The following is a 269,677-nucleotide window of genomic DNA, read 5'->3' as shown; positions in this document are numbered from 1 at the left end:
TACAAACAACAGTAAACTAAACTATAGGCTAGTGCTACAAAATTTCAGAACTGTATTGTTTTTTTGAAAATACAATTTAGTTGTTCAACTCCCTATCAATTTGTTGAAGTAACTTCGTAAGTGAAAATACAGCAATTATATATATATATGCTTAATGACAAATATTTACTGGTGAATGGACAAGTCTTACCACTTGCATTTTTTTTAATCTTTTCTGTTAAATGGAAAAGGTGCTCAGCTCAACTAAAAATAGATTGATATGCATGATGCAATACTGAAATGCGTGGCAAAAAATGGCAAGACTAACAATAAATGATCCTAAGTCATTGATGCTTAGATTTTGTACATGACTAGATTGTTAATTATTTGGACTTTTGACATGACTTCATAACTGAGTGATTACATTGCATTAAGTTGCTATTTAGCCACTGGTGTACTTTTCCCGGGTAGAAAGCATTAGAGGTTCTTTTAGTCTTGCTCAAATTGATAAATCCAACAAGTTAAGCATGCTGTCAGTGTTTATATCATATATAAGTTAAGACTTTTGCAAACAAATTAGCCATTTTTTAAAAGAAATGTCCTTTCTTTTTTACGTTATTGATACCTGTTCTTCCTCACTCACTGAGCACTGAGCAGATATAATAAATTTTGTTAAAAAAACTTGCTCTCATCTACGTAGAATCGTAGATCCTTTAACTTTTCAATAAATGATGTCCACATAATATAAATCAAGAATTTGGACCACACAACTTGATAAAATGCAATCCATGTTCTAAAAATTGCTACAATGCTTGGATCAGTTTACCATAGCATTAAAATTTTATTAAACCTAGCCAGAATTTCTTAGCATTGTTGGCTTCCAAGTTCGAATTGGGATTTTCAATTTTATCCATGTTTCTTTAGATCAGTACCGTAGTTCTTAAAACCCCTTTTGATAAACTTTCAAGCCTGCGGATCCTTACTAACATTTTCCAGGAATTTAATCAGAAAATGTTTAATGCATGATCTATTACTGAGGGATATTTATTGTAATATCAGATATACACAATAGCGATTCTAGAAAAAAATTATGGGGGCTGATTTTCAACAACTTAAAAATTCCTAAATATTTATAGCCTATTGCTAAAAACAAGTGAATCTTGTGCCGCTGGTGATATGTCAATGAAATATATATAATCAAGCAAGCAAAACTTTTTTTGCCAACAAGGAGAAAAATTACATGTTTACGGTATACTCTATTTTTCGGGAGGTACATGACCAAGTGCCTCCCAGTCTTTGTACCCATGACTGGATAGACATGACAGCTGCTGGACATTTTAATGAAATAAAGTGTCTTAAATGAAAGATGCGAGACTTGAATATGCAAGAAAAAAGACTTTAGCTTGTAAAAACAAACAAAATATGAAAAAATACAACACAACAAAAACAATGATAGGCTACAGTAGCTAGTTTGTCTATTATGATGTTGTCTGTTGTAATTAATTTTTGTCTGTTGTAGTCTGTTGTAAGTCTGGTGTACTAGTCTGTTGTAATTAATTTTTGATTTTTTTATAATTCCCTTTTTTTGTTGCACAAACAATCGAGATTTAAAGCAGCCTAAATGCAGACAACACCAAGACACCCACAGGGCCACAGACCCCTTTGCACTATCTCAAAGATCCTAAAGGGGTCCGTGAACCCCAGGTTTGGAACCTGTGCCTTAGATTGAGAGGAAAATTTATAATGTGATTTTCTGAAAACTAGATAACACTGCAACACTACACAGTACACAACATAGCATTTTTATACTTTTCAGTATTTTTTTAAGCATTGTATTGCACAAAAGGTGTATGCAAGTTCAACAATTAAGACAGAGAAGGAGATACTGTGCTGCAGAAAACCTTGAAACAATGAAGTGAAAGAAGACGCTCTTGATAAAGACATAAAGTCATATATTCTACAAGCTTTATGTATCTTTAACATTTTCTGTGATGGCTCACATCAATCTGCACTGCTTAAATTCTGACTGGAAAAGTCAAGGCAATACTTTACTTAACATAACACTTCCTAGGCATACATTTAAAATAGAAATACAATGAACTACAGCATAAAGAACTGCAGAAGTAGTGCTGTTAATAAATCGGAAACTTCACTCCATCAAACTTGGTAACCGGCCCTACATCAACAGATCAAGCCTGTACAGTGTACATGTATGCAAAACTGCCAGGAATAACCTACCAAAGGCTTTGTCAGTCCTAGAATGAAGATTCAAAATAACAACCAATTGTATCAAAGCAGTTAGGCTATAATACAAATTATTTTTTCCAGTAATAAATCTGGTTTGGTTTTTGAATCTTTATCATCGGACTGACAAAGCCTTGATAGGTTATTCCTGGTAGTTCCACATGCTTGTAGACTGTAGTGTAGAGGCTTTTGCTGCAGGGCTGTTACCGAGATTGACAGGGGTAAGTTTTCCGATTGTTGAAGTGTTGTTTCCGGATGCAACCTAGTTCGTACCCTGAACAGTTCGGACCCTCAGTTCGTACCCTGAAAAGATAGAGAGAAAAAATTAAAAAAAGCGGAAGTCGCTGATTGCAGTTTCCGCTAACCCTAACTCTAACCATAGACTAATCTATGCTCTAACCCTAACCCACGCTGATCGCAGTTTCCGCAAACATTTATCCGTAGTTTCCGCTAACCGCAGTTTGCGCTAACCTTTACCCTAACTCTAACCATAAAGTAATCTATGCTCTAACTGTAACCCTCGCTGATCGAAGTTTCCGCCAAACATTTTTCCGCAGTTTCCGCTAACCTTTACCCTAACTATAGAGCAATCTATGCTCTAACCCTAACCCTCGCTGATCGCAGTTTCCGCAAACATTTTTTCGCAGTTTTTGCTAACTGCAGTTTCGGTTTACCCTAACCCTAATTCTAACCATCGAGTAATCTATGCTCTCTAACTCTCGCTGATCGCAGTTTCTGCAAATATTTTTTCCGCAGTTTCCGCTAACCGCATTTTCCGTTAACCCTAACCCTCGAGTGTGTTTGTGGAATCTCCGATCAGCGACTTCGGCTTTTTTTAATTTTTTCTGTCGATCTTTTCAGGGTACGAACTGAGGGTCCGAAGTGTTCAGGGTACGAACTAGGTTGCACCCGTTGTTTCCAGGAAATTATTCCATAAATTAGATGCCGCTGAATGAAGAGTAGTCTTTAAAATGCGTTGCTCAAGCGCTCACCCTGGGTGTCGAATCAGTGCTACTTGATCTTGAAGCTTTTTCGCTCACCTGTCTTGGCCCATCAAGTCCATGGAATATGAACAAGAGTATATCAGTGTAAACACTTTGACTCACTGCCATGCAAACTGCAAGCATAGAGCAAAAGAACAAACTAGGCTGTTGACATGTCATACCTGCGTGCTTCTCAAATGAGATTGCAAAATGTAGCAACACTGTACTAAACTATAACTCTGACTTGGTTTTTCCTGTCTTGTCCTGAAGTTTTCTAATTTCTACCTTATGGTACCGCTCCAAACTTTAAAAATTATGGCACATATCAAAAAAGAATGAAAATTCTGGTAGTATACAAAAAAATTGCGATACTGAGATTTTTTGTGATAAACCGTAACCAAGCTTAGAGTGAGCGAAAATCTTTTTTATCTTTACATCTCGATCTCGATTCCAGGGCTCTCACAAATGAAAACCAGAAAATCCCTAGAGCTATGTCAAAAAATCCCTAGATGGCATGAAAAATCCCTAAAAATAATTAGCGTGTTACATTGGATTTCGAATGAAATGTAGCCCACCGCATTTCCTTTCATTCAATCATTTCAACACTATTTTCAATTCAGCGTGCTAGATAATTCATTAAAATTTTTTTGCACAGTTCCGTATCATCTTTCAAATATCAATTGAATACTAAGATCTAAGATAAAAAAGTGAACCACGGCTAGTTTGTATGACAGGCTGACAAAGTTATTGCAAGTCTAAACAAATGACAGTTTTTACTCAGATATTGTGTAATTAGAATAATACAAAATAAAAGTTGCAAAATGATATCCATGTGACAGGTACACTTCACTGTCACAAGTCACAACATCAGGATAGCCTTACATAGGCAACTACACTGTTGTTGCTACCAAACATTACATAGGTAGTGTCAGATGAATATCCGACAATGTTGCACATTGGCAGTGGCATAGCCAGAAAAAAATTGGGGGGGAGGCAAATATGTGATGAATTCAAGAGAACAACACAGTGTTTGATTTGAGACATCGCCACCTGATGTGCGGTGGCGTCAGTGGCGTAGCCAGAAAGTTTTTTTGGGGGGGGGCCAAATATTTGATGGATCGAAAAGAACGACAAAGTATTTGGTTAATGGCGCGGCAGTGGCGTATCCTGGGGGTTGTGCAAAGGGAAGCAATAAAACTCGTGGGGAGGGTTAGAGCGTGCCGAAGGCACGCGTATTCTAGGGGAGTCCAGGGGCATGCTCCCCAGGATTTTTTTTGCAAAATTACACTAAAATAATGGATTATAACGCTTTCTGGAAACAATTTTAGGGTAATATTTGTATGCAATTTATTAGCAGATAAACAGCTATTAACTTATCAAAGGTAGCTCTTGCACACGAATGGGAAAGAACTGTGGCTAAAATTAAAGAACACCAAAAACTCGGCTAGGCTACACAAAAACTACACAAAAATCCAACAGAGTAAGCGATTCTGAAATTGCTTCCACAGATTAGTTAAAAGAAGCGCAAATCGTGTAAACTTTGGGCGATTTACGATTTGCAAAATTTATTGGTGTCTTTCTGTGTGTCTAAAACAAGTCAAGGGGGGCGTTAATAGCCAGATGTCTTGGAAAACGATATAAATTTCTACAAATTTTGTTATATTTTCAACAAAGGGCTCAACTTCGGAATCAAAACTTTGAAATTTGGGGGGGGGGCATGGCCCCTTTTGCCCCCCTGGCTACGCCTATGGGTGGCGTATCCTGATGGATTTAGCAAGGGAAACAATAATACTTTAGGGGGTTAGAGCGTGCCGAAGGCACTCATATTGTAGGGGGTCCGGGACATGCTCCCCCAGAAATTTTTTTGCAAAATTGCACTCAAATAATGGATTATAGAGCTTTCTGGAAACACTGTTAGGGTAATATTTGTATGAAATTTATTAGCAGATCAACAGCTATTCACTTATTAAAGGAGGCTCTTACACACCAACGAGCAAAAACTGCGGCTGAAATGAGAGAACACCAAAAACTCAGCTATACAAAAACCCAAAAACTAAACAAAAACCCAACAGAGTAAGCGATTCTGAAATATTATCACATGACTCTAAAAGAGCGTAGAAACTCGTCGAAACGTGTCGAAGGCCCAAACGTAAAGTCACGTACGCCAAAGCAGCGAAGAAAACGTTTAAGATATGACCTTGAATTAATTGAAAAAACATAAACCAGCAATCTCACCCTGGGCCTAAATATAATTATTTCTCGTGACATACAATTACAATCGGCAATAAGTCTGAATTTAAAAATAGTTTGTTCATTTGTTTAAAAATAGTTCGTTTATTTGTTTTTACAAAATTTATTGATGTCTTTCTGTGTGTCTAATACAAGTTCTGGAGGTGTTAATTGCCAGATGCCTTGGAAAACGATATAAATTTATACAAACTTTATTATATTTTCAATAAAGGGCTCAACTTCGCAATCCAAACTTTGAAAATTTGGGGGGAATGGGCCCTTTTCGCCCCCCCTGGCTACGCCAATGCACATTGGTATGCCTTTGCATTCAGTGACTGCTTGATTGCACTATATAATATGCCTTCTGCTGTGTCATCATTAACTTCTAAAAGGTCAAGGAACTGGGTTTTAACACACACACCTTCTACATCGCTGTAGACTAGGCCTACAACAATGCCCAGTTGTTTTGCGGTTGAAACATCCCTAGCTTCATCCGGCCAGTTTCATCCATTCCTCAGAAAAGGAAACAAAACAAAATTTACTAGTTAGCAAACTATACAATACGATTTGCAAGAAATTGTAAAAAATCCCCAAAAAATCCCTAGATCATCAAAATCCCTAGAGTTGTCCCTAAAAGTGGCTAAAAGTTCCAATTTGGAACTAAATCCCTAAAAGTGAGAGCACTGCTCGATTCTCAATTTTCAACAACCACACAAACAAATAATACAAATGACTAACGCGATAACCAGTGTTGCCATTTTATAATGAAGTGCATTGTTGGTTGGTTTTGAATCTTAATAATAGGACTGACAAAGCCTTGATAGATTATTCCTGAAAGTTTTTGCATACTTCATACTTGTTGAGGCTTTTGACGCAGGATCGGTTAGTAAGATTGGCAGAGTGAAGCTTCCGATTGTTTAAATGTTATTGTCGAGAAATTATTCCATAACATAACAGTCGTTATCCTGGGCTTTTCCTCAAATTGCAACTAGCAATGTGGCAGACTGGCAGTGCACACATGCAGTCTGCAGTCGTTTTTAGACTGCAAAATGTAGATTATTTAGTAAGGTAAGTTATTCAAAGGTTTTAATATCATAGTGCTTTGCCATTAAATAGGTTTCGTTTTCCTTTTCTGCAGTGATGGCGATAGAGAGCACTAGTGCATGGAGTGCTTGCGAGCTATCAGAAATGCGCTGCGCATTTTAGGGACAGATTTTACATTCAGAAATAGATCGGTACCGTACACAATTCAGTTTCAATTCAATTTATTTTTCTTTGGCTAGGCAGAATACAGAAGAAATGATATTGTGAAAAAGAAATACAGTAACAAAACCAACAAAAGGAAAAGGTGGCAAACCCATAATGGTTTAAGACGTGCATAAAAGGATCTAATATTGCGGTATATGCATCGATAAATATAGTTAAGCACGGCCACCAAACCTGATACATTAAAATAAGTAGATGAATAAGTTAAGAATCAGTCGCCTCCTCGTTCCTAAAGCAACTGGAGCGTCAATTCTTAAAGCAACGAGAACACGACTGAACCCAACAACATCACAAAAACAAACTAATACACACACACATATTATAATTACATAAGGGACTATCAAAACAAGGACTATTTACAGGTTTTATACAGAAATAAAGTGTTCGCAGCAACGAAATTAAGTAGCTTATAGAATGCAGAACAAATACACAATATGGCAGCTCATTATTAAGGTAAAATAGTTAAAAAAGCTTTGTTTTTTAAATTAATTTCCAGCACATGTAAGAGCATAAGAAGTATGATGATATAGCAGCGTGTTTTTCGTATTGCCAATAAGAGTTGAATCATCTTTTATAGCGTCAGTGAAGGATGGAGTGTTTTGGTATCGCTAATGAGAGGTGGAGATTCTTTGGTAGTGCCGATGAAGGATGTAGTGTCTGAGTTGTTTCAAGCATCTTTTCCAAACCAATCTAAACAATAATCTTACGAAAAGTTAAGCGATCCTCTGAACAAACATAATAGCTTATAATAATCAGGGGGTAGCCTAGTTAGATGCAAGCTTGTAGTAACTTAGTGATATATTCTTGTCTGGCAATATAAAATTATGCAATACAGTATAGTAGCTTATTCATGGAAGAGTAAAGATAGTAATCATCATCCTTAACTATTCGGGTGTAATATATGATAAGATATAGCCTACGTGCCTACGTATAGTAAGATATGTTAATGTATAATATAGTAATATATGTAGGATAAATTTACAAAAGTGGCATTTGGAAAGGCATGCTATGCCAGGATTTGGTGTAACAATCAATAATACAGTCAGAAAATTAAAGAGTTACAGCATAGGTTGTTAGAGGTTGATTTTCAGAACGCAAGTGCTTTTTCAGGTTACTGCAAAATATTGAAAAGGTTTCAATTTCAGTGACGGTTTTCGGGAGATTGTTCTACACTTTAACTCCACTAAACTGGATGGAATGTTGAGTCAGTCTTTTGGAGAAGTAGGGGAGGAAAAAGTTATTGTTGCTTCTGGTTGATAGGCCTATTGAGTGCAAATTGTTATTAAGTTGAAATATAGAATTAATGCATTGGGGTAAGTGATTGTGTTTGAGTTTGAACATAAATTTGCAGTTTCTATTGTGTGTAGTTTGTCAATTGTGAAAAAATTATGGGATTGAGAGTGATTTGATTCATGTTTTGCAATCATTTTTATAAATTTGTTGCAAATTTTTTGCAGTTTATTTAAAACAGTTACATGACCATGCTTCCATACACTTATGCAATACCGGAGATTGCTTTCGATTAAGGAATGGTAAAGGCAAATCAGATTTTTGGTGTTTAAGTAGGACTTAACCTTGCAGATCACTCCAAAGTTTTTGCGAAGTTTTTGCAGTAAGGATAGCATATGGGGTTTCCATGACAAGTCTTCACTCAGCAGAATGCCCAGAAAACTGATAGTGTTGACACGTTCAATGGGTTGATTGCATATAGACAGTGTGTAAGAGAGGTTTGAAAGTTTATTGGTATTATTGAATAACATATATTTTGTTTTTTTACATTTAGTGATTGGTCACAGCGGTAAACCATAATCTCTTCGTGGGAAAATTGTAACGTAAGATTCCCAAATCCGTTCGTCTGCATGCAATGACCCAAAAATAAACACACTTTCGAAACGTCTATTCAAACAGTGTATTCCAGTAAAATTAGCCCGAGGCTATCGAAAATAGGTGTAACGCCTACACCTCTAAAAAAACTGTCACTACAATACAGATTAATTGGATAAAAGACGGAACCTTTGTCCAGCTAGCAAGCACTAAGCCAACAGTTAAATGTGCGGCCAACTTTCAAACAATCATTTTACGAATGACCAGAATAGATATCAATATCTCAAATTCACGTAGAAAGTAACTGTGACGCAATAGTGAAATCAATTGTCACGCAATTCAAAACAGGTGTCCAAAGCTAGTGAACCAATGCATTCATGTTTAAACAGGCCCAAACAAGTCCTAACAAGTTTGACACAAGTCTATGAACGATGGTGCAATTTTGGCACATTTTCTAGCAACTTCCATGACGTAATATTCAGTAGACTTGAACGGTTTTATATGACGTTTGATTTGTACAGAGATTGGCCGTAACATAGCGGCCCCTAGTTATGACAGTCTAACATGGCATAACTAAAAAAGAATTGAAGGACAATCGTGAGCCAATGAATAAAACACACGATACACAAATTGTTTGAATCACTCACGTTTAAGTTAATACGCAAATACAAAGGGCATGCAAAGAATGAACAGCAATAAGAATAAACACGACGATACATGAAATTGGTACCATAGGTACACGCTAAATGACGCTATATACAATAGTTGCGATAATAACCGACTGTTCCGGGCTCAGACAAGGGTCGGCCACCGCAGACAAAACCAGGCTCAAACCCTAACACTTAGGTGTTCTTTACGGGGGCGAGGCACGAAATATCCCTCAACACGTAGTCTACTTTCACTTTCCCCGTACTCTCATCATAGTTGCAGACGGCAACTTTGGCTCTACGAACCACAGGCTTCCCTTTCCTAATTTGTGGAACTACCTCATGCACCCTCCCAAGTTGATACTTCCCACGTTTACCAATGTCTTGGAGAGAACCTACCACTACAAGTTGACCAGGCTCCAAATTCTCGGCCATTTTTAGCCATTTTTTCCGGCCCTGAAGACCTGGCAAGTAAAAATCAATCCATTTATTCCAAAACTGCTGAGAAAGTGACAAATTGAACCGATAATCCCTTCTTAATTGGTCACGATCATGTGGTTGCCCAACAGCACAGTATGGGTCTAAGTATGGGGTCAAAAGTGAGGCAGGGGTGATGACAGTAAAATCCCTAGGGTCGTCACTCAAGGGAACCAAAGGGCGTTCGTTCACGATCCGAACGGCACTACCTGTGTACGTAAGCAGTTCAATAAAACTGGGCTTACGTATTGAAGAGTCCAAAATGTGAAAAAATGCAATTTTAAATTGTTTAACCATTGCCTCCCAGGCGCCACCTTGCGCCGGAGCATGCGGAGGTATAAATTCCCAGTTTATCTCTCTCTGTCTCAGGGCGTTGTGAAATTCAGCTGATTCTATCAACTCGGGTAACTTCTTAGATGCTGCCTGAAAGGTACTTCCATTATCGGAATAGATAGCATTAACCTGCCCACGTAAATCTGTAAACCTTGTAAAGGCAAGTAAAAAATCACTCAGCGACAATGACGTAACCAGCTCAACATGAATAGCGCGAGATGCCATACATGTGAATAAGAGTCCCCAAGCTTTTTTGTGACTCCTACCTTCAACAAAGGTCAATGGTCCAAGATAGTCCAAGCCGCAATCAAAAAAGGGTTTCCTATGGGCAGTTGTGCGAGACAAAGGTAAATCAGACATGAGCTGCCTTATAGGCCGAGCTTTCTCAATCGCACATACACCACAATCATTAAGATACCTCTTCACGGAAGCATTACCATTAGCGATCCAAAACTTCTGTCGCGTAGACAACAAAGTGTGCTGTACTCCACAGTGCGCATTTCGATTATGATGCGACAGTACAACAAGCCTAGTGAAGGGGTGTTTCGAAGGCAAAACAATCGGATGCTTTGCTTCTAGAGAAATCTCGGGAGAATTACTTAAGCGCCCTTCAATGCGGATTACACCAGCATCATCTACACAAGGTCTGTACTTTTTAAGTGAACGCAATCCTTTCAAGCGTTCCTTCTCACGTTGCGAAGCGCCAACACTACCCCGCTTTATCACTTCCTCAAGTGCATCCGGCGATCGTTTGGTCATTAAATGTAACACATCGCCATACACGCTTTTCTGAACAAACTTCACAGTTAAGTCTAAGGCTCTATCAAGATAAGAGGCGTCCAGTTTTGGCTTCATAAAGCTACGCTTTTTCGTTTTACAGCACAAAAATTCAACAAAAGCAACCAAATAAGCAATTCTCTTTTTCATAACATACAAAGAAGGTGCGGCCTCGATCAATCTGTGAAGGCCACCCTGTCCAACGTCAAGCGACCCCTCTTCGTCACGAAGATATAGGCTATGAACAGGTACTGGAGTGGGGTTTTCTACAGATGGAATTTCTTCACACTGATAGAGAAGACTAGAACCATTTAACCACAACTCTCGAGACTCTTTCTTTGTAATAAGATTTGGCCTTGTGCCAACATCAGCTGGGTTCATATCGGTAGGGCAAAAACGCCAATCCTGGGCTCCAGACAACAATAAAATATGCTCAACTCGACGCGTAATAAACTTATTCAAACGTAAATCAGGGTTCTTAACCCACTGCAACACAGTCCGAGAATCACACCAAAAATACTTACTGCAGTCGGGCATCTTCAATGCCTCGTAGGCCTGCTTCACGAGTCTTGCTGTATTTAAAGCGGCAACAAGCTCTTTCCTAGCTATCGGCCAAGAAAACTGATTTTTTACAACAATGGTAGATTTACCCAGAACGAAAGACACACTCGGAACTCTGTTAACCAGTCTACGTAAGTAAACAACAGAAGAGAAAGCTTGATTCGAAGCATCACTAAACCCATGCAATTGATATGAAACAATATCATCAGGAATGCACACACCAGAGTTTGCAAAATACCATCTCGGTAACGAAAAATCCTTAAGCAGGTCCAAAGAGCGAAGCCACGACTCCCACTCTTTAACAAAGCTATCAGGGACCTCGGTGTCCCAATCAAACTTGTCTATCGCCAATTGCTGAAGTATAAGGCGTGCTTTTAGAAAAAATGGCGCTCCAAAGCCTAGCGGATCAAAATTTTGTCCAAGCTGACTGAGCATACTTCGGCGCGTGTGTTTAGCTAAGGGCTTTAAGGAACATGCGATACGCATCTCGTCAGACTCGGTTTGCCACACACAACCCAATGTCTTCGCTGATGGCAAAGTCATATTTTCAGTCTGAAAGTCAATGTCACGAATCAAAGGTGAAAGCATCTCATTATCCAAATTTGACAAGACAATCATAGCCTCCTTGCTAGCACTCCACTTAACAAGTTTAAACCCACGGCTATCAAACAAAGCAATTGATTCATGAGTGATTTGCTGAGCTTCCTCTAAGCTATCAGCCGAAAATATAAAATCATCCATGTACATATTATTTGCAATATTGCAGAGAGTCAATTCACCAGCACTGCTGGGATTCTGCTCGATCATTTTCTTTATAGCCAAGCAAGCGATATACGGGCTACTCTTTATTCCCCAAGGGTGTACACAAAAACGAAATGGTACCATCCTACCATTTTCAAGGTCATCATCTTCAAACCACAATATACGAAACAAATCCCTTTGCGACTCAGGTAACATTATTTGAAAGAAGCATTTAGTCACATCAGCCATGAGACCAAATCTACCAAGCCGAAATCTAGCCAAGACATCTACCAGAGGGTTTAACAAGTCAGGCAATTCAGGACAAGAAGACATTACATCATTTACACAAGTTCCTCGGAATTCAGATTGTTTTAAAGCCTTCTTCTTTAAATCAGCAGCTCTATCTGACGCCAACACAAAATTGTTAGGTAAATCAATAACTTCCTTCAACGGAACAGGTATCTCAAATCGACCATCTTTCAACTCAATATTCGGTTCGACAAGTTCTCTAGCCAAAATATCATTGCGAGACAATTCACAGGTTTCATTTTGCAAAGTCAAATCCTGAATGACTTTATTCAGGTCTGCTATTTCCATATCACGAGACTCAATTTTACGCTGAAAGCCAGAGATGACATCCGACTCTGAAGACGTCTGCACTCTGCACACTTTAGCAACGCTTTCAACTAAGGGTGACTTACCACCACAAGCCAACCAACCGAGAGGAGTGAGTAAAGCATGCGGTTCACTGCGATTTTCACCAACACGTTCTTCTTTTGCCCACATCAAATAAGCGTTGTCATTGCCAATCAGTACATCTACAGTACTACAATCATTCAAATGAAACATATTCACGTCATGAAAATGACGGAAACCACTTAAATCTTGTTTATGAGGTAAAGTTTTAACATCGTCAGCCCAAGCTGGGTTAACCACCGAGGTTATATCACAAAACAGTTCATCAATCTCTAACGACTGGATGTTGAGTTTAACAAGGTCAGCACAAGTAGGTTTCTGACCAGCCAGAGTATCTATTTTAAACGACGCTTTATCATACGGTTTAAGACCAAGTTCGCACACCAAGTCACTCGAAACAAAGGTCAACTGCGAACCAGGATCATGCTGACAATACACCAACTTCGATTTGCCAGTCATTGGATTCAAAACACGAGCAGCAGTAACGCGGTTAAAGGCTGCTTTAACATTTCCAATCTTAACATTACGCACAGGAACTCTGGCACCAGCATCATCTTTACCGACCGAATCCAGAGAATCACGTGACGTCACATAAAAATCATGCAGAAGAAAATAGTGTTTCCTATCGTTGTTAGGCCCACACTTACGACAGTTGTTTGCATGATTACAGTCTCTAACCATATGCTGGCGCAAACAATTCAAGCATTTGCCAGCTTTCACAATGACATCTCTCCGATCTTTAGGTGTCAAGCGCAAAAATTCTTTACAATTAGACAAAAAATGATATTCAACTTGACCACGTGACGAACAACAAAAACACGCCGGTATGTCACTACGTCTGGCCACACCGCCGCGCGGTGCGCCAACAGCAGTCGAGTACTGCGAACTCCCTGAAATCACATTATCATGGGGTTTTACCGACGTCTGCCTAACCGGACATGAAGGCAATTTTCCTTTGCCAAACTTTTTAAAATGCTGCGACTCACCAGAATCGCCCATTAGCATAATGCTAAAATCAGTCGACTTGCGCGTTTCCTCCCGTACTACAAAATCAAACAAACTCTGAAAGGTAGGTTCCTCAGTGCTACCATACTGATCACCTAAAAAGTCAAGATAACGCTGCTTAGCGTCAAACGGGAGTCGCTTAGCCAAATCCAAAACAAAACGTCCTTCTAATTTATCACGCTGACCATAAGCTTGCGCGTAAAGCAAACACTGCGACAATTCATCTTTAAACTCTTTCAAATCACTGGAAGAGATAGAAGTCAATTTGCTACCATAGCGATACTTTCTAATTTCTGGTTCTGCGAAAAGACCTCCACGAACCCCAAAACGCTGGGACAAGCGAGCTAACGACATTTCTATCCTGTCTTCCTCTGACAAGCCAGGAGTGTCGGAAACCAAATTAGCAATCGTTTGTGCAGCTGTTCTAACACAAGCTGCTTGCAACAAAGTCAAACGAGTTCCCTTAAAGGGCGAAGCTGCCATCAAGGCCATAACACGATTTTTAAAGAAGACAAATGGCATATTATTACCATCGTAACCAATCAAGGCCGCCTTATCGACGAACGTCCTACTATTTTGGTATTCAAAAAAGCAATCCTGCTGTTGAGAACTCGATTTAGCGGGAGAAGACAAGCTATATCCCTTAAGGGGCTGAGTGGGCTCAGTCACATGCACAGCCCGATCACGATCCTCAAACACGTTAAAATCAGGAGACACGATACGCCTCTCACAACCACCCAAATTACGTGTAGCTGGGCGATCAGCAACTAGCGGCGCAGAAAACTTTGAAGGGGGCAAAGCATTACTGCTAATGGCGGCCCCGTGACCTGTACGCTCTGGGGGAGGAGTTCGGTTGTAGTTTGCAGACCTTGGCTCTACAGACTTCGGAAGACCCTTAGCCGCGGCCCTGAGACCTCCTGAAACAGCTGGAAAACATGTGGATTGTACAGGTCCACTTACAGATTGAACAGGCGTGTGGAAAAGGTTAGGTAAATTAAACTGCGATTGATGTTCACTTCTGGAATGCCTAGAAGAGCCCTTCCTAGAGCTACGCCGGGAGCCCAACTCAGAACGATATTCAGCTAAAACTACCTCTTTACGTTGTTCGGCCCTCAACTGAGCGTCTTTGAGTGCGAACTCAGCAGCTCTAGCTTCGGCTCTCGCGGCGGCCTCAGCAGCTCTCGCTTCGGCCTCAGCAGCTCTCGCGGCAGCCTCAGCTCGTATGGCCTCAGCTCTTGCGGCAGCCTCTGCTCGTGCGGCAGCCTCAGCTCGTATGGCTTCAACTCTTGCGATGGCCTCAGCAGCTCTTGCTTCGGCCTCAGCTTGGATCTGGAGCTCCTCTCGTCTTAACTGTAGGTTAATTTGTGCAACTATCCGTGACGAGCTCTCAGACATTCTAGTGCTTACATTTGAGGCGCTCTCCTCAGGATGTATGTCAGCATCCAACCTATCTGACAACTCACTTTCTTTTTGTTCGAAGTTATTTTTTAACGAGTTAAATTCGGGATCTACCCTATCACGAAGTTCTGCCAAGATTGCAGAGTTAAAAATTTTACTCAAGAGAGCATGGAAATGCCGTAATTCCTCTTCTAAAGTAGATAACTTAGATCTAAAAATTAACAGTTCCTGCTTATCACTCAAAGAACCTAGGGCTACAGAAAGTTTCCCAATTTGAGTCAAAATATCCCGTCTAAGATGCCGGGCCTCTCGAACTGACTTAGCCTCATTGTTAATGGGTCCCTCCCCAGAATGGCCTGCCCGACCGCAAAGAACATCATCAGGCTTAAACTCAGTCGAGTCGACGGCGGTCGAGTCCCTGTCACCACCGAGTGTAGACATATTAAATGTTAGGGCTAAATTTAACAATTAAAAAATTAAGTTACACAAACACACAAAATTACAGTAGTTATAAAAAACTTAACTGCAAAGACCGTAAAAATACAAAAAAGAATTTAAATGCACGATACCGTAGCTGTACGAGTATGTGAAGTCCAAACGTCCACAAAACTTGCTTGGATTCTTCCACTTGAATCTTCAAGCACAGATGGATTGCCTTTAATCTTCTTTCTTGCCAATAAATGTCAAAGTTATTTTTCTTCTGTACCAAACTGAGAAGAAATGTCTTTACTTTTTAGCTTAAAGTTCTTCAGTTGCCTACCGAGAAGAAATGTCTTTAATTTTCTTTGCTTCTTTAGACTACCCACCAACAAGATCTTCTTTTATTATTTCTTTGCTTCTAAGTGCTTCTTAGCCTACCAACTACAAACTTCGTCTTTTATTTTTTGCTTCTAAGTGCTTCTGTGCCAAACACTAGACAGAGAATTGTCTTTTATTTTTTATGGTCACAGCGGTAAACCATAATCTCTTCGTGGGAAAATTGTAACGTAAGATTCCCAAATCCGTTCGTCTGCATGCAATGACCCAAAAATAAACACACTTTCGAAACGTCTATTCAAACAGTGTATTCCAGTAAAATTAGCCCGAGGCTATCGAAAATAGGTGTAACGCCTACACCTCTAAAAAAACTGTCACTACAATACAGATTAATTGGATAAAAGACGGAACCTTTGTCCAGCTAGCAAGCACTAAGCCAACAGTTAAATGTGCGGCCAACTTTCAAACAATCATTTTACGAATGACCAGAGTAGATATCAATATCTCAAATTCACGTAGAAAGTAACTGTGACGCAATAGTGAAATCAATTGTCACGCAATTCAAAACAGGTGTCCAAAGCTAGTGAACCAATGCATTCATGTTTAAACAGGCCCAAACAAGTCCTAACAAGTTTGACACAAGTCTATGAACGATGGTGCAATTTTGGCACATTTTCTAGCAACTTCCATGACGTAATATTCAGTAGACTTGAACGGTTTTATATGACGTTTGATTTGTACAGAGATTGGCCGTAACAGTGATAGCTTATTTGCTGCTAACCAGTTTGTTACTCCTGTCATTTCCTCATTCGCCATTTCGAAAAGTTTGTCATAATTTTTACTGCAAAAGAATAAATTGGTATCGTCAGCAAACATTATAGATTCAGAGTGTACTAAACATCTCGAAAAATCATTAACATAGATTGAAAATAATAGTGGTCCAAGGATCGATCCTTGTGGTACTCCATAACATATTTCTCGTTTAGCAGACATTGAGTGAGATACTTCTACAACTTGAAATTTGTTTTGTAAGTAACTTCTAAACCAGTCATGGGCTATACCCCTAATACCAAAATAGTAAAGTTTGTTTAGCAGAAGGTGGTGATCAATAGTATCAAATGCTTTGGACAGGTCCAAAAATATACCTAGTGTTGTTTCTTTTCTTTTAATTGCATTTGAAATTTTATCAACGAGATGTAATGCTGCATGACTTGTTGAGTGATTTTGTCTGAAACCAAACTGCTGACCATAGAAGAAGTCATTGCCTTCTAGAAAATTGTATATTCTATTGTACATTATTTTCTCAAGTACTTTTGAAATTGATGGTAATAAACTGATAGGTCGATAATTACTGCAGTCTTCTGGTTTTCCTTTTTTAAATACAGGTAGCCTATTGCTTTAGATGTTTTGAATGATGATATGAAGTTGCCATTGGTTAAGGATAGGTTAAATATATGTGCAAGTGCAGTAAATATATTGTCTGGGGAAGCTTGTATAATTTTTGTTGGTATTTCATCAATGCCACAACTTAGTTTGGATTGAAAGGAAGAGAGAATTTGCTTAATTTCAAGAGTGGTAGTGGGCTGTAAAAAAATTGATTTACTAATAGGATTGGAAAGGTATTCTGAAAATTGTGAAGTTTTGTTTGGGATTTTATCAACTAGCTTTGAGGCAATTGAAGAAAAATATTCATTAAAGTAGTCAGCTTTATCTTTGTTGTGAGTTAAGATTTTATCTCCACCAGCCAGACGGGACCAGGAGGTATTGAGTTGTAGGGTTAAAAACATGGTACATGTTACAGAGTCACGCCCATTCCATCCTCCATTTTTTAATTATTATTTTAGTAACAAAAGATATTAAAGCGCAAGTCTTTGTCACAAATGGTGAAATTAAATGAATGACCTCCTCACGTTACCAAATCTTTCGTAAGCCACTAGATGAGTATATATATGCTTCTAAAGTACCTCTTTGTTCAAATTGTAGCTTACCGCTTCTGATAATTACAATAAACGCAATTTACAACTTTCTAAGAAAAAAAGAAACATTTGTAATCTTTCTGTTCTCATCAAAAATGATTTTAAATTTCATTTCAACGTAGAAACAAAACTTTTGATTCCGGCTACTACAGAAATCTAGCTTTGATAATAAGGCTATGGTCAAATGGACCGTAGGCTAAGTGTGCGTCGTTAAAGTTATTGAATCACAAAATACCCCAAACAAACAACAGACATGAAAACGTTTTCTCCAGAAAAGCCTCTCTCAGCCACTAACTGCCATTTTTGATTTTTTGCACAAAATTTTGCAGTGTCTTTTTTATTGATATTTTTGATTGGTCGGAATTTCGAAGCTCTGTTTTTTTTTTTGTAGATTACTGGCTGCTAGCTTACTCAGACTCGAAAAACCCTTGATAGCTCAGAAAGGCAAATTTTTCAAATGAGATATATTAACAAAGAAAAACTGGCTCATGTGAAGATTTAGGAAATCTAGCCTGCTGAGCTAAGTGAAGCTCAAACCCACCTCGAAGCATTGACCCCAGATTGACCCATCTAAAGCTGACTTCAACGTTTACAGATTATTAAAGTCTTTTATTGATGAACGCGAGAAAAATGAAGAAAGTGCATATGGAAAGAAACATAAAATACACGACTATTGATATAACATTAAGCAATAAGGCAAACGCATGACCAAAACATAAATAAACCTGACAAAAAAACAAACATCACAAAAAAATTTAAATAAATTTTTTATGCTATAAATATATTGGGTTAACGTAGGCCCACTTGTAAAACCATTGACCAAATTCATAAATTACTGCAATAAGGCTATTGGTCTGAAACCATTGCAGGCTAAGCCTCCATGCTTAATACAGTAGTCTATGATTAATAAGTCCACGGTTAATAGGCCCACCTGCTTAAACCCAAAATCGTCCGGCACCGAGATTGACTCAATAAGTGAAGAGTAGGCTACTGTAGTGCTTTTCCCAGTCAGATAAAACACAATGTGATCTGTTACTGAATTGTCATTTTAGTATTCAGATTTACAGGTGGTCGTTGAAAACTTAAATTAAGGTAACTGAAAGCAAAAAAAAAGCTTGTCAACGGCAACATTAAGCATGTCAGTAAGCTTCGATACGGAAGACACAGGAACACATGGCAAACGTGGCATACATGTGAAGCACATCACGTTTGAAAAGCGGCAATTCGACACTTATAGTGAGCGCTTATTTATATCTTGGAAGTTGAAAGTTCGACCGTGAAAAAAATTTTCCACTCCACAAAAATACAATAAAGCTTCGATCACTGGAACATAAAATAATTCGTAGATGTTGATGCTCTTTTTGTTGGAAAATGTCACACAAATGCAAACAAACGTCTATTCTTCCAGTCAAAACGGTCTAACTTTTGTGAAAACTGTGCGTCATTTCAGTATGCAATACATTACATTTCGATTACAAACGAACAAGGAAAGCATCGATGGAATGGTGAAAGAAAACTTTCTTTAAACCCCCGATGCATATTTTTTGTAAATGCGTTGAATACGAAGCAAGGTAGCAGAAACATGGCAGCTTATGTGCAAATTTGTGAAAGTTTTATGCCTCATTTCATCATGGCATTATACAACATACAGTAGCTATTGGAAAGCAAAATAAATATCTGCCTTAGTCAAACAGTTTCAACTGCAATTATGTTTGGCATCGAACGAGAATGCTTTAGAGTTTGAGAAAAATTTAGAGATGCAGAAAGACGGTTGTTACCCACCATAGGCACGTCATCGCCTATGCCGCTGTCTGCAATCGTTGTGTTATGACAAGGAGGCTTAGTCAAAGAGTGCAATGAAGTACTCGATGACTTCGATTTGCTTTCCCCAAAGTCGCACCTTGATTCTACAAAGCGGTGTTGATCACGAAATTCATTCTTGCAATAACACGTTAAGGGTGCGCTTGAGACTTTGCCTTGTGAAAGTGAAGATGCAGGTACATAAGTGCTATAGCTTGAACTGTTGGTCATTTTACCGTTGTGATGTCGAGCACAAAGTGGACCATTGTGTTGCTGCAACACAACTTTCACGCTTCGAAACATCTGCAATAAACAAAATAGGTTAGTTTTAACAGCAGATATCTTTGAATTTTATTTTAAAAACATGACCGAGCAATGTTTCATGACTGGTGGTTGAAAGACAAACATCCTTGAATCCACTCGCTTTCATATCAAATTATTATTAACTCATTTGTATTTTGTTCCATTTTCCTCTGATCTAAGCAGTAAATAAACTAGTTAAACTAAACCAGAGGTGACGAACCTGCGGCCCGCAAAACAATTTGACATTCGCTCATGCATTAAAGACAAAAGACATCTCAAAGCTTTTTATGCCTTCACTGGTACACCTTTCCTTTGCTGTTTTCTTGCCCTAAACACTAACTTTCAGGGTTTAAAGTTAGAAAATAGGAAAGCTATAAGGTAATGTTGTGAAACACTATTCACCAACTTCACCTTGTAAAAAACTTTCCCAAAATCCCACAAAACAAAAAAAATCAATGCTTCAATGTTATTTTTTAATATTTTATGCTTCAATACTGCATTAGATAGCTTCAGCTGTATGGTTCGCATATGGGCTTTTGTTTGTTGTTTGAAAAAGAAATTTCATTAACTGATTTGTTGTTTCGAAGCATAATGGTGGAAACATTTAGTTAACTTGAGCAAAAAGGATAAAGCTAAAAAGAAGAAATCGTACTCATATGAAAGCAAACGCTTCGAAAATTAATACTGTTTTCATTATCAGTGCAAGTAGGCTACTGTTGTTGCATTATCCTTTTTGCTCAAGTTGATTTGTTTTTAATTTTTACTATTGTATTTTTCGATTCTACGTAAGATAATTTCAACTGTGTGGGTTTTATTACTTTCATCTGCCGTTTGTTACTTTTCATGAATAATATCTTGAGTCGCTTCTAAAAGATTTCATAGTAGGTTACGATTAAAAAGTTGTGTGGCCCGTTAACTCATGTGTAATTGACAAAGTGGCCCGCGACCGCAAAAAGGTTCGTCACCCCTGAACTAAACAAATGTCTCACTTCAAAAGAGCAACGCAGTATCATTTTCGTTTAATTTTTTTCATTCCACATCCCGAAAGGCCTAGTCTACGATAGGCGTGATGAGATGATGTAATGATGATGCAATGCATTTAATATAAAAGCAAGAGTTTACCCGAAATTCGTATGCGTACAAACTGAGGCATATCAGAAGGCAAGCCGTCAGCAACCACTCGATGATGGCGCCCAGCAGGTCAACGCTACGAGCATTGGCAGATACGTTGTTGAGACCCCCCTGGCACGAAGTATTCGACAACTCAAGCGTTGCATTTGGGACAGTTTCCTGCGCAACAAATATTTTCAGATTAGTTTTTTATAGATTTTTTTTTTTTTAAATAACGAGGGAGTGTGTTTTGTTTCATGTAGAAAGGCGGTGATGTTGCTCATGTCTGTAACAAATACAACGCATTCTTTGTAGTCTATACACGCTAGACGGAAAGTCGGTTGATATTGTTGTAGTTTGCTAGTTTGAGCCACTTGCCGGTTGTAGCAAAGAAGTTTAAGACAAGATACTAAAAAGCGCTCAAGGCAATCCTACGATCAAGTAAGCGTGGGAGGCTAACTGATTTTGGCAGCCTACGCAAATAATATCCAGGTGCAAGGTCATTCTATTTTATTCAAATTTATAAATTAAGCCTATTTGCCAGTCTCAAATTCAAGGTCGAGTTTTTCATTTCTACTTTTTCTAATTCTTTGTTCTTTTTTCGCAAGTTTTTTATCTTTGGTTTTCCGTGGGTTGCAAGATAAAAATGAAACATGAAATAAAAAAGCATTTTTCTCCGGAAATTTTTCTCCACGATTTTCATTCTTGTTATTATTGGTAATAGACTTCATCATACTTTTTACCTTCTTATCCAAACTATTTCTACTTTTTTTTCTAAATTACTGAACTGGAAAACCGATCGATTTGTTTAAATTCAATGATTTTTTTTGCCAAGTTCATAAATAAGCCATTATTTAGTTTGCACCCTAATGGACGTACATGAAACCAATTGCCCTTTAAAAATGTTAAATTAAATAAAATCAGAAAGTTTGAGAGACAAAAGGGAATTAGAAAAACCCACTTTAAGGGGACAATCCTAGTGGAAATAATTTTTTTATCAAAACTTTTTTGTATTTAAAAAGCAGTCAGTTTCATCAGGATTCTGAATATGGTAAAATGTTGACTCTATTCAATGTTTTTTGTGTGTCAAAGCTTACAGTGATCAATGAGAATAATGCAGTTTGTGTTTTAATTGGTGTTTTTCAAATGCTGTTTTCTTCGAAAGCAGGGCTTGCTATATTGCATAATATAGTAAGTGTATATTATATAATACAGTAAGCCTTGTTCGCAAGACATTTTTTGATATTTTCAACTACTCAATTTACAACTACTCATTTATTTCTTGTCAGAATGGCATGAAATTTTGCAGGCATAATGAATATATATCAATATTGGAGAAATGATCTGAGAGGATTTTAGCTCTTTCTGTGTAGTTTCAATTAAAATTAAAAAAAAAAAACAACAACATTGCAAATATGTCAAGTTTTTCTAATACATAAATTGAAAATTCATCTATTTGTTAAATATAGCTTACACCTGTGGAAGAAAATCTCTCATCGTTATATGGGTAAGGAATGGCGACAATGCCAGCAAAAGTTAGGAATGATATAAGTTCTCCCTTGAGACTTATTAAATTTTCTACCGGTTCCAAAAGTTACAAACAAAAAGGAAAAACGTTTGCATTTCTTTAACATTTTTTTTTACAGAAACATTTTTCCTCTATTTAAGTGCCATATTTTGATTGCAAGTTTTATACTCTTTCCAAAGATATATAATATGTAGGGTTTTCTATAAGTTAAGCACATTTTTCGACCAATTTATTAAGGGCGGTGCTGAAATTGATATTCCACCAGGAGTGCCCCATCAGCAGTAGAGCACCCTTTCAAATCTTTGAAAATCCTGTTAAACGATAAACATACACGCACTTAAGAACCAGCAGCATCCGAATCTACTTCCTGTTTCCAATTCTCACGGCTTTCATACACGTGCGTTTCCCTTTTTGTTTAGCTTTTGCTAAAACAAGTTGTTGCAACCATTTTGTACTGCTGCATTCATTTTAAAATGTGTAGTGGTAGTAATAGACGACTGTTTGAAATTTTTAAATAATTTAATCACAAAGTAGGCAAGTTGTTGCGATCAATTGCAATCATCTCAACCCTGATCGAGAGATGCCTCCCTCTAAATCCCTGGACTGAAACACCTACGAAAAACTACAACTTCAAAATCAAAAAATTGCTTGAAGTAATATGTAAAGTAAATCACACCACACAGTTAATGCTTTTTTTTCATCGTCCTATTGCTGTGGTCTATGGCTGAGATTCCTAAATTGCAAGCCATGGCACACTAGTGTGCCGCAAGAGCGTCGCATATGTGCCGCGAAAGTCTGGTGATTTGAATGATGCAGCCGTAGCGCAAAACTGCAAAGTGATTTATTCAGTAAGTTACTATAAATTGCCAATATAATTAACTGCGTAAATCGTTTAATCTTGAGATGTTTGCAAAAAGGATGTGTCTCTAAAATAGTCTAAACCAGTTAGTCGACGCTATAGCGGCAAACATTTGCACTGCAAATTCACGTGGACAGAAGCTTCCACTCTGCCATCACTGCTCCAATTGCAGTAAAAGTAAATGTTACTGGTATGCATTGTTCAAAATATAGCTAAGTAACTTCTGTCATGTGCAATATAGTTTGTTCAACGTAGCTGGTTCGATGAAAAGGTTGATGAAAGGTAATGTTTCAACACAACAAAATGATGTAGGAAGGTAACGTGCCGCGGGAGATTTCGAAATTCTTTGGTGTGACGTAGATTTAAAAAGTTTGAAAACCGCTGGTCTATTGACCTGACCCTCACCTGTGATTTGTTGCGATGGGTTAGATTTTTCGACATTCCAACTCCAGTCACTGCAAAAACAAATAAAAAAATACATTAATGAGTTTGAACTTTGAACGTATTGTTCAATCTGAATGTGTTTGTAATTGTACGGCGCTCTACACTTAATTGGTGACGGCTCACTTGATCCTCAGTAAAGCGACAAGTACTTTACAGGTGCACAGACGACTTCGGACAAAGCTGCAGAAGATGTTTTTTCTCACATCTGTTCAAAAATGTGACCACAAAAATGCTTGGAGATGCATAGGTATTGGGTAGCCCATGATGTCCACAAACTATTCCGATTTAAAACGTTGCGCTTAATAACCACGGCCCTATTATTTAAACCAGATTACGAGTAGTAACCCAACCAGAGATTTGGACTAAAGGGAAAGCGTTGCTAATAATAATCCCTGGCCATGTCTTTTGATGTAAAAATACAAGCGATTAAGAAGTCTGGTAAGCAACGTTTACTTGCCAGGATAAGTTTGCTCATTCATGCATCTTGTCATCTGCGCCCCTGGTAACAAGTGACATAAGTGCGTCTTTTGTTTTCAAACACTCATGTTTGACCACATGGCCATGGAGGCTGAAGTGCACATAAAACTGGTGCACTGGTGCGTTAACGTGCTATGTTTCTTTAAAAATAAACACGATCAAACAAAGGATAACGTTAGAGATAACGTCAGAGGGACGTTAGTCTACATTTTACATTGTGCACGCAAAAGGAACATCATTACTGCATAACCAAGTCACAAAGATACCTTCTGGAAGATGTTCTCTGTCACGTCAAGTTATTCAACCATTACAAACTATTTCAAAACATTACCGCCAGTAGCATACGCAACAAAATGTTCAGGGAGTAATTTTAATACCGTTGTAGTTGTAATTGTAGCGGCGGCTTTTACTACACGACAATTAAAGTAAAGCAGCTACAACTTCGGTTGAATACAATATTAACTCGTATCATTGTTAATAAAGTGTTTATATCGTGACGTCACACGTTTTATACCACTTCAGAGACAAACATGATATTTTTACATATTTGGAAAATATGGAAAGTAGCCTGCAACAGTGGACACGATGCAAATCACACCACAGTAAAAACTTACAAGAGCGTGGAGAGATAGAACGGGGATCAAAATACCAATAAAAAATTTTGCGAGCAAGAGGTTAAAAATACCGAAAAAAATTGTGAGAAAGAGATTAAAAATACTCAAAAAATTGTGAGAAAGAGATTAAAAATACCCATAAAATTGTGAGAAAGAGATTAAAAATACTCAAAAAATTGTGAGAAAGAGATTAAAAATACCCATAAAATTGTAAGAATGAGGTTAAAAATACCCAAAAAAACTTTTTCGAAAAACCAAATGTGTTTATGAACCAACCTTATTTTAGTTGATTAAACTAAAAATCGCAAATTTGGGGACGAGTCTCAAAAGCTGGGGAGTACCAGAGTACCTATTTATCATCATTGACGACTAATGCGATAATGCATGATTGTGGTGACGATGAGACCCATTAAATATTAGAATATTGAATTAACGGAACTTTTTTTATTTTCGGGTCAAAATTTTTGTAAATTACGAAGAAAATCCTCACTGATTAACCGTAAAATAAACAATAAAAAATAAAAAGCAAGAAATCGGTGTAAAGAAGCAGCTTTTTTGTCGGGGCGTAAGAAAAAAATTCTTCAAAAAATTCTATCGAATGGAATATTTTTGTTTCAAACAGTCCTAACGTAAAGCAGTTAATAAAAATGTAAAAGCAACGAACTCAATGGAAAATGAACCTCCGACTTAACTTTTCTGTTAGCATACGTCACTAATCTTCAACTTACGGCAAATCAAGGAAATGACCATGACAGTGGCTATGCCGATTCTAATGCCAGTCACACAAGTTGCAAATTTTGGCAAAACTTTGGCGACTTTGGTCGTTCGTCTGCTGATGACACTTGAAAGTATCCCGTACCCTGTACCAACGATAAAAGCCAATCCGGCACCAATGTAGTGTGGAACCTGTGCCTTTGTTACCTGCGTACATATATGCTTTAAAAATCTATGGGTTTGTTGACATTTTTGGGAAACGTAGGCATACGCTTATGGCTTGTCTCTGACTAAAATTCATCTTAAATTTGTTGGGTATTCACTACGTAGGCTACTGTTTGGCCGATGAGAATATTTGATCCAAACATCTTTAAAGCCACCAAACGAGAAACATGCAAACACGTTGGTCTGACGAAAATGAACGTTATTTTAACAAAAGTTTAAGGTCACCAAAATCTGGTTGCAAGTTCAACATATTAGTATGCTATAAAATAAGAAAACGGTCATTTTTGTCACAAAGTTACACTATAGTAACCAACAGACTAGGCAGAACAATTACCTGGAAATTGCCCACCATTATCACCCCGAAGCAACTTAAGCCTCCAAACAATAACGTGATGTGATTGAAGCAACCACTTTGTCCCATATGCTGGTAATAGCGCCAGGCTAAGAACGCAACAATCAAACCTGAAAAATGGATAGAAAAATAACTATAAAAAAAAAGAAATAACAAAGGACCGGTGAAAAATTATCACAAAGTCTTCGTATCGTCAATGAGCTAGAATTGTGCTGACGCAAATGCGCTTCCAATAAAGAACAGTGGCACTAAATCTTTTTAATAAACAAGTGCATTCACCAAACCCAGTATTTTTTCAGCTGATTGAAAATAAGTTTTTTAGACAAACGGAAACTCTTGACCTTGCCTATCGATGTTTACAAACTTTTGCGTGGGGGAAAATAACACGGTAATTTAGCAACACTCAGCAGGAGATTATAGTTTCGTGGTATGAACAGATGGAAAAGTTTTGATCATTTGAGTGAACGTCATAAAAGCAGTGGAGCGTCAAAATAGGAGCAAGTCATACCTAAAAATCCCTCCGTATTCAAAATCAAGCCGAAGATCATTGATTCTGGATATTCGGTACCTGTATAACTGTAGAAAATAATTGTATATTGTATTTTCAGGAAACCTTAAACTAAGGCACAACATGAGCCACAAGGCGTTAGTTTGCAGTAATTGAAGTAATAATTCAAGTATACAATCTACGGGGTTTTATTATCGACTTACCTGAGATATGGCAAAATCCATTTCTGAAGATGGCAGTTGCTTTTGGCAAAAAAATATCTGCAAATTCAGTCAAAGGGGTAAAAAGGGTAAAAATGCTTGTTTTAAACACTCTCCAAACGTAATCAATTGTATTCATACCGCACAACACAAAAGATATAAATATATGCTGGAAATTTTGTGGAAACCACATCCCAGGGTCATACCCGTCAATAGGTCATTTAACTTGAAGCTGGCAACATCATCTAGCAAATCAGCCTTTTTTACGTTGATTTAATGTGTGAAAACGTTAAATCAACTCGTGAAACGGATTAGCTTCTTGGTAATTTATTTTGAGAAAAACTCACTCATCAAAAACACTAAAATTTATACAAGAACAAACAATGAGAAATTTATGCTTACGTTATCACAAATCCAGCAGCTGAAGTGAGGCCGAGGAACAATGGAAGGATTGACCAGGACAAAGTATAAGACGTGCATCGGTAGACTTCATTTTTGCAAGTTTCGTTTGAGCAACTTCGCACTACCACGTCACCATTTCTGAACAACAATAACGTTCATAAAACAATAGATTACCTCTGGACTTTAATTCTAGGCTGTTGAATGACTATGAAAAAAACAAAGTACGGTATTGCAGATGAAGTATAGGGCGATCAATGTAGACCACGTAAAGTTTAAAGATAGCTCCAACTGATGATTATTTGAAGGTGGTACTTTTACCATTTTTTTTAAAAACTATTATTGGCACTTGTTTTGTTTTAAATCGATGTTTAATATTATTTCCCAAAGCTGTATCCACGCAGACGAAAAATGGAAAAGATTGTGAGGTAAGCAACGATCATGCTGCTATAAAAGCGAAACTCAATCTATAGCAGTGGTTCCCAACCTGGGGTCCGCGGACCCCATCGTGGTCCGTGAGAAAGCATTTGGGGGTCCGTGATTACCTTGATGAATTTTGGAAAAAGGCGATCTTTTTACTTTCATTTCTCTCATTAAATTTGCTTACGTTGAAAAAGTTTTGGCATGGCACTTTGGGTCACCTTAAAATTCAAATACTGCTGACATTTCTTGAACAATTCATTTATTTTCTTATCTGAGCAAATATTTAACCTGATATTTTCCGCAGGAGTCATAGCGGCATTGCAATGTGACACAGTACAGAAGTTGAGTAGCATAATTATTACAATAGTCAATAGTATGTTAATTGAGTTTCAGACAAAATTTAGATAGGGGTCCGCAGAATTAATAATTTGTCTAAAGGGGTCCGTGACAACAAAAAGGTTGGGAACCACTGATCTATAGCAATGGAAAAGATGTTCGTTGTTTTCCTCTTGAAGTGTATCGTTTAGCTTTTTCAGAGAATTGGTTATAGAAAAAAATCCAGAAATATAAAACTGGCCCTCTTTACATTTCTTGTCGTATTTGTTTGCAGACTTTGAAGCAATTTAAAAGCAACCAACTTTGTAGTTAGGTGGTGCAAAATACTCGGCCAGCACTGTACAAAACAGCATTTACACGATAATGAATTATAATACATGCAATTTTATGAGAAATGTATACTTAAAGCACTTTAAATTAAACTGTAGAGCTAGCTTATTTGTAAACTTAAGTGAGCAGTTCCAAAAAAATCCTAGCTTACCATTAGACTGACATGTATTGTACATATCGTAAAGACTTTCGATTATCACTAATATGGCACCTTTAATATATCAATTTACATTCAGTCTCTTAAACTTGCAATAATTCCTGCTCTCTGCTTTCTAATGTGAATTCCCAAAACTTCCAAAAATATCCGACTTAGAAACATTAAAAAAGGCAGAAAATATGACACTAAATTGATGAAATCAATGAATATAAGTTCGCCTCGATAGCTCAATCGATTAGCTCGTGACTTCGTGAACGAAGAAGCTTCAAGATCAAGCGGCGCTGGTGCGACTTTCGGCGTGTGCGCTTGAGCAACGCATTCTGAGGACTGCTCTCCATTCAGCGGCACCCAATGGAGGGAATAAATTCCCGCCAACAACACTTCATCAATCGGAAACTTCAATCTGTCAATCTCGGTAACCGGCCCTGCGTCAAAAGTCTCTACAAGTAAGCGAAACTAGCAGAAATAATCTATCAAAACTTTGTCAGTCCGAGGATAAAACTTCAAAACCAAAAACCAACTAAGTTTATTATAGAGCTTTCACCATACACAATATGGCTTCGTCAGTACATATCTGAGACTATCTGATATGCACGGTGCCAGTACTTATTTCTCTTTTTGTTGTTTAATTGACTGATGAGTACAATATGAAAGCATGACCATGATTTTTCGTTCTGAGTTGAAAAAATACCTGGACTTTTCACCATCATCTTCTGTCGAAGACATGTTCGGATGATCAAATTTTTCAGAAGACATTGAAACCGAAGATCGTAGTGGTTGTAAACTTGTGTCTTCAAATCTTTGGTTGAAAAAGAAACGTTACAATTTAGACGTTAAAACTGCACATAGCAAGAAGTTGAAGCGATTTTGGATGACTGAAGCTTTCTGATATTAATAAAAAAAATTAAATTTTTAGTGCACACTTGCGAAGAAAAGCTGTAGGTTTGTATACCGGTACTTTATCAAGTTATCGCACCTCAGCGGCTTTGATAATTCAATGATGCTTTTAAATCTAGCAATAATTTTGAATAGACGACAACGTCCAATGTTCTTGGACGTGTGAAAAGTAAAATCAATAAGCGTTGTTTTGTCTTATTATGTGCAACATCAGTTCAGTTCAGTTTGTTTTTATTTCTGACCATCACAACGAAAAACAATATATGACAAACATAGCAGAGGTCTAGAAAAAGGTAGAAGCGACAAAACGCGGACGTTATAACGTGCATGATACCAAAGCAGGACAATCAGTTTAAAATATGGCACGGTCGCAACACCTCAATATGGCACGGTCGCAACATACCATTACGCGTAGCCTACTTGCACAAATAATACCAGAAATGTTTTACCATTTTAAGTACAGTATCAATAACGTGTAGCAATCACCTTAACAAAGTGCCAGTAACATGATAATGTTGAAAAACTTTAAAACAAATTGGTATAGGTATAATTCTGCTGTGCAAATACTTAGATTGATAGTGTTATGTGTTTTTATAAAGTGCTGCATCTATATATAGCTGATACATACATGTTATGCACAGAGCGTTAAAAGGATGTTTTAGGACTGTAGTATGAAGACTTCCTTGATGTTTCATGCTTGACAGAAAAGAGATTTGGTTTTACCATTTTAAGGGCTTTGGGATGACCCGAAGCTGGACAGGGTACCGAACCTACATCTATCGGCTCAGACATGACACTCCATTAGCAAGCGTCCGAGCGAGTAGACCAGCTCAAAAGCTTATGTTAACCTAGAAAAAATCTTACTTACCGTGTCATTTTATTAAAGATCTTCTGTGTTGAGCTGAATATTTTCTTTGCAGTTAAAAGTGCTAATTTTTTTTTAAATAATACATAAATCCAATACTCTATAATTCTGTTTGTTAAAAAAATATTACTATGCTTATAGCCTCAAGTTTGTAGACGAAGTTATTATTAGGCGTGCCATGTTGTATAAATCAAACTAAAAGCATCAATGAGGACATGCTCGCATAGCTTCCAATAAATATTTGAAGCACATTCTCACACACAGACTCGCACGACCTTACTCAAAAACTGCATGTTTACAAACCTAGCATGGGGTTAAAGGACATGTCGTGAAAACGACAGGTGGAATCGAGGGTTTAGGAGTTAGATGAAACGAAATTAGGGAGATTATTTTAACAAATACCAGGTCTTTTAACTTCCAAAAAATCATAACCCCAACATTCACTGCCCCCGAATCCTGCAACGATTAAAATACTATCGTTTACATAATCGTCGTTCAACTGTCATTTGACCTACTATCGCGCCGTTTGTTTTGAAACTCAAACACGATTCCTTGTGTTCCATTACATCAAAACTGTACAAAATCATGCGACCCGACGTCCAGATAGCAAAACCCGTTATTTTTACATTGATTCAACGTCTGCAGACTTTAAATCACTGCAAAAGTGACCAATTTTACTAGCTAAATCTCAAGTCAAGCCACTCAGGCATTGAAAAAGGCGTTGCTGTATACTTCCCCCGCCCCATCAAAATACCGGTTCAAATCCAAGAAAAGTTCTCATTATTACATCATTTTAATGTCTTGCTGGCTAAGCTGCGTTTACACAAACACATGGCATCAAAAATCAGTTACACGACGACGACTTCCACATGCCAATCAAAGTTGAATTTAACGAGAACTTCTTGTTCAATCGAAGTAAACTCATATTACAATAAAGGGTAAGCAACCGCCAACCGGTACATGACAGTAGCATTTAATTTCCAGGCAACAAAATCTATCATTTTTACATTGATTCAACGTCTGCAGACGTTGAATCAATGTAAAAATGATGGATTTTGCTGTTTGGAAAACTACTGCCTTCAAAAACGTCTAAACTACTGCAAAATTGCATGGACAAAATATGGTCGTCTTTTTACTGGTTCACACCGCAAGCGCAAACTTCATAGCCTTGATAATTGTTTTTTGTTAATTCACAAATGCTAAGAGATTTAAACAATCCCACATTTTTTCAATTCGTGTCTTATTTATGATGCACATATGGCTCGGCTTGTCCTTACCGTTTTGCACAAGAAAGGACACAATCGGTAGCAATTTTTGAAGTATTTAACATGACTTGACTTGAAAATGATCATGGTTGCACAACCTGAAGCGATAGACCACAAACTTATAAACCAACAAGTGCTGTACTAGGCTCCTGCAGTCCTGCCACAGTATATTGTAAAAGCTGGCTTAAATCGTAGCATTCGTAGTTTCATTGCTGCTGAGATTGCATTCATCGAATGGTGGCATTTGCACAACAATCTAATCTCAGCATAATTTAATAAAAATCGATTTCGTTATAATAATTCCTCTGATGAAAACATGCGAACTCAGCTAACTTTACTGTGACCACATAAGTCAGCTAACTTCACTGTGACCACGCGAACACTGCTTATCACGAAAGCTTCAAAGCTATCACGAGCTCTTTGAACAAAATGCAGCAGGCCGCTGATCACAAACTAGCTTGCCGGTTGGCTTACAGCAGTTCCCTGCATCTGGCTTCAGTAATGTGCAATGCATGGAGCTTAAGAAAAAGTTCTGAGGCAAACAAAAAAGGCAAGAATTGTATCACAGGAGAAATACCAATGTTTTACAAGATTAACTCACTCAGTGACGTTCATTTCTTGGGTAAAAAAGCGACGCACAGTGATCGCATCAGTGAATTTCGATAATAGCAAAATTACTTTCAACGTATCTATTTATCGTCCATCAGACTGACAGACCGTACTACTACAGTACAGCCAACGAGCAAATTAAAGTATTATTTGTTTGTTTAAGACTTTTTATATGTTTGCAACATTGACATGATTTTCATCAATTCAATAAAAACATGCGTTGAACAAATGTAAAGTTAAGATTACCAAAAAAATGTTCGATCACTTCCAAGCGTGACCAGAGTTCAAAAATCCCCACTCAAATTAAAATACTGAAAACAACGCAGATAATAATCTGACACCCTCGAAACATATACGACTGCACGCACTGAGAAAGTACTATGAACATGAAACTATTTTCATCAAGTTTCAACAGGTAAGGAAATAACTTAGAGGAAGTTTAGCATGCAAAGCACCAAAAATCCTCATAAAAACAAACGATTGACAAAGCCAAAGCGGCCTGTCAACAATACTTTGAGCGTACATCTTCGTTAGACCATCAGGATAATAGAATTTTTGAAGGGAAACTTTGGGCTTCAAAAGGTCACCATTGTAATGACCCAGACAGCAAAATCAGTCATTTTTACATAGGTAGGTTCTTACTTTTACATTAAACCAATGTAGAAATGACGGATTTTGCTAATGACGGATTTTGCCTTTGTTAAAGTTCACCATTGTTTTAAAATTTTGAAGTGCTTCTGTGCTGAACATTGGTAAGCCAAAATAATTGGCAAATTGTTCTACTTCGTATGCACAACAAAACGATATTAGGCTTACTTATGTTTCAATATGAAAAGACACCAATTAAAAAAAAATTCGCTTCAAAACGAAAGAAAAGATTTCCAAACATGTCTGTGATGAACACCTTTAACAGGGCCCATGCAAAACCAGAAATATGATATCATGCAAATGCATGAATTGTATTTGATTAACCATGACCAGGGCCGTTGAGAGAATAATTTGGGCCTGGTACCGATGACATCCGCGGGCCCCAAATCAAGATACTTCTAAGAAACATGCACTAGGCCTACATCCAAAGACTAAGTGGTAGTTTCTTCAAGTTTTCGGGCCCTCTGGAAAGATTACGGCCCCTAAAATCCAGAAGTACCCCTTGGACGCCCCTGTCAACGCTACTGACCATGACTGAAATGCGCTATGATCAAAGTCGATATTTAGCTAAATAAGCGTAATAGAGTTGATACATTGTGTCAGTACGCCAATACGAGCAGGCTATCTTTTATTTCGTATAAGAGTGGTCGCGTTTTCATTATCAAGCAGTGTTTTACGCTTTGACCGGCTTTGACACGTGTCAGAGAAGACATACTTTTTCTTGGGAATTGGATAGTTGTCGATACGATTATTATCTGCCTTGCATATCTGCCTGCCAGACGATTTCTTTGCTTTTGATTTCAGGAAGCTTTTCCACTCTTGGAACTGAAAAGCAACCATACTAAATTCACCTCCGTTTCTTCAAACCTCCAGATTATCTTGATTCAAAGTCAATTTTATAAGTAAAACAGCAGACAACAATTCCAACCATATTTTGTCGTATGTGTATTAGACAATTTTTCAAACATTTGCACCGATCAAACCACTTATTGAGACTACAAAAACATTGGTGGATGAATTCAAAAACCAACATCTTACAAAAAACGGTTGTTTTCTTAATCCGAAATGACCGATAAATAATAATAATAAAATATTGACCGAAGTAGCTGTAAGCTTACCATTTTTGCATGACTTCCTTTTTAGACTCACAATGGTATATTAAAATAAGTGCAAGAATTTGTTAAATTTATAAACTTTCACACTTTGTCAAAGTCAAACAAATGATTTATGAACTTGCTAAAACATCGTTTTAGAAGGGCGTTTCTAATAGCGGTGTAGGCAAAACCCGATTTGACGCAAGTGTTTTCATCGTTGGCGGGTAAGTAGCCTACGACATCCTTCTCCGCACAAGCCTTCATGAGGTAGGCATTATTTCACCACCTTAAAAAGTGACAGCAAAAACAGTTAAAAGTAGTCTAACATCACAAATTATCGAATGAGATTCGTACACTGCGCAGTTTTCGTATTTTGAGCGCCAAGTCGGTCTATTCTAGAAAGCCACATTGCCGAGCTATTAATCTTCGTTGCATATCATCATGGTTGGAGAAATTTGCAAAGCGGCTTTCATGAACTGACCTTATTTTTTCCACTTGAACAACAGAACTTCGCAGACAAAGTTAAACAAGCTCTTGAAATTACTTTCTAAATTGTCTTTTTAGATAACAGCAGATCCGTTTCCTTGACCAAGACTCAAACAATTAGAAAAACATGCAAATATTTAGCTTCTTTATCACAGTAAAATACACCATTCCACCAATTATAAACATTGAAGTAAAGTAAACTTACTGCACTTTGACAATCACCCAATGAGTAATTTGTTTTACATTGATTCAATATTTGGAGTCGTTGAATCAATGTAAAAAGTAACGATGTGCTTGGTGGGAATAGACATACACCTGCCAGACCTCAATATGGTGTTGTCTTAGCTTGGATAACTTAGCAAACTTCAAATGAGAAAATGGCGCATTTCCTTTAGCAAAGCAAGCATGAGGCAATATCAACTAAGTATAAGACAGTGTAGCAAACATCGTATTTCGTATATTAGATGCGGCATTACCAGAAGTTACTAGTTATAAATAAAAATTAGATGAAAGAAAATGCGCTGTTAAATCTTTCATAGTTTATGCATGATTGAGACTGTACATTGTGCACTTCTAGAAGTTTTTGTTCTAATAAAGGCTTGTGCAGCAAGCCTATTCAGCAGCCATTCTTAGGTTCAAAAATGACTTCCTTACGTCGTCATGGTGTTATTTATAAAATCGAAAAACTTGTTTTTTGCTGAAGCTAGAACACGCCTACATGTCAACGAAAAAGCAACTTGAGGATACAAATACATTCATCCCTCGTACGGCTTAACAGTTTGAGTCTGTAAAAGGTTGCACCAAGGTAGTTGTCAAAAAACAATACAAAAATTGGTAATTTTTCAGCATACTTCAAAAATTGCTTAATCTTGTTCTCATTTCACCAGATATTTTTCTTTGGAAAGCCTTTCTATAAAAAAGGTCTTCGCCCTCTCAAAGGTATGTGTTTCCAAGTTTTCCATTGGTTTCCATACCAAACTTTTACACCCATTATTTGTCCAGAACTTCAAATTTTCACAATTTTTTCTCTTTTACGACCTTAAAATGTCTCCAAATTGGAAACAAAACTTTCCATCTCAAAACATGTTAGCCTACTACGGTAACCTCATGTCATGAGCAGCGCATCATCAAAATTATAATCTTTAAATTCTGCTTAAACAAGTAGCATAATAAGAAGCTTATATTATCACAGGCAGACCTGACTACAGGCTTAAAGGCTTGTTGAATGCTTTCAGGCGTTATCTGAAGTATTCTAAACGATTAGATAAATACACCCGCACACGACAAAGCAGCGTATCAGTAAGCTTGAGATATTTCCGTTTTGTGCCATGGCTTGCATGTCGGTGAAACACATTGCATCAGTGGGAAACGCACCAAACTCTTTTGGATATACACCTACAGCATGAGACGAGGCACCACATGGCCATGTGATAAACTGGTCCGTTTAACATTACTAAGCTAAGCTAAACTTAACTAACTGATTGTAGAAATATATCTAATCTATTTACTGTTATCAGAAATTCACATTTTAAAAGCCCCCAGGAGTGCGTGTACTTTCACCTTACTGTTATTGCCAGAATCTTGAAGCATTGAAGTACGGTACGCTGGATATAAGAAGATACTTGCAGAATGCTGTTGATGGTATCAGAAAGCTGGCTTACAACATACGTTGGTTCATCACAGCCATGCATACTATGCATAGGGCAGTTATGTTGACAATGACATGTTTGTCTTACCTGATTTTTTTTTTAAGCGGTAGCTCTAGTTGTATATTGGCAGAGGTGGGCAGTAACTAGTTACAAAAGTAACTAGTTACTGTAACTAGTTACTTTTTGAGTAACTGTAACGGTAACTTCGTTACTATTTTCCAAAAGTAACGAAACGCGGTAACTAGTTCCTATTTTAACACTTTTTCAACAGTTACAGTTACAAGTTACTTTTGTATTGAAATTTTAGTTTTTAATTGCCGTTTATTTCTCTGCACGTGTTTGTGTCTTGCTTAGTGCGTGTTTGCCGCGTTTTGCGCAATAATGCATTTTTTTCGCAGATGTATCGGCGCAGCACTGCGCATGCGCGGTTCTACTTTTGTTTTGTTGTCTGGTGGAGAAGGGTTGCCATATTGGCGAATTGATCGCCAAAGTCCAGAAATCTGGCGATTTTTTAAGACGTTTAGCTTCATATTTATGATTTAGCTCTTTTTTGGCGATTTTTTTATAACTGATTTGGCTAAATTAGTTGTTTTTGGCGATTAATCAATATGTACCAAAGACAGGCAAGACACAGCAATGCAACAGGGTTGAGCATTATAATAATAAATTTTACATATTTACAAATGAATTTAACAGTCAAACGTTTTCGGTTTAACTTAAGCCCTCATCAGGAACCTGAAAATATTTATAAAAATGCAGTAAATTTCAACTTCTTGAAGGTAACTAACTAACTGACTTTAAGCATCAAGAAACACGCAGCGATTAAAAGAAATTTGTTGATGCTTATAGTCAGTTAGTTATAGTTACCTTCAAGAAGTTGAAACTTATTGCATTTAGTGTAACGCTTGCAATGCCTCTAAAAAGATTGTCTGACATTAAAACCAGCAACAGCATTGCTGTTTGCTTGCCGTTGGTGGACGTTCTTGTGGAAGCAATACAAACCAGATTTGGTCATTGGTTCGAGGACAGCGACTGCATTCCACCTACAATTTAGACTTATCTGTGTTTAATGCCTGATCATTAAGCGACACTGCTGAATTGAAGACAAAAATAAAACAGAACATGCTTCAAGCAATTGAAGAAGCAAACTGGTCTGCTGAAGAGGGGAGCAGCAGCGACGCTGAAGTGGATGGTGGTAGGTAGAGCCACGGAGGACTTTTGCACCACTTTACGCAAATACCTAGAAAAGAAAGCAATGCGCGTTGAATCTGTTACAGGAGTATTTGGAAGCGGACCCTGAGGACAAGTTAAGCGGATCCAGATTCACAATTGGACCGATGAAAAAACTGTTTTAAAAACATAACACTCCCATTCCGTCAAGTGCTGCAGTAGAAATATTGTTTTCATTGCAGCACTTGTTCATCACCAGACTATTCGTTCATCCCCGACGCCGACACACGCTCCATCGACCTGACACTACCAAGACAGGCATGGGTGCGCCTCAACCGTCTCCGTACGGGCGTCGGGCTTTTCCGCTCAACCATGCACCAATGGGAAATGGCCTCTTCCTCCTGTGAATGTGGTGCCGAGGAACAGACCGCAGACCACATCATTGATTGATTGATTAAATCTTTATCCTCGGACTGGGAAAGCTTCTTGCAGAACTCCTGGCAGTTTCGCATACTTGTAGAGGCTTTAAATCACTGACGCAGGCCCGGTCACCGAGATTGACAGAGTGAAGTTTCCGATTGTTGAAGTCTTGTTGCCGGGAAATTATTCCATCTATTAGATGCCGCTAAATAGAGAGGAGTCCTTAACGTGTGTTGCTCAAGCGCATGCCCTGAGAGTCGAACCAGTGCCGCTTGATCTTGAAGCTTTTTCGTTCCAGAAGTGACGCGCTAACCAATTGAACTATCGGGGCGGACATCATCGATGACTGTAACATCTTCAAGCCACCTAACGGAGTGGAAGGTCTGCGTCATGGATGATGAAACCAAAGACTGGCTGCTCTCTAGTAGCCTTCCAGTGTAGTCCGGGAACATCGTGAATCTGGGGCGGTAAAAGGATAGACTTTCGGCCCCAGGGGCTCACACAACGACGACGATTGGGCAAGGATGGACATTTTAAAGCCCAAAAGGGCAGGCCTGAGTGACGAGCACTTTGAAATGCTCGTATTTCTCAAAGGAAATAAACATATAAGCCACTGAGTATTTTTTTTAAATAAAACCTTGTTGGTTTTGTACTTGTGCTGTTATGTTAGCATGGATGGCTCTAACACTATATATCAAACATTGCGGTTAAACTGGGCTTGCATGCAGAGCTGGCCAGGTGCAGAATTTTATGTTCAGATTTGTGAGTAACTGAAAGTAACTAGTAACTGTAACTAGTAACGGTAACTAGTTACTTTTTAAAATTGGTAACTGTAACGGTAACTCAGTTACTATTTTGGCCAAGTAACTGTAACTGTAACTCAGTTACTTTTGAAAGTAACTTTGCCCACCTCTGTATATTGGTAATAGGCTACGTTTTTTCTGTTGGATGATTACCGACTTTAGCTACACTTACAAACTCCTCACGCCCATCCTGGCGTTGCACTCAAACTTATTTGCTCGCAATGTCGCCTTTGCAACGCCTACTTCCTGATATCATTTTGTTACCAACCATGGTATTATTACATTGACGTAATCCATTGTGCAACTTTATAAAAGTGTCGCTTGGCAGGCAACACTCTGCGCAAACAAGGACTGAGGAAAATTAAACTGCGGATAGGTTGAGACACACATAGGCTAATATTGTTTCGGGAGAGAGTTCGCTTTTTGTACCACAGACAGGCAAGGCACAACTACACAACAGGGTTGAGCATTCTAAGACTATAATTTGCATAAGTTAATTACAAATAAGTCACTCGAAGGTTTTCGCCTTAACTTAAGCCATCGTCAGGAATCTGTTAAAACTATACGCAAATATGTAAAATGTAATCTTATAATGCCTAACCCTGTTGTGTTGTTGTGCCTTGCCTGTTTATGGCACACACATAATAGTAACGTTTTGTGTATTGAAATTTCAAATACAAAGGCACACCAGCCCACATTAGGCTAAACATAAACACCCAGTGACACAACTTTTTTCCAAATTAACAACTCGAATTAACTTCTGCCAGGCTCACATGCCCATCTACTTACAGTAAATCAAACAAAAGTTTTTGAAGTTTTTTTTGCTTTTTTTAAACATTTGTGGTCTACCTGAAATGTTCAATACAAATTATACAATACTTTGGACTTTGGTTAGTCTTGTTGTGAAATAGTTCATCTTGAGTTCGGTTGGAAAGAAAATTGGTTTTGTTTTTATACAAACTCGACGCAAAACGATGTAAGGCTAACGAAAGCTTAACGCAATAATAATTCGTTTCCAAGCGACGTCATATCTGTTACTTTGATTGCATTCCACTTTTGAAAATTTCTCTTGAAGAATTTTGTTTCAAAAAACAGAAAAATCATTTTGAGTCACTTTAATATTGATATTGTACTGGTTTACCTACTGTATAGTCAAGGATAACTACCGTGAAACGGTTAAATTTTAGTGGTAGCTTGTTTGCCCGACACATGATAGGTGCATACTACTAGTGCATCCAGGTTATATAGCCTACCAAGCAAAACGTTTCAGCAGACTAAGTTAAGTTAGCAAATAGCAATCAAGGTTGTATATTTTGTGAACATTGATGCTTTCATAATACAACTTTGAAAAAACAAAATTGTCTGCTCATGCAGGTCTTGGTGTTAATCAAAATTTTCACTTTCAACTTGGAAAACGAAAATCGCAATAGAAAAATCGTGTGATTTCGTGTTGAGTCACTCAAAACCTTAATTGGGGGAAACTATAAGGAAACGTTCTACTGGTGCAAATTAAGCCAAACTATCACAAGATGTATACAGTGACAATCTGCTTTTATTCCGACGTTTCGTCAATCAGACACGACTGACTTTTTCAGGGGGCTAGACCAGGTAGTGACTACCTGTCTAGCATGGCAAAACACAGGACATATTGCTGAAAACAACTAAACATGCAAAATGAAAATTCAACTTCTGGACAAAAACTTATCGCGCGCAAAGTTTGAAATAAGTTAGAAAAAAGGGGGACTTAATTGCGATCAACAACTCATATCATTTAATTTAATGCCTGGTGAACAGCCTCATTCAATTTTCAGTATAAAGAAACGTGTTATCCATTATTTGTATTTCAATTTTAAAGAAATTAGATGAACCAATTTATAACTTTGATTACAGCAGATTAGTTTTACGTACAAAATAAAATGAAATAAAGTTAATGGCCTCAGTAATGCCTTTATTTTCATAGCTGTAAGAAATTGCTTATGAAACTTATTATGTGACACAGTCGCTTTTATAAAAAACGTTTCTCAACAGAAAACTAAGCGTGTTCAACTGCAGAACGTTGACTGCGATTATGATGTAAGCAGAGTGGGAGAATTGTTCGGTTTTGTCGCTTCTTTGTTTATACAAACTGTCTCAAAACGACGAAAGCATTCGCCAGAAGCCCAGAAACGTGTCGTGTAGAGTTTTTCCTAAAGCCAAATCAATGCAATGTATAAATGACAGTTTCTCTTATTAGGTCAATGCAATGTTAATTCACCGTTAAGCAATAAGAACCAGTCATTCTTTCCAATAAAAAGTTATCAAGTCAACTTAAAACACGTGACATGATGATGTTAACATTAACGAAGTTTCTCAATAGAAACAAAGTTTTTCGACGTTATTTGATCAGAAAATATGATAAAGTATTTTAACTTTTGTTTACCTGCGGGGTGTATGCATATGCAAGTGAGTACAACTACTGCCATTATGATTCAGATAGACTTTGTTTTAGTGCGAATAGAAGTAACGTATTCCACAGCTACTCAGTTAACCTCCTGCATGCGGCGATATCATTTGGGAATTGTTTCGATAACGACCACTTTATTACCAATTACCACGACCACTTATTTGTTGCGTCCAAGCCTACGCCGGTGTTTAACGATTTAGATTAAATAGTGTAGAACGAAAAAGTAAAGGAAGCCAATTTTTGTGTCCTCTTTCAGGCATACCTTTAAATTCCATACCAAAGACACAATCGTATGCTTTTGGGTGGTGTCTAACTGATAAACTATCAAGAGTTGTCCTAGGCTTTCACCACTCGGCTAATCGACCGATGCCTCGACCAACTACGTAGGCCACGGCGCTAACGCCATCTGTTCTGAGCAGTTTCCATCGCGAGAGCTGGTACCTAGAGCTGCGCAGTGGCGTAGCCAAAAAATTTTTTTTGGGGGGGCCAAATATTTGATGAATTGAAGAGGGCGACAAGGTGTTTGATTTAAGCCATCGTCACCTGATGTGTAGTGACGTATCCTGGTGGGTTGAGCAAGGGAAGCAATGAAAGTGGTGGGGGTTAGAGCGTGCCGAAGGGACGCGTATTCTAGGGGGGTCCGGGGGCATGTTCCCCCAGAACAATTTTTGAAAAATTACACTCAAATCATCGATTATAGCGCTTTCTGGAAACACTTTTAGGGTAACATTTGTATGAAATTTATTAGCAGATAAACAGTTATTAACTTATTAAAGGTAGCTCTTACACACGAACGGCCAAAAACTGCGGCTAAAATTAAAGAACACCAAGAACTCAGCTACATAAAAACTCAATAACTATACAAAAACCCAACAGAGTAAGCCATTCTGAAATTGCTTCCACAAATTTATTAAAAGAAACGTAAATCGCGTCAATTTTGAGCGATTTACGTTTTGCAAAATTTATTGGTGTCTTTTTGTGTGTCTAAAACAAGTCCTTGGGGGTGTTAATAGCCAGATGTCTTGGAAAACGTTATAAATTTCTACAAATTTTATTATATTTTCAACAAAGGGCTCAACTTCGGAATCCAAAGTTTGAAAGTTTGGGGGGGGCATGGCCCCTTTCGCCTCCCCCTGGCTACGCCTATGAGAGCTGGTACCAAATACAGCGCATGACTGCGATATAATAGGACCACGTTCATGATTTGGCTTTTTTATAACTGGGATTCTCGTCTATCTGGAGCAAATCCGCTAAAAGGAGTGTTACAATACACTTGCTTGCTTTTCTTTTCATTCTGATCACAGAACCTCACTAAACTGCGTAATTAGCCTAGCTGGGGAGACAAAAAGCAGGTCGGATTATCTAGGTTTGGCTGAACACAAACAACGAAGTTACTGACCAATCTTAGTTGTGATAACAGCTGAATACTTTTTGGAGATAACTGTACTGCACACTTGAATGTTGATTTTTATGACATTTTCACTTTCCAAACGTTACACATTCTTTGAAACAATCTCTTTCCGCTACCAATAGCTGGACAAAAAGTCTATCTAATGTTGAAATGGTATCTATCGGGCAGATACCTGCCAACAGGTAAACGAGACGGAAGTAGCTTGTGCTGAACAAATATTTGTTGTTAATCTACAAGCATTGTATCAACTTCTACTGATATTGAATCAATGAAAATGTTTAACTATGAAAAGCCATTGCATTAAACTGAAATCCATAAATTTGTTCTATTTACTTTCTCAGCGTTTTGCCGCAAAAGATTGCTTTGGGGTTGACTATCCAATAATTTTCACTCATTCATACTCAGAAAGAAGAAACAAATCCACTAACAGAAAATCGTAAGTTGAAACCACTTTGCGGCTTTGAACAAGGCTGCTGAAAAGCCATTCATGCGTTGAGTAAATAACTGTAAACTTCTTTTACCTATTTGTAGCAATCATTTCGTAAAAAGCACATCACAAAGTATTGAAAAGTTGTTAGTTATTTACTTTAAACCTGAAAAAAAAACAATAATAAACTGCTACTGGAGATATTGAAAATTGTTTGAAATGTTTAATTTAGTGCTGTATTTAAGCCATGTGTTACAAACTATCCAATACAACTGCATAACTTTAAAGCACTATCGTCGATGACAAGTGATTTGTTAAAACACTTGATTTGCGGAACAATATGATTTTGTGTAGTATTTTTATGACGTATGCAAAATCAAACTTCTCTTTTTAGCCTTTCTTTTCATGAACCTTTTTCTTTCGTATGAGACAGACTTTTTATACTTCAGTTCATGTTGGTGCGGAGTGCCATAACTTGAGTTGCCCTTTGCTTGATAAAAGTGAGGTTTTGTGATATTTCCGTAAGCCTTTGTGCTTAAAAAACAATCAGAAACTACTGAGTCACGGAAAGTTGTGAAAATTTAAGCAGTTTGACGTGCAACCTGATGGTAGGTTATCAAGGAAGACTTTGAACAAAAAAAAAGTCGATACTGCAGCTTAACAACCGTTTTACAAAAATCTTCACTCGACATTTGTGGACGTTGCATCGATGCAAACGTTACCTTAACAATTCATTTCACCTAAAAATAACTGATCACTTTAAAGTTTAAACCACTTGATGCGGCTGATTAAGCAATATTTTGCAACACGCTACTCTACGCTCGTAAAACGTTAGTTATCGAAAGTGCATAGAATACTAAGTGCTTTGATGTAGCTTGTTTAGGACATATTGCAGTAAGCCTACAATGCCAGGGCTAAAGTACGAATAGACAAGAGGTTATGTTGAACCAAGTAGCCTACATTTTTAGGTTTTTATAACTGCCTGCTTTTTGTCTAGACTGAAAAGAAAACGCTTTTCATTCAATTGAGTTCTTTTTGCAATCAAAATGCTTTGCAGCTCGAGCGTCGCAAAGACCTTATGGCCCAGACAGGCCATCAGGGAATTAGCTCCGACCCTGTCGAAAATAGACACCCACACAAACTGTGAGAGAAGTGACAGTGAAAGTCTAATTATAAACTGTCACCCGAAGTTATTTACTCAAACTATAAATACATTGAAAATGTACACTCTGCCTACACTATGTGCTTTAAAAGTTACAGAGTCTCATTACACCCCACTAAATTTCTTGGTGATATCTTTTCCGATACTGTTAACACCCAGGCTGCACATTTCTACACAAACTTTTTTTCAATATTATCCAAGCCAATAAAAGTTGTTGCAGGCATCAGACACATATTACGCTCTTTGAACACTGACAGCAAAATATTTATCATTTAAAAAAATGAAATTTGCTTGATAATTGTAAGTCAGTTACTATCTTTGCTAACAACAGTAAATGCTGGCAATTGTTTGATCAAATCAAATGTCTCCAATTTGTCTTTGGGGACTTTAATGAAGGGTCAGTTGCATAATTACAACGTTGCAGATGACTTCTGCAGCTCTGCAATGACATGCAGTGATTGTTATCACTATGCACCACACCAATAAGCAAATAAGATATCGCATGACACGTTGTCAGTGGTTTCGAGGCAACTACAAGTCAAGTACTGTCCCAAAATACCTTACTTGCACCACAATTAGTCCCCTTTTTCTGTCACTATTTTCTCTTTTACAGCACGACACCTCTTGGCATTGCTTAATAGTCGTTGCTATGCCATATTGAGCTTAGTAGCCCGAGCTATAAGTATACCGTTGTTATCAGTGCAATAAATAACAACATACGCTTGCATACGAAATTCCGCGTTCCTTTCCGGTCCTCGTTTGCGCTAGCTGCAGCTTTTAGCCTATCTCTGGTGTTGTATTGCAGATGTGAAGAGAAATTGCCTCTATTTTGGTTGGTGACGTACCCATTTGCTGGGCCGTTCGCTTTTGGTTTAGGTTGTGAAAGTTTTCTTATCAATTGTATCTTCAAACCAATCAAACTTCTATCACTATTATGCCACTGGGAGTATATTGTGTCACTCATCAAAACGAAACTTTTTGTTTTGTAAGAAGATAATGTTTGCGGTTGTACTAAACTTTCTCACTGATACAAACATACCAACTGACAGCGAACATGCTTGTATCAATAAACTTGCTACTGTTTCTTATGTTGGTGATATGTTAGAAATATTCTGAACGTCACATTCAATGGATTCGTGAGTGAAACAATATTCCTTTCAATAGAAACCCATTTTTCTTTTTTCGGAACGAGTTGTGCCATGACCATACTAGTAGAGATGACCGGCTATGTCACATTTTGAAGCCTTAAAATACCGGGCCGACTATTTCGTAGCAGTTCGGCAGACAAAACACATTACTTTTGCCTTATGAGTATGTAGACATGAACCGCAGGTTTGTGGACGTTGACTCAATGTAAGGAAAGTTTGTAAATTGAGAGCTGAAATATTGCGCAGCTGGACATTTTGCTTGATGGGAGTGGTCACAGCGGTAAACCATAATTCTTCGTGGGAAAATTGTAACATAAAATTCCCGGATCCGTTCGTCTGCATGTAATGACCGAAAAAGAAACACTCTTTCGAAACGTCTATTCAAAAAGTGTATTCCTGTAAAATTAGCCCGCGGCTATCGAAATCGAGATGCAACACCGTACACCACTAAAAATTGTCACTACAGAACAGATTACTTGGATAAAGACGGAATTTTTGTCCAGCTAGCAAGCACTAAGCAAACAGTTAAATGTGCGACTAACTCTCAAGCAACCATTTCACGAATGACCAGAATAGATATCAATATCTCAAACTCACGTTCGCAGTACTGTGACGCTCGCAGTACTGACGTCAAAACAGGTGTTCAAGCTGGTGATCCAATGTTTCCTGTTTAAACAGGTTTCAAACTGAAACAGGTTTAAACAGGTTTGACACAAGTCTTATAAACGATGGTGCAATTTTGGCACATTTTCTAGCAACTTCCATGACGTAATATTCAGTAGACTTGAACGGTTTTTATATGACGTTTGATTAGGTGAACAATTGTCTGGAACAGGGAGTGAACCATGAAGTAAACTCATACGCAGTTAGTCACATCATAGGCAAGTCTAGCAACTAGAGTGAAAAGGAAAACAATATAGTCGCACAATATGTGCACTTGTGCAGTTAGTTTTCATGTGATATTCTCAAGCAACATAGCACAGAAAAGTAATGCACGGTACCGAAATTATGCAGCTGATTACTGAGCAAATCAAGCTTCTGATATGCAATGGCTACAGGCGAAGTTGTATCTTCACTTCAGCATACTTTTTAATTGCTACTGTAGCCTACTTTAACTTTGTAGTCAGTTGACGAAAGGAAAGCAGGTTAACTTCATGTTTGCAAAACTAAACCAGATGAACCAATCGTTTTCTGTCAGCAAAATATTGTATCTCTTTGACCATTGTGTATGAATCGTAATGCATGTCTTGGCACGTAAGATAGCCTATACAATTATACATGACCACGAATCGGTCATGATCTGAAGTTCACATGTTCAAGTAGATGATGGACTTGTTGTTTCATTGCATTTTATAGGAATTAAGTGACAAAATGCCTAACAAATGCGTTGCATTTGGTTGCAAATCAGGCTACTTTACTTATGTTACCAATATTTACCAAACACTTAAAGTTAAATTTGAATCCAATTGTACGGCTCAATGGAAGTGAGATCAAATTCGTAGACAGTGTCAAATATTTGGGTGTTTTTCTTGACACGGCAATGTGTGACGACAAGGATATAAATCGACAAGTGCGATCAATCTACTGTTCTGCCAACAAATTAAAATCAAAATTTTACAAGTGCTCCAGTGAGATTAAAAATGTTCTATTCCGTTCTTATTGTACTCCAATGTATGCATGTCATCTGTGGGAAAATTATCATCAACGTGACATTAATCGTCTACGTGTTGCCTTCAATAATGCGTTTAGAATTATACACAATTTGCCTAAACACTATAGCGTACGTGAACATCAAGTCTTGTGTAACATCATAACATTTGATGCATTACTTCGTAAATATGTTTTTTCTTTTGTTGGAAGATGCGAAGTATCGTCTAACTCTATTGTTGCCTCCCTGATGAGGTCTGATTGCCATCGTATATCAAATTACCGTCTTCATTATAATAATTCTATGTATGCTATTATCTAGTTTTGATGGCTGCCATGTCATCTGATTGTTTTTATCGTTCTCAATACTTTCAGTTCTTCTAACTTGTAACGCTACCGCACCATTGTCTGTAAACTTGTAACAGTAGATAGGCCTAGCCTATTTATTGAGATTTTGTGCATTTGCAGTTTGTGTATTATTTAGTTATTTTTTTATGTTATTTCGTTGTTGTTGTTCGTTATTTGTGCATTTGCAGTTTGTGTATCATTTTGTTGTTTTGTTTTGGATATGGACACTTTGGACAGCTTTGTCTGATGCAAATAAATTATTATTTCTAAGTTTGCTTTTCCTCTGGATATAGTGTAGTGTTGCTGCCGCAATGGATAAAATTTGTTAACCGATGTAACTGGGAGCCTACAAAAAGTCTGTTTTGTGTATGAGACATTTTAAAGAGAGAATTATAAGTTATCGTAAAAGAAATAACCTCAGGTGGCATCTAAATCCAGTTCCTACAGTTCACTCAATTCAAGCATTAAAACGCCATCACTCCATCAGCTTTACCAACTCCAGCACCAGCAGCACCTCCACGAAAAGCACTAAAATTCATATAAAACAACTTGATAAACTGGTAGACTTTTCGCAGAAAAACAGAATATCTTATTTTCAGTGACACAACTGAGGCACACTGCCCAGATGGTTTCCAGTAGGCTATACTGTCGGGAATAAAACTTTTTGATTTTTTACAACAATATTTCTGACAAGTTGTCTGGCTTTCCCAAGCTTGCTGAAGCTGTTAGTAGATCGAAATTTGCATGTGCAAAAAGATTTGTTGAAAAGGGATATTCAGTTTTGGAAAGAGGATCTAGCTGCAAATGATCCATGCATTTCAAGCTTTGAAAAGTTTCAGGAAGATGTGGATGAGGTTGCCAATGAAATGTTTAACGCAACATTATATTCTAATAGTGCAGAAGTTAGCTTTACAATAGCCGGTTATCAGCGCCGGATTAACTATAGTAGCAGATGTAGCAGCTGCTACGGGCCCCGCGCTTCTCAAGGCCCCGCGCTTGGCTAGCAAAACATTTTTTTTTGCAAAAAAATGTCGAACATGGCAAGTAATTTTTGGCTTGCAAACTGGAATGGCATAGGAGAACATTATAATTGTAGAAATAAATTACTAGTCTCAACGGTTTTTTGGAATAGCTTCCTCGATTGCTTCCAGGCAACTCAAGCCTCTTTTCAAGCAAAGCCGCAAAATCTCAACATTGCTTCAGCGTTGTGTGCCAATGCCTCTTTGGCAGGATCTCTACAGACTTTCAGAGAACAATTCGCTAAGTTTGAGTGAGAGGCGCAGAAGCTGACTAAAGTGCCGAATTACCGACCAACAAGCACAAGAAGAATTGACCGAAATCGAAGGCGCGATGAGGATGTAGGCAGTGGCCGTTCAGTTCCAGAATCAATCACCTAAAGACAGATTCCGGGTGGAAGTTTTCCTTGCAGTAGGCTATTGGACAGCATACAACCTGCCTGGATCAACGTCGCAAGGCATACACCCAATTGAACACACGGTTTAGTTTTTTTGCGAAATCTGCATGACCTAACACCTGCGCAGATCCAAGAAAGTGCTGACAGACTTTTAGAAGCACATTCCAGGATTTGGAAGACGGATTGAAAGATGAACTACCTCAGTTTTCCGAATTCGTAAATCACATTGCTATTGATTGCTCCTCTCCAGAACTCAACTATTTCACTTTGATTAAAGAAAAAAATATTGACACCACGTTTCCTACCATTGACAATTTGTTGCGCATTTATCTATGTATGATGGTAACTAATTGTACTGGAGAGAAATCATTTTCAATGTTTTAGTCCGCCCCGACAGCTCAGTTGGTTAGCGCGTCACTTCTTGAACGAAGAAGCTTCAAGATCAAGCGGCGCTGATTCGACTCTCGGGGTGTGCGCTTGAACAACGCATGTTAAGGACTGCTCTCCATTCAGCGGCATCTAATGAATGGAATAATTCCCTGGCAATAAGACTTCAACAATTGGAAACTTCACTCTGTCAATCTCGGTGACCGGGCCTGCGTCAGTGATTCAAAGCCTCTACAAGTATGCGAAACTGCCAGGATTAAGCTCTCCAAGAAGCTTTCCCAGTCCGAGGATAAAGATTCAATCAAAATTGAAGTTGATTAAAAACTATTTGCGAAACACGATGGGGCAAGAGCGGCTATACACTATGTAACTTATTTGAATATTGAAAATGACATTCTGAAGTCACTGAACTCATCTGAAATAATTGCCAAATTTGCAGAGATCAAAGTGCGTCGAAAAGACCTTTGAATGATATTGTTGAAGCTGTATATTTCTCCTTGCAAATAAAACATTTATACATTAGACTTTTGTTATTTTTGTTGTTGTAGAATATAGATCAAATTTATAAAATATTTAATTGCTCGCCGGGTATTATCTGTACATCAAATCAATCTGCTACAGGCCCCGCACTTGGTTAATCCGGCACTGCCGGTTATATTGCAAAAAACTTGTTAAACGCTCCAAATGTGCAATGTGCAAAAGTTTACTTCAGCTGATTCTGCAGCTAAAGCTCCTTTGTACTTTCAGGTTTTGTCAAGGGGGGGCTTCAATGTGTCTTCTCAGCCACTTTCTGATTTTGTTTATAGTGCTTTTGCTGCTTTAGATGTTGTTGAAGAAAAGGTACGCAAATGTGGATTGCCTTGTCGAAAAGCTATGCAGTAGCCTATGTTTTCAAAAAATATCTTTTCTCCGGTGTAAAGTTTGCATGTGACACACAGGTGGTCTGGGGCAACCACTTTGCATCGAAAAGTATTGTTAATATTTATTATAATAATTATCAAAAGATTATAAATGAGTCAAAAAGAAAGAATAACATTGTAGCATTTAAGCAAAGGCAAAAGTAGTTTAAGATTCTATTGTAGTTATGGTATGTCTTTTTTCCGTCACCATGATCACTATCGTCTTTGTAGTTCCCCCCACTTCATTAAATAAAACATATATCATTATTTTCGCATGTCCTTACACTATTTCTGTTGTACAAAAATAGTCTGTGCTGTTTGTTATTGCTTATTTTGAGATGTTTGTTCTCTTACAAATTATTAATTTGCACCATTCATTATGTAGTTTGGTAATGCAATATGTCTAAATGTAAGGTCAGGCACCTGTTAAATGCATTAAAAACGCCTAACAAGTCTGAAAAATATCTGCTTTGTTGTACCACATGCCAGTAAGAGCAGTTTCTTTGTTCGTCAAAATTTCAAGTATTTTTCTATCGGCCCGTTGTAAAAAGGCCTTTATATGTGACATAGCCGGCCATATCTACTAGGTGGCCATGGTTGTGCTGTTCTTTTTGCTACTAGAGCTGGAAAAAATACCACTTTCTAAGAAACTAAACGTAAAGATTTTGTTATTTTGTGCTTAGCCCTACAGCTTGTCGCAGAAACAAGGCAAAGGCTTGAGACAAAATAATGTTGGCAAGGAACGTTTTAGCTGTGGTTGCCTAACTTGCCTTTCGGAACAAACGTCTGGCTACTCCACTGCCTACCCTCTCACAAATGATATGGCATAGCCTACGTTGTTATATTTATAGATTGAAATTAATTGAAGCAGGTGAATAAAAAATACTTATATTAATTGCTTTTCAAAGAGCCAATAGTCCATTGGAAATTTCTATCGGCTTTTTTGGCAATCAAATATCCTTTTAATTTCTTGCAAAGGACGCATTTGAAATAGACAATTGAAATGCATAGGTAGATTTCATTCAATTGTCATTCGGGAAATAACCAATGAAAACAAAATCAATTTGAAAGAGTATTCCTATCAAATTTTAATTAATCATTTTAATTTTTAGTCTGCCGGAAAGAATCACGCTAAATGAACATATTGCCCTTTGCAATCAGTATCACAAAATAGCAATTCCCAAACCTTTATTTTCATATTTTCTAACATGTGATTAAAAATCAAAGAAGCAAGTCGGTGCAAAACTGCACAATAATAGTAACAAACTCTCATAATGATAAGTTGCTTGAGTATTTGGCACTGTAGGTTACACCATAGAATACACACTGTAAAACTGTGATAGAGAAATACCCTACATGGCCTACAATGTTGGATCAAAAACACAGGCTATGCAATGCATTAAGCTGCAATTGGCCATAGGCTAGCTGGGAAAGACTGCGTAGCCTACATCGTGGCTGTTGCGTTGGGATCCTTTAATATAAGGCAATTCTTCTACTTCCTGATTTAAATTTGTCATCGATGCAGTAAGGAGGCTCGTGCACCTGGTGGATGCGTCTGGTAATTTTCCTTCAACGATTGCTCTGGTGCTCCATTGCTTTCTAACAACACCTGAATCCCCTATTTGATAAAAAATTCCAATCTTTAAAAATTTTGATCAGGTGGCCCACCAGTACACATAAATAAATTGAACTAAATGAAGAATGAGGCTTCAAAAAACAAAGAATCGCGAAAGCAAGTTGCTATGTCACAGTCTGACCACACAATCACATCAAGATGATCGTCAATCTTTTATGTCCTGTTTTCCTTCTGAACACTTTGCATTCTTGATTTTTTTCAGACATGACCCAACATACTTTTTCTTGGAATTTTTCGTTAGGTATTTGGTTTGGTTGGTTTTTGTTTTGAATCTTTATCCCCGGACTGACAAAACCTTGATACGTTATTCGTGGTAGTTTTACATACTTGTAGAGGCAAGTAGAGACCAACTTGTTCTCTCAGCAGTCCTGTTTACACTGGCTTGCGTCACACAAAGTTTGTTGGTTGTTGGGCTCACTGACATATGCAATGATTCTCATTTGCTTTTCTCACCGAAAATTTTCTGCTGGTTATGCCCTTGGATATGGTTGAAAGCGGTTATCCGTTCACACAAAGCTATTTCACTTGTTTGTAATATTGACAACACCTTGAGCTTTACTTTGCGTTACGTCATTCCCAACCAAGCTTGTCATAAGTTTCCATTGTATAACTTTTGTATGAGTTCGACGTTGTTTTGAAATAGTAGACAAACAAAGCAAACCGCAAGACAAATAAAAAACCTGGGTTCCCTTTTGTTTGCACGTCACACCAATCTGTATTGCACCAAGCCTTGAAACCGAGGCTAATAGGGCCCCTTAAGCTCAGTTCACGATTGTAATTTTAGTTTTATTTGTTTGGTTTTCCAGTCAAATGCAAACAGCATATACACTAATGACAGAAAATCTTCTTTGCGTAGCAAGGATGGCAACGAAAGACCAAAAGGTCACTTTAGTTAAATGAGCTTGCACTTCGCCCAGCATTCTGTTTGAACTTTCCTTCTCTGACAGTGACATAGCCCACATTCCTTGTAACGCCACCAGTTGACCCTTTGAGTTCTTTCCAGGCAGCAAATCAGTGATTTTTTGCATTGATTTAACGTCTAAAAACATTGAATCATTGTTAGAAAATACCTGTTCACAGCAGACAAGTCATAGGCTATGTATGAGGGATATTGACAACTGGCTATTTTTCTTCTGTTATGTAGAATTTGCTGCTTTTTCAAAAAATTTTAACCATGTATGGATTGTAGGCTACCCATTCCAACAAGCACAAATTACTATTTACACGTAGTTTGACAACATTTGCACGATTTTGCAATAGCAACGTTGCTGATTAGGTAGCTTCGTTTACGTAGAAATATACAAAACTAGACGTTGCCCAATTTTAGTCAATGAATGACAAACTGACAAAAGCAGCGGTTGAAAACTATGAGGCATGAATTAGTGGTGCGATACTGATGAGCCCAGTCTCATAAAGCAAAAAATAGAAAAAAAAAGGGGGGGGGGGCGAAACGTGTGTCTATTGCTGTCAATTTTTGCTACACTGGACTGCCGAGCAACGAATGCCTCTTTGCTACTGTTGTGCGGTTACAGTGGAACTTTTAAGCCCACTAGGATTCAAAGAGTTCAAACGCATATTTCGATATTGGTCGCCTATGGTATGTGTGGCTTCAATTGAGGTTTTTTTCATGGAGATAAACGTACCCCAATGGAACCACTAGTAGTATTTTACAAATGCTTGAATTTTTGAGTGCCTAAAATTTTGTTACAGCCCATCTACGTTATATTTAAAATTATGCTAATTTCTTTGGATATGTAGCCTAATGATATGGACCGCCGTCTGCCGATGTGCCTTTCGCTTCAGGTGACCACAAATCACAAAAGCAATTTGTGAGGTTATAGCTCTACCTACCGGCAGTTAAATTTTTGACTTCATTAATACATACCAACGTAACAAATAGCAAACTTAACTTGCTGTGTATTGTGATGTAGCCTTTGCAATACCCCACGCGTGATTTACGCAATCGAGACGTTATGGTGCAAAAATTAGGACCACTACTTTGTGGATAGAACAAGGGACAGTACAGTATAACATCTTGCGAGTACAGCAAATGATGTGACAAGAAAAAACAATAAAATAACATGCAGCTTTAGGAGACGGCGATGAACATTCCAGCCATTTTTTTAAGATCCCACCATGTTAGGCAGGAATCTTCCTCACCCACAATAGATGTTGGCATTCCACAAACCATATGTTTTGTTTAAACGCCAGTTTCATTTTTATGCAGAAATAGTAGTATTTAATGGATTATTAATAATTCCCATAGCTCAGTTGGTTTGTGCATGACTTTGTAAACGAAGAAGCTTCAAGATCAAGCGTCGCCGGTTCGACTCTCGGTGTGTTTGCTTGAACAACGCTTTTTAAGGACTGCTCTCCATTCAGAGGCACCTTATAGATGGAATAATTTCCTGGCAGCAACACTTCAACAATTGGAAACTTCACTGTGCCAAAAGCATCTACAAGTATGCGAAACTTCCAGAAATAACCTATCAAGGCTTTGTCAGTCCTAATGTAAAGATTCAAAACCAACCAATAACAATTAAAAGAGTCGTTCTCAAAGTTCAAACCTAACCAAGGGCGGTTTCCAAACATGTTGCTGCAAGACTGGAAAAACAAAAACTACCTGGTTCAGTGGTTCTCACCAAAATCAAAACACAAAAACATTGCGAGCTATCTCTTTATTATTACCTAATAATACATTCGAAAAACTAAGAAGAAAAGAAAGCACAGCGCTGTCTGCAGCAGGAGAATTAAGATAGCAGACGGCAAAATTTGTCATTTTTACATTGTTTCAACGTCACCAAACGATGAATCAATGCAAAAATGAAGAATTTTGTTGTCTGGGACAATCGCTAAGAAAATAATCGATCTTTGTCAAATGGGAATATTAAATTACTTTGAAAACCAACATTCTAGGATTTCTAGCATTGCAACAAAGATGCGTTAGCAAGAAATACCTCAACGGTATTTTATTTTTTATCAAAATTGGAATCACGTTCAACAGAAATCAATTGAATGATGATTCAACACTTTATAGCGTTGTTTTGGCATAAAAATAGTCAATTTCAAAATTACATTGTAACAATGTCAATTTCTAATTTTATGTAAGCTAGCCCACCATATAAGCAGAGCATTCGAAATATTGTGTCGTATCAAGTACAATCTTTACATAAACCAGGCATTACTAAACAAGCCACCACAGCGACAAATTCTTGCGTCCGCCGGTAATGTGCAATGCATAAAATAAGATACACACAGACTACCACTATTGAATTGAAAGCACATATCAAACTGTAACAAGTTGTAAGGTCTTCCAGAAACAAAAGTTACTTCGTTTCGATTTTATTTTCGTCAGCTTCGATCACTATGAATTTTTTAATGAAGTGCGTTTCAAGCCTTTTCATAAAATAAACATCGACTAAAGTCTGTGCTTCAGAGAAAACTTTTCGGTTGGTATTTTATTTTGTTTTCTCAAACGCAGGAACCGAAATGTAGCCTGCTGCATGTTTTTGTAGTAATTGACTGGGATAGCAACTTGGTGCACAGCTGAGATTGAATCATTGATACATATTTATCATTTACTTCAGGACTCGAAATAGGTGATTAAACTGCAACATATTGAATGAACAATTATAATTTGGTCAATTAAACTGACATACGATCGTCCGTTGCTATAGCTATCACGTCTTTTGTTTAAAAAACTTTGGCAAACACTTAAGAAAATGATCCCAATTCGAAATACTTTGCTTCTTCGCAGGTAAATTTCTACTTCGAGTTTCATTTCCAACTAGATTTCTTTTTCAAGAATTGCATTTCGTTTGAAAATAAACTAAATTTAGTCACTTTAAAATGAAACACTTAAGAATCTTCGAACACAGAGAGAAGTTTAAAACTCAAGGTGGGTGGCTGTGAGTTAAAAAACTATTGAAAAATGCATCGCTTGAATGTCGTTAGAAGCTGAAGCAACGTTTCAAAACAGTAACTTTCATGAGCTGGGTATGTCATTGATACATTTTAGTTATTAATTGATAAACACAATCTCACAACGTTTTCCATTAACAGGCTTTACACATGTGGTAGCTTTAAACATGTATGTACAACAGGATGTGCTATAAATGTAACTAAATTCTAACGTCTTAACACGTTATGACTAAAAAAACTTGTCTCTAACGAATACACCGAATATGAACATGGAAGAAAAAACACGTAGAAACACTTTCTAAATGAACTTTTGCTAATTTGGACAGAAGCACGTAGAAAAGACAAAAAATTAATACAGTTACAAAGCGAATTGTGTTTAGCATGAAACTGCACTTTCAGACGAGAAGCGATCGCTTTTGCAAGTAAACAAGACATTTAAGAACTTTCACCACTCCAGAGCATAATGATTGGAACGTCTGGTTAATCTGATCAAAAATAAAGCGCCCAAAATGTAGAGACATTTATAGCACTGAAGACGGTATAGTTTTCGAAGCGTTTACAAAACGTGAGTTTAGTGTCTGAGCTCTTTATGTTTAACAACTCCTTCGCCTAATTTTGATGCTGAGAAAAAACAGTTACGCTGAACCTTGACGTCACAAAGGCAAGCTTACACAAACCACTCGATTTATGGTGCAACAAAGTAAAGGGCTAATTCGAAAAAAGCGACATTATTTCAAACACTATTCGGCTCATCGTTTAGCAGTCACAAATTTTCATGGTTGAGAAAGTTTTAAAACAACATTTTCTTACGTTATTTAAACTTCTTGAAAGAGGACTCGATGATTTACTTAATTCTCCTGAGCTTGCAAATTGTTCTACAAAGTAGTGAAATCACAGATTAAACAACATACCTTTGAAAATCACCTCATCAAAATACAATGTAAAAACACCTTACAAAGAAAATTTTATTTTACTGTACAGTCTAAGAAACGTCCATCTCTCAGTTCTTGTGTGCGAAATGAGCCTGCAGCGCTATTATAAACGAACAGAACAATTAACATTAAAACCAAACATCAGCCCATTTTACATTGACGCAACATCTGCAGTCGCTGAATCAATGTAAATAGAAGGGGTTTTGCTGGGTGGAAAGCGAACGTAGAAAATAAAAAAGTATTCAACTAAAATTGACACAGGAGTTTTGCGTGTGTTGACCTTGAAGAAACGTCTAACTTATCAAACCAGCCTCTTTTTACATTGCTTCAACGTCTGCAAAAGCTCTTTGCCACACGTTATTAGAGTTTAAAGGAAAGTATGCAAAACTCATGAGCATTGCCAAAAAGAGGCAACTTTGAACATAGAGGCAAATATACACACGGGCCTAAAGTGCAAACTTATAATAATGACTGGAAGCTGGCCGAATTTTAGTTTCGAACTGCAGGTAAATGGACTTTAATTCTCTTTGAAATGATGGCTAGAAAACCAAACTGTTGAAATGTGATCATGGAATTTTAAATCACCACAATACAAGTAATTTCACTTTTTAAAAAGTGACAAGACGTTTCACAATTAAGCTCACAGTGTTGCCAAATTCCCATCAGATTTCCAGCACAAGTGCCGCGGTCAAGTTTAATATTTGCGTGATGACAGTAGCTCAAATCTACACAAAGACTATGGTCATCAACTAATACTCAGACCAGCAACTTATACCTACTCGTGACTATGACTCCTATCAAACGTACCAGGTCAGCTTCCAGTCAAATTTGAAAGTTTACGCGTTGGCAAGACGTGTGTATAAAATTCGTCACGATTTCGAACGCAAAGTCGTTTTAAAAAAAGACGGGATTTACAAACATAGCAGCTTTGAGCTGATAGTGGTTACAATGAACAAAACCTGACAATTGAATCTAGCACCGAATAAATGAAAAAAAAACTTCTGTAGCTTGAACAAGTTCTACAAAGGCACAAGATCATCACAATCACAAATACACCTCAGCTAATCAGACTCTATAACGTCGTCCATGTACATACAAGCGAAATAATACCAACCCAACTAGAAAACTTGGTCCTTTTTACATCCTTTTATAACAGAAGTTAAATCATTGTAAAAAGGAGAAATCTTTCTAGCTGTCAACTGCACTAGAGACGTGTATAAATAAGACAATGGAACACGCACAGCCGAAATAACTGTTGAAAACAAAAGAACTTTAAAATTGATGCGAAAGAAGTTGAAAAAGTAAAGTCTGCCTCCGTAACAACGGTTTACTCAACGAGTTCGAGCGAGCAAAGCTTTCCTTTTTACGGTTGGCTGTAGCTTCCGTTCTGGTTTCACGACTATCACAACAGAGTGGTGTGAGGAAGCATAATAGAAAAACGATACATCTTGTAACCTGGGAACTGATTTGATACAAGTCTAGAACTGAAAATTAGTCTTAACAAAAAGTAACACATGATTGCGATGTACGAATATACACAGCCAGTTGCAAATGAATCCGTTTTTAGCATCGATCCAATGTCTACAGACGCTGACTTGATGTAAAACAGACTATTACCGGGGCATATACGCTTGCGTGCTGACAACGATATGTGGGAAAAGCTAATATGTCACGTTTGTAAATGTTTTTGAAAGGTGAAGGGAAAAACGAAAGCAAGATATATTGAGCAGGCCAATTTCACACACGGCAAGCAGAAATGAAGATTGCAGAGATCTTCTAGATTAGGACTTGCAAGACATCAAAGAAACATTGGTTTAAACTCAGCAATTATTATAGTCAGGAGAAGACAAGGCCAATCAGCTGGTACGTTGTGATTGGCCGGACAAAGTGATGGTCTTGAGTGTGACAGTGAGGGCAGGCCCTTTCCAAACTATAATCACTGAAGTAAGTCAAGCCTTGATTGATGTCAACCACCGCGCCACCTGGAAAAAAAGCACATTATGTTTATTTTATGTCTGTTTAACATGTAAGTGATTTGCACATTACAGTATAAGTAAACGAGTACAGTGTTGATATATTTTCACACGGGTAATTGCAATTTGCTAAGTTTCGAATGACAGAAAATAATCCGGCAGGAATTATGATTGGTTGTCGACTGGGCTTTCGAATGTCATATAAGCAAAAGCTATCAATCGCAATTAAATGCGGTTAAAACAAATAATTAAAAGCTATTCGCGTTTGACGAAACCGGCCAATAATAATTTTCGTTTGGCTGCGAGCCAGGCAATAAAACCAGTGCAATTAATGAGGGACAATCACGGTTCCAGGCATCATCGCTAATCCAGCAAACCAGACCTTTTTTACATCGATTCAACGTCTACAGACGATGTAAAAAAAGGCCTGATTTGCTGGCGGCATAAATCGTATCAATGTAACTCACCACACTTCTTGCAGGACAACCGCTGCTGGCAACATGGAAGAGCAGCAAATATATCATACATGTAAAGCGTCCCTGAAAATAAAGATACATTTTAGAAATTTTGGGTTTTGATGATTTTTTACCGTGAGACTTAGATTTTAACAGCGTTGGATTTCAATCTTTCAATAGCATGAAATATGTAAGTTGCTGGGTGGGAGGTGAAATATGGGATTGTGGGATTGCTGACCAAAAACTTCATAGATTTATGTCACCCAAACATGACGTTATCGTCGATATGGTATGGCCAATAAAGTACTGAAAGTTACTCGGAATCGAACGAGAAAAATAAGAGGAGCTAAATCAAAGGCTGCCGGAGTTGTAGCTAATTGCTTGGATTCACAATTTCAATTTTCTTTTTAGGTTTAAAAAAATGTAAAAAAAACTGTCTGTTGCTGCGAAAAATCTCAGTGCAATAATTCCCATTCACCCAGCTGATAATGTCCGCCTTCCCATCTTGTGTTGCACAACCTGCAGACGATATTGTGCAATCCTTCCAAGCAGCGCATACATGCGGCGTGCACGTACTCGCACTTCCCCTCGACTTTAATCTGCAGAATAAAAACAAAAATGAAGTCACGAGCATGATGAAGTTAGGGACAACAACTCGTGTAGAAACCAACATAACTTCAGCGTTCTGACATTAATTGTCCTTGCAAACGTGCGAAGCAGCACGAAATAAAACGTGTGATCACACGAGATGATAATAAAATGTCATCGCACTAAATGCTGAAAAGTTGCAAAATTCTTGCTTTATATTCTCTTAAAAACGAATAAAGCGGCTGCAATTTAACAGAGAACATTTTTTTGCCTATTTTTCCTCCATCTTTTTGTTATCTGCTATTTTTATACACTCATGCAGTGGCACCCAATCTAGGAAAACAGACCTACAAGAGGCACGTCTTCTTCTTGCGTTTGAGGCCGCCACAGATCACGTTGTTACATCCAGGCGCAGCAGCCAAGGCACGTGAAACGCTTTAAAGAGGTTTCTGAATGCATTGATTGCTTCAGTTGGTCAAATACGAGCAATCAAGGCAAATTTTATTAAGAAAACGCTGGTGGAAAGTATAAACAAAATCTAAGATACAAAATGCAAAGCGTCCACTAACAAAATAAATGCGGGCTCCAATTCATGTGACGTTTGCCTAAAATATAAACGGACAAAGCCTTTGCCTGTGAAGAAAGCTTTTCCACAAAGATAAGAGTTAACCTGACTGGTAAAGCGGCGGTCGAACACCCCTGTGGCAAGAATGCGGTGCGATACGGACGAGCCCAGTCTCATGACCGAAACAAGGAATTTATCGCTGTTAATTCTTGCTACAAATCGGCTGCGGAGAAACATAAAGCTATTGCTTAGTAAAAAACTGACTTCCTCTCAGCGAGCGGACTGTTAGTTGCAGCACTGTTTTGTTTTTGTTTTGAACAAAATGATTCACAAAATCACTAGCAAATCACTAACACAATAAACGACAATCAGATTTTTAAACACGCCGAAGAAGAAAAATATACAGAACAACTTAAAAACTGACTAATGTGGGCATACCACATCTTGACGTCTTCCATTAAACAAGAATGAATGGAAAAACCAGCTGTACGCGTTCATCAAGCATTAAAAACTTTGCTCAAAAAAAAGTGAAACCATCGCATTGTGCGTGGCTTCGTGATGGAAACCGATTGCCAACTGCCGAATGTACAGTGCAGATTTTTGTGGAAGCGGAACTACGATTTCGACTCGGAAATCTACGAGTAATATAATAAGTTGCAGCCTCATACCGAACTGAGTGTTTTGTAAGTTCCATTACTGGTTGCTAAGCAACAGCACATGTTCGAATTAATGTTTTTTAGGTGCACATTGACTGCCCTTCAAATGACGTACATTTACGAAGTTTTTAAGCCAAAATCGGTACATCAAACATGTAAATCGAGTTCAATTAAATCCAGTTGATACCGGTATGAACACGAATATGTTTCATACATTTGGCCAGCGACAAAGTTAATGAACTTGAAAAGCGATATTGTGGCATGGTTGACTCAATCCTGGCTTGCAAAGTCCAACTTTTACATGCTTTCACGTCTCTGGACGTTAAAGCAATGCAAAAAGGACAAAACATTCTAGCTAGGATAGCTTGTTTGCAAGAGACAATCACAATGCAACATTGCAGCTCAGAGATAATTGTTTCAGCTTGTTTCTTTAGCAAATGAAGTGCTTGTACAATGGTTTGTTTTGGTCATATCTTTCGTTTACAATACCAGTTGCGCATAGAGTACAGGAAGAACTCTAGCCAAACACGGAAATCTTTTTGTTTCAAACAGCCCTATTACTTGACTTATTTAACACACATCTAGTAATGACTTAATTTACAAAAAATACTTTTGTACATTTTTGAACAATCTTTAGATTGACGACAACGTATAAAAATAATTTTGGCTAAAATTTCACAAAAAATAATCTTGACCCAGGAAGCATGTCTTATGTACATTTGTATCGGGTCGGTACACGACTTAATGCCGCAAGACACGAATGACGCGAGACTTGGTTATTTCTTGTGTCTGTTGTTGAGGCTGCTCTGGTCAGAAGTATTGCTTGAAGTGCTAGTGTGCAAGCGACACAAACGAAACTAACAACAACCCGTTAGCGAAATCATTTCTTACATGGATTCAAAGTCTACCGACGTAGAATCAATGTAACAGAGATGGATTTCGCTGGTTATAAAAGGACAACTGAAACAAACCTTGAAGCAATTCTTTGTGCTGCGCTCGTTCCTCTCAGGACTCAAGAACATGGTTCCATCGACCAATGGAAAGTGATCGTAGACTGGAAGGTCCACGCCGCAAGCAACGCAGTTCATCTGAGAATAAAGTCATTTTCTTCTTGGATGACTAAGCTATTGAGCGGAATGGTGTGAGAAAATCGCCACAAATAAAACCGGTTACACCTTAACATTTGCTCCGTCGTTCCACCGGCGAGAAACGTTATAATAACGTATTTTAACCACTTTTTGCAGAGAAGACTAAAATGTGAGGACTTGTTTAGGGCAACAATCAGTGAATGAAACTCAGCCAGCAGTATCAGTTTTGTTTACACTTGTTCAACGTCTGTAGCCATGAAATAAACATAAAAAGAAGTGTTTTTTGCGAGCTGAGATTAGAACTCTGCGTACGTGATCAAGGGCCGTTAGCACGGGTAGCAAGTCATGTGGGTTGGCTAACAGTGATTGACAGTCGATCCCAAAGTAAGAATTCCATTATTGAAACGTCATTTTATGTCTGATTTTGATGCGAAACGTCACAAACAAGATATTTTGACTTTTGCGGACTTGATTTTTGAAAAGTTGTGACGTGTCATCAGCAATCGGCCCATCCAATGAGGCACAAAATTGCGCAAAAAGATCAAGGTAAGAGAAAAAACAATAAGCTCACTAACATTGAACAAAGGCCAGGAAGATTTTAAATGCTAAAACTATTGCTTAACAGTGGTTCTTGTTTTCCCTTGACACTTCTAATCGCCAACCCATTCTCGCACCATTTTCTAGCTTGCGGATTTTGTACGTGAAGTGGGTTAGAACTCCATTAAAAAAGTTATCCCAAGCGTCACAGCTTGTGAAGCGGTTTTTGAACTTGCCCTAATAGTTTAGAATACAAAGTCACATGAAACTCCCTGGGAATAAGTTTCGCACTTCTTGGTGGTGGTTAAGACCTCGTGGTTATAGCCTTCTCACGTGCAATGAAAATGCAATACTCCAAGGTTGCTCTAGGCTAGCGACCAAGATACGGCAAATAATCGTCTAATTTTTTTTTCATCTAACACTGCTTTGAACTCACTTGGGCACATTTAGCCTTGCTCAGACTGGCTAGGATGAAATTGCGAAGATCGTCGCTCCCGTAGCCTTCTCCTTCCATTTTGATGTGATAAGGGTTGATGTGCTTTGACGGCAGGACGCTCTGAAGAAAAACAGACAGAATAACCATCGAACATGGTAAACTTGACAAATTAGACAAGAAATTTGTTCGGTCCGCAAAAAGTTTATTTCCAAGAGTAAAAAACACAATAAAAACACCAAAACACACATTATCTAACTGCTAACCTGAAACGCAGAAAAGTCGTAGCGTTTGGAAAAGGCCGTTGACTTCATCGGCACCAAACGAACCTCAGTGCGACTGTTGAGTCTTGACCTGTTTCCAGGAAAAGAGAACGTCTGAAAAACATGACAAGCGTTCGCAAACCTTGATAACAGTAATATACGCTGCAAACGTTTAAGTTATTTTGGCAGCCGATTGTAGCATCGAATAGACAGCGATAGACACGTGTTTCGCCCATGAGGCTGGGCTCATCAGTATCGCACCGTATTCTTGCCACTTGAGTAATCGACCGCCGCTTTACCAGTCAGTTTAACTCTTATCTTTGTGGAAAGAAAGATAAGAGTTAAACTGACTGGTAAGTTTAACTCTTATCTTTCTTGTGAAGAACGCCTTTCTTCACATACGCTGCAAATATATTTTGTCTCCAATAAAAAAATTTGATCAAAACAGAGCAATACCTGCGCTTCATTCTCAACCTTCGACATCATGCTTAGAAAGACTTGCTTCATTTCACCGTTCTCTAGCTCTTTCTGTCGTTGAGCCAAAGCATTAGCCGATCTGAAGTTCTCCTGTTCGCGAGAGACGGGCATGCCATTCAATTGCTGTTGTACCGTGTTAGCCCAACTGTTTTTCAACTCATTTTGATGTTGCTCTGAGTGCTGTGTCGCCAAAGACGGGCTGTTGAGAGACATTGTTGGCAAAACAGTTGCGTTCGACAAGGAATTTTGACTTGCACGGGTTTGCTGAAGGCGGAGTTTTGCGAGAGCTTGTTCTAACCGAAGCTGCTCCAGTTGCTGGTCATTAGAACCGTGATTTTGATTGTCAGTATATGCTTTGAGCGCATGTTGCCTGGATAGGTGAACCATCGTGGAATTGTCTTGTCTCCACAAGTTGTCGATCAATGCATTCATAGCTTGTGCTTGGTTTTGATGGTCTTTTTCTCCTTCGGCAGTCTTCGGAAACAATCGCTGAATTTCGTTCGGGTGATTTCCCTGCGCTTCATTTTCAAGACTTTGTTGCGGAGATAGTTGGGGAACAAAAGCTGCTGAAGAAAAAGTGGGTGAAGTCTCAGTGAAAACCGGTGGAGATATAAAGGGAGGACTGAGAGAGCTCGAGTCATCAGGTATTTCGGGTAAAGGAGAAGTCGAAGGGATACGAAAGACGTTGGGGCCACGAAGGGATTGGATGTGAGAGCTATGAAAGGAAAAAGTGGGTTTGTGATGATGCTGCTGCAACGGAGGGGAAAACAGCAATGGTCCCATCTCGCACGTAGCAGGAGATGCGCTCAAGTATCCTTGGTCGACTGACACTATTGAGCTGGTTGAGCTGTGACGATTGCGATGGTCTTTGCTGCAGAGACAAAAACAAGCCATGAAAGTTGATGATAGATTAGTTCAGCGTGAAAACCTATATGTTATAGATCACAGGTTTTCAAACTTTCTGCTCTCGTTTACCCCTTGCAGATTGACTGAAGGTAAGGTAAATCTACCCCAAATAGCATTTTTAGATCAGATTTTCGCTATTATGTATACTATCTTCTTTTGTAAAATCCTCTTCAAAACCCATTGTTATATCTTATGAGAGGTAAAAATTCCTATTTCAATCTCATGGCATGCTATCGTAACAAAGTAAATGCACAATAATTTTCTGGTCTTGAATACGTTCGCTAGTGAGACAAGTCCACTATTATAGCATTAATATGCCTAGACTAGTACTACTATGGCTTCAGACTGGTCGTTTAATCACGTACATATAGTGTTTCGAGGGATAAAAGTATCTCTACATAGCACTGATACGTGGTGGGGGGAGATGATACGCTACATTAAGTTTAAATCTAGTACAAAGTAGAAAGTACCACACCAAATCAGAAAAAGCACTTTTATTAACTGGGCTTTCGCCACAAAAGTTTGGCTTAGCAAAGTCATCAGTTGAGTCATAGAAAGATTTGATGAAAAGTTTAGCAACGACGTTTTGTTTTGAAATTCTAAATCTAAACTTTTCTATTCCGTGAGCTCTAATGATAAAAGCATTTATCACCAACCTGTTGGGAATGGGCCTCGACTTTGTACGCACAAAACCACTGAAGCCACCCAGAGTTGGTAAATCTTTGTGTTTTTTTCGATTCTTCTTCTTCCCAGCAGAAGATTCGTGTTCAGCTGTCAAAAGTAATACAGTACCGTACATCAATGTGATGTGGTTGTTTGGAACTTTTAGACCATAAAGACCACAAGATATCCCGCTTCAGTTTCTTTTACAAAATCCAATATTTCGTACAAAGAAAAATGTCTTGGATAAACAATTAAACATAACATGAAGAATCAACAATACGGGTACCAGTACAGTAATCACAGTAAAATGAGCAGTGATTCCTCGTTGGCACATTTATGGCTACAACACAAGGTTTCGGTTACATTGAGACATCCCAATGCCGAATATCAAAAAGATAATTTTAGGTGGAATACCTAAGAAACACGTTGAAGCATAAGACATCAGCTTTAACAATCTTACAGCTACACTAAGCATTAGTAATGCCCTGTCTAAGCAAAACACACAATCATGTGGCCTACACTGCGGAAGTTATCTTCATATTTTTGCAGCACTTTGCCAAATTAATATAACGATTTTCAATAACCAAAACAACAATAAAAATATCTTGATTCATTTCACTGATTCTACTTTCACGTACAAGTCAAAGAACCCTCCGGCATCCAGTTGAAATCTTTACGCAAGTGGCCGTGTTTGCATTTACACACACAGACTCTATAGACCAGGTCGTAACCCTTCTTGGTCCACAAGTTTTGGCGCCGTTGCTTTTCTGACCAATTTCTAGCCCGACCTGTGGTGGTGAATAACAAAGAAATTCTTGTGTAATTTTGTTGAATGAAAAGCAAAGTTTATATATAAATCTGCACTCTATTTTAACATTTTTGTTGTAATTATTAAAAATAAAAATAGTAGCCTACAGCAGTAAAGGGTTTTTATTAAAAAGAAGGCAATTTATTAGTGTAACTAACGCCAAAAAAATGCAATTACAAAAATATTTAATTTGTATTTACTTATTTTAAGAAACAAACATCGACTGGTTTGCCAGTTGAAATCGAAGTAAAGTACAACACAGTGAATACGGTCCCGAGTTGTATAAATACACTAAAGATGTAATGAGCGGAGTCAATCTTAAAGAATCATTAAGCGCAATATAGTTGACTTGTTGTCCGCCTATAGCAAACAGCGACACAACTAACAGATAGAACTTGATCTTTGCTGAGTTAAGTAGACTTCTCTTTGAAGAAAAATGTGTTGCGTTTTATGGCTTCAATATTGCATTTGCTTACTAACTACTTCATTCACAAACTTACGGAGCACAGCACAAATTACAATTTTGGTAAAGAGGTCACTTTCTTCAACCACAGACATATACAACCAAGCAACCACACGGCATTTAACATAATCGATTAAAATTGAACAAAACTATAAGCCACAAACGTTTTCGGCCATACACAAATTAAAAACAGCACAAATTAAAAACAAAATTGACAAGGACGACAAATAGCACAACAACGCGTAAAATTTGCTCTGGAAAAACGCCGCACTGTTTGTATGTTGATATTAAGAATCAATTGCAAAAATTAGCTATTGTGTAAAAAGCATATAAGTACCGTACACGTTTTATGATTCTGTACACTAAACTACACTAGTGCCGAAGGTCTAGTCTGACCTTATCTTTTCATTCTCCTAAGCTCAGTAACCAAGTATGGGACCATCTTTACACTACAGTAAACTAACTCTAAGTGGGTTACTACAGGCTAAAAATGATGATGATAGAATTTAGTTCAATGGGTGGAGCTACTAAACCAAAGCATGTAGACCCAAACACACGCGTAATGTCCTCGACATAAGCACTAGCTCATGGTTGCGGTCTCAAGCTACACACGATCACTGATCAAGCTTCCGCAATATTCTTTTAATAAACAACCCTTCACAATGTTGCGCAAATTCTCCAGCAAGTTGAGTAATAAATGTACGTGCTTTTTTGTATACATCAACGGAAAGCAGAAATCGTTCTTGAATCGTTCGCTATGTTAGTGCTCAGCTTAGTAAACAAAAACTTACATTGTTCCTCTTTAGAATAAAACTAAATGTAAGTGAGTTATAACTTTAAACAAAGGTTCGAAAAATTTGCATGTTTAACATTATACACTACGATACAGTTCAAGTCATGCGTTTGTTTGTATTCAGCGTCAAGTTCAAAAGTACTTTCTTTCAAGTTTTAAACCAAAGATTACAGTATCAATTTTTACCGTGTGTATGGCAGTACCGGTCGTTAGAACCACTATGCTTATTGCTACCAGATAAATGCTGCTTGAAAGCAAAAACATTGACGCTCACACAACCGATGAACACTTCTCACAACCTCACACTGATGCAATATCCATTTTTGGTGCTACTTTGGCCGTTGGTGAGACTAACGTTTAGGTAATCAGACCAATTTGTTCTGGGTTCATGAGGTTTCGATAAGAACTGACTGTATTTACCGCTTTTAAAAACGGCGCATCAGCTTTGTATTTATATTGCTTAAGACTGCAAAGCACAGTGATGGGATAAAAATAGCATCTTACTTTTACTTGAAAAGAAAATAGTTTTAACGGCTCTTTGACAGAACTGCCAATCACGAAGCAAAGAGTGAACGTAGCATGATACCCTTATAAGGTTAATAGATGAGAAAGCACCATGCAAACCATCATGTAACCACTAACCATTGCAATGTGATATTACAGGCACTGCGCAAAGTAAAGTGCAAAAATGGGAGCATAAATAAAATGAATGATGTTTAGTATGTATGCAATATGCATGCATAGCTGGCAGATGCATGATGTCATTTGTACAGACTACAGACACAGTTGCTAAGCACAAAGTTATCATAGCGACATGTTTGTTGGTGATTTATAACCGTGTGAGCAACTGAGCATACTCACCGAAAGATCGAAGACAGTTGAGCATTCCCTCTTCCCAGTGATTAAAGCATTCCTTGTGCATGAACTGGCTCATTTTGCAAGCATCGTAATTGCAAATTACTTTTACCATCTGCAAGCACAAGACAACAAAAGCCAGTAATAAAATTGTAAAACTTTCGCATCAGGTTAGCAAATCGCATGCAGTACAAAGCAATAAAAAAAAAAGAAAATGCATTTGCTGATGAAAAGTCAGTTCAATTCTCATGGGTCATACCGTAGTACGTCACAAGATGCACTACATAAATTCTGCACCACACTCGCATCAATTGGTTAGTGATAGAAAAAAAGGTTTTGATTATAATAACAATATCATTTGTGGAGCGTTTGATTTTTAATGCTAATTTATTGTTATACAGTACGGTATATACTGCAGCATAAGGTTGGCAGCAGTACCATTTTTGGAACTTAGGTACCGCAAATGGGAAAATTCCACATGGAGGTATATATCTCCATGGCCATACCAGAGTACCTACTGCACTGAGAAGGCCGAAACGGTGTGCACTGTCTGCAGTTAATCTCAAAAGATATGCAATTCGCTCTATTTTAAAGTAATGGTGGCTTAACTCAAAGCGTTCCCTTAAACCTCAGTGATTTTTACTCTGCAGCATTTAAATAACAACAACACTAAAACATACTGTGTTTTCTTCAGACATAACATCTTCACCAAATAAACAGCCAGGTGGGAAACAGCACGATTTCATTAATCCACTTTCACTCTCAATGAATCCAGAACTGTTTGATTCGGCTCCTGCAATATGAATAATTGAAACAGTTAACTGCTTGCATGCTAATGTTATAAGAGTAACTGAAAACAATATGTGAAAAAAACTAAGATAAAATGTTCAAACACAACAATTATCTTTGTTACTGAAAAATCATTGCCTAAGTATAAACCTAATGCATCAAAAGTAAAGCCAAGAAAAATCAATTTTCAATGTTAGACATGTGTAACCAAAAGTAAAATGGAATAATTTTCACATCTCCAACCTCTAGATCTTGCAATGGAAGAACAATTTGAACTTGTCACTTCGGCACCCTCAACAGAACATTCACTATCTTTCCTAATTCGTTTTCCAGCCATGACTTGTGCATAAGGATATAGAATAGACCTAATAAACTTAATTTAAAAAAAATTGAACTAGCTAAATGGTATCTTAAACTTAATTTCTAGGCATTTAATCTGAAAATGTAAAACCAATGTTCTCGTTCAATTACAAAAATGCAAACTTCAAAAAGTGAAATCATGGGCACTGAAGCTTAAAACCTACTACCTACAAAGAACTTTGGATAACCAATTTGTTCTGGACGCTTCACCTTATGTAGGATTACTTTGCATGCAACAGTTTTATGTTCAGATTATAAGCTTAAAACTTCTATGACCCAAAATATATACCACTGTAGGCCTACGGTACTTAACATTGTTAAGATGCTTTTGTATGAGACAGATTGATCAAATTTTAGAACAGATAGTGGCAGATAGGTCAGAGTAGCTTTGTTCAGTGTGCTGCTACACCATGCATCTCATCATCGTCATATAGATTTGGCACTTAAGGATGACATCATGAAATATCACATGAATCTTAAGTTATAACATTTGATTTACATGCATGGTGTTTCTGTAATTTTATTAATTGTGCTGTAGTTTTAGCAGTGGGATGGTGCAGCATAGCCTATAGGCCTATAAGGTGTTGGCCTTCCAGTAATGCAAACCTGATTTGAACTTGTTGTTGACAACCACTGCTCAGGGTGCAATAAATTTGGTGGACATAATTGCTGAAAGCGGCTAAGAGAATGGAACTTTCCATCCCACTCTCATTAGTGCTGAAAGCCTAGTGTAATGAGAACCTATCTCTTCATCCCCAAAGCTCAGTAACTGCGTACGGGACTATCTGCTGTAGTTGCGAACTGCAGCTCATTCTAAAATAGAAAGAAATTTGGCTTCACAATGCATTTGGGTTAAAAAAATCTGGACAAAGCAATTCTAGTACAGAAGGCTTGATAGGGTGTGTGTGGTTTCAGAATGTCTGATTTCATACAGAATCACTACTCACTAGAGTCACTAGTACGCCTATCTGCAGTATTGTGAAAGTTTACGTAATGCCAACACTCTACCAAGTAACCTGACCAATTGTGGTATTCGTAGATTAGCTTTAGCCTGCAATTATCGCTTGCTGTTGGGAAATCTAGCATACAAATGAAGCTTTATGCCACCAATTGCCAGAGTTATTGCAGAATGTCGTTTGTTGCATTTAAACATAGCATTGTATTTACAAACAACCAAAGTTAAGCTACGGTACAGTCGGCTGAAACAGGTTAATTTGCTTAGCTGCGATTAGAGATACTAATAAATAAACTAGCTATGCTACCTGTATCTGTAAAACCATAAACCAGTAGCAAGTCGGTACGGTACCACCACACAGAGACCATGCCGCACAGCAATTTAGCAAGTTATTTACGCCATTTTTTTTACACACCACCTTCACCAACAGGGGAAGCACCATTTTCTTCTTTTATTCTCTTTATCTTAACAAGTAAACTTTGAAAAAATTATCTCTTCATTTCTTTCTGCAAGTCAAATATTTCAACTCCAAAAGAGCCTTGAAAAAAAGAGTAAGTTTATGTTTCTTTATTTATCTTTAGTGTAAGCAATGATGTCAGTTTGTGAAGTGCGGTTTTGACAAGAGAGCGCTGTGGCAGGGTGACCAATTTGGCTTTTTTGAAGCCAGATTTTGAGAATCTGGCTGTTTTTCAACTCCCTTGGCTTATTTTTTTTAAATAAAAAAAGCCAGAAAAATTAGGCTTTTTCTGGCTTTTTTTCATGTTTCATCGATTTTTTGTCAACTTAATAAAAAGCCAACATAATTTTGGCTTTTTTTGGCTTAATTTTATCTTTCCCGTTTTTTTTAGAAAAAAATTCAGTCAGCGTCAGTCGGAGCAGTAATTTCTAACTTATATTTAGTTATAGTGTCCGACCGAATGTCGTTTTGAAGCCGAAACGAGAAAATTTTCTAGTTGCTTGTCTTTTCATTAACTATGTTTCTGCGTTGTCGCTGAAGTCAAAGTTCGGTGGGACACTATTTGGTTGTGCAATTTTTATATATGTATGTTTAATGAATACTAATTGGCCTTTTCTTGGCTGTTTCAGCTCTTTTATACTGGCTTTTCCAGCTATTTTTTTCTGGCTTTTTTTAGGCTTTTTTTGTGACTAGGTCTGGCTTTTTTTGGTGAAGACAGGTTGGCAACCCTGCGCTGTGGAGAAAATATTTGCTCATTCAATAAAGGGGTGTGTCAAACAACCACTGAAATATGTTACAGAGAGAGAGAGAGAGAGAGAGAAACCTTTTATACTTTTATTACAGAAAAAAAACGTGGTTGTGGAGTCAGGCTGTTTCCTCAATATGGAAAATCAAACTCAAATTTAGAATTTGACATAATTTCCGTCATTCTGGCTTTTAAATTTTCGAAAAAAATTATGCTGCATTTAAAATAGGCCCATGCCAAACACAGCTGTTTGCTGCGTTTTAGCGGTTTTAGCCTTTTTAGTATCTCAGTAAGCAATAGCCCACAATCAAGCTTTGTTGCTTCTACCTTTTTTCTAGACCTTTTGCTATGTTGACGTGTATTGTTTCTCTGTGATGGTCAGAAATAAAAACAAAGGAAGCTTTCTGTCACAATTTTTTCCAGAAGAAGGGGTAGGCTACCGTAGAAAATTACCAAGCGCTCTCTTTGAATATGCTTGGAGTCGATGAGATCCTCTAAAACTTGATGTTGCTTTTTTTGATTTGTCACATTACCACAAAATGTCCACAATTAATTGATATCCCTATGTCAATGGGTTGTTTGTCAGAGCTGCTTAGTTCAGTTCAGATCAGTTGTTTTTATTTCTGACCATCATATCAAAACAATACACGTCAACATAGCAAAGGTCGAGAAAAAGGTAGAAGCGACAAAACGCGAACGTTAAAACGTGCTTGTGATCGAAGTAAGTTATTGAGTTGAAAAAAAAATTGGCACGGTCGCAACACCTTCAGAAAAATTTAAGATATAAAGGAAAAATAAAAAAAAAATGTTACAAAACAAATAAACATATTATAACTTTATTAGCCTACATAACTTTGTCTTTAGCTGATATATTTAAGATTTGTATGGACAGTTGCTATGAAGATCGGCCATGGTGCGTTATCAAGAGTGCTGATGGTCGTAAGGGGAACACGTCTTGATGCGTTTAGCTCATAACAAAGAGCAAGGCAGGCAAAGAAAACCCCACAAAGAAATCCTACCACGTGCAAAGCCATTTCAAGCGCAACGCACCAGGCCTTGCACGATTTACAAAATAGATAGGCTATAACTTGACGACATGAAACAATGACAAAAAACGAATAAATCAAACTAGCAAAAAACAACATCATCATCTTGCGGAAATTCAATTATACCCAGGGAAGTTATGTCTTGCTTAATGCTTATAGCCTACCCTTGAAGTATAAGCTGCGCTACAACCAGTGGCGGAAAACACAGAAAAGTAACTTTACAGTAATCACGACGTAATATTTTCATTGATAGAAAAAATACTGCAAAAACGAAAAAAAAGAAGGCAAACTTAACGGTAGGCACTTTTACGTATTGCACTGCCCGAAAAGGAAACCGCAACCATGCGTGACATACGACATCGCTGACGTTGGTAGCGCTATCATGCGTGACATGACTCAACACGTGCTTAACTGGTCGTCTTTATCGAAAGATTTTGATACAAAGAAATTTAACTGCATGCATCGCCACAACCAACGTTGCCTAATGGTTAGGGCAGAGGAGTAATAATTTCGATTGCATGGGTTCGATTCCCACCCTCTGCTAATACTATTTTGTCTTCTTCAACTGAACTGAGTGCAAGAAGAATCGTAGTGACTGCAAACAATGGAGTTTATGAGAAAAGTTGTGACTAAAACACCAGTAATGTCATAGACATATACGATACGCATGGTTGCGGTTCCTCTTCGGGCAGTGCAATACGTAAAAGTGCCTACCAAACTTAACGACCAGTAGGCCTGCCTGGAGAGCAAATATCTTGCAATTGAATGTGATTTAGAATTTAGGTTCAATTTTAGTCATCAATCATTAAAAAAATAATTAAATCATAAAACAATGATTAAACAATCATTAAATATAAAAAAAGTGTGCATTTTATTGATGTTTTCATGGGTGGCCATTTTTTTGGGTCACCCTATAATTAAGTTAATTTGTCGCCGACATTTGTTGGCATGTTGGCGCGTTTTGTGACCGTTGGGTTGTATGCTAACTAAGTTAGAGATTGAAGAAACTGATACCGTAGCGAATCATTTTCAATCCTAACACTGGTGTGTTCTACTACGAATTGTGTTCATTTTATCTGTTTGATAACTTGAAGAAGTCAGGTAAAAGTACGGTACCGTATATTCATACTGTAAACCACAGTTTGTGAAGTTGTGAATCAACGTCAAAACGTCAGACTGCTAAGTGCTAGGCAGCGCCAGCACAGCACGTAAAATTAAATCCTACCTAGCCTAATTCTTGGTCTCAAAAATTCATATAATCATGCTTATGGGCTCAATAATACTTTAATGCTAATTTCTTACTAGAACAGAATGAGTGCTATGGCCAAATTGAAGTCATAGGTCTACAACAGATTAGATTTATTAATTCTTATAAAAATGAATACGGTAAGTAGCCTAAGTTCTGGTGCTACTTCTAAGCTTCAATTAACCGATGCTTAGTGACTTTACTAAACTTCCAATTCATAGGCGTAGCCAGGGGGGGCGAAAGGGGCCATGGCCCCCCCCCAAAATTTTCAAAGCTTGGATTCCGAAGTTAAACCCTTTGTTGAAAATATATTATAATTTGTATAAATTTATATCGTTTTTCAAGACATCTGGCTATTGACACCCCCCAGGACTTGTTTTAGACACACAGAAAGACACCAATGAATTTTGCAAATTGTAAATCGCGCAAAGTTTACGCGATTTACGCTTCTTTTAACTAATCTGTGGAAGCAATTTCAGAATCGCTTACTCTGTTGGGTTTTTGTGTAGCTGAGTTTTTTGTGTTCTCTAATTTTATTGCAGTTTTTGCACGTTCGTGTGTAACAGCTACCTTTAATAAGTTAATAGCTGTTTATCTGCCTATAAATTTCATACAAATATTACCCTGAAAGTGTTTCCAGAAAGCGCTATAATCCATTATTTGAGTGTAATTTTGCAAAAAATTTTCGGATGAGCATGCCCCCCGGACCCCCCTAGAATACGCGTGCCTTCGCACGCTCTAACCCCCCGCCAGCTTTATTTCTTCTCTTGCTTAACCCACCAGGATACGCCACTGCACATCAGGTGGCGATGTCTTAAATCAAACACTTTGTCGTTCTCTTCATTCATCAAATATTTGGCCCCCCCAAATTTTTTTTCTGGCTACGCCACTGTGCCAATTGTTGCTGACTGAACGCAAAATGAGCCAGGAGAGGCACAATGTTGCTTTTGCAACGTCACAATTCCATTGCTTAACAATTACTACGGTAAAAGAAAGACTCCTTTTTGACGTTTGTATTGTATTGGGCGCAAATTAGATTTTGAAGACAGTGTAAGTCACAAATTTTAATTTTTACCAACCGATTTTTGCGCCCCTATCAATGTGGCGCCCATGGCTCGAGCCATGCCTGCCATACCCTAGGTACGGTACTGCACAAGACATATCAATTTTGGAGTAATTGATCGAATGTAAGCTTGTGTCATTTTCAAATGCAATCTGCCAGATAGGAAATTCTGAAAAGCTGTCCCATTATTTAAACAGCCTACTTACAGTCTAGCCATTAGGCTATGTAGATTACAGTCCTAAACGAGATTCACGCTACCAACTTAGCCTATTCATACAGCGAAAGGACTGTTCATTTGTCAATCAGCTGACGAATTTCATGAAATTACAGGAAGATCTTCACAAAATTAGAGAAAGCTGGAAAGAGTAGGCAACTCGCAAGCTAAATTTGTTGTAGGAAGTATAAATTAAAAAGAAAAAAATTTTCTGAGAACGAAACGATCCTACAAAACCGCTTCACCGGCTCAATCATACAAACGAAGCTTATTGCAGGCTATGTTGGAAAAGATTCGCTAGCTGTTAATAGTCTAATTATAGCCTACTACATAATCTACTATTCAGGCACGTTTTAAACATTTCAAAGTTTTTCCACCTTTTCCCGTTCATTGACGAGCTGGTAGGCCTATTGGCCTATCGACCATTATAGTTCGTAACCTAGTATCTTTTTCGTTCAGGCCGCGTTAATGACGTAAAATAAAAAGAATAAATCCATCGCGGGCCGTGTGTTTGAGACCCTTGGTTTGGTTGTTGCTGTGTTATATTTTAATTTGAGTAGGCTATCGTTTCTTTTGCCTTCCAACAAAGAAAAATAAATTGAATGGAAATAGATCTTCCCTTGTCTACAACAGCATCGCTTCTTCTACTTTCGTATGAGACAAGATTGTTCAAATTTCAGGACAGGTGATGGAAAACCAGGTGAGTGTAGCTTTGTCTAGTGCTGCTATTAGGCCTATCATGTATTCCATTTGGTGCCTTGTAAATGGGACATTCAAGAATGACATAGTCAGCAGTTTGTTCCTCCGCACTGCATTCGCAGGCCGATGAGGGAGCCAAACCTCACTTTTATATGTTGGAATGGAAGCGACCGACTCATGTTCGGATTCTGTTGAGCTCAACCCAATTCGGCTGGGGCAGGTTCATATACGAAGAGGGCATGCCACCTGGTGAGGTATAAAACCATAGAGTTTTGTGTCTTCATGGGCTGGAAATAAAAAGAATAAACAGCATCGCTGTTGCAAAATAAATTACTTTAGTTACGTCACAGTGGTGTTTGCATTTTAATGAAAATGTGAAGTTTATTTTAATTTACCTAATATGCGAGAGAGGGAGTTAGAATATTTTCTGCAATAACAGATTTGGAAACAAAATGTTGCTTTTCTTATGTCTTTGGCAGCAAAATCTTTTGCAGTCTATTCTTGCATTTTTGTCGTGGTCAATTCTGCATGTATTTTTTACTGTCAGTTTGGGTCACATTACTTTAACTGGACATGCCGGGCATTGCTGCCAAAGCAAAGGAGCTAGAATTGTGGGACCTTGTAAACAAAGAATGATCGATTCGGTTCGTGCCTTGTTAGATTTAACCCATTCTTTGATTATTCCTTGCTGGGCCGCTTTTTTACTGGCTGCAGGTCAACACGATGTGGAATCTCATGCATTTCTATATCTCGCTTGCTTGGGTTACAACGTTTACGCGCTTTATTGGGCTTTAAAGGAATTTGCCGGCACTCGGCATAGAAGTTTTCCCTATTTTCTTCAACACGACAATCCTAACCCAACTGGAAAAAACAGGTTATTGCATCTTACCCAATGCTTTCTGACAGCAGCTGTAGTAGCAACGAGCATCAGAGCATTATCTACAGAAATGACTCACTGGCGTAACTCTGTTGTTCCTCTGATGATGGACATGCACCCCTCTTCTAGTTGGAATCACCCTACCAATGTGCAGCGCAAGGCTCTTTCGCACCATCTTTTGGGCAAACCGTCCGACATAGCTTGGATTTTAACGCTCAACTTGTTTGTGCATGAGTTTCCAAACATTTTTTTCAACTTTATTAAGTTATTAAAGCTTTCTAATTATACAAGTAACCAAATTCAGCAATCTGCCTGGACGACTAATGACTATCCAACTGATGTTGAACAAGCCGGTGCGTTAGGAATTTCTGCTTGGAGACGAGAACGTGGTGGTATAGCAACTGAACGTGAACCCATCATACAAAAAACTATGGTGGAAGGTTTCTTGTCTAAGTTACATAGATTTACGTTTGTTCTTGTTCGAATAATTGGTGGATTTATTGCCCTAAATAGAATTTTAATGACAGAAGCACTTGTTCGTGACACCGGCTACGTAGCGTCAGCACTTTTGCTTCATGGGCTGGCAATATATTTCTTTGGAGGAATAGTTTCTTACACAGCGAAGATGGGTGGGAAGAGGGCTCCAACAAAAGGCATATCTTGGCAACTGGCAACCGCTGTAAACGATGATTGGCTTCGCTAAATACATAATGTTTCTAATCGTGTGAAACAAAAGTAGAAACTGTTTTCATGAAGTCTTTACAGCTTCAAAATAGAATAGCCTGCAGAATACAGTTGAGTTGAATAATGATAACCTAATTTACAAAAAGAGAAAATATTTTTGCTAAAAGAGATCTCATCAGAGAAAACAAACAAATCTCTCAATACATCGTGTTTTGTCGCTTCTACCTTTTCCAGACCCCTGTTATGTTATAACAAGTGATAGTTTTTGCTTTGATGGCCGGAAATAAAACATGAAACTAAACCAAATAAAGCTACATCATATCTTGTGTTCAAACAACGACTAGCAGAGTAGGCTACATTGCAAAGCAGCGTAAAGAGAGATGGATATTTTGGTTAATAGCAATTAGGTATCGGCGTATCGCCACTTTATTCACGGACGACGGATTTGTGACAGCCTACTTTGTTTAAAACGTTTGAATATTGAAACCAATTTACTATGAAAAGTAGTAGGCTACGTCGTAAGCCATATTATATTCCAATGGAATTCACGGAAGACGGATTTGTAATAGCCTACCTTATTTAAAACTTTTTGATGAAACGTTTTGCTTTGGAAAGTAGTCCATCGTAACGACGTAGGCAGTAGGCTACTATTGATCGGGGAGTTCAGAGGGTAAGCTTACTTTTGAACCCGAGATCATTTTAGAGGCTCGTAGCTTTCCGAAGGGGCCCGGGAACTATCGTAGTGTGTTTTTCTTAAAATTGTCTTCGTGTGGGGTCCGAGAAATGCAAGGATCATATTGGTACCGGGCCCAAATTATCCTTTCAACGGCCCTGGTCGTAGGCTATATATTATATTTCAAAGAAACACAGCGCGATAACATAATATTTTCGTCGTAAAAGCAAAGCTGTAAATGCTTAAAAGATGCTTTTACACCAGCTTAGTGAGTTAATCTTTAATAAAAAGTCACCATGTGACTTCTAACTTATTAAATAAATCGCATTTGTGTAACTGCGTTTGACTTTTGCATTGTTGACAAAGTCTGTTGTTTGGCATGGTTCCTGTTGCAGCAACCTTTCTTTGTCAAGTGCATGTAGTTTTGAATTGTCAGTATTTGCAGCTTTCATTAGGCAAGCCACAGCAAAGTAGACTATGTTGGTCATGGCGAAAGAGATAGCTTTACCAGGAGATGTATAAGTTCAGAAACTTGTCAGAACTAACAAACATTAAAAAAAATCAGCATAGACCACCACAGCTTATTTATTGTCACCAAGCCTTTTTCCACCGATGTATGGTTATAGATCAGTTCAGTTGTTTTTATGTCTGACCATCACAGCAAAACCAATAGGCCTACACATCAACATAACAAATATCGAGAAAAAGGTAGATGCAACTAAACGCGAACATTAAAACGTGCTCGTGGCTGAAATAAGTTATTTAAGTTGAAAGAAAATTGGCACGGTTGCAACACATTCAGAAAACTTTACAATCTAGATATTAACGACCTAAAACAGGTCGTTAATATCTAGGGAAATTAAAAATGGGGAATAAAAAAGGAAGTAGAAGAGAAAATAGAAGGAAATAAAAGGAGAAGTAGGGAAATAAAAAAGGGAAATGTGGAAATATAAAAAAAGAAAAAGTTACAAACAAAAATAAAAACAATACCAACATATATTCAGGCAAACACATCTTGATGCGTTTAGCTCATAGCAAAGAAGGACAAGGCAGGTAAAGAAAACCCCACAAAGAAATCATTCCACGGGCAAAGTCATTTCAAGCGCAAGGCATCTGGCTTTACATGACTCACAAAATAGTTATAACTTGACGATACGAAACAATTAATTGGTTAATTAAATCCTTATCCTCAGATTGGAAAAGCTTCTTGCAGAGCTTAGTCCTGGCAGTTTTGCACACTTGGAGAGGTTTTGAAGCACTGACGCAGGCCCAGTCACACTGAGATTGACAGAGTGAAGTTTCCGGTTGCTGAAGTGTTGTTGCCGGGAATTTGTTCCATCCATTAGACGCCGCTGATGGGAGGCGCAACCAAGTGAGCCGAGATGGAGTGATTATCACGTTCAACTTTTATTCTTCGCATCTATTGTAGCTTTCCTCAAAAAAGAAACGGGTTAAGGTAAAGGTGAACAGTGAACACTTGAACACCAATACCATTATTGTTTGCCTACTAATCTAAAAGTTATCTACCAACTTTAAGTTCACCTCCTGGAATTCAATTTGATCTATACCAAGAGAGCAAATTTAGCAAAGATAGGCTGTATGAAAGTTTCAAAATCATGGTGGTAAATGAATACGTGACCTAGCCTATACAGTTTTTTCGCCAAGAGAAGAGTTTCAAGTGGAAGGCTTCGGCTATTGGTTGTTTTGTTTGTGCTTAAATCTGACACCAGGCTATAAGCTACAACTAAAAAAAAGTAGGCTATAATGCAGTGGTTTTCAACCTTTTTGTCTTGGTGGACCCCTTTTGGTGTCTTCGAAGCGGTCGCGGACCCCTCAAAATTTCAATTTGAAATTTTGGTATATCGCGTTTCTTTATGGAATCATAATTATGTTACATAAGTTTCAAAGCAACACACAAAAGAATTTGTTGAATTCGCAACGCACTTGACGATTGATGAGATTGACGAAATTATGTTATGACTTATGAGCTATATGTTGGCACACAGGATCAAACATCGGTAACGGTAAGCTATATGCTCATTTGATGTTTTTCTATAACTTTTATCAAAAGTTAATAGAATACTTGCGACTGTTACAAAGAATTTCTCCCTTTTTTCATTTGAAATCAATATTAATTCGTTATAATCACAGTCATTGCAAAACTGTGAGTGGTGATAGACTGCTGACTAACGTTTGTATTTCTAAATTAATCATTGATCATCACTCTGTTGTCTTAAAAGAATTTAGTTGAACATAGCCAACATAGCCTTATTAAAAGGTTTAAGTAATTTATATGATATTTTAGTTAAGAAACCAAACCTTTGTGCAATGTCCTTTGCAATTTCAAACGACGCACCAGTGCGTTGCGACTTACAGTTTAAGAATCACTGTAGGCTAATACATAAACAAAGCTTAACATCTTCAAGTTTATTACATTTACATAAACATAAAACTACGCAACAAATTAAGTATCGAACGTTTTCGACATCACAAGATGTCCTCTTCAGGAATAATATACATACAAATTAACTACATCTGAAAAAAATACAATGGTTAACTAAATCTATAAACAGAAAAAGACATAGTACTTCTGACTAGCTCAAACTCAACGATATAGGCTCCACGAGAATCAAAGGTAACTGCATCAAAAGGTGTTAAACAGATCACATGATATGGTAGAAAGACAAGGTGCGAAAAACTAATTTTAAAATACAGAGAGCAAGAAAGACGAGCCGCAAGCGTGCAATTGTCTGTTCAAAAGTGGATTGTGACGTTTTATGTACAAGTATTCCAAGATCTTCGTTTGATACTCAGACCTGCCTCTAGACATGATCTCAAACTGCTTGATAGAAACGTTATTTTGGCATTCTGTACATGGAATAATGTGATCTTTAATTGCGCTTTTCTGTATACAATTCAAATTCAGGTGTTCCCCAGCTCTAGTCGATAAATGTCTTGTTGACATACCGATGTATGTCAGGCTTGCATCACGCAAACAACTGAATTTATAAACGGCATTAGAACATAGAGCAAAGGGCGTAGGCGACTTCAGCTGAAAATATTTGCCTACTTTGAACGTTCTATATACAGGGTAGGCCTAAATGTCACAATCAAATTTCTTTTTGACAATTTTAGCTAGATTTTTTTGAAAATCTTAATGAATCTTTTCCCAAGAATGGTAGCCTATATCAAAAAAGTTGCTAAAATCGTCTTCTTTTTTCTTCTTTTTCTGTATTTTTTTTCAGATGTAGTTAATTTGTATGTATATTATTCCTGAAGAGGACATCTTGTGATGTCGAAAACGTTCGATACTTAATTTGTTGCGTAGTTTTATGTTTATGTAAATGTAATAAACTTGAAGATGTTAAGCTGGATCACGTTGCTCGGCTTCGTATGCCTATGGTTCAACAAGACAAACTCTCTACTGAAGCTCTAACATCAACAAAGCACAAACAATTTTTAAATTTCTTAATTTATCCGTCATGTTGAAAACTCGAAAACTTTCGCGGACCCCCGGAAATCGCTTCACGGACCCCTTGGGGTCCGCGGACCCCCGGTTGAGAACCACTGCTATAATGCAATGATAGCTCTAGCCTACTACCTATATAGTAGGCCTAAAAGAACTGCTGTATAGTAGCTATATAGGCCTACATTTTTTTCACTGCTTCATGTTGGTTTGAAAGTTTTTGTCAATAATTTGGATCTTCTGCAGCTACCAATTTAAGTTTAAATTGTACGCTACAACTGTACATTGCTACGGATTGGCTGGTAAAATATTTACACACCACTGCGGCCATCCCGGTCTCATCAACAGAGCGTTGAATTTCAGGAATTCTAGTTGTTCGACAATGGAAGAAAAAAAGGAATATCTATTTAAAGTGAGAATTCTCATAAAACTAAACTTAATAAGCTTAAATTTTTTTTTTTTGTAATTTTCTCAACAACAAAAACGTGACAATTTTTATGTAGCCTAAAAGCTAAAAGATTAACGCATGTGTGACTTATTGATTAATAATAATAATTAATGATTGAAAGTTTGTAACATACTTTTTTACTTGGTTTAACTAGGCTGCATTAACCCCTACTACCAGGGCCATTGAGAGAATTTTATTATCCGGATACCAATGACATCTTCTGGCCCAAAATCAAGACCTTTTTAAGAAAAACGCACCACATTCAAAGAATACGTGATGGTTTCTTTAATTTTCCGCGGGCCCCTTAGAAAGGATACGGCTCCTAACACCTACCCGACCCAAGACCAACGCTACTGATGCTTGCAACCACTAGTTTAAAACCCATATGCTAACAATAATATTGTACGGATGAAGATTTAAATTTATAATCATACTGCTAAAAATGTCGCTACACAGGTTCTTGTCATTGGAGATATCGGAGTTGGCAAAACGAGTATAATAAAGCGATATGTGCATCAAGTATTTTCCCAGCACTACAGAGCTACCATTGGAGTAGATTTTGCTCTAAAAGTCATTCAATGGAATAACGATGCTTTGATAAGGTTACAACTGTGGGATATAGCTGGTAATAATAGCAAAGTAGGCTATCAAATGAAACAATAGCCTACTCCATTGAAGTGTTGATAATGTATGCATAATCTTATTTTTAATCGTGCATGATTGAATAAGAAATTATTAAATAATATTGAGATTTAACGGTTTTATTTCTGCTTCGAAAATTTATTTTGCAAGTTTGTTGGAAGCTGCCAATGGTTGTGCAACCAGAAGCTAGCAATTCTTTATATCTTCAACTTTTCTTCCAACTTCCATTACTTCTGCCCTGATTCGTTTATTAAGTCGGTTGTGGTTGCAATAATAATAATTAATGCTTGATTTTATACGCTGTATTCATCGCAGAATGCGTTGCTCCTCAGCGCTTTACAAACCAGACATTGTCAATACAGCCGTATAAAGGCGCAACTGAGTACATTATTACCCGAATCCATCCCATCGCTGAGTGCTAAGCGGAAATAAAATGCATTAAGTAGGAGATTAATTTTTAAACACAATATAGAAGTTTTATCTCATGTTGATCAAGATATTTACTTCAGGTCAAGAAAGATTCGGTAATATGACCAGAGTTTATTATCGAGAAGCAGTTGGAGCATTTGTTGTATTCGATGTCACGCGAGCTTCAACATTTGAAGCGGTTAACAAATGGAAAAATGATTTGGATCTCAAGGTAACTTTAACGAATGTTTAGTTTTTAGTGAACACAATCACTACAATACTGTCACTACTGAATCTCTCAGAATGGCCGCATTGGCTTTGTGCTACTCCACAGCAGAATATGCATGCCCTGTTTGGAACAGGTCCTGTCACTCATCGAAGCTTAACTCGGTACTCAACCATTCTTGTCGTCTTATTGCTGGGTGTCTGAAGCCCACAAATACCAACAAACTTTATCTGCTTCCTGGTATTGCATCACCACACATAAGAAGAGACGTTAACAGTCAAGCTGAAAGGCTAAAACAAACATGTTATGAAAAACATCCTCTATATGGAAAAACTGCTGCACAAACCCGGTTGAAATCAAAAAAAAGCTTCCTAACACACGTTCAGCCACTAACCTCAACAAAAGAAGAAACGAGACTTAAGCAATGGAAACAGCAATTCGAAAATGACCCATCATGCACTGAAATGAAGGTCCCACCATCAGAGTCCCTCCCCCCAGGAGCAAACGCTCCTTGGGCAAAGTGGAAAACATTAAATCGACTCCGAACTGGTGTTGGACGCATTAAGTTTGCAATGGTGGAGTGGGGCTACGACACCGGCCCAATTGCATGTATCTGTGGCACCGAGCCCCAAACAGCGGACCACCTTCTTGTTTGCCCTCGGCTTACCACCTGGTGCAGTAGGTGGGACCTGTCGGTGTGTAACTCCGTTGCGGAGGAATGCGTCAATCTGTGGTGTGTCAACGAACTTTAGAAGATTCGATGGAAGAAGAAGACTACTGAATGAACACAAGATATTCAAGACACATTGAAAATAGAAATTAATGTAAATGCAGATGATCATTCGTTTTATAGACTGCACTAGGCCTACTACAGCATCGTTTGATTGCTGAGTTTTAGCTTATAACCTGCACACCAGAAGAACGCAAGTCATATTGAAAGTTGAAAGGATTGCCGAATACAATTACCCTACAGTGCCAACCATACAAAAACTTTACATGAAAAATATCGCGTGTTAGATTAATTTTATCATTGACACCATTTTATCACAATTCTGTTTTTTCATAGGTGAAATGGAACAAACATGTAGCCTATTATTTTTTATGCGACGTTTTGTATGCTGCATATAATTTTTATGACTGGTTGAACCCTACTTTAAAGTTTAGACATAAAAGGCTAAGTAAATAAAATTAGTCGAGTTGAGAAACCTTTACAATTTATTGATAAAGCTTTCGCCACTGTAAAGGCGGCTTCTTCAGTGTCTCATTCAAATAGATTCATTCTAATTGTTTCTGCAACTTTTTATCCTCAATAACATTGAGGAACCAGAACAGAGGTTGAGTGACATCAGCTCTTGTTTCTTTGATTTAAAGTTTAAACTCAATTAAATGGTGTATTAGGTCACCTTGCCAGATGGAGGGCGCATACCTGCGGTGCTTCTTGGTAACAAGTGCGACCAAACGAAAGAAGGGCTCGCCAGTAATAAAGATACAATGGATAAATACTGCAGGGATAAAGGGTTTGTGGCGTGGTACGAGACATCCGCTAAGGTAGGCTACTAGTGTAAAAGCAGTCACCTCTGATAGAAATGCAAAATCAACAAGTAGTCTAGTCTACTGTAGAATAAGATACAGCATACAGTAAAAATTGCCAAAAATAAAATAAGCTTAATAGATAAACATTCTGCTTTGAAAACAAGATCGGCTACACTGACTATAAATCGTTTGCCATCTGTAGTCAAATAGCGATATGGACGTTCTCAGCACGAGGATGTGCAATTTGTAATTTAAATCAAATAGCCTACGGATTGGTGTTAATTCAATGCTTGGTGAATGTTATAATATCAGCTAGCCAACGTTGTTCAAATAACGATCCAATGTGTTCTACACAGTAGCGTTGACAAGGGGGTCCAAGGGTTACTTTTAGACCCAAACCCAGGATGATTTTAGGGGCTTGTAACCTCTCCTGGGGGCCGGGGCACTTGAAAAAACACCTTACATCGTTTAGATATAAGTTAGTGCGTTTTTCTTATAATTTGGGTTCCGAAAATTTTATTGGTACCGGGCCCAAATTATCCTCTCAACGGCCCTGGTTCTACTTTCACTCTTTAAATCATGGCATTTCTGGTACGGTTGTTCATAAAAATAAAAGGGGTCCATCAAGTCGAAAACGTCTATTCACAGCCTGTAACATGTGTGTCTAAATTTAAATGGCTTCTATAAGTTTGTCGTACGTAAGAAAATGTAAGGTACTGTAGGCTAATTTGAGCAGGCTATGGACATCGCAGCATAAGTTTAACTTTGCCTTGATTTTCAGACCAACACAAACATTGACGAAGCAGCTAGATTTTTGGTAAGCAAAATGTTGGCAAATGACGATTCTCTCCCTTCAAGAGAAGAAGATGCCAATGTCATGAACTTAGAAACTTCTTCGCCAAAAACTCAATCCGAATGCTGTTCTTAAACTATGAAAACTCTACCACTGGATTTAACGATTGAACTGACAGATTGTGCTTATGCAATAGGCCTACTATATTTTCAGCGTTTGAAGCAAAGGGGCATAGGTTACTGTAGGGATGATGGGTTACTGAAAAAAATTGCGTAGCGTAAGTCTGCAACCAAAGTTACATTCAGAGATGGGTATCGCGAGCTATTTAAAAAAAATGTAAAACAGGCAAAATTAACTTATGCTTTAGTCTATCATATTTAATCATAAACTTATCCACTTATACCGCATGCAAAGTGGAACTTTAACTTAAAGTTTATCATCGTTTCTAGCACCAGTTGCAATTGTGTCATCGTCGAATTTGTTGTAACTTTCTCAAAGCACATTGCAGAAAATTTTATATAGCTTGAAGCAATAACGTAGCTAGGATGGATACGCTACCTATTCACCAAAATGTTGAGCAAGTTGCAGTGGTTTGTGGCAGGGATTCATAGAAGTAGGGGTTCGCCAACTCGGCTGTGATATCTCACAAGTGGAGGAAAAAGTGGTGCTAGATTTTTTAAATTTTTTAAAAAACATTATTTTGGCATTTTTATAGTAGTAGCCTAGTCGTCCAAAACTTGCCTGTAAGCAACCATTCTAAAGATAACCTAAAGCAATTTTATTATTTATTTAACAAACTATCAGATTTTTTGCAAATTTAAATTTCTTAAATTTAAATTTCTTGTAGCCTACCGCATACTATTTTTCGCTGCAGACAAACTAAAAGGTTTCTCTCTCTCTCCTGCGCATAAAACATAATACCTAAAAAATAATGATTATAAGCTTCAACAGACAATTGTATGCTTGCGGCTCGTCTTTCTTGCTCTCTGTATTTTAAAATTATTTTTTTCGCACCTTGCCTTTCTACCATATCATGTGATCTGTTTAACACCTTTTGATGCAGTTACCTTTGATTCTCGTGGAGCCTATGTCGTTGAGTTTGAGTTAGTCAGAAGTACTGTGCAGTTTTTGCCTTTTTCTGTTTATAAAATTTAGTTAACCATTGTATTTTTTTCAGATGTAGTTAATTTGTATGTATATTATTCCTGAAGAGGACATCTTGTGATGTCGAAAACGTTCGATACTTAATTTGTTGCGTAGTTTTATGTTTATGTAAATGTAATAAACTTGAATATGTTAAATTTGATCACGTTGCTCGGCTTCGTATGCCTATGGTTCAGCATTTTAAGTTTTTCAAGCTTTTTTTTGTTCTTAAATACTTAGTAATATATTTTTTAAACCTGTAAATTTTATTCAATTTAAGTTTTGTACATAAATTTACATTTTTATTGCAAAGTGACACTACAAATTGCTTTAACTCAATCTTTGGAAACTTTAAACTTTAGGTTAGTTTTCAGCGGACAAGCATTGGGCGACCACTACTTTGAAAATGCTAAAAAAATATTTCGTCTGATAATTAAAAAAATATTTGGCAGCACTTTTTCCTCCACTTGTCAGATACCGCAGCCGAGTTGGTCATCTCGTTATTCTATGAATCCCTGGTTTGTGGTAACAAGCAAAATTATGAAACGTTTTTGGGATATTGTGGTTCACTCACCTACTGTGCGATAAAGCTTAACGTTTTCGCATAAACTTTGCGTTTTGTCGCTTCTATGTTTTTCTAGACCTCTGCTGTGTTATGGCATAGGTAGGGAGACTGGGGTAAAGTGTGCAATGGGGTAAGATGAGCAACACCTGTTTTTGGAAAAACGAGTCGGCGGAATTTTTTTTTTTTTATTCTGGATGTATCACTCATAATGCCACTTCATTCAATGTATTTGTTATGTCCACTGAGAATTGCATTTTACAATGGCACACAATTATATCAGATTATATTGCTTATGTCGAAAATTCGAAATTTTAATTTTTTTGCCAAAAACTGAATAACTTTATTGTTACACTATGTAAATCAAATCTGTTTTTTTGTATTGATAAGCATAAAGTGTGAGGATATTCAATAAAACGTTCAGGTTGGTTGGTCTTGTAGTTTTTTAAATATTTGTAATTTTGTCACAAAAATCAGGATGGGGTAAAGTGTGCAATGCTAGTTGAAGTACTGTATGTTGGAGCAGTTGCTCAACTTACCCCAAAAGAAATAGCCTTAGCTTATTTAATGTTTGAACTGTTGAATTTGTGTCTTTTTAGGTTCGTATTGGATAAAAAAACAGTGTTGTGTTGTGAAGCATAATGCCTCGCAATTATACAAACAAACTGACAGGGGAATGCTTCAACTTAATCGAATTGCTCAACTTACCCCAAGTCATTGCTCAATTTACCCCATACAATTTATGCCGGGGTAAGTTGAGCAACACGCGAATAAGTATCAATATAAAAAAATATAAAAATCGCAAGGTGATAAAACTCAATCTAAAATGTAGCTGATTCACTAGTGCTTTAAGTTCACCCTATTAAAATTTTCCAAAACAAACCGTTCTTTTGTAAAAGCGACTTAAGCAAAAAGGTGCTCATCTTACCCCACCCTCCCTACAACAGGGGTGGCCAGCTTCTCATTGATTGCGATCAACTAGAATTTTTTTAATCACTAGCGATCGACAGGTCGATGATGAAGTCACTAAGCAACTTTTTTTCCTGTGACAACTTTATTGCACATGGATTTACATTTATCACACATTTACAATCGTCAGCCTTGCGTCATTTATATTGATCTGTCACTGGCAAGTTTTTTCCAGGATTTCAGATCAATGTTAGCTTGGTTCAAGGATACTTTTATTTGATCTTAATATTGACTTTTTGGTCTCCCAATGGGTCTTTTCCTTGTCCCAGTTCCCCACAGAGCTTATTCGAGGAAGCCTCGTTGGTCCATCCGCACGACGTGTTCTATCCAGCTGAACGGTGTTGCAATAGGATAGCTTCTGGACCGGGCAACCTAGCACGATCGAGGATCGCATCGTTGGTGAGACGATTCTCCAGCGAGTGCCTATAGTAGCTTACTTGCCTCAGACCATTATCAGCAACGAGCAGAAGCAGTGGCGTAGCCAGGAAAAAAATTTGGGGGGGGCCAAATATTTGATGATCTGAAGAGAACAACAAAGTGTTTGATTTAAGCCATCGCCACTTGATGTGCAGTGGCGTATCCTGGTGGGTTGAGCAAGGGAAGCAATGAAAGTGGTGGGGGGTTAGAGCGTGCCGAAGGCACGCGTAATCTAGGGGGGTCCGGGGGCATGCTCCCCCGGAAAATTTTTGAAAAATTACACTCAAATAATGGATTATAGCGCTTTCTAGAAACACTTTCAGGGTAATATTTGTATGAAATTTATTAGCAGATAAACAGCTATTAACTTATTAAAGGTAGCTCTTACACACCAACGGGCAAACACTGCGGCTAAAATTAGAGAACACCAAAAACCCAGCTACACAAAAACTCAATAACTACACAAAAACCCAACAGAGTAAGCCTTTCTGAAATTGCTTTCACAAATTAGTACAAAGAAACGTAAATCGCGTCAATTTTGCGCGATTTACGATTTGCAAAATTTATTGGTGTCTTTCTGTGTGTCTAAAACAAGTCCTTGGAGGTGTTAATAGCCAGATGTCTTGGAAAACGTTACAAATTTCTACAAATTTTATTACATTTTCAACAAAGGGCTCAACTTCAGAATCCAAACTTGGAAAATTTGGGGGGGGGGCCATGGCCCCTTTCGCCCCCTCCTGGCTACGCCTATGAGCAGAAGGCTATAACTTATTCATGTTTCAGTTAATTTAGTAACAATTTTTGTAAAAAACAACTATTCTCTTTTCTTCTTTCAACTCAAGCATCAATCAAACTGGAAACTTACTGCTACTTCTTGGCCAAGGCACCTGTTTTTTAGTCTTGTTAGTTGTTACATAATAATATTATGCTTCTATAGGCGTGTATGACAGGGATTTTCTTTTTATACCTACTGAAACCGTGATTAAATTTGTCCAACCAAGTAAATTATCTGAGTTGATCGACAATTTTTCTCTTAGGACTACTGGCATTGATTGAAACACGCTCTTTTTAAGAATCTTGTCAACTCAAGATCCTATACGCGATCGACCAGTTGAGACTAATAGCGATTGACATGTTGGCCACCCCTGGCATACAGTAAGCTATTTCGTTGTGATGGTCAGAAACAAAAACAAATCAAACTTAAAGCTTAGTTTTTTCAGGCCAGCTCTGCCGATAGATTTTTTTATTCTTTCTTGCCATGCTAATTTGGAATAGGCCTATATATTTTTTTACTTAGGCCAATAGGCTATGTGAAAGGGCATAATCAAGCTATTCACAGTTTAATCCAACTATATTTTTTTCGAAAACGTGTCAGGCTATTTGATAGCCTACATGAGATTTCGCAGCTTTGTTTATAGCCATATGAGCAGAGATGTACGTATAGGCCGCAAATTCTACGCCGCGTACTTGCGGCGTAGACTTTTTGTTTACGCTAACGCTTACGGCCACATTTTTTTGGATAGTTTACGCTTGAGGCGTAAAGTTTTCGCGTTTTTTTAGTGCTTAGCGTCAACGCATACTTTTTAATGTATTCTTTTCGCTACAACACGCCAATACCTTCCAGCGCTGCAGTTGAAAGAATGTTTTCAATGGGCAGTCAGATGAACACTTTCAGATGCTTGTGTTTCTTCGTGGAAATTCAAAATAAAACTTGTTTGTTTCGAGTGGTTTGTACCGTGTGAATATTTGGCACCTAGCAAACAAAATTAGTTTACGCTAGTGTATGCGCTGACGTTGACGCCACCAACTTTTTTTCAAGTTGCGTTGACGCATACGGGCTACAGCGTATGGTTTTTCGAACGTTTGCGTTTACGCTAACGGCGTCAATATTTTTTGTATGCGCGTACATCACTGCATATGAGTTTTAAATGGGCTTGTGGCTCCGAGTAGCCTAGAACTTGTTTTTGTGCAATCAGGTTCAAGTGACAGATTTCTGGCGTATGGGCTAGTCAGTAATCTGTTTTTTGGCAGACACTATGATTTTGGCGTTGTGTGAATAGCCCTCTGTTATAAGCTTAATTATTGTTTTTTATAGCCAAACCAAACTTGTTGCTTGAAACTTTTTCCGCAGGGGTGCAACACAGCTAAAATAACCTTAGCCTACTATCCACATGTTTGATAAAAAAGTTGTATGTTACATACAACTTTTTATGTTTGAGCTTTGACGTAGGCCTACCGTACCTGTACCGTGGAATGAAAAGGGGTGGCTCAGGTAGGCTATTGTGTTGTGTTTTATTTTTTGCCCGAAGATCACCTGTATTGAGTATGCAAGGTAGCCTGCAATTACGTGGACTGTGTAATTAAGGTTTAAAGTGTTGTCAAAACATATCTTGTCTAAATAAAGGTAGACCTACTAGCAGTACTGCTGCGTTAAGCCCTTTATGGGTCCCGGAGCCAACATAATTTTGGGCCCCCTACTGGCAAGAAAATCTATGATAAAGAGTGTATACATTGTACCGAACCACAAACATTAAATGGAAAGCCGAAATTGACTAACAATCGCAACCACACCCCTAACACCACTGATTGAAAAGAATACCGAGAGCAAAAAAATGCATGCTAAAACCATTAACTAACACTGTACCATGTGTCTTGCTAGGCTAATATGTCCGCCCCATAGCTCAGTTGGTTAGCGCGTGACTTCTGGAACGAAGAAGCTTCAAGAACAAACGGCGCTGGTTCGACTGTCGGGGTGTGCGCTTGAGCAACGCCCGTTAAGGACTGTTCTCCATTCAGCGTCATCTAATAAATGGAATAATTCCCCGGCAACAAGACTTCAACAATCGGAAACTTCACTCTGTCTCGGCGAACGGGCCGCGAAATTTTTTTTCCCACGAACTTTTTGTTACTTCGCATAGAGTTATTTGTACCGTGTGAATGCAAGCATCTTTCGTTGGCGTGTTTGGTTCAGTGGTTTCGTCTTTTGTCTTACATTCGTGAGGACTTCGGTTCAACGCCCATCGAAGTCAATTTTTTTTCTTTACATTAATTTTTGCGATGCACAAAAGCTTTTCATAAAAAGTAAGGTTAGGGTTAATGGGTTAGGGTTAATTTTTAGGCTTAGGGTTAATTCTTAATCAATTCGGAAAATCTTACATTTAGACTAATGACCAGAATCAATTTTTTTTCTCAACCGTTTTAAATTTGACTAGACTAATAGGTGTGTCTCCAGGCTACGTTTTTTTTTCAAGTTCAATGTTTAGATTTGGACCTGGAGCGTGAGTGCAGGCTGAAAATCGGCTGTTGTAAGGGCGAAAATTGGTAAAAACAGTTACGCGCGCCGCGCGGTAACCAGTAATGGCTGCACTTAGGCTACAGAAATATGCAGATGAGACAGAAAGTTCGTGGGAAAAAAATTGCGACTGGGCCTGCGTCAGTGATTCAAAGTCTACAAGTAGCCTATGCGAGACTGCCAAGATTAAGCTCTTCAAGAAGCTTTCCCAGTCCGAGGATAAAGATTCCATCAATCAATACTAACACATAACCGCTCTATTTAAACCAGTAGTTTACTGCAAGTGACTACACCAAACACCTTACAAAAAAAAATTAACCAAACCACACTCCTATCAGAATGAAAGTTTAAAACGGTAGGCCACAGTAAACATGTTGTTACCGAAAAATATAAGTCTGTTATGTGTTGGCTCCTTGAGATAGTGGGCCAACCCCCCTCCCTTGATACAGCACTGGGTAGGCTACCAGCCAGGCCCGCAACCAGGGGGGGCATTTGCCCCCCCCGAAATTTTTTTTAAAAAATTTTAAGCGTTCTATGCAGTATGAATTGCACTATACGTCGTACACGTACAGCCATACTGTAGAGTGTAGACTATCGAAACCGAAAGTAGGCTACGCTGGTTGGAAGCTATGCTAACGATTTTGTTCGATAAATTAGGCTGGCATCCTGACATCCTCATTATCTGTTTCGTTAGCGTGTACATAATGTCAGCATCCATCATCACCATAAAAAGCGTTTAAAAACAACTAAACAATTCGAGATCAAAAGCAGCTGCGATAGCGTGGTGAATAAGCTACTCAGTTGGGCTTCGGCATTTGTAAATCTGATTTTAAATGAATTCTTGAAAGTGAAAGGCCAGCAAGTGCGATTGATGCGGTGTCAGCAATAGAATCCCAAAAAGAGTTTTATCCAAACGTTTACAAACTCTTGATAATTTTGGCTACACTTCCAGTCACAATTGCTTGTGAAGAAAGAACATTTAGCTGTCTACGACGCTTGAAAAGTTACCTTAGAAGCACTATGGGGCAGGACAGGCTTTCTGGACTAGCTCTCATGCAAATCCATCGTACTCAAATTCCAAGCGCGGAATTGGTGTTAAACGAACTTGCCAAATCAAATAGAAAGTTAGACATTATGCTCTAAATTAAAATGTCATTTTGCATTTGCAAAGTCAATTTCTTTGGGCCTACAAACATAAAAACTTGTTGAGCCAACAAAATGTTTCAGGATTGTAATTTGTAATTACCGTGTTGAGTTTATTGATATGTATCTGTTTGTTTAAAACAACGAAAACTATTAATACTACAAAAAGTGCTCAATGCCAAGCAAAAAGGCAAAGCAGAGCAAATTAAATCAAATATAGTTATTACTATCTGAAGCCTTTACAAATTGTTTCACCTAACACATGAAGTTCCGTTAGGTGAAACAATTTGTAAAGGCTTCAGATAGTAATAACTATATTTGATTTATCTGTTTGTTTATGTTGATGTAAATAGCCTATATGTTATTGATTAATTTATGACTCCAGTCGTGCCAATGCAGTTCGTAGCCTACAGATGTTGTATTTTATTTGTAATCGACTGAACACATTACTGTAATATCGTAATTTCCTTCTTTGGTTAGTCATAGCTAAATGAGAAAAGGTTACAAAGGCTAGTTTTCTTTAATGCTGTACTAAACAAAAACGTGATTGACATAAGTTATGACCACTGAACTGAACCGTAACATGGTAGTGCCACACACTCTATCAATGGGCGTGGACATTAACATAAAAATGTCACAATGCATCATTTTAATATTTGTTCTTTGATAAAAATTAAATGCCCCCCCCGAAATTATTTGCTGGTTGCGGGCCTGCTACCAGCCTACCATTTTAACCTTCTTTGGGAGAATTTCGGTTGGATAGCATCCAGGTGGTGGTCCCTGCTTAAGACATAGCGTCTCTTTCAATGAAAGCATAGACTTTGCACACATTAAGCTTGCGTGGGCTACTCCGAAAAAAGACTTGCGATTTTAAAAAAAATTCTTCATCTTCATATACAGAAACAATCAATAAACTACTACCATAGGCTACAATGTCACTCCACGACGGCTCAGTGAGATAAGCTGCAATATTCTGGAAAAAATTGTGGAGCGCCACCTTAATGTTTTGAAGACGCAAAATGTTGAGATGAAATGACAATAAACAATAGCCTAACAGTTTAGTTCTAAACAAGGGCTCTTGGAGACTTTCCTCCTAAAGATTGAGAAATTCTTCTAAGTTTTGGTCACTTTTCACATAATAGTCCCCCAATGGGCCAATGCCTTAGCCCAGTAGCGTAGCCAGGAATTTTGAAGGGGGGGTTTTGACCACCCAGCGGCGGGGGGTCTGGGGGACCTCCCCCAGAAAATTTTGAAAAATTACTTTGAATTTGGTGCATTCTGAGAGCATTTTCAACAAAAATGTGGGTACGAATTTTCCTGTAAAATGGTGCTGTCTGGTAGCATAGCAAAAGGATAAGATCATGTTTTCTTCGGTATTTTTCGAAAATAAAGCTAAGTCTCTGTGTTTTCTTGTTGCTAATTCCTGGCTGAGATGGTTGAATGTTTGGTATTGGCAAAACCCGCTCTTTTAATGCAATTTTGTTTAAAATTAGGCAATTTTTTTTTAGACTGAAAGCATCATTCTCAATATTGTGACGTCACACGCGTGCCAAAGGGGGGGGGGTTGTGACCCCCAAAACCCCCCCTTGGCTACGCCACTGCCTTAGCCTATGTTTAAGACGCAAACTTTGGATTGGAACCAGTGGCGTAGCCAAGGGGGGGGTTTTAGGGGTTACAACCCCCCCTTTGGCACGCGTGTGACGTCACGATATTGAGAATGATGCTTTCAGTCTAAAAAAATTGCCTAATTTTAAACAAAATTGCATTAAAAGAGCAAGTTTTGCCAATACCAAACATTTTAACCAGGAATTAGCAACAAGAAAACATAGAGACTTAGCTTTATTTCTGAAAAAATGTTGAAGAAAACATGATCTTATCCTTTTGCAATGCCACCAGACACCACCATTTTACAGGAATATTTGTAACCACATTTTTGTTGAAAATGCTCTCAGAATGCACCAAATTCAAAGTAATTTTTCAAAATTTTCTGGGGGAGCCCCTCCCAGACCCCCCGCCGCTGGGTTTTCAAAACCCCCCCTTTCAAAATTCCTGGCTACGCTACTGATTGGAACAATAGCCAATTTCATCGCATTGAAAACAAATTTTTGTACACGAGAGAAATAATATATGTTCAATGATAACTGCAGACAGTGCACACCATTTTGACCTTCAGGTCTCCTCAGTGCAGTGTTTACACTTATGTTCAACAAAATTTTGAGTAGGCCCAAGCCTAGCATTTGTGAGACATTTTAGGGAGAGTGCGCACAGCCTAGAGTTCGTAAGAATCGAACAAACGCCGCTTGATCTTGCGTACATGTATAGCCCTCAATAGCGCTCGACTTTGCACACAATCTCAAGATTAAGGCGCTGGTTCGGCTCTGGGGGTGTGCGCTTGTGCAACGCTTTTTCATGATAGCTTTCCATTCAGCGGCACCAGTTCAGTTCAGTTGTTTTTATTTCTGACCATCATATCAAAACAATACACGTCAGCATAGCAAAGATCGAGAAAGGGGTAGAAGCGACAAAACGCGAACGTTAAAACGTGCTTGAGACCGAAGTAAGTTATTGAGTTGAAAGAAATTTGGCACGGTCGCAACACCTTCAGAAAAATTTAACATATAGGCCTAAAGGGAAAAAAAAAATGTTACAAAACAAAAACAAATAAACAACATAGCCTATATTTAGGCTAGCCTATTGCTTTATTAGCCCACATAGCTTTAGCTGATATATTTAAGATTTGTATGGACAGTTGCTATGAAGATCGGCCATGGTGCGTTATCAAGAGTGCTGATGGTCGTAAGGGGAACACATCTTGATGCGTTTAGCTCATAGCAAAGAAGATGTTGGAGTTTTCGGCTGAAATCAATTCTGTTCTTTCTGTTTCTTTCAATATATTTGTTTCAATAACGCCACATGGGCCTATGAACAAACAAGCAAAGAAAATGAAAATTAAAAAGTGATTGTAAGTTACAGCAGTTGGTTAGAGTTGTTCCAGACGGTTGTTCGCCTGGTCAAACGTCATGTAGAAACCGTTCGGGTCTACTGAATATCACGTCATGGAAATTCCTAAAACATGAGCCAAAATTGCACCATCGTCCGTAAGACTCGTGTCAATCCTGTTGAATCCGGTTTAAACATGAAATGTTGCGTCGCCTTTGAGTTATCACAAATTTTTCTGATTCATTCTCGAAGTTGTTTGTTGGAAGTCGGTCGCACATTTAACTGGTTTATTTGGTGCTTGCTAGCTGGACAAATTCTCCGTCTTTTATCCAAGTAATCTGTAGGCCTATCGTAGTGACAGTTTTGAGGTGTAAGGCGTTGCACCAGTCATTTCGATAGCCGCGGGCTAATTTTACAGAAATACACTGTTTGAAAAGAAGTTCAAGTGTGTGTTTCTTCGGTCATTATATACAGACGAACGGATTTGGGAATCTTATGTTACAATTTTCCCACGAAGAGATTATGGTTTACCGCTGTGACCATAAAAAATAAAAGACGAGTTCTTGTCAGTTGGTAGGTCAAGAAGAAATTAAAACAAAAAAAATAAAAGACGAGTTCTTGTTAGCTGGTAGGCCAAGAAGAAATTAAAGCAAGAAAAACAAACGACGAATTTGTTAGCTGGTAGGCCAAGAAGCACTTGAAGGCATAAAATTAAACGACGTGTTTGTTGTCAGCTAGTGCAGAAGAACTAATTAGAAGTACAAGAAATAATAAAAGAAGATTTGTTGGTTGGTAGTCTACACTCTTACAGAAGCAAAGAAAAGTGAAGACATTTCTTCTCAGTTTGGTACAGAAGAAAAATAACTTTGACAATCATTGGCAAGAAAGAAGATTAAAAGACAATCCATCTGTGCTTGTAGATTCAAGTGGAAGAATCCAAGCAAGTTTGTGGACTTTAGGACTTCATACCCGTACAGCTACGGTATCGTGCATTTAAATTCTTTTTTGTATTTTTACGGTCTTTGCAGTTAAGTTTTTTATAACTACTGTAGCCTAATAATTTTGTGTGTTTGTGTAACTTAATTTTTTTAATTGTTAATTTAGCCTTAACATTTAATATGTCTACACTCGGTGGCGACAAGGACTCGACCGCCGTAGACTCGACTGAGTTTAAGCCTGATGATGTTTTTTGCGGTCGGGCAGGCCATTCTGGGGAGGGACCCATTAACGATGAGGCTAAGTCAGTTCGAGAGGCCCGGCATCTTAGACGGGATATTTTGACTCAAATTGGGAAACTTTCTGTAGCCCTAGGTTCTTTGAGTGATAAGCAGGAACTGTTAATTTTTCGATCTAAGTTATCTACTTTAGAAGAGGAATTACGGCATTTCCATGCTCTTTTGACTAAAATCTTTAACTCTGCAATCTTGGCAGAACTTCGTGATAGGGTAGATCCCGAATTTAACTCGTTAAAAAATAACTTTGAACAAAAAGAAAGTGAGTTCTCAGATAGGTTGGATGCTGACATACATCCTGAGGATAGCGCCTCAAATGTAAGCACTAGGATGTCTAGGACTTCGTCTCGGATAGTGGCACAAATTAACCTGCAGCTAAGACGAGAGGAGCTCCAGATACAAGCTGAGGCCGAAGCGAGAGCTGCTGAGGCTGCCGCGAGAGCTGAGGCCGAAGCGAGAGCTGCTGAGGCTGCCGCGCGAGCTGAGGCCATACGAACTGAGGCTGCCGCGAGAGCTGAGGCCATTCGAGCTGAGGCTGCCGCGAGAGCTGAGGCCGAAGCGAGAGCAGCTGAGGCCGCCGCGAGAGCTGCTGAGTTTGCACTCAAAGACGCTCAGTTGAGGGCTGAACAACGTAAAGAGGTAGTTTTAGCTGAATATCGATCAGAGGTGGGCTCTCGGCGTAGCTCTAAGAAGGGCTCTTCCAGGCATTCCAGAAATGAACATCAATCGCAGTTTAATTTACATAACCTTTTCCAAACACCCGTTCAACCTGTGAGTGGACCAGGGCAATCCACACGTTTTCCAGCTGTTTCAGGAGGTCTCGGGGCCGCGGCTAAGGGTCTTCCGAATGCTGTAGAGCCAAGGTCTGCGAATTACAACCGAACTTCTCCCCCAGAGCGTACAGGTCACGGGGCCGCCATTAGTAGTAATGCTTTGCCCCCTTCACAGTTCTCTGCGCCGCTAGGTTTTGATCGCCCAGCTACACGTAATTTGGGTGGTTGTGAGAGGCGTATCGCGTCTGATCGGGCTGTGCATGTGACTGAGCCCACTCAGCCTCTTAAGGGATATAGCTTGTCTTCTCCCGCTAAATCGAGTTCTCAACAGCAGGATTGCTTTTTTGAATACCAAAATAGTAGGACGTTTTTCGATAAGGCGGCCTTGATTGGTTACGATGGTAATAATATGCCATTTATCTTCTTTAAAAATCGTGTTACGGCCTTAATGGCAGCTTCGCCCTTTAAGGGGACTCGTTTGACTTTGTTACAAGCAGCTTGTGTTAGGACAGCTGCGCAAACGATTGCTAATTTGGTTTCTGACACCCCTGGCTTGTCAGAGGAAGACAGGATAGAAATGTCGTTAGCTCGCTTGTCCCAGCGTTTTGGGGTTCGTGGAGGTCTTTTTGCAGAACCAGAAATTAGAAAGTATCGCTATGGTAGCAAATTGACTTCGACCTCTTCCAGTGATCTGAAAGAGTTTAAAGATGAATTATCGCAGTGTTTGCTTTACGCGCAAGCTTATGGTCAGCGTGATAAATTGGAAGGACGTTTTGTTTTGGATTTGGCTAAGCGACTCCCGTTTGACGCTAAGCAGCGTTATCTTGACTTTTTAGGTGATCAGTATGGTGGCACTGATGAGCCTACTTTTCAGAGTTTGTTTGAATTTGTAGTACGGGAGGAAACGCGTAAGTCGACTGATTTTAGCATTGTGCTAATGGGCGATTCTGGTGAGTCGCAGCATTTAAAAAGTTTAGCAAAGGAAAATTGCCTTCATGTCCGGTTAGGCAGACGTCCGTAAAACCCCACGATGATGTGATGTCAGGGAGTTCGCAGTACTCGACTGTTGTTGGCGCACCGCGCGGTGGTGAAGCCAGACGTAAAAACCTACCGGCATGCATTTGTTGTTCGTCACGTGGTCAAGTTGAATATCATTTTTTGTCTAATTGTAAAGAATTTTTGCGCTTGACACCTAAAGATCGGAGAGATGTCATTGTGAAAGCTGGCAAATGCTTGAATTGTTTGCGCCAGCATATGGTTAGGGATTGCGTTCATGCAAATAACTGTCGTAAGTGTGGGCCTAACAACGATAGGAAACACTATTTTCTTCTGCATGATTTTTATGTGACGTCACGTGATTCTCTGGATTCGGTGGGGAAAGATGATGCTCGTGCCAGAGTTCCTGTGCGTAATGTTAAGATTGGAAATGTTAAAGCAGCCTTTAACCGCGTTACTGCTGCTCGTGTTTTGAATCCAATGACTGGCAAATCGAAGTTGGTGTATTGTCAGCATGATCCTGGTTCGCAGTTGACGTTTGTTTCGAGTGACTTGGTGTGTGAACTTGATCTTAAACCGTACGATAAAGCGTCGTTTAAAATGGATACCCTGGCTGGTCAGAAAGCTACTTGTGCTGACCTTGTCAAACTCAACATCCAGTCGTTAGAGACAGATGAACTGTTTTGTGATATAACTTCGGTGGTTAACCCAGCTTGGGCTGATGATGTTAAAACTTTACCGCATAAACAAGATTTAAATGGTTTCCGTCATTTTCATGACGTGAATATGTTTCATTTGAATGATTGTAGTACTGTAGATGTACTGATTGGCAACGACAACGCTTATTTGATGTGTGCAAAAGAAGAGCGTGTTGGTGAAAATCGTAGTGAACCACATGCTTTGCTCACTCCTCTCGGTTGGTTGGCTTGTGGTGGTAAGTCACCCTTAGATGAAAGCGTTGCTAAAGTGTGCAGAGTGCAGACGTCTTCAGAGTCGGATGTCATCTCTGGCTTTCAGCGTAAAATTGAGTCTCGTGATATGGAAATAGCAGACCTGAATAAAGTCATTCAGGATTTGACTTTGCAAAATGAAACCTGTGAATTGTCTCGCAATGATAAGTTGGCTAGAGAACTTGTTGAACCGAATATTGAGTTGAAAGATGGTCGATTTGAGATACCTGTTCCGTTGAAGGAAGATATTGATCTACCTAACAATTTTGTGTTCGCCGTGGTTGGCGTCAGATAGAGTTGCTGCTTTAAGGAAGAAAGCTTTAAAACAACCTGAACTTCGTGATTTCCTTACCGACACCATGAAAGATCTTAAATCAAATGGCTATATTGAGCGTACTGGTGAAGCAGGAAATGTCAAGGGATTTGAATGGTATTTACCGTACTTTGTTACGTCACAATTAAAAAAGCGCATTGTTTACGATGGCAAGTCTGAATTCCGAGGAACTTGTGTTAATGATGTAATGTTTTCGGGTCCTGACTTGTTAAACCCTCTGGTAGATGTCTTGGCTAGATTTCGGCTTGGTAGATTTGGTCTCATGGCTGATGTGACTAAATGCTTCTTTCAAATAAAGTTACCTGAGTCGCAAAGGGATTTGTTTCGTATATTGTGGTTTGAAGATGATGACCTTGAAAATGGTAGGATGGTACCATTTCGTTTTTGTGTACACCCTTGGGGAATAAAGAGTAGCCCGTATATCGCTTGCTTGGCTATAAAGAAAATGATCGAGCAGAATCCCAGCAGTGCTGGTGAATTGACTCTCTGCAATATTGCAAATAATATGTACATGGATGATTTTATATTTTCGGCTGATAGCTTAGAGGAAGCTCAGCAAATCACTCATGAATCAATTGCTTTGTTTGATAGCCGTGGGTTTAAACTTGGTAAGTGGAGTGCTAACAAGGAGGCTATGATTGTCTTGTCAAATTTGGATAATGAGATGCTTTCACCTTTGATTCGTGACATTGACTTTCAGACTGAAAATATGACTTTGCCATCAGCGAAGACATTGGGTTGTGTGTGGCAAACCGAGTCTGACGAGATGCGTATCGCATGTTCCTTAAAGCCCTTAGCTAAACACACGCGCCGAAGTATGCTCAGTCAGCTTGGACAAAATTTTGATCCGCTAGGCTTTGGAGCGCCATTTTTTCTAAAAGCACGCCTTATACTTCAGCAATTGGCGATAGACAAGTTTGATTGGGACACCGAGGTCCCTGATAGCTTTGTTAAAGAGTGGGAGTCGTGGCTTCGCTCTTTGGACCTGCTTAAGGATTTTTCGTTACCGAGATGGTATTTTGCAAACTCTGGTGTGTGCAGTCCGGATGATATTGTTTCATATCAATTGCATGGGTTTAGTGATGCTTCGGCGCAAGGTGGCGCCTGGGAGGCAATGGTTAAACAATTTAAAATCGCATTTTTTCACATTTTGGACTCTTCAAGTCGTAAGCCCAATTTTATTGAACTGCTTACGTACACCAGTAGTGCCGTTCGGATCGTGAACGAACGCCCTTTGGTACCTTTGAGTGACGACCCTAGGGATTTTACTGTCATCACCCCTGCCTCACTTTTGACCCCATACTTAGACCCATACTGTGCTGTTGGGCAACCACATGATCGTGACCAATTAAGAAGGGATTATCGGTTCAATTTGTCACTTTCTCATCAGTTTTGGAGTAAATGGATCGATTTTTACTTGCCAGGTCTTCAGGGCCGGAAAAAATGGCTAAAAATGGCCGAGAATTTGGAGCCTGGTCAACTTGTAGTGGTAGGTTCTCTCCAGGACATTGGTAAACGTGGGAAGTATCAACTTGGGAGGGTGCATGAGGTAGTTCCACAAATTAGGAAAGGGAAGCCTGTGGTTCGTAGAGCTAAAGTTGCCGTCTGCAACTATGATGAGAGTACGGGGAAAGTGAAAGTAGACTATGTGTTGAGGGATATTTCGTGCCTCGCCCCCGTAAAGAACACCTAAGTGTTAGGGTTTGAGCCTGGTTTTGTCTGCGGTGGCCGACACATGTCTGAGCCCAGAACAGTCGGTTATTATCGCAACCATTGTATATAGCATCATTTTTGCGTGTACCTAATACCTATGGTACCAATTTCATGTATCGTCGTGTTTATTCTTATTGCTGTTCATTCTTTGCATGCCCTTTGTATTTGCGTATTAACTTAAACGTGAGTGATTCAAACAATTTGTGTATCATGTGTTTTTATTCATTGGCTCACAATTGTCGTCAATTCTTTTTTAGTTATGCCATGTCAGACTGTCATAACTAGGGGCCGCTATGTTCCAGACGGTTGTTCGCCTGGTCAAACGTCATGTAGAAACCGTTCGGGTCTACTGAATATCACGTCATGGAAATTCCTAAAACATGAGCCAAAATTGCACCATCGTCCGTAAGACTCGTGTCAATCCTGTTGAAACCGGTTTAAACATGAAATGTTGCGTCGCCTTTGAGTTATCACAAATTTTTCTGATTCATTCTCGAAGTTGTTTGTTGGAAGTCGGTCGCACATTTAACTGGTTTATTTGGTGCTTGCTAGCTGGACAAATTCTCCGTCTTTTATCCAAGTAATCTGTAGGCCTATCGTAGTGACAGTTTTGAGGTGTAAGGCGTTGCACCAGTCATTTCGATAGCCGCGGGCTAATTTTACAGAAATACACTGTTTGAAAAGAAGTTCAAGTGTGTGTTTCTTCGGTCATTATATACAGACGAACGGATTTGGGAATCTTATGTTACAATTTTCCCACGAAGAGATTATGGTTTACCGCTGTGACCAAGAGTATGACGCAATCAGGATGGTAGAGAAAGACCATAAGCGGTCATCTAGTCACCTGCCATCCCATAGCAATAAATTTAACTAGGCCTACACATGTGTGTAGAGGCAGGCGCACTACTTCAGTAAATAAACCACTGCTTCTGTCAATCTCGGTATCCGAACCACGACAGCCTTGCGTCATCAGTGGTTTAAAGCCTCTACCAGTAGGCTACCTACCGGTAGCCTATGCGAAAGTTCCAAGAATAATTAACCTATCAGAGGCTTTGCCAGTTTGAGGATAAACATTCAAACCAACCAATGTCTGGCACTAAACCACCTGAAATATTGAAGCAGATTATAGCCCTGCATTTAAGTTACATAAGAACTATCAATAGCCTATAAGACAAAATCAATTTCTCTGCCAAATGACAAGAAAACAAAAACTGAAACACCTCGAACTGAAAAAATTGTAGGAAAGCGAGCACCTGGTAAACAAAAACAAACTCATGAGAAACAACTTGATGAAGGCAGAAACTATTTTGTATTATCCATACATCATACAAAAGGGGAAGGCCACAGGCTGAAAATGATGATGATACAAAAGGAATAGAGGCCACTTGGACTAAATATTCGTCTAAGGCCGTCGATGTCAGCTTCAGGCAAGGCAATGAAGTAGAAGAACGACGAATCAAAATTAATTTGACGAGTATTGTTTTTATTCAAAAGCACAGAATTGTTTCTTGTTAGTTTGCGGTGGTTGTCGGCAGTGCGAAAATTCTGCATTGACAACAATAAAATTAATTGATGACGTAATTTCATCCGGGATCTTTAAGAATGAGCATGCGCAAAACTGCTTTAATTATTAAAGTGTGACGTCATTCCAGAATATTGTTTTGAATTTGTATTTCAGGCTTTGAGTGGGTTTGTGTTGTTGTAGTGGATACGTTTCAATGATGTTTGTGATATTAGTATTTCAATAATCTTAGTTTTAGAAAGTTTTTTTAAAATGAACAAATTTGATGATATCTGAACCTGAAGATTTGGGCTATGGTATGTGTTGGCCTCGTAGTCTACTTTGTTATGACTTTTGGCAGTAAACATGCTACTGTAACCTAAGTCTATAAATGTTTCTGAAATCAATCATCACCGAATTATGTAAAACATGTAGTTTTTGTGTTAACTCACTTAATGACTTAACAAGAAAATGGATTTGAGTCCTACCATTCTGTTGATCTCAAACTTTCAGAGAAGCTGCCTGGATGACCAAATGGTCTTTTGTTGCTCCTAGCTAATCAGATTGAATTGTTCAACATTAAGTGTACTTGAGCTTTTTCGTATATTTGTGAATTGTATGTTATTGTGGCGTAATCTTATTGTGCAACATTATGGAATATTTTGGGTTAATCTATATATTTGTGACCATCGGTGTGGAGGGGAAGACTTCGTTCTCGACAGACAGACAGGCCACACCCTCGACATGAGGATTAATTCATGGCCTGTATAATCTAAATTGGTTGATGATGAAATTACCGTATTTTACGGACCATAAGGCGCACTTTAAATTCTTTTTTTTCCTCATAAATTGATCGTGCGCCTTATGGTCCGATGCGCCTTATGTATGGATCAAGTGCGGTAGTGCTTTATTGCCTACACTCAAAACCAGTACCGATATACTATTATATATGGTCCTGTGCGCCTTATGGTCCGGTGCGCCTTATGGTCCGGTGCGCCTTATAGTCCGGTGCGCCTTATGTATGAACAAAAAACTAATCAAAGGAATTTATTGACAGTGCGCCTTATAGTCCGGTGCGCCTTATAGTCCGGTGCGCCTTATGGTCCGTAAAATACGGTAATTTGACAGGAAAAAATTGTTACGAACAAATTTTAAATCAAACGTCACATAAAACTGTTGTCTACTGAACCTGACGTCTTACGTCATGGACTATTGTTGAAGAAATAAGCAAAGATTGCATCACCTTTGTAACACCTGTTGAAACATTACATCATCGTTAAATCTTGAATTACGAGATATGGTGTAAGCCAAAGCCAACAGGTGCTGGAATAGGCTAGCTTCATAATGCTTATCATTATTACGTCACAGTCGTCACACAAGATGTTTACGTGCGTTTGAAATATTGCAATCTATTCTCGTCATTTTAAAATTGTTGCTTGAAAAGTTGGTCGCATATTTAAGTGTTTTGCTTCGTGCTTGCCAGCTGGACGAAATTTCCGTCTTTGTCTCAGTAATTTGTATTGTAGTGACAAGTTTTAGTGACGTACGGTGTTGCGTCGCAATTTCGACAGCCTTGAGGCTAATTTTGCAGAAGTATTATACAATTTTTGAATAGATGTTTTCAGAAGAGTGTTTCTTTTCGGTCATTGCATACAGACGAACGGATCCGGGAATCTTATGTTACAATTTTCCCATGAAGAGATTATGATTTACCGTTGTGGGATGCAACCTAGTTCGTACCATGAACAGTTCGGACCGTCAGTTCGTACCTTAAAAAGATTGAGAAAAAAAATTAAAAAAAGCCGAAGTCGCTGATTGCAGTTTCCGCAATCATTTAAAAATTTTCCCCCTGAACAGATCGAGAGAAAAAATAGCTCGAAACCGAACATTTTTCCGCAGTTTCCGCTAACTCTAACCATAGAGTAATCTATGCTCTAATCCTAACCCTCGCTGATCACAGTTTTCGCAAAATTTTTTCCACAGTTTCCGTTAACCCTTATCCTAATTATAACCATAGAGTAATCTTTGCTCTAACCCTCGCTGATCGCAGTTTCCGCAAACATTTTTCCGCAGTTTTGCAGTTTCCGCTAACCTTAACCCTCGAGTTTGTTTCAAATTGTTTGGGGAAACTCCGATCAACGACTTCGGCTTTGTGCTATTAAACTACGATCAGCGACTTCGGCTTTTTTTAATTTTTTTTCTCAATCTTTTCAGGGTACAAACTGACTGTACGAATGGTTCAAGGTGCGAACTAGGTTGCACCTACCGTTGTGACCATAAATAAACAGTTTAAAAAAGGCAGTGGCTATTTGACCGGCGCCGGTCTTTGAATCTGAAACACTATTTGACCGGTCATGACATCACTCTATAGGCACTTCTTTCTTTTTCTCTTTCAAAGCAAAAGACGAGAAGAGTGCGTATATAACTTGTAAATTCGACGATTGTCTTCAACTGATTGGATGGCGCGTGGGTTACGTCTCTGGTTGATGATCCAGAGGGAATGAGTTCGATACTTCGCGGAAGCGTTTTTTTTTTAATTTTTAATTAAATTTTGACCCGAAGTGACTCAATCGTTAGGCTGCTGCATTTTGTAGTCAATTTTTATTTTCGGAAGCAAACAGCCCAATTTTTTATGTCTTTTCAACTATGAGTAATAAAGTCAGAGTTTTTTAATTTTCTTGAATTTGAGAATTTCTCTGGATAATTTTCCGTTCGTCATAAGAGGATGTGACCGTGTATGCCGAACGACGCAAAAATGTAATGCGTCGTTCGGCAAACACGGTCACATCGCAAAAATGTAATGCGTTGTTCGGAAAATACGGTCACATCCTCTTATGACGAACGGAAAATTATCCAGAGAAATTCTCAAATTCAAAAAAATTAAAAAACTCTGATTTTATTACTCATAGTTGAAAAGACATAAAAAATTGGGCTGTAGGCTTCTGAAAAAAAAAATTGACTACAAAAATGCAGCAGCCTAACGATTGAGTCACTTCGGGTCAAAATTTAGTTAAAAATAAAAAAAAAACGCTTCCACGTAGTATCGAACTCATTCCCTCTGGAACATCAACCAGAGACGTAACCCACGCGCCATCCAATCAGTTGAAGACAATCGTCGAATTTACAAGTTATATACGCACTCTTCTCATCTTTTGCTTTGAAAGAGAAAAAAAAAGAAGTGCCTATAGAGTGACGTCATGACCGGTCAAATAGTGTTTCAGATTCAAAGACCGGCGCCGGTCAAATAGCCACTGCCTTTAAAAAACAGTTTATTTATCAATAACGTTATCACAATTTGTGTAAGCTTTATGATATCTTTTTGCACTGACTATGTGACTTGTTTTTTGGTTTTCAAATTGGCAGTGGCTATCTGACCGGCTCTGGTCTTTGAATTTGAAACACTATTTAACCGGTCATGACATATTCTTTTTTCTCATTCTATTTCAAGGCGAAAAACGAGAGAGGAAAAAAGTGCCTAATATAAGTTCTAAATTCGACAATTTCATTCAACTGAGTCCGTGGCTTGTGCGATCTTTCTCCGGTCTGTGTTCCCGAGGGAACGAGTTCGATATTGCCCACAAGCAATTTTTTTTTAAACTAAATTTTCTCCCAAAGTGATTCAATCGTTATTTTTGTGATCAATTTTTAATTCGAGTAGCTTTTTTATGTCTTTTCAAATATAAGTACGGTAATAAAGTTAGAGTATTTTTAATTTGCTGGAATTTGAGAATTTCTCTGGGTAATTTTCAGTTCGTCATAAGAGGATGTGACCGTGTTTGCCGAACGACGCATTACATTTTTGCTCTCAACAAGTTAGTTTGGTGGCTGTAAAAAGTTACAATACTTCTTTAAAAAAAATAGTTTCATCAACGTCCAGTTAACTTTTAGGCAGTTGTTTTTTTAGCAGGCAATTTTAGTTTAAAATGAAACACTCCTGGGTAGTATCGAACTCCCGAATGGCCCGTTTCGGTGAGTGCGATTCGGTGAGTCCGATTTCTATTCGGTGATGTTTTCAATTTTTTTTTTTTAATTATTGGGTACCGTAGCCTAATTATCATTGCCGTTTTAGGGTTAGGGGTTTGGATTAGAGGTTAGGAACTCACCGAATCGGACTCACCGAATCGTAGCAGACCCATCGAACTCATACCCTTGGGGATACCAGCCCAAGAAACAACGCACGCGCCACTGACTCAGTTGAATAAAACAATTGAATTTAGAAGTTATATAGGCACTTTATTCTTCTCCTCTAGTCTTTGCTTTGAAAAAGAAACTGTCATGACCGGTCAAATAGTGTTTCAGATTAAAAGACCGGAGCCGGTCAAATGGCCACTGCCAAAAATTAAATATGTCAATGAGAAGTGCTTTCATCATCTAATACGAAAAAGAGAAACTGTTTTAAGTTACAAAGACAATTTCCAGAGATCCTTGAAAAAAATGGTTGCAAATACGCACATGGACTATAATTTCGGAAGAGAGTTTGCTTATTTTTATCACAGGCAAGGCACAATAACACAACAGTATTGAGCATTATAAGAATATATATATTTCACAACAAATTATTTTAACAATTAAACGTTTTCAAGCCAACTTTAGCCCTCATCAAGAATTCTCATCAATTGAGGTCAAATGTCATGCTTGTGTGAACGTGTGAATATAGCCTCTGAGGTTATATTCATAATATATGGTAAATATAGCCTTTGCTTATTTAATATGGTACTGTATTGATGCGGAATGGCCCGATTCGGTGAGTCCGATCCCTTAACGGGGGATTTTTTCAATTTTTTTTTTTAATTATCGGGTACCGTGGCCTAATTATCATTGCCGTTTTAGGGTTAGGAGTTAGGGTTAGGGGTTAGAGGTTAGGAACTCACCGAATCAGACTCACCGAATCGGACTCACCGAATCGGACTCACCGAATAGTAGCAGACCCGTATTGATGGTGGGATGGCGCAACGGATAAGGCGTTGGCTTTCCAATTATGCAAACCTGGTTCGACTCCCGGCTTCAGCTGGTTGTTGAAAACACCGCTCACCTCTACCCAGGGTGTAATAAATTGGGTGGGCATAGTTGCTGAAGTAAAGGCGGCCGAGAGAAAGGAACTGGCCACCCTACTCTCCTTAGTGCCGAAGGCTTAGTACAATGAGAACCTTATCTTCTCATACCCGACACTTGAATCAAGTATGGGACCCCCCTTTACCTTTACCTACTGTATTGATAAACCAGATTCTTAACCAGCCAAACAAAATGATTCATGCTTGTCAGATGCAGTACGTACAGCAATTATTGACGGAAACCTTAGCTGAATTATGAAATATGAATGAGATGAAAATGACCTCATGCACTGACAAGAAACAACGTTATATTGGCAATTTCTACTTTAGTCAGTTGCTTTTAGCAACATTTTTGTTACCGGTATCGTACCTAAAGTGATGAGAAATATTGCTGATAAAGGTTTTGATAAAAGTCCGAGCATTGACCTATAAAAACTCAGACTAGCTCTGCACCTGCTTGGGAAGCAGTGCGTTTAAATACAACTGTTTCAGGACCTTGTTTGTGCTGTTCTTACCTGAATGAAAGCAAAAACACAAAATTAATTAACAGGTTCTTGAAAATACAATTTTTTATTTTGGCTGCCGGGGCTCAAAAATTTGGTCGTTGCAAAAAAGCCCTGGTCGGCCTTGCTTGATCGCCGGAGCTTTGAAAAACAAAGGAGCTTTGAGGCTTGTTGTATTATACAAAATTTTTTTAGACCTTGTTATGAAGCAATACGTAACTAACATCCAACATACTTAACCCTTTGAAGGTTGGGGGCTGTCAATTCAACTTTTTTGTATCAACAGTTGTATCTCTCCACTGAGGCTGCGACTACGAGATTTCTCGACTTTTCCTAACTTTTATTCACCTCTATTGAGCTGAAATTTTGAGCGAATAAAGGTTATAAATTGAGAGATATAAGGCATTTCTCAGCACATCCTCTGAAATATTTCATATTCTATTGTTCAAAATTTTCCCACCAGCTGGATGAAAGTAATTAATTTGGCCCTCCTAACTGTTTCACAGCGTGAAGGGAATTGGCTGTATGTAAAAAAAAATTAATCACGACATTGCAATGCATGTTCTTCATTACTCTACCAAAAAATAATATGTAAACTCACGCTACAATTACAGTCACAAGTCACCTCAACATTTCAACGTATATGAGCAGTTCTAAAATTCACATAGTTTTAATTTTCGGATATGCTCAGCGTGAATAATTTTACAAAGTGAATCCCAAATTTTGAAACCGTGCCTTAAAAAATAACAGAGATATCACTCCTAAAGCATAAGAAGAATCGACAGCCTCCCCCCCCCAAACTGAACAAGACTCCAGGAGCCCAACCATCTAAGGGTTAAACTTGCATCACACAATTTGTAATGCAAGTTAACATTTGTTTTTTAGATTTTATATCAGTCTGTTTTAAAACACGTCAATGGGGGCATTTTTAGATAAGCCGAAAGTAGAAAAGCAGAATGAAGATGGAAAGAATACTGAACTTGAATATGCTGTTAGTAGCATGCAAGGCTGGAGAGTTGATATGGAAGACAGTCATACTGCAAAACTGAGTCTGGAAGGTTTGCCAAATTGGTCGTTTTTTGCAGTTTTTGATGGCCATGCTGGTTCAAAAGTTGCTGAGTATTCTTCAGAGCACCTTATAAATGTCATACTTCAGCATGATAATATTAAACAGTTAATTGCTGGAAAGGAAGAAGAAAGTATTGAACATATTGAACCAGCAATTAAAGATTCTTTTTTTAAGCTTGATGAACGCATGCGTCAAAATTCAGATTCAAAAAGCGGTTTTGATCGAAGTGGTTCTACATCAGTTTGTGTTTTAATTTCACCAAAGCGGTACTACTTCATCAACTGTGGTGATTCAAGAGCCTTAATGTGTCGAAAAAGCAAAGTTTATTTTGCCACTGCTGATCACAAGCCTAACAATCCCCAAGAAAGAGATCGCATCCAAAAAGCTGGAGGAAGTGTCATGCTCCAGAGAGTTAATGGTTCTCTTGCAGTTTCAAGAGCATTAGGAGATTACGAATATAAAAATTTAAAAGACAAGGGTCCAACTGAACAGTTAGTATCTCCTGAACCTGACATTACGTCGATCGATCGTAACCATGAAGAAGATGAATTTCTTGTTCTTGCCTGTGATGGCATCTTTGATGTATCAAGTGATGATGAGCTCTGTAACTACATTTCATCCAGATTAGAATTGACTGAAAACCTCACCACTATATGCAATGACGTTGTTGACATGAGCTTAAATAAGGTTAGTATTGATGTGCTGTAGTTTTTAATGTATTTTGCATGATTTTGTTTTCGCAGCAAATCAGATTTAAAATGTGAAGGAGATGTCATGCTGATAGTGATGTTTTTGTATCACTATACTGTATCTACTTTATTTTTTTATTGTGTTTGGCAAAGCTTAAACATTGTTTCACTTACAGCATGTAAATACATTTAATATATTATATACGTCTTCATGTGTTTTCTTTTACCCTGGTTGTTGTTTTGTAGCAATAAGCTACGTTTCTGTGATTTGGTTTATTGTTAGCGTTTTTCACTGTGTTTTTTTTTGGGAAAAAAGTTTGACTTGCCCATTTATTTCATCAATTTGAAGTTGTGTAAATTTTTTTTTGTATTGTAAAACTTTGAATTACGCTGTAAGATTGAGTGGGTCTGCTACTATTCGGTGAGTCCGATTCGGTGAGTTCCTAACCCCTAACCCCAAACCCCGAACCCTAAAATGGCAATGATAATTAGGCTACGGTACCTGATAATTTAAAAAAAAAATTGAAAAAATCCCCCGTTAAGGGATCGGACTCACCGAATCGGACTCACCGAAACGGGCCATTCCGAGATTGGGTAGTAGGCAACCCTGTAATTCCAGAACATTAATGCTTTTTTTACTTAGACAAATATGCGTAAAAATGTACGTATTGTTCTTATTTTGTTGGAAATAGATAAGCCCTTAACCAGACTGCTGTATTCATCATAACGCGAAAGATAGAAACTTCAAACTTTTGAACCATTATGAGTATGACCTAGATACACAGGTCCTGCCAATGTGAAAGCTTCTAATTTGACTAGAAGCTGATCTGCTATGTTTGATAGCAGTCAGAATCACTTGTATAGGTGTAAGTTGATGGTCTGAGTGTGAGTGTAGTACATGATAGATTAGATATATATACTGTATATATTTTTGTGATTTTGTTGTCATGCGAGTATTGACCTAGATTTCAGCACTTGTGTAAATACGAAAAGCTTATGGTAACAGGACAAGATTTGACTTTTTTTAATAGTTCTGCAGTGATTTCACATTCAGTCATCACACTAATAATTTGGTTTCTCATAAATATCATTTCAAAGAGTTGTAAAGTTCATTTCGCCCAAAGTTTAACATCAAAATTACAACACTTTCCAGTCATTATTATAGTTTCACATGTTGGCAAGGTCTGTGTAGGTAGGTTTTCTGTTTTGAACCAATGAAGTTTGTTTAAGTTTTGACTTGTTTCTTGTGTGTTCAATGAGATAACTTTGGTGTTCCAACTTCCAATAATGTATGGATGAGTTCCTGATTTCGGTTTTGCTTATTTCTGTGCACTTAGTTAAGTCTTTTCGTAATAGTTAATGAATCTTACCAAGTTGGCATTACAGCTATGAAATGAAACTAGGAACCTTGTCTGCTGAATGATCATAGTTTTGCAGATTCGGTTTTGATGTTTTCAGATATGTTGTCTATATTACAGTCTTCGAAATTAGCATATTTTTACTTCGGCAAAAACGTTGCCGAGGCCAAATGGCAAAAGTTGAAATTGCCTCGGCAATTGCTGTGAACCTTTATTACGAAAAAATTGTAGGCTACCACAACATGTAAAACGAGAAGCGAAAAATATACTAAAGTAGTCTATCATGACCGCATTGTTTGATTTGTTGTGATGTAATAATACCAAAAGTAGCGATAAAGCGAGCAACGCGATACGCACGCTGTTACGATAATTCATGTTTATACAAATGTATGTATCATTGCAGGGAAGTCGAGACAACATGACATTGGTGCTCTTGGGTCTTCCTGCAATACCTAAGCCAACAGAAACTGCAAAAGAAAAAGAGGCTAAATTGGAAGATCAGTTAAAAGCTATGATTAAAGGTATTAATATCATTTGATATAATACTTAAAAGTTGTTAGTAACTTATTTTACAGTGACAAAATTTTGTGCACAATCCGTTTTATTCTTTTTCAGAAATTTGCGCTAAAGAAAAGGCTGATTCAAAAAAAGTAGCAATTGACTTTTCTTTTATGTTTGAAACGTTGATGAACAAGAGTGATAAAATCACAGGACTGCCCCCTGGTGGAGGAATATATGCCAAGTGAGTTCAAAGATTTGTTTACTGAGATAATTTTTTTTGTATTGTAAAAAAGATTAAAATTTTTTTGTTTTTTTACTGTAAGTTATAACTTCTTGCTGAATTAATAGTCTATAAGAGAACATGAAGATAATAATTGGAGCTGATATGTCAATGCTGAGCATTCTATTTTTTACGTTGTTCCATCTTTAAACTACGAACGAGTAATTCATTTTATGATAATAATCTGGGACAGTTGATTCTAAAGTGGCCCAAGTTAAAAACAGTAATTTTGAGATCATTGAGTTTGAAGAGACTCATGCTGTGATGGACATTGTCGCTGAAGGTTTGCAATCTTTATTTATCTTCATTAAAGTATGCAATCTTTATTTAAATTAAGATTGCATACGTTCGGTGGCAATGTTTGTCGTGGCATGGGTCTTTGAACTCGATGATCTCAAAATCACTTTTTTGACTTGGACCACTTTAGAATCAGCTGTCCCATACTATTGTTATCATTGTTTAAATGCAATAAAAACCTTTGGCAGAAAAGTTGTAATGTTTCTGTTAATCACAGACGATTGTTCATTGAATCAGTATTTAAAGAAGTTTGCCCGGAAGGGAGTACTGTGAACGGGAAATCGAATGACATTGATTTAAATGCTATTCCTGAGCAAGCAAGCAATGTGCCAATGGAGGTAGTTTTAATTCAAAATTAAGTCAATGTCCAGCATAATAAAGTTTCTGCATTGATCAGATGGTAGTTTTTTACGTGTTTGTAACAATTTTATATTCTCGATGCTTTCAAACAGTTGGAAAATATTTTACCATTCTCGTTTATGACGGGTTGCAGCGGAATATGTTTCATGTTTGGATGCCAACTGGTTAATGTTGTTTTGATGGGGTACCGGGCTTCTTAAACTATATTGGTCGTGGATTGTAAGGTCGTGACGCAATTAAAAGTGGTTCAACAGTGACAGTGCAATAATCCTGAATCACTACTGTGCGTTTGAGCTGTTGGCCTGTCAATCATGTTGTAGTCACTGAAAAATTAAAATGCTAACATCCTTTATTGCACATTGCGCAACAACAATTTCCTTTCAATTTGACAAAAAAAGGTATGACCAATTTTAATTTTCATCATTGATGTAAGAAGCACCGAATTGGAGGTGGCATGTGCATTAGGGTGGAGTGAAAAAAGAAAATTTTGATTTTTACTCTGTAATAGCGATTAAAAGTTGTAGTGTGGCTTGACTATTAAGCTTTGAAAATTTCAGCGTTTTAAAATAAAGTTTTCGTCTGCCGCAAGCAAGTTCAAGATTACAAGGGATGTGCTGATTAAATATCACAATTTGCTTCAGAATTTTTTCCGCAACAAAACCATCGCATGTGACGTCATAGAGGATATTTCTTACGATTTAATTAGTCCATTTAAGCAACATAATCGGAAATATGCAATTCTTAAAAAGGGCCTGAAAAAGCCATTGCAGCGGTTTGTATGTCTGTTGCATTTTAATGAATTACCACTGAGACACTTGATGCATTATCTTGATGGAGTTACATCTGGTCCACTAAGTTTTTCTGGCTCCATTGGTAAAAAACTTGAAGACTGTGACAGTTTACCAGTCACAGAGTTTGAGGCTGTTGATATTCAACTGCCTTCAATTGACGTGAGCTTAAGCACAGACCAGCAGTAGCCTACTGTACTTGTATGGCAACTGTAAAGCAATTAGCTCAGGGCGTTGTGATGCCAAGCTTGCCTATTGTAATCCAAGAAAGATGAATCACTCCAGATGGCTGACAACAACCAATCGCATTTTGAAGCTTTATGTTTCACGAAACAATCCCTGTGAAAATCTGAGCGCGTTGGTGGAGTAGCCTACATTGCCAAGTTATACGCTCCAACGTGGTTTGCAGTGAAAACGCAACCTTCCTGTACTACTGTAAAAGGAGCTAAACACTTTGTTTCACGTAGTTAAAAAGTCGCGCTGTCTTAGCGCTGAACTAAAAGCAATAGTTGTCCCTTGTATCAACCGAAATGCCTTTTTTGCTCACCAAGAGAACCTATTGCTGTGGATGTTGGTAGATGAACGTCTGTACAACAGAAAATTAGCACTGAGAAGGATACTTTCCAGAAAACATGGTCATGGAGATTCCATTCGTCTCTTTAAAGTTCCACTCTTGAACTTTGAAGCAAACGAATACTTTGAACTGATTGATTGGCAGCATACAGAGAGGTATGAACTACCGCTAACTCTAGACATACCGGACAGTCAGTTAATGTCGTTCATTGACGATGCTGCAGCTCCAGAGCTTGAATTTCCTAGCTATCCGTGTCACACGCAAGCCATGGAAAGGGTCGTGCGCCTCGTTACTGAAGCAGCATCTGCGGTGTGTGGGCAGAAACAACGGGAAGGATTCATTCGAAGTAGACTGCAGTCAAAATTCGAAATGCCTGTATTCAATACAAAACGAGAATTTTTGGCAAATGGAGTGCTTAGTGAGATTTAAACTCATGGGAGTCGGCAGAGAGGGCACTTGTCCCCCTGGATTTGGGTCTTATAAACGTTTCTTTCCTTATGAAAACGATATTTCAAAAATGTTCCTTACCTTCGGGCGATAAGATCTTTTTCATCCAATTTTCTTCGAAGTAAACTAATATTTTTCCAGGACTATTTTTTCGCGCTTTCGGAAATTATCGCTAAGTAAGCCCTGGAAATATCTTTATCTGTAACGTTTTCGCTCGTGCCGTCCAAATTTACGTTACATTTCATCAATACACTTAGCCACGTTGCACTCGTTGTAGCTCACAAGATGAAATTTGGCTTAAAAGATGTTTGCCCCCCCCTGCAATATTTCTGCCAACGCCCATGTATTGTATAAGCTGATGATTTAAAAAGCGTTTACAATATTTATATGGGATCAAAAGTAAACAGGCAACCGAAATCTCACTATTGTCATATTAAGAAAAACACTTTTCTACTGTAGTTTGCTTTACCTTCATTGCACATACTTGCTTAAACTGTGCTGATGAACTTGTGAAAGGAACAGAAATTTGAAGAAAATAGCTTAAAATCCGTGTTTTTTCTTATCAGTTGATCATATACATGCAACAAGCGTTCTAAAAGACGTATTTTCTACTGCATTGCAACGATTTATGTGTAATTTACAACTCTGATATTGTTAGATAGAAGTACCGAAGGTAGAAGTTAGATAAAAGTGACGATCTGCTAATTGTGGTGACGTCATAGCTCCAAAATACCAGTGAAAACTTCAATGGACTTGCGGCAGACGTAAACGTTGATCAAAATCGAAAATATTTCAGCATGTGAATACATTTACCACATCACAAGTTTTAGTAACTATTACAGATTGATTTTATCAACTTTCATTTTTAACCTATGTTTCACTCCACCCTAATGTGCATAGTGCAATTGTGCATCAACACAGTTCCCTACTTTACGACGACTCATGAGTCATGAATCATGATACAGCTGCCCGAGGAATGGCCGGACATCTGACTACGATGAAACGTAGTCTGAAAACAACTTCTCATAAGAAAGATCACAAACTGATAAATAATCAGTAAAATTTATATCTATGTCTTTTTCCATAAGTATGTTGAGAGTAGAAACTGCAATCACACGAGTTTAGTGAGTGGTCTAAAGTGACACCTTGCGCCTAGTGGAATGTACTGTATATGAATTGGTCCGGCGAAACAGCACAAATAGGTTATTGCTCTGAAATCTAGCCCGTTATTTCCGCTACCCCAAAGGCGGTGAAGGGAAGGGCTTATTTAGTTACTCAGTACTCACCCCTGCACTGGCAAAGGTATGGGTTCAAAACTGTCTTTACATGTGAAATGAGAGAAAGGTTATTCAATGAAAAGAATATGGCAAATGTGGATAAACCTGCTTATAGTTAGAGAAAAAGAAAAACGTGTGTTGTTTGTTGCTTAAAACATATAGGGTGGTTTCTTCTAAGCTTGGCCATTGTAGAATGCACGCCACCCAGAAGAGTAATAACTCGAGTTGCTCTTCTATGACCTGTTCTATGATCACCGATGAGATTCATCAAGAATAGCCCGAGTTGACGGGAGAGAATCCATTTTTCGTTGCTGTTGTATTTTACACAACAGCTCCTTTGCACATAAACTGTCCATAGATTTTAAGTTCACATTCTTTTCTGAATGCAAATTCATTGCTTCATACACTATTGAATTTTATTTGAGTTTCCAGAGCGAGCATACTTCCCGCTGTAGCCTACTACTCACGCTTAACGCGTTTGCGACCCACCACCGGAATTCTCAAACACCATATTAGGCCACCGTCATACGTATTTGGCAACATTTCATTGTTGCAGTTTTTTATTATGAGTTATTGTAATAGGCTTGCGGCACTGGTTGAATGAAGTCGTGTGTATTGTTGCCCGCATTGAAAAAGCAGGTGGCCGAAAACTTCTTATTGAAGAGTACTGGGCGTATTAGCACTGTTGTCAATTGCTTGCTAACAATTCCCTGTAAGGGAAGAATAATGTTAAGAATGATTAAATAACTCATTCTGTAGAAAGCTTCCAAATGTCAGCGGTTTCTGTGCAACCTTTTAGCTCGTGACCACTACTGAAACTTGTTCCAATTTGGAATGGGGAACTTGTTATATATACAGTATATACTAGTTAACTTTTTCACCTTAACTTGTTTGCCTTTCTGCTTACGTTGAATGAAAAGTTCAATGTTGAGTTACGTTTTGTTGCCAAAAGGTTGAAACGTTGCTGTGGCAGGAAAACGGTCCAACCTGATATATATGTATATAGTTTATTAGTCTCTCCTGCTAGAGAGTAGTTATACGCCTTAAACTTTAGCTAGACTTCCTTTCTACGTTAATGTGGAATGTGATAGACCACCTGCGTACTTTTCTTCTGTCCGAATACTCACAACGCTAAATCAAACTGTTATTGCAAAATTAACAGTCTGACTAAAATCTTCGAAATCAATTTGTCTTTGTTTTTAAACATCTGAGTGATAATGTTAAAACCTATTGTGTCATCTGGGGAAAACAGTAAAGAAGGCGAAAAAATATAATTTTTAGAAAAATTCATATAGTCGCCCAAAGTTGGCAAAATCTAGCAGTTTTTGCAAAATTTGACAAATCAGGCCGTATCTTTAGGTAGCCATGTGCTCACCAAGAAGCCTTTCAGCACAATAGATTTTATGTTTTAGATTTTGTACTGTTAATTGCTTCATCTTTTATTAACAAGTTGTAATGTTTTGTTTTTCAGTCGGGCTCTGGAGTTTAGAATAAGCGGAGCTTCACTGGTCTATGACGTCATTAATTGGTCATACGCGTCATCCCGTTGATCGTCGTCGTCGTCTTCACTAAAGCGCTGGCTTGTTGTTTTTGTAGCTGTGATTCACTTTTTCTCGTACGAATGACGGGAAAGTCGCTCGATTTTTGTTGTGGCCCTTTGATGCTCTTGTATTGCCGTCAATGCGAATTCTTTGACAAATGTTTAGTTTTTCTTATATAAGATTTGTACCACAACGCGTTTGGACATTCGCTTTGGCATTGTTTCGTCATAAGGTTTATTTCTCTAACGCTTAGCAAGAGGACATGGAAGACCCGTTTTACATCGATAGTGCTCCTCTGCCAACAAATACATTGGCACATCGTGTCGTTTCGTGGAATCATCGATGCACTGGGGTTGTCTATGTCCTAGTCAAAAAATCAGACTTTTTCTGCATGGATTCAACGTCCACTGACGTTGAATCTATGCAAAAAAAGACTGATTTGCTGGCTGAAATGTCCAATTGCTCGATCGATGTCCCTTTAGAAAGAGATTTTAATTTTTTTTTGTGAATTTTATGATCATTTCTCGTATATCATCTCATTGACGAGCTATTGCTGAATCCAATCCGGTCAGTTCATTGGCTTCGTGTGGTAATATAATTTTATTTATGATGGTGTATCTCATTATTTGCAAAGCGTTCACGCTCTCCTGCAATATACATATCCAAATGAGTTCATAGTCAAATATTTTTCATTTACAACTTGAATCTATCCTACCCTGATACTTTTACTTCAACCACTTCAGTTCCGACTTTGCACCATGACCATCATTACAGACTTCTGCAGACATTCTTTTAAAAAATACTTAATTTTTTGCTACTAATTCGTCTGTGTATGGTGTGATATCGTTTGACTTTGTAGCTTTGCAAAGGATCAGTGTATCAACGGATCATTCGACGAGGTATCTGTTCAAACAACGCCACATGAGCAACAGGAACCATTGTGGCAATCGAAATTGATTTGACACGTTGCCTTTTTGTTAAAATTGCAAGGCAAATTTCTCTCCAATGTTTTGACATTCTGAAAGGATGTGCATTTTCGTGCTTGCTGCAAAAGAATGTAAAGCATGGAGATTTTCATCAATGAACATTCGTATGATGAAAGTAACTCATTTTAATCAGTTTCCCTGCAATGCAAACACAATGCTATTTTTCTCGAGAAACTTTCGCTAACAGCAATCATTTTGTAACTTTTTGTGGAAAAACTCCACAATTCAATCAGTTTTGTTAAGAAGTTCGATGAACGCGCAAAAAAATGAATTATGAAAGATGTTTTGCCGAACTTTATGACCATGGCGCAGCAACGCCTCCACCGTCACTCGAAAACAGTATTTCTAGCGCTAAAGAAAGCATAAGGACTGGACTCGAAGACATGTCTGCTAGCTTGCTTTTTTAAATGATCTGTAGTTTGTTGCAGATTTTTTGTCACTCTGATTTCGCAGAGTTTTTTCGCATTGTATTTATAGAACTCTTCTAACAATGTTGAATTAAGTATGGTCAGCCATTGTGCGAAACCTATTATTATTATTTTTATCATTGATAGTAATTTGCTGATGGAAACTCCCTGGAACCTGAACAATGACCGACAAATAATCGTGAAGTGAGTAGTTTGACGTTGTTGATCGTGATCGCAATCATGCTCACGGTTACGCTTATCACGGTCATGATGTGTATTGAAAAAAAGCAAGAGCTTTCTCAATTTTGTGCTAACAGGTTAAAAAACATTTGGTTACCTAAATAAAAACGATCCTTCTCTTAGTCTGCTTTACAGCAGTCAGCTCGAGGAAATTTTGGGTTTGCTTCGTATGTACCTTTAATCATCTTGGGGGCGGTTTGCTTTTTTTCAAAAACTACGCTTTTCATTTGGTTGTGTTATAGTCGAAACAAAGGCGTCTAAATTTCCATTCACTTTCATGTTGAAAACTTTCTTCAGCACAATTGCAGTTATTTTTTGCCGTCATATGGAAAAAGCTTGAGCAGTTGCAGCCGGTGCCTAATTACAAGATGGTGTCCTTTATAGAGAATACTGCTGAATCGTGTCACAAGATTTTTTTAAACAAAAGCAGCATCGTTATTGTCCTTTCATTCAATTATATTATTGCGCAACATAGTAAAAAATCGACACATTGATGCTTTAGTGATATGCGTTCTTATGAATGAATGTTTAACTTCTTGGCCAAGAAACCAATTCTTTTTTTTGCATTGATTCAACATAAACGTGTAAAAAGGGACTTGATTTTCTGGCTGGGTTGCTGAGTTTTATCGCTTGGACTTTTTGATATTTCATCTTTTTTCAATCGTCGATATTATATGTTGCGTACTTGACATAGCTTACTTTCTGCTTGAAAATTCATATTTTTTTCGTTAGGTCAACATGAATTGACCCTTTTCCCGGCAAGATGTGAACTGCGCCATTGTGTAACTGTCGTACACTTGTGGTTGTTTTCGCAGCAATGTAACCTCAAAAGTTATCTGTATTCGGGTATAACGTAATTGGTCTTGAACCGCACGCTTCAGCACTCTTTGTGCCGTGGTTACAAATGAAATGTGACAAGTTGTATGTTATGTGCGTTAAATACTGTAGTTGCAAGACCATTCACTGCATATCTGATGAAATTGTTTCAACGTTTATTATCTAAATCTTTACGAACGGTTGTCCGAATATTGTTTTGATTTGAATTCAGAGTCGTACGAATCTTGAAAGTTTTTACATCACCCCGTGAAGAGTCCGGGCGAGCTATTGTTTATTGGCAATGTAAGTTTAAGAGCGCACAATATTCGTGATTAATTAACATGTGTTGTGAAAAATTGCTGACTGTAGGATATTATAATTAAGCAATTCGTGTTGGCATTAATTCTTTAGTGCACGTGTGATTTTTATCGCTTTGTTCTATGATTTTTATACACCGTTGACCCCAGAGTTTCATTGATCTTGTCTTCATCTTAGTAGGAATTTATACAGGTGCCTGTGGCAGAAGTTAAAATACGCCCAACAGAATAGTGCATCCCAACAGGCATATACTGTACCCACCTCGTGACATTGAATCACAGTTTGCAGACGTTTAAATTGTAACCATCTGCTGAATATGACAAGACGTGATTCATTGAACAATGATTGCGTAATGCGTAAGCTGCATTGCACAACCTGACAACGTAATCATGACTCACATAGACATCAAACGTTTATGGAAGTGAAGGAATTGGCATCATGTGATATTTGAAATGTCCCTACGCGAGCTCTAGAAAAACATTTGGAAAGATTTGTTTCCTTCAAAAAGTGCTGACTTGAGGAAGAAGTTACTGTTTGTTACATCTTTCCTTGCATTGCCACGGCATACCCTTCTAACTCAAAAGAAGACTGTAGTTTAAAGGTCGATATTCTCATAACCCCCACTCCTAACTATGGTGATGCATCACGATAATTGTGTGGCATGAAACAGCTTAATCCGCTTTCAGGACTTTGCTCTATTACGGTACCACAAACCTAAGTTGTTTCTGGTAGAACACAAGGGTCGACTTGCCTTCGCTGAGCAACCTAACATCAGGAGCTCGCATGAAAAAAAAAAAGGCAACGTCGACCAACGGGTGTGAGAACTAGCGGCCTTCCCCCGCAATAAAGCGACCCAGTGGTTCTCTACATTGCAACCAACACAGAAATTTAACCAAAATAAGAAAACTGCAAGCTATCGGTGCTGCATAAAGTCACACTACTGTAGTTGGCTGAAATCATAGGCGAAATTTATTCATCTTTCAAGAGCAACAATAAAATAGTTTTTCACATTTAACTCCAGAAGGCCTCGGTACACTTCAATAACTTGATGTTGATAACTCGGTCGAACATTAAAAAGATTGAATGGTAATAAAAAGCTTAGTCTTTGTTAATTAGCACAAAGGCAGTAAGACCCAAATTGTTTCAGTACCGTATCCGTGTTTAAATTCGACAACTTCACAGCACGATACTGAAAATTAACGAACCTGGTTTACAGAATTTGTCAAATCAACAAGATTTTTTTATGGCGATCGTCCATTAGTTCAATGATATGGTAGGTCTACCCTGCATGTATAAAATTTGGATATGGCGTGTGAATGCAAACTTTTGTGTTTTACAAAAATAATCTCACGCTGACTATCCCAGACAGCAAATCAACCACTTTTTACACTAATTTAAGGTCTGCGATGGCATAGTAAAGTCGGCACCTTCGATTTAAGTTGTTGGGAGCAACTTTGACAGGTTTATTTTACATGGACCCACGTCTGAACCTAACTTTTTATCGTTACAACAACTAATAGACTAGGCTACGATAAATTGAAGTGGACCCGATCGAGCTAATAAAGTCTGCATTCAATAGTTTGCAAATAAAGTAGCCAGAGAGACAGTGGCGTAACTAAAAGTTTGCTGGGAAAACAAGGCCATAAGTGCCAACTAATTACGGTACTTGTATCCATTTTGATTTGTTGTGGTAATCTTTGGTAGCCACTTTAACAAGTCGAAATTCTGCCACTGAAATTGACTAGAATGAAACCGCCAACCAATCATAAGCTACGGTTCAAGTGACGTAAAAAATGGCGAAAAGAAGATCATAGAAAGCAAATTAAGTGATGGATTTTTTGTCAGCTGGTTGGCTTAGGGGTTAGGGTTAGGGATAGAAAGTAATAATTTCATTGACGCGTGTTCGATTCTCACCACTGCTATTGCTCTTTTTCTTCTGTAATTACCAAATAAAGTTCAAAACAAGCATTAACTCTCTGGGTGAGTGCTAGAAGGGTCACAATTGGACGGTAGCCTCTTATAACACTTTCTGATTGGTTGGCGCTTGCATTGTAGTCAATTTCAGTGGCAGAATTTCGACTTGTTAAAGTGGCTACCGTAATCTTTATGCTCGGACTCACAAAGCTTCTTTTCCTGTAAAATGCACGGGTTTTGCATTTAACCCTCAGATGGCCGTTCGCCCCCTGTGCAGAGCTAACTTACGTCATAGTTTATATCCGTGTCTTCAGCAGAATATATTTGCACTTAGCAAAGCATTTTTGAAAATCGATTGGGAAATATTTCAATATTAGTCACCTTCATATCAAGTTATCAAACAAACTATTGCTTTCAGACCGACAGAAAACGAAAAGCGTGTCAATTAAATAATATACCGTACGAAATCAGAAAACAAAGACACTGCATAATGCAACAGAGAAAACTGATAAAAAATACACGGCATCCGCATGTTTAAGTCTTCAAGAGGAGGCTTCGTTTATTCTGTGAACCAACATTTTTCGGTATAGTTCATATCTAAACAAACAATAAAACCATTTGAATATTGATGTTTTATTTAATTTTTAAGTAAGAACTGTATCCTAATGCAATTTAATAAGAACAAGAACAGATATAGCAGCACACACCAATTACAGATATAGCAGCACACACCAATTTATTGGTGCTTTATAAAAACGTAATAGGACCAATAACAACGACGTTTTATTCACCTTGCCACAGAGTTCAAAGAAGACATTCTTCACTAGAGCAGTTGTTTTGTTAAACTTTGGCAGCAAAAATCTTTATGTAGCCAACTGTTTAGCTTGTAGGCCTATTCCAAAGGCGGCTTTGACCAAATATAATCCAGTAGCAGTTCATAAAAAGAGGTGGAAAAAAGCCTACTGTAAGAACTGGCCTTCTATTCACAATTTTGATGCAATTGACTAACACAAGGTTGGGCCTATTTGTATACTGTGGCATACCTTTTTCGGAGTTTCCTTACTTCTTTATCTTCTTCTTCGTGAAACTTTTTAAGAAAAACATGTAATATGCTGCTGTCAAGTTTAATGTATTGCGCGACCTGCAAAGCAGTAGCCTATTGGTTACATCAGACAAATGGTGAGGAGCCTAACTAAACTGAATCGACAATAACCGAGCATTTCAAATACAAAAAACAATAAATATCAACCCAACAACTAGATATAACCTATATCTTACTTCAGGTGATATTTCTTCGTGCATTTTCTTTTCCATTACAAAAATCTTTCCAAGTTTTTCGTTGGGGCCAATTAAGACTCGACTTAATAGTGGAAATTCATCACGTGGAAGTTCACGGCGTTCTGTTGTCAATAAACATTAATTATAGCTTACTTGCTGTAAAATGTATCAGTTAATATAGTCTTTCCCAAAGTTAATGACTTAAATTGAATGTGACAAGTAGGCCTATAGGCTATTCACGATGAGCGTCTATTGTCTTTATTGTTGGTTTTTTCCAAAGCGTTTAGGCCTACTCATTTTTGTTTGTTCGACCATTGGTTTTCTGTGCATAATTTTTGATAGTCCGCAAAAAGATTAAGACATTATATCAATGTTTATGAAAATTCAGATCAAAAAATGGCGGGTAACAAAATATATTATGAATAGGCTAGTATAATTGTAAGTTCAAGACCTTATACAATCTCGAAATAAACACGAGTCCTACACAAGCACACGAATGCGGCCATAGTGTAACACTGGCTACCTTTGAGCCTCGATAGGTACTTCAGTTTGTGCAGAAATGAGCAAAAAGCGGATCAGAATCCGGAGATTTGATGTTTTTAGAAAAATAGAATCCGGTGTTTTTTATGATTGCACTGTGACTATGCTACTGTACCTTTAATGAGTGCTTTTCGTATTAATAAAATAAAAGTTTTCTGATTATTATTTTATAATGCATTTACTTTTTTTTTTAAATGCGTGTAGGCCTATTATTATTAGTGTTCCGCCAAATTTATTGTAGCCTAGCGGGCCCTAGCCTACATTAATTTAGTAGTCCATGGAGTTCAAAAGGTTGACGACCGCTGGTCTGGCATACTTCTTAGATTGAGAAAAAATATATGTATACGAAGTTTTGTCTCAAGTTGGCTATTTATACGTGAAATTAATAGGCTTGTCTATGTGTGTTTTTTTTTGTCTAAAAATAAAGCGATTTGGTCCTTTTGAATTTTCAGTTTTGTATCAAAGTGACTTTTACCCAATGCCCGGGACCTTACTCCGAGTAAGAAAGTAAAATGCCTAACCAATTTAGCTAAAAGATTGTAATCGAACAAATAAGTTTGAAAAATAATACGCTGAATAATCCAATGGAAACGTATTATGTTCTCACCTTCAGTTTCTTTGACAATATAAATGGAAAAATCCTCGAAAGAATTTTCTACTCGAAACTTGCTAAGCAACTTGCTGATGACGTCTTTGGCATCATTCAAACTTGAAATGCGAATCTTTGTGACGGAACCATACGCAGGTGTGAATACTGAGGTCTGCAAACATTCAAGTTGTTTTATGCTGTAGGACAAACAGTTTACCATTCATGCTTTTATTTTCGACCGTCAAAGCAAAAAACAATATCACTTGACCACAGCATAAGTCTGGAAAAAGCTAGAAGAGTCAAAACGCGTGCTTGAAAGAAATATGCTTTACTGAATACAACGATTTTGGCACTGTCACTATATCTCATTGATCTACTCTTTTGACATTGAAGACCAGGAAAAGTAAAACTCTAAATTTGATGACGAATAGAAGTCATAAAAAGTAAAGCTTAAGAAAGATACTGTATGCGCAAAAGAAGGAGGAGCAATGGGTCTTACATAAAAACCAACTGAGCAGTTCAATAAGAAAACGACTTAAAAACCAAAGGTGGGCAGTAACTAGCTAAAAAAGTAACTAGTTACATAACTAGTTACTTTTTGAGTAACTGTAACTTCGTTACTTTTTTGAAAAAGTAACGATAAGCAGTAACTAGCTACTCTTTTAGCGTTTTTCAACAGTTACTAGTTACAGTTACTTGATTTCCCAAACAAAAAATGGTCGTTTGTTTTTCAGTTTATGGCAGTTTTTTCGTAGTGGTCAAATTATTTGTTTGGAAGAGATTATAGGCGTTTATAGGCGTTTGGCGACAAGAAACGAGGTTATGTACAGAAAGGAGCTGTGTAAACTGCGAGATAGGATTTTGCGGCGTACCAGCGACAGAAAGGAGGCCGCATAAACTGCGAGGTAGGATTTCGCAATCGCAGTGTTCTATACGGATTGGGATCTGTGACGCCACAATCCTTTGTTTGTTCCTCCACTAAACTGTTTGTTTTTAGAAATTCCACGTTCTCCTTTTTTGTAAAGCGATTCTTTTTTGTAGATTGTGGTTACATAGCTTTGAACACAGGTAGACGAGGTAGTCAGCACTTAGTAGTAGAAAGTCGACATGGATAAGCTTCTGTCTAAAGTATCTGAGACTGAAACAAACCCCACTGGTAATGCGACCAATATGCCAGTCTCTGGACATTCTGCGATCAAAAGAGAAGGCATATGGGTATACTGCTACCAACCTTGGGCATGACGCGGAAAAGACTACAAGAACTTCGAAACAGCAACAAGGTGGCTGTCTGCCTGCCATTACTTCCCTGATTGTTAGAATCTTTGGAAAGCAACTATGGTCATGTTTTTAATGATAGTGACTGCCAACTAGCTGCTGCGTTCCACCCACAATTCTTTCTTGGCTTTACAAGGATAAAAAAATTAAGACGGCTCTAAATCTCAAAATGGTTAACCTATTACAGAACCACAGCAATTTCAATATCGACGATGCAGCAAGCAGCAGCGACACTGATGTTGACAGGCATGAAACATATGACTTTTTTACTCCGTTATTTGAAAATACAAAAAAGAAAGCAAGTGTCGCAAAAAGTTTAAATGGATTTCTCGAACCTATAACCTAACAAAGATGGTTACGTCTGGTGCATTCCCCAATGACGCCTTGAGGCATTTGTTCTTGCAATTTAATACTCCTATCCCCTCCAGTGCTGCTGTTGAAAGACTGTTCTTCCTTGGAAAGGATACTTTGAAGCCAAAGCGACCTGGACTTAGCGATCAACCTTTTGAAATGCTGATGTCTCTGAAAGGAAATTGATGTTGTGCCTCTTCGCTCATTTTAGATACCCGTATAAAAATATTGACACGCCCTACTGCTTGTATTATTATAGACGGAGTGTCGTGTCCCAGACAGCAAATCAGTTGTTTTTTACATTGATTGCATTGTCTGCAGACGTTGAATCAATGTAATAAACGACTAATTTGCTGTCTGGGGTGCATGTCGTTTTTTCAATTTTTTTTTTTTTTTTATTCTGTAGGCGGACGTTTTGGGTTTAGAATATGAATTTTTAGAAGCATTATAGCAGGGCTACTCAACTGGCGGACCGCGGTCCGAATCCGTACCTTCTGGGTGTTGATGGTGGACCTTGAGCTTTTGGAAGAATAACCTCATTGCCACGTTTCATGGCTTCTTTAAAGGGGTATTAAAGGAAAAACCTGACTTGACGATTTTCCACGTTCTTTGTGTTTAACATGCTACCATAAAACGATTTTCAATAAAATTTTGCCCCATTGCGGTCTGACCACCATTGTGCGCGTGCTTTTGTCAGAGCTTTCAAAACAAGATTGGCCTGAGCAACGAAGCGTGCGACTGTAAAGAACGTCATAAAGTCTACGTCATAAAGTCTAGCAATCAACCGATCACGCAATAATTGTTACTGCGGGCGATTTGACTGTAGGCTATGTATGTATTTACATCAAAACAGCACATTTTAACATCAAAACAGCAGACAGTTTGCTCAAAACATCAGATTGGTAACGTGGCTTTTGTTATTGCTGAACTTTATGACGTATTCTTGAGCTGTGTTTGCACGTTTTGGTCATTTTGAAAAAAATGAAAATAAATGAAACACTGGACTTTGGGCCTTGCCAGCGCCATTGAAAACAAATTTTTTTGGGTAATTGTTTTTGAAATGTATTCTTGAATGTTCAGTTTACTTATTTTAATGCTTAATTCCGGTTTGAAATTTTCCTTTAGTATGCCTTTAAACAGATTTCTAATGGGAGGAAGCAAATTTTACTGTGATTATCTTAGTTACTGGGAGGCTTCGACTCCCAGACTCCCCAACACTTTCTCCAAAATCCAATTCGAGTTACATTTCACCTAAAAAAAGTGGTTTGGTACAGATAATTTAACTTTCGTTGTTGCGTGGGAAATAACTTGTTTACCAGACCGCTAAAAATATTCAACTTGTCAAACTGGACCTTTGTTAACATTAGTTGAGTAGCCCAACCCTGCATTAGAGTAGTGGACAGCTAACAGAGTGGTCGTTGCTTTGTAGTTAGGCAACAGTTACGAACAAAGTATCATCTTGCCCTTTCTCAAATTATCATGTCTTTTTCAACTTGTACTTCATACAAAGAAGAGTAGTTGTAGGTCAGTACACCTTCATTTTCTTTGAAAAGTAACTGTAACTAGTTACTTTTTAAAAAAACGGTAACTGTAACTGAAACTAGTTACTTTTTGAGCAAAGTAACTGTAACTGTAACTCAGTTACTTTGAAAGTAACTAGTACCCACCACTGTTAAAAACTAATCTGAAATGATTAGTCTATAACCGTTTTTTCGAATGGAGATCTGGTTTACGAGCACTGATGCAAACTTCACATCAATCCTATCGCTTCCAACATGTGCAAACTGCAAAGACGATTTCTTTTACTTCACCTTATGATTGTAGCTGTGACCGTTTATGGATGCTCTGTGACGTAGATTTCGCCCCCCTTTCTTCCGCATGATGACGCTGTTAATTCGCTGTATTTTGTCTTCAGAATTTGGGCTTGCTGAAAATTTGATGTAAGAGCTGAATTAAAATCTCATACTTTTTTGGATTGTTTTTAGGTTACTTTGCTGTCTATTAGTTATAGCAACTAAAAAAATTCCAAGTTTACAAACTACACAAAAGCTTCAGAAATGTGAAATTGTTTGTGAGAGAATCTCCATGATTTCTCCTATTGTGAACAAATAGGCTAAATTAAAAACTCAAAACATTTCAATTTAACTGCTTGCTAAAAATGAACCTGGGACTGCAGGGGCGGCTCATAGTTATTTTTAATGGATAGGCTGCAAAAAGGTTTTACATTACATTTACATTCACTAATTTTACGAGGGTAAGCTGCAACCTTGCAGCCTATTAGGACGAACCGTCACTGTAGAACTGATTTATTTTGTAAAAAAATCAATCTTAGGCCTAGATTGCAATAAAACTTTAAGTTTAGCTGACAAATATAATCTCCGCCTTTTTAAAGCTGAATTAGATAAGCCGCTGATTTTGTGAACGATGAAATGGCAAGATCTAGCAACTCTTAACTCTCGAAGTGTGCGCTTGTGCAACTCATCTTAAGTGGTCTTCATTGAGCAGCACCAAATGAGTGGAAAATTTTTCAAACAATTACATGAACAACCAGCGGACATTTCATTCTGCTATTTTCGGTGATCAGGCCTGTATCACTGGTCCAAAGCCTCTACAAGTAAACAAAACTGCCAGGATTGAGCTTTTAAATCGGCAATCTTAATCCAAGGATAAAAATTATTATTCAACTTTACTATTAACCTTTTTTTTCCAAGGAAGGAACAGTTAACCGGGCTCCACTTCTTCGCTGTCTGGTTCTTCCCCAAATTGCATTTTCAAGGTCCACAGTCGCACCTAGCCATGACATTAAAAAAATGTAGTTTACAAGAATCGTTTTTTCTAAATGCTAACATACAATAGTTAAAAAACACAAATGTATGTCTATGTTGTTTCTATTACCGTCATTGTTATATTTAGACCAATAATCAGCTGCATGGCCGAGTAGTGAGAGCCAGGGTGGAATTAACCATTAGGCTAATAAGACTATAGCCTTAGGCCCTGGAAAAATTCGGCCTCAATTTTTGTAAGGCTGATAGTGATACAAATCTAGTACTAGTACAGTACAGTTTTTGCTTAAAAACGAATGACTGAGTTGAGTCAATACATATGAAGAGCCAATTTCCAAAACCACGTAGGCGCCACTTTTATCGAAATTGAGTTTAGAGCAGGGCTTTTCAACCTGGGGGTCCCGAGCCGTTTTTTGGAGGTTCGCGAGGCGCTTGAAATTCCAGCGTATTGTTTTCAATTCTTTGTTGCCAGAAAAGGCTAAAAACGTTGTTTTTTTTGCAATCGCCCATTCCTCTACGTGAGGTTGTTATAGTGGCTCTGGTTATATCGTTTAAGCTTTCAGACGTTGTACGTTGTTTTGTACAGACTAAAGTTAACCAGTAACAACGCTATGGTAAAAAAGCAAAATTATGTAGAATCCTATGCAAAATATAGATTTCTCAGTATCGTTTTCAATGGCATTGAAAAAAATTAGTGTCGGCTATTTTGTTTGAAAGTTCTTTCAGCAACAGGTGTACGTATTGACAAACTTAATAGTTAAAAATATGCAGCACCAACCGTCTCACTGAAATTGATTAAAATAAATCCATAAAAGATTGCAATAAAATTCAACCGGTGTAAGTGCGAAAACGTAGATTATCCTCCCCTTTTTCTCCTATTTATCTAGCTAAGCTTGATAGAAACTGGAAATAACAATCGGAGGAAATGCAATAAAACCCGTGATAACATCGCAAAACACGTTTTTCGTTTCGGAAGTTTACGTTGGAACAGCAAAACTAAACATAACTGAATGTCGGCATGAATCAAACTTGGTTAACTTTTACATTAAATATGCTTTTGTTGAATACTTTATGGGGGGGGGGGGCGCGATTCTACATTGATTGCTCTGAGGGGGTCGCGGTTTCTTTCCAAAATCTTTTCCATCTGCTTCAAATTTGACAATAAAAATTGTTTTTGTTTCCAAAACCAATTATGCGCCGTCATTAGCCATTTTTCTCTTATGTTTATGTTATTTTGCAGTATATAATTTCAATTTTTCATGTATGTATTTTTATTACTTTTTGTAGCTTGGCTTGCAAAATTAGGCCCTTCTCTAGTAAACAGCCTTAGGCCTACAGTACCCTTAATCCGGCTCTGATGAAAGCCCTGGCATGACGCTCGAAAGGGTGCAGTCGCCACCACTCAAAAGCAAGCGGCTGTATCTCTGTCAGGAGACTTAATGGAACACCTAAAGGCGGACAGAAAGATTGGCTTCCTTGCCTTCACTTTTGCACCTCTATTGATGAAAGCCTACAGCTTCATTGTGGCGCGTTGCTTAGGTTAGGGGTCAACAAAAACTTGTTAGCCTGACCCCAAAAATTCCCAAATCCTCGAGACCGAAACATTCCGAAAACATACAATTTTGTGGAAAATACGTTGTCGTAAGATATTAATTTAAAAACTACCATTGATAATAGCAATTTCTTGCACAAATTTGTGTGGAAATTATCACATCAAAAAGTAAAAGATTGTATTTATTTTTCCCGTTGAGGTATTTACAAGCACTGTGTTTGGAACACAACAAATTAATTAGAGATTTAATTTGAACTGATCAAATAAAAAGCGTCCGTTTTAAATAAAGAGCCTTTGTTGGAGTGCAGATACACACAAAAAAACACGATAAAAACAAAGTGAAATTACCAAAAATTTTCTGGGGAAAAGCCTCTGAAACACCTCCACAAGCAGTTGGCATTTTCGAACCTCAACTTTCATATTGTCGATTTTACAGTAGTTTACAGTTTTTGCTTCCTTAAAACTTTGTTGCCGATCCACTCTTTTTGTAGATCCCCTGATGTCTTGCTACCCAAATTTGGGTCGCAAATTCCTATTAGCGGACCCCTGGCTTAAGCTACGTCCCAGTTAAATTGTAATCAAGTTATGTTGTAAGAAAATATGAACTACCTTTAAAAGCACTGCACGTAAAACCTAATTTAAGAATTGTGGAAATGTTTTTTCCAGCAGCATTCAGGCATATAGGCTATATACAATTTTCCTAGCAAACAAAGTGTTTTTTGCATTGATTTAATGTTTGCAGACGTTGAATTAATAAAAAAAGGATAGCATTTGGTAACTAGATATTTGGTGCTGTAAGAATCATAAGAAACTTACCTGGGATTTCTAACGAGTTTCTTGAACTTTTTCTGCAAAAATAAGTTATTCTGTTAAGGTGGTAGGTTACATTTCACAATTTCTATTGATTCAAGAAAACAGCCTGTGGAAATTATTGCTTTTTCCGACAATTTTAGAAACAAATCATTCTTGATGATAACTTTGGCATTTGTATTGAAAACCAAAAACAATTGAGTTTATTTTATACAGTACATACCTGTTCATATTGTAAGTTCTTTGTAACAAAATAAAAAGCCTGAACTTTGATACAGTAGGTCTAAAACAATGTTCACTATAGATAGCCCATTTAACAATTATAATTTAAGAATGCAATCAATTACACGTTGCCAATACAAAATTAAATGCTTCAATATTTATGTTCATTGATCATTTTTTACAGTTTGATTTTATCAAAGGCAATTAAAATTGCACTTGATAAAGATCAAGTTGCAATGTACAAAGTCTCTTTTAAACCCAAAATAGTGGATCAACAAAAGTACCGACATCACGAGAGCAACTACCAAATGTAATTGAAATCTGAATCAAAACGTTTTGAAATTACAATGACATAAGAGCAAAAGTCTCAATTACATTTAGCCTACATGAAAATGTCTAGCTAATTACATTAAGTTATAATTGTTTGTAATTGACCCAACTCTGGTCTACACACAACGAGTTTCGTGTAGGCTGTTTCTTTTATTATGATGACCTCAATAGTGCTTACCATCCAAATTTGCGTGGTTTACCTCCACGCAATCAAAATTAACGTAGCTCTGATATTAAACAATACATGTAAATACTACAAAAAGTGCTCAATGCCAAGTAAAAAGCCAAGCAGAGCGAATTACATCAATCACGGTTACTATTCGCTAAAAACCTTTACAGCCTGTTTCACTCTAAAAGGGGATCACCAGAAGGTCCTTATTCAAATAGAATCTATTTATTATTCTATTTGAATAAGGACTTTCTGATGCTCTCCCTTTTAGGGTGAAACAGGCTGTAGAGGTTTTTAGTGAATGGTAACTATGTTTAATGTAGTTTGTCTGTACAGCATATCATGTATATGTGGTTTAATCGTGAACATCTAACACAGACAGGCATTACGTATATTCAAACGTGTCACAAAACGAACAAAGGTCTAGAAAAGAGAGAGCTTCCTTTCATCTATGTATACACTTTGGTTGCTTTATACAGATTTTCGAAGATACAAATCAACTCACTCTTCATTGTCCAAATTTTGTGGACGAATCCGCACATCCGGTTCATCAGCAACCTGTCAATGCAACAATATTGTTTTATGAATACAAGTTTGAATGAACGCAATGCTCAAGAACGACTTTTTAGTTGCTTCTGTTATCACTCCAGCTCGGGCTAAGAAAATTCAGCCTGACACGCATTAAATTTTACGATTAAAGAAACAATTCTGTCATTTTACTTATGTCAGTGAACACACAATTTATCACGAGCCCGAGTAAAAGAGTCGCTCCTGTTTCAGCACCACAACATTGTTTACTTCAATTAAACATTTGCCTGGAATACTGCATGAGTAAATGGGTTAAATAGTGAAGTAAATGAGTAAATGGTTATTGTGTCCCCCCATACACGTTATTAAACGATAATCTTAGTTCACGGACACCTGTTAGGTTGCTGCCAGTGATTAGTGTTTTGCATTGGCTTCGGTTTGGGCTCCTTTTTTACTTTCCTTTAATTCTAGTTTTACTTTCACTGTGGTTCCTGGCGGAAACTGCTGACTTTTAGGCCAGCAACCGCTGAGTAATACATATCATGACGTGGAAGTGATGTTCCACAACAAACCACTAGAAAGCAGGGTCGTTTACATCTAATGCAGCCTTATTCTAACAGTAGTAATGTTAGTGCAGCGTTTTCTGGAAGAGTTCTGACCAGGTCTTTCGTGTCTTCTTCGTACTGCATGATATCAATTCACAGATACCTCACCATGGCTTCATTGATTGACTCTGCAAACTCGTTAGCTGTGGGCTAATCGCTTTAAAACACGACTCTCCACAAACTATGAGGCCAAGTATCGAACCAAGGAAATGTTAACTCAACCCTATCCAGGCCATGTGAAGTAACGAAATTCGTTTTAAATGCGATTTCATTCTTTCAAGTAACCATTGTTCAAAGACTCGAACATTTCGATCTCCACATGAGCATAAACTAATAACAAACGTGCATCTTCAGCATTACTTCGAGTATTAAAACTATACAGCTGGTAAGAAGCCATGTCCATGCTTGACCTAAATGATTTCATTAACTGTTGTCCACCTCGTTGGCTCAATGATTAAGCGCCTGACTTTGTACACGAACAAACGTCAAGATCAAGCGACGCTGGTTCGGCTCTCGGGGTGTGCGCTTAAGGAACGCACTTCAAGATTGCTCTCCATTCAGCGGCACCTAGTGCACAGAGTATTTCACAGACAACACTTCAACAATCGGAAATTTTACTCTGTCAATCTCGGTAACCGGCCCAGCGTCAAAAGCATCTACAAGTATGCGAAACTACCTGGAATAACCTATCAAGGCTTTGTCAGTCCGAGAATAAAGATTCAAACCAATGGACGCTCGTACATATCAAGCTAGAATTAACGATTTGCCTTTGCCTATGATAGCTGACAGTTTACCTGAAGTCGTATTGCTGTACGCAGTCCCCAATGGATGTTGATAAGTCCATCTATGATAAGATCTCCATTCTTATTTTGTCTTGTTCTCAACTGTTCCGGTTTTCCATCGTAGTACGTGTTGTAATCGTTCAAGCGTGATAAAAAGTCCTCCCTGAAAATAAATACAAACTTTATATCGTGTTAGCATTTAGCACAGCTAATCATTTCTCACTCAATTGAATAATCGGAAATGAAACGAGAAAACGATACTCGGGCTATGACAAGTTTCTTGAAGCTACTTTTAATTGATAGTTCAGAACAATTAAAATATAGCATGCAATGGAATTCGTCGATTCAAAATTTGCGAGTCGGCTCCATCGACTTCTGCTGCAACGTCAATTTGCATATGTTGATAATCTTTTTCATCTCCCAGAGCATTTTTGTTGCTCAAAGCGGCAGTTGTGGCTCTTTTCACTTAGGAACGCAGACTATCTAAGACAGTGGTTCTCAACCGGGGGTCCACCAAGCGATTTCAGGGGTCTGTGAAACTCTCCGAGTTTGCAGCATGATATAAATTACGAAATCTAAAATTGGTTGTGCTTTATTTGTGCATTACAGTGATTCTCAAAATGTACGCCGCACCGCACTGGTGTGTCGTTTCAATTTCAAAGGACGTCGCACAAAGGTTTGGTTTCCTAACTAAAAATAAGTCATGTACAGTATATGAGTTAAATCTTTTAATAAGGCGATGTAACTATGTTCAACTTAATTTTTTTGATACAGAAGATTGTTGGATCAATGCTTAACTTAGAAATGTAAACGTTAGTCAGCAGTCTATTATCACTCACAGTTTTGCCGTGACTGTGGTTATAACGAATTAATATTGATTATAAATGAAAAAAGTAAGAAATTCTTTGCAACGGTCGTAAATGTTTTATTAATTTTTAATAAAATTTATAGAAAAACGTTCAATCAGCATATCAATTTTGATCCTGTATGCCAACATATAGCTCATAACATAACTTTGTCAATGTCATCAATCGTCATAAGTACGTCGCGAGTTCAGCAAATTCTTCCAAGTGTGCCGCTTCGAAACTGATAGAACATTTGATTCCATTAGGAGACGCGATATAGGCCTATCAAAATTTCATATAAGCTTTTTTTTAGGATTTTGCGACGGCTTCGAAAGTATCAAAAAGGGCCAGCCAAGGCAAAAAGTTGAGCACCACTGATCTAAGATTTCATGTGCAGTAGGTTACAGCATGTGACAAACTTTGAGCACACTCAGGCTACCAGCTTTTCAACAATTCTATGATTACAGCAGCATTTCTTTTGTTTCACTACTCTCACACATCCTATTTTGATTACATAATCCTTACATAAACTGAAGTTACTCAGCGTAACTTACTGCCTCACACAGAGTTAAAAGATAAAGGTTGCAATCATATGGAGAGAAGGTGCAAGTTTTGGGTGGAAATAATTATTGTGTCTACAGCAGGCTGTAATAAAGTTGCATTGCTCTGCGTCAGTGCCGCCTGCTTATCTATTGAAGTTATATCTATCTATTAAATACAATTTCCATTAATTTTTACAATCTTGCTGGCGTTATTTTAAGGCAAGTTTATGCGAAAACATGCAGTAACCAGAGACGAGTGAAGGTTAACAAAGTTAGTTATTCTTGTGTGATGCAATTTTGCAATTTAGCAAGAATAGTTTAACTTTAAAGTGACTCACCTAGACTGTGCTGTAAATTGGGTTGACATAGAAAAGAACTCGGATTGCAATTATTTCATCGTGTGACATGATTAAATGATCACGAAGTTTGCTATAGTTTAGTAACTTATTTATAACGAACATTAAAGAATCAAAGTGTACCGTATGCGTTTGCGTAATATATGCGTTTAGCTGAATGCATACCTTAAATTACTCGATTCAGCATAACGGTGAAGGGAATGCAGCGGTTCCAGTTGGGCACATGACATGGTTTTCTCGCAAGTCACAAAGTCTAGAGATGTAATTTTGTAATGCAATTTTCTTTTGCTTGCTCAATCGCATTAAATTTACCTAACTATATTTTAAGTCCGGTTGAAGTTTGAAGAGATAGAAAGAAATTTATTAACTTATTAAGTAAAAATTAAAATAATAGGCTATATTCTTCAGTGACTTCAATCCTTCAATCTTATCTTTTACTATGTTTATTGAGATAGACTTAATGAGATACTGAATAATGAAACTTTGTGACCCTGTAATCATATCACATGATTAAGTAATTGCAATCAGAGGTCTTTTCTATGTCAACCCAAGTTGCAGCGCAGCCTAGATGAGTCACTCTAAAGTTAAACTATTGAATAATCTTCGCCGATTAGCTTGTGTTCCCAGATTATGTACCAGGCAAAAAATTATTATCATCAACTAAAGCTACGGAGCATAACGTATTGCAAAAGGGTTGTTTTTCGATATGCAGGACTCTCATTTCAGTCATCAATGAAAGATTTTGCAATCGTGATGCTTCGCACGCAGCAAGTGGGAGCCTGCAACGTTCCATAGAACGAATTTTGGAGCTTTTGATTTATTGCTAATCAGTAGCGTAGCATATTGTTTTATTCAAAATGCATTGTTTTTAAAAAAAAGAACACTAAAGATATCCTTGTAGTGACTTCCAACAATTAAAACACAGAAACCACAGACGTTCTTACTTTCTTAGCCACAAAAAAATCTTTTGCTAATTGCAGTTCTGACGTAACAATCAAGAAAAAACGCAATCGGCAACTTACTTTTAAAGTCAGAGAATCTTATTGCAGTAAGTATTGATTCAACATAAATATTAAGTGTGCCTTTAAACCAGAAGCATTGTTAGCCTACAGGTTGCAGCAAATAGATGCGTGAAGGTGAAGTGTCAAAAAAGATTAAATGTTAAGCGAGCAGGCGCGCGGACCCTTCAGTTTTAATGTTTGCCTCTTCGGAGTTCAACTTACTTAGAGTACCTCAGGCTATTATTCGTTCTATGATGAGTTTGGCTTATTTTTATTTTCAAATTTGCTACTGAATGTTGCAATTTCAGTCCATTTACTGTATTACTACAGAATTGAATATTGTTTATGAAAGGCTTGATCCCTTTGGTTTATCGAGATGTCAATTTTGCAACAATCGTCAAATGCAAACTATTTAACTTGTATAGCTACTACAAAATAAAACAAGGAAAAGAGTGCATACATGTTGTACTACAATCGGCCACTGTATTTAAAGATTTGAGTACAAAGTGACTAAGCTCACGTGCTATGAGGAAATAGCTGATCAGGCTTAGACCACTCTTTGGCTATAGCTTATTTGATACAGTAGGCTATTTCGTTGTGAGCATCGTTACACACAACCAGGCAGACATATGTATGTATTGCATACGGTTGCGGATGGCGTCGCGTATGCAAGTATTGCGGATAACATAATTTTACGTAACTGCTATTTTCCTTAGTGAACACACAGTATCTATCTCAAGTGGTCTATCTATTGAATTTATTAAACTACCCAAGAACACTATTAACCGGTTTATTTTATTTAAACTTTAGGCCTACGTATTGCTTATTGAGCTTCAAGGAATTCGCCAAAAAAATAACAGCTAAGCTGTTCCGTGATCTTCTTTGTATTAGTTTTTTTGTTTTTTAAATTATGTTTTTAGATCAAGCTACACTACGCAAGTCTTGAACTTATGATACAAAATAAATACGCTACCCCAGAAGACTGAATAAGTTCAAGGGAATTCTCAGACCCTAACCCAGGATGATTTTAGAGGGCCGAAACTTTCCAGAGGCCCATAAATTTGAAAAAAATATTACACAGTATTTACCATAGTATTGTACAGTATATTCGGTCTATTTCATGTTGGAACCAACACCTCTTGTTTTTGGGCAAATTTATCTCTTTCTTTGATAATTTCACTATTATTTTACCTTTCGTAGATATTTATTTTCTGAAGATGTGTCATGTTTTCGAGAATTGGATTATCATTAGTAGGCTACTGGACCCGAAATTCTCTTAAAAATGTTAAAATGCAGCCGAGGACGAATAAACAACAATTTTAAAAGTTGTTTCTACACGTTGTAAGTTTGTCGCTGCAATAAACTAAAAAGAAACTTGATTAGAATCCACATAAAATTGGGCTAGATGAAACTAACTATAAAAACCATCACGTAGGTTAGTTTTCTTTCAGTGTTGGCACAAAGACATATTTCTGTAACCTATGAATAGCCCCTATGGCTATAACAGACAAATTACACAGGAAATTCATAAAAACGGTCCAAAAACCAACAAAACAAAAAATCAGATGTTACCTAGCCTATCATGTCACAAAAGCAAAGCACAACATTGCGCTTTGGATGGTGATGTTTTCCTTAAATGGTTAGATGTTATTACTGTTGCTGATAAACATTTTCAAGCAAGGTTGTTTTTGTAACATAATTTAAGGGCAATTTTTTGTCATATCGTAGCTTATTATGTTTCATGGTTACAAATTTTCAGTGTGGTAGCTGCCCTCATGTAGTTGTGGCATTGTGATGTCTGTACAAGTTGTGCTAATTGTCGATTGCAGTTCAATAGGTGAATGCTGTGCATTTTTGCCCATTTTTTCTGCTAAGAAAAGAGCAATTTATTAAAGTTTCACACTGACTTCGAAATAAGCAAAATTTGCTTTTTATCAAAGTGGCATTCCATTTCCAAGCAAATTAAAATATTACCTACTATATTATTATGTTGATTTGGCTACAGATCGTTGATTTGGCAACAGCGCCACAAAATATTTTTATCTTTTGAAGGGTGCCGTAAGCCTAAAAAGGTTGGGAAGCACTGCTCTAGCCTGTGGTATTTACCGCGGCTTTTGTAAATTGAGTCAAGGACAAAATAACTTATGTGCCAAGCCATTCCATACATACTCCTGAGATCGTACTTACCGTGGAATCGTTCTTGCGCTACTCAGACGAATATCTGACATCCTTTTGATGTGACGTTTACTTCTAAGCCTCCGCCTTCAACTTGGCAAAAAATCGTATAGCTTGCTTTTGAATCTGATGTAACAACTTTACAGTGTATTCTGTGTAGAAACTGCTAAGAGACTGTCTATCAATTAGTATACAGTAACGCTTTTTAGTTTGTTGTTATTGAATAGCTGCCATTTCGTGACTGATCAGAGCCAGCTAACAGGAGGCTGTGACGTAAGCATCACGTGTTTCCGAAGTTGCCACAAAAAATACGCCATCGCACGTAACTAAACAAGGCGGTATAATCAAATAAATGTTCACTGCATCACCTTGATAACATACATCCTGTAATAAGTTTTTGTTTATTTAACTAATTACAAAACCGATTTCAAGCAACATTTTACCACTATTTTAATTGAGATAATTCAAGTAGCCTATCCTCACATTTTTCTGGAAACAACATAGCTGATACGTTTATTAATCGTTGTTCAACATAATATTATACCATCTTCATATACATACAACTAATTTTTGTTGCAAGTAGGGCAAAAGCTACGTTTGGAAGTTTTTAAATTAGAGGATACTCTGTATCCGGTTCTGACGCTACGCAGTTACAACTGTCTCACCAGGCCAGCTGCAAAATTTATTACATTTTCTGGTGACCCACAAATTTTTTAACTGTTTAATTTTAGCGCATTGCTAACTATGATATCATGTCAGTTTCGAAGCAGTAAGGGAGACATAAAAATAGGTTAGGGAAAGCTATCTCATAAAACGTGTAAAAGCGTGCGGCTGAATAACACAAGCGGGAAAATTTAAGTTTTTAAAAATGAGTAGAGTAGGCCTATGTGTCTTCATCTCTTCTGAAGAGATGGTTTAAGAATTCCGATCCAAAGTGGTGCATTAATTACAAAACAAGCTTCACATAAAAAGGTGAAATGTGTTTAAATTAGCTCTTGATTGAGAAAGCGATGACGTCAGGAAGTTAAGTTTAAGGTAGGCTGCTTAAATTGCGTATAAGAAAAACTTAAACAATTGTGTATTACGTCGTTTAGATGAATTTTGGAATGACGTTTACAATTTACAATGAACAGCATGACTCATGTAAGAGGAAATGCAAGACTAGGCTACGCAATGCAACTTACAAACAGGATTAAGCAAACTGCAACGACAAGTTTGATCTGCCTTATCCACGGACAGAGGCTACGATGCGTGCTGGTTTTGATCAACAGCATAAAAGGTACATTTTTAAGGAAGAAAATGCAGCATGATTCTGCAGCAAAAATAGGCTTTGCTGTGGTTCTTGAATTTTATCTGGGTATGGCTAATTGAGGTATGCTAGGCAACAATTTTTGCGTAAATAGGTAACACATCTTCTGATCAAGCTGGTAGGCTAATCTCTTAACTCATTTCTTAAATAGTCGTTGAAATTTATTTCTGTGTTGACTCTGAAAGGACAGCTTTCTATCCAGCGGCACCTAGTGTATGGAATAACTCACAAACACCAACACTGCGTGCCCGGGCCGCAAAAATTTTTTTCCCACGAGATTTCTGTCTCATTGATTCTAGTCACTCAAAAAGTAAGATTTTCCGAAAATGTTTTGAGATTGGTTGATTCAGATTGCGAAATAACTATTTGCCAATGAAATTCTGCAATGATGATAAAATATAAGCTTTCCCTAACCCTACTTTTTTTGAAAAGCTCTTGTGCACCGCAAAAATTAATTTATAGAAAAAAGAAGTTGGACTTCGACGGGCGTCGAACCCTCATTCTCACTAGGCAGAGGATGAAACCACTGAACCAATTGTGTCAACGAAAAAATGTTGCATTCACACGGTTTTAATAGCCTACAAACTTTTACCAAAATATGTAAATGAGACAAAAATCTCGTGGGAAAAAAAATTCGCGCCCGGGCCTACGTCAGTAGTCCAAAGCTTCTGAAAGTATGCGAAACTGCCAAGATGAAGCTCTCAAAGAAGCTTTCTCGATCTTGGGATAAAGATTCAATCAATTTTAACGTGATCAAAAGAACACTTTGAAGGAACGAATTTTAATTAAATGATCTGGGTCAGAGACTTACCGCACAGCATCAGTTTAAATACTGTATTTACTCTCCTTGCCAACGAAACATTGCATTCATTTTAATCCGAAACATTACACTGTTTCTAAACTGACTTTACAAGTCTAACATAGCTTAGGCAAAAACATAATATCTTGTAGCCTAAACCACGTTAGGCCGGTGATTCAGAATAATATTTTTCTCCACGACGCATAGCTCTAAACAAGCTTTGCATCTCTCCATCTAAATTCTCAAGAAAAATGTATATTGTATAGCCTAAGCCTAGAAACTTGATCTTTGTTTTTTACTTTGAGGATTGACGTGCAAACTTCAAAACTGCAGTCCTTCCACCCATGAGACCATACGTCGGTGAAGTCAACATTTTGCATCAAAACCCTCATTTGTATGTTCGTAGTTATGAACTTTATCGTCAATGTCTCACGGGCATAAAATAAGTAAATGACGCCGAAGAGAACAGCCCTTCATGCAACTAGTGGAAGGTCGTCCGCCCCGATAGCTCAGTTAGTTAGCGCATGACTTCGTGAACAAAGTAGCTTCAAGATCAAGCGGCGGTGGTTCGACTCTCGGGATGTTGCAACGCATTTCAGGACTGCTCTCCATTCAGCGGCACCCAATGGATGGAATAACTCCCCGGCAACAAGACTCCAACAATCGGAAATTTCACTCTGTCAATCTCGGTAACCGTCAAAAGTCTCTACAAGTATGCGAAACTACCAGGAATAACCTATGACGGCTTTGTCAGTCCGAGAATAAAGATTCAAAACCAAGCCACTAATGCAAAAATTACACCATGCAGCCTAACAAAAAATTACCCAGTCAGCAAGGGTTCGTGGGGCCCACGTGGGATTTCCATGGGCATTCGTGGGCTTAAGGTGAGTTTATCTGATGTTTCCGATTAGGCCCCAAGTGCGCGGCCTACTTCATATTTTTTTCTTTACAACCGATTCCCGACATCTTTTATTGAATTTATCTTAATAATGTTATCATATCATGAAAATGTATCTGGGAATTTATTTTCATTTCTTGAAATAAAGTTTCTGGGCTTTCTGTGGGCATGAAGTGGGCTACCCACCATGATGAAAAATTATAAAATATACGTTCGCACCGGTCCATAATGCTATATTAAAGTGCAATAATCATAAAAATTGAATATATACAACGATACAATGCGACGGCGGTTTACATTTTAATAATGGTTTCATGGTAGGCTGCCCACCCATTAGACGTAGGTGGGCTGCCCACTTGGGACATTTCTGCAAACCGTGGACACATAGGTACTGGGGCCCACGCAATACAATGTGAGTAACCCATATGCAGCTCAAGTGGGCCCCACGAACCTTTGCTGACTGGGTAGTTGTGTCAAGTTTTTAGTATTTTTTGAAAGATATTGCTGATTAAAACATGCTTCTAGCAATTTTTTTCCACAAGTGTCGTTTAAAAAATATTTAAAGGTTTTTGAACTTTTGGTACCATGTTTCTCAAGCTCTTATTCTAAATTCCTTATAAGGTCGGTAAAGTGTGACGTCATAGTGGCTATCATTTTAGCTTCATAACTGTAGCTTGTATCATAACAATGATCTTTGTTTGGTCATAGTCTCGGAATAGAGCAAGTACAGAAATTTCAAATTGTTTTTATTTACTAACATTGTAATCACAAAATATAGAACTTAAAATGTTTCAATCATTCATTGTTTCTTACTGTGTTCTGTAAAAAGCTCCAGCCTAAATTGCAGATAAGTTGGGAATCGGATCATCACGTGAATGCAAACTTTCTACTGATTGTTTTTGAAACTTTTTGCTATGTCTGTGGTCCATCTATATCACTAACCATTATCACTTAATGGAAATCAATATATGTATTATCACTAACCATATCAGAGTGAACCCTGAAACCATACAGAAGACCGTTGTTTCTATATGGTTGACAGTTCACGGTTTAGAAAAACAAAAAACCGACATGACATTGCATATTCTTTCATATTATGTTCTATTGCACCTGTTTCGCATACAGGGCCGGATTTAGCTGATGGGGGGCCCGGGGCACTTTTAGATCGGGGGGCCCCCGTGCAAAAAAATTTTTCGCGTCTACGGCGCGAAAAACTACCTTTACGTCTACAGTAGCATTAATCCAGCACTGCACAGCATTTTGCAGAAACGTCAAAGGCTGAAAGAAAAAAAATTAACACAAAATCACATTTTTTCCACGTAGGGGGGCCCTTCAGAAGTCGGGGGGCCCGGGGCACCTGCCCCCTCTAAATCCGGGCCTGTTCGCATAGCAGTCAGCAGCTGAGTTGCCGATTCTCAAACCCTCGAGCAAAAAAGCTGGATAAGACACGGTAGTGTCTCAAGATATAGAAAAAGTCTCTCATGACGAATTCAACATACCTAATACATACATAAATTCAGAATTTTGGTAATAGGCTCAACGAAGCAATAATTATTATCAACTTTTGAAAACAATGTGATTAAAGAATATGAAAAATGGTGTGTTTTATGTCCATAAAAATGCATTTTCTGCATTCCCATCTTTAATTGCGTTGATCCTTGTATGGGTGATTGGTGGAAGCGGAAAAGAAGAAAGGGGGGGGGGGTGTATGGTCCGTAATACGAGAAGATTTCTCGGTGTACAGACGCAAGTCACACAAATGTGATCACTTTTGAAGTGTTTTCATCTTTGCATGATGCATAATGGCTTATAGGCTATTTCTTTGTGTTTGCATACTTACACATTTAATAGAAAACTATGCTGGTTGATACAGAAAAATCAGAAAAAGTGACATTTTATCAAAAGTAAGGACACTTCAGATTTTTTTTTGCTATTTTAGTGATTAGTTTGAAGTAACAGAACACAATACATGAAAAATTTTCTGCAACTGAAAACTTTGCGAAATTTTGTTACATGGTGTTATTGATGAAGCAGGAGGAATGGAGAATCCAGTATATATTTGCATAGAGATCACATAATCGCTTGTAAAAACGAAACATTTAGCATCATGTTCACATCAGCAGTACTTGCGCTCATGATACGCAATTACACATGATATCAAAAACATAGCTTTGGTAGAATGGTGCTTTAAACAGACAATTAAGAAATAGAATTACCAGATAATTCAATGGCACCAAGGTGAACGAAAGCGCACAGTCGAAGCTTGGAGCAGATAAAGCATTTGCAAGCAGCAGCAATAACATTACCAACTTCCATGCAGAAGATTGTTACGAAGCCGAAAGACAACGATGTAGGCCTAGTAACAGCACTGAGAGGTAGCAATTAACCAATCCCTGGCAATCAACTCATGATGACGATATTGTCCTTTTAGATCTTCGTCACATAAAAAGCGTTTTCGTAATAAATTGAATGCATCAACGATCGGTGAAAGCGGTATTGTAGAAACGAATTTAACGACACATTTTTATAACAGAGATGGATGATTGAATCTAAACATGGCACATTACACCGTATGGCATACAAGCAATAAGCATGATTCGACTAGAAAATAAGCAGAAATGGACCAACCCAGACAGCAAATCAACCGTTTGAAAGCAAGTATCAACCGAATGGAATGAAGTAATTGGTTCAATGACGCTCGAAGTATTGTAGTTCATTGTCACGTCCAAAAAATAGCTTCGATTCGTGGCTCACACAAGCGACCAGCCTCCGTCTATGACGTGTTCTCCACCAGTCACAAATCGAGACTACAAAAGACAAAAAAAGATTGTACTTTTAGTTTTACAAAGTAGGCTACTTCAACAAAAGTAGATGTCAAGCTCAAGCATCGGCAGAAGATGAGTTTGTTGCGTAGTGATAATGTTGTTAAAGCAAGGTGCATTGCGGGGTTGGGTTATTCTTCCATTTGCAGCGAGTCCTGACTTGGACAGTGACAACGCTGCCTGCCTACTAGAACTTCATTTAAAATTAACGTTTTTCTGCATCATTTTATCAAACAACGAAACGTGTAAATATGAGCGATAAGTTTTTCAACGTAAAGCAAAACTATAGTTAACCGCAGCAGCTATGTCTTTCAGTGTATTGAAAAGAAATTATAAGCCGGGTTCGAGGTTACAGTTAGCTGGCATTTAGAGGGTCACTTGCAACACTGTGCTTTTTTCCTAAATGTGAAATTTATATCACGTATTATTATTTGTTTGATTTCGACACAAGAAAGCTCACTTCATCACTCGCGAGATAAACAGCCAACATTGCAACTTCCTCCGGAGTTCCAAACCTCCCTGCTGGAGTACGAGCTTGGAACATCTTCTTTGCCTAATAACACAAGGCATTTTATGACAAAAACAACTGGATGACAATCGCCATTTTGAAATTTCTCCAACACTTGAATGGAAAGCAATGCATCGACTGCTGATGGTAACTGGAGACACTAACCGGCAAGCAAGGAGAGAATACGTTCAAAGCTTGCGTGTGAGGAGAGTTGCACAGAAACCACAAGTACTATGAAAGTTGAGTAGATACAAATCATACAATATATGATTTACGCTTTTATACATTAAAAAAAAGAAATTGTGGGTTGTTATGTCTAAGAGCCACATAAGATGGATGGGCTACGCCATCAGCGTTATATTTACTTTAGCAGTTACCTCGCTTGGATCCATTTTAGCGTTTTGATTTATTCTGTCGTTTAATGAAGGTGTATCTATAGTTCCAGGCTGAATGCAATTGCATCTGATTCCGTTCTTGGAGAAGTCAGCGGCGATTGACTTGGTCAAACCGACCACGGCTGCCTTGGAGGTTTGATAGACGCATCTCAAAACGACACCTGTGATATCGTTCATTAAACAAGCAAAATATGTTAAAAAAAGCTTTCATAATGAACCTTATTCTCTCAACGACCATTCATGATATGCAAGATGAAGACACAAAGAAATTACATAAATACAATATAAAAAGACGTTGTAATTACGAATGTAAGCAGTGGTGAACGGAACTTTTCGATGGATTTCACAAGCTCTTACATGAAGTGAAAAAGTGCCCATGCATGCTAGAAGCATTCCCAACATTGAATGGCTTTCTTCCAGTATTGTTAATTGACGATTTGAAAACAATGAAGACCAATTGAATGCTCACCTATTCTTGTAGCAGCCACTGACGACATGTTGATGATACTTCCTTGTCCAGTCTCAATCATCTTCGGCAAGAAGGCCTGGATCATCAAGTACATACTTTTAACATTAAGATTCATCGTGAAATCCCAATCCTTGTCTTCGCAGTCAAGTACAGTGCCATGGTGTACGAACCTGTAAACGGAACAAAATAAAGAGATATTTTGATATAGGCTATATTGTTCGCATTTGGTAAAGCCAGCAAGCAAAATTTGTCCTTTTTTTTGCATTGATTCAATGTCTGGTTGTAGAGGTGGTAGAAGTTAAATGAATGCGAAAAGGAGGGATTATGTTCAGTGCGTAAATACTACATTCATCAGATGCCTAATGTTGAAAAGTAAGATCTTAGAAAAACATTTGAAAAAACAAGACTTAGGCTTCAACAGCTAAAAGTGAGCACGCGCTGCTTTTGCAGTGTTCGGAAATACAACAATCTGAAATGAAATCGCTGCATTAATTTTCACAACGGCGCTTATCGACTAAAAGTAAACTTACCCCGCCACATTAAACAATACGTCGACACGTGGAATGGTGGCGGCAAATTCGTTCACTGCCTGCCGGTTAGTGACGTCTACCTTGTGCACGCTGATGCTGTCGGCCGATTCGATTTCCTTCAGCTTTTCCAGGTTGATGTCCGTCGCGTAAACTCGGGCGCCCTCCTTGGCAAATGCAAGCGCGGAGGCTCGACCGATGCCTTGCGCAGCAGCAGAGAGCACAACGACTTTTCCGTCCAGTCTCCCCATTGTTAGTTACGTACTATTTGCTATACACTAACGTTTAAACAACAACCTAAGCGACAAAACAACATCGAGTGGTTACAAGCGGTGTAAACCTTATACAAGTATGTACGATTGTACAATCTTGTGAATTAAGATGACCAGATGTAATTAGTATTATGAAAGTGAACAGAAATTTGAATCTACCACGACACAAAACAACGTCAATTCTACGTAAAAAGCTTCTTAACTTGCAAATTCAGCTTTAAGAAATTCCCGATCCTCTTCTTTCTAAAAAAATCAAGGTCATAGACTCAAAATAACATTTAACCGCACCAAAAGACACATTACATTTACACAGCTCTCAGACAGCAAATCAACCGTTTTTTACATTGATTCAACGTCTGCGGATGCTGAATCAATAAGAAAACGGTTGATTTGCTGTCTGGATCGCTACCAGCACTTCTGATCGTCATCGCATGCCGATGTCACTCAATTAAATACTGTTTCTATCGCTACATTTATAATGCAAACAAAGAATTAAAAAAAAACAATGCCTTATGTCACAGTAACAAACTTCTCTGACTTTAGCTTAAGTCTTGCTTCTGGTTACAACTTAATTCACCTGAAGTTGATAAGTTCTTGATTGCAATGCAGTCTTGTCACACTCTAGCGAGGTTAGCAAGTACCGCAGACAAAAAGTTAATAATTAACATGCACGGTTTGAATTAACAAACGCAATGATCAGGCAAACTTTGAGTTTAACCTGATCGCAATGCTTCAGAACAATTATTAAAAAAGAGTAAAATATCGAAACGATTTTCTGAGTTTTCTTGTTTAATAAAATCATGGTTTCCTTACGCTGCAGAAAAAGAGTTTACAGTCCCACAAGCATATAAGATACGGCAAATTAATCTTACAAAACATTTTCCTGCGACATTGCCATCTTTTGCAAGCACATTGACGAAGCGGTGACATTGATTGGTTTATAACGTCGAGAGTATATATAATGAAGACAAGCGTGGAAGGCAGCATATGTACACTTAGTGTATGCAATTACGCATTGCATCGTGTAATGAACAATATACAGTTTTAATTGAACTTTATAATCATTGTAAGAAGTGCGCTTTGCGTACATTCTATACATATATAATACCTGCATACACACTATTAGACATATACACTGCGTATGAATTACAACATATTTATGACATAATTACAACATATCAGTAAATTGCACTACACCGGTGCACGATTCGAAAACCAAAAACTGTATTTCAATTTTTTAGCATAGTTACATGTCAACAAAAACCTTCAGAAAAGTCAACAGTCACATTGTTTAGGTGTTGCGACTGTGCCAGACTTTCAACTGGTTATCCTGTGTCGGTATCAAGCAAGTTATGACGTTCGCGTTTTGTCGCTTCTACCTTTCTCTAAACGTCTGCTATGTTTAACATATATTGTTTTGTTGCGATGGTCAGAAATTAAAACAAACCGTATACTGATGAAAGAGCACATACAATACATTCTAAAAGCAAACTCTACACACCTCACAAAAGATGTTAAAGAACTATACAAAGGTTACAAATACTTTGGTTTACCAGTTTTCACAGAAACTTTTACATTTTATAAAAAGCTGAAATCTATCAAAAATTATACGTTACGACACAAGGTTAATTTCTTGTTTAAAAACAGTGTTACAACGTTCATACAGTAAGTATTTCGTATCTACAGTAGTCGACCAAACACGTCGACCTTGCACTTTCAACTCACAACTAACATTATTATGAAAAGCAAAGACGGCGAAACGTATCACGAAACGTTAAGTTTAAAGCAACAGCAATGACATAGAGAGAAGCACACCTTCTGGTTAATTACTAGTTAGGTTAGATAAAAATCAATACATGTTTGATTATGCAACGTTGGTGATTACAGATTAGATATGAGGCGAGCAAATAATCTGAGTGAGCTAATTAAGTAGTCAATGACAAACGTCTGATTTTCTTCCTTGTGATTTGATCTGCTTTGACGACACGTCAAAGCAACAAGCAAGCAGTTACGATGGAGAATTCAACACAGACGTCTACAGCTGTCAGCTTTAATGTCGTGTTGATGTGGGAATTATGTACAGTAAACCATTCTGGCAAGTTAAAAATCTCGTTGAAAAAAGCACTTCTACTCAAAAAGACAGAGGTTGATTGACAAGATGGGCGAATGACTTCCTGAACTTGGAGCAAGATAAAAATGAAATCACGACAACGGCAGGTTAGAAAACCAATCTACCATGCTCAGTTGTATTTCTCCGATTTAAGTTTTGCTCAGTGATTGAAAGCCTCAGTGGTACGAATGTAAAGAGAAGAACCTGCTAGAAGATAGATCAATCCGAGTCAATTTCCATTTCAATCTCTTTCTTAAGACCACGGATTGATATGGGCTTGTCTTTGATGAAAGCGATCAGCTTGTCCACAATCTTAATGGCAGCATTGCTCCACGAAGACCCTGAAGAAGTAAATGCAATTTAATGCAGAATTTGGAGATTCTGGTTCGTTTGTAAGACTAAAATCGGAAGTCTCGTAGTTACTCAGCACACAACAAAAATATATAGCGCATTCTCATTGAAAAATAATTCGAGAAACTGCTTTGATCTTGCAGTCGAATTGTCTTTCCATGAAAATACACACAATAGAAATTGAAGAATCGATGCAAAACCAACCCTATCAAGTTGTGGTGAAAGAAGACATCAATGTAAGAAATCCGGATAAAGTTAACCCTAACAACCGGGAAGCATGACGTACGGGCTACAAAAACTGGAAGGCCCCGCTAGCGGGGACAAATGCCAGGTGTCATCTACTAAAGGAACAAATGGCTGATGATGATCATATCAAGTATTCCTTCAATTGAGTGTGCTCAATGCTCATATCAAAATTGTTAAAAAAGTAAAAGGAATTGTTCTATGCAGCCGAGTGTATCAGGAATTGATAGGGAAAGTGAACTACTATTTACGGGTCATTCTTTTTCAAATCATCCAGAAAAAAGTGAAAATGTAACCCACCATCTCAGATTTTAATGAAACTTTGCACAATTGTAGAGAAAGTTGTACTGAGCAAAATAAAACCAATTTTACCGAAATCGGTTCAGTACATCCGAAATTATGTGCATTTAAAAATTGGCAATTTTGGAATCACTCAAGCGTGAAAATTTGCCCAAATTTTTATGTGGAAAGTTTGACGTTGTGTAAATCAGCAACATTTTAAGCCATGACCTTCAGATTTGGTGAAGATACACTTGAAGATGGTTGTCAACCTCTTGAGAAGTTTCGAAAGTCTAGGTCACGCATGAATGATTTTGTCGTTGTTTTAGTTGGGGTGCATTTTTGAAATCAATCAACCATGACGTGTTTTTGTAATGTTGTGCCGAACAAAGCGATACATCAATATTATCAAGTAAAGTATCAAATGAAAGATCTTGACCTCCTCTTTCTGTTGGTAAAATAAAATATGTGTGTATTTGTGTCTATCTTGTTCAAATAAGCAAAAGATTAAGAGTTATTGCTTTTCATATATTTTTGCTGAAAATACACTCTTGAAATGCAATGCTTGTTCAATGAATCAGCCTAATTGGTCATTTAATATAATAACAGTAGCTGCAATTACAGTAGTGGCTATTCGTGATGCAAGCCGCGCAGCGTACACGGCCGCTTTCGACTTTTTTTGCCGCGCCGCGTAGAAGGTTGAAATCACAAAGCCGCGCCGCTTGCCGCGTTAACTTTCAAGAAATGTTAAAGGTTCCAGAAGAAGATATGGCTGATACTGCTTCTTCTTGTAACACCAATGCAACTGGTATGCCAGATGATGCAACTTCTTTCAATAGGCTCATGGAATTGCTGAAATCAAAGATCAACAAATCAGAAACAACAAGAGCACAAAAAATCCTAATGTTGACAATGGTTCCTCTATCTTGGAGTCGTCAGAAAGTGGCAGATTATTTTGATGTTTCCGAGTATATGGTTAGAACAGCAAGAAGCTTGTTGCAGCAAGATGGAATTTTGACCATGCCACCATCAACTCACCAAGACAAGGAAAAACTCTGCATCAAGATCTTCAGCAAAGAACAATCAATTTTTACTGTAACAACGAGTATACTTGCATTATGCCGGGCATCAGTGATCGGATGAGCATCAGAAAAAATGTATATGAGCAAAAACGGTTAATCCTTTGCACATTAAAAGAATTACATGTGGCGTTTCGAGACAAACATCCTGAAGACAAAATCAGTTGTTCTAAATTTTCCACCTTAAGACCTAAATGGTGTGTTACTGCTGGGTGTTCTGGAACTCATTCTGTCTGCGTTTGCACAATCCACCAAAATGTTATATTGCTAATAGATGCAGCACAAATTGAAGAAAGATACCAGGATCTCATCAAGCTGTTGGTCTGTGACACGAAAAATAGAGATTGTATGCTAATGAGATGTCAACATTTCCCTAAACAAGAAGTTTTAGAAGCTTTCTTAAATGACAAATTTGTGGATGTGGATGAAACAATAACATTCAAGGAATGGACGGCAGTTGACCGCACTGAATTAATCACAAGACAGATGACTGTTGCAGATTTTATTGAAGTTTTAGTTGAAAGATTAATCAATTTGATATCTCATTCATACATTGCCAAACAGCAGTCCAACTATCTTCGAAACCGAAAAGAAAATCTTGATCTGTCATCAGTTTTAATTCTTCTGGATTTCAGTGAAAATTACACATTCCGATTTCAAGATGAGGTTCAAGGATATCATTGGTCCCACAATTCTTGTTCAGTGCACCCAGCAGTATGCTATTTCAAGAATCAAGATGACAAACTTCAACACATCAATTTCTGTTTTTTATCTGATGACATGCAACATGATGTTGCATTTGTCTACGTTATTCAGTCAGAAATCATCAAAGTTTTGAACAGCAAGATTCCTAACCTACAGACATTGGAATATTTCTCTGATGGCTGTGCTGCACAGTATAAAAATTGCAAAATTTTTTATAACTTGTGTATTAGAGTGATTCAAAAAAATGTTTTTTTGGAAATTTTTACGGGCCACCCTCCCAAAAGCTTCCATTTTATACAAAAACACCTCGTGTAAAATATTTTTGAAAAATATTAATGTTTAGGGGTAGCCCAAGGACTCCGAAAAGTTGACGTTTTGACGAAATATTGCAGATTTAAAACCGCCGTATGTTGAAAACCCTTGAAGCAAACATATCAGTGTTGGGGTTCATTTTCATCAGCATGGTGAGCACTGTTGTTTGATAAAGTCAAACAATTCAAAATTTGTATTTTATTTATTTTCGGTATGAATTTTGTAGTAATATAATCTTTCACAGTGAGGTTATATTTTGAAAGATGAATACTGTAGTTATGTCTGAAGTGAATCAGCTAATTCCACAATCCACACAAGGTTATTTTGGGTCTCCCCTTCATGTCCATTGTCCAGGTGGGTATTATTTGTTTAAAACACGGGTGTCATGGCGACCAACTACTCATTGTTGCCCAATTAAGGTGTTCTTGAGCGGCCGAGGAAAGTTCTTGCGGTGCTGAGAAACAACTTGCAAAAGATACTGTAGTTGGTCCTCCTCTTTTGTTAAGCGCCCAGAAAAGGTTTGCACAAGGGCAACGCTTCTTTCTGCATGGTCATTTCTTACAGCTAATGACCTGCAGAATGCTCTGGCAATCTGGAAATCTTCGTTTTCTTCCCACTGAGTTGCTGGAAGGCGAAGAAAGGAATCTGAAATCTTCAGTTTTTGAAACAGCAACCTCGTGTTGGAACTAGCAAATGTTGGCAATGTCATATCCAAAATGTTTTCCAACGACACATTAACTTTCTTTGGTGGAACCTCTTTTTCCTCAGTCTGCAATATTGCTTTTGCCATCTGGTCTTTAATGTTTGGCATGACATCATCATCAAAGAGTGAAAGACCTACCAACTCTTCGGACAGGTACCATAAATGGCGTGCCATCTTCTCAGTTGTCACCCCAGATATTGCATTGTTGATAGCTGCATACTCCTTTAAACGTTTCAGCAAACACAAATCATTGTTAGGAGCTTTCACAGCAAGTGGAGCATTAATCCATGCTTTAACATAAACACACGAATAGAAAATACACAAATCTCGAAGTCCTTTCTGCTCACGGAGACTCAGATGAAACTGACTGCGGAACATCCACACTTTGAATGTGTAGATGACCTCAGCCATCCAACGTGCATGATGGTTAGCCCCGGGGGGTCGAAATCGGATTTTATTAGATGGTGGAGCTCCAAGAAACAGCAACGCCAATTCCATAACTTCCCGATAATCATCACGGGGTTGTGTTTTCGTGGTCAACAATGTGTTAATGAACTCGACCAGTCCTTCCCTAACGTCCTCGATACCACTTGCTGCTACCTCATCTGTGGAGGCATCTTCAAACTTGTCTTGATCAATATACTCCCAGGACTCCTTAAAACGTTTGAAAAGCTGGATATCTGGTGCAGATGATGATGGCATTACTTTTTTAAAAGCAGCAGCTGCAATCAATTCAAGTATGTGGTGGCGACATGCCAAATATAACAGATCTCGACCCAGTAACTGTTCAATAACGACACAGGCTCCATTTATTCGACCAGTGTTTGAGCTTGTGGTATCAAAACACAGTGCCTCAACATTTTCTTCGATGCTCCATTCTTTAAGCGCTTGAAAAACTGCTCGAGCTTGAGCCTCGCCTGTACCGGATGGAAGCTTTGGCACTGACAGGAGCTGCGTTTTTCCTTGAAAAGACACTAGTATGGGAAGGCGATCAACATTCTTGTTTTCTGTTAAATCTGGAAGAAGTTTTCCATCCCAATGAACAGTTAAAGGTGCATTAGGAGAAAAGTTGTTCAAGATTTCTGTTGCAAACTGCTCCCGATGGCTACGCCTGCTGCGCCTTATGCTTGATGAACTTAAGGTAAATTCTTGAATGTTGTGCCCAAGGCTTTTCGCAGCTTCACTGACTATGTACATAGCAGCTCTATCTGAAACATTGGCACAGTCAAGGCTTGCTGATAAAGTAGGTGTTACAATTTCGTTTCTCTGTGGTTGTTGTGACAGCGAAGAAGCATGAGATGGCCCAGGTTTGTATTCATCATCAGAGATCGACTCATCAGTTGGTGAGCTGCTACTATCTTGAAGAATAGCCACTGCCATTGATGCAGCACTTGCAGCTCAGCTGCTTTATCAGCCAGTCGACGTCGCTTGCTTTTTCTCTCCAAAGAAGCTTGACGCTTCTTTTGCTTTTGTAGTAAAGTTGCATCAAGCCTACCCATACATCCACGACGTCCTTTTTCCCGCTGGGCCAAGAGAAAACTTTTATCTTGATCATTTGTCATAATGCTTAAGGGATTGGCATGAGCAACATCAAACAGATCATCTAAGCATTCTGTAAAGTTTTTCTCCTGTGTTGCATGAGTGACTGAATTCCGCTTTGAGTGCTTTAGCAATTTTTTCCAGCTGCAATGGAATTTCTCCAACTTTGTGATAGCATGTTTTTTCTGCTTCATGGGAATACTCGCCTTCATCCAAAACACAAAGATCTTTTCTATCGTTAGTGTTGCTTCCTCTCGAATGGTGTGGTTCTCTTCTCCGTGAAGATACAGGAAGTGACCCAAAGCTTGTTTGTTCGAAGGAAGTTTAGACCTAATTTCCAGAACATACGAATCCAAAAGGTAGAGTTTCTTCTGATTTCTAGTTGCAACTGCCATTTTTACAGTATGATAAGTACAATACCGGCACACTACCACTAAGTAAGTTATGTGAGTAAGATTTCACAATAATCTATGAAAATACCAAATAAGTTGCAGCTTGCGAATAGTACGGTAATTTCTAAATGTGCTATGTTTTACAAAACTATAGTAACCGTCACTAACTGTGCTACCTAAAGTGCCTGCTGTAAAAAAAGACTGATAGTGATAACAGACCACATGTGAGCTTATGTCACAGTGGTGAACTGGTGGCAGCAGAGAGTAAATGCAAATAAAAAGGGAGCGGGTTAGCAGTATAGCAGTCATTGACGTTTTATTTCCAGACGTTTTGTACAACATTTAGTTCATTTTAAGTTGATTGTACCAAGAGTGATAGGAACATTGACATCCGTTCCTATCATCATGCTCCTAAGTGCTGTTGTACTATGAGCATTCCAGTCATTAAATTATAATTCTTGTACCGGCACCATTGAAGCAAAATAGCATGTGCTCATACTGGTAGAGTTGAATTCTAAAATAACCACATTATCAAGAAATTTGATTAAATTGAAAATATCGAATATTTTAAAACAGCATGTTTTGAACTGTTGCTGTGCGCCAAATGACAGTGCTCACCATGCTGATGAAAATGAACCCCAACACTTATATGTTTGCATCAAGTGTTCTCAAAATATGGCCATTTTAAATCTGCAGTGTTTCGTCAAAAATTTCAAAATTTTAGGGTCCTTGGGCCATCCCTAAACATTAATATTTTTCAAAAATATTTTACACAAGGTGTTTTTGTATACAATGGAAGCTTTTAGGAGGGTGGCCCATAAAAATTTCCAAAAAAACATTTTTTTGAATCACCCTATTGTGTATGCATACTCAAGATTTCGGCACCAGACCATCATGGTCCTTCTTTGCAACTTCTCATGGCAAGTCACCCTGTGATGGGATTGGGAGTACAGTGAAACGTTCAACTGCCATGGAAAGTTTGCGAAGACCTCTTTAACATCAATCTGGATCATTAGATGATATGATTATGCAGTGTGAAGGAAAACTGCCAAATATTCGCTGTTTGAAAATTCAAAAAGGGGATATTGAATTAGCGCGTAAAAGTTTGGAAAATCGCTTCAAATCTGCTACCACAATCAAAGGTACAAGAGGATTTCATTTTTTCAGACCAGATAGTCAAACAAAATTTCAATGAAACGAATCAGCAATGTCATAAATTTTTCCTACACCAGTAGTTTTCATCCTCTGTCTCTCAATTCCAGCATGGTTGTTGATTCAAGTCCAGTGCCTAAACAGGGTGACTATGTTGCTGCTACCTATGATGAAAAATGGTATGTTGTTGTCATTCTACAGGCAGATAAAAACAATAGAGACATTTTGATCAATTTTATGCAACCACATGGGCCTTCAAATTCATTTACTTGGCCTAAACACCAGGATAAATGTTGGATTCCAAACGAACATGTGCTGTGTGTTATTGATAGTCCTAATCTTGCAACAACTAGAGGACAATATCAATTTTCACAACAATCTATCAGGACCATTTCAACAAAATGGAGATCACTTCATGCATAATAAGCGCACACTATGCATGATTATTTGCCAATTACTTGGGTATGTTCAAATGATGAACTTTAAGTGTTATTTTCAATAAAAATATATGAAAAACAACAACTCTTAATCTTTTGCTTATTTGAACAAGATAGACACAAATACACACATATTTTATTTTACCAACAGAAAGAGGTGGTCAAGACCTTTCATTTGATACCTTACTTGATAATATTGATGTATCGCTTTGTTCGCCACAACATCGCAAAAACATGTCATGGTTGATTGATTTCAAAAATGCACCCCAACTAAAACAATGACAAAATCATTCATGCGTGACCTAGAGTTTCAACACTTTGCAAGTGGTTGACAATCATTTTCAAGTGTATCTTCACCAAATCTGAAGGTCATAGCTTAAAATGTTGCTGATTTACACAACATCAAACTCTCCACATTAAAATTTGGGTAAATTTTCACGCTTGAGTGATTCCAAAATAGACCATTTTTAAATGCGCATAACTTCAGATGTACTGAACCAATTTCGGTAAAATTGGTTTCATTTTGCTCAGTACAACTTTCTCTATAATTGTGCAAAGTTTCATTAAAATCTGAGATGGTGGGTTACATGGCCCGGATGATCTGAAAAAGAATGACCCTTACGTGAACCCGACCGCAAGTAATCTCCTTCGCTATGCCGGAAAGATTCTGCTCAACGTGAAACCCATACAGCCTATGATAGAACTAAACCAGCCAACCAAGCCTACCGAATTCAAGGCGTGAGTACAACGCAGGGTGCTGTTCATCCATCATCTTCAACCAATTCACGCAATGCATTGGCGAGGTATCGTTATACTTCTGCAAGCAAGAATATAATTTGGAGGGCAGTAATGCATTCAATGAACTTGAAAGTCACTTGCTTAGTCTCAAAAATATTGTGGAAGGTTCTAAATTTCTGTGCAAAATCAGTGTTTGCTTAAACCTTCGCTAGACAACGATTCAGAAGAGTTTTCAGTTAAAAATACGATAATAAAGTTAATATCAGGGCTGTGGAGTCAGACGAAAAATATGACTCCGGCTCATCGGTATACTGCGGACACGCCAAAATCCCTCCAACTCCACAGCCCTGGATAGTATACTGCTGTACTTTTACTCCACAGAAGTAAAAAAACAAATTTTCCAAATTATGCTGTAACTAACTCCCAATATGCACATTGACCAAAAAAAGTTGAAAAATTCAATATAATTTATGATACCAAGTCACACATACATCTAGAATCGGACGAAGACAACATAAAAACGTTAACTGACGTTTAAAAAAACAAAAAAACTGCACAAGTTCTGCAAAATTGGGTCAATCACTAAAGGTGCAGAAAATAGAGAATGTTTGAAAACGTTTTTTACCTGACAAAACTCTATTGCAAAGGCAATGGCGAGCATACTTAGTAGAGCTTTATACACTTGTTTACCTGCAAATATATGTACGTAAAGTTTATGATTCAGTGTAGGCCGTGTCACGGTCAGCGTGCCCGACATACAAGAGTTGGAAACTCTCAAAAAATTACCAGGCAATCGACGCAAACTACTCGACACAAAAAGTTAATGCCATTCTATGCGATTTTCACCAGTCCCTCATGAAAATCATGAAAAATGAAATTTAACGTTATAAAGAAGATGATGGGCTAGCAGCTGAAACCACATATCACAGTTGTTGCTGAGACATTCATCCAGGGATGGAGGAACCACGTGGGCCTGGGCCCACCTACTTTATTTTCTGGGTGGGCCTGGCCCACCCACTTTTGAAAGCCAAATATTTTTGAAAAGGCAGCGAAAGATTTGACCAAGATAACCTGCATTTTTTTGTGGTATAGAGAAAGTAATTTTAGCTGCAGCAAGGGTAGAGGATGCAGCAACTTTGTCTCTAAAAAGAAGGCACTTAAATCAGGCTAGATGGGGATATTGGTGTTAATTCTCTCGAAAACGAACTCAAGCTGTTAAGATAGATAAAACCTTTACATAAATCTATCAAAATTGATAAAGTTTTACCTGAAGATCTCTATGTTTAATGCTACCGGTACTGAAAAAAGGTCTTTTTCAGCAGATTAACCCAAGAGCACTTGAACCATAGCATGAACAGTTGAACACATTCACAAAAACTTGATCGACCAGGTTGATCTCACCTCAATTTGCCAAGAATTTATTGTTTTCAATGATCGTATTATTAACTTTTTTAGGAAAACTTTCAAGTGTAATACAGTAGCAGTCACCTATACAGTGACAGTTGAAGGAACCTTGTTGTTGTTTGACACTAGTAGGCCTATTATATTTGTATATTGGTGGTGCAGCTGTTGTGTATGCACATAGTACTGCAGACTGTTACTCCCGGATAACTTTGCTAACTGTTAAATATGTGTATATACCAGTAGCCTACTGGTACTCCTGGTATTAACAGTTAGCAAAGTTATCCGGAAGTAACAGCCTGCAGTACTATGTGCATACACAACAGCTGCACCACCAATATACAAATATAATAGGCCTGCTAGTATCAAACAACAACAAGGTTCCTTCAATTGTCACTATATAGGTGACTGCTACTGTATTACACTTGAAATTTTTTCCTAAAAAAGCTAATGATACGATCATTGAAAGCAATAAATTCTTGGCAAATTGGGCCCAAAAATGAAAACTTTTTGCATGGTGATACGAAAGGCAACCATGAAAACTCAATGTATAAACGACATGAAGTATTTGGAATGTAAGAATGCCAAGGGGGGTCTGGGGGGCTTCGCCCCCCAGAGATTGGATTGACTGTGACTGCTGCGCCTCTGGGCTCACCTACTTTGAAAATGATTCCTCCATCCCTGCATTCATCGTACACAAACCAAAAACGTTTAATTTATGTAAAAATACATTAAACTCCATCAATCAATAGAAATGATGGACAGAAAATCACTGACTTGTTTGAGCGCTTGTCAATTTCATCTGAGTAAATGAGATAAAAACATTCTACGAGATTAAAGCTCTGAAACTAATTGAAGAGCATGCACGCCAGCTGAGAATAGAAGGCCAGGCCGGGTGACGTAATAAAGTTGCCCGCCAGAAACTTGCCCGTGTGGGAAGATTGCCGTCGAGAAAACTGCCCGTATTTGAGTAAGAAATAGCTGCGGAAAAAATCCAGCTGTGAGTCTGTATAGAACCATTGTTCCTCAAATAGTCTCAACTTAGCACCCTTGCAACCAGATTGGTGCGACGAGATTTAATTTTCACGTTTTGACACTGATCGTTGTCATGTATTAGACGAAATTCATGAAGTAGCCTAGTTTAATCTGTAACAAATTTGAAAATGTACATTAGGTAATTCGCAGTAATAAAGGCACATCACATCATAAATTTATCATTTAGACATTGAAAGTAGCAACAACTTTCATGCGGGAATGACAAGTATGGGGAAGGTTTAATTGATATATCAGAAATTTACATGATTACTATTGTTGCTCATGTGTTAACCAAAGCGATCACACAGAAGGCAAATAGTGAGAATACATCCATCAAAAGTCAAAACACCCGGACGATTCCATGATAATATACAAAGTGTAAAACAATTAAGAAGGGTGGCAACATAACAATTCGTGTCATGTGCGTTGTGCATGGCAGATCAGCAAGTTTTCACTTCATAGTTAACAATAACAACATCAATTACAGGGATTTACAAAGGCATGTCAGTGAAGCCTAATGGGGGTTACTTTAAAAATTCAAAATATATGCATACTATAGGCCACACTTCTTAAATATGACATTTTATCATTACGGTACTATCATATTTTGAAATAAGATTTTTAAGCCGGACATCTAAGTCTCGGTACTTTGATCGCATGGGAAGTGTATCCACTCTTTCCAATTGAATTCTTCTCGCATGGGCTATCTCGCTGTCGGTAGCCTATGACACAGAGAGTTGATATTTATATTCCCCAGAAACATTTTTTAATTTGAAAAAGATTTTCGAAAAAAATGGCATTTGCAGATTAAAATTTATCACGCCTTTTATCACAGCTGGGTGCTAAGTTTAAATTATTAGAGGAACAGTGGTTCAATACAAACTCACAGCTGGTTCGCAGCTATTTCTTACTCAAAGACGGGCAATTTTCCGGGTAGCGATTTTCTCGACGGCAATGTTCCCCCACGGGCAAGTTTTTGGCGGGCAGTATTCCCACACGGGCAATTTTCCAAGTGCCGCAATGTTGTAACCTCGTCATCATTTTAATGGATACGAGTTTGCAGAACAGGCTGTAAAGTTGCATATGCAAGTTTTGCATGAAATCTAAAGAGAAGGTGTGATACTTCACCCAACGATAATGCTCCTGACAACTTGATGATGTCTTCAAAGGCGGCGAGTACTTGTGAAAAGTATTTCAATCCCTGCCATGCTGCTTTTTCGGAAGACATAAATGTCATGACCTTGCCCTGCAATTGCATTCATGCAATAAAAGTTTTAAAAAAAATTGGCGGTCGGACAAAATGACTTCATATGACGCGATGGTTACCTCCTCAGTGGGATTGTATTCCAAGAAAGCTTTATTGAATTGTTCACAAGTGTAGTTTCCAAGAAGGTCGAAGATGAATGAAAATCCTGCGAAAATAACGCCTTAAAGCCGCCGTACCGAAAAGCGACTGGTGAAATCATTAACGCACACGGTGGAAAACAACGCATTGAAATAATAAATGAAATTGATTCGCGATGTCATCGCACTCAAGCAACCTTCACCGGTACCTTCGAGTTGCTTCGTCGCGCTCTCTTTTGTTTCGTCATCACTTTCTGTCCCTGACTCGCCGGATAATGGGACGGGTAACACGGCACTATGCATACGCGACGTTGCCTTGAGCGGACCGGCTTCTGAAAGCGTGGATATAAGTTGAGTTAAGAATTGATCACAACTTAGTGCAAGATGACAATTTTACATGAAAGAGCAAAGTGATACCTTTAAATCAGACAGAAAACTAATACGCTTTGTAGATAGCAGTTGAAAAACAGGATCATACCCAAGCGCTCTCACCAACTGTTGCTGTTCACTACAGTGGCCTACAATAGGGTCCGCAAATATTTTTTGATAAAACCCTAAAAACAAGTTCTAAATCCCCGCGACCCACATATTTCGGGAGCAAGGCTTTTCGGCGCAGACAGTTAGGCGCCGGTCAAATACGCGCGCAACTGTGGCGTCAGGATATTTAGGTGCGGAGCAATGTGGCGCCCGTTTAATTAGGTGCTATTTCTAGTAAAGTCTGCAAATCGTATCAGCTTGGCAGGTAGGGCAATGCTTTTCACACAAACTGTTATATTGAACAGAAAAATATGTTGTTTTGTTAATGCGCGTGCATTTATTTGTTGTTAGTCATGTGTTCAGTGAGTGAAGCTGAAGCTGCTTTATCCGACAATGCTTTTCTCACAAAATGTTATATTGAACAAAAAAATATATTGTTTTTTTTAATGCGCGTGTTCGGCATTTATTTGTTGTTAGTCCAGATTTGCGTCGGCGAAAGCTTTATCAGTAAATTATTCAAGTTTCCGAACATGACTGAGTTCACTTTTAATTTTAAAAGTCAAATAATAACTACATTAAACATCAGTAAAAATATACTGTAGCCTATATTCAAGCGGGTGGTAGGCTTGAGTGAAGAGTAACCTATGTTTTCCGTCAAAACCCCGACTAGGTTTTGCCAAAGCTGAGCTGATACAATCTGCAGACTTTAATGGGAATAGCGGCTAAATGAACGAGCGCCACAGTGCTCCGCACCTAAATATCCTGATGCCACAGTGTGCGCGCCTATTTGACCGGCGTCTAACTGTCTGCGCCTAAAAGACGTGGACCCCATATTTCGGAAGCACATACTGTATATCAACATCAACTTTAATTTCACTACTGACAGTAGCAACTTTATTGTACAAATTTGTATAAAACTTAGCACATGCAAGAATAAATGTACTTATTTTACTCAATGAGATTTGTGGGGCTCTGTGTTTAAAATAGAGATGTACCGATACCAATATTTTGGCCGATACCGATCCCGATATCACTTTTTTAGGCCGATACCGATACTGATACCGATATTTTGGCCGATACTTTGTTGTTACAAAAAGAAGCAATTCTGGTATTTGCAAGGAATTATATCAAATGCTAACTTTTACCTTATTTGCATAAAACTATTAAAAAAAGCTTTTAATTGGCATAATTTATTGAAGATTCAAAAATCCAATCTCAACCGCATTGTTGTGTGATAATAGTAGGTTTTAGTAATGAAGGGCCACCGGAATTGAGGACTGGGGTATAAGGGAAGAAACATTACATCATAATTGGGGTTTCTGAAAAATTAATGAAGTGTTTGCGCAAACTCATCAAATAGGTTATCACAATTGATAATAAGATGTAAAATGTAAACCAAGTGATTTGTGTAGTCGTACAAAAACTATTCGACAAGTAATGTGCAACCTAAGGGCGCTTGTCGTTTGGTTGAAAAGCTTTTGCCAGGCCAAGACTACCCACGTAGCAAAAATGTATAATTTTGCATCGTTTTTACATTGCTAACGTTTAAAAAACCCATGTAACTTGGTTGTTTTTAGTAAGCTGGTTCTATCAGTTTGTGATTTAATTTCCACCTTTCGTTGTAATAAACTCACCAAGCTTAAACAATGTCATGACAGAATAAGTAGGCTCAAAATGAAAGCAATGGGACTACGAATCCTCACTAATCTAATCAAAATGGTCTTGTTGCACCTAAGATGATAATCTCATTGTGAAGAAAGGAGCGTTCTTCCCGGCTATCAGCACAAGGTTGAGCACTCACTAATACAGCGAGCAGTTGCGATTCGCTAACCACAACGGTGTAGCTTCCCACACTAGCCATTTCAATTCTTGTCGATGTCAATTCTTGCTATAAAACGACTGCCGAGAAACTATACGGTAGTTGATTGGATGGTCTAAATGGCTAGCGTGGAAGCTACACCGTTATGGTTAGCGAATCGCAACAGCTTGCTGTACTAGTGAGTGCTCAGCCTTGTGCTGATAGCCGGGAAGGACGCTCCTTTCTTCACAATGAGGTTGTCATCTTGATTGATTGATTGATTGAATCTTTATCCTCGGACTGGGAAAGCTTCTTGCAGAGCTTAATCCTGGCAGTTTCGCATACTTGTAGAGGCTTTGAATCACTGACGCAGGCCCGGTCACCGAGATTGACAGAGTGAAGTTTCCGATTGTTGAAGTCTTGTTGCCGGGGAACTATTCCATCCATTAGATGCCGCTGAATGGAGAGCAGTCCTTAACGTGCGTTGCTCAAGCGCACACCCCGAGAGTCGAACCAGCGCCGCTTGATCTTGAAGCTCCTTCGTTCCAGAAGTGACGCGCTAACCAATTGAGCTATCGGGGCGGAACAAGACCATTTATTGATTAGTTTAGTGAGGATTCATAGTCCCATTGCTTTCATTTTGAGCGAATTTACTCTGCCATGACATTGTTTAAGCTTGGTGAGTTTATTACAGCGAAAGATGGAAATTAAATCACAAACTGATAGAACCAGCTTACTAAAAACAACCAAGTTACATGGGTTTTTTAAACGTTTAGCAACGTAAAAACGATGCAAAATTATACATTATTGCTACGTGGGTAGTCTTGGCCTGGTTTTACCCTCTGCTAAGAGTAAAAAAGAAACACAAATGATAAATATTGGAGAAATTGAGTCTCCTTCACAACTTAAGAATCAAACAACGCAAAACTGCTGAAACAAAACGTTTTGTTTGAGTGAAAGAATCACTGTAAGCAAACAATGCCAAAAGGTGCGCGTATGAAGTCATGGGAGTGTGATGTATCAAAAATTTGAACAAGTTGTTATTTTTCTACATCAATGTGACGTTAGTTACTACTATAAAAAATATATATATATATTTGCTTCTGCAGAAAATCCGCAGCAAACGCCTTTTTTATATGTTTAGTATCGGCCAAATTTTGCCGATACCGATACTCAAAAAATGGCCGATATCACCGATACCGATATATCGATACATCTCTAGTTTAGAACACTATGAATCAATTCGAGGTTGAATGTAAGAAAGGGCATCAAATTAGACTTTTAAATTCTATTTTAGCAGCATCAAGGCTTCAACGCCCATTACTGGAAGTTTGCGTTGTTAGAATGTCACATTATGTGTTTGTTATTTTATAAACTGTGATATTGTGGTAACCAAGCAGTCAGCACATCAAGAGCAGTTGCGTCCTAATTTCGTTTTTGTTGACAATTTCTAGTGTCATGATTGCTTTCAATTCATTTCGTTCACTACAACAACTGCAGCTTAAGTGCTTATTTTATACTAATGACATGTCTGCTCAACTGCTATCAACATAAGAAAACAATGCAATAGCAATTCAAGTACAATACAGTAAACATCTTGTACAGCAGACGCGATGATTACAGTTATAAAAAGTTTAAATTATTTCGCTACTCAAAGTGGAAGATCTCGTGACCCACTATTTGCGAACCCCTGGCGTATAATGTACGCATGGCAATCTACTACTACTGCTCTCTTGTCATTGGTTAGATTTGACAAGACGCAAACAAGTTATGCTTGTAAGTAAGGTGAGAAGGCTTCAACTGACCATATAATTCTAACATGTTCTGATCACTCATATCGAGGTATGTATCATCATCGCCATTAGAATCGTCGTAGACATTTTCCTCGTCCATTAAACCGAGTGTATCTAAGCAGCCAAACAAAAAGTTATGTGAGACCATCAGAAAAGCTACAGCAAAGATTAAGTCCTTGTTTGCAGTGTGGCAAGTTTGCACAAATTTAGTGCTGGCCATGAAACGTGATGGTTGATTAAGTACTGTTAATAATAAATTGTTATACAAAATTAACCCAATGACGTTTTCCACTTGATATGACATTGTTCATGAACCAAGCAGCGAAAAAATCCAATTGATATCAAAATGGTTCAACTGTTTAAAGATAGATTACTTTCATGGCTTCCTGGTTTCGGAAGGGTCGAGTAGGCTATGATCATAGGGTAATTAATAGATGTAGGGATTTAGAGAGATCTTGACAAAGGTGAAAACTGAAAACAGAAACTGATTTATTGAAGCACTAACTAAAATCAGTTACAATTGTCGTCCTTAGCTTATTCTCTCTCCTATTTATTTTTAGAAAATATTCACATAAAAATGGTAGTAATTAACGACCGAACGGAATTATATGTTTACAAACCATCATCAGCTCCCTAGGAATCATCATACATTTCCCTTTCTTCGTCTTCAGTGTAAACAAAAATATTAGTGTTTTTCACAGGTTAGAAAACACAACATGATTGTTAGAGAATGACACGAAATGTAAGAAAACTTTAAAAAAACATCACTTCACGAAACCACGAAGATTTGATTACAAGTGGCAAGGCATAGACAAGCGGTGCAGCTTTAGATACCGCTTGAAATGTATAACTAACTCTTCGTATGCTGCAATGGGGTTTAGGGTGCTTGCTAACACGAAGGACGTCAGAACATTGTTCGAATAATCGTTATAAAATTTAAAGGAAAGATTAAAAAAACTTGTCTGTAGTCAGTAAGTTTAATGTTAGATATCACTTTTTGGACAAATGTTTACAAATCACATCGTTTTATCAGAAATCTGAAACATCAAAATGCTTTTTTCCAGTACGCTGTCATCACACGAAAAAAATGACACAAGTAACGTTTCACAACGTTGGAGTACAGTGAACTGAATATGCTACATAACGGTAAATAGCAGTGTAGGCTACCTGGATATTCAATACGGCCTCGGCGTCTTGCTTGTGGAGAGCTTTGAATGGGTGGATGTTTGCTTGGAGTGAATTTCTTTTGTTGCACAGATGAAAATGTAGCAGCGCGGCGAGAAGTCGCCAGCAATACGGGGTCGCGGGGCGGAACCGATGGAACAGCATTTTCCGGGGGCACAGGCAGAGAATCATCACCAACATTTTCCGTTGCGTCCGCTTTTGATGGGATAAGCGGCTCAGAACTTAACGATTTCAAAGGAAGATTCCAGTGGATCATTGGTGAGTCCACAAGTTCAGATTTTTCTGGAATAGGAAATTGTGCATGTTACAAAAGAAAATACCCGCGTAGTTATGGAACAGAAGTCCAAAGTTATTGGACTGCTCCAAAGCTAAAGGAACGCCTTCCATGCAAAGGATCGTCAGTTGAGCCTCAAGGTGTGTTCAGTTATACAACATAACCACTGGCGGCTGCGAAATAAGATGTTGTGAAACTTGTGAGCATTCATTTGTGTCGTCACAATGAAATGTTCCACCACGCTTTGGTAGATCGGCTTGGGAGAAATCAAGTATGACTGTCTGTGGGCTATCGATTTTTAAATGGAAATTTCTTAGCAAAAATAAAATTGCAAACTTTTTGCTTGTAAGAAGAGATTTGGAAAATTGGCCATAAAAATACGTCATAACGAAAATATGCACGTGGTGAAAAAAAACATTGAAGATAATATGCTATGTGAAGCCAGTATTTTATCGTATGACGATGACAGAATTATTTAACAGCCAGATTTCTACCAAGCCCAGTCAGTTTTATCCAATTCAACCATTTCATTGGCTAATTTCTATTACGTTAGAGTTTTAAAAGCTCAATTTACGGAAGTAATTGAACAGCATGTTTTAATGCAGTGCTTTTCAACCTTTAAAACAACGGTACGCACTTTTTTATTTCGCAAAAATTTCATCCGCACAAACCAAAAATGGTTAGTTTGCAGCTAAAATAAAACTTGTTTGTATGTGGGTAATCGACAGCCGGTGATAGTCTGATCACTTTTCTTGGGAACAGTGCTCAATATAAATAATCTTGCATCAGTATTTCTTAACTTCGTTGCTTATTTCTAACATCAAGGAACACCTATCACGAAATCTATGAAAATTAGAGCTAGTGATTAGTGATTATTACGCTTTTATACAAACTGCTCTATTGATAAATATATTCCTTCAATGGTACCTTTGGTCTGTTACGCCACTGCACTGCATGCACCTCTGTACATAGTTCATAGTATCACCACAGTACATATAGTTCCACGTTCTATGTTTTTCTAGGCTGAACTGAAATGAATTGAGAACCTACAGCAAATCGTGGACTACATTAGTCTTATAGCGGATGTTGCAGCCTTGTTGTTCTGCCATGCTGATGGTAGGTAGCCTCCCTCCAACTAATGCCTCCAATTCTCATGTAATTACAAGCGGTATGACGATTACCTCACCTTGATCATATCCATGGCCTGTTGAGTAGATTCGAAATAGATTAACATTGCTAAAAATGGAAAAGATTCTTTAGATATTGCCATACAAAGCTGGAGGGTATGCAATATGCATACTGCACAGCACACCACTGCAGGAATTTGAATGAAACTGGCACCCCAAGGGGTCTACCAATTTTTCTAAAACTTTGGATTTTTATAGAACATTTGTTGAAAGGGCCAGAAAAATTGGGAGTCATAGGGGCATCAGCCTCACCCCAACTAGCATGCACAACAAATCTGTCCTAAAACTAGAACCATTCATCTCATCTCATCACGCCTTTGCTTGATAATACACTCAAGCTTGTCCTTTACATATACAGAAAGTGGCAATGCTTAAAACTATAACTGGAAAAGTATTTGATTGCTGAGACGGGAATAGGCTTCCATGACTGGTTTCCCAATAATCGAAACGTTCAGCAAAGGTCCACTTTCCATTGCGGCAGGAGTTTCAAATCTTTCAACCAACGAGTTAACGTGGGAAGAAATATTTTGTTTACATGAAACAGACATTCAAGGGTATAAATGTCGTGAGCAATGTTTTTGCTGAAACACTCCACCAACCGAGTATTTACTCCTGATTTCCCTTTCCCCTCCGGTATTGAGGGTTATAAAATATCACCCATGACTGAGTACATATTTTTGAGACATTTGTTGTTGATTTCCTCATAGATGACATTAAAAATTACTTCTGCTGTGATCGATACTATTTTCAGAATGGATCTAACAAGTACAATTACGTCAGACGCTCTAGAATAACAGAACTTCGCAATGAAAAAACACTGAAGCATTTTTGAAACTCTACACAACATTACATATCTTTAAAATTCACTGAAACAACTACCAGTACCGGTAGTTTTTTTAAATAAACTTTTTTCTGCTGCCGGTACGTTGTTCGGCTCTTAGAAGTGGTAATAGAAAACCGTCTCTCTACGCATTTTGACACCAATTTTGTTACTCTATGATGAGCAGTTTTCGAAATACATGAAAATTGAGGTTTCGGAACTAAGGACCGTGTCCCATGTCTTCATGAGCTAAAACTTTGATTGTCGAGTTTTAACCCAAAACCCCACCGCATCAGACCCCAGGCTTTTTGAAAATAGTGAGAGAGATTGTTACAGTATTTGCCTTTCACTATTGCAAGTCAAATGGCGATAATGAGAAAGCATGTAGACAGGAAGCACCAATGAAAACAGATAGGCAAGACGTGAAAATATTGAACACCTTAGATTGCATGATGGTTATGATGACGAGGGATAGCCATCATGCAATCTAAGGAGTTCAATATTTTCACTTCTTGCCTATCTGTTTTCATTGGTGCTTCTTGTCTATTGAACACCTTAGAATCTTAGATTGTATATGATACAGGTGAAGTCTAAGAGCATAAGGCTACCTGAAAATTCAACACCTTCTTCCTGGCATCTTGCCTGTGGAGAGCTGTGAATGATGGGCGGTTGTATGTGTGCGCGCGGCGCAAATGAAACACCATCGGAACAATTCCGTAACTGAATCTTCCGCTGTACGGGGTCACGAGGCGGAACTGGCGGAACAGCAAATTCCGTAGCCACAACAGGCGGAGAACCATAACCAACATTTTCCGTTGCGTCCGCTTTTGACAGGATAAGTGGCTTAGATGTTAGTGATGGCTTAGAATGACAAGCGAGTCGTGAACGGTGTCTTCGTGAACCTGTAAGTTCAAATTTTCTTTTGTATATAAGAAGCTGTTTATGTTGGATTGTTGGTGAAGTTAACATATCACCAGAGTAGTAATGGGACACAAGCCATAAGTCATTCGACTCTTGCAAAGTTAAAGAAACACGTTTCATACAAAAGCTTGTGGATTGACTCTCAAAATGAGTTAGAGTTATACACAACATAACCAGAGGCGGCTGCAAAAGAAAATATCATGAAATTTGTGAGTATTCATAGCTCGTCGTCACAACGAAATATTCTACCGAGTTTGGTACTGCATCTTCAGTTTAGGATCTTTATTTTTTTTGTTCGAGTTCAAACTGTTGCTAAATTCAGTGCGAAAACAGAGATTGGAAAGCTTGTTCTCATGAAAAGACGTTAGAACGAAAATACGCACGTAATGAAAAAAACAAAACAGACAGAATTTAATTGGCTTTGTGAAGCCAGATTTTTTCATATGGCGATGACAGAATTTTTTTAACAGTCAGATTTTTCTCAAGCCCAGTTAGAGCAAGGGCGTATCCTCAATGGAAGCAAGGGAAGCATTGCGTCCCCTGCCAAAATTAAAAAAAAGAGATGCTATTTTTCAGTAAAACGTTTTCATAATTTCTTTACCTGAATACCAACTAAAACAGCTTCTAACTCATGTCCCCGTATGATTTCAGCTCGGTTTTAATTTAAAAAAAGTTGTATGCTTATGGAAGCAGAGATTCGTACCGCATCCCTTGCTCTCGTTTTTCTATACAAAGAAACAAAGGAAAATAGCAGCGCAAAGTTTACGCGATTTAAATTTCTTTTAATTAATCCATGGAAGCAATTTCTGAATCGCTTCTGTGTTGGGTATTGTACCAGTAGGCTAAGTAATGAGAAAAGCTAAGGCGCTGTTAGGGTTATATCGGCCTCGTAAGGAAAAGTTTGAGCATAATGTTAGCTTAACACTGTTATCCTGGCTGGATAGACTTTGGCATAAGACAGGATGTGTGAATAGTCTAGACTTGACTGAAATGAATACTACTACAGCAGTAGGTAGCTGTAACTGAGCAGTTTAGCTGAGTTTTTGGTGTTCTGTAATTTTAGCGGCAGTTTTTGCCCGTTTGTGTGTAAGAGCTACAGCTGTTTATCTGCTAATAAATTTGATACTTATAAATTTGAATATTACCCTAAAATTGCTTCCAGAAAGCGCTATAATCCATTATTTGAGTGCAATCAAAAGGCGCCGTTAGGCTAGCTAAGCGTGAGGTAGCTGCGTGATCATTTGTGTATGTATCATATGCATATTTGGCCCAGAAGTGAGGGCTACTTTGCACAACCCCTGATCTAAGGCAGTGTAACGCCGTCAAAGGACAAGCTTTCTAATACAACTTGCATAAGAACAAAATCGATGTTTGCAAATATTTGACCCAAACAATATCCTGCCTCAATCAAACGATGAGGCTGGCCAGATGACACAGGTCGAGGTTTCCTTACCCCTGTCCAAACACATGCTGCTTTGGTGGAACGCTGACATGGATAATAGGAAATGATAGAAAAGATGAAAGTCTGTGATATATACCGAGCTACATCCATCCCAGATGTGCGTTGGAATTAGTTTTTTTCAAGTACAGGCAGTTGAAAAATAAAACAAGAAAACCAAAGAAAACATGGGAGACTCCATGAAGACAGAAAGGAAACAGACAGAACGACAACTAAATTGAAGATGTCAACAAAGAAGTGGATGAGTCATTGCAGACAACAGGTCTGCCCTTATGTTTCGGGACGACCTGACTTTAAAATAAAATGGAGACAAGAAGAGAGAAAACAGTTCCCAGACAGCAAAACCGGTCATTTCAAAACCCGTACGCTTTCAGACGTTGAATCAATGCAAAAATGACAGATTTTGCTGTCTGGGTTATCACGTTACTACACAACGTTACTTACGCATTGGTGAAGCAGCCGATTCAAGTGTTGAAAAGTCGAGGGGCTGCTCCCGATTAGAATCTTTCGATCCGAGCGCTGCAATGACAAAATGAAGTTGAGTCTGATGTGAAGACTGCCTAGGAGATTATCACATTGATCAATCTTGCCTTGTCGCTCGGAAAATCCCCATTCTCATTACAGTGAAAAGGTTCAACATTGAACTAAATTGATTTAAATTACTGCAAAGCTTATTAAAGCGACAGGGGAATTCTTGGCATCTTTTCTACGTTTGACCGAAACTAAACAAGTATGTTGAATCCGGTTGTGTCACTTGGTTTCGTGATAGAGGTGAACTAAGATGAAGCTTTAAAATTGTTTTATGATGTGAGAATTGAAAAAGCTCGAGTAACATTACGAACGCACGATCGTAGCTGAAAAAAAAAACATCACAAGACTGGATAGGTATTGACGAAAGTAACTGTGTTCAGACAATCACTAAATCACTGGCATCTAGTGGTCGAAAAGTGCTGGTGCACAGTTCAAATCCGTCGTTCCATGTACTAAATGTGTGTGAAAATAACGTTTTAAAAACATAAAAAATGGTTATGCACAATTCAAGACTAACAATTTGAGATTCGACAACTTTCAGACAACTCTTGATGTGAACTACATAGAAAGTCAGTTAAAAGTTTTTAGCAATATTGTTTTACACCACAGGCATGTTTATTAGGGTGTCCCACTTTTAGGCTACTTTTCAGGAAAATTAGGTTCGGGTCAAATTCTGACTGGATTTTCGTCACTGATTTCAAAAACGTTATTTTTTTATTATGACGTTATCTTGATGTGCCAGCTAGCGGATTTTTGCTATTTTGGCCGTATCACAAATATGGTAAGAGCTAGAGAATTGGAACTTGCGCCAAAATGTCCGGAAGGGACGATTTCCTACTTGTTGTCAATACTATATGAAACGCTGACTGTAACAGAAAAGAAGTGATCAGGAAATTGTATTGGGTCTTGGGGACTTCAATGGGCACGTTGGCAAACAAATTAATGGGTTTGAAGGTGTCCATGGAGGGTTTGGCGTGGGAGAAAGGAATCGCGATGGAAGACGACTACTTGAGTTTTGTGACGAAAAGGACCTGTGTGTTGGTAATACCTGGTTTAAGAAAGAGAAAGGAAGAAAAGTAACTTTCAGTGCAGGTGGCAATGAAACTGAAATTGACTTTGCGTTGGTATGCAGGAAAAACAGAAAACTGATCAAAGATGTGAAAGCGATACCATGCGAACTTCAGCATAGATTGGTGATTGTCGACTTGGACAAGAAAGGTCTGAAGAAAACTGTAAATAAAAAAGGGTGATCAAAAGAAAAGTTTGGAAGTTAGAAGATGCCGACACAAGAGAAAGGTTTAAAAAGAGAGTTGAAAGTCTTGTTCACAACGATGTGACTGATCTATGGGGATCCTTCAAGAATGGAGTTCTGCAAGCTTGCGATGAAGTCTGTGGGAAAACAAAAGGAAGGATGGATCGAGGGGATACGTGGTGGTAGAATGAAGAGGTGAGGGAAGTAATTGGGGAGAAAAAAGTCGCATACAAGGATTGGTGCAGAAATAGATCAGAAGAAACTAAGCTCAAGTACAAGCAATTGAAAAATCGGGCAAAGAGAATAGTTGCAAAAGTTATGAAGCAAGAAGCTGCGCAGGAATTGACCAAATTAAACAACAGTCCCAACGAAGTATATAAGTTTATGAAGGTTCTGAAGCGGGATGGAAAAGATGTGGATGGTGGACGATGTATTAAAGGAAGGGATGGAAAACTTGGTTTCAGTGAGAAAGATCGTGGAAGAATTTGGAAAGAACATATGGAGGTGATAATATGAATGAGGAAAACGATTGGGATCAAAATGTAGAAGCCAACGTGGTAGCAGGTCCATTAAAGAGAGTAACTCGAGAGGAGGTGACGCAAGCAATGAAGAAAATGAAATCGGGGAAGGCTCCTGGACTATCTGAAGTCACTGTGGAGATGATACGTGCAAGTGGAGAGACAGGACTGAAAGCAATGCAGGAAATCAGCCAACGTGTGTTGGATGGAAAAGGAATGCCAAATGAATGGAAGACGAGCGTGGTGATACCCATCTTCAAGGAAAAAGGTGATGCATTCGATTGTGGGTCATATAGGGGAATAAAACTATTGGAGCATGCAATGAAGGTAGTGGAAAGGGTGTTGAAGAATAGAATAAGATCTTTGGTAAAGCTAGACGAGATGCAGAGTGGATTTATGCCTGGGAAGGGAACGACAGATGCTATTTTTATTTTGAGAAGGTTGCAAGAGGAATATCGGGACAAGGGAAAAAACTTGTACATGTGCTTCGTTGACATGGAAAAGGAGTTTGATAGAGTTCCAAGAAGAGTGATGGAATGGGCAATGAGAAAAAAAAGAAGTACCAGAAGCACTTGTGCAAGCAACAATGAGTCTGTATGACGGTGCAAGGACAAGCGTTCGAGTTGGATCTGCCCTCTCAGACGAGTTTTCGGTGAAGGTGGGTGTACACCAGGGTTCTGTCCTCTCTCCTCTAATTTTTGCCATTGTGATTGATGTGATTACCGAATGTGTACGAGAAGATTCATTGATGGAGATACTATACGCGAATGATTTGGTTTTGTTGAGTGACACAATGGAAGACCTGAGAGAGAAATTTGAGATGTGGAAGGAGTCGCTTCAATGTAAAGGTATGCATGTGAACATCAAAAAGACAAAGGTCGTAATAAGTGGAACGGAAGGGGAAATCACAATGAGCAAAATTGACCCATGTGGTGTATGTGGAAAAAGAGTGATGGCAAATTCTGTTAAGTGTACAAAATGCAGGAAGTGGGTGCATGGGAGATGTGCATAGATGAAGAGAGTGACATGCAGATCCGGAGATGGTTTTGAATGTGAAAAATGCAAGAAGATTGAAGAAGGAATGGTTGGTCCCGTTGAAAAGCTGAATGACGAAGTTGAATCCGTGAATGCCTTTTGCTATCTAGGGATAGATTGAATGCAAGTGGTGGTTGCGAAGCGGCAGTGACTGCAAGAGTAAGGTTTGGTTGGGTGAAATTCAGAGAGTGTCGAGAGTTGTTATGTGGTAGAAGATTTCCGTTGAAAATGAGAGGAAGAATTTATACTAGTTGTGTGAGATCTGCAATGCTGTACGGAAGTGAGACATGGTGCTTACGGGAAAACGAATTGGAGATTTTAAGAAGAACTGAGAGAGCAATGTGTGGTGTGAAGCTGATGGACAAAAGGAATACTGAAGAACTTATGAACTTGCTTGGGTTGAATGAAAATGTTGATAAGTTGGCGAAAGCGAATGGAGTAAGGTGGTATGGGCATGTTTTGAGAAAGGATGAAGATGATGTTTTGAGAAGAGCGCTGGAGTTGTGAGTGGAGGGTCGTAGAAAACAAGGAAGACCCAAGAAAACCTGGAAAAGGCAAGTTGAGGAAGAAAGCAGCATGGTGGGCTTAACAAGAGAGGACGCGTTAGACAGATCGATGTGGAGGCAGGGTGTGAAGGCGATTGCGGCATTTGGAGGTGAATCCGGCCACCCTCGGTAACGGAGACATCACCGGATTAAAACTGGACTACTACTACCACTACATGTTTTTGCTCATTTTTGGACAAAAAAAAAGAGAAACACGGCAATTTTGCTTGGGTTTTGCTACAGTGATGCGTTTATTTGGATTGTTAAGCTGCGCCACCTTGTTTAACAATTAAGTTCAGTGGTAGTAGCTAGTGTAGTAATGGTACACACTCTTGAATGTCTCTTCCATGTAAATGAGATTTATTTTACACACGCAAAAAGATTTTTGGAAGGCAAAGTGAAAGGCTTTAATGCATACGAAGATGATGGTTTGATGAACATAATTAAGAAAATACCAAAACTTAAGCCCCAACATCTGAAAATCTCACAAGATTGTAAAGTTTCCATCACAGCTATAGCCGCAAATCATTTAAAAGCCAAGATCTTATGGTTTTCTGAGCACAAAAATAAAGCTAAACATTCATCCTTTCATAGCGACCATATGTGACTTCTTGCTCTGGCAGCTCATTTAGTGATGGATGTTCCGGGAAATTTGAAACCCCTACTTTTTTTATCGTCAAGAAAGCGTGTTCATTACGCGTTCGATAACAACAGCGAGTGGTTACTTAAGAATGCTGATTTTTGGGTATTGTGTTGGGCCTCAGGATATCCCTAAACTTCAACGTATGGTTTATTTCATTGTTTGTGTTTATTTACCAGTATTTTTAGTCGTCCATCTTAAACCTTCCACTGCTGAAGGTCCCTCAATTGTACTGTTTACAAGAGATTTATTACTTGCATATAAATCTGTTGATGAACCAGTATTCAACGCTGTTCTGAAACATTTTGTTAGGCATGCATCCCAATGGTTGAGCCCTAAACAAATTGCTTTAAGTTCCCACGCTGAAGCTCCGCCTTTTGCTGCTGATGCGGTAAGACAGAAAAGTTTGCCAAGAAACGTTGATATCGAGCAGACGCTTTTGAAGCGTGGCAACTTACGTGATTTTTTTATCCGAAGAAAGTAAGATGGCTCCATGCATTGCATGTTTTTCATGTCCATCAGTGTTTTGGCGTATGATCAACAACAACAATCGAGGAACAGAGCACTTCATAGGCAGACTGAAAGGCGTTGTAAACTGCTTGATTCGAGATGACCAAGATGATTTGGCCAAAACAGACTTGCGTATTTGTGCTGCTTTGCACAGTATGGTGTGATAAATAATCCCATTGAAGTGTGTTGTGTTGTTGAATGGTGGTTTTGTTAGATAGATCTCTGAACTAAATGATCAAGGGTTTAAAGTTAGCTAGTATTAGTAATTGCAACATGCATGTAAAAATCAATGCTGAGGTATATAATCAATAATTATAAATACAGTATGCTAGACTACTACCACTGTCCATTGTACTTAATTGTTAAACAATGTGGCGCAGCACAGCAACTTAACAACCAAAATAAAAGCGTCACTGTAGCAAAATTGCTGTTTAGTGTTTCTCATTTTTTTTGTCCAAAATGAGCAAAAACATGTTTTTTCAAAATAACTCCTTTTCTGTTGCAGTTAGCGTTTCATATTGTGTTGACAACAAATAGGAAATTGTCCCTTCCGGTCATTTTGGCGCAAGTTCCAACTCTCTAGCTTTTGCCATATTCGTGATAAGGCCAAAATAGCAAAAATCCGCTAGCTGGCAATCAAGATGACATCATAATGAAAAAATAACGTCATTTTTGAAATCAGTGACGAAAATCCAGTCAGAATTTGACCTGAACCTAATTTTCCTGAAAAGTCGCCTAAAAGTGGGACACCCTAATGTTTATGATGTCGAAGGGCAGCGGAGTGGCTTTGAATAGTAAGTTTTCAACTGTGCTGGTGCTCGACAGAGGACATTACTAACATGGTTGTACCAATGTACAGTAAACATTTTAATGTCATAAAACTTTCATTCCAGTAAAAATGTCCTTTGCATTTTGCTTATTTCAGGAAATCTATACATTTCTTTTGAAATTTCTCAATGGGTCTGGTCTGACAGAAAGAGGCCTCACATTTATTGCCGATGACGTCAATGTAACGTCATAAAGTCATGATGACGTCTTTCTAAAATTTTAAACTTGCGCTATAATGATCTATTCAAGGGCCAGAGATTAGCTCATTAGGCTACTCTGTCAGCCAAGACAGATAGAGATTTGACTGATAACAGTCGTGATGACTGTGTTATAAAATGCAGGCCATAAACTAGTTCAGAAACAATTGTATGGGCATTCCTAAAACCAAGTAGCCTATCGCCAATGGAAAAGTTTGCACCACAGCTGATCACCTTTCGATGTCAGACAATCAAGCCACTGCCAGAGTAGCTGTTGTAAGCTTATTGAAGGCTGGTGGTACAAACCTTGACCATATTAAATCTCAACATTGACCGCAAGAAGAAAGAGAATCAGTTTAAGGTAACACTCCAGTCAAACATATATGAACCAATTTCAAGAGGAGCGAGCACGAAAGCATTGTGTTCTTCATTGGGTGGCAAACTCTTTGAAGATATATTGGGTTGAAAGCAAGGTCAGGCTTTAGAAACTTTGCCAGTATCAGTTTCTGAGACACTAAAATTTGAAGGAAATCTCCTGGGTGCGCCAAATCTCAGAGATTCTTCTGGTGCATTCCAAGCAAAAGCATCACCACAAAATAAACCGAACGTGGTAAAGTATGGTAGAAGGAAGAAAAACAAAAAGTAAATTTGGCTGATAAGAGTAATTTAAATTAACAAAGCAGCTTTAAGGCATATGCAGTTTTTCTTTCAGAATAAGTAATCTTTCTTATTTGCGCAGTTCAACTGTTTTCACTCTTTCAATTTGACAGGGATATGAAGTAGCAATAACGCAATGTAGCCTACTAATTTTGCTGTCTTGTCTTACGGAATAATAAACTAATCTCTTGCCCTTACATAGATCGTTATAGCGCAAGTTTAAAATTTCAAAATGACGCCATCATGACTTTTATGACGTGACATTGACGTCATTGTCATTTCGAATTTCTCATGGTTAAAATAATGGGAAACAATGCGAGAGAAAATATTTTGTTTATATGAAACAGACATTAAAAGGTATAAATGTCGTGAGCAATGTTTTTGCTGAAACACTCCACCAACCGAGTATTTACTCTTGATTGCCCTCCCCCCCCAGGCATTGGGGGTTATAAAATATCATCCATGACTGAGTACACATTTTTGAGACATTTGTTGATGATTTCCTTAATGATGACATTAAAAATTACTTCTGCTGTGATCGATACTGTTTTCAGTATGGATCTAACAAGTACAATTACGTCAGACGCTCTAGAATAACACGACTTCGCAATGGAAAAACACCGAAGCATTTTCGAAACTCCACCCAATATTACATATCTTTAAAATTCATTGAAACAACTACCGGTAGCTTTCTTTAAATAAACTTTCTTCTGCTGCCGGTACGTTTTTCGGCTCTTAGAAGTGGTCATAGGAAACGTCTCCACGCATTTTGACATCAATTTTGTTACTCTGTCTATGATGAGCAGTTTTCGAAATACGTGATAATTGAGGTTTCGGAACTAAGGACCGTGCCCCATGTCTTTATGAGCTAAAGTTTTGATTGTCGAGTTTTAACCCAAAACCCCACCGCATCAGACCCAGGCTTTTTGAAAATAGTGAGAGAGATTGTTACAGTATTTGCCTTTCACTATTGCAAGTCAAATGGCGATAATGAGAAAGCATGTAGACAGGAAGCACCAATGAAAACAGATAGGCAAGACGTGAAAATATTGAACACCTTAGATTGCATGATGGTTATGATGACGAGGGATAGCCATCATGCAATCTAAGGAGTTCAATATTTTCACATCTTGCCTATCTGTTTTCATTGGCGCTTCTTGTCTATTGAACACCTTAGAATCTTAGATTGTATATGATACAGGTGAAGTCTAAGAGCATAAGGCTACCTGAAAATTCAACACCTTCTTCCTGGCATCTTGCCTGTAGAGAGCTTTGAATGGGCGGTCGCCCGCGTGAACGTGGCACTAATGAAACACTATCGGAGCAAAGATACTGAATCTTCCGCCGTACGGGGTCACGAGGCGGAACTGGCGGAACAGCAAATTCCGTAGCCACAACAGGCGGAGAACCATAACCAACATTTTCCGTTGTGTCCGCTTTTGATGGGATAAGTGGCTTAGATTTTAGTGATGCCTTAGAATGACGAGAGGACCATGGACGGAATAATGGTGAACCTGTAAGTTGAGATTTTCTTTTGTATACAAGATGTTGTTTATGTTGGCGAAGTAAACATATTACCAGAGTAGTAATGGGACAGAAGTCAGAATTTATTCGACTCTTGCAAAGTTAAAGAAACACGTTTCATACAAAAGCTTGAGGATTGACTCTCAAAATGAGCTAGAGCTAGAGCTACAAAATAAAATATCATGAAATTCGTGAGCATTCAGAGCTCGTCGTCACAACGAAATATTGTATCGAGTTTGGTACTGCATCTTCATTTTAGGGTCTTTATTTTTGATTAGAGTTCAAACTGTTGCTAAATTCAGTGCGAAGACAGAGATTGGAAAGCTTGTTCTCATAAAAAGACGTTACAAAGAAAACATGCACGTAATGAAAAAAAAACAAGACAGAATTTAATTGGCTTTGTGAACCAAGATTTTTCCATATGGCGATGACAGAATTTTTTAACAGTCAAATTTTTCTCAAGCCCAGTTAGAGATCAGCCGTAAGAAAGTATATAACCAATTCACGTCATTCCATTGGCTACTTTCTACCATTGAAATATGAAAGTAAATTGAAGAGCGTGGCTTAAACTTTAAAGTATTTATAATTTAATTTTGCTTAGGACCGAATTAATTTATCTAACGAGAAGGCCGTTAAAGACCTTAAGGTATAAGATTTCTTGGGAATTAATTGCGCGGTTCGATTTTTAGTTGGCCGGACGATTTACTTATTGATTTTCACTAAAACATCTAAGGTAGTCTTCTGCTCTCGCGTTGTGACTATAATCAGAGCACCCGTCGGTTAGCCACTGCCTGGTGTCATCGTCAATGGAAACTAGGCGTTCCATACCGTACCATGAGGTGATCTGTACAGCGGGTATTCCTTGTGGGCTGCCGTCGGTATTTCACCACTCACAGGCAGCACTCTATGCCATGCCCCAACGCAACATGTCTACTCTATAGCATCCAATCCCAGTGAGCAAACAGTTACGCCTTGATGAAGCAAGTCTAATTTGCAAGTAGCCTACCTTCACGTGGTCGTTTCCGCAAGTACAAACTTGGGAAACTAAATTTGCTATAACTGCCGAAAAATCGTCTAAGGCAAGGGTGTGGAAACCGTGGCCCGCGAGCTTAAACTTTTTGGCCCGCGCAAAGGTCCAGAGTTAAAATAATGTGTGGCTCGCTAGACGATTTTCATTTGTCTAAAATTTGCAACGTTCAGTAAACATTATTTTTTAAAGTTCAACCAGTGCGAAATCAAGCAAACAAATCTTCACCTACATCCATTCCCGTACGTCTGCAGACGTTGAATCAATGCAAAAATGACAGATTTTCTGTCTGGATTGTCACGTTACCACACAATGTTACTTACGCATTGGTGTAGCAGCTGATTCAAGTGTTGAAAAGTCGAGGGGCTGCTCACGATTAGAATCTTTCAATCCGAGCGCTGCAATGACAAAATGAAGTTGAGTCTGAAGTGAGGACCGCGTAGGAGATTTTCACAATGATCGATCTTGCCTTGTCGCTCGGAAAATCCCCATTCTCATTACAGTGAAAAGGTTCAACATTGAACTAAATTGATTTAAATTACTGCAAAGCTTATTAAAGCAACATAGGAATTATTCGCATCTTTGGTACGTTTAAAACTAAACAAGTATGTTGAATCCGGTTGTGTCGCTTGGTTTCGTGATAGAGGTGAACTTTATTTAAGCTGAAGCTTTAAAATTGCCTTACTATGTGAGAACTGAATAAGCTTGAGTAATATTACGAACGCACGATCGTAGCTGAAAAATAAAAAAACATCAAAAGACTAGATAGGTTTTGACAAAAGTAACTCTATTTAGACAATCACTCAATCACTGACAAGCCCAAGGGGTAATGGAGAAAGCCATCGTCTTGCATCGGCTACTTACATTCGTCGTAAACTGGTTGTGGTAGAGAAGCGGATGCAAAGTTCAAATCCATCGTTTCATGTACTAAATGTGGGTGAAAATAACGTTTTAAAAACATAAGAAATGGCTATGCACAATTCAAGACTAACAATTTGAGATTCGACAACTTTCAGACAACTCTTGATGTGAACTACAAAGAAAGTCAGTTAAAAGTTTTTAGCAATATTGTTTTATACCACAAGCATGTTTATAACGTTGAAGGGCAGCGGAGTGGCTTTGAACAGTAAGTTTTCAATTGTCCCGGTGCTCGACAGAGGACATTACTAACATGCTTGATTGCTTGTACCAATGTACAGTAAACATTTTAATGTCATAAAACCTTCATTCCAGTAAAAATATCCTTGCCACGAATACTTTACAACTATCATCACGCTTTAACTTCTCGTTCTGAAATAAAGATCGATACAGGATATTACGCAAACGGAATCTCATTATCTTCATCAAGGATCACCTCATCATGGTTAGTATTAAGTAACCATGAGGACACATTATCTTGAAACATTATACGTACCGTCAAATGAATAAACAGTTGTCTGCATGGTTGGACCTGATCAAAAATCAAAATTTTCAATTTTTTTTTGTCTCTCGCATTGTTTCCATGAATTTGACCATGAAAAACTCGAAAATGACAACTATTTTGCTCTCAGATAATGGGATACCCTTCCTCAAGAGGCCTAAACAGTTCCATTTTTGCCAAAATCAACCGTTTCTGACCTGTGAAGCCATGATCCTGACGGTGGTAGTCTTTTGAAAATTTTTGATTTAGAACAGGTCTAATGGTAGATGGAGCCGCATTCAAGGAAGATAAAGAGGCGACATCTGTCGCTTTCTTACGCACTGCACATAAAATTAGGGCTATGGAGTCGGAAGCATTTTGGCATGTCCGGAGTCAGAGTCGTTAAAAAAGGATGATCACCATGAATAAAGATGAAGCATTAATCAGCGTGTGTGTTGTTAGACGTAAGAAAAAACAAACTGCAAAAATACGACAATTCCATAAGAAAACGTACATTGGATTGAGAGCCAAACGTGACCTCGAAATGCGAAAAAATTCTTCCTGAGGTCTTCAATATTATTTTTGGCAATCTTCTTGCAAGCTCGATCAGATCAAATTGCTCATAATCAAGCGCAAGCCGCAAGTGCGATTTTTTGTAGTGAAATGCTTGTTCAGCTATCTAGCCGATATGATGGGGGTTTGATTCTCTGTTGAGGTTTTTTTTTCTTTTTTGTAAGGTGATTTCGTGGGGGCAGTCATGCACGAGGGCTGAGTCAACCGACCAAAAACCTGTGTTACAGTCGCAACAAAAGATCAAGTCACTGTAATATTCTTACCAACTGTTTTCTTAGAAGCTTTTTTCAGTGATTCCGGTTTCTTGGAAATACTTTTTGCCATCACAGGTGGTGGTTGTTGTTGTTGCGGCGATGGCATGTTTTTTTCAATATGGATTATCTCTTCATTTGCGGATTGCATGTCAACATCCACCTCACTATCGTTTGATCGACTTGCCAGTGCAAGTTGTGACGTTGGAGCTAGCGACAATGCTTGCGGCTGTGATCTTCTAGAAAGGGGCCTACAGAGCGATCGTCGGGGAGAAAATAAGCTTTTCTCACGTAATCCAAACAAAGACGACGGCTGCTCTTCAGACTGCAGCGGCTCAGCTGACATCAAGAGTCCTTTTCTTCCTGCAAAAAACACATTGTCGTGCGATTGCAGTCTTGTTCATCACGTGGAGTCACAGCTAAAATTAGACATAGACACTAACATACAGTAATACAGTATACTATACAATACATGTTGGAGCTGGATGGCTGCAAAGACTGTTGAAACTACACAGGTATTTCTATTAATCTAAAGCGCAAAGCGAACAGGGTTATTCGAGGCACAGAAAAAGAAAATGTCCTGAAAGACTCTAAGCCTGAGCCAAAACTGATGTGAACAAAATTTTACATAGATTAATTATCTCAAGACTATGCCAAAGCTGAGTGTGTTTTCACACAACTTAGTTTACAAGCTTAGAAATAGAATTTATTACAGAATGTTTATGCAACCTAGCAAAAAATGACGTGCTTTCATAGCGCAGTGTCGGCGTAGCCATAGAGAGGCGCAGCCGATTCCATTACAGTAATACCGCACTTCAAACCCATTACTTTACAGGAATAAGATTCAGCAACAATTTTAAAAAATTTGGTATGACCTGACAAGGCATCGAACCCATGTGTACAAACTCAGATGCGGACAGTCTAACAACCAAATCGTCATACAAGTGAGTTTACTAAACCAGTGGTCACTTACTTAATTTTACATCCATCATCCTTTCTTTAAGTATTGTACGCTGCCGAAGGAGGTTCGCATTTGCGCTGCAAGTCGCGGTTTCAACTCCACGTAAAGGTGCTTCCCCACCAATTTCTTGACATAGCATGGGCTCTTCCATATCATAGTTCGAGAACTTGCCTGAAATGCACCGATTAATTTTACAACAGCATAGTAACATTGGGCAAGAAACACAGTCCAGTGAAGCTGAGACGTAAGATGTCTGCAAACATTGAATCATATAAAAAAAGGACTAATTTGCAGGTTGGATATGTGAAAAACAGTACAGTATAAGGGCAAGGCGGCTTCCTTGCGTATTACCCAAGATCGAAGATCAAATGTTTTCGAGTTGAAGCTTTCTGGGAACCGATGCATTAAGCTTTGCACTTTGCTGTATAGACGTTCGTTTCACAGAAAGAGCATGTGATAGCTAACTTTCGTGAATTAGTGCCACTTCTTAGTGTTCAGCTGGATGCAATGTGCTAATTTATGACCTCTCGCTTTGTTATCGGTTTATCTATTACAATCAATCTTCGATGGCATTGGAAGAATTAGAATGGAAAAAATGATAATTTTGAGCAACTTTGTCATAAAATCATTCAATTTACGTAAACAATTATTGTAACAACCTGCCTGCAGCGTACTTAAAAACTGTAGACTTTAAAACCGCATTGCTCAACGCGACACACAGCTTACCTTTTCTACGACTTTGCATCGATTTTTTCGAGAGTCTGAAAATGCAATAAAACATAGTTAGAAAAAAGTGTTAGCCTAAGTAAAAAAAAAAATTTTTAGTATGTTTTTTTCAATAAGTCGTCCTAAGTTACTATATGAGCGTCATGAGGATTATGTTGCAGTTGAACAACTCAGTGTTGTAAGTCAGGGCGAAATTTCAAGCCTGGTATGGGGTTAAGTTTAAAAGTTCTTGGCCAAACTTGGACCTGAGTAGTGCTGCAATTTTAGCTTCTTTGCATGGATGCACAAATGCAGGCCACATGTGAGCAGAGACGTAAAATTCTCCCGCACAGAGCAAACAACGGAGAAAAGAATGCTGCAAAGTTGGATCCATTAAAAAAAAAAACTTCACTTTTTAGGCCTATTTCGGGCTTCAAACTTTCGGAATGGGGTAGCGAGTAATGCCATACTTACAATTTTGAAACAACCAAGCACTTTTCCAAACTCAAAAGCAACAGATAATGATAAAATTCACAAAAAAGCAACAAATTTAATTTAGTTGTCTGATGAACAACGTCTTCTAGTTAAATCAAAATCAACATAGTTATTTTAAACAAAATTTCATCGAGAAGTCTTCCTTTTATCACAACTGTATGGCGTCGCTGCAAGTTCCAATGTATTGTTGTAAAAATTGCAGTCGCCTACTAAAAAGTAAAACTAAACTTTTAGTGAAAAGGAAATTGCAAAATCAACTTCTGAAAAACAGTTACGACCGCTTGCAATACTAACGTTTCGTCATTCACATTTGACCAACTCACTTGGATATTCAACGGCGTATCACAACCGAAAAAAATGCATTAGAAGATAGACCCCGGAACAAAGAATTTAAATTGATGGTTCAGATGTCTGACGAAAAAAAAGTTCGGTTTAATTTTAGCACGAACACTTACTGTTTGTCTCTGGCGATACTAAACAACCACTTCAGCATATCCTTCGGTCTCTGGTCGCCAGGGACAATACCTGACTTCTGAATTGGCTCATTAAGTTTCTTTGCAACGTCAACCAGTTGTCTGCTTGAGAGGGTGCATTTGTTCCATTGTGAAATGTCGCTTTTCTGGGCAAAGGATAGAAAGCTGTTCAAGGTGTCTTCTTTTTCCAAAACTTTAACGAGATATTCTCCGAAAGCAACGTCAATGACTGAATAAATAGAAAAATATTCCGAAAAATGTGAAAACGTTTTGTTCATACCCAGAAGTCACACTTGGAAGAAATCAACTACTTGTTGCATACAATGATACAAACCATACGGTTTCAGAAAGTTGCTGAGATATAGTCGCTGCATAGCTGAAGTATAAGCTTACTGTAAATAAATTGACGTTCTTGAGTAAATCAGAACAATATTCCAGCTCGATTTCTACTTTGATTGTATAAAAGAAAACTTCAATCCAATGAAAAAATAAATAAAGAGCCCATGTTGCTGAAACTAAACTCATGTTCAGCAAATGTTTCCAAAATTAATCTGTTTTCATATTTACTGCTATAAATTTTGAAAAGTTTGCTAAACATGAGTTCAGTATCAACACGTTGAGCTCTCTATTTTTTGATGAGATTGATAAGGCGTTTCAACCATTTTGCTTCTAAACTTCAAGACAGGTCAGGAGTGGGTGGTAAAAAGAATTTAGCGGCACACACACCGGTTTCAGTGCATTAACTCTTTCGCTACGCTAAGCCACTACAATGTCTCACGTCAGATAAACAGAAGCTGTTATAAAGATAAGGTTCATTTTTAAGTCTCGCCAGCACCACACGGATTCTAAAGATGTCCTTCAATGTAACAGAGTTTGTCAAACTCAACTGCGTGTACAGTAGCAATAGATTGAGGAGCATGGTATGTTGCAGCTATTGCTGACAACGCCTAGCTAGAAGGGAAAACAAGAAAATACCTGGAAATTCAGCCACCATGTTCAGTTCTGTTTTCGTTGCGGCCAAACAGACCTGAGCCTCTTTCAGCTCCACTCCCGATAGTTTTTTGATGATTTTTTCAGCTTCTTCAAAATGGCGATTTGACTGCATGGCCGAACTGTAGTAGGAGACATTTGCTGCTTCGATTTCTTTCTTGATCCGTTCCAAATCCGACTGGAGTGAAATAGCAACTTAGTCTTGTACGTTAATATCAATGCTCATGTGTAAACTATAAAAATCTAACTACGGCTCCATTGAAAAATTGGCAAGATAAAAAGAAACCAATAAAAATTCCAGTAAATGAAAACCAAACACATGTGTAAAGACACACACTGAATTATAAATTTAACAAGAACAGGGCAAGGGCTAGCAAACATTATATTTGCAATGATAATCGACATTTTGATTGCAAAAATAATGCAATTTTTCAACCCTTTGCGCTGTTATTTCCATCGACTCCGACAGTACATTAGATCAGGTCTATCCCTGTGCAATAGATGCATACAGTGTACCATTGCCAAGTGCTGTGCGCCACCACTAATCAAAACGTATGTCACATAGAAATGCATGATCTAAAGTGGACATTAGCTTTGTTTATTACCATTTCTTCAAACAAAGCTTCTTCATCCCAAGCAATTTCGGGAATCACATCCACAAATGCCGCGTTGACTAATTCCGTAACCGTTGGACCGTCGTTGCTGCTGAGATTTTCATCCTGAAAGCAATACGCATTTTTGAAAAAAAAAAGTTAGTATTTCACTATATAACGTATGAATGATCGAAACGTGATGTCGAGCTCTTGCAATACACGTCATCAACTCTCTCCGGCCTCCATCAAAGATGTTCGATTTCTCTTTCCACCGACAAATCTCAAACGTTCATCATGATAAAATTCAAAACATCTAACAGTAAATACAAAACACATCATTATGCTGTAGTATAAGATTAAGAAAACAAGGCCAACTACAATTGTCTGTTAAATTAAATAACATAATACGTCGGCTGCATAGCCGAGTAGTGAAAGCCCTGGAACGGCAATCGAAAGGGCGCCGGTTCGACACCGTTCAAGAGCATGCGCTGCGTCTCTGGCAGGACACCTAAAGGCATGCCTGAAGGTGGACACGAAGACTGGCTTCCTTGCCTTCTCGTCCACTTAATCTAAATCTTCACCCACCGGGTGTAATCCTGGATACGACAAACAAAAAAACGTTGTTCTGGCACAAACTAAGCCAAACTATCATAAGATGTTTAAGGTGATAGTTTGTTTGTATTCCGACGTTTCGTCGATCGTGCGCACAACAATATTTTAAGATTTGAATAAGCAAATGTCGTGCAATCAAAATACATTTGAAATGGAGAAAAATCATTGCTCCGGGAGAGTGAGTTTTGTGTTTCTATTTGCACAATATCCTTTACAAATTATCCCATGCGGCGTCACCACCCGCGTACGACAGTACGGCGCAACGGGTAAGGTTGAAACTGAGGCTTTCGCAACGTCCACCAACCTTCTCTCTCTCTTCTACAGCAACAAAGCTTGTGTAGGGAGACACGACATCGTGCAGACAACTCAATTCAACAATGTGAGGTTTCCTTTCGGTTTTCAGTTGCTCTCGCACCAGAGGGTCTACGTCATGCATGCCCTCTTCATAATCTTTGATCATGGCGCGAGCGGTCAGACGGTGCAGAGTCTGTGCGTCAATTTATAGATGTTACCTAGTGTTCTTAAATAGTGAAATTTAAGTTAAGTATTAACTAAAAATCATTTCAAACCAAGTAAATGTTGCATGAAGTGTACGTATTCTTATTACACAAACACCACGTAGAACCTTTCAATCTACTACTACTAGTTTAAAAAAGGGATTTAACTTAGTTCCAGTATTTTGAAGAAAAATAATGGAGTCAAATTTACCTTTCCGTTGGTAATGCTCAGCTGAGTGGTAGATACCACAGTAGAAATTTCCTTTCCGCACACAGTCGCAAACAGCTCAGCCTAAATAGAGAGCAGTGAACTGTATCTCTATGTATCGTCATCATCAGTTTGTTCCTTCCTCGTATGGAGGGTTGGATACAATGCGCCATTGTTTTCGACCATGAGCTGTGCGTACTGCACTTTTATAAGTTAAATTTGTTCATTTTGTGATGTTTGTTGTCCAAATCATTTTCTATGTATCTCTATGTATAATTTAACTATATTTTTTATTATTAATGTAATTGGGACAAAAAAAAGTACCAGTGGCAACATGCGATGTCCAAGCGGCTCAATATACAGTAAAGAGTTAGAAAGCCTTTTAAAGATTCAAAGGTGCATAAGAAGCTGTTTTGAAAGTAAAGTACAGTATATGTTTGTAGCCAACACGGATGCAAACCTCAAAATGGTACATTATATGCTTGTAGTTGTACGTAGCAAAAAGTAAGCCTTACTCGATGACAGAAAAACGACTGCTAACGTAAAAACAGTCCTTGAAGGGAGATTTAGGGGAATTTCAGCGTAAATCAAACCACGCTCTAGTTAAATATTGTGCGGTTCTTCGAAATCATGTAATCATTAATCTAATCGGAGCGGTAGATGATCCGAACATGATCACAAGAAACAACTATTGCATTGTTTACCTGAGTGCAGTGTGGTATGAACCCGTACACAACCAATCGGGAGGCGTTGAACAAGCACTTCACGTTTTCAGGCGCTTGGATGGGAAAGCTCGGCCGGCCTTCGTTTTCAGAACCAAACTCATCGTCATACTGCTTCCATTGTATCTTGATGTCCTTAAGCATCGGCTGCTCTGCTTTCTTAAGCTGGTTCTCAACCTAGACAGACATTAGAGATGGGAGGTTGTGACAATCAATAGTGAGTGATATTCACACCACAGTGTAAACACAATAAATGGGAAACATAAGAAAAAGAAGACCAAAGACAACATGGGAAGGCACCATAAAGGATGACCTGACAAAAAGGAGCTTAAAAATTGAAGATGCCAACAATAGTGAGAAGTGGAGGAGCCACTGCAGATAACTGATCGACCCGGATGTTTCGGGATGAAAACCAGGCTTCTCTGAAGTAAAATGGAGAGTTAGTGAGTGAGTGTTGACATGATACATCTTTGATTCAAAAATTTCGTGGATTGTTTTCCTGCTGTACATGTTACAACAATGATGACGAACAAGTATTTGTGTTGAGTAATGCCAATAAAATATATAAGTTATTTGCTTTCCTTGCAAAGAAATAATGACTCAGCAGTTGCGGTAGCAACAATATTTCAAGAAGTGTGGTGTGATTTAGTGATGTTCGCATTCTTTTAAATGCAATGATAAAAACTTTTACCTTGTTTTCCCATTTCGATTTAGAATCATTGCTAAAATGCTCGTGGGCGCCACCAGATGCAAAGGAAAGACTTCGAAGCAAATGCTGATTTGCTGAGTTTCTGAAATAAATAAAATGCTGGAACTGACAGCACAAAACAAAACTGGATTTTGTGGTTTTGCTGAAAATAGCTATAAAAAAATGTCCAGCAAAATTTAAAAAGAAATTAATAAAGCGCTCATTTTGGGGTAAATGGTTGGGTTCCAGAGAATTTCAAATATGAATAACATAAAAGGCAAATAAAAGAAGGACTAACCCCAGACTGAATGTGAATACTCTCGAAAATCCGCCAGCAAAACTCTCTCCTAAAGATCTCGAAAGTTGTAGAAGTCTGTTTTCTTCACTCAACAAACCATCAGACAACAAAAACACATTCGTGATCGTTTCGTCGTCTGAGGATTGTTGGAGAGCATTGATAGAAGTCAAAGGTCGCCAAGCGTCAGATGACCCGCACGAAGCAGAGCAAGCCTGTTGAAACGCAAAAAAATCATGACGACAGCTTCGTGGCAAATCGGTTGTCAGCATAGTCACGTGACTGAGAGCAAACGAGTTCTTTTCCGTTTCTTGTCAGTTTCAAGACAGAAAACCGACCCAGACGGCAACATGGTGCGAGTTGATAAATTTCCAAACCATCAAAACGCAGGTGTTTACAAAGTAGGAGAAAAAGATATGGAACAAAAACTATGATAGTAAATGAACCATATTTTCCACTACATTCACATCTAAGCAGCTGCCTACGCAGCAAATACAATGTTTTATGGCCTCAAGTGAATTCACTGCAACCACATTTCTATTTTACATACAATGTGAAGATGATTTATAGCGACCAACCCATCGCATTTAATTAATGATATTAGCTATCCCTCAAACAATTGGCTTCCGCTAGTACAGTTCTAGAGGTAACTGAAGCACGGAAACTCTCTTATCATGCTAAGGTAGTAGTCTGATGAGACATAAAATGTAGCATGCTATGAAATACTTGTTTCCGTGTTTTCTTTTTATCTAAGTATGGGTGCTATCTGAGCGTTTATTATTGTGAGATGTTCTGAAACTACAAAGATTTAGACCTGAATAAATTCTTCCGCTTTCGTCTTCACTATGTTGTCCCCAACGGTTTGTTCGAAAACAAATAACTCATCGTAACCGGAACCGAACTTGACGACATTAACTAAGCAGGTTGAAGGCAATTTGTTCAGTATCATGAGAGCCAACTGAAATAGAAAAGCTTGCGCGTTACTCACAAATCGAAAATGATAAGCAATAACAATCAAAACGAAGTCAAAACGGTGGTTGGTTAAACGTAATCTGACATTAGAAACATACAAAAGTGGTTTGATAGGAAGATGACAAAAAAATATTTATAAACTGACAAATTCATTATCGGCAACGAAAATTCTCAGCAATACATAAAGTTTTCGACAGAAAAGAAAGCAACTGGTTGCTTAGGAATGAAACATCACCTTTTTGGCTGACTTTTCCAAATTTTCTGATGCATTTCCTTGCATAGACATTGACATATCCAGCAAAATGATGGCCTTGTAATCAAGCACTGGTTCAGCATCAAATTCCGGATAGAAAGCCAACATGCAGGCCTGTGAACAACACACTTCAACGTTACAACCACAGCCAGGAATTTCATTTCCTTTTAGATTTAGCGTGTGCATAACAGAGGCATATTATTTTCATGTTCCTTCTACAGTACGGCAACCAAGCAAATGAAATCCTTTCTTTTTACATAGATTCAGTGTACCCCGACGTTAACTCTATACAAAGGTGGCTAAAAAGAATGCGAGCTAAAAGTCTCCGAGAGCCCAGTCCATTTAAGCGTGCATGTTACAATCGAGCCGATGATCTGGATTCGACCAATGTAATACAAGCAATGATACCAAGTCCTTTAAATAAACATGCATACTCGTCCACGTGTAACAGAAATGGATTTATGTCCTGCCGAAGTCTGCAATATTCCGATATGAAAATTCGACAAGCAAAAGCAGGTTCACCACATATTTACTATTCGTGATTAGTGTCACGAAACACCATAGCCGAGCTACCGAAATACATATAGAGACAGCTATGGGAAAACCAACTGCATTTACAACATTATTCACATTTTCCATACTTCTTCCTAACAGAGATGTTCGAAGCCTTTTTTTTCGTATCCAGGTTGGATATGTGACGTCATCACCAACTATGACTCAAAATGCGCATACCTGGCTTTCCTTGCTGTCAGGATGTTGCTCCACCCACATACGAGGCACATGGATCTCCGCCATTGTGACCAAGAGCTTGAAGCCCGACCCTCCAATCGGGTTATTTTTTGCCAAACGTACGCACGCTTTCGCTGCCGTTCTCTAATAATAAAAAAGTAATAAACATGCGCTGCGTATCGGCAGCTAAGTGTGGAGCCGCTGACAACAAGCAGGTGGCCAAGCATCAAGAAGATATATTATCGATTCGAGTTTGAATCAGCCATTGAAATTCTTTGACCCCGTTACACTGAGAAAGCAAACGTAGCATCCATTGGCTCGGCTGACATGCCAACATGATGCGAACACTACGCGTGCTACACGTAGGCCGTCATCAATCTTGGACCTAAGATGCGGAAGATTGATACGGCTCACATTCAAGCTTGTAGCACTTTTGTGGTTGACTATGAAAGTAAAGTCACAAATCCACGGCATAACGTTTAACCTCACCAACGTTGAATTATATAAAAAAAAATGTTCAAATGAGAGTTTGGGAAAAAAATGTTTGTTTTTTTTATAAGCAACTGAAAAGTTAAATCATCACTATGTTTGAATCCAAACATACCTTTACAAAAACCTTGTGCGTTGGAGATTCTAGTTTCCTTATGTCGAATGGCATTTCAACAGTTACGATGAGGGAAGTGCTTCTGTAAAACATAACATTGATAAGCAGCCACGCTTAGCAGCTTTCATCTTCTTTTAAAAGCGCAAAAGTAAAAACAACGCAAGCACTAGCGCACAAAACATAAAAACAAAGTAAAGGAAATTTAATAAAAGTGAAAGTCATTCAAAATTCATTGAGAAAACACGCACTTAAGGATTGCAAATTAATTTGTGAATACGCATAGTATGCGTGTATTGTTTAGTTATCACGACGATGGTTGAAGAATTAAGAAAAATTTGACCAAGAAAGCTTAACTTACTTGAGATTAGCTCCACTAGCGGTGATTCGGTCTACTTTGGTCTGCGTGATTGGCCCAGCAACTAAAACCTCACGTTTTGCCGCTGCAGCTAGAGAACCCGGGATGAAGAAGAGAACACTGTCTGACGACTTATCATCTGCTGGAATGACAGGGAGCTCTGACACGTACGTGATCTTGATGACGACTCTGGCTTTAACGGGAAGATTTCCAACGCTTACAGTGAAAACATTCTAAAAAAATGAAAATTATGTTTTTTTTGCATTAAAATAACGTGTTAATATTGAGCTTTCATTTCAAAATATTGAAAAATTGAAACTATAACAAGTAACTACACAATGTAGTTTTCTTATTTGAATCTGACCGGTTTCTCTTGATCCATAAGATAAGCTCCATGTCCTGCATCAACTGCTGCTTTGTATTCTTTATGGGCTACTTCTTTTTCTTTTACCTAAAATCAGATAATGCGTTTGAGAATTCCTTTTTACTTGCTCGCGGCGTCTTCACATAGTTATGGTCAAGAAATTTACATCGTTATGCTGCAATAATTTCCAGTCTTGATGTAGTAATTGTGCAGAAAAACGGAAACAATTTCAAAAAGACTAAAAAGTGAAGAATCCACAGTTTATTTTAACCAAAACGTTACAAATATCCAAAAAAATAAATTGCAAACCTTTCCAACAACATGCTTTCCATTTATGAAAGCCTCAAATCCACAAACAGCAACGGAGTCATCAAGTGGAAATACATATTTTGCTTCCAAAGCGGAATTGGTGTTATTCGTGTATACTTGCATCACGACAACCTGCGGCATAAGTAGTCGCAAGTTTTTGATTTTACAGTTAAACAAGTCCACGAGAAGTGCACTTAATTTCCTTTTGCACCCAGTGTTAGGTATGGTGGTTGAAAATTTAGATTAACTGGGTGGAAAGGCAAGGAACCAATCTTCGCGTCCATCTTCAAACATGTCATTAAGTTTCTTGCCAAGACAAAGCCGCTTGCTCTCGAGGGGTGTCGAACCGACGTCCTTTCGATTGTCAAACATGCGCTCTCACCATTCAGTCGACAATTTAATCGGTTGTTAAGTAACATATATTAGATTATTACCAACTGTATAACTGTACAACTGTACATGTGAAAGCTTGGCCTTTTTAAACCCACAGCGTTTGCGTTAAGTTGGTAGAAAACGCGAATTTTTACATTTACTGATAGTTTGTATGCATGTAATGTAATATAATATTCTTTACATCATGGCAGATCGTAGATTAGTCCTATTGGTAAAAATTGTAAAACAAGAACATAAATCAACGCTTCTAACCTCAGCAACCATATCCATCATTTTTGCACGGATGTGAACTTCTTGAAGGGGAAGCTGTTTGTCCTGGCCCCTTGATTTAATGACAAGGCCAGACTTGACCTCGCTGGACGCTTTCTTTAAATCATTCAATGTCACCTGACAATCAGCAGCAAGAGATTTACAAACTGATTGAAAATTTTACATGGTTGAAACAGATGAAAAGTGGTAGAACTCAATAACAAGGAATACGAAATCTTTCTGCATTGACCTCATGCAGTTTGTGTGCTAAAAGTCGTCATAGTAACTACGTACATAGTACAGCGCATTTCCTCATTATTATTAATGCAAGTTCGTAACTAACACTAAAGAATTGTCACTAGCAGGTTACAGCATATTATATATACAGGATAATGCAAGACAGTTATGATTATTCTCATATGTATCATCTTTTTTTTTGAACGTGGAGAAAAAAATTATAGCTGAATTTCGATTGTTTTTTTATGTTACTTTTCATTGATTTGGTATTTCTTGTACAAACCAATCAAGCTTGCACAGCGGCATTGCACAATGGCCTCAGCTAAGGCCTAATGTAAAAAGCATTACTTAAAAGTAGATTATTTATTGCAGTCTTTTAGCCGAAACAATACGAAATGCGACGAAATGTGAATCGGCGACAAGCAAACCTTTTCCGGATCCGTGTCAGCAAGTGATCCAGCTTCATCTCTCAGATCAGAGATCGGTGTCGGACCAATTTTATCCGTAGCCACGAAGGAATCTTCCTTCAACGTAAATTCAACCAAATATCTGATAAAAATTTGAATGACATGAAGGAAAAAGGTGGTTGTTTCAGATATTTGCATGCAAATATGCAGCGAAACGAATAAAAAGGATTGAGATAAAAACAATAATCACCTAATTACACAGTGAGTTAAAAACAAGTCAAACAAACAACGCAAAAACACTAGATAGGCCTAACTCTTTGAACGGAGTCTATGACTACAAAAAGTTTAGTTACCACGGCTTCAGAGGTTAGACAGAGTTATTCAGTGATAATGTACATTACAGTAGAGCAACTAACTTGATTCTTTGCTGTTCCACGTTGAAAATAACGTATTCGTTGAAATCGAAATCGGATGGCGCATCTGGTCTTGACGCGACTCCACAAACACTGTTGAACCCCTTTGGAGGGCAGAGTAACGAGGGGGTGAAGTTGGTATAGTCATGACAATGACCCAAAGCAACCTCGTTCACGAGCAAAAAACGGCTTCCAGACACTGAACTGGACTTGGAGTATATGATGGCTTTTCTAAAATAAATATCCAGTCAACGTTTATTTTTACGAGGTGACTATTGTCCCGTTTGTTAACTAAAACTTTACACTACTTAATTGCAAGACTAATTAAATAATCATATATAACATCTTTGGAGACATCCTTTTTCGGAGGTTTCCGACAAATGATTCAAAAGTCACAGCAAAAAAAAACAAAAGAACAGCTGCATAATAGAGAATAATCAACTAAATTCTCAGGCTCAGCGAAAAAGACTCAACTTAAGTCTTAGCGAAAAACACTCCACAAGTTTCAGCAAAAGAGACTGAACTGAAGTCTCAGCGAAAAAAAGCTGTCAAACTGCGTTTCATGATTAACGCGCTGTCAATTAAAATACAATTGTCTGTACGGAGATAAAAATTCTTTAAAAATGAAACAATTACAACATAAACCGTTTCGTTTACATGGGTAATTGGGTATGGGAAGCCAGGGAAGGTAAACACAAAAACCGCCTACCTAAATGATCCATACAAATTTTCTAAATAAGCAAATGCCGTTGCAGGATTTTCAAGAAAGCACCGAATCGGTCGTCCCCGAATCGGATCTCCAAATAGTCCCAGACCGTCAGATGTCGTTTTGTCTGGTTTGAAATTACTTGCATATCCATGACACCAACGAAAATCGATGCGAATCAACCAACCAACCTGATGTCGTCAGAAAAGTATATTCCGTTGCCTAGCATTCCAACATCACTTCTTTCAGTTCCATGCTCACTGACAACGACCAAGGGAAGGAGAAGCCCTCGGGACAAAATCCCGACAAAGTTCTGAACAAAAAGAGCATTGTATAACTTTCTCAAGGGAAAAAAATGGTTGATATGGCACTGCGTGTATTTACATATGAAGATGAGAGTTCGAATAAAAGGAGAATTACGAACATTTTTTCCTTGGTTTTTAATACAAATGTTGAAAATGAGACAAAAACATTGTCAGCCATACCTTGGGATCGGAAGCATGAAGCAACAGCTTGGTGGGAGTGACGCAATAACTGAACTGCGTATTTTCAACGTCACGGCGTACAGCGTAGATGTTACGTATCTTCATTCCGGATGGCAAGCTGGAAAGAGTTTCAGTTTAAGAAATACACCTCGTCGTGTAGTGGGCGAGAAAAAATGTGAAGCGAATCAATCTATTGCTGAAGACTAAATGACAGATTTCCAGTCTACGTCACTTTTTTGAGAAAAATATTGATATAAATAAAATTGATCTTCATCAACAAGGAAGCTAATGAAAAGAATGAAGCAATCAATTTCGTAAAAGATTTACGGTAGGTAAGTAAACTTAATGTAAATTGTTATGAAGATATTACGAAACCGAACTCTTCGTCATCAAATAGCTTTTCAAGTTTTGGAATTTTGCGATTGTGTGCAGTATTTTATCAAGAATTCAACTTTTTATCTCCAAGAGTACTTAATTAAGTGTGGATGTCCAATTTTACTCGAGAATGTCTCACCTGTTCGAGTTAGAGCCACAAAGCAGCTTCCTGACCAATTCATGATCTTCCTCTTCAGGAGTAAGAAAAGTGATTGAGCATTTAAGCATTTTATACAATGCTGCAACCATTTGCATGCTGTCAGCCGACTTAACAAGAGATTTAATCTGTGGCTGAACCTCAAAAATCAGCATGACATCCTTCAACAGCTGAAAGAGCAAGAGTTACAAAATTTGTAACTTGGTTGTAAGTTTTCCTTTCGTAAAATTGTCAATAACCACGAAATGTCATACATTACGTAAAACTTCATTAAAAAATTAAGTTAGGAATTTTGCTCAAAACCGGTTTTCAATGGTAAACAACGAAAAAACCACATTACTGCATCTCAAAATCGGTCTGCACACAGTTTACCAACCATAGAAAGGATCCATTGTGCCAGCAAAACGTACACTCGAGTTGCTGCGTATTTCAAATTAAATCTCCTAAACCCAAAGCGCAATGCTTTTTGAACCAACCTGAACAAAGTCTTGCTGTTTGGACAAGGCTTTCATATCAGATATGGTTTCTCCGCTGTTTTTCAGTGACAGGACAGAATTAAATTGGAGCGAAAGTTCGTCTGTTGGTTTGTTTTCTTTCAGATAATCTTTTATTCTCATCAACAGCACGACAGCTTTCGTTATCTGAAATATGGTGTCATTATAGTTCAAATCATTTTCGCATCTTTTCAGAAGTGTTATATATATACAAAAAAAGAGCTAAAAACATTATTTCTATGAACTCTTGCATGTGTGAAGGGGAATTGTGAGGAAAGCCTATATACAATTAAAAAAGACAACATACAACACAATGTATAATTGTATATACGCTGTGTCTCAAATTATTACTATCCCATTTGCACCAAGTAACATTATTATCAATGTTCTTTTAAGTAGCATCTAAAAAATGACACAAAAACCCAACAAACGATATGTTATAATACTAGACAAATTTTACATTATTTCGATTCAAAGTTCATAAAACGTATATACGGTAAGAAAATCAACCTTTTTCGCAATTCTTGCATTCTAATGAATACATGAATTTTCATGACTCACACATATGTAAGAAATTTTTGATTTAATTTCAATAATTTTCACTTAACCATTCTGCACATGCGTAGACAATACTTTTGTAAACTTTCAGCCACTTTTGACCAGTCGTTTTTTGAAAGTACCAATTTCAAGTGCAAAATGTGAAACCACGCGCAAATGAATGAGCTTACTGCGCATTTAAACTGAATTTTTGCGAGCATTACCAAAACTGCCATATTCGAAGTGTGTCGTCCCTGAATCGGCGGCAACGAACTGGAACATACCGTACAAAGATTGGTACGCAGAAAAATCCATGTCGTAATACAATAATGATCACTGTGTTTGTTTAAACAACTAAACCGAAAAACCAGTAAAGTGTAACCGGATCATAATTATTTTTAGTGAGGTGCGTTTACAAAAGTTATTTTTTGAAACATTAGTGATAGACAAAACTAAGTGGTATGTTTGTAAACGGTGACAAATTTATGATTTAAAAATTCTCTAAAATGTGTGATTTTTTTGTATAAACAGTAAACTAAACACCCATTACACAGAATCTTGTCATTCAATACATGCTTATATTAACACACATGCTTGCCAAAACTGTCACTGTCAGTAAACGTATCCAGTTGAATATTGTTTGCAATGTATTCTGAACTTGCCTGATCCGGTGTAATTGACGATGCATCCACGGAAAGGTTTTGAAATAAATCTCCGAAAGCAATTGTAGACACACTAAACACCAGACGTGCCACTTGAGCAGGAAGAAAACCTGATGATATGCCCATTTCCTCAACCATCTGTCAGAAGAGGAAATGCTTTAATGGTGGCATCAATACCTCGCATAAAAGTATCATTATAATTTACTGTACTGATGACCTGCTTTTATCACAAGGGTTAAGATTTATGAATTTACAATTTTGTAATTAAGGGTAAGATTCCGATTAAAACAGTTCTTTCAATACGTGTCAGATAAGCTCAATAATTTAGATAACAATTTTTTTACAAATATCAACAACTGTCCAGCTGTCCTATACATTACGTGTGTTCTGCAACTTCAGCAATGTCAGTAATTTGGTATGAGTTTAAAGTGAAATCAATGTAAACTTTGCTAAATTGCTTGTAAGAAAAAGCACCATGGATTAAATGAAAACTTAGTTGCAAACCGCATTGTTTACATATTATCCAGTGTTCACATCACATGACGAAAAATCGTATCAAAAGCGTTTTTGTGCCGTTCATTTTTTATAAGTTTCACAATACGGTAGGGAAATGCTTTTTTAACAATCTTAATACGATGTTCAGTACACCTTACATGTCTTAGTTTAAACGATCCCAAGCTGGCAGAAGGCATACGTTTTACAACCGACAATCCGTCCTTTGATTTCCTTTCATCGATCAGGTATTGCATTGTTAATGCAGCTTCTTTGCAACTATGAAATAAAGTCGTAGTGTTCGCATGTTGTGCGTTTTATCTACATAGCATTTTGAGCAAGAAACCAAATTCCGACTTTCAAAATCAAATTTATATTCAGACTTTTCAATGCTGTTGGCATCTTGGAAAAACTGATATATTCTGTTATGAACCTTTTTGCACGACCCTGATAAGATCTTTCTCCATCTAAGTACCAATTTCACACCACGACAATTGTCTACTCTTACAGAGTGGTTTTAGAAGAATTTGTTTATTCTACCCATTGTCCACAACCAAGGTACCGGTAATTAAATATTGAAGCAAAAACACTTCTAGTTCTAATTAAAATCGAAGTGTTGCAAAACCAACCTTGTAAAAAAGTACTCATAACAATGCTTCTGCAAAAGATTTTCTGCATCTTTTGCAAAAGTACAAGTTTGCTCTAAAATTCGAAAACCATGCTCTTTTACAGAAGATGAATTGACAATATTGTTTTCACTGGCAGCGATATGCAGCTCAAAAACACAGGCAGAAATTTCCACAGCAGAATTCTTTAGCTCCTTACTTCCCTGAAATTAAAAACAAAGTAATTGAGATGAAGCAGTAGAATGATGATGAAGCTACAAAGACTTTGTTCTTTTGGATGTCGATGATAAGAGTAGTAGGTTATACACAGCAGTATATACCACACACTGGAGAAGTGATTGCATGTAACACTCACAAAGAAATTCAGATGATACAAATTACGGAAGTCTTCTACTGTAAAATAAAAATCACTAACTTGCAAGAAAACAAACTTTCCGATGTGAAAATGCTCGGCAAATCCAGGACAGTCACTACTTTGGGTAGAAAATCGTTTCGAAGCCAGTGTTTTTACTCGTGTCGCAGAAACCTTTTTCTTATTTGATTTCGCTTTTAGTGACTTGTTCCAGCCCTCAACTAAACAACATATATAATATATACGATCATAGGCGTCGATTTTTTTTTAGAAGAGAGGAATTTTGGGTGGGCGAGAGTTTTCAAACAGATTTCATTGAATGTGTATGTTCGCAACATTTGACTACGTGATTAAGCTGCAGCAATTAAGCTTTAATGGGTTTGATGTTTGCTTTCTTGCGCCTTGCGATCTTATGCGCGCTGCTAAACTAAACAAACTTCTTTTATGTTTTCCTTTGCGACCTAAAAAGCGCGTGACTCGTGACCTGTTATCTTTAAAGTGGCGCCTTCGGATTTGCCGCAAAATCAAAATGTTCGGACAGTTGATTACAGTAACAAGTACCATCACGGTTAAGACGCATCCACTGGAATTCGGAAAAAGCTTCCTTTGCAACACACGACCTTCCCGAGCCGAAAGCTGATCCGGCAGCATGCTAACGTCAAATGGAGCAGGTAGAGATCCATGGCTCATGATGTCTTCAACAACTACCGGTGCATTGCCTGAGACATTGACTTCACCACCGTCCATCCTTGAAGCACTGCTTTCTTCATCAATATCATCTCTACGTTCATTCGTGCTGGACGTGGCTTCTTCAGCGTTATCATCTCGACGCCTTTTGAAAGCTGGTTTTAAGAATGCGCGAATAGATGTTTGACTTTGCTTCATGTTTAACTTTTCAATAATGAAATGACAACATCGCGCGGTGCCACAATTTATACCCAGCAACAAGTTTGTGAGGAAAGATGTGTAAAAAGCGATTGTTTCAGTATATACGTCTTTAGCTTGTATCGGTTATTTTATTATCATGTTCATTATGATGTCATATTCGTATTCCCTTACGCTGACACGGAACTGAAGTTTGATTGTGACGTAACGAAAGTGAGACCATTCGGAGAAAAGATCAAACGTGGCTTTCTCTCACCAGGAATTGCTAGCGTGTGGCAGTTGCCGTAGCAACAACAATGCAGTGAGTACCACTTTTTTTCAACGCAGCGTTGTTGCGACATTGCTTTGTTCTGTCGGATACCTAGCGAGAGACATAGCGTAAAACAAGAAGTTGCGCTGCAGTTGGTTGAATAATTCAGCGTTTAACAAAAACGGAAATAATTGTAACGAACACTTCATTAGTGTCATGAAAACAGGGTGGGCAAAACATATTTTGCCCACCCTCGTTTCACGACAGGGTGGGCGCCGCCCACCCGGCCCACCCTATTTCGACGCCTATGTATACGATATAATTACATATTCTTTAATCATCATATACAATACACATATGTTAAATATGCTGGATAAAGAACAGAATTGACTCAATCAAAAACTATAAATGGAACCGCATGAAAGTATTGACATTTACATGATGTCACAAGAAACTTTCATTAATGACTTGAAAACACAGTGACAGAACTAGGCTTTAAACCGATTGTTGTTGACCTGGTGTGCAAACTGTGCATCAACGGTTGAACACTTTGGGGATCTCTATATACGAAATAGCCTGTTTTGAAAAATCCAACTCTGGAAAATGCCAATTCGGAGACAGTCATTTACTTTTTCGAGATATGCTTTAAGGGCTAAAATTCATATATTTCAAAGCAATTTTTAAAAATGTTCACTAAAAATTACTTTTAAAAGTTGAGGGGTTAACAGGCTTGATGATTCACTGAAATTGGCCTGCGACTTAAAAGGTTGCGAATCACTGCCGTAAACTGTGTACCAGCATCATAACAAAAAGCTTACCATGTTGTACAATATATTCAGGCTTCAAGTATGGTACTAACATTTACAGTAGGCTTGTAGGTAGGCTTGACATTTACAATACAGTATTTGAATTGGTTATAAGCGAATTCTTCGTAAACAATTCTTCGTAAAGCAATTCTTCGTAAGCAATTCTTCGTAAAACAATTGTTCGTAAACAGTTGTTGGTGAAATGAAATCCGTAAAAGAATTTTTCGTAAAGCATTTCTTCGTATACATCAAATCTCCATTGCATGCACGAATAAATGCTTTGGGAAGAATTGTTTTACAAAGAATTAACTTTACGAAGAATTGTTTTACGAAAAATTGCTTACGAAGAATTGCTTTACGAAGAACTGTTTACGAAGAAAACGTCGGACACCATTTGAATTATATATCATTATACCTTGTATTTTCCCTTTTTTGAACTGATCAATTTTTGTCAGTCCAGTTGCACAGTAAGGATCAGTGTCCACAATATGGCCAACCTCCACACATTTGTTCACAAAATCACAAAACAATACAGGGATCTGGAGAGTTTCTGCCTTACGACTTTTGTAAGTGTCAACTTTTGTACTTCTTTTAACATCAGGAACAATGACATAGTTGCTCTGTAACACAAAAACATAACATTTCCAGTGAACTGTTTCCATCTACCATACAATTCTGTGTAGAGGTCTACATTTAACAAAAAATGTTAACAGCCAAGTGTACTATGCAAGATCAGTGACAGACACAGACATAAAGTTACGGTAAAGCAAAACGTAAAGAAAATTTTTTTTTAGTGAGATATATATATATTCAAATAAATTACAAAAATTTCTCGCAATGCAATAAAGTCAAAGTTATTGTAGTAACTAATAACAAACACAAAATGTTGTAAGATTACCGTTTTAGTTAAAATGTATGAGATGGTGCCACCGTTGTTTGTTATTTGCTCTCTCAGCGTTTGCTTTTCCTTGTAAGAGGTAGAACCAAGGTCCAGTACAAACAAGAGGTTTTGAAATAATGGTTTTACTTTCATTTTAAAAGCAGATGTGGCTAAGCTGCATAGTGGTTATTTTATAGATCTGAGACCTGAAATTACCAAACAAAAAAATTCAAATATTTGTCTGAAGTAAATCAAAACTTTATCTAAATTTAAACAAACGTGAAATCTCGGAAAATCATACAAAAAACCATAAGTGAAGTAATAATGGTTCATTGTAGAGTTGTTCATATATCATTTGATACCTAGTGAATCTAGTGAAATTTAACATTCAGTTTGTAGTACAATGTATTCAAACATTTGCTGAAAATAAGTTTCAGCTCTACATTTAATCTTTGCACTTTTTACACAAATTGAAGAAGTGCCACAACATTTTCCTTATAGTCGATTGCATGCACTAAAATGTACATGTAATTGAATTCAATTATAAAAGTACTGTAGCTCTAAAACATATAATTATATAAACTTTAACATTCATATTTAGTCAAATAAAACAACCTTCATTCAGAAAATACAGTGGTCATCTCAGAAAACAAAACATGAAATGATAACAGTTTTGTGACAACATAGTGCAATCAAAAATGCCTAGCCACAGACAGATAGAAGCAGTAATAAACACAATGATGGAATGAGCTTCTTTGTACATGACTCAAGATTGCCAAAAAATTGTTATGAGCTGATTGTTATTTTTATGGAACTTTACACACAACACAGGATTTTTACCAATGCATCAGGTGAGTTCATACAAAAAAGATGAATTACAAATCAAGTAAGGTACCATAAGCCAGCTTTTCTTTGTTGTTAGACAACTCACACAGGAAAAAAACAAGTTTCATGCTGTAGTGACAAGAGGACCAGAGTCAGAGACTACGACTATCATACATGGCATATAATTATATAAAATTATGCCTATATAATGAAATCGTTTCAAACATATAATTATAAGCTTGATATCAAACGTCCAATTGCCCATTTTAGACATCATTTGAAACCTGAGATTATTCAGAAACTTATTTGCATACAATAGACAATTTGAACATGATACATATAGAATGGAAGGCTTTTTATCCTGAAGTTTTTTCCATTTCATTTTATCACAGAAATCTGCCATTTTATCTCAAAAATTTCTTGTATACCGGTATATCATCTTGCATCTGCAAATGTTGTGATTTCTGCTTTTGTATATATATCCACAATACGCTATTCTATTGTTTCTGGCTTACATTTTAATCTAGAGAATAATGAAATAAAAACAGCACTTCCTTATTCCATCAACCTTTTTAGCTGAGTTTAGCTTTAATGTTCAATCACATTGACTTAGCACAACTTTTCTTATATTTAAAGCACACTCTACCATCACGTGATCTTGTTATCACAGTTAGCCCTTCGGTTTTCAAAGAGATTTGCATACTGACATATAATGTTGTTTCTTAGACTGTTTGATTGCTGTGTTTACAAAAATAGAATCATTCAAAAATGATGTAGTGCATTGAAAAGATTTAACAAAGATGAAACTATGCTGCTTCTTACAAATAATGCTTGTTATTTCAATACAGAGTATTGAGAACTTCACTATAATTTATATAATATTTCTTAAATAGGGTCATCAATAATTAACGTTACAACTTTGAACAACTGCATTTAACATTAATACTTAGCATTACAATGTTAATAAATTGAATAATTCAAGTATTATATTTATTAGGCCTAAATTTTATAAGCCATGAATAAAAATTTGAATAAAATAGCTATTGTAGAGCTCTTCAAATCGGGCAAGTCAAGGAGTGATATTTGCAATATTGTCAAAAAAGTGGAGTGGTGGTATGCTAATTACTGGCTGGTATGCTACAGCTACAGTTGCATCCTCGACTAGTCTGTTCCTTGTTACCACAATGCTGCTGCTTAGCACTGAGTCTAGCACAAAAATGTTTTAAAACAATTTGCTTCAATGCAAAGCTTATCATTTTTGAATGTTACCTAAATTTCAAAATAGCAAAAACAAGTTTTCTGTAAATTTAAAATAATTTTTCAGTTATTATATGCTATTTAAACTTATAATATAAGGAGGCTACAAAGCACACAAATGAAAAGTCAATGTATTTCAGTTGGTTTTAAAAAACAAAAACTTTAAATAACTCAGATGAAATAACTTGATTTTAGGATTTAACAGTTTTGATCTATAAGTCCAAGAGTTCTGCACTCAACAGCCAAAAAGGATGAGCTTATGGTTAACGAAACATTTCTTAGTTTGCTTAGCTTACATCACTTGCTTTTGGCTTGGTTTACCTTGTTTCTGCATAATATATGTAGCCTATTTGGAGCTGGTATACAAGTCCTCCCATGATAACTCAGGGGGGGGGGGGGGACTTGTAAGAACTCAACCAAACATATAGGGTGAAACTACAAGGGGGGGGGGGGGGGAACTTTTATACCAGCTTCGCCTATTTAGCCAACATTTCAATCCATCCCAGCAACAAGTTATCCTTGTCTAAAGGCTATAACTTGGCAGGTGGTCTTGCTTGTATTGACATTTGACAAGTATATCTGTTAAATTCTTTTAGCTAAAGCAGGAATGCGAAATATAAAGTTTTTCATTCAGAAATAGACAAGAAGGCAATAGAATTCCCACTATTTCTTGCAGCATGACAGGCAGAAATTTTGTTTTTTGTTGCGAATTCTCTTTTTCCTCAAGTTAGGTCATTTCCTCTTGTTTCATTATTTTGTCAAATTTAAAATCAGATTTTCTCAAATGAGGAAATTTCCTCTCAAGTGGAAGCCCTTCTTGTGTTGTTTAGTGCAGTGGTCTTCAACCTGTGGGTCGCGACCCCAAGTGGGGTCGCCTTAACTTTTCCTGGGGTCGCCACAACTCACCATATCGTATTCAATTTGTTACCGTTTCAATTCATTATCGAAAACAAGACCGATACTTTTTTGTTGTAGTTCGCATCCTTTGTCGGTGTTTTGGAGTACAGCTTGCCTTCTCATGTCACAAATAAACCATTGTGGTGCAATAATCAAAAACAGAATAGTTGCGACAAGTAGGACAGAGCAAAAGCATTCGCGATACTAGTTTAGACTAACTTTTTATTATTCAAGGCATGATTCAAGGTGACTCCAGAACGAGCGAATAGGTATTTATGCACGTGCAGTGTGCAGACATTTCATCGGCTGTTTACGGTTTGCTTTGCAGCTAGTAATAGTAATTTGTAGCTAGTAAGTATAGCTAAATATTATACAAAAATGGCAGCAAAAAATACCAGAAAAAAATCTTATGACGAGGCTTTTTTAAAACTTGGTTTCACTGAATTTAATGGCAAACCAAAGTGTGTAATCTGTCTTAAAGTTTAGCGGGTTTAACATAATGTATTAAACACAAAACAAAATACAGGTATATAACATAATAACTCAAACGTTTTCGACACGTACGTGTGTCCTCATCAGGGATTCAATCTGCAATAATATACATAAATGAAAAATTGTAAGATAAACTTGACTTTGCACTACAACTGTAACGACACTCTGGACTGAAAAGCACCTTTTCAGTCCAGAGTGTCGTTACAGTTACAGACAGTGCAAAGTCAAATTTATCTTACAATTTTGGGAAAAACAAAATGGGGTCGCATGTAAATGTTGAAAAACATTTTCATTTAAATTGGGGTCGCTTCTTAAAAAGGTTGGAGACCACTGGTTTAGTGTGTTCATAGTTCACTGTTGTTGTTTGTGAGTAAATTATTCAGAGTTGCCAGAGCCTACAAATTTTCTGGTCAAAAACAGGTTTTAGACCAGCCAAAAATTGCGGCTCATTGGCGATACCAAAAAACAGCGGGAAAACAGTAGGCCTAAAGCTTCTCAATAAGAGACTAATTGAAGAAAGCAATGCAAAAGATATACGATGTTGCGACCGGGCTATACTTTACACTGATTGTACTATTTTGGTATCATGCACATTACAGCGTTTGAATTTTATCGTTTCTACTTTTCTCTATACCTCTGCTGTGTTGGCATGTTAGTCTGAGCGTAAAATGCGAAAATATAGGGCCGCCTGGAATAAATTGCGACCTTAACAAATTTGGTATCGTTGGAAAGCTTAATTCCTCTAGTTTAAGATTATCACTCTCCTCCAACCAGGGACCCTTGGCAAAAAAAGTTGTGGCCGTTTTTTAAGCAACACCTTGCGCCGCTAGTGGCGCAGCTAATCTAGCTATGTTTTCAGCAGAAACAGCAAGCCGTGTAAAATTCTGGCAGTCGAAGTTGCTCCGGTGACCACTGACCAGCTTATTAGCCATGTAGTGGTATCCATCTTGAACTCTGAGCGTTGCACAAAAAGAAAAAAAAAATAGCCATGAGGTTTGTAAGTAACTAGGCAGTACTGAGTAGGTTTGGGACAGCAAAGATTCTTGATCTACCACTCTGCACTGGCTGCAGTACTAGCCTAAATATCACAGAACTGAGTACCGTACCAGGCAAGCCTACCGTAGTTTAATTTGTTTTGGGAACTGTTTGCAAGAACATCATTATCGGTACCGTAAGTTATGTCAGGTTATTCATTTAATTTGGTTTGCAACAGAAGTCAAAACGTTAGATAGGGTTCCGGGCAGCAGGCGATACACATTACACAGAGTGCACTAGGCCTATAACAGTGTATATACAGTACGGTATGCTGGGCTATGATGAAAGTTAAAGGAAACAGGTCTAAATGTTTTTTACATGCAGCATGTCTTATCATCTCTAGCTTATGTTAAATTTTTGAATTTACTGTTGTTCTTTTAGTTGAGTTCTCTTTCATTTAACATCTTGGATTTTAAATGGCATTGCATGCAGATGTGAAGTATTTGTACCAATGAATGCAGTATGGTAGTAGTAGTAGGCCACTGTTACCAGTGCACTGGTACACAAACTGACAAAGGAAGGGTGTTTATTGAGACCTGGTAGCTTCTAGTGATATCCATGCAACAATACGTTTTCTGGTAATTGCACACACTATCAGTTAAATAAGGAGGCCAGCCTACCAGTAGGAGCTATGGTTCTTGTTACTTCTGAGACCACCTGTAAAGGCTATAACATATTCAGATATAGATTAAGTTTGAAAGAGCAAATGTTCTGTGTGGCCATTTTTTTCCCAGGTCTGATGTTAGTTTTCTCTCTTTACAGCTTTAAAGATTTTTATGAAATACCGGTAATGATTTCTAAGTTGTATAGCTTAGTTTATTAAACAGTTAAAATTGATAGACTAGTTTTCAGATGTTATGGAAATAATTGAATAATGGAAAATCAGAATCAAGCTTTTTGTAATGAAAGTTTATGCATCAAATGCCAATCTCATAATGTATCAAAACTACAAGAAGTGAAACGAGGTGGACTGAAGACATTAATCAGCTATGCACAAAACATTGGTGACAGTCATCTTTATCAATATCTAAAAGAAAAAGAAGAGAGCAAAAGTAGTTGTAAGGTGCATGAGGTGTGTCAAAAATTACTTGCTGTTTGCTCATGCTTGGAGTGGATGTGATACAACTTCTGCAATATATCACCAAGGTACCAATATAATTAATCAGCTTTGGTAGCAGTACATTTTAATCTTGCTTTCAGTGTTTTATCTATAGTGTTTGTTACAGTGTTTTATATATTTCTGAACTGCTTAAACCATGCTTGTCTGAAAGTATATACATTTTTACCATTTTCTGATCAGCTTTTAAAAGATATGCAAGAATTCAGATGGCAGTCATTACCAAATCCACTCAATATTATTCTAATATTGTAATACTTTTATTTGGAATGCCAATGCATGGAGTGTATGCACACATTATTTGGTGACAATGATTAATTATGTCATCTGTCTTGTTGCTTAGGAAAGCTAAAGATGTTCAATTACCTGAAGAAGGAAGAATTTCAACAATCTGCTGATGTATTTGGGAGATTAGATTCTACACGTGAGCAAATAGCTGATGCTGGAAGAGATTTGTTATTGAAAAGGTTAGTTACTGGGACTGTATTGGTGCACAGTTAATTAAATAAGAAGAAATGAAAATGTTGCTGAGTAGCCTACCAGTCTGAATGAGATTCACCGATAGTAATGCTATATTTTGTTGATCCATCAAGCTTTAGTGCAAAACCTGCCGATTCATTTGGCCAACTACGGTACGTCAAGTACATGCAGATGGTTGCAACAGCTTCCACTGTTCATCCTGAAAGATTGCCACCCACCGAAGCTGCAATTCGTTTTCATTCCTTCAGAGTACATTTGCAGGTGAAATAATAGTGCGTAGCCTAATGGTATTGTAACACAATACCCGTAATCATTTAGTATAAAAGCGTCTTTGCTCTATAGATTATACCACTTGAAGATATTTTTCAAAAATTGTTTATTGTCGGTAACTTCAAAATATTACAGCAAATTGCGCTATTAAACTGCGGTAAGGAAAAGATGCAAGTTATAGCAAAACAAGTTGCGTTATAATATGACTAGCATAAACATGTGGTGTAGGCTACTACAAATCAAAAATTTTATGACAGCAAGACTTGATTTATCTAAGTTGATATAAAACTGTTGCTTCAGGTATGTCAGTGGAAGCATCTTGACACTGAAATCTTGGATCTCGCACAATGGGGATGGAAAACTGACGCAGCAGGTGCAGTTATGCCAATAAAGGCCAATTTAGATCCGGCACCAGAATGGCTATTGAACGTTGTACGATGCAAATGCAAAAAAGGAACAAAAAATCAATGTGGTACAATGTCTTGCAGCTGCAGAAAACATGGCTTAAAGTGCGTACAGCATGTGGAGAGTGTCGTGGGGAAACTTGTTGCAATCTCAGTTGTGTACAAGAAGACTGCCCTGAGGATTGCGACGGTTTGATCATGTTTCAATAAATTATCTGTTCTGCCAACAAATTAAAATCAAAATTTTACAAGTGCTCCAGTGATATTAAAAACGTTCTATTCCGTTCATATTGTACTCCAATGTATGCATGTCATCTGTGGGAAAATTATCATCAACGTAACATTAATCGCCTGCGTGTTGCCTTCAATAATGCATTTAGAATTATACACAATTTGCCTAAACATTATAGCGTACGTGAACATCAAGTCTTGTGCAACATTATAACATTTCATGCATTACTTCGGAAATATGTTTTTTCTTTTGTTGGAAGATACGAAGTATCCGAGTGGTTAGCGCGTTGGGCTCGCATTCGAGAGCCTGCATGTTCGACTCCAGCCACCCGCACTTGCCATTGTTTCTCTGGGCAAGAAACTTTACGATCATTGCCTCTACCCAGTGATCGATTTCGAGTAATGGGTAGTACCAAATTTAAGTCATAAGTAGAGTAGACAACCGGAAACAAACATTGCCGTCGGCTGCAGCGTGGGTCAGGTGTATGTCGGAAGGCGTACACCGATGCATAGCGCTCAAGTCCGCTTTCCCGCAATGCAGAATAAAGATAAACAAACAAACAAACTCTATTGTTGCCTCCCTGATGAGGTCCGATTGCCATCGTATATCAAATTATCGTCTTCATTATAATAATTCTATGTATGCTGATATCTAGTTTTGATGGCTGCCATGTCATCTGATTGTTTTTATCGTTCTGAATACTTTCAGTTCTTCTAACTTGCAACACTACCGTACCATTGTCTGTAAACTTGTAACATTAGATAGCTTATTTAGTGAGATTTTGTGCATTTGCAGTTTGTGTATTATTTCGTTGTTGTTGTTCGTTATTTGTGCATTTGCAGTTTGTGTATTATTTCTTTGTTTTGTATATTGACAGCTTTGTCTGATGCAAATAAATATTATTATTTGTGTAGCCTATTGCCCAAATTTGAGCTACCGGAAAGATTCCACTGGATAGTTGAGCTGTACTCCTCAGACATGGCATATCCACTAGCAGTGTGAGTCGAATTTTCACCGTCGACAAGAACAATAGTTACACGCCTTGGGCACTGGCAGCAGTGGCCGAGTGGTTAGCGCGTTGGGCTCGCAGTCGAGAGCCTGCATGTTCGACTCCAGCCACCCGCACTTGCTGTTGTTTCTCTTTGCAAGAAACTTTACGATAATTGCCTCTACCCAGTGATCGATTTCGAGTAATGGGTAGTACCAAATTTAAGTCATAAGTAGAGTAGACAACCGGAAACAGACCTTGCCGTCGGCTGCAGCGTGGGTCAGGTGTACGTCGGAAGGCGTACACCGATGCATAGCGCTCAAGTCCGCTTTCCCGCAATGCAGGATAAAGATAATAAAACAAAAACACTCCACGGCATAATCATTGAAGCAAAGTTTTAAAAATTTTCGCATTTTTTGTATAATGCCCATAATATACTCTAGCCACTTGTAGCGTTTAGTTTTGTCATTAAACCGGACCTGGGGTCAAAATGCCCCCTTGAATCATTATATGAAGCTCCGTTATGTCTAAAAACGATTTTTTAGAACAAATGTATTGGATCTGCAATTATCAATGGGCTGAGAGTAATAGGTAAGCAATTTTAATTTGATGACGTCAGAGTGACGTCATTTAAATATAAATAATATTTTATCATATGTGAGTTGTCTCTTTCTTATACACATAGGGAAAAAAGTTAAAAATGAGCCTAAAAACTTGTGCAAAAGGAATTATACAGTTTCGCCACTAGCGGCGCAAGGTGTTGCTTCAAAAACGGCCATAACTTTTTTTGCCAAGGGTCTCTGATTGGAGGAGAGTGAAAATCTTAATCTAGAGGAGTTAAGCTTTCCAACGATACCTAGTTTGTTAAGGTCGCAATTTATTCCAGGTCAAAACGTTTTACGCTTAGACTATGTAGGCTATTGTTGTTTTTTGTGATGGTTAGAAATAAAACCAAACTTAACTAAATGATTGATTGATTGAATCTTTATCCTCGGACTGGGAAAGCTTCTTGCAGAGCTTAATCCTGGCAGTTTCGCATACTTGCAGAGGCTTTGAATCACTGACGCAGGCCCGGTCACCGAGATTGACAGAGTGAAGTTTCAGATTGTTGAAGTGTTGTTGCCAGGGAATTATTCCATCCATTAGATGCCGCTGAATGGAGAGCAGTCCTTAACGTGCGTTGCTCAAGCGCACACCCCGAGAGTCCAACCAGCGCGCTATTGATCTTGAAGTTTCTTCGTTCCAGAAGTGACGCGCTAACCAATTGAGCTATCGGGACTTCACATTTTTGTAGCCTTTCGAGTTTTTTTTTTGTCTAAGTTAATAAGTTTAAAACGCCTTTGTCGTACTTGCAAGTGTTAATTGTAAAAAAAACTTTTCTTTTTTCTACTTCACTTCCAGGTTTGGTGGCTGTGCAATTTTAGGTAGGTAGAATCTACCATCCCTAAATTTTAGGATAGGCTACTGCTTATAACATTGTTTTATCGATGTAGCCTATATTTTAAAGAAGTGAATAAAAAAATATCAGTGTAACCATAGACTTTACATACGTAGACGAGAAACTCCGAAAAAAGAAAAAAGCGATTTTAATGAAACAAACCAAAGCGGCGTTAAAATCATGCGTCTGCCTTGCCACGCATGACTGGTGCTTACTGGCTTTCCATTGGCAAAACAGAAAATGACACTTTCTTACAATTTTAAACATCTGGGAGCGGAAGCTTCATGCTTATACAAGAATAGCAATGGCAGTTTCTGGTAAAAACCTATTTCTTGCTGATGAAGATTGGGAAATACACGTGGAGGTAATAATTGAGACCGTGCTTCAGACAGTAAAATATTTCAGCGGAACTTTTACTGGTAACACTTCAACTCTGTCGTTGATATAGTCTGTCTAAAATCTATGGTTTAACATGTTAATCTACTTTAACATGTTTGTTGTGGTTCTCTTTACAACTGCCTATTTTTGAGCTGCGTAAAGGTCTGTGACCCAGACTTTTGCCGCTCATACCGACTTCCGCCCGTAAATTTCATGTATTAAAAGTTATGAGATAGTTTGTATGACTTTGATTAGGCTACATAGTTTTAAGTTTAAGTCTTAATACATCGGTATACATCAATCAGATACCACTCGAATGCTTTATCGGAAATACAGTAATTCAACGTGGATCGTGCCTACCCAGACAGCCACTTAATCTGGCAATGATCTTTACCAGATCTGGCATCGTCGGGCAAAATTAATCCGGCTTTGATCTGGCATAAAATTATGCCCGCTCTGGTTGATAGTGGTAAGCCCGATCAGACGTGTTCAATTTTGCCCGATCGGGCGTAAATGTCGGGGCAAAATCTAGCCACGATCGGGCAAAATTGAACACGCCTTATCGGGCTCACCACTATCAACCAGAGCGGGCATAATTTTATTTCAGATCAGATGATCTGTCATCCGTTGACGCGACATTCAGACAGAAATTAAACATAACTGACAAAGCAAACGAACAATGCCATCGAATTCAATGATTTGTTTATTACAAAAAATATAACAAATCACAATAAAAATGAACATCCCATCATTTAGCAGTCACAACAACATGGTATAAACATAACATGAGGAGACATAAAGGAATACACACAGTAGAGTTGTGAAAAAGCAAATTCCTTTTTTCGAAATTGAGAAGATAGTCTGTAATGCACGACACTTTTTTATTTCGAGCCCATTGTGATTTGGAAGTAATTCACTTTTCCTAAAAGTAGGCCTACACAAACCAAACCTGAGCACGAGTTTGAGGTCTATTGAACGTGTAACAAACAGATATTTCAGAAAGTCAACACTTTACGTTGTTTTCACTTTCTGTTTGACTTTAAGAAATAAACGCAAGTCATTTCAAATCGATGAAACGCAGATTACGATTTCTTAACAACTTTATTGAATCGTCAGCTTGTCGCATTTTCCGACCACCATCCCTGTCCTTTGCTTCATCGAGCCAATGCACCACACCTGCACGAAAGTCTGTTTCCCTTGCCTCGGAATATACTTCTCTAATGGCAGCTGTAAAATGTAAACTTTTTACATTAGAAAAAGATTGATTGTTCCTTATAAAAGAGGGTACGTTAAAAGCTGTGCCACTGCAGCAAACAAAACGTTTAAATGCCATATTCAAAAAATTAATAATAAATGTTAAATTGAAAAACTTGATTCTCAGCTTATGCTACAATATTTAGTAGATAATTTTAGTAATAATTACTCAGAAACGTGATGACAAATAAGCTACCATTTTCAACTCACCAAAAATAACTTTATACAATCGCAGTTGCTGGAAACCTTTTTTTCCGTGACGCCCCTTGCCACTCAAGTTATAAAACTTCGCCAATTCATTGCCCATAGTTTCCTTGAGCATTCTCCTTGTGGTTTCAGGCAAACTTCTACCGCTGAAGTTCAAAAAATCAGTAACCTGCAAAAAATTAGTCTCTGCTGTTACTCAAATCTTATGCTATATCGCTAACCTTACCTGAATGCACTTTTACAACGACATGTGGAAATAGACAATGACGAAAAGCTGGCAGTTTAGCAATCACGTGAAAAAGTATCTTGTGTCAAACATCATAGATCAAAATAGCAACCTGTAAAATCCAACCAGGAGAAACAACTTTGTTGATGATGAAAACTTTTATTATTAATGTACGTGAATGATCAATGAATAAATTTGGGACTCTGCAAACAATAAACTTGTCAAGTGAGTGTAATTAACTACTCACCATAGACGTTTGGAACTTTCCATCCAGTAACTTTCTTTTTATATCACAAATGTTCTTGAGAATTAATTGGCAAAATTTGAAACATTGGAAATTTTTCACTCCTTTTTTCCTTTGTTTTTTCAGAAATCAGTCTTTTTAAGCACCGTTGTTGTGCTTGAATTTGTTCAAGAACTTTGAATATCCGAGCTGAAAAAAATAACATTAATGTAAAGAACACATTGCCATAAATAGGATTCACCTAAAACAACAATGAGTTTCACACTTAAAGGGGCAGACAACCCCATTTTCAAATGCAAATTAAGAGTTGAAATACATAAAGGGGATATTCAAAAACACGTTGCACTTGTTTTTATGAAAAAGTACCCATTTGTTCTCGCGCAATCTTAAAACAAAGTTTTGGTTTTGCAATAGACCTTTTGCATAACAAACCAACGGAGCGTGACGTTGGAGTCGTGAACGACTAGCCGCTGTTTGCAATGCTGTGTGATAGGGTTAGTGGCGTGGTTTGCAGGCGAATAAATTGTTTAACGTTTGCTTGAGCTGTTGTTTTTTGGTCTTTACAGGCGTGTATCATTGTTTCAGTATAATTTTCCAGAAAATAAAACTCTTTTTAAGTTGTAAACTTAGGCTACAGAAGTGTTAACCTTCGACCAGTTCTTTACTGTATTGGAAGCGATCTTCCCAGGCAAAGATAGGAAGAATTTCCTGTATTATATACAGCTTCAAAAGCTAAGCATGCAAATCAAAATGTTGATGCAGAACTTGATGACGATGCTACTTTCGAAATATCTCAAAATGATACAGGAGCACTGCATCTAGGCTACATAGACTAGCGGTGGAAGATTGATTTTTTCGTGGTGTTGATGAAGCTTCGCCTGGGTTTGTTTTATACAGACTTAAGCACAAGGTTTGGTATTAGTTCTGCATTCGTACGGTACTGTAGCCTACACCGTACTTTTCATTCATGAATGCATCTCATGTATTTAAGGTTGATTAGTTTGAACATATTCCGTCATCGTGATGTTATCATAGCAGCTATGAAGCCAGACTTCAAAAAGGAATAGGCTACACAAGCACCATGATCGTCATCGACTGCACTGAAGTAGGCTACGTCTCGAAACACCATGCTCGATCACTTCACCGTCAGTCGCAAACGTACTCGAACTATAAAAGTACGAACACTACAAAGGCATTAGATTAGTGGGAGTTGATCCAAGAAATGGGGTATTATGTTTGTATCTCAGTTGTACACTGGTAATGTAAGTGACAAAGAAATATGTCAGAGGAGTGGATTTTTCACTTTTTGAAGCAGAAAATAACTGCTAATGAACTGCACTTCAATGATGCTGTTATGGCCGATAAAGGGTTTCTTATAGAAAAAGATTTAGCATACATGGTATTGGTCTACATTTGAATATCTCACCCTTCTTAGGTAAGCCTCAAATGAGTGAAGACGAAGTGTTGAACTTGAATACACGAAGTATTGCACGCCATCGCATTCATGTAGAGAGCGGGCCATAAAAAAATTCGTCAATTTCATATCTTTGACAGGAAAATACCAGTGACTATGCTTGGCATCACCAATGAAGTGTGGTTGGTTTGTTGCATATGTTATGCAGAATGAAAATAAAATGTTGCAAGACAAGGTACCACTGACGTGATCCATAATTCCCGGTCAAAATGCACATGCTCCACAATGGCCGTCCTAAATTGCCTTTCCCAGTCTGTTAGCCAACACGATGATTAAAACGAACAAGAACTGAAGTGTACCGATAACATACAACAATTCATAAACACAAAAAATTTACTTTAACCAGCCAGCGACCTCACGCTTGCTTGCAATAACAAGAAACGCCTTCATAAACCGTAGAAAACAAGCGATTCTGAACTCTCAGACTCCGCGTAACTCAAACGTCACGCTCTGGTGATTTTGAATGTGCAAAAGGTCTATTCGAACCATAGACATCTTATTATAACTAGACCGCGCATCGTCACTTCTCTCGTTTACGATTTTTGAAGAAAGCAGGTTCAGACGTCAGCCATTATTAGTGTACCTATTCCGCGCGTTTGCCAATGCTTTTGTAGGGACCCGTAATGAATTTTCATTGTTTTGAATTCAATTCAATTTATTTTTCCTTGTCAGAATGCAAAACAAATGATATTGTGAAAAAGAAATACAGGAACAAAACCAACAAAAGGAAAAGGTGGCAAAACTATTATGGTTTAAGACGTGCATGAACGGATTTAATATTGCGGTATATGAATCGATAAATATACAGTAGTTAAGCACGGCCACCAAACCTGATACTTTAAAACAAGTAGAAGTAGATGAATTAATTAGTTAAGAATCAGTCGCCTCCTCGTTCCTGAAACAACTGGAGCGCCAATTCTTAAAGCAATGAGAACACGACTGAACACAACTTAACTTTCTACAAAATGTAATTCTCCTATAATATTTGCGTTTCTTAAAAAACTCAGTTGTTGTGAACAAATAATTGACAAAACAAATAGTTTTCTATGCAACAACACAACCGCAGCTTTTACCAGGATTCTGTTCAATAGAGATTGATGGCTTTCGATTTTCTCCGTTGTAGCAAAACGTTGCATTATGACGTAAATTCGTGTGATTTCATCAACAATAACTTTTAAAGAAATAGCTTCAGTTTCAAGTTGCTGTGAAATAACAACTAATAAATATCTCCGCAATTCACCTAGTATGACGAAATCTTTATATGATTTCACCTTTGCTGTTCTACAATCGCAAACATATTGTTAGAATTTGTTAATTTATGCTGCCAAAATGTGCGCAAAGATAACGTTATGTGCAAGGTGCCGCTTTGAACTGAGTTCACACACTTTACCTGTTCAACCCAGCTTCTTATCATTTAAAGATAGAAGTGGACTTTTTAAACCTTCTTTCAGTGTTGTATATATTTGTGAAGAAACTGAATTATGCATTAAACGGTTACTAACTACCACAGCTGGGAGATTACCTCTTCATCCAGGCATTGTGGAAGCTATTGCGGTAGCTGTGCTTGGAAATATAAACCATTCCAAGATATTTACTAATCTCACGGATCTTGTGTTTGAATGCACCGTTACCGATAATCACATTTTTACGCTAGTCAAAACTGTGTCCAAATGTTATTTAAAAATTAGGTTTTACCACATTGGTAAGGAAACCTGCAAGCAAATACAAGGCAAATTGGTTCGTAAAACGCTTAACAAAACAGTACTTTTCAAACACCAATAAACTACTTCCTTTCGACATCACATCAGTATTGGTGAATATTTAATTTGTTTTGATTTTGTTGAGCTATAGGCCTACGTTATAGCCGCTATAATATAGCGTATCATTTGCTTAGGTTTGATGTAATACACTGTTTGTTGCTGTTTTTACAATAGGCTAATCATCAGCTCAGCTGTAACGCCAAATTGAATACGGTAAGAGTTCTGCTGAACTGCTGGAAATGATGCATTCAGTGTATCGTATACGTGCTCTCGCATCGCAGTGTTTTTGCTTTATATTATAGACTGTATGTATAATTCTGTACAATTTAACACATGCTTTTATTCATTTCATAGATGAATAAAACCTCTATTACACCAAAGTTCTAAATTATAGTTAACAAGTTAGTTTTCTGCAGAAGCGCAACCAGCTCAGAAATGTTATCGTTAACAGCGCAGCTTTCACGCGAGTTTGAGACACTAACAATGGCCGCCGCCTTTTTTCAATTTCTTCAATCGAAATACGAGAAGCGCAGTCTAGTTATAATAAGATGTCTGTGATTCGAACACACGCCGCCTCAACTGTTGTCAAAATAAAATATTTGCTTACGTGACGTCATAACCAGACTTTGGCAAAAACATTTTGCTGGTTTAAGGTGTTGAGTGCAGCTGCAGATAAGGTTTGAAGCGTTGCAGCAGTAGATAAGATTATCACAAGTAAAAATTTTAGCTCAGATTTAGTTTATTGTAGCTTTGATACTAGATTACATCATTTTAGAGACCATACTACACATTTACACTAGGCCTTGCACTGTTTGCAGGAAACAAGCAAATGCGATTATTTTGCTTCAGTGCTACAGAATGGTTTTGATGGGATTTAGTAACAAGAGGTTTAGACAGTCAAGGGTTGTAGGGGCTTAAATTTATTTATTTTTCATCTTTAGTCATGTTTGTGTACTATCAGACATGTTTTTAGGCCTATCAGACAGGCTAAACTAATATGCCTACCTCAATATACGGTACATGCTTTCCCAGTGCCATACCTTACTTGAATAGATTAAGCTAAACCTGTTACAGTTTTATACTCATCATGACAAGTCGATGTGTTGTGTATGACTGTTCAGTGTTCATCTGGTGGTTCTTCATACAAGAAAATTGAAATGGGACAAGTTTGTAAACACCACAAGAGTATGGCCAGGAGCAACAGAGACCAGCATAATAATGCCGACTCCATTTCAAGGAAACAGATTTTCAAAATCTTCAATTTAACATGGGACTTGCCACACAGCATTAAACCGCAATGCATGCCCTTCAATTTTTTTCAAAAAAATCCATTTCAACAACTCTGCAACTTTTGGAGTCAAGGTCCAGTGGGGAGACAACTCCACAACAAAATTCCAATCCATCCATACGACCGGCTGTCAGGAAACGTCAAGTTCTTGAAGTAATTTTGAGTTAACAATAATGTTACTACATGTTTGTTATAAAGTACCGTACATAAATTGGGGAATGGGGAGTACTGTACCATCCTTGAGAAATTGTTTTTCATATAATTTAGAATATCTTCCGGCTAAGCCTATTACATTTTAGTTGCTGCCTGCTGGCATAGCGATTCCTATCCTAGCTACATGTAATTTTAAAATGACCCATCTATAACTCACCAAGTATATTAACAAAAACAAGTCCTTGACAAACTGGTGTTTATTTCATTTACTGGCTAGCACGATATGCAACAGTAATGTAACAGTACATAAATGTGAGTTTTCTTTATTAGCCTACTGTCTTGTAATCTTGAGTTGTATTGTGCTGTTTTGTAATGTGCTTTTTGTGTTCATAGTTGTCCTGGTATTCTGATGGGTCAAGCCAAACAAAAATCGTTATTTGTTATGCCGCAACACAATACAACATATCGGATTTTCGTGTTTTTTTGTCAAAAGGATGCCATGAAGCCAAGGAGTGTGGCAAAAGGTAAGAAATTTTAACTCTATAATAAACTAACATATGAAATAACGGGTGGCGATGATGTCATCCCCTCATACATCATACATTGCTTGCTGCTTTTGAGAATCATGCTGCCAAAATGAGTTTCATTTGTAAAACTGCTTGTGTCTTGGTTGGTTTTGAATCTTTATCCTCGGACTGGCTAAGCCTTGATTGGTTATTCCTGGTAGTTTCGCATACTTGTAGAGGCTCTTGACACAGGGCTGGTTACCGAGATTAGCAAAGTTGAAGTTTTTCGATTGTTGAAGTGTTGTTGCCGGAGAATTCACTAGGTGCCACTGAATGGGAAGCAGTCCTGAAAGTGCGTTGCTCAAGCGCACACTCCGAGAGTCGAACTTGAGCCGGGCGCGTAACCACTGAGCTAACGGGGCGGGATGGGAAGGCCTATTATTGGTCAACATTTTTGTTACGGATTTGTTATAATAGATGTAATAAAAGATAAGTTTTTATTGGCTTGTGAGTGCAAACATCATTTTGGTCTGCATTTCTTTTATACTATGCATAGACAACTTGTAACTGCAATTCTTTTATACTATGCATAGACAACTTGTAACTGCTATTCATTCCAACAAGAATAGCAGCAGGTCTACCGCTAGGTTTCGGGTTAGCTATCCGAAAGCAAAGCATAAGGAATGAGGCTATCCTCTAAAAACGATCAAAGAAAACCCCACTTACCATAAGTTATCTATACACCATAATTTTATGAAATTAGCAATATTCTAAAACTGCTACTTTATAATATGTGTACTGTGTAGTTGTAGTATGTGATTACCCAGTCAGCAAAATCAATCATTTTTACATTGATTCAACGTTTTGCAGACGTTGAAACAATGTAAAAATGACGGATTTGACGCAAATTTTGTCATTTTATTATTCATTTATTTGACGCAAAATTCGTCATTTTTACATTGATTCAACGTTTGCAAAACGTTGAATCAATGTAAAAAGGACTGATTTCGTTGACTGGATAAGCATGTGCGCCGTGCGGTAAAGTGAAATGTGTGCAGCAAACATTGTGACTACCATACATTTTTATTGATTTAAAATGCATTATCTTTTTTAAAGATCATGCCAAGAGCCTTTTGAAGATTGCATTGTGTGAAAGGGAAACATTGGCAGAACACCGAGAAGAATGGGAAAGCACACCTCTTTCCATGCATTTATGCTTAGACGTTTGCATCCAGATGTTTCTGATGCAATTGCATCTTATTTTTCACGGTTTTCTAACCAAAACCCGTCTTAAATGATGTAGCAAATGCAATACCTAAACGTGGGCAATCATGTTGTATTATATTCATGTAACCAAAAGTTGCTTTTAAATACGTTATAGGCACATTGTCTACAGACAATTTGTTCGGTGGATCTGGGGTTACCTTTGTCATTCAATCCGTGTGCCTCTGCCGTCATGCGTTGTTTCGGCTATTAGGTCGAAATTTTCAAGTGAACATAGAAAATATGTTGGATTTAAATTATCCTGATTTGAAATAAAAAGAAGTCACAATTCAAAGTCTGCTTCAAGAAAAGCTTTGCCGTGTGCATAGAGAGAGTGATTTTTGTACTTGTACACTAAAGTATACCTATCAGAGTTCTTGAGAAAATGTTCCTAGTTCTTTATAAACTAATATGGTGCTTGCCTGAAGCTAGTTGCTTTCGGTGTTCATTTTATCAACTACTAAGCTGCTTAAAATCGACATAAATAGTTCATTGCATTTGCTGGAAACGACACCATAAGCGATCTCTTACTCTGCATTTCAAATGCATCTTGCGTGAACATACGAGCAGCTTGTACCGTTATGACGTCACGTCCGATTATGGCACGGTTCAGTGAGCACGCGTCGCTCTGAAACTAAGGGCTAACTAAAACGGCCCTACAAAGGAAACGCAATGAAATTAAGGAAAAATTTCAACGACAACCACTTATTATACATCTCTAGAGCACTTACAAAGAAAAAAATCGAAAAGTATGGTTTGGGGTTTACTGCCCCTTTAACTAAAATTTGTATAAATAACCACACTCGTTTTACTGATTCACTGTATGTGTGCATTGTGCAATCATGGCTAACACAAGGTAACAAAAAAAAGTAAGAAGCATAGTCCAACATACATTGTATGCTCCATAAAAAATTCAAATCAATGAATCACTTTCATATACGTACTAAAAATAGGCTCAAATTCTGAACAAGAAATCATCCTGTTGCCACTTGGAGTAGTACTTTGCATTGGAGCACAACTTGAACGTTTCTTCGGAGTATGCTCATATTCCAAGCTATAGTTCGCTTCAGCATTATACTCTTGGAAAGTATTTGGAGCTAGAAATATACATAAATACCACGACATTAATGATCTACAATACATGATACTGTGGTTTCTTGCAGTTCAGTTTAACAATATTGAAACTAAAATTGTCACCCAAAAGTGTATGTCAACAAGAAAGCTTTATGCAGTGCGTTGTACAAATGTATAAAAGTTTGAATATTGGCAGTAAACCCACAATAAAAGCTAACAGGTCCAGTAAGACTGATAATTAAGACAAAAATTTTCTATCGTTCTTTTATTCTATCATTCTTTTATTCATTCTAAGATATCATTCTTTTATAATGCACCTTGAAGGTCATTAAGACAATTAAGACATTTATAAGCATAACTGCAAACAGCGACACCGGTTAGGCCTCAAAGTCTTATCAGACCAGTCAAAGTACACTGGATAAAACACTTGCTATATAGAATATAGCAATGAAATCTGATAGAAAAGATATATAATTTCAATATAATTAATTATAATACCAAATGATTAAGCAATTCTTGATGTTGATATTCATTAGTGTCTTTCTTCAAAAACTTTAAACTTTTCACTTGCTTAATGTAAGCATAGTGTCCCTTTTTATACCTGGTAGAACATCCAGGAACAGAACAGAAACTTGGAGCCATGGAATGACAGAATGTTTGAATGAACAGAGCCAAACCGAGTGATCTTGAGCTGGACGCGTAAACAATGAGCTAACAGAGCGGACCAACGAAATGTAATTTTCACGTCAATTAGAAAATGTGAATTTTTTGAAAAAAGTTGTGCAGGGATATCTAGAGAAGGGGATATGAAGGCTCGCAGCGATTGCCTTGTCCTCATGACACTACCAGGGCGGTAGTTTGTAGTGCTTTAAACATGTGGTTCTTTTTAAAATCATGGAAAGTTTTGTAGTGCAGCTGGTACTATGAGCTACAGAAGACAGTTAGCAAATGTTACGTAGAGCATATTTAAAGAATACTTGTTTACAAAGACAGTTGAAATGTTACCAGTAAGCTGTTTTTTTTTAACAAAGCCTTTGCAGTAGGCTAGATGTAAAGCAAGTATATGGGTAGTTGAATTAACAAGCAACCATGAGCATGCTGTGAATATCCAGGCCTGATGCTAATAACGCAATGCAAGTTATCATAACAAAATTTATTAAACTACTATCGGTGCCAATTGTCATTTTACGATAAACAGAGATTATTTACGATAGGCCTAAACAAAAGCCCTTCGATTGTCAGACGTAATAAAAGCCTTTGTATCCCCTTCTTTAGATATCCCTGAAGTTGTGTCAAAGAAAGGATTTGAATTTGTTAAAAGTAAAATCTTAAGAAAAAAAACAGAAAATTTTCACTAAGCTAGGACATAGTAACAATCATCTGAAATAGATTTAAAATAGCCTACAAAAAGTTGGATACAGGCTGCACAAATATGCAGTGATGTACGCGCATACAAAAAATATTGACGCCGTCAGCGTAAACGCAAACGTTCGAAAAACCATACGCCGTATGCGTCAACGCAACTTGTAAAAAAAGTTGGCGGCGTCAACGTCAGCGCATACACTAGCGTAAACTAATTTTGTTTGCTAGGTGCCAAACATTCACACGGTATAAACCACTTGAAACAAACAAGTTTTATTTTGAATTTCCACGAAGAAACACAAGCATCTGAAAGTGTTCATCTGAAATTTTGCTGTGTTTTGGTTCCAATATGTTTTTGCCCATTGAAAACATTCTTTCAACTGCAGCGCTGGAAGGTATTGGCGTGTTGTAGAGAAAAAAATACATTAAAAAGTATGCGTTGACGCTATGCACTAAAAAACCGCGAAAACTTTACGGCGTAGATCCAAGCGCAAACTATCCAAAAAAATGTGACCGCAAGCGTTAGCGCAAACAAAAAGTCTACGCCGCAAGTTTGCGGCGTAGAATTTGCGGCGTATACGTACATCTCTGCAAATATGTAGGCTATTAAAATTCAAAAAAAGTTTTAATTTTTGTTCGATTCATATCAGTTTGTATCCTTTGTGGATCCTTCTCGTGCTGGTAGCCTACTTAGGGATGGTAGATCATAGGGATGCGAAACTTCATCCGCTTTTGGCTTATCCGCAACACTAGAAGGGTTACTTTTTTTTGTAATTTACAAAATATTTTACTTTTTATGGGTTATATAAGAAGAGTGAAGTTGGTTTTAAAGTAATTTAAGGTTTTTAGTTGAAAACAAGCCAGCAGTAAAGCGTAAAAAAAATGTCAAATTGGCAATTGACCCTTCTAATGTTGAAGGAACAACGGAGTTGCGCGTCAGCGGTACCGTACAACCCTTCATTTTCTTTATATTTTAAACTTTTGTTTTTGCCAGCTTTCTCTTTTGTTTTTATCACATTCGTGTGTTGACCTTGCCGTTCTCTAGATGTTTGCGCCAGCAGCAAAATATAAATTAGAGTTGAACTGAAAGACAACAAACGTTCAAAATGTTTATCAAAAACGGTAAGAGTTACCCGACAAGCTTCTCCACAGAAGAGTCAATTATAGTTATGAAAAACCTTTCCATTTTCCCCCTTGATATTGGTTTGGTTTTGAATCCTTATCCTCGCACTGACAAAGCCTTGATGAGTTATTCCTGGTCGTTTTGCATACCGTACTTGTAGAGGATTTTGACTCAGGGCCGGTTACCGAGATTGCGTCATTCAATACTACATGTGTGCTTCTCTGCTTTTGTTTTATTTTTTGCTATTTGTTTTTTTGGGTTTTGTGGCCGTGCTAACTACTGATATATAGCCTACAACATAATTTTTCATTCAGGCACGTTTTAAACTTTTCAAGATTTTGCCATCTTTTCCCGTTCGTTAACGTGCTGGTAGGTTTATATCGGTTTTTGTAGTTAGTATCTTTTTCGTCCCGGACGCGTTAATGACGAAAAATAAAATGATTGATTGATTCACTGAATGAAGTTTCCTATTGTTGAAGGGTTGTTGGCCGGAAAATTATTCCATCCATTAAGTGCTGCTAAATGCAGAGCAGTCTTTGCATTGCGTTGCTCAAGTGCGCATCTCGAGAGTCCAACCAGCGTCGCCTGATCTTGAAGCTTCTTCGTTCACGAAGTCACGCGCTAATAAACTTATCTATCGGAGGAGACAAATACAAGTCAATACTACAACTTTAACGCACCTTGTTTCATAAAATTGCCGATCACAACGCTGAAGCCCAAAGTCTGCCAGTTGCTGGTGCTGCCAACCTTTCGGCTTTCCGCAAATTTTAGGTTGTTTATTTCGAGTTTACGTATTTTTTTTAGATTCTGCTGTTTGCTTGATTTTTTTGCCAATCTAACATTTTTAAACTTGTTTTTGACACTAAAATTTAGAGTTGTTTAATTGCATTCAACTTTACATCTTTTCTTTTCAAGGTAATTATTGCGTAGAATGACGTAAATAAGTATAATTCTTGAAATAAACCAGATACAATATGTTAATTGCAATAGGCCTGCAATATGTTAATTTTAAATTTAAATTGTTAAAATGCATGCTTGATATTAATTGGTACTAATTGCAAATTATTTGGCTTGTTTTTGTGTTGGTTTGCCTGTTTTGTGGTTCAACCTTTCTTGTTTTTAAAAAATAACCTGGCATCACTGCCACTCTGCTAGTTGCCCATTTTCCATTTCCAATTCTTCAGTTTTTCTAATTTTCTCGTAGACCTAACTAGTGTTTCTAAGTCGTCACCCTGCTTACTCTAAGCTTGGCCTATGACCAACCAATAATCTCAAGTAGGCCTACCTGGGTTATGTTGTTTGAAGTATAACAGGCTACTTGATTGAAGGCTGGTTGATCTTAGCTTAGTTGACCACATTTAAGAACCGTTTATAATTTTCCATAGGTCAGTGTTGTTAATTAGGTTATATAATTCTGAGCCTGTTTCATTCTGTCATCAGTCTTGAACATTGGATATGCATAGATCACTACTGTTGAACAAAAATGCAAGAACATTGGTTTTCAACTTTAAAAAGGCATCTGCTGTAACAAATGTTCAATCACCGGTTACCATTAAACATCAAAATGGTACCGGTATGCTTTATTCATCCAAACTTTTCCAACCTAGCTTCAATGATCATTTTCAATATAACACAATTCAGTTGAAAAATTTTCATTTAACTCCTGAAGCAAAGTCAGTGATAGCATTTAAACTTTCTGACATTGGAGAAGGGATTAAGGAAGTTGAGGTAAAGGAATGGTATGTTTCGGTTGGTGATGAAGTTGCACAATTTGATAGCATTTGTGAGGTAAGCATATTCAACTGATGTAATATTTTTTCAACTACCTGTACTAATATGACATAACCTACATTGACAAGATATATATATCAGAAACTTAGGATTTTTAAACTTTTTGTTTTAATAAAAATAAGGGTGCAACCTAGTTCGTACCCTGAAAAGATCGAGAGAAAAAGCCGAAGTCGCTGATCGCAGTTTAATAGCACAAAGCCGAAGTCGCTGATTGGAGTTTCCGCAAACAACTCGAGGGTTAGGGTTAGCGGAAACTGCGGTTAGCGGAAAAATATTTGCGGAAACTGCGATCAACGAGGGTTAGGGTTAGAGAGTATACGGTAGATTACTCTATGGTTAGGGTAAGCTGAAACCGCGGAAAAATGTTTGCGGAAACTGCAATCAGCGAAGGTTAGGGTTAAAACTAGGGATGTGGTTAGAGCATAGATTACTCTATAGTTAGAGTTAGGGTAAAGGTTAGCGGAAACTGTGGAAAAATGTTTGCGGAAACTGCGATCAGCAATGGTTAGAGCATAGATTACTCTAAGGGTAAGCGGAAACTGCAGTTAGCGGAAACTACGGAAAAATGTTTGCGAAACTGCGATCAGCGAGGGTTAGGGTTAGAGCATAAATTAGTCTAGGGTTAGCGGAAAGTGCAGAAAAATGTTTGCGAAAACTGCGATCAGCGAGGGTTAGCGTTGGGGTGAGGGTTAGCGGAAACTACAATCAGCGACTTCGGCTTTGTGCTATCTTTCGATTTTTTCAGGGGAAAAATTTTAAAACTTCCGGTTTTTTCAATTTTTTCACTCGATATTTTCAGGGTACGAACTGTTCAGGGTACGAACTAGGTTGCATCCTAAAAATAAGCCATCCTAAACAATGTTGTTTTACTGCTAATCAGCAATTATATTTTATCTGTAGGGTATTCTTTTTCCTGTTTAAGCAACACTCTAATTTGCTGTTTTTCAAAGCATTGACTTACACTAGACGCAGATGTTCTTGGTTGACACTATTTGTAGAGCTCGACCGATATATCGGTCAGCCGATATGTATCGACCGATATCAGGTGTAGCCGATATATTGTATCGGCTATTTTTCGCCGATAAACATCGGCCAACAAAAGCACACTCAAAACCAGCCATACATGCCTTGCCTTTAGAAGAAACACAAGTTGCTCAAACGTGCTTGCATAGCACGAACAATTGTTGCGAGGATATAATTTCCCGCGCATTCTAGCGCGCACATCTAGAAAATGTTAATACAGTACTGGTACTGTATCCCTTAGCTTCCATTCAAGCAGGAAAACTTTCGAGTTTTATGTTGCTTCAATGATTGATGACATTGAATCAACGTAACAAAAGTGAATTATTTGCTAAGAATCGATGCGAGCACGCGCAACTTAGTTCAAGTCTTACATCACAATGTCTGGCTTTGATCTCCGAGTAATATTGATAAGGCAAGGTTGATTACAAAATTAGATCATACGAGTAGGCTATTACAGCAAGCTGTTAAGTTTTGGTATTACAGTAAGCTGTTAAGTTTTGGTATTACAGTAAGCATAGACGCCAACTTTTCAAAAAACCTTGGGGGGCGAGAAAAACAACATAACCGTAACGCTATTTTACTCAATTAAAATAGCCTTTGATTAAGCTTACTGTCTTGTTTATACTGTATTGACACCTAGGTCGCAAACCGAATTTATTAGAACCGCCGCTTGAAACGATTAGTTTTACGCATGCAGTATGGCTAGTCATAAAAATTTTGATATTGTTAACTCATAATTGGAACAGTTGGAAAACAAGCCGATTCATTTCCTTTTCGTGCGAGTGAATAACAACGATCAAGACAGTGAAGTTATCGAAATAAAACGCAAAAAATCATGATCTAAAGCAGAGTGGAAACCCGCTATCACGTATCAGTTTACCTCGTTTTGCTAATTACTTACCTTCAAAGCGGTAACAACGGCGAAGTGTTTTCTCTTCTGTTTTTTATCGAAAGTCTTTATAGTCTTCTATCGAATACCATATATACTCGAGCATAGGTCGAGATGTTCGCATTTCGCAAGTGATTTTCACCTCAAGAAGACAGGTTTGACTTATACACAGGACAAGCTGTTGTCTCCAGCTCGGCAGTTTTCAAAATTAACGCATTTTTGCTGCATCAAAATCATTGCCGAGGTAGATACGGATTGTGAAATGACGTCGGCCAAAGTAAAAGTTTTGAATACGTTTATTTGCAAAGATTCAAACATAATTTTCAAATTTAATGATTCCTTGTCAATTTTAAACTTTATTCACTTGTTGAGCAATATACAAAGCTCAGAAGACAAAACAGCAAAAAGAGCTGTTTTAAAGAGATCATTTTTTTATTTTTGCGTGTAGGATATAATCGTCCTTATTACGTAACATTCCACGATCGTTGAAGTCGATGTCAAACCTTAGCGGTGCATAAAACAATGATGTCAGGTTGGCTAGGTGATAATAGCGATAGGAGACGTCGTTATTGCAGGCAATATCTGCGACCAAGATCATTAAACACCTTTTTTTTTTATCGGTTTTCGATTTAATTCTCACACATTGCGAACAAAACAATGCGTTCTGTTGAATCATAATTGATCTTACAGCGGGAAGACCTTGTTGAAAATAGGTCGTCTAATTTGGCTGGTTTACTTAATATTGCAATGAATAGTTACCTGACTATTCCAGCAGCGTAAGTTACTCTACGCTCTACTTTGAAATTCCCATTCCGTATGATTTCCAAGCTGTATTCACGTAATTGTTCGTTGTGTCATAGTTTCAACTCGATAAACTTTGCTAAAATCGATTTCATGTTTGAAGTCACAAAAAATCTAACGGACATTTGGATTACTCGTGAAATGAGAATAAACATTCAACCTCGCATTCGCTACCACGCGTTTTGACTTTGAAGTTGCTCCTCACGCGCGGAAGATAAGCAGTGTGTGCTAGGGATGCACAATACAGAATATCGAATCTTAGAGATTCGAATCTCAATGTATTCGAATCGCATTTGCAGTTTTTTTTCGGATATCAGGATTCGAAAATAAATCCGTTAAATGAAAAGTGTGCGACGTTAAACAAATGTAAAGTTGATATTTTCCGTTTTGCGCACCGACTTTTTTCTTCATGGACTGTTTGTTTCAAGCGACTTTTTTCTTCCTTCATAGGGTTTGCGCAGTTATCAGAACTGCAGACACGCAGTGCGTTTCCGTGTGACCGTATGATGATGCATCGTATGATGCTTGATTTATCATATGTTGTACTCTGTTTGACATGTGATACTAATGCAATTCAATATAATGTATATACAAATATTTTTGCTTTTTGTTCGACATTATTTGGAAAAAATTGTCGTGTAATTTCAGAATAGATTCGAAATTCTAGATTCGAAATTAAGTATTCTAGAATATTCTAGAATAGCCAGGTATTCTGTATTGTGCATCCCTATGTGTGACTGTGAGCGTGCCTGCCGTGCGCATCTCAGTAGTAGGCCTACTTCACGTTCCAGAGAAAGCCATGCGATCAGCTGCTGTTTTTCGCTTTTGGCATTCTTTAAGTCCGTTTAAATGATCTAAAGCCATAGCTCTTAAATGGCGAAGAATTCCGACCGGACACGTTTGTCCGCCGTCAGCAAAAACGAATTTCGAGGCCTGGGTTGTTTCTTTTTTGTTCGGTGTTTTTTTGTGATTAGTGTTAAGAATGATTTTTCCATTACAACAACTAATGCATAAACTTTCTTGGACTGATTTGTTGCTTAATAACTTTGTTGGTAACAAATTTTTCGTAGCTGATATATATCGGCCGATATGATATATATCGGTATTGGCCTAAAAATTTCATAAATATCGGTATCGGCCTGAAAAAGTGATATCGGTCAAGCTCTAACTATTTGTGTCAATGGCGGCTTAAATGTGGTGCATTAACTTTTTCTTTAACTTGAAAATAATGCAGCTAATATGTTGCACTTGCTGTTTGCCTATGTATTTTGTCATATCCACAAATCTTTTCTTGCTTCAGGTCATTGTTATTGTCGTCAAATGTTTTGTTGGTTTTTAACTTCAGGTTCAAAGTGACAAGGCTTCTGTGACAATAACCAGTAGATATGATGGAGTGATTAAAAAGTTGCACCATGATGTCGGTGCTGTTGCTCAAGTTGGGGATACACTTGTCGATATTGATGTTGCAGGGGAAGAGATGCAGTCAGAAGGTTTTTTAGATTAAAAGCCATCTTTTGTTATTTTTTAAACTTAAGATTAAATGGAAATTATACAAATCTAATCTGTAAAGGCATTTTGCATTTTTGTTATTGCTTTAACTTTTTCTGTAATATTACACTTATTCATACTTGATTTGTATTTTTTTACCTAAAATATTTATTTGAGTGTTGGTTATTAGTCAGTATCAAATCTGAAAAAATAAGTTTCTTGAAACCTGTGTATAGTTGTGGAATGTTATGGTTTGAATATTTTATCCCACTTAAAGTACAGTAAATAGTTTGCACATGAGTAATTTCCTCCTGATTATAATTAATTTCAGAAGTGGTTGTTGAAGATCAAACAGAAAAACCTTTAATTGAAGAAGTCAAATCTGATCCAATACATGAAAAAAGTGAAAAAGCTCTTGCCACCCCTGCAGTAAGAAAAATTGCCAAAGAACATCAAATAAATCTTGCGGATGTCATGGTATGACAGTGGAATTTTATATACATACTTTTCAATATTTTTATTCAACTGTAGTATTTCTAGTATGTGATGAGTTTAGATTGTACTGCTATTATATGATATATATTATTTTCCAACATGCATATATTAAAAGTTTTGTTTAATGAAATTAATTATATTGACTCTCTTTACTAATCTGGAAAATGTGAAAACAGAGCTTTAGTATTTGCTGATGTGTGGAGTGGAGGCTGGTTAGCAAAGCAATGTCAAATGAATTAATAAAAGCCTACCTGATTTAGGAAATATCACTTGAATAAAATATGAATCTATCATGTTGTCAGGAACAACTAGAAAAGAAGAATTAAGCTACAGTTTTGCAATTGAATATAGAATGTATTTAAACTTAGTATTTTAAAAACTACTGACCACTGTCAGAAATAAAGGTGTTAAAAAAAGTTTTTGTCATTGCTTTTATGTCTTTTTTGTAGGTTTGAATAATATTTGCAATCATTTCATACTTTTTGAAACAACAAAGCTTTACAAAGTTTACAATAATCAGTACAAAGAACTGTGGAAATGAAAATTTGTGCATATGGACTTGACCGCCCTGTTAGCTCAGTGGTTCGTGCTGGAGATCATGCAGAGCTGGTTTGCCTCTTGGGATGTGCGCTTGAGCAACGCATTTCAGGACTGCTCTCCATTCAGAAGCACCCAGTGGATGGAATAATTTCCTAATAACAATATTTCAACAATCGTAACTTCACTCTGCAAATCTCGGTAACCGACCCTGCATCAAAAGTATGCAAAACTACCAGAAATAACCTATCAAGGCTATGTCAGTCCAAGGATAAAGATTCAAAACCAAAAACTAAAAGCAGAACTGCAAAGTTATGACCATGATCTCTTGTTAAAAATTGAATGTGTAAGAGTGTTTTGTTAAAGTTAATTACCGTACACTACACAGCCTGCATCTGATATTCTTCTGATACTGGTTTACTTATGTGGATTGTAGACGTCATGTATATTGCTGAACTGCTAGTATATGGTTAGTCATAAACAATCTTACTCAAATACAACAGCATTTGCAGTAGAAAATGCAATCATGTGTATACAAGGTCATCAATATTTAGCGTTACAATTAGAGATGTAAAAAAACGGTTTTTTTTGTTTTTAAAAAAAACGAGCTCGTTTTTTTGTTTTTTATCGTTTTTTTTTGTTTTTTAGTCGTTTTTTTTTGTTTTTTTTACCTACTTTTTTATTAAATGTCACAATATGCAGCAATTAGGGTAAACTCATTGCAATAGCGTCTCTTTCAACAAAAAAATAGTCTCATAACTCGTATAACATCTTTCAAATGAGACAATATGTCTCTCAAGTCTCAACACACGAGCCATAAAGGTTTCTCATCGTCTCAAATAGTAACACAGTGTCCTATGGTTGGCACATCTCAAGTATTGTCTGTAATTTGGTTCAGCCAGTTGTTAAATGCAGTACCACACTCGTGTACAGTTTCGAAGCCACCTGGGATTTTTGGTTAATGGGCATGTTACGTTAGGACCAGGTGGTCAGGGTCCTGTTTCTCTACTTCACAAAGGCACTTTTCACCAGCACACCACACCATTACCAGTACAACGTCAAGAGATTGTTCCAGTTGATGTGCATTTGGTGCAAACGTGATGAAAATCACACAAGCGGTTCTCGAGTTATAAGTGAAATAACCTTAGCCACTAAGTGGCTTTATAGATAAGGAGCAATAGAAAAACGGCCATATCTCAAGAACCGCTCAACATATTTACATAAGTTTTAGCTCTACCCCCATGTTTTATGGGGTGGGCTATCTGTTTATGCATATTAAAACAAGTTTTGGCTACTACTTTTTGAGCTAAAAAGAAATTAACCTCTTGTCGTTACGCACCAATAAAACCATGGTGCGTAAATTTAAAAAAAAAAATAATTGGGTAGAAGAAAGATTGATGACAAGTTTGGCAAAAGCAGTGTAGTGCTAAAGTCCCAACTTTTAGCCCAAATCACATTTAAATGTAGTGAAAGATGGAAACGTTTTGATGTTTTTTTATTTTCCCTGAAGAGATTCAATAATCCTTTGTGACGTCATAGTCATGTTTGTTTTCCCTTAATCACACCATTGTGCTGTCATAGACATGTTTAAAAGAAGTATGGTTATTGGTTGCACTTAATCCATCCAATTTGAACTAGTTTGCAGAACTTTGAGACTTTAGCACTTTTTTTGTTTTTGCCTAACTTTTCGTCAATCTTTCCTCTGCCCAATAAAAAAAATTAAAGTTTGCATCATGGTTTTATTGGTGCGTAACGACAAGAGGTCAATTTCTTTTTATCTCAAAAAACAGTAGGCCTAGTTCTCAAATAAAATAAGTTTTCATCTTTGATGTTTGTTTTGTATCTTTATCCTGCATTGTGGGAATATGGGTAAAACTTTATTCTTGTCAGGAAAAGCATTATAAAGCATTTATTCACTATGTGAACACTGAGCAGTACTGAAAAACTCCACTTTAAAGGAAAAATTTCTTCATTCAAGGTTGGTAGAATGGTAGTTACTAGCAATAGTCAACATGGGTGGTGGGCATTTGAAAGGAACATTAACCTAACCTTTTCTGACAAATCCACTAACTTTTGACAGCTAAAAATATCAGTGATAAGGTCTCTTGCATTATATGTCACAAATAATCTGCAAGAAGCATCAATGACGAAGTGTCCAAGATCTTACAACACACGAAAAGAATACTTCTGTTTCAATATTTATAATGCACATACATCGTTGGTAAGCTATCAGTTACAAAACATGTTTAAACAAACTATTGGCAATAGCTTGCATTGGTAAATTACCACGTCCACAAACAAGGTAAATGTGTGTACTGAATACTGCCACCTTGTTTTGCCAAAATTTCCTCAACCCATTGAGTGTGTACAAGAATAACCAGTACCACAGTATACTAACATCATAGGCTAACTTCCATAAAAGGAAAAAGAAATTAACTCATCTACATTATGTCATGTATCAAATTTCATTAATTCAATGTTTGTCAGGTCTACTGCCACAAACATGCCAGAGAATGAAGAAGAAAGCGAAACAACATAGGTCCTCATAGGACTATGCAAGAACATATGCTGCCAAACACAAACACTTAGGAATTTCAGCACACCAATAAAACTATTTTTAGTAATTTAATGTTTTTCAAGAGCACTATAATGAAACTAAGCTGTAAATTGCAAAAAAATTGCAACTTTTTCAGAAAAATATGAAAAAAAACAAAAAACGAGTGTTTTTTTGGCTCAAGTTTTTTTTGAAAAAAAACACGTTTTTTTTTAAAAAAAACGGTTCGTTTTTTTTGCATTTACATCTCTAGTTACAATCTATTTCATCCATCGAGGTTCTGGCTAAAGAGTCGAGAGTGTCGTATGGGACCATGTCAACTTTACTCCAAAAGGACCTGAAGATGTCTCCATTCAAGCATGCCAAGAAACAACAACTTTCTGCTCAAGTTGTTGATAAAAAACTCCAAAGATCCTAGATTCTTCTTTCCTGCATTCAGGATGCGGAATGGCCCGATTCGGTGAGTCCGATTCGGTGAGTCCGATTCGGTGAGAGCCTTTTTCGGTGAGAGCCCTATTCGGTGAGTTTTTTTTTTTAAATTATTGCGCGCCGTAGCCTAATTATCATTGCCGTTATAGGGTTAGGGATTAGGGGATAGAGGTTAGGGGTTGGGGGTTTTTGGGGTTGGGGTGGGTTTTTGGGGTTTGGGGGTTTTTGGGGTTGGGGTTTTTTTGGGTTTTTGGGGTTGGGGGTTTTTGGGGTTGGGGGGACTTGGGGGGTTTGGGTTAGGGGTTAGGGGTTTTAATTAGGCTACGGTACCCGATAATTTTCAAACAAAAATTCAAAAAAAAACACAAAAACCCCCAACCCCAAAAACCCCCTAACCCCCTATCCCCTAACCCTATAACGGCAATGATAATTAGGCTACGGCGCGCAATAATTAAAAAAAAAACTCACCGAATAGGGCTCTCACCGAAAAAGGCTCTCACCGAAAAAGGCTCTCACCGAATCGGACTCACCGAATAGTAGCAGACCCTTCAGGATGGCATGCTACCAATCTCGTTTTCAGTGATGAGAAGAAATTTGATGTTGAACATCACTTTAACACTCAAAACGATCAGGTTTGGTCGAGAGATGGGGATGAAGCATCTCGAGTGGTGACAAGGAAACAATGTGCCGTCTCAGTGATGGTCTGGGCAGCCATGACGGAGTCCGGTAAAAGACCCCTCTTTTTTGTTGACCAGGGGGTAAAATTAAACCAGCAAAACTATCGAGATGACATCCTCATTGGCGCATTGTTGCACTGGGCCCAGAAGCACTTCAAAAAACGTCCCTGGTCTTTTCAGCAGGACTCTACACCATCACATGGGGCTAAAAAGACTCAGGAGTGGCTTTCCGAGAATGTCCCGCAGTTCATTCCCAAAGAGGAATGGCCCCCATCTTCCCCCGATCTGAATCTCCTTGGTCATATCTTGAGAGCAAGGTCTCGGCCACTCACCATCAAAGTTTGGAAGCTCTGAAGGCGAAACTGCAGAAGGAGTGGGCCAAAGTCCCTCAGAAAGTAATTCGTGACACATGCAAGGCTTTTCCTAAACGTCTTCAACTAGTTATTGACGCAGATGGAGAACATATTGAATAATATTTTGTGTATTAACTCTCTATTGCTTTTTCCACAATAATACATTTGCAAAAATTCTAAATTTTCTTTCATTTCATAAATCCAATCAATTTAAGTTGTAACGATAAATACTGATAACCCTGTATACTTCTTGGAAGGACTCTGAGATGCAAGGAAGCTTTCGAATCCAGGTTCTACATAAGTTTTAAAGTGGAACAATTTGTTTAAAAAAATGACAGCTTTTATCGTATTTTGTAGTGTGATAAAATATGCTTTTGCACTGGCGCCGACTTACGGGGTGGCCACGCCACCCCGAAACCGCTGTGGCGGGGTGGCAGCCACCCCGTTTAAGTTACTTACTGCAAATTAATGTAATTTGAACGGACGTTTAAATCTTTTTTTAATCGTTGGTTTTCGCTTCAAGTCAACGTAAAGCAAGAGGTGAACCAATACAGTATTGCGAAGAAAATGATAGTTTTTGTCACAAGCATGATACTCACGTAACATCAAGCAAGCTACGTGAAGATTACGCAACACGTGGCTACGAGGTTTTCCTTGTTGTTGTTGCGATCGTTTTATTTGTTACTTGTCATAAGTCATTGTTACATTTGTTAGGTTTACAACGGGATTTATTAATCAATCTTTCCATTGCCTCCCTCAAAAATCTTTTTTGAAAATTTTTAACCTACTTGCGATCTACCACGACGCAACAGCGATTGAACCACGTCCTAATTTTAAATGTTTATCAAGCTGAAGCTTCACGGTTACAACTTGGCCAGTTGAACAGTTGGATTGACAGAGCTGCTGTTCCCAAAAATACTTTTGCCAAATGTCAACGGTCAGAGCAGCAACGTAACAATCAAATTCACGACATACCTCCTGTGCTTTGTTTTAAAGTTGCTTTGTCAATTATCAAGCTACAAATCAGGTGTGAAAAGACAATTGAATCTACGAAACACGCTTAGTAAAAATCAAAAAAAAACATGCAGTTTGAAAGTTTTTAGGTTGTCATATTGTGCTATCCGCCACCCCGTGCAAAAATAAAAGTCGGCGCCTATGTGCATTTGCGTATTGCTGATGCAGCGTATATATTGTTTTGTGTTAGGGGTCTGGTGAAAATGGCAGGATATTAAAGGAAGATATTAACAAACACATTGGAAAACCGGAGCATTCTCTTCAAATACCTCCTACTCCCAAAGTCATTCCACTTGCTGAAGACAGAGTGGAACCAGTAAAAGGAATACGAAAGGTGAATAGCACTTAAAATGTTTTTGTATTTTAAAACTGTAGCCTATTTGAGACCCAATCGACATCTGCTGGAAAAGTTTGTGTACGCAGAAATTTGATGTTGCAATGCCCATATTTCCCGTTCCTCAGACGGAAGATGTTTTCTGAGAATGGAAATGTGAATGTATGTTTTTTGTCTTAACTACAAATCTGTATTTTTTTTTCTCAACATATTCATGTCATACCACTCATGAGTTTCAATTTTTCTCCCTCAGTTGCTTTATTCTTACATGGGTTCGATGCCCTGTCAGGTCATACCAGAAGTTTTGTAAATATGGCATTGGATATTTCACGAGTGCACAGTATTGAGTGCATAGGTTCAGAGCACCCTAATAGAGTATTAGTTTTGACTGTGCTCAAACTTTCATTGTAATTATGCTGAAAGCAATATGCCTTGTACCACCGCGTGTAAGTGCTACCGGTATTTAAAAGTTGATTTACTGCCAATTATCCAATCGGACCAAACTATTTTTAAGGCAATGATGACCAGTATGAATGCTTCACTATTGATTCCTCATTTTGGTTATGATGACGAATACAACTTGAGTGAATTGGTTAACCTTCGATACAAACTAAAGAAGCAAGTCAAGCATAATCATGGAATCAAGCTTTCTTATATGCCATTCATCATCAAAGCAACCTCACTGGCACTCTTGGAATATCCGATTTTAAACTCACAGATTGAAAGTGGTCAAGAAAACTTGATATTCAAGGTAGGTGCTTGAATCTCAGTTTTGTCTTTTGGTTGAGCACTTCAAATATTCTGTCAATCGTTAAAGGAATTTACACGTATTAGTTATGTCACAAATGAGACGTTATTCTAAAATGCATTGCGAGTGTTAACATATTGCTTTGGTCTATCTAATTATTATAACAGGATCGTGAAAACTTCAGGTTATGAAGCTTTGAACATTTATCCTAAGGGAACGTTCAAATATTACGTAACGCCTTCGAGGGGGAGGGGGGTTTATGCAAAGCGTTACGTTAGCGTCACATCGGGGGGGAGGGGGTTCAAGCAAAACGTTACGTAACGCTTTCGAGTACGGAATGGTAGTTTTTTGTGCTGAATTCGTAATGAAAAAGCGTTACATGGGGGAGGGGGGGATTGAAAAAAGCGTTACGTTGGCGTTACATAGGGGAGGGGGGGGGTCAAAAATTCGGAAAAAAAGCGTTACGTAATATTTGAACGTTCCCTAAGTGTTGCTCATGCCTATGGTAGGTTTGAACCACCGGTCTGGTTATGGCGATTGACAACCAGTAAACTTTTTGTATACCGGTATGTGCTTTTGTTGTTGACAAACCATTGGACTCGGCCGATGTCATTGAAGGAAAAAATTTCTTTACACTTAACTGTTGGTGGTGAGAGTCGAACCAGTGTTGCATGATCTTGCTCATCGTTCACCGCTATCTTTGTACCATCGACTTTGCCTTCTGATGAGAAGGCACACGTGGAACTTTCGTTTGCAAAGTGGGTCATTATATCACATTGAACTATCGGGGCAGACGTTTTAAAATAGCAACTCTTTTACGTTCAGGCAGATCACAACATTAGCGTGGCAGCTGATACTCCCCATGGCTTGCTTCTGCCCTGCATTAAGCGAGTGCAAGATCTTTCCATTTTGGACATCGCTTCCGAGTTAAACCGGCTGCACGAGGCAGGACTAAACAACAAGATATCGCCTGCAGATATGTCGAATGGAACGTTCAGTCTCTCAAACATTGGAAATGTGAGTAACCGGGTGTTTAACATCAGCGTGTCATGGATTGCCTGCTGAGTGGCGAAATCAAATACTAATCTACAGCAAATCGTGGTTCCACCAGATACCAAGGAATTGACTTTTCACGAATTTTTTAATGTTAATCTACTCTCAATGGCTGGAGAAGAATAATTTATGTTCTAAAAACTCTGTTAAGTTGGTGAATCGTAGTTTATTGCGTTTAAATATAGCGCCACCACGTTGAGTTGCAGTGGTGTGACTGTTTTACAAGTAGAATAAGTTGCTTATTTGACAGAGAAAAAATATCACAAAAGCGCCAACTTAGTTGCAACGAATCTAGAACTCCAGGCAGACCAACTGTTTTGACAAATGGCAGCTTTTTCTACCCGGATCATCTGCAGACTGTGTGCTTTAGCCACAAACTTTATGGAAGTAATTCTAAAGATTTTTTGTTTGGTTTATTTTCGTGAGTCGTGACTGACAAATACTCAAAGATACTGTTTCGTTTAAGATTGGTGGAACTTATACAAGACCGGTTATATTCCCGCCTCAAGTGGCCATTGGTGCCCTTGGAAAGATTCAGGTCAGTACCAGTTTTCCTCTTAGATGATAATTTAGGTGGTTACCATTTAGACTTGGAGTCACATGGAGTGTATTCTCATCAATATTTATATTTCTGATTTATTCAAAGTTTTTAAATGTGTTTTTGTTGTTTTGTAATTTTTTTTGGCGTTCGTGTGTTCTTGCTTAGGCTATTACTTACCAATCGTTCGAACATTATTGAATAAAAATGAGTGAAAAATATAACTATGAAAGCACTTGTTTTAGACTTAGTGTAGTATCTATTAGATACATCATGACTACCTGGAGGTGCGGCCTATTTTGTCACATTTTGCAGATTTTGACTAATGCTGCTGTCTGACTGAAGTTTTTCCAAGATTTTTCTATGCTGACTTGCAATGATGTAAAAAAAAATTGTTGTCTTGGGGAAGCAGTAAAAAATGAGAAAAGGGAAGTTGAAAAACATTACGATCAGACTGTTAGCAAGCGGTTAATTGCGAATTTTTCTAAATCAAAGTGTCTATTTTGCAAAGCCTGGTGATGTTAATACCCATTTGTCACCTGGGGAAGACAGCAAAAAGGCGTTACAACATTATTTTCAGAAAATTTCATTCAGACCGTTGCTAAACGTTGGCCAAATCTGAAGAAGTCTACAGAATGTAGCAAATCAGGCGTATCACTCGGTAGCAATGGGTACAATGGTACATTAATCTTAAGCTTTATTATTAATATACAAATACATCCTTTTATTTAAGCCACTTTTGGAGACGTTTGCCGCATTGCCAATAGTTTATGTAACCACATCTCAATTGCAACTAAACGAGTTTTTTTTTTAGATGCTTCCTCGGTTTAACAAAGACGGTGACGTAGTGCCTGCTCACATAATGTGTGTCAGTTGGTCCGGTGATCATCGGGTCATAGAAGGAGCGATCATGGCGCGGTTTTCTAATTTGTTAAAGGAATATTTAGAAGAGCCTTCAAAGATGTTGCTCCATCTGAAGTAGTACCCTTGCGTCGGTATCTTAGAAAGATAGTGTTCCAGTCTTACGTGAAACCTACGCAACTTTGCCGGTAGCAGGTTATTCGTGGTGCGGCTTATGAAATCTAGTTTTTTTTTTTTATCTGTATGCTTTTGATTGCTCACATTCCTTAAAATTACCTTCAGTTAGGCTTCTAGTGATTAAGCTATAAACGATTTAAACGATTCAAGAGGTGTTTGCTAATCAGTAGACAATTTGTGAGTTATTTTTAATGAAGCACTACCTTTAGCTACATGATAACCAGATGTAGTTCTGTAGCCACGAATTTGTCACCATGACAGTTTTTACGCAATGCCTACAAGTTTGTAGCACAAAAATATTTCTTGAAATATCGTTTCAAATTTTTTTTTTATTATAACTTGCCTTCATACTTGTTCTATTTCTGCCATGACTTTTTCAGTTGTGTTTCAATGTAGATTGATTATGTAATATGTATGCATAGAAGTGAGCTGAGCGTCTCATTACCATCTAGGTTATTGTCAACTTGCCAGTTGGTGTCTCTTTGGTCAAAATAGTTTAGAAAATCATGAATGTACAGTAATTTACGTTATCAAAATGATGTGCACTTTTCTGTAAACCCTTTTGAATCAGACAAGGTACTTCGTGTTAATTTCTTGGTTGAATATTACATAATGTTGCGAAAATTATGTTTGCAACATTTGACTGCCTTGGCGTTTTTATACAGTCTTTCAACATGTCATTTACTAGTGAAAATCTAAGGTAACTTTACAAAAATTTACTTTTTAGTGCTGATGGTTATTACTTTAATGGATAAATTTTGCATTGTAGAGATGTGGGGATTTGTAGACGTCATTAAAGCCACGGTCGCACGAAAATGGAAGATGCCATTTTCTAGTATGGGGTGTGTTTCATCGTGGTCTTATAGCATTGTGTTGAAAATCATCGCATTTTTATTGTAAAACTTTACTCTTCGTTTCCAAGGAATACACAATGTGTGATATTGCATTTTGCTTTCAATGGTACAATTTGTTGGCTTTTTATGTTTTTAAACTAAAACAAAACCATAAATAAACAAAGGGATCATGTTTAATTTGTCCAATTGCCTATCGTGGGTTTCACAAATGATCGTTTATGTTCAATTGTTCATACTACACGACACTGTGGCCGACGCGTGAGTAGCCTACCTTAGTATCTATCGAGTTAAGGTTACCTCGAGACTAGAATGCAAAGGAATTTATTCTCACACGAGTCAGTTCAAACAACGCGAAAAATACTCTTCATAACAGCAATGATCTATAAAAAGGTAGAAGCGAAAAAACGTTGTTTCACTTTACAGTGTGCTCAAAACATGGTGGATATGGCTCATTGATTGCACTAAAATGGTTTATTGTTGATGAATTTCTCGAACATTGCGAAGGCGTATGCAGGAGCCCATTGGGGAACCATATGTCCAGCACCCTGAAAGTAAACATAAATAAAAGTAATTTAATGGGGTCATTTAATTAAGGAAAACCTTCTCTGTTAAAGTATTCAATTGAACTTTCATTGAATTTAATTTAAAATTACTACATGCTACTAGCGTCGAAAACGTTCGGAGAGCATAGCATACTCGACCATCATGTCCTAAATAGCCTACTGCAGTGTGGAATATTACTTTTTATGTTATCGGATGCGATGTCATGAACAAACACGCATCCAATTGTTATCTGGTTCTGCCGAAGTAACCAAAAGAATGGAATAGGCTTCTTTAGAATGAATGATTAAGTGTAAGGCCAACTACGTGTATTTAGGTGTTAATTCAAATCAGATTAATTTCTGTTAATATGCTGTTTTGTCATAGGCTTTAAGGTTAAGCAAAGAATTCCTGGTCAAATGGCAATGTCCTAGAACAAAAAATTCCGTTGAGTTGGCCCTTCATTTAGTTTTATTTTTCTTGTCGCAATGCAACACTAGGATGGTGATAAAATAGAGCAAGGAAACAAAGGAAAAGGTGGCGAATCTATAAAAGCTGAAGACGTGCCTGATGTAGATTTAAAGCTTACAGGTAAGTGAATTTAGCACGGCCAAGGCTACACATCAGAAAATGCGTTTGCAATAGTTCATGTGCCTTATTTCGAGTGATGTGTTTTACTTCAGGTGTGCCGTCAAAAGTTTTCAAGTGTGCCTGAAGGGAAAATCGATTCCTGACCACTAGCCTAATGCAGTCAAAGACGCAGAATGGGTAAATAGCTTAATCGCTTCGTCTACATTGCCCATTCCAGCTGAATGTGCTAAAGACGGCAGAATATCGAATTCGAACGTGGTCATAGATTTAACAATGAAAAGCATGTAGACAGCAAAGATAAAATAGTGTCTTTTACGAAAAGCATAAAAATACCACTTTCTTAAATGTTAGCCTCTCTTTTTATTTTTTCGTTTTCATAAACCATAGGTCACTCTTTTTTTCCGTACCGCTTATGTTTTTCATTGCAAATCTGTGATCATGTTCGATGTTTTACCACTAAAAGACAATCAACACGAGCGTTTACTGTATAGAAAAGTATCTTCAATTCATAGACCTATAACGCTCACCCTGATTGTAGTGTAAGTCAGTCGTTTGTCCAGAGTTTTCGCAAATCCTGCGACTTGATTCATAACATACCAAGGAGCTCGTTTGGTTGTGATTGGAAGATTCAAATCGTCAACGAACCACTCATCACCAAGGAAATTACAAACCATGTCGACGTCACCGTTGTAAACCAGAATACGCACGTGGGGAGTTTTCAAGACTTCTTTGTATTGTGTTGTCATGTCGTTGTATATGGTAGTGTACTTGAATGACATACTGAAATATAAGATAGCCAAAATCCTTGATTTATGCTTGCAAATAGGCCCAGGCCTGGATGGGGGCAGAGGGTGCAGGTGCCCCGGGACCCTCTTTTGAAGGGCTCCCGACGAGGAAAAAATGTGACTTTGTATTATTATTTTTTCGTTTCTTTAAGCCTTTGAAATTTCTAAAAAACGCTGTGCAGTGCTGGATTAATACTACTGTAGACGCAAAGGTGTTTTTTGCACGGGGCCCCCCGATCTAAAAGTGCCCCGGGCCCCCCATCAGCTAAATCCGGCCCTGAGTAGGCCTATGCAAAACTGTCCAGTTAAGTTTTCGAAAAACCTTTCCCAATCCGAGGATCAACATACCCACAAACTAGCAAAAAATGACACAAAAGTGTAGACGACCAAGCCAGGCCGACAATAAATTGATGATCATTTGACAAACCGTAGACCGACGTATGTTAGGACTATTGCTTGGGCCTACTAGCCTACTTACTTGCAAATTGTCCAAGCAGGTAACTGAGACGGAATATGTAGTGCTTTTCTAACATCAGCTCTGTTAAGCCATTTAATGACAGCAGAAGAATCAATGCATGGTAAATTAGCACCTTGTCGTTGCACTTTGTTTCTCAGCTAAAAAGTTATTTTTAATTATTGATATTTTCTGCTTCTACTGATATTATTCCATATTTCCTGTGTTTTACCACTACATGTGGCATTAAGTTGACGATATGACTGGCTGCTCTCTAGTAGCCTTCCAGTGTAGTCCGGAAACATCGTGAATCTGGGGTGGTAAAAGGATAGACCCTCGGCCCAGAGGCTTACACGACGTTGAAGATTGGTGATATACAATACGCTATATAACTGCAGTGAGTGCAGATAGTGGCACAATGTTTCGGCATGTAGGTTACCAATGATAACATAATAAACCTACTTCTAAAAGTGTGAAGAAAGACAAGTTGTGAGTTACACCTTTTATCTATCATCACACTTTCTGCAGTAGGTTAGTTGTGGGTTACACCTTAATCTTATCAGACAGTCAGCCTAGTCCAGTGATTCTCAACGTGGTCCAGGTGGACCACTAGTGGTCCATCTGGAATGTTTAGTGGTCCAAAGATATTTTTATTGGTTTAAGGAATGGACATCAACAGCAAAGAAATTATCAGATTAAAACTGAACAAGTTCGTCAAAATCGGGTTTGAATTTTTGTATCAGAAATATCAAACTAATACATCACTAGATTTGCAAGTTGTTGCATTGAACGTACAAAGCATGCACATGATCTTTTATTGTTGCAAAATATGTAAACTATATATCCCACTCTCCACCTATAGCAGCATATAGAGAGGCATGTAGTCACGTATTCCTCCCAAAATCCGTACAAGACATTTAGCCTAAATTTTCTGCTTTTTTGCAGAAATTTTGCACTCACTCCATCCTATCTTATTAACCCGACAGGTGGCATTGAGAATGCATAATTTCGGCAGTGAAAAACCGTCAACAAATAATTTTCTGAAATCTTTTAGTGGCCGTAAAAGAAAAAACATTAAAAACGTAAATTCAATTTCAAAGTAAAACTTGTCACTCAGCCTCTAGAGAAATCCAATATTTATTTGATGAATTCGGTCAACTGCAAGGTGTGCGTCTTGACAAAAAAGCACATTATTATTGGGTTTAAAATACATAAAAAGTAAACAAAACAAAGCTTATTTTGTCAAAATTATCAAGGGTCAAACCCCCAGACCTTTTGCTACTATCGTTTCTTTTCAACACCTAAACTTTTCATTGCTTATTTAATCTTGCGAGTTTTGATTCTTTCAAATTCCCATTCAGCTTATCGCTGTTTAAATTGGGTAAGTATAGTTTAGTTGAGTGTATTCTACAAATTAGAAGATACTGCTTAAGTATCAGAGAACTGACACGAGAGGTCACTGACCTATACGCAATAAAGTTTCCACAAATGGCCAGAGATGTACGTATACGCCGCATACTTGCGGCGTAGACTTTTTGTTTATGCTAACGCTTGCGGCCACATTTTTTTGGAGAGCTTGCGCTTGAGGCTACGCCGTAAAGTTTTCGCGTTTTTTAGCGCATAGCGTCAACGCATAATTTTTAATGTATTTTTTTCGCTACAACACGCCAATACCTTCCAGCGCTGCAGTTGAAAGAATGTTTTCAATGGGCAAAGACATATTGAAACCAAAACACAGCAAAATGTCAGATGAACACTTCAGATGCTTGTGTATCTTCGTGGAAATTCAAAATAAAACTTGTTTGTTTCAAGTGGTTTATATAGGGCTACCATATGTCCTCTTTTAAGAGGATTTGTCCTCTTTTTTGAAGAAGAATAAATTGTCCTCCGAGGACACCCAAAAATTCTCAAATGTCCTCTTTTTTTACATTTTTAGTTTTCTTGCTCATATTTTCAACAGGATTTCATTGTTACGTGACTTTTTCGCAATTTCCAATCATTTCTGTACCAATGCAACATGTTGATTTTCAAAACAAATTTTCAAAAAAACATTGACGTGCTATTTGACCTGCGATTCTAAACAATCTTAAACGTTCATTAAAACATACTACATTGCTTTGCGATTGTCTTTGGCAAAGTAGCCAAATAGTGGTCAGTCATGAGTGCGAGTGGAACTGCAAATCCAATGCAACAATTGTGAGGAAATGTCCTCATTTGAGGAGATCTGATCAACAAATTTACGAAAATTAAAAATTGGGATAAAATAGAAAAAAAATAAAAAAAATGGAGTAGCCTAGGCTAAATCACAAAGAAATAAATCATTAAAAAACGCAAAAACTTGCAAAAGAGTGTGACATATTTACATTTTAAGCTTTTCACACTTTTACAATGAATTATTGTATTACCCAGATCTATTTTGTATTGATTCAGCGCCTGTAGCCGTTGCTGATTACCGACACAGGCTAATAGTTTGGCTAACTTGTCAAGTGAAGCAAATCAAAAAAGTATCCAATGTGCACTGTGCATAACATAAATATTTATTTTTAAAACAAATCGTGACGTGGATGCTTACAACTTATGTGGGTGCAAATGTAGAATGAATTTAATCTATGATGCAGTTACAACAGTAGGCTACAAGGAAGGTACCAGCCTTTTAGTTGTTTGTCCTTAGCATCTCATTAACAGCTGTAGGCCTATACAACTTCAATTATATTTCAAGCAAGTAATTTTATGATTTCGTTAAAGCTGATGCTTTTTTTCTGAAAAAAGTTAAGACATGGCTACCTGCAGATAGGCCTACTGCCTGATTTGTCACATTTTTATTACGGTACGTTATCACATCATATTTTTATTTTGTCGCAACAAATCGGCTGGCATAAAACAAATTTGTTTGGTTTTTTGTGTCTGTTTTTTTGCTGCATGCGTCTATTTATCCAAAAAGATGTAAAAAATTCTTCATACGTAACATTCTACTTGTAGACTATTTTACCCGCTGGCGAAACGTGTCCTCTTTTTAAGCGATGAAAATATGGTAGGCCTAGGTTTATACCGTGTGAATGTTTGGCACCTAGCAAACAAAATTAGTTTACGCTAGTGTATGCGCTGACGCTGACGCCGCCAACTTTTTTTACAAGTTACGTTGACGCATACGGCGTATGGTTTTTCGAACGTTTGCGTTTACGCTGACGGCGTCAATATTTTTTGTATGCGCGTACATCACTGCAAATGACCTTCTTGGGGTGTCAGCAAAACAAAGTGGTCCATGGAATTTTTTTCTTAAAAAATGGTCCATGGGACAAAAAAGGTTGAGAACCAATGGCCTAGTCCACACTTTTAGTGTTTGCACGTGGTTGCAATAGCCTAAAGGCTAACAATATTGGGTTTAGCGTACTAATCTCACTTCTCCTATTGCAACGTCACTATGATTCAATCTGTAACAACATTTTTATTGACCCAATTCTCATGACGTTACGTGTAGGCTACGTATTATAATCTTCTGGCCATGCCACTGGATAGCTGAATGGGCCACAAGCCTATAACAGTAATATTGTAGCTATAGGCTAAGTCTGAAACCACAGTTTAACATGATTTTGATCAACTGATTCAACAAAATTTCACAGCAATAACACCTAACACAGAAGCTCAACAGACTGCATTCAAGACAGCAGTCTCAGCCCAACCAAAAGAGCTGCATAAAACAACGACCCATACCATACTGACTTCCAACACCATCCGTCACAGCACGTGACTAGGGAACTGCGTTCTGCAAGCTAGTGCGATTCGCTATTAGCAAACTCGCAGCACCAGGCTAAAGCAAGTCGTTGATATCTAGGCTACATTGCGAAGTAAGCAACGATCATGCTGCTAAAAGCGAAACTCAATCTAAGTTTAAACAGACATAACTAAGCAACAACACTACATAAATGTAGTGTTGTTGCTTAGTTATGTCTGTTTATGGTTTAAAAGAGTTACCTCTCTACCCAAATTGTATCAATCTAAGTTATTGCATAACTTTGTTTAGTCTGTTATTAAGTTTAACCTTTTTGTTGCCAATTGATTTTTATTTACCTGGGCATTGCCGACTACACTTATATTTCTATTAATCGCCTTTGACCGAAGCATTGGGTTTAAATTTTTAAATAGCATCTTCATATCTTGCTGATACCGAATTGCGCTTCCATTACTTCCACCATAACAGTCCAGATATAAAGCATAGCTGTTCAATCCACTGTGGTAGATGTAACTAAAAGCCTCAGCCACCTGAAAACAATAACAAAATTATTTTCAAGTAGGCTAACTCGCTCAGGAAAAGTAGGTGACTTATCATTAAATCTTGAATGGTCATGAAAAGCGATGAAAGAACAAGAAAGAAGGATCACTTTGATTCAAAAATCTTTAATCTATTGGTGCTTCTAAACTACCGTAGGCTATTTATATTGATATGTTTGTAACGTAGGCTATTTAAATAGGAAGCTACTATTGAAAGACAAACGTTCTATCTCACTCCTTCTCTCCACAACTAGAAATAATTACCGTACTTATGCTATTAAGCCAATTACAACACTTAAGTCTACATTATCGTATTAGGCCTAAGTTAGACTGCCAATCTGACTTTGTACATGCAAACGCTGTATGTAGCCTACTTCAATAGGCTTAAGCTTTAATTAGTGGCAATAAAAATAAATTGATACAATTTTATATAATATAAGCTTATCTTACAAATTATGGCACAACTCAGCATGAAATATTACTATTTTATTGAATTAAACTAATATTAATCTAAATAAATATAATAAACTTACGTTAGTTAAGCAATCTATAGTTGCATATTTTACAAAGAATTTGCATGTATGCATTGACCACTTTCCATTGCAGCAATGTTTCTTCAAGTTTTGTTTAAGTCTAAAATAAATCTTTTAAAAATAGTTAATAAGTCAACACTTTACTTGACTTGAATAGTAGTGTATCAGGCCCGTTAGGAGCCCCAAACACGGCTGGCGCTAGAGAGCAGGATATTACGTATTTCCGGTCGGTTTCCGGTTTGATCAAAATTTTATAGGGGATTTTTTAAGGGGAATTTTTTTATGAATAATTATACAGTTTAAACTTGACATTTGAATTAACATATAAATTTAATTTCAAGATAATAATAACTCAAATTTATAATATTATGATGAATAGTTTTGTTAAAAATTATGATAATGTTTAGTTTAAAGTACCTTATCAATACTTAATTAATTCTGCTTGTGATTTAATGTAACTTATTCTTAGCTTAGTTGTTGGTTTGTAGTTCAAACACACGTTTTAATTTTTTTCCATTAAAACAATCTTTTTTTTTCATATAAACATAAGTCTTAAATGTTCCTAAAGTATATTGGAAAATCATAAAGGTTTAATATGCTATATCAACCTATACTGTACATATTAACATTTTCTTGCTGTGGATGTACGAACTCAGCCTGCTTCCTGTTTAATGATATGTTCAGAATAGCCTAGCAAGCAGCTGGTGCAATGCACTCTTAGCCAGTTAACATTATCCAGTTTTTCTTGTGTTGTTAGATTATCAGAGTATGTTAGTAAAGTTTAGATGTAATAATTTGTACTGAAATACGTTAGCAAAGTTTAATATTGACTTGGATATGGAATAATTAAAGCTGAAACATAGCCCCAAGTTGATTTCAATTAGATGTTAAATCTGCTTGTAACGTTTTACAGAGCTTAATTACATTTTTTTTAAAAGCAAGGAAACAACCTATGTTTGCGGTTATTTAACGTTACAGGATACCTTTGTGTCATCGCTTCTGTTTCATGATGCTGCACACTGAATGCTTTAATCGCGTAATCGTTTTAATCTTGTAGGTGTTCATAATTGTCTACAATACAAGTCCTAAATATACCAAAATGTACTTGAAGGTCATAAAGGTTTATTAACGTTATTTATGCTTCTTGCTCAACCAACATAAAAATATCAATCTCACAAAATATTAACTAATGTAGTGTTGTTGATTTAAACTGCAGATCTTTTGGTTTTAGGCATATAGAGCATGACGATTTAAATAACATATGTCAACGTATGTTTGTTTTTCTTCTCGAACAATATGTCGTGCGTGCTGATCGCGTGTAAGTTAGCAAACTGTCTGTATGTATATGCTTTGTATATGTTCTGTATGTGTCTGTATGTTTTGTTAATAAGTAGGATTTAATTAAGTTTATTTTATTAAAGTTTTGTTAATTTTTGTCGGTTTGGGTGTAGCCATGTTTTTTCGTAAAGCTGTTTGCTTGCAGGAATAGAGTTTTCACTATTGATTCTGGTGGATAGGTCTATTGGCTCGATTCCAGATCTTTCCAAATGCTGGGTTTTGTTCTTGGTGAATCTGTTATTTCGGTAATTCAATAAGGTTGCACTGTTTTTTGGCTTGTATGGACTAGTTAATTTCGTTATACTTTGATTCTTTTAATCAGTGGCTTGCTTTTAGTTTATTGTAAAGTAAATGGTCAAAGGGGTGCTTAGTCGCTTATTAGTTAGTTATATATATTATAATCTATGTCTTGTTCAAAAGCTTAATAATAATGCATTTTGGCATCTCCATTTTGGTTAATCTTCGTTTCGGTTTATGTTGGTTTTGGTAAACCTTTATTTCTTTAGGTCTACGTTTCGCTAAAACAGTGATTTTAGGTTATCATTGATAGTAATTTTGATAAATGTAACTAATCTGGAAATTATTTTTGTTGATATAGTATCGCTTAAAGATTGTAAGAATAATGGCTTGGTTAAACCAATGTAACTTTAGGTTTATCATGCAGGAATAAATTTTACATTTTTATTTTAGATGATGCTAATACCAGCTAAACAATCAACATTTCTTTTATACAATGAGAACACCCAAATGAACAGCTATAGAACAAATTGTTGCAACATATACTTCTACAATCGGAGGACTGAAAAAAAATTAACAAACCTAGCACAATCTACATCACAAATTTATAAGACAAGCATGAAAAAATACAAACCTGCAGAATGAGAGCTCAAATTTTGCAACACGTAATGACACCTGCTGATAAAAACACACAAACAAACCTCCAAACACAGATGTCAACGTTACAAATTATGCAACAGAAACTTGTGATATTTTGTTGTAGTTTCTTAAGCTTGTAAAAATAAAATTGCAATTTGTTGAAAATATGTTTGTAAAAGAAAACTTAAGTTTGTGACTTAACATAACTTTTCATGTGTATGTTTTCAGAGGTAAACTTTCAGATTACAATTTGTTAAAATTATTTTTTTATGTTCAGTTTGTAAGTTATGGAACTTATAAGTTTGTAGTTTGTTAAAACTATTCTTTAAGTTGTAAATTATGGAACTTAAACGTTTGTTAAAACTAATTTTCAGTTGTAAATTATGGAACATAAAGTTTGCACCTCGTTAGTTAATGTATTTTTTTTTTGATTTATCAATCATACAAACTGAAAGTTTGTAGTTTGTTAAAAATATTTTTGGTTGTTGGTTTGTGCAATTAAAAGTTTGTAGTTTGTTAAAAGTATTTTTCAGTTTAATAAAAGTTATGTTTGTGATAAATCTTTCGTGTGTATGTTGTTAGAATAAAACTTTTTAGTTTACAATTTGTCAAAACTATTTTTTAGTTTGTAAAACAAAACTTAACTATTTTATTTTTATTTAAAATAATTTTTCGTGTGTATGTTGTTAGAATAAAACTTTTTAGTTTTCGATTTGTCAAAACTACTTTTTAGTTTGTAAAACAGAACTTAACAATTTTTTTTTTTATTTAAAATAATTTTTCGTATGTATGTTATTAGAATAAAACTTTCTGATTTATTAAAATTATTTTTTCAGTTTTGTAAGTTGCAGAACTAACATTTTTAATTTGTTAAAAAAAATTTTCTTGCTAATGTTTTAAAAAGTTTTAGTTTACAGTTTGTTGAAATAATTTTGTTTTTAGTTTAAATTATGGAACTTAAAAGTTTGTAGTTTGTTAAAAGTATTTTTTTTTTAGTTTTTTGGTTTTTGCAATGAAAAATTTATGATTTATTAAAATTATTTTTTTCAGTTTTGTAAGTTACAGAACTAACATTTTCAATTTCTTATAATTTTTATCGTGTCAATGTTTTTAGAGCAAAAACTTTTAGTTTACAGTTTGTTGAAATAATTTTTTATTTTTCTCAAGTATAATAAATCTGCTTATTTATTCTTTATTTTTTAAAGATGAGGTATTTCCAGCAACCATAAGCTTACTTCCAGCAACCTTAAGCGTATTTCCAGCAACTTAAAGCCCACTTATGATTTGCAAACTCTTATATTATTTTTATAATCTTTATCTAATAATCATAAAACACTTTGAATGTGTCACATGAGACTTTTAAATGACAACACTGTTTACTTAGGATTTCACCTCCATTCGGTTCTGAAGGTTTTATTTGGATCCATGATCGATCCCACGCTTACATTTGTAAAAAGGTTTAGTATCTTGTTTATACTATGGTCACAAGTATTTTTTTTTTCACATTTTCAACCCCTGTTATTTTTGTTAAACACACGCATGGTTTTCTTTGTAGATGCTAAAAATTTTATACTGGTAGTTTTATGAAGCATATTACTTAAAGTGATTTATATTGTCTACCTGCTACAATTGAAATTTAATTTCACATTCATTCTTAGCAATTTAGAGATCACTTATGTATATTCTTCCTATTCCATAAGTACAATTCATCTCTAAAGATAATGATTACCTATAACTTACTGTTTTGAAGTAACAACACAATATTTTTTGAATCGTGGTAAATTGTATTGCATAAATCAGTTTTAATGCTATTTTATTAAAAAACGTATTATTGGTAGGCTACATATGCGTTGCATTTTGCAAACTCCAGAACCACTGTACAAGATTGTTTAAGAAACAGAGGAAGTCACGAGGTTGCATTGTTTTGATGAAATGCTTTGACGGGTAAAAATTTTGTAGTATTGACGTAAATTTACCATTCAAGGGTTGGTAGTTTATAAGTTTATAACACAAAATTCACTTTATTTATAACTTAAGATTCACTTTAGTTTCCTTGTTGACTTGCATAAGTAACTAATCAATGTTGTTTTATAAACTTTCATAACAGGTTGCTGTTTCGTTGGGGTTCTTCAGTTTTATATAGCTCAGTGCTTAAACTGTTTTGTAATTATATCTAACCTAATATGTAACCTCTAACAGATATACTAAACTGTTTTATCACATTGAAAGATGTTTTCTAGTAACCCATTGTTTTGCACGTTCTGTATGCCTCTAACTTTATGTAATGATTTTTCCACATCTACTTATAACCTAATTTCAGTGAGGTAGGGTATGTTTAAACCAACAACTTTCTATGAGTATTAATCCACAACTAATTTTTTTCACTTCAACTCATTGCTGAGTGAAAGCACACAAGCAGGTCTTGGAAACGAAAACTATTTTATACCTGTCCTGATACATTGTCTTGTATTGCATCCAAACTACAAAATTTATGTGTTACACTGATTGATTTGTATAAAAACGAACCCATATTTCCTTAAGTCCTATCAACTTCGCCTAACGAAGTGTATCATACAACTTAATCACTTCCCTTAATTGGATGACACCCTCTAAACTGCTAACACCTCCGGTTTGAATAGCTTAGACTCCTGCTATAGCACATAATTTAATGATCACGAGTTTTCACAGTCGAAGTATGGCTTAAACGTCTTTGTGTTATCATAGTCAAAACATTTTTAAATAACATTGCAAGAAACTGTTTTATGTTGTTTAAAACAGACCTTAGGTGGGTCATGCGTGCTGAGTACTAAGTTAAGGTGTTGATCTTAAGAACTAAATTAATGAACTAGCGTCCGCATGGGGTCGAATCCCACATATAGTATTTTGATTTTGGGTTATTTTTTAACGCATAATTCGATTTATTTTGTTTCTTAACATCACTTCAGTTGCTTGTACACACGGTTGTATTTTTTCTCAGTCATAACAAGATTTCTTTTTTACATAAAAACATAGAAATCTAAAAATTTCCAATAAGTCACCTTTTGTTTGCTTAGATTTCAACGTAAATAGATGAAAAATCTCTTTGCCTTTGATCTATTTTACTACTTTCTGACAAACAATCAGGTTTTGGCAACACTTTTGCAACAACTTATTAGGTTTTTACGTGTGTTCTAGCTACAATCTACTTATCATGAGTTTACTTATAATAAAAATGGCGCATAAAAATAAAGAAACTCAAGTTAGAATGGTGTAACCTTCGTGATTTGTGATAAGTTTGTGCCTACAAAATGTCAATTTTCAAACTAAACCAATGTTAAACAAATAATACGATAACATTTTACTTGTTTGTATACAGCAATACCAAAAGTAGTAATTATTTCCAACCATATAACACCACCCATTCGTTTAGAATCGACATAACCCCATTTTTTGACAAGTCTGAACACGATTTATATGAAATTAGTGGTTTATTTTAAATCGATCACAATATCGTTTCAAATTGATTTTGTGGCAACTAAGGTTTTATTTTAGTTTTCGGTAAATGTTTATTTATTTACATGATGTAAAGGTACGATTTTTTTTCATTTCACTGTGTTATTGCTTGGTAAATTTTTGTTAATATCTCAGCCTTTTGTGCAACTTTAAGTGTTTTGTATGATCTAAACAAAAAGCAAGCAATATGATACATTTCATGGTAACTTTTGAACAGGTCTAAACCGGTTTTGATGAAAATATGCTTGAAAACACATGATGATGCTTTATTAAATGACCCACGTATATCAACCACGAACCAAACCAGTTGCAATAATTTTGTTTCACAACATCAAAAAACTTTGTGTTCGTAGATTTTAATAATTGTTTGGTCTGTAATCGACTTTACCGGTTTGTTTACCACCAACTTATGTTTAAACATAAGAAAGTTACTTGAACACTCTACTTGTTACATGGTACCATAGCATTTACGCGTGATGATTACTTTTAACAACTGCAAACCAATAACACCAATTTATTCTACAGATCCATTAAGTAAAGATTTGTTTATCATTATCCGGAACTATTTCTATTGTCTTTTCACCATTTACCATCGAATCAGTTCCTCAGACTTTCTTTTGTCGTATGTTGTGTAATGTTTAATTCTTAAAAATATGTTATTTGAACAATTTTCCGCTTTTATGCTTATCCTCATCTCAAATAGATTGCTTGTGAGGACTGCATATTTTAATTGTTTCCATATTTTAGTAAAAATTTCCATGTTTCATTTAACTCTTTTATCTTGTTCCTACATCTAAATTTATTGTTTGGTTCCTCTTGAACTGTCTTTTGGTCACATGTTCCTGGTGTTTCATCTTTATTACCTTATCTCACTTAGAATACACTGGTTTGCGGTTAGTCTATATAATACTGACGTATACACTTTGTACTAGCTTTTACTTCCAAACAGTAGATTCATCCTCTTTATCTTCACTTAATCTTACAGTACAACTGCTTTAATTTTTTCCAAACACCTCTTCTTTGGTATTTCTCTGATCATATTGGATCAAAACTTAATAAGTTTACCAACTAGTTTTTCTGTCTTTACATATCCATCGTATTTTACCACCACTCGTATGTTTTTTCACAGATATTAATCCAAAGGTAAAGATTTAATTTTGTGTAACATTTTCAAAATAACCTCAAACGATTATTTAAGACATGTATAAAATATCATAAAATTATCTTTCAACCTAAAACAAGAAAAAAAATGTATATCTATGCAATACTTTTCACTAAACACAGATGCAAAATTGTTAAATCACTCAGTTTTGATGATCACTGTCTGTTACACAATAACAATCTATCTTTTGCTTGAGAAAAACGTTTTTTCTTTTAGATAAGTCACACATCTGTACATACCTTTCCACACTGATTGTCTACCAAAGTGGTGCTCCTTCCACAACACTTACTCGAGATGTTTGTGGTGATGTACTTGTATTTAATATGATTAGGTTATGCTAACTGTAAGCTATCAAACAAATTCTAAGACAATGTAAAACTTTCACCAAAGCGTATTTGCAGAAAAACATATTATAACTAGATTATCCTATAAAATTATATCTTTCTATTATATTCTTATTATATATATATATATATATATACCATATTATACCTATAAAAATTATATATAATATATAAAGTATTTTTCTATATAGTATATTCTAGTTTTTCTTGACAAATGCGTTTTGGTGAAAGTTTTACATTGTCTTAGAATTTGTTTGATAGCTTACAGTTAGCATAACCTAATCATATTAAATACAAGTACATCACCACAAACATCTCGAGTAAGTGTTGTGGAAGGAGCACCACTTTGGTAGACAATCAGTGTGGAAAGGTATGTACAGATGTGTGACTTATCTAAAAGAAAAAACGTTTTTCTCAAGCAAAAGATAGATTGTTATTGTGTAACAGACAGTGATCATCAAAACTGAGTGATTTAACAATTTTGCATCTGTGTTTAGTGAAAAGTATTGCATAGATATACATTTTTTTTCTTGTTTTAGGTTGAAAGATAATTTTATGATATTTTATACATGTCTTAAATAATCGTTTGAGGTTATTTTGAAAATGTTACACAAAATTAAATCTTTACCTTTGGATTAATATCTGTGAAAAAACATACGAGTGGTGGTAAAATACGATGGATATGTAAAGACAGAAAAACTAGTTGGTAAACTTATTAAGTTTTGATCCAATATGATCAGAGAAATACCAAAGAAGAGGTGTTTGGAAAAAATTAAAGCAGTTGTACTGTAAGATTAAGTGAAGATAAAGAGGATGAATCTACTGTTTGGAAGTAAAAGCTAGTACAAAGTGTATACGTCAGTATTATATAGACTAACCGCAAACCAGTGTATTCTAAGTGAGATAAGGTAATAAAGATGAAACACCAGGAACATGTGACCAAAAGACAGTTCAAGAGGAACCAAACAATAAATTTAGATGTAGGAACAAGATAAAAGAGTTAAATGAAACATGGAAATTTTTACTAAAATATGGAAACAATTAAAATATGCAGTCCTCACAAGCAATCTATTTGAGATGAGGATAAGCATAAAAGCGGAAAATTGTTCAAATAACATATTTTTAAGAATTAAACATTACACAACATACGACAAAAGAAAGTCTGAGGAACTGATTCGATGGTAAATGGTGAAAAGACAATAGAAATAGTTCCGGATAATGATAAACAAATCTTTACTTAATGGATCTGTAGAATAAATTGGTGTTATTGGTTTGCAGTTGTTAAAAGTAATCATCACGCGTAAATGCTATGGTACCATGTAACAAGTAGAGTGTTCAAGTAACTTTCTTATGTTTAAACATAAGTTGGTGGTAAACAAACCGGTAAAGTCGATTACAGACCAAACAATTATTAAAATCTACGAACACAAAGTTTTTTGATGTTGTGAAACAAAATTATTGCAACTGGTTTGGTTCGTGGTTGATATACGTGGGTCATTTAATAAAGCATCATCATGTGTTTTCAAGCATATTTTCATCAAAACCGGTTTAGACCTGTTCAAAAGTTACCATGAAATGTATCATATTGCTTGCTTTTTGTTTAGATCATACAAAACACTTAAAGTTGCACAAAAGGCTGAGATATTAACAAAAATTTACCAAGCAATAACACAGTGAAATGAAAAAAAATCGTACCTTTACATCATGTAAATAAATAAACATTTACCGAAAACTAAAATAAAACCTTAGTTGCCACAAAATCAATTTGAAACGATATTGTGATCGATTTAAAATAAACCACTAATTTCATATAAATCGTGTTCAGACTTGTCAAAAAATGGGGTTATGTCGATTCTAAACGAATGGGTGGTGTTATATGGTTGGAAATAATTACTACTTTTGGTATTGCTGTATACAAACAAGTAAAATGTTATCGTATTATTTGTTTAACATTGGTTTAGTTTGAAAATTGACATTTTGTAGGCACAAACTTATCACAAATCACGAAGGTTACACCATTCTAACTTGAGTTTCTTTATTTTTATGCGCCATTTTTATTATAAGTAAACTCATGATAAGTAGATTGTAGCTAGAACACACGTAAAAACCTAATAAGTTGTTGCAAAAGTGTTGCCAAAACCTGATTGTTTGTCAGAAAGTAGTAAAATAGATCAAAGGCAAAGAGATTTTTCATCTATTTACGTTGAAATCTAAGCAAACAAAAGGTGACTTATTGGAAATTTTTAGATTTCTATGTTTTTATGTAAAAAAGAAATCTTGTTATGACTGAGAAAAAATACAACCGTGTGTACAAGCAACTGAAGTGATGTTAAGAAACAAAATAAATCGAATTATGCGTTAAAAAATAACCCAAAATCAAAATACTATATGTGGGATTCGACCCCATGCGGACGCTAGTTCATTAATTTAGTTCTTAAGATCAACACCTTAACTCAGTACTCAGCACGCATGACCCACCTAAGGTCTGTTTTAAACAACATAAAACAGTTTCTTGCAATGTTATTTAAAAATGTTTTGACTATGATAACACAAAGACGTTTAAGCCATACTTCGACTGTGAAAACTCGTGATCATTAAATTATGTGCTATAGCAGGAGTCTAAGCTATTCAAACCGGAGGTGTTAGCAGTTTAGAGGGTGTCATCCAATTAAGGGAAGTGATTAAATTGTATGATACACTTCGTTAGGCGAAGTTGATAGGACTTAAGGAAATATGGGTTCGTTTTTATACAAATCAATCAGTGTAACACATAAATTTTGTAGTTTGGATGCAATACAAGACAATGTATCAGGACAGGTATAAAATAGTTTTCGTTTCCAAGACCTGCTTGTGTGCTTTCACTCAGCAATGAGTTGAAGTGAAAAAAATTAGTTGTGGATTAATACTCATAGAAAGTTGTTGGTTTAAACATACCCTACCTCACTGAAATTAGGTTATAAGTAGATGTGGAAAAATCATTACATAAAGTTAGAGGCATACAGAACGTGCAAAACAATGGGTTACTAGAAAACATCTTTCAATGTGATAAAACAGTTTAGTATATCTGTTAGAGGTTACATATTAGGTTAGATATAATTACAAAACAGTTTAAGCACTGAGCTATATAAAACTGAAGAACCCCAACGAAACAGCAACCTGTTATGAAAGTTTATAAAACAACATTGATTAGTTACTTATGCAAGTCAACAAGGAAACTAAAGTGAATCTTAAGTTATAAATAAAGTGAATTTTGTGTTATAAACTTATAAACTACCAACCCTTGAATGGTAAATTTACGTCAATACTACAAAATTTTTACCCGTCAAAGCATTTCATCAAAACAATGCAACCTCGTGACTTCCTCTGTTTCTTAAACAATCTTGTACAGTGGTTCTGGAGTTTGCAAAATGCAACGCATATGTAGCCTACCAATAATACGTTTTTTAATAAAATAGCATTAAAACTGATTTATGCAATACAATTTACCACGATTCAAAAAATATTGTGTTGTTACTTCAAAACAGTAAGTTATAGGTAATCATTATCTTTAGAGATGAATTGTACTTATGGAATAGGAAGAATATACATAAGTGATCTCTAAATTGCTAAGAATGAATGTGAAATTAAATTTCAATTGTAGCAGGTAGACAATATAAATCACTTTAAGTAATATGCTTCATAAAACTACCAGTATAAAATTTTTAGCATCTACAAAGAAAACCATGCGTGTGTTTAACAAAAATAACAGGGGTTGAAAATGTGAAAAAAAAAATACTTGTGACCATAGTATAAACAAGATACTAAACCTTTTTACAAATGTAAGCGTGGGATCGATCATGGATCCAAATAAAACCTTCAGAACCGAATGGAGGTGAAATCCTAAGTAAACAGTGTTGTCATTTAAAAGTCTCATGTGACACATTCAAAGTGTTTTATGATTATTAGATAAAGATTATAAAAATAATATAAGAGTTTGCAAATCATAAGTGGGCTTTAAGTTGCTGGAAATACGCTTAAGGTTGCTGGAAGTAAGCTTATGGTTGCTGGAAATACCTCATCTTTAAAAAATAAAGAATAAATAAGCAGATTTATTATACTTGAGAAAAATAAAAAATTATTTCAACAAACTGTAAACTAAAAGTTTTTGCTCTAAAAACATTGACACGATAAAAATTATAAGAAATTGAAAATGTTAGTTCTGTAACTTACAAAACTGAAAAAAATAATTTTAATAAATCATAAATTTTTCATTGCAAAAACCAAAAAACTAAAAAAAAAATACTTTTAACAAACTACAAACTTTTAAGTTCCATAATTTAAACTAAAAACAAAATTATTTCAACAAACTGTAAACTAAAACTTTTTAAAACATTAGCAAGAAAATTTTTTTTAACAAATTAAAAATGTTAGTTCTGCAACTTACAAAACTGAAAAAATAATTTTAATAAATCAGAAAGTTTTATTCTAATAACATACATACGAAAAATTATTTTAAATAAAAAAAAAAATTGTTAAGTTCTGTTTTACAAACTAAAAAGTAGTTTTGACAAATCGAAAACTAAAAAGTTTTATTCTAACAACATACACACGAAAAATTATTTTAAATAAAAATAAAATAGTTAAGTTTTGTTTTACAAACTAAAAAATAGTTTTGACAAATTGTAAACTAAAAAGTTTTATTCTAACAACATACACACGAAAGATTTATCACAAACATAACTTTTATTAAACTGAAAAATACTTTTAACAAACTACAAACTTTTAATTGCACAAACCAACAACCAAAAATATTTTTAACAAACTACAAACTTTCAGTTTGTATGATTGATAAATCAAAAAAAAAATACATTAACTAACGAGGTGCAAACTTTATGTTCCATAATTTACAACTGAAAATTAGTTTTAACAAACGTTTAAGTTCCATAATTTACAACTTAAAGAATAGTTTTAACAAACTACAAACTTATAAGTTCCATAACTTACAAACTGAACATAAAAAAATAATTTTAACAAATTGTAATCTGAAAGTTTACCTCTGAAAACATACACATGAAAAGTTATGTTAAGTCACAAACTTAAGTTTTCTTTTACAAACATATTTTCAACAAATTGCAATTTTATTTTTACAAGCTTAAGAAACTACAACAAAATATCACAAGTTTCTGTTGCATAATTTGTAACGTTGACATCTGTGTTTGGAGGTTTGTTTGTGTGTTTTTATCAGCAGGTGTCATTACGTGTTGCAAAATTTGAGCTCTCATTCTGCAGGTTTGTATTTTTTCATGCTTGTCTTATAAATTTGTGATGTAGATTGTGCTAGGTTTGTTAATTTTTTTTCAGTCCTCCGATTGTAGAAGTATATGTTGCAACAATTTGTTCTATAGCTGTTCATTTGGGTGTTCTCATTGTATAAAAGAAATGTTGATTGTTTAGCTGGTATTAGCATCATCTAAAATAAAAATGTAAAATTTATTCCTGCATGATAAACCTAAAGTTACATTGGTTTAACCAAGCCATTATTCTTACAATCTTTAAGCGATACTATATCAACAAAAATAATTTCCAGATTAGTTACATTTATCAAAATTACTATCAATGATAACCTAAAATCACTGTTTTAGCGAAACGTAGACCTAAAGAAATAAAGGTTTACCAAAACCAACATAAACCGAAACGAAGATTAACCAAAATGGAGATGCCAAAATGCATTATTATTAAGCTTTTGAACAAGACATAGATTATAATATATATAACTAACTAATAAGCGACTAAGCACCCCTTTGACCATTTACTTTACAATAAACTAAAAGCAAGCCACTGATTAAAAGAATCAAAGTATAACGAAATTAACTAGTCCATACAAGCCAAAAAACAGTGCAACCTTATTGAATTACCGAAATAACAGATTCACCAAGAACAAAACCCAGCATTTGGAAAGATCTGGAATCGAGCCAATAGACCTATCCACCAGAATCAATAGTGAAAACTCTATTCCTGCAAGCAAACAGCTTTACGAAAAAACATGGCTACACCCAAACCGACAAAAATTAACAAAACTTTAATAAAATAAACTTAATTAAATCCTACTTATTAACAAAACATACAGACACATACAGAACATATACAAAGCATATACATACAGACAGTTTGCTAACTTACACGCGATCAGCACGCACGACATATTGTTCGAGAAGAAAAACAAACATACGTTGACATATGTTATTTAAATCGTCATGCTCTATATGCCTAAAACCAAAAGATCTGCAGTTTAAATCAACAACACTACATTAGTTAATATTTTGTGAGATTGATATTTTTATGTTGGTTGAGCAAGAAGCATAAATAACGTTAATAAACCTTTATGACCTTCAAGTACATTTTGGTATATTTAGGACTTGTATTGTAGACAATTATGAACACCTACAAGATTAAAACGATTACGCGATTAAAGCATTCAGTGTGCAGCATCATGAAACAGAAGCGATGACACAAAGGTATCCTGTAACGTTAAATAACCGCAAACATAGGTTGTTTCCTTGCTTTTAAAAAAAATGTAATTAAGCTCTGTAAAACGTTACAAGCAGATTTAACATCTAATTGAAATCAACTTGGGGCTATGTTTCAGCTTTAATTATTCCATATCCAAGTCAATATTAAACTTTGCTAACGTATTTCAGTACAAATTATTACATCTAAACTTTACTAACATACTCTGATAATCTAACAACACAAGAAAAACTGGATAATGTTAACTGGCTAAGAGTGCATTGCACCAGCTGCTTGCTAGGCTATTCTGAACATATCATTAAACAGGAAGCAGGCTGAGTTCGTACATCCACAGCAAGAAAATGTTAATATGTACAGTATAGGTTGATATAGCATATTAAACCTTTATGATTTTCCAATATACTTTAGGAACATTTAAGACTTATGTTTATATGAAAAAAAAAGATTGTTTTAATGGAAAAAAATTAAAACGTGTGTTTGAACTACAAACCAACAACTAAGCTAAGAATAAGTTACATTAAATCACAAGCAGAATTAATTAAGTATTGATAAGGTACTTTAAACTAAACATTATCATAATTTTTAACAAAACTATTCATCATAATATTATAAATTTGAGTTATTATTATCTTGAAATTAAATTTATATGTTAATTCAAATGTCAAGTTTAAACTGTATAATTATTCATAAAAAAATTCCCCTTAAAAAATCCCCTATAAAATTTTGATCAAACCGGAAACCGACCGGAAATACGTAATATCCTGCTCTCTAGCGCCAGCCGTGTTTGGGGCTCCTAACGGGCCTGATACACTACTTTGAATGATTGGGTCATTGACACGTGGCATATTTTTATCGAATCAAGTTATTTAAATTGTTTTAGGCTACCGTATATATTAATGAATTCCGTTGTCTTTAAAGTTAAAGCAGTAGCCCTAGGCTAGTAGCCTAATATTAGACTAATTTTTTGATTGAACTACTCACGTTTTACCAAACAGTCCGTGATAATAAGCAAAAAATATTTCAGAATTGTCATTTTTGAACCCGCTGCTCAATCCATTACCAACAGCGAATCCCTACGAATAAACGACTGGTGAGTGGTGATTAATAGAGTAGGCTATTGTGAGCCAACTTCATTGGCAGCAGACGTTTTGTTTCATCGATTACAATTATTATATGATGGAATTTGTAACATAGCTCAACTTCTGCAGCTTATCGTATTAAATTGCATTAAAATAGTTTCGTTGAGCCCAATAATAGGCTAAATGCTATAGGTACATTTGTTTTATTTTTAATCTTTTTCTAGACCTCTGCTTCTGCTATGTTTGGCGTACAGTAGGCTACTTACTGCAGCCTACAATTTTTCGTTTTGATGGTCAGAAATAAAAACAAACTAAATCGAACTACCGGTGTATCCAAATATACCAGTTTAATTTAGGCTACATCACTTTTAGCCTACGAAACATGTAGGCGCATGAGGAATCCTGCAGGACTATACACATCAGTAAGATAGTAGGCTATATGCTAAACCTAGCTGTTTATCTACTGGCAGTAGGCCTACCTACGGTTTTAAATTAAAAAAAACTCTTGTGCTGTTTAGCTCAGATTTGGGCCTAAAGTCGAAAAGTTTAATGTCTCAATTGTAAGCTACTGCCATGTTATTCCTTTGCTTTCGGCTTTAAAATGTCCGGCCAAGTGGGTAGTGGTTTTAAATGTAGGTTAGGTCTACGCTATAACTTTCCGTGAGTTAATTTGATATTGAAAGGTTTAGTTTACAATGATTCACATCCCATCTACAAAAATCGTTATTGGTTTAAAAATTCAAAATCTGATCCTCAAGTTTCCGATTAAAATTTGCTACGACTCAATTCCACCTTGCTCTAATTAAAATCTAGTTCCTTCTTGATCGGAATCAATCTCAATTCCGATCCTGATTAGGCTACTTTGTTGTTGCTCAAAACTTTAAGTTACGGTATTTTCTAAAATAAAACTTTAAATGATTACCATAAAATTCATCTTGAAAGATCCTTGGAGAATCCTCACAGCCAAAGTAGGAACGTAAACGCCGCCATAACTCTCACCAGTTACAAAGAACGGGTTTTTAGCGAATTCAGGAAATTTTTTAAAAAAGTCGATCAAAGCATTGTAGTTGTGCAAAGATACCTAAAAACAATGAAACTCCATATACAGTACACTGTTTAAATGAAATCCTAAACGATTATTTTCACACAAATAGACTACTTAGTATAGCCTAACCTACAAATAACTTTATTCCAGAAATTGCTCTATTAACTTTTTCTCTTTTCGTTAGTGCTACAAAAACCGGACAGCAGGCGGTTACAAAAGCAAACCATGCGAACTTAACTTTTTCCCTAAAACAAAGCTTAGCCTATAGACAATTTCAATACTCTGTTGAGTCTAAACTGACAGGTCAGGACACATTATCTGTGTATGACACAGCAGAGTATGTTTTTTTGGCAAAAACCTAACATTCTATCATGCGTTAAAGTTTACGAAACGATACCAAATCATCATTTGTTGTAAAGTCGTTTGTGTCGTCATACGAATATCCAACTCCAGCAGGAGACTCCAAATAGATAACATTGGCTATCTTGTTCCAGCTGTAGGGATTACTTCTCAGGGTCCCACCATCCTGAATCTAAAATTAATGAAATCGTTTTTCCACTTCAAAGAGCAACACGTGTTTTGATAATCTTGCCTCAGGTTCACGCTGGATGCATTGACTTTGAAAATTGTTATTTTTGTTCCTTTGAAAAATGTTATTTTTGAATAGATCAAGTGGATATGTATCTAACCAGAGTAGGCTTGGAAAACAATTTTTATACAAGGTATTTGACAGAAATCACAGAAATCAAAATTAGTTAACAACTTAGAAATACGGTAGCGGGTAGCCTATATTGAAATCGATACTGATTTGACAGTGAGAAAAGAACACATTCTTTGGTAGTGTTAAAATACAGCAGCCTATAGGCTACAGTAATGTCCAGCAACTATAGTTTTCTCTGCTAATCATAAATAAAATAAAGTTGTAGGCCTACGTATCTTTTCGTCTTACAAGCAAGGGACCATTTTCGGAAAGAAGGCCATCCATTGAGCTGCATCCTGGTCCACCGTTTAACCAAAGAACAACGGGGTCACTTTTTGGGTTATTTTGTGATTCCACAAACCTGAATTCAATGGAACACTGCTCAAAATACTGACAAGGAAATGCAATAGGTCTATAACTATCAAAAAGTGCAATATAAAATGATATTTACTTTAGTTGCCTGATTTAACTTGCGTTCTACCTTATAGTTGCTCGATTTCAGTTCTAAACTGTTGGTAATGGCGGAGCAGGTAGCTTGTATACAGTAGCCTACCTTGTTAATGTAAAAAGTGAAAACCCTAACGACAGTCGGAAGTCGTCGTTTTGATGCATTAATTCCGTTAGCACGCATTTGTGTTTTGGCAAGATCCTGACTGACACGTACACTATAACCTACAGTTTAAAAATTGGCATCAGCGTCTTGACGCCAAAGTCCAAGCAGTTTCCGCTTAGCTAATCCTCAAACACTAGTAGCCTATAACAGAAGCCTGGGTACAAAAATACCGTATTTTTTTACCAATAATGAAAATGCTTGCTTGGAGATGCTTTCAAATATCCGGAATATTGTTTAAACGATGGCGGACTTGTCATGCCGGGTAGGCTTGCAATCAAGTCTTCTGAAGGGGCACAAAGTACAAGAGCTAACAGTTTTAGTGCAACTAAAACATTTAACAACATCTTGAAACCAATTACCTGCCTGAAGTAAGATTGAGATTTAGTTTTTACTTAAATAGTATTAAAAAGAATTTTAGGCTACGGTTAAATAACACTATACACAGTTTACTTTTAAGTTTGATTTACTAATAGGCTACAACAAATAAATTGCGACTTTTTGATTACCACACAGACTTTAATAAAATGTAGATTAGCAATCCAAAAAAAGCTACACCTGTTACTTTTGAAGTTAATTTTTACAGTTTGGTGAAGAAAAAGGCGGTGGTCGTCAGGCTCTGGGAGAATTGGTGGCGCGATACTGACGAGCCCAGTCTCATGAGCGAAACACAGGTGTCTACCGTTGTCAATTCTTGCGACAATCGGCTGCCGACGAAACATAATTATACTGGATGTGCTTGCTGTTCTAGTTATAGTTAGTACTCAACCTTATGCTGACAGCCAGGTAGAGCGCTCCTTTCTACACAAGTTAGTCAGTGATTACCAATATTTTTTATGCATCCTTCATTTTCTTCTGTTGAAGCTTTTCATTCCTTCCCTATTACTTCAAGTAGGCGGCATATCATGTAGGCATACGTACGTCAAATATGCGACTGAAAATTGAAGGGTTGAAGTATGTAAGATATCTATGGTTGAAGTGTTGACGGTTCCGCCGCGTAGAGAACGTCTGTAAAACACCAGGAGAGCGTCGTTTTAAGGTCAAACGAAAGCATGGTGCTGCATTGTGGCAAGACACTCAGATGTTTTACTTCAAATTTGATGCAAACATTGCCTACTCCGAGTAGGCTACTCTACTACGAGTAGGCTACTCGTCTATAATATTTAACTTCCATGCAAAAATCTGGATATGACAAAATCGGTTTAACTTCTTTTTGTTTTTCCTGTTTTACGCCTCATTTATCGGAGTCGGGGTCGGACGGGGTCTGGCAAGGCACATACTCAGTCTCCACTCACCACGACTTAGTGTTGGTCATCTGTAACCGCTTCCTTTCAATATTTTTCCACGTCTTCCTGGGGCGTCCAGGCTTCTTTGTGCTGGAAACTGGCACATCTCAGCAATGGTTTATCCATCCGTTGCTCCTTTCAACATGTCCAGCGTAGACGGTTAAAGCGAACCTCGACCTTTGGCAAACCCTGCCTAGCAAGTGGAAGTGGTGTGTCTGAGCTGCTGTACTGGATCTCTTGCGGTCTGATGTTGCAGATACATCGCATCACTGTGTTGTTATTTCGTTTTTGTTTACCAAGTAGGCCTACCTCTTTTGTCACAGCCTAGCATTCTCTCACAAACAACATCACACTCCTGAGTCCTGTCACAGCTGTTGTCGACCCTGCCTTTATACTGAGAAGGGGGATATGTTTGTTGGTGAGTATGGGCAGTAGCCTAGTTGTCTGATTTTAGCCCAGGCTGTCTTCACTCTAGTGGTTGAGCTGAGATCGGTACCTCCACCTGCACTGAGCATGTCACCTAAATAAGAAAATGCCAGTGATGGTTCTACTCTTTATGGGCCGAGGTTCTTCTGTACATATTTTATACTTAAAGGTTGGGTCGGGTTTCAGTCCTCCGCGTATAGGCCATCAATGCACTTTTTATGAACTCAGAGGAGGCAAGTGCACTGGATGGAATTTATGCTCACGCCGGCCCTACACACAGCACAAGGGTAATGTATCGGGTCTTTTAGTCGATGCAACTCCTTTCCACTGATCATGATCTTGGTCTTGACCATGTTGACCTTTGGGTCTATTTTCAAAATCACACAAGTGGTGCAATTAATTGGTGAAGTCGATGATAACTTAAAAACACAAAACGTTTTTTTTGTTGTGTCCAGGCTTGCGCTGGGATACTTAAAATTGAGATAAAGTGGACAAGATGTATGGTAGCCTATTGTACTGTATATATTCGTCATGTATCAAAAACTGCACTTTTTTGCCTGTTGCTATTGCGACTTTAATTGCTATTGAAGTCTGTGACTTTTCTATGGTGTGTTTTTCGACGATTTAGATCTAAGGGTTTTATGTGTTTTGTTGTATTTAGATTTGGGTGTTAAGTGTTTTATAGAGATCTACAGCAGGCTACGTGGTAAAAAAGCCCTTTCTGTTACAAGTAGTAAAAGATGATAAGTAAAACGGGCTTTTTTAAGTGTGTTGGCTTCGACAACTTATTTCTGCTTTTAATTTACAGGCGGCAGTTTTCCACACACTGTTCTCAGTTTTCACATAACACAGATTGCCTTGGAATTGTGCTAACATTACACTAACATTTACACTAAGCTAACCCAGCAAACAAATCATTCCTTTTTTCTTATATAGATTCAACATTTGCAAATGCTAAATCAACGAAAAAGAGTCGATTTGCTGTGTAGGAACTTTATGCTTGGCTGTCTGTTCTCATTTCCGCTCAACTTAGCTGGCTTGTGCATACTGCATAGGCTACTAAAAAGATTCTTGTAATAAAGGTTTCAAGTCCTTTTTTCGTAGAAACTTCGAGCAAGCAAGCATGTTGAAAGCTTCTTGTTCACATCCTGGGTAAACTGCAAAACGAGACATGCCAATACTTCTTACTTTGTCATGCTAACGTTTGATTGATCAGCTGATCCAAAACCAAAGAAAGTGCACAAAACTTATAGAACCATTGGTAGCCTACTCCTTTGAAAAACAAAACACAGAAAAGTAACTTTATTTACAGTGTATTTGCAAGGTCGAATTAATGACACATCATTGTATTTTGTTAAAATCGCTCCCCTGTAGCTACTTGCTATAGATACTCCCCTGCCTATAGCCTATACAGTAGAACTAGTAGGCCTACCTGAATTTTGAAACAAAGCGTTGAATTACATTTTGATGGGATATGTACAAATGTCCCAATCAAAGCTGCAAAGTCAAGGTTTTTTTAATACCGGTAGGCTACTCTCGTTGTCGCGACCCTAAGGTTCGACTACGGTAGCTTATGTACTGTATTCTATGGATAGCCTACGTTGCTTCATATAAGCAGGGGCTGATCTAGCAAGTAGTTTTTTTTTCTTTTGGGTGGAGGGTAGCTCCAACAAAATACAATGATGCTTAGAGATCTATATTACCGGTAATCCGACCTTGTAAAACACCGTGAATAAAATTACTTTGCTTTGTTTTAGGGGGACGAACACCACAATCTCCACCTGAATCCGCCATTGTTCATAAGCAACTACTTAGTTAAAAAGTTATTCCTTCACTTTTCTTCAAAACTTATTCGATTTGTTAGTAAAAACCTTTACAGAACCTTAATGAACTGAGTGACCGGTTTTTATTTGTTTTTCCTTTTTTCGTTATTTTAGTGAAACTTCGGCGACTGGTTAATTCTTTTACTTTCGTTGAATTAGTGTGCCTGTTGCTGCATGCTAAGTGTATGAACGCGTACCTAGTTAAGATTTATTGTTATGGATGGCTGACAAGATGACCACTTATGGTTTTTCGCTAACATCATGTTTGCACCATAATCTAACTTACATGCATTTCAATAACGCTGCTTCGTTACTCGATATATGATGAAAGTACCTGTAACAGAAATTTTTAAGACTTAAGTTGTTAAACTTTTCATTTTTACATCGTTTCAACATCGCGAGACCTTGCAACGATGTGAAATGGTAGTTGCACATAATGCACAACATACCTCAAAGGCGAACTCACATGAGAGCAAAACTAAACATTTTGATACAAGAGAAAGCAGGAGGGAAAATGCGATTTTGGAAAAATTTTGTCATTTTTTAGCAAATTCTGTTATTTTCTGTCTAATCACCTACAATTTACCAATTCGTCATCTCCCGGGCGAAAAGGATTTTTTTTTCTAAATCGTGCGTTAATGAGAAGTGGTGGATTTTTCTTGTTTGTCTGGCGCTTGTGAATAACCGCAG

The 269,677-nt window shown here is 37.3% G+C and overlaps 14 protein-coding genes across 15 annotated transcripts; 7 read left to right on the top strand and 7 right to left on the bottom strand.

The window, feature by feature from the left end:
* Positions 1 to 18,486: 18,486 nt before the first annotated feature.
* On the bottom strand, positions 18,487 to 30,537 carry LOC145768782 (uncharacterized). Its single transcript, XM_082580373.1, has 10 exons — positions 30,437 to 30,537; positions 29,363 to 29,470; positions 27,429 to 27,566; positions 27,030 to 27,086; positions 26,827 to 26,894; positions 26,301 to 26,428; positions 25,756 to 25,948; positions 23,898 to 23,947; positions 21,118 to 21,285; positions 18,487 to 19,995 (listed from the first exon to the last, which is right to left on the bottom strand). Exons 1-10 carry the CDS (start codon positions 30,442 to 30,444, stop codon positions 19,579 to 19,581), a joined length of 1,335 nt encoding a protein of 444 aa, XP_082436499.1. The 5' UTR covers positions 30,445 to 30,537; the 3' UTR covers positions 18,487 to 19,578.
* Positions 30,538 to 54,158: 23,621 nt separating this feature from the next.
* On the bottom strand, positions 54,159 to 69,001 carry LOC145769118 (headcase protein homolog). The gene is made up of 12 exons (XM_082580713.1): positions 68,908 to 69,001; positions 68,556 to 68,668; positions 67,882 to 67,990; positions 65,595 to 65,744; positions 64,950 to 65,064; positions 63,367 to 64,258; positions 62,914 to 63,024; positions 62,651 to 62,770; positions 61,561 to 61,677; positions 59,259 to 59,379; positions 58,793 to 58,864; positions 54,159 to 58,334 (listed from the first exon to the last, which is right to left on the bottom strand). The coding sequence occupies exons 1-12, from the start codon at positions 68,999 to 69,001 to the stop codon at positions 58,189 to 58,191; spliced, it is 2,160 nt and encodes a 719-aa protein (XP_082436839.1). The 3' UTR covers positions 54,159 to 58,188.
* A 6,864-nt stretch (positions 69,002 to 75,865) lies between these two features.
* LOC145769529 (uncharacterized) lies at positions 75,866 to 77,285 on the top strand. The gene has a single exon (XM_082581178.1). The coding sequence runs from the start codon at positions 75,902 to 75,904 to the stop codon at positions 77,027 to 77,029; it is 1,128 nt and encodes a 375-aa protein (XP_082437304.1). The 5' UTR covers positions 75,866 to 75,901; the 3' UTR covers positions 77,030 to 77,285.
* A 4,202-nt stretch (positions 77,286 to 81,487) lies between these two features.
* LOC145768412 (ras-related protein Rab-32-like) lies at positions 81,488 to 88,337 on the top strand. The gene is made up of 5 exons (XM_082579898.1): positions 81,488 to 81,561; positions 82,054 to 82,222; positions 82,749 to 82,879; positions 84,272 to 84,421; positions 85,188 to 88,337. The coding sequence occupies exons 1-5, from the start codon at positions 81,532 to 81,534 to the stop codon at positions 85,332 to 85,334; spliced, it is 627 nt and encodes a 208-aa protein (XP_082436024.1). The 5' UTR covers positions 81,488 to 81,531; the 3' UTR covers positions 85,335 to 88,337.
* Positions 88,338 to 109,630: 21,293 nt separating this feature from the next.
* LOC145768716 (protein phosphatase 1A-like) lies at positions 109,631 to 120,822 on the top strand. Its single transcript, XM_082580294.1, has 5 exons — positions 109,631 to 110,474; positions 112,238 to 112,355; positions 112,450 to 112,576; positions 113,130 to 113,250; positions 117,830 to 120,822. Exons 1-5 carry the CDS (start codon positions 109,635 to 109,637, stop codon positions 117,845 to 117,847), a joined length of 1,224 nt encoding a protein of 407 aa, XP_082436420.1. The 5' UTR covers positions 109,631 to 109,634; the 3' UTR covers positions 117,848 to 120,822.
* A 797-nt stretch (positions 120,823 to 121,619) lies between these two features.
* Positions 121,620 to 139,531, bottom strand: LOC145769261 (ras association domain-containing protein 2-like). Its single transcript, XM_082580842.1, has 10 exons — positions 139,326 to 139,531; positions 134,407 to 134,557; positions 132,985 to 133,037; positions 131,765 to 131,796; positions 129,311 to 129,403; positions 128,425 to 128,540; positions 125,006 to 125,159; positions 123,859 to 123,980; positions 123,624 to 123,721; positions 121,620 to 123,177 (listed from the first exon to the last, which is right to left on the bottom strand). Exons 1-10 carry the CDS (start codon positions 139,364 to 139,366, stop codon positions 123,123 to 123,125), a joined length of 915 nt encoding a protein of 304 aa, XP_082436968.1. The 5' UTR covers positions 139,367 to 139,531; the 3' UTR covers positions 121,620 to 123,122.
* Positions 139,532 to 144,356: 4,825 nt separating this feature from the next.
* On the bottom strand, positions 144,357 to 149,609 carry LOC145769624 (dehydrogenase/reductase SDR family member 6-like). Its single transcript, XM_082581293.1, has 5 exons — positions 147,044 to 149,609; positions 146,514 to 146,683; positions 146,027 to 146,205; positions 145,602 to 145,694; positions 144,357 to 145,126 (listed from the first exon to the last, which is right to left on the bottom strand). The coding sequence occupies exons 1-5, from the start codon at positions 147,289 to 147,291 to the stop codon at positions 145,070 to 145,072; spliced, it is 747 nt and encodes a 248-aa protein (XP_082437419.1). The 5' UTR covers positions 147,292 to 149,609; the 3' UTR covers positions 144,357 to 145,069.
* LOC145769623 (protein mono-ADP-ribosyltransferase PARP4-like) lies at positions 147,338 to 202,966 on the bottom strand. Its single transcript, XM_082581292.1, has 45 exons — positions 202,783 to 202,966; positions 202,300 to 202,504; positions 200,007 to 200,164; positions 199,595 to 199,794; positions 199,127 to 199,244; positions 198,474 to 198,611; positions 197,257 to 197,421; positions 196,763 to 196,950; positions 196,249 to 196,366; positions 195,955 to 196,076; positions 195,061 to 195,288; positions 194,666 to 194,786; positions 194,004 to 194,138; positions 193,359 to 193,490; positions 193,050 to 193,136; positions 192,689 to 192,918; positions 192,331 to 192,412; positions 191,730 to 191,870; positions 190,980 to 191,111; positions 190,587 to 190,730; positions 189,776 to 189,987; positions 189,481 to 189,580; positions 188,772 to 188,966; positions 188,071 to 188,151; positions 187,667 to 187,849; positions 186,763 to 186,876; positions 186,143 to 186,335; positions 185,150 to 185,396; positions 184,221 to 184,255; positions 183,507 to 183,665; positions 182,546 to 182,896; positions 181,725 to 181,760; positions 181,175 to 181,237; positions 180,634 to 180,708; positions 178,986 to 179,273; positions 171,491 to 171,565; positions 169,275 to 169,568; positions 166,368 to 166,667; positions 165,213 to 165,314; positions 161,342 to 161,464; positions 161,115 to 161,200; positions 160,917 to 161,034; positions 157,978 to 158,042; positions 157,341 to 157,431; positions 147,338 to 149,763 (listed from the first exon to the last, which is right to left on the bottom strand). The coding sequence occupies exons 1-45, from the start codon at positions 202,915 to 202,917 to the stop codon at positions 149,642 to 149,644; spliced, it is 6,687 nt and encodes a 2,228-aa protein (XP_082437418.1). The 5' UTR covers positions 202,918 to 202,966; the 3' UTR covers positions 147,338 to 149,641.
* Positions 151,414 to 152,503, top strand: LOC145768267 (uncharacterized). Its single transcript, XM_082579747.1, has 2 exons — positions 151,414 to 152,260; positions 152,472 to 152,503. Exons 1-2 carry the CDS (start codon positions 151,414 to 151,416, stop codon positions 152,501 to 152,503), a joined length of 879 nt encoding a protein of 292 aa, XP_082435873.1.
* Positions 202,967 to 208,729: 5,763 nt separating the features above from the next.
* On the top strand, positions 208,730 to 213,275 carry LOC145769117 (uncharacterized). The gene is made up of 5 exons (XM_082580712.1): positions 208,730 to 208,854; positions 208,981 to 209,128; positions 209,438 to 209,569; positions 212,163 to 212,185; positions 213,185 to 213,275. Exons 1-5 carry the CDS (start codon positions 208,742 to 208,744, stop codon positions 213,273 to 213,275), a joined length of 507 nt encoding a protein of 168 aa, XP_082436838.1. The 5' UTR covers positions 208,730 to 208,741.
* Positions 213,269 to 222,629, bottom strand: LOC145769589 (uncharacterized). 2 transcript variants are annotated; one of them, XM_082581246.1, is made up of 5 exons: positions 222,525 to 222,629; positions 221,897 to 222,049; positions 214,512 to 214,697; positions 214,042 to 214,207; positions 213,269 to 213,804 (listed from the first exon to the last, which is right to left on the bottom strand). In XM_082581246.1, exons 3-5 carry the CDS (start codon positions 214,512 to 214,514, stop codon positions 213,635 to 213,637), a joined length of 339 nt encoding a protein of 112 aa, XP_082437372.1. In that variant the 5' UTR covers positions 214,515 to 214,697; positions 221,897 to 222,049; positions 222,525 to 222,629; the 3' UTR covers positions 213,269 to 213,634. The 2 variants fall into 2 exon arrangements, with proteins under 2 accessions (XP_082437372.1, XP_082437371.1); XM_082581245.1 differs by lacking the exon at positions 222,525 to 222,629 and having other exon boundaries at positions 221,897 to 222,379.
* On the top strand, positions 218,350 to 221,619 carry LOC145769513 (uncharacterized). The gene is made up of 3 exons (XM_082581162.1): positions 218,350 to 219,183; positions 219,577 to 219,707; positions 220,806 to 221,619. The coding sequence occupies exons 1-3, from the start codon at positions 218,852 to 218,854 to the stop codon at positions 220,985 to 220,987; spliced, it is 645 nt and encodes a 214-aa protein (XP_082437288.1). The 5' UTR covers positions 218,350 to 218,851; the 3' UTR covers positions 220,988 to 221,619.
* Positions 222,630 to 225,920: 3,291 nt separating the features above from the next.
* LOC145768827 (lipoamide acyltransferase component of branched-chain alpha-keto acid dehydrogenase complex, mitochondrial-like) lies at positions 225,921 to 241,304 on the top strand. The gene is made up of 8 exons (XM_082580427.1): positions 225,921 to 226,299; positions 230,361 to 230,505; positions 230,835 to 230,980; positions 236,753 to 236,896; positions 237,411 to 237,647; positions 238,470 to 238,661; positions 239,164 to 239,235; positions 240,050 to 241,304. Exons 1-8 carry the CDS (start codon positions 225,967 to 225,969, stop codon positions 240,215 to 240,217), a joined length of 1,437 nt encoding a protein of 478 aa, XP_082436553.1. The 5' UTR covers positions 225,921 to 225,966; the 3' UTR covers positions 240,218 to 241,304.
* Positions 241,305 to 241,432: 128 nt separating this feature from the next.
* On the bottom strand, positions 241,433 to 265,811 carry LOC145768414 (lysosomal protective protein-like). Its single transcript, XM_082579900.1, has 10 exons — positions 265,639 to 265,811; positions 265,092 to 265,203; positions 264,540 to 264,674; positions 264,020 to 264,178; positions 263,000 to 263,091; positions 248,300 to 248,399; positions 247,566 to 247,757; positions 243,522 to 243,658; positions 242,786 to 243,038; positions 241,433 to 241,672 (listed from the first exon to the last, which is right to left on the bottom strand). The coding sequence occupies exons 1-10, from the start codon at positions 265,797 to 265,799 to the stop codon at positions 241,589 to 241,591; spliced, it is 1,425 nt and encodes a 474-aa protein (XP_082436026.1). The 5' UTR covers positions 265,800 to 265,811; the 3' UTR covers positions 241,433 to 241,588.
* Between the last annotated feature and the right edge of the window lie 3,866 nt (positions 265,812 to 269,677).

Source organism: Aplidium turbinatum, chromosome 4 (genome assembly GCF_918807975.1).
Source record: "Aplidium turbinatum chromosome 4, kaAplTurb1.1, whole genome shotgun sequence".
NCBI lineage: Eukaryota > Metazoa > Chordata > Ascidiacea > Aplousobranchia > Polyclinidae > Aplidium > Aplidium turbinatum.
Note: the sequence above shows the minus strand (reverse complement) of the source record. Positions and strands in the feature narration are given on the sequence as shown.

Excerpts from the sequence above, each read along its gene's own strand:
- LOC145768782 (XM_082580373.1), bottom strand. Across the intron at positions 26,429-26,826 it reads GAATACGGAGGGATTTTTAG|GTTTGATTGTTGCGTTCTTA; the intron begins GTATGACTTGCT and ends TCCATTTTTCAG. Across the intron at positions 25,949-26,300 it reads TAATGGTGGGCAATTTCCAG|GTAACAAAGGCACAGGTTCC; the intron begins GTAATTGTTCTG and ends ATATGTACGCAG.
- LOC145769118 (XM_082580713.1), bottom strand. The coding sequence starts at position 69,001 with ATGGCTGGAAAACGAATTAGGAAAGATAGTGAATGTTCTGTTGAGGGT. Across the intron at positions 67,991-68,555 it reads TTATGTCTGAAGAAAACACA|ATGGTAAAAGTAATTTGCAA; the intron begins GTATGTTTTAGT and ends TTGTGCTTGCAG. Across the intron at positions 59,380-61,560 it reads GCACAAAGAATTGCTTCAAG|ATTAAAGTCGAGGGGAAGTG; the intron begins GTTTGTTTCAGT and ends TTTATTCTGCAG.
- LOC145769529 (XM_082581178.1), top strand. The coding sequence starts at position 75,902 with ATGTTGCTTTTCTTATGTCTTTGGCAGCAAAATCTTTTGCAGTCTATT.
- LOC145768412 (XM_082579898.1), top strand. The coding sequence starts at position 81,532 with ATGGAAGAAAAAAAGGAATATCTATTTAAA. Across the intron at positions 82,880-84,271 it reads AAAATGATTTGGATCTCAAG|GTCACCTTGCCAGATGGAGG; the intron begins GTAACTTTAACG and ends ATGGTGTATTAG. Across the intron at positions 84,422-85,187 it reads GGTACGAGACATCCGCTAAG|ACCAACACAAACATTGACGA; the intron begins GTAGGCTACTAG and ends CTTGATTTTCAG.
- LOC145768716 (XM_082580294.1), top strand. The coding sequence starts at position 109,635 with ATGGGGGCATTTTTAGATAAGCCGAAAGTAGAAAAGCAGAATGAAGAT. Across the intron at positions 110,475-112,237 it reads TTGACATGAGCTTAAATAAG|GGAAGTCGAGACAACATGAC; the intron begins GTTAGTATTGAT and ends GTATCATTGCAG. Across the intron at positions 112,577-113,129 it reads GGTGGAGGAATATATGCCAA|ACGATTGTTCATTGAATCAG; the intron begins GTGAGTTCAAAG and ends TGTTAATCACAG.
- LOC145769261 (XM_082580842.1), bottom strand. The coding sequence starts at position 139,366 with ATGTCAGATATTCGTCTGAGTAGCGCAAGAACGATTCCACG. Across the intron at positions 128,541-129,310 it reads TCCTTCCTTGGAAAAAAAAG|CAAGCCCAAATTCTGAAGAC; the intron begins GTTAATAGTAAA and ends TCAAATTTTCAG. Across the intron at positions 123,722-123,858 it reads ACGAAGAAATATCACCTGAA|GTCGCGCAATACATTAAACT; the intron begins GTAAGATATAGG and ends ACTGCTTTGCAG.
- LOC145769624 (XM_082581293.1), bottom strand. The coding sequence starts at position 147,291 with ATGGGGAGACTGGACGGAAAAGTCGTTGTGCTCTCTGCTGCTGCGCAA. Across the intron at positions 146,684-147,043 it reads GTATTGTTTAATGTGGCGGG|GTTCGTACACCATGGCACTG; the intron begins GTAAGTTTACTT and ends TTCCGTTTACAG. Across the intron at positions 145,127-145,601 it reads TTTATCTCGCGAGTGATGAA|TCTCGATTTGTGACTGGTGG; the intron begins GTGAGCTTTCTT and ends TGTCTTTTGTAG.
- LOC145768267 (XM_082579747.1), top strand. The coding sequence starts at position 151,414 with ATGCCGGGCATCAGTGATCGGATGAGCATCAGAAAAAATGTATATGAG. Across the intron at positions 152,261-152,471 it reads GGAATATTTCTCTGATGGCT|ATTTAAAACCGCCGTATGTT; the intron begins GTGCTGCACAGT and ends GAAATATTGCAG.
- LOC145769623 (XM_082581292.1), bottom strand. The coding sequence starts at position 202,917 with ATGAAAGTAAAACCATTATTTCAAAACCTCTTGTTTGTACTGGACCTT. Across the intron at positions 197,422-198,473 it reads CGTCAATTACACCGGATCAG|ATAACGAAAGCTGTCGTGCT; the intron begins GCAAGTTCAGAA and ends ACCATATTTCAG. Across the intron at positions 196,077-196,248 it reads TTCATGCTTCCGATCCCAAG|AACTTTGTCGGGATTTTGTC; the intron begins GTATGGCTGACA and ends CTTTTTGTTCAG.
- LOC145769117 (XM_082580712.1), top strand. The coding sequence starts at position 208,742 with ATGTTCAATTACCTGAAGAAGGAAGAATTTCAACAATCTGCTGATGTA. Across the intron at positions 209,129-209,437 it reads CCTTCAGAGTACATTTGCAG|GTATGTCAGTGGAAGCATCT; the intron begins GTGAAATAATAG and ends CTGTTGCTTCAG. Across the intron at positions 209,570-212,162 it reads CAGAATGGCTATTGAACGTT|GTTTGGTGGCTGTGCAATTT; the intron begins GTACGATGCAAA and ends CTTCACTTCCAG.
- LOC145769589 (XM_082581246.1), bottom strand. Across the intron at positions 213,805-214,041 it reads ATTGTATAAAGTTATTTTTG|CTGCCATTAGAGAAGTATAT; the intron begins GTGAGTTGAAAA and ends TACATTTTACAG.
- LOC145769513 (XM_082581162.1), top strand. The coding sequence starts at position 218,852 with ATGACTGTTCAGTGTTCATCTGGTGGTTCTTCATACAAGAAAATTGAA. Across the intron at positions 219,184-219,576 it reads GGAAACGTCAAGTTCTTGAA|TTGTCCTGGTATTCTGATGG; the intron begins GTAATTTTGAGT and ends TTGTGTTCATAG. Across the intron at positions 219,708-220,805 it reads GCCAAGGAGTGTGGCAAAAG|ATCATGCCAAGAGCCTTTTG; the intron begins GTAAGAAATTTT and ends TCTTTTTTAAAG.
- LOC145768827 (XM_082580427.1), top strand. The coding sequence starts at position 225,967 with ATGCATAGATCACTACTGTTGAACAAAAATGCAAGAACATTGGTTTTC. Across the intron at positions 238,662-239,163 it reads GTCTCTCAAACATTGGAAAT|ATTGGTGGAACTTATACAAG; the intron begins GTGAGTAACCGG and ends GTTTCGTTTAAG. Across the intron at positions 239,236-240,049 it reads GTGCCCTTGGAAAGATTCAG|ATGCTTCCTCGGTTTAACAA; the intron begins GTCAGTACCAGT and ends TTTTTTTTTTAG.
- LOC145768414 (XM_082579900.1), bottom strand. The coding sequence starts at position 265,799 with ATGTTGTTAAATGTTTTAGTTGCACTAAAACTGTTAGCTCTTGTACTT. Across the intron at positions 265,204-265,638 it reads AGCAAGCATTTTCATTATTG|GTTTGTGGAATCACAAAATA; the intron begins GTAAAAAAATAC and ends CATTGAATTCAG. Across the intron at positions 248,400-262,999 it reads CACGGACTGTTTGGTAAAAC|ACTTAAACAAAACTTGAAGA; the intron begins GTGAGTAGTTCA and ends GATTTATTTTAG.